The sequence below is a fragment of the Capra hircus genome (assembly GCF_001704415.2).
Source record: "Capra hircus breed San Clemente chromosome X unlocalized genomic scaffold, ASM170441v1, whole genome shotgun sequence".
NCBI lineage: Eukaryota > Metazoa > Chordata > Mammalia > Artiodactyla > Bovidae > Capra > Capra hircus.
In genome coordinates, this window is record NW_017189516.1 from 577923 (window position 1) to 866280 (window position 288358).

At 37.5% G+C, this 288358-nt stretch overlaps 1 protein-coding gene and 2 pseudogenes across 1 annotated transcript; 1 reads left to right on the forward strand and 2 right to left on the reverse strand.

Moving 5' to 3' along the window:
• Positions 1 to 11544: 11544 nt before the first annotated feature.
• Positions 11545 to 53751, reverse strand: LOC102174820 (annotated as a pseudogene).
• Positions 53752 to 53941: 190 nt separating this feature from the next.
• On the forward strand, positions 53942 to 214069 carry BRWD3 (bromodomain and WD repeat domain containing 3). The gene is made up of 41 exons (XM_005700591.3): positions 53942 to 54212; positions 54342 to 54400; positions 54604 to 54633; positions 55038 to 55097; positions 67479 to 67629; positions 69282 to 69380; positions 110058 to 110218; positions 111541 to 111762; positions 117078 to 117178; positions 117695 to 117765; positions 118716 to 118816; positions 121057 to 121097; positions 124649 to 124753; positions 125790 to 125943; positions 129035 to 129169; positions 130404 to 130532; positions 132446 to 132671; positions 135633 to 135800; positions 138156 to 138339; positions 141655 to 141748; positions 144316 to 144465; positions 146434 to 146510; positions 147094 to 147262; positions 148694 to 148807; positions 159569 to 159676; positions 165267 to 165391; positions 167626 to 167708; positions 168743 to 168854; positions 169816 to 169877; positions 169981 to 170136; positions 170817 to 170937; positions 171972 to 172097; positions 172185 to 172263; positions 176438 to 176494; positions 190429 to 190569; positions 191453 to 191524; positions 192954 to 193106; positions 194436 to 194599; positions 194978 to 195075; positions 198980 to 199138; positions 208442 to 214069. Exons 1-41 carry the CDS (start codon positions 54182 to 54184, stop codon positions 209194 to 209196), a joined length of 5403 nt encoding a protein of 1800 aa, XP_005700648.2. The 5' UTR covers positions 53942 to 54181; the 3' UTR covers positions 209197 to 214069.
• Positions 163384 to 164626, reverse strand: LOC102169569 (annotated as a pseudogene).
• Positions 214070 to 288358: the final 74289 nt, after the last annotated feature.

The following is a 288358-nucleotide window of genomic DNA, read 5'->3' on the forward strand; positions in this document are numbered from 1 at the left end:
AAAAGAAGGTGCAAAAATTTCATATTCTAAAGGTATCACTTCATGGGAAATAGATGGGGAAACAGTAGAAACAGTGTCAGACTGTATTTTGGGGGGCTCCAAAATCACTGCAGATGGTGACTGCAGCCATGAAAATGAAAGACACTTACTCCTTGGAAGAAAAGTTATGACCAACCTAGATAGCATATTGAAAAGCAGAGACATTGCTTTGCAAACGAAACGTCCGTCTAGTCAAGGCCATGGTTTTTCCAGTGGTCATGTATGGATGTGAGAGTTGGACTGTGAAGAAGGCTGAGTGCTAAAGAATTGATGTGTTTGAACTGTGGTGTTGGAGAAGACTCTTGAGAGTCCCTTGGACTGCAAGGAGATCCAACCAGTCCATCCTAAAGGAGATCAGCCCTGGGATTTCTTTGGAAGGAATGATGCTAAAGCTGAAACTCCAGTACTTTGGCCACCTCATGTAAAGAGTTGACTCATTGGAAAAGACTCTGATGCTGGGAGGGATTGGGGGCAGGAGGAGAAGGGGACGGCCGAGGATGAGATGGCTGGATGGCATCATTGACTCGACGGAGGTGAGTGTCAGTGAACTCTGGGAGTTGGTGATGGACAGGGAGGCCTGGCATGCTGCGATTCATGGGGTCGCAAAGAGTCGGACATGACTGAGCGACTGAACTGAACTGAAATGAACTGAAAGTTATTGAAATTCTACAGAGTTTGTTATCACTGTGGAAGTGTGTTAGAAATCAATATCAAAAGATATCTGAAAATAACCCACATATTTTGTGGATTATTGCATTTAGTGCAATGTGACATTTACCAAGAGAGATCTTTGACTTAGCCACTGAAACCTTAGTAAGAGTGAAAGACTGAAAAAAACACAGAAGGTGACTGCAGAAAAGAAGGCATTTAAGTGACAAACTAGTAAAAAATGAGAAATTAATATCAAAGATACTTCAAAAATCCCATGTATTTAGAAATTAAATGTCTGCTTATAATTGATAGGTGTATATAAGAAGCCATACCAAGGAAAATGGGAAAAATATTTTTAACAGAATAAAAATAAAAAGAGAATTTACCAGAATTTGTTGTACACAGCTGAAGCTTCTCAATGTAACTAAATACAAAGTGGAATCTTCACTATGTTATGAAAACAAAAAATGGACAGTGGTATAAAATTTTGTTAAATTTAAACAAAATCTGTACTTTAGTTAATAATTCTGTATTCCAAATAAGATGTCCTTTTCATTATAGGGAACTGGAATGCAAAAAGTAGGAAGTCAAGAAACACCTGGAGTAAAGGCAAATTTGGCCTTGGAATATGGAACGAAGCAGGGCAAAGACTAATAGAGTTTTGCCAAGAAAATGCACTGGTCATAGCAAACACCTTCTTTCAACAACAGAAGAGATTCTCTACACATGGGCATCACCAGATGGTCAACACCAAAATCAGATTGATTAAATTCTTTGCAGCCAAAGACGGAGAAGCTCTACATAGTCAACAAAAACAAGACTAGGAGCTGACTGTGGCTCAGATCATGAATTCCTTATTGCCAAATTCAGATTGAAATTAGAGAAAACAGGGGAAAACACTAGATCATTCAGGTATGACCTAAATCAAATCCCTTATGACTATACAGTGGAAGTGAGAAATATATTTATGGGCCTAGATCTGATAGATCATGGAAAAACCAAGAAAGTTCCAGAAAAAAAAAAAACATCTATTTCTGCTTTATTGACTATGCAAAAGCTTTTGACTGTGTGGATCACAAGAAACTGGAAAATTCTGAAAGAGATAGGAATACCAGACCACCTGACCTGCCTCTTGAGAAATCTGTATGCAGGTTAGGAAGCAACAGTTAGAACTGGACATGGAACAACAGACTGGTTTCAAATAGGAAAAGAAGTACGTCAAGGCTGTATATTGTTACCCTGCTTATTTAACTTATATGCAGAGTACATCATGAGAAATGCTGGCTTGGAAGAAACACAAGCTGGAATCAAGATTTCTGGGAGAAATCTCAATAACCTCAGATATGCAAATGACACCACCCTTATGGCAGAAACTGAAAGGGAACTAAAAAGCCTCTTGATGAAAGGGAAAGAGGAGAGTGCAAAAGTTGGCTTAAAGCTCAACATTCAGAAAACGAAGTTCATGGCATCTGGTCGCATCACTTCATGGGAAATAGACGGGGAAACAGTAGAAACAGTGTCAGACTTTATTTTTGGGGCTCCAAAATCACTGCAGATGGTGACTGCAGCCATGAAATTAAAAGACACTTACTCCTTGGAAGAAAAGTAATGGCCAATCTAGATAGTATATTCAAAAGCAGAGACATTAATTTGCTGACTAAGGTCTGTCTAGTCAAGGCTATGGTTTTTCCTGTGGTCATGTATGGATGTGAGAGTTGGACTGTGAAGAAGGCTGAGCACTGAAGAATTGATGCTTTTGAACTGTGGTGTTGGAGAAGACTCTTGAGAGTCCCTTGGACTGCAAGGAGATCCAATCAGTCTATTCTGAAGGATATCAGCCCTGGGATTTCATTGGAAGGAATGATGCTAAAGCTGAAGCTCAAGCACTTTGGCCACCTCATGCAAAGAGTTGACTCACTGAGGAAAACTCTGATGCTGGGAGGGATTGGGGGCAGGAGGAGAAGGAGATGACCGAGGAAGGGATGGCTGGATGTCATCACAAACTCGATGGACGTGAGCTTGAGTGAACTCCGGGAGATGGTGATGGACAGGGAGGCCTGGCGTGCTGCAATTCATAGGGTCGCAGAGTCGGACATGACTGAGCGACTGAACTGAACTGAACTGAACTGAGATCTGATAGATAGAGTGCCTGAAGAACTATGGAATGAGGTTCGTGACATTGTACAGGAGACAGGGATCAAGAGCATATCCATGGAAAAGAAATGCAAAAAAGCAAAATGGATGTCTGAGGAGGCCTTACAAATAGCTGTAAAAAGAAGAGAAGTGAAAAGCAAAGGAGAAAAGGAAAGATTCAAGCATATGAATGCAGAGTTCCAAAGGATAACAAGAAGAGATAAGAAAGCCTTCCTCAGCAATCAATGCAAAGAAATTAAGGAAAACAGCAGAATGGGAAAGACTAGAGATCTCTTCAAGAAAATTAGAGATACCAAGGGAACATTTCATACAAAGATGGGCTCGATAAAGGACAGAAATGGTGTGGACCTTACAGAAGAAGAAGATATTAAGTTAGATGGCAAGAATACACAGAAGAACTGTACAAAAAAGATCTTCACGACCCAGATAATCATGATTGTGTGATCACTCACCTTAAGCCAGACATTTTGGAATGTGAAACCAAATGGGCCTTAGAAAGCATCACTATGAACAAAGCTAGTGGAGGTGATGGCATTCCAGTTGAGCTATTTCAAATCCTGAAAGTTGATGCTGTGAAAGTGCTGCACTCAATGTGTCAGCACATTTGGAAAACTCAGCAGTGGCCACAGACGAGAAAAGGTCAGTTTTCATTCCAGTCCCAAAGAAAGGCAATGCCAAAGAAAGCTCAAACTGCCACACAATTGCACTCATCTCACATGCTAGTAAAGTAATGCTCAAAATTCTCCAAGCCAGGCTTCAGCAATACGTGAACTGTGAACTCTAGATGCTCAAGCTGGTTTTAGAAAAGTCAGAGGAATCAGAGATCAAATTGCCAACATCAGCTGGATCATGGAAAAAGGAAGAGAGTTCCAGAAAAACATCTATTTCTGCTTTATTGACTATGCCAAAGCCTTTGACTGTATGGATCACAAGAAACTGTGGAAAATTCTGGAAAAGATGAGAGTACCAGACCACCTAACCTGCCTCTTGAGAAATCTGTATGCAGGTCAGGAAGCAAGAGTTAGAACTGGACATGGAACAACAGACTGGTTCCAAATAGGCAAAGGAGTACGTCAAGGCTGTATATTGTCACCCTGCTTATTGAACTTATATGCAGAGTACATCATGAGAAATGCTGGGCTGGAAGAAGCACAAGCTGGAATCAAGATTACCGGGAGAAACCTCAATAACCTCAGATATGCAAATGACACCACTCTTATGGCAGAAAGTGAAGAGGAGCTAAAAAGCCTCTTGATGAAAGTGAAAGAGGAGAGCGAAAAAGTTGGCTTAAAGCTCAACATTCAGAAAACGAAGATCATGGCATCTGGTTCCATCACTTCATGGGAAATAGATGGGGAAACAGTAGAAACAGTGTCAGACTTTATTTCTGGGGGCTCCAAACTTATGACAGATTGTGATTGCAGCCATGAAATTAAAAGACACTTACTCCTTGGAAGGAAAGTTATGACCAATGTAGACAGCATATTGAAAAGCAGAGACATTACTTGGCCGAAAAAGGTCCATCTAGTCAAGGCTATGGTTTTTCCAATGGTCCTGTACAGATGCGAGAGTTGGACTGTGAAGAAAGCTTAGCGCCAAAGTATTGATGCTTTTGAACTGTGGTGTTGGAGAAGACTCTTGAGAGTCCCTTGGACTGCACAGAGGTCCAACCAGTCCATTCTGAAGGAGATCAGCCCTGGAATTTCTTTGGAAGAAATGATGTTAAAGGTGAAACTCCAGTACTTTGGCCACCTCATGCAAAGGGTTGACTCATTGGAAGACTCTGATGCTGGGAGGGATTGGGGGCAGGAGCAGAAGGGGATGACAGAGGATGAGATGGCTGGATGGCATCACTGACTCAATGGACGTGAGTGTGAGTGAACTCCGGGAGTTGGTGATGAACAGGAAGGCCTGGCATGCTGCGATTCATGGGATTGCAAGGAGTCGGACACGACTGAGTGACTGAACTGAACTGACTGACATGTTAATTTACCATTCAAGCTTCACTTAAATTTATTTTTAAGTCTTAAGTATAATAAATGCTCTAGTCTTTTAGCAGTAATTTTAGATGCCAAAAATACATGGAAATATAACAAAGTTTTAAGTGAATAAAAATTAGAAATCTATCATTCCTTTCATACTAAGGCAAAAAAGTGGTATCAAATTGTCATTTTTTTTAGCTAGGTGAAAATTAACTAGTTTTCTAATATATATTATAACTTATACTATTTATATATATTTATTCATGTTTACAAAAGCTTTTCTACTACACTTTATAAAATTTTGAGAAAGAACAACAAAAAAAGAGATGGAGAAATTGGAAAACACAAACTAAATGAAATGGGAACACTGAATAGGAACTAATAAAAGTGATACAAACTAGATAAAACTGAAAGAAAAGGTCATATAGTTCAGTTGTTTTTATTTATTTTTTTTTCTTTTTTAATTTTTTTATTTTTTTTTAAATTTTAAAATCTTTAATTCTTACATGCGTTCCCAAACATGAACCCCCCTCCCACCTCCCTCCCCACAACATCTCTCTGGGTCATCCCCATGCACCTGCCCCAAGCAAGCTGCACCCTACGTCAGACATGGACTGGCGATTCAATTCTTACATGACAGTATACAAGTTAGAATTCCCATTCTCCCAAATCATCCCACCCTCTCCCTCTCCCTCTGAGTCCAAAAGTCCGTTATACACATCTGTGTCTTTTTTCCTGTCTTGCATACAGGGTCGTCATTGCCATCTTCCTAAATTCCATATATATGTGTTAGTATACTGTATTGGTGTTTTTCTTTCTGGCTTACTTCACTCTGTATAATTGGCTCCAGTTTCATCCATCTCATCAGAACTGATTCAAATGAATTCTTTTTAACGGCTGAGTAATACTCCATTGTGTATATGTACCACAGCTTTCTTATCCATTCATCTGCTGATGGACATCTAGGTTGTTTCCATGTCCTGGCTATTATAAACAGTGCTGCGATGAACATTGGGGTACATGTGTCTCTTTCAATTCTGGTTTCCTCGGTGTGTATGCCCAGCAGTGGGATTGCTGGGTCATAAGGTAGTTCTATTTGCAATTTTTTAAGGAATCTCCACACTGTTCTCCATAGTGGCTGTACTAGTTTGCATTCCCACCAACAGTGTAGGAGGGTTCCCTTTTCTCCACACCCTCTCCAGCATTTATTGCTTGCAGATTTTTGGATCGCAGCCATTCTGACTGGTGTGAAGTGGTACCTCATTGTGGTTTTGATTTGCATTTCTCTAATAATGAGTGATGTTGAGCATCTTTTCATGTGTTTGTTAGCCATCCGTATGTCTTCTTTGGAGAAATGTCTATTTAGTTCTTTGGCCCATTTTTTGATTGGGTCGTTTATTTTTCTGGAATTGAGCTGCAGAAGTTGCTTGTATATTTTTGAGATTAGTTGTTTGTCAGTTGCTTCATTTGCTATTATTTTCTCCCATTCAGAAGGCTGTCTTTTCACCTTGCTTATATTTTCCTTTGTTGTACAGAAGCTTTTAATTTTAATTAGATCCCATTTGTTTATTTTTGCTTTTATTTCCAGAATTCTGGGAGGTGGATCATAGAGGATCCTGCTGTGATTTATGTCTGAGAGTGTTTTGCCTATGTTCTCCTCTAGGAGTTTTATAGTTTCTGATCTTACATTTAGATCTTTAATCCATTTTGAGTTTATTTTTGTGTGTGGTGTTAGAAAGTGATCTAGTTTCATTCTTTTACAAGTGGTTGACAAGTTTTCCCAGCACCACTTGTTAAAGAGATTGTCTTTACTCCATTGTATATTCTTGCCTCCTTTGTCAAAGATAAGGTGTCCATATGTGTGTGGATTTATCTCTGGGCTTTCTATTTTGTTCCATTGATCTATATGTCTGTCTTTGTGCCAGTACCATACTGTCTTGATGACTGTGGCTTTGTAGTAGAGCCTGAAGTCAGGCAAGTTGATTCCTCCAGTTCCATTCTTCTTTCTCAAGATTGCTTTGGCTATTCGAGGTTTTTTGTGTTTCCATACAAATCTTGAAATTATTTGTTCTAGTTCTGTGAAAAATGTGGCTGGTAGCTTGACAGGGATTGCATTAAATTTGTAAATTGCTTTGGGTAGTATACTCATTTTCACTATATTGATTCTTCCGATCCATGAACATGGTATATTTCTCCATCTATTAGTGTCCTCTTTGATTTCTTTCATCAGTGTTTTATAGTTTTCTATATATAGGTCTTTAGTTTCTTTAGGTAGATATATTCCTAAGTATTTTATTCTTTTCGTTGCAATGGTGAATGGAATTGTTTCCTTAATTTCTTTTTCTACTTTCTCATTATTCGTGTATAGGAATGCAAGGGATTTCTGTGTGTTGATTTTATATCCTGCAACTTTACTATATTCATTGATTAGCTCTAGTAATTTTCTGGTGGAGTCTTTAGGGTTTTCCATGTAGAGGATCATGTCATCTGCAAACAGTGAGAGTTTTACTTCTTCTTTTCCAATTTGGATTCCTTTTATTTCTTTTTCTGCTCTGATTGCTGTGGCCAAAACTTCCAGAACTATGTTGAATAGTAGCGGTGAAAGTGGACACCCTTGTCTTGTTCCTGACTTTAGGGGAAATGCTTTCAATTTTTCACCCATTGAGGATAATGTTTGCTGTGGGTTTGTCATATATAGCTTTTATTATGTTGAGGTATGTTCCTTCTATTCCTGCTTTCTGGAGAGTTTTTATCATAAATGGATGTTGAATTTTGTCAAAGGCCTTCTCTGCATCTATTGAGATAATCATATGGTTTTTATTTTTCTATTTGTTAATGTGGTGAATTACATTGATTGATTTGCGGATATTGAAGAATCCTTGCATCCCTGGGATAAAGCCCACTTTGGTCATGATGTATGATCTTTTTAATGTGTTGTTGGATTCTGATTGATAGAATTTTGTTGAGGATTTTTGCATCTATGTTCATCAGTGATATTGGCCTGTAGTTTTCCTTTTTTGTGACATCTTTGTCAGGTTTTGGTATTAGGGTGATGGTGGCCTCATAGAATGAGTTTGGAAGTTTACCTTCCTCTGCAATTTTCTGGAAGAGTTTGAGGAGGATAGGTGTTAGCTCTTCTCGAAATTTTTGGTAGAATTCAGCTGTGAAGCCATCTGGACCTGGGCTTTTGTTTTCTGGAAGATTTCTGATTACCGTTTCAATTTCCGTGCTTGTGATGGGTCTGTTAAGATTTTCTATTTCTTCCTGGTTCAGTTTTGGAAAAATTGTACTTTTCTAAGAATTTGTCCATTTCTTCCACGTTGTCCATTTTATTGGCATACAACTGCTGATAGTAGTCTCTTATGATCCTTTGTATTTCTGTGTTGTCTGTTGTGATCTCTCCATTTTCATTTCTAATTTTATTGATTTGATTTTTCTCTCTTTGCTTCTTGATGAGTCTGGCTAATGGTTTGTCAATTTTATTTATCCTTTCAAAGAACCAGCTTTTGGCTTTGTTGATTTTTGCTATGGTCTCTTTTGTTTCTTTTGCATTTATTTCTGCCCTAATTTTTAAGATTTCTTTCCTTCTAGTAACTCTGGGGTTCTCCAACTCTTCCTTTTCTAGTTGCTTTAGTTGCAGAGTTAGGTTATTTATTTGACTTTTTTCTTGTTTCTTGAGGTATGCCTGTATTGCTATGAACTTTCCTCTTAGCACTGCTTTTATAGTGTCCCACAGGTTTTGGGTTGTTGTGTTTTCATTTTCATTAGTTTCTATGCATATTTTGATTTCTTTTTTGATTTCTTCTGTGATTTGTTGGTTATTCAGAAGTGTGTTGTTCAACCTCCATATGTTGGAATTTTTAATAGTTTTTCTCCTGTAATTGAGATCTAATCTTAATGCATTATGGTCAGAAAAGATGCTTGGAATGATTTCGATTTTTTTGAATTTATCAAGTTTAGGTTTATGGCCCAGGATGTGATCTATCCTGGAGAAGGTTCCATGAGCACTTGAAAAAAAAGTGAAATTCATTGTTTTGGGGTGAAATGTCCTATAGATATCAATTAGGTCTAACTGATCTAATGTATCATTTAAAGTTTGCGTTTCTTTGTTAATTTTCTGTTTTAGTTGATCTGTCCATAGGTGTGAGTGGGGTATTAAAGTCTCCCACTATTATTGTGTTATTGTTGATTTCCCCTTTCATACTTGTTAGCATTTGTCTTACATATTGCAGTGCTTCTATATTGGGGGCATATATATTTATAATTGTTATATCTTCTTCTTGGATTGTTCCTTTGATCATTATGTAGTGGCCTTCTTTGTCTCTTTTCACAGCCTTTGTTTTAAAGTCTATTTTATCGGATATGAGTATTGCCACTCCTGCTTTCTTTTGGTCTCTATTTGCGTGGTATATCTTTTTCCAGCCCTTCACTTTCAGTCTGTATGTGTCCCTTGTTTTGAGGTGGGTCTCTTGTAAGCAGCATATAGAGGGGTCTTGTTTTTGTATCCATTCGGCCAGTCTTTGTCTTTTGGTTGGGGCGTTCAACCCATTTACGTTTAAGGTAATTATTGATAAGTGTGATCCCGTTACCATTTACTTTATTGTTTTGGGTTCGGGTTTATACACCCTTTTCATGTTTCCTGTCTAGAGAATATCCTTTAGAATTTGTTGGAGAACTGGTTTGGTTGTCCTGAATTCTCTCAGCTTTTGCTTGTCTGTAAAGCTTTTGATTTCTCCTTCGTATTTGAATGAGATCCTTGCTGGGTACAGTATTCTGGGCTGTAGGTTATTGTCTTTCATCACTTTAAGTATGTCTTGCCTTTCCCCTCCTGGCCTGAAGTGTTTCTATTGAAAGATCAGCTGTTATCCTAATGGGAATCCCCTTGTGTGTTATTTGTTGTTTTTCCCTTGCTGCTTTTAATATTGTTCTTTGTGTTTGATCTTTGTTAATTTGATTAATATGTGTCTTGGGGTGTTTCGCTTTGGGGTTTATCCTATTTGGAACTCTCTGGTTTTCTTGGACTTGGGTGATTATTTCCTTCCCCATTTTAGGGAAGTTTTCAACTATTATCTCCTCAAGGATTTTCTCATGATCTTTCTTTCTGTCTTTCTTCTTCTGGACTCCCTCGAATTCGATGGAGCGTTTCATATTGTCCTGGAGGTCTCTGAGATTGTCTCATAAGGAAGGGAGAAACCAGCAGCCCGACCTAAAGAGAGGACCAATGCACCTATTGCAAAGAGCAAAGGGCACTGGAAAAATGAGTGCCCCAAGAGAAACCTGAAAAAAAGGACTGTAAGAAAGGAGAGCTCCCTCCGGTCCCACACTTTAATATGCAGGAGAGATAGTGATTAGGGGGGTCAGAGCCTGGCACCCCTCCCCGAGTCCTGGTAACTATTAAGTGGAGGGACCAGTCAGCTTCATGGTGATACGGGAGCCCAATACTCAGTCCTCAATCAAAAATTCGCGGCCCAATGTCCAAGAAGACTAGCTTGGTCAGGGACCACCAGGACAAAAAGATATTACTGGACTACTAAACGAAAAGTGGACTGGGAGCCCAACTGGTGTCCCACTCATTTCTGGTGATCCTGGAATGTCCGGCCCCTTTATTAGGAAGAGACCTATTGTCCAAAGTCAATGCACAAATTCACTTTGACTCTGGAGGGATATCAGTCACAGACGGGATTGGACAACCAATTCATGTTTTATCCCTGGCACTGAGAGATGAATACAGACTATATTCACCAAAACCCCCTGCAGCTGTGGACCCGGCTATGCTACAGTGGATCCAAAAATACCCTCTGGCCTGGGCCAAGATGGCAGGAGTAGGAACTGGCAAAACAAAGACTCCCATCATTGTTGAAATTAAAAGCAAATGCTACCCCTGTGAGATAAACATACCCCTATGATCGTGACAGGCCACGTCAAGGAATCACGTCAACACATACAGTGCCTCCTGAAGGTAGGGATTCTTAAAAAGTGCAGTCCCATGGAATACTCCCTGCTGCCTGTGAAAAAGCCAGCGGGAATGGACTTAGACCCGTCCAAGATCTTCGTGAAGTCAACAAACGGGTGAGTGACATTTATCCACGCTCCCTAACCCATTCACCCTCCTGAGTGCTTGCCACCAGATTACTCTGGTATACATCTTAGGACTTAAAAGATGCCTTTTTTCAGTTTGCCTTGGGCCCCCAGAGCAAGAGATCTCTGCGGTTTGAATGGACTGACGAAGACAGTCAAACTGTAGGACTGCTGACCTGGACTCGCTTCCACAGGGATTTAAAAAACTCACCGACATTTTCAACGAGGCTTTGCCCCCTGGAACATCCGCCCCAAAAGCAGAATTGATAGCTGTGACACACAACTAGAGAGGGCGAAAGGAAAAAAGATCACCATTACACTAACAGCCAGTATGCATTTGCACCATGCATATTCAAGGCCTATATATAAAGAACGGGGGTTCTTTGATGGCAGAGGGAAAAGAAATTAAGAACTTACCTGATATGCAGACTCTTGCAGAGGTCCACTTGCACTGGGCGTATCCATAATACATCTGTGCCAGACACCAGAAAGGAGAAGATGCCAGGGGCCGAGCAACCATGCTGCTGATGCAGCAGCCTGCGAGGTGTCAGCTGGATACTGCCAAGCTCATGTGCTGGCTGTAGGATTACCACGCGCGGGATGGGGACTCTCCCCTCAAGCCCCATATACTCCCCTCTGATTAAGCTGGATGCAGGTATACACCAACGCCCTGGGCAAGGACGGATGGTATCAGGACCAGGATGACAACCTGTTGCTCCTGTCGACCTGGGCAGACATCTCTGTACCCATTTACATTCAAACACCCATTGGGAGAGAAAAAGACTTTGACGCCTTCTACAAGCAGCGCAGCTGCGGTTTCCCCAACAAAAGAAAACCATACAGGACATAGTCCGCACCTGCAAGGCCTGTCAGATGATGAGACAGGGAAAAGGACGGCACACAGGTGTAAGATACTGGGGGGAAAGGCCGGGACAGCATTGGGAGATAGATTTTACAGAGGAAGGCCAGGCAATTATGGCTATCATTACCTGTTAGTTTTGGTTGATACATTTTCTGGGTGGGTAGAAGCTTACCCCACTAAAAAGGAGACAGCAATAATAGTGGCTAAGAACTCTAGAAGAGATAATACATAGGTTTGTGCTGCCGGCATCTATGGCTCTGATAATGGCCTGCATTTATGAGCAAAATTGTTAAAGGACTGGTCTCAGCCCTGGGGACAAATGGAACTACATTGCAGTACAGTCCCCAGAGCTCAGACAAGTAGAAAGAATGAATTGGACCCTAAAGAAACTTTAACAAAGCTGGCAATAGAGACTGGTGGGGACTGGGTAACCTTCCTTCCCTTTGTGCTTTTTCGGGCACGCAATACCCCCCTATAAACTAGGTTTGACTCCCTTTGAATTGTATATGGAAGTCCACCCCCATTTGTTCAGTGTTTGAGGGAAAGACTAAACCATATCTCTTGCTACGCACGTTCCAACAAGAGATGCTGGCTTTAAGTAAAGTGCATAAAACATAATCTGGTCACTGGATACAAGAATTCATGAGGGCCAGAGTAAAGGAACAATCCCGTCCCATGCTATGGACCAGGAATTGGGTCTGGGTTAAGAGACACCAGTTCAAAAACCTTAGAGGCCAAGATGGAAGGGCCCCTATGTTGTTCTCCTTACCACCCCCACTGCCCCTAAAGTGGACGGAATTGGACCCTGGTGCACTGCAACCACATGCGTCGTGCCACCCCCAGAGGAACAAGAAAAGGCCCAAAAAGAATGGAAGGTGATGCCGCAACCACCAACCCCTTAAAAATGAAGCTCATCTGCCAGCTGGCCCCAGACAAATCCCCCTGACTCTCCTGTTGGTGGCCCTCCTTCTCCACTCCAGAACTGCTGGTGCTAACCCACATCAACCTGCTAGATCACCTGGATGCTTCGTAATGGGACTAACCCATGAGGTGCTCAATTCAACTACTGGAATCCCCCCAATACTTGGTGGCCAGAATTTATTCTTCGGACCTTGGACTTTGTAAAAAGAACATATCAGTACAGTTCAAGTGATGATGCTGAGAACAACAATATCAGGCAATGTTCAGAATGAAGAGGAAGATTCCTCTCCATGATCAAAGGACAGAGGGAATGTTGGGACCTAACAAGCGCCTGTAGCTTCAGGGACTAAGTAGGACTCACGGGAAAGGCTGAGTCATTGCCCAGTGAGGTCATCCCACGGATGCCAGGACTTGTCTAATCAGCATACTCCCCGTAACCTGGTTGAGTTTTTCAGGATGTAAAAGACATCCCCATGCAGCCAATAGCCAATTAGTAAATACTAGGAAACTCCTGCAGCCAATCAGCCCTTGCCAACCTCTGCTTCTAAAACCTATAATACTGCTGTAATCTGTGGCTCGGGGCTCCTTGCCTCCACTCCACTTGCATTGTATGGGCGGGAGCCCTAGCTCAAGTTAAGAAATAAAACCCCTTCATGCTTTTGCATTGCTGTGGACGTCTTATTCTCTCAGTTTTGGGGAACTCGGACTCTGGGCATAAACAATGACAGAAGCGACTTAGCGCAGCAGCAGCAGCTATCCATTTTGTATTCCCTTAAATTCTGAAAGAGATGAGAATACCGGACCACCTGACCTGCCTCTTTGAGAAATCTGTATTGCAGGCAGGAAGCAACAGTTAGACTGGACATGGAAAACTGACTGTTCCAAATAGGAAAAGGAGTACGTCAAGGCTGTATATTGTTACCCTGCTTATTAACTTATATGCAGAGTACATCATGAGAAACGCTGGCTGGAAAACACAAAGCTGGAATGAAGATTGCTGTGGAGAATATCATAACCTCAGATATGCAGATGACACCACCCTTATGCAGAAGTGAAGAGGAGCTAAAAAGCCTCTTGATGAAAGAAAAGAGGAGCGTGAAAAGCTGACTTAAAGCTCAACATTCAGAAAACAAGATCATGGCATCTGGTCCATCACTTCATGGGAAATAGATGGGGAAACAGTAGAAACAGTGTCAGACTTATTTTGGGGGGCTCAAAATCACTGCAGATGGTGATTGCAGCAGCCATGAAATTAAAAGACCTTACTCTTGGAAGAAAAAGTAATGAGCACCCTAGATAGTATATTTCAAAAGCAGAGACATTACTTTGCCGACTAAGGTCTGTCTAGTCAAGGCTATGGTTTTCAGTAGTCATGTATGAATGTGAGAGTTGGACTGCGAAGAAGGCTGAGCGCTGAAGATTGATGCTTTTGAACTGTGGTGTTGGAGAAAACTCTTGAGAGTCCCTTGGACTGCAAGGAGATCCAACAGTCATTCTGAAGGAGATCAGCCCTGGGATTTCTTTGAAGAAATGATGCTAAAGCTGAAACTCCAGTACTTTGGCCACCTCATCAAAGAGTTGACTCATTGAAAAGACTTTGATGCTGGGAGGGATTGGGGCAGGAGAAGCAGGGACGACGAGGATGAGATGGCTGATGACATCATGACTCGCATGGACGCGAGTCTGAGTGAACTTCGCGGTTGGTGATGGACAGGGAGGCCTGGCGTGCTGTGATTCATGAGGTCCAAGAGTTGGACACGATTGAGCGACTGAACTGAACTGAACTGTTTTCTGTATAGATATTTCAGCTGGTCAGGTTCTTTACCTGGTAGGAATGATTCAACCTTCATTCCTGAAAAATCTGGGTCATTACTAATTTTCCTGGATTTGTTTGTTGTAAGTTTTCCTTGATCTAATCACAGAACATGGTAACAAGAGAAGCACTAAGAGATATTCCTGTATACCAGATATACTCTCTTTACCTCCATTCTGGGTAACAGTCCGATATTCGTTCTTATTCCACTATCAAACACCTCAGTCAGTCCAATGATTCCCTTATTAGCCTGTTGATTTAGAGGCACTAGTAGGAAATTCCCTGCCAGTCAGTGGTTAGGACTCCCTGTTTTCACTGCCAAGATCCTGGGTTTGATCCCTGGTTGGAGAACTAAGATCCACAAGCCACAGCATGTGCCAATAAATAAATAGAGGCATTAGGCGCCCAAAATGCTGGGTGACAGTCTTAACTTTTTTTTCAACAGAATCATTGTGTCTACTGTGGAAGCGTTCTTCATTTGGAACTAAGATCTCCAAATCCAACAAAGCATAATATCATGGTAACAAGATAAAAAATCTGCTAACAGATGACTAAGGGTAATCATAAGTGGTGCCACTCCCATTTTACCCCTTGATTCTTGGATCCATAAATCCTGGTTTTGGAGCAACAGTTATCATATATTGGATGTTGATTCAAAGCATATACAGGTTCTGGAGAATATTCGCTCTAAATGATATCACCATCTAGTGGGCACTGTAACTGAATTTTCAAAAGCCAATACCCTGTACATCAAGCAAGCTGCACAGTGATAAAGAATTAGCCTGCTAGAGCAGGAGATGCAAGAGACCTGGGTTTGATCCCTGAATTGAGAAGCGTCCCCCTGGAGTAAGAAATGGCAACCTGCTCCAGTATTCTTGCCTGGAAAATTCCATGGACTAAGGAGTCTCACAGGGTACAGTCCATGAGGTCTCAAAGAGTTTGAACATGAACAGAGTGACTGAGCAAGCATTAAGCCAGCTGCTTCAGGATGGCGGGAACATGATAAGATCAGTGACTTCTATGAGCATCGGTTCACTGACACACTTATTTACTGTTTCTTGATTACAAACAATGCTGTGTAGTAATACCAATGATGGTGAATAAGGCATTCTGTTAAGTCAAAAGATGATACTGATGATAGAAGCATTGTATGCTGCAAAGACAAATCACATTCACAGTATGCTATTTGAGAAAGAACAAAATGCTTTACTTCCATGATAGAAGTGGTCTGATATAATCAACCTGCCCCCGGGAGCTGGCTGATCAACCCAGGGAATGGCTTCATAGCAGGAGCTCAGTGTTTGTTCTCTGTTCTAGTAGATTGGGCAATTCATGGTGGCCATAGTTAGACTGACTTTTATGGGTAGAAATTATGTTACTTAGCACAACTACAACCTCCATCCCTGCTCTTTGTTCATGAGCCATTGGGCAATGATAGCGTCTGACTGGTACCCAGGGATGGATCATACTATCAACTAGTTATGAAAATCATGCTCTGCTAAGGTTACTGTTTGGTAACAATTCATATAAAATACAGATATCTTCATATTTTTTGCCCATTCAGAGAGTTCTATCCACATAGTGTTAGTCACCCAACTCTCAGTGACCCCATGAACTGTAGCCAGCCCGGCTCCTCTGTATGGAATTATCCAGCAAGAATACTAGAGTGGGTATCCATTCCCTTCTCTAAGGGATCTTCCCTACCCAAGGATCAAATCTAGGTGTCCTGCATTGCAGACAGATTCTTTACTGGTCTGAGTCACCAGGGAAGCCCTCTTTCCACATACCTCTTCCCGAAATGCCTTTGTTACCATTTTCCTGATCATATTCCTCCCAAGTAACAGACAATCCAGCCAAATCATTGGTTACCACCCATAAATTTATATATAATCACAGATTTGACCATTACTCCTACCAAGTGAAGTGAACAACCAGGTGCACTGCTCAAAGATTTTACACTGGGAGAATGTCACTTTATCAGTGGTCTTCAGCAATGTCTCAGAAAGGGCCTGTAGTGCAGTATTTCTCCGCTTTCAGGTGGTGCCTTTATGTTGTCCAGAACCATCTGTAAACCAGGTTGGAGTCTTCTCTTTTTCTGCCAGCTTATCTTATAGAACTCCCCATAAGGCCAAATGGACCAGAATGGGAGAGAGAAGGTAATTTAAAAGAAATTGATTCAAAAAAAAAAAAAAGAGGAGTGGAGACCATGGGCATTTGGGCCACTTCTTTACTTAACTTACTTGTGCCTCTAAAGCCTGCTTCAGTCCAATCCTGTACATACCAGTTACGCTTGATAATGGTGTGTTGCAGTGAATTCCCAACTTTATAGCTTGGTGTGTCAGATAAAACCCAGTTCATGATTGGCAGCTTAGGGAACATGGTAACTTGGTGGCCCATAGTAAAGCATTTAGTCTCTGCTAAGGCCCAGCAGCAGGCCAAAAACTAGTTCTCAAATGGAGAGTAGTTATCTGCAGATGATGGCAAGATCTTGTTCCAAAAGCCTAAAGTTCTGTGCTACAATTCACCTAGACAGGCCTCTCAAAATCTTTAAAGATTATCCCTACCTTTGGGCTTCCCTGGTGGCTCAGAGTTTAAAGCGTCTGCCTCCAATGCAGGAGACCTGGGTTCAATCCCTGGGTCAGGAAGATCCCTTGGAGAATGAAATGGCAATCCACTCCAGTATTCTTGCCTGGAGAATCCCATGGACAGAGAAGCCTAGTAGGTTACAATCCATGGGGTCGCAAAGAGTCAGACATGACTGAGCAACTTCACCTTCACCTTCACCTACCTGCTTTAAGCACCATTGAATATGCAGGATAATATAGTCCAAGTGGCAGAGCAGTTTCCACAGCAGCCAGGACCTGTTGTAGAGCCTTCCCTTGTTCTGGGCCCCAATTAAAAGTAGCAACTTTTTGGTTGACTTGGTAAATGGACAACAGAAGTACACCAAAATAGGAATATGCTACCTCCATAATACAAAGAAGCCCACTAGGTGTTATGTCTCTTTCTGGGTTGTAGAAGGAGCCAAATGCAACAATATATCCTTCACTTAGAAAGGAATTCTCAACATGTCTCATATCACAAGACACCTAGAAATTTCACTGAGGTATAAGTCACCTGGGGAGAAGGCAATGGCACCCCACTCCAGTGCTCTTGCCTGGAAAATCCCATGGATGGTGGAGCCTGGTAGGCTTCAGTCCATGCGGTCTCGGACACGACTGAGCTACTTCACTTTCACTTTTCACTTTCATGCATTGGAGAAGGAAATGGCAACCCATTCCAGTATTCTTGCCTGGAGAATCCCAGGGATGGGGGAGCCTGGTGGGCTGCCGTTTATGAGGTCACACAGAGTCAGACATGACTGAAGTGACTTAGCAGCAGCAGGAGCAGCATAAGTCACCTGAATTTTAGTCAGATATATTGCCCATTCTCTGACATACAAATGTCTTACCAAGTTTATAGTAGTTGCTATCTCTTGCTCTCTGGGTCCAATCAACATAATGTTATCAATGTAATAGAATAGTGTAGTATCTTGTGGAAGGGAAAATTGATCAAGGCCACTGAGAACTAAATTATAACATAGGGATGGAGAGTCCATACACTTCAGAGGAAGAATAGTGAAAGTGTATATTTGGCCTTCTCAGATGAAAGCAAAATGCTTCTGGTGGATTTTTATGTACAAAGATGTAGAAAAAGACATTTGACAGATCTATAGCTGTATATCAGGTACCAGGGGATATGTTAATTTGCTCAATCAGTGAAACTACATTTGGTATAGCAGTTACAATTAGAGGCATTACCTGATTAAGCTTATCATGATCTAGTGTCATTATCCAAAATCCATCTGTCTCCCTCAAAAGCCAAATAGGAGAGATGAATGGGAATATGATAGGAATTACCACTCAGATGCCTTTCAATTCCATGTTGGTGGCACACATCTCTGCAGTCCTTTCAGGAATGTGGTATTGCTTTAGATACACTGTTTTTCTAGTTAGAAGCAGGTCTAAGGGCTTCCATGTGGGCTTTCACATCATGATAACCCTCATTCCATAGATTATAGAGAACCAATGTGGGAATTCTACCCTTTACTAAGTATGTCTATTCCAATTATGCATTCTGAAGCTGGGAAAATAACCACAGTATGTTTTTGGGACACACTGTGAGATGGATCTGAGCTAAAACACTATTGATCACCTGACCTCCATAAGCTCCTACTCTGACAAGAGGACCATAGTGACATTTTGGGTTTCCTGGAATTAATATCAGTTCAGAGCCAGAGCCTAGTAGTCCCCAAAGGTCTAATTATTTCCTTTTCTTCAGTACACAGTTATCGTGGTAAAAGGCCATAGATCCTTTTGGGTAAGATTGAGAGAAAGAATAACAGTAAAATTATTAGTGTACTAGTCTTTCCTTGATGGAGAAGGCGATGGCACCCCACTCCAGTACTCTTACCTAGAAAATCCCATGGATGGAGGAGCCTGGTGGGCTGCAGTACATGGGGTCGTGAAGAGTCTGACATTACTGAGCAACTTCACTTTCACTTTTCACTTTCATGCATTGGAGAAGGAAATGGCAACCCACTCCAGTGTTCTTGCCTGGAGAATCCCAGGGACGGGGGAGCCTGGTGGGCTGCCATCTATGGGGTCACACAGAGTCGGACATCACTGAAGTGACTTAGCAGCAGCAGCAGCAGCAGTCTTTCCTTGAAGCAATGTGCCCTTCCCTTTTTTCAAGGGTTTCTGGGTCTGTAAACTGGCTTGTCTGGCAATTGATTGAGTGACTATGACTCCATTTCTATGACTTAGGTTGGACTTTGGTTTACTTGACTTAGAACTTATCTGCTCATATAGATCAAATCAGGTTTTAGTAGGTTTCCTATCTTTCTTACTTCTAAGAATACTATGATCAATTAGCCAATGCTATAGGTCTGGCAAGTCACACTTTTGTAATTGCAGCTTTAATTCTACTGTCCATTACAGAAATCATGCCCACATTGCCTTTAATGGTTGAATACAGCCACTTGGCCTCTGTCATCTAAGGATACAATTATTCCCACTGCATTTAGGTTTTCTAATAAACAGTAGTTCCCACTGTGAGGTGTGGCCTACAAAGAAGAATGACCACAGAGCTCTTCAAGGATGCTGTGGCTCTCCTCACAAATATATGCCTCACAACATTGGTAAAATGTATGTCTTTTCGACCATCTCTGTTTGGGTGAGTTGGTCTTTAATGACAACCTCCACCATTCCAACCTCCCTAAGCCCTAAGTCTTTGTAGCCCTTCCTCTGCTAAACCAAGGCATGTCTAGCATTTTCAGCTCACTCATGCTGGCTACCTTTTAGTTCTACCAAACAACAAACTAAACAAACTGTTAAGAGTCCTTTCTAACTCCCTGGGCTGTGACATTAAACATGTAATTTCTGTTTAATGAGCCCATATCAAAAAATTTGTCCTGATTCATTATGTTCCATCCACTATTATCCACACCCTTCTTATCCATTTCCACACATGTTTCCAGAATTTTGGTTTGTATAATTAGAAAATTCAAGTAGTTATTTTGGAATACATACACCTCCTTATGGGTCACACACATTGTACCTCATCTTTAGGGGCCTGCAGGTATTCCAGTCTAGTTATAGGTATAGAAGTAAAGAGTGGTGGTGGACACGGTGGGCCCTTGGAAGAATCACCATTGTCTTACATGGCAACTGCCTTAGAAGGGATCTTTACAATTTCTTTGGGCAATGCATGATTAACTCTAGGTGGAAGAGGGAACCCTGATACTGCTATTGATCGAAAAGCTGATAACAATCAAGGTTGAGATGTTGCTTCTGCTGGAGGTAAAAGACTACTTTTGACAGGAGTTGAGAAGTCAGTTCTGCTGGGATTGAGGAGGGCACTTTCCACTGGTGGAAAGATGTCCCTTGGATTGGTAAATAAGATTTAAAAGAATTTTGGGGCCCAATGTCCTCAGCTTCTTCAGCGTCTTCCCACATTACCCCATTTCAATTTATAAGATCTCATTCTTTAAAAATCTATGTCCTCACTTTAACACAGACACCTTGCAAGGCTGGGAGTTCAACTTGCATTGTAAGTCAGCCAGTCACAAGATGACATTCTGTATTTGATTTTCAGCAATTTCAGCTCTACAGCTACAAGAGATAAGATTTCTTTCATGGCACATGTACACCTTCTTAGGTCATTTCTGTGCCTTTTTTAAAAATTAAATTTATTTATTTTTAATTAAAGGATAATTGCTTTATAGTATTGTGTTGATTTCTGCCAAGCATCAATATGAATCAGCCATAGGCATACTTATGTCCCCGCCCTCTTGAACAACCCTCCCACTTCCCTCCTCATCCCACCCCTCTAGCTTGTTACAAAGCCCCAGTTTGAGTTTCCTGAATTATACAGCAAATTCCCATTGGCTATCTATTTTACTTATGGTAGTCTATGTTTCCATGTTACTCTCTCCATACATCCCACCGTCTCCTTCCTTCTCCCCAGCCCCATGTGCATAAGTCTATTCTCTGTGTATCACTGTTTCTGCCCTGCAAATAGGTTAATCAGTACTGTCTTTCTATATTCCATATATATGCATTTAGTTCAGTTCAGTTGCTCAGTCATGTCCGACTCGTTGCGACCCCATGAATCACAGCATACCAGGCCTCCCTGTCCATCACCAACTCTCGGAGTTCACTCAAACTCATGTCCATCAAGTTGGTGATGCCATCCAGCTATCTCATCCTCTTTCGTCCCCTTCTCCTCCTGCCCCCAATTCCTCCCAGCATCAGGGTCTTTTCCAATGAATCAGCTCTTCGCATGAGGTGGCCAAAGTATTGGAGTTTCAGCTTTAGCATCAGTCCTTCCAATGAACACCCAGGACTGATCTCCTTTAGGATGGACTGGTTGGATCTTCTTGCAGTCCAAGGGACTCTCAAGAGGCTTCTCCAACACCACAGTTCAAAAGCATCAATTCTTCGGTGCTCAGCTTTCTTCACAGTCGAACTCTCACATCCATACATGACTACTGGAAAAACCATAGCCTTGAATAGATGGACCTTTGTTGGCAAAGTAATGTCTCTGCTTTTGAATATGCTATCTAGGTTGGTCATAACTTTTCTTCCAAGGAGTAGGAGCCTTTTAATTTCATGACTTCAGTAACCATCTTCAGTGATTTTGTAGCCCCCCAAAATAAAATCTGACACTGTTTCCACAGTTTCCCCATCTATTTCCCATGAAGTGATGGAACCGGATGCCATGATCTTCGTTTTCTGAATGGTTGAGCTTTAAGCCAACTTTTTCACTTTTCTCTTTCACTTTCATCAAGAGGCTTTTTAGTTCCTCTTCACTTTCTGGCATAAGGGTGGTGTCATCTGCATATCTGAGGTTACTGATATTTCTCCTGGCAATCTTGATTCCAGCTTGTGCTTCTTCCAGCCCAGCATCTCTCTCATATACTCTGCATATAAGTTAAATAAGCAGGGTGACAATATACAGCCTTGACGTACTCCTTTTCCTATTTGGAACCAATCTGTTGTTCCATGTCCAGTTCTAACTGTTGCTTCCTGGCCTGCATACAGATTTCTCAAGAGGCAGGTCAGGTGGTCTGGTATTCCCATCTCTTTCAGAATTTTCCACAGTTTATTGTAATCCACACAGTCAAAGGCTTTGGCATAGTCCTTAAAGCAGAAATAGATGCTTTTCTTGAACTCTCTTTCTTTTTCAATGATCTAATGGATATTGGCAATTTGATCTCTGGTTCCTCTGCCTTTTCTAAAACCAGCTTGAACATCTGGAAGTTCACGGTTCACATATTGCTGAAGCCTGGCTTGGAGAATTTTGAAAGTATTTGATATTTATTTTTCACTCTCTGAGTTCATTCTGTACAATAGGCTCTAGGTTCATCCACATAATTAGGACTGACTCAAATGCATTCCTTTTTATGGTTGAGTAATATTACATTGTATGTATGTACCACAGCTTCTTTATGCATTCATCTGTTGATGGATATTTAGGTTGCTTCCATGTCCTAGATATTGTAAATAATGTTGTCATAAACATTGGGGTACATCTCTCTTTTTCAACTTTGGTTTCTTCAGGATATATGCCTAGTAGTGGGGTTGCTGGGTCGTATGGTGGTTTCCTAGTTTTTTAAGGAACCTCCATACTCACTTCCATAGTGGCTGCAGCAATTTACACCCCCACCAACAGTGCAAGAGGATTCCCTTTGCTCCACACCCTCCCCAGCATTTATTGTTTGTAGATTTTTTGATGGTGGCCATTCTGACCAGTGTGAGGTGATATCTCATTGTAGTTTTTATTTTCATCACTCTAATAATGAGTGATGTTGAACATCTTTTCATGTTCATGAAAAGATGTTTATTAGTCTTCATGTTTATTAGTCTTCTGTATGTCCTTTTTGGAAAAATGTCTGTTTAGGTCTTTTGCCCACTTTTTGATTGGATTGTTTGCTTTTCTAGTATTGACTTGTAAGAGCTGCTTGTATACTTTTAAAATTAATCCTTTGTCAGTTGTTACATTTGCTATTATTTTTTCTCATTCTGAGAGTTGTCTTTTCACCTTGTTTATAGTTTCCTTTGCTGTGAAAAGCTTTTAAGTTTAATTAGGTCCTATTTGTTTATTTTTGTTTTTATTTTCATTACTCTAGGAGTTGGGCCATAAAGGATCCTGCTATGATTTATGTCATAGAGTGTTCAGCTTATTTTTTCCTCTAAGAATTTAATAGTTTCTGGTCTTAAATTTAGGTCTCTAATCCATTTTGAGCTTATCTTTGTATACGGTGTTAGGAAGTGTTCTAATTTCATTCTTTTACATGTAGCTGTCCTGTTTTCCCAGCACCACTTATGGAAGAAGCTGTCTTTGCCCCATTGTATATTCTGTCTCCTTCATCAAAAATAAGGTACTCACAGTGCATTGGTTTATCTCTGGGCTTTCTATCTTGTTCCATTAGTCTGTATTTCTGTTTTTGTGGTAGTACCATACTGTCTTGATGACTGTAGCTTTGTAGTAGTGTCTGAAGTCAACAAAGTTGATTCCTTCCAGCTCCATTCTTCTTTCTCAAGTTGGCTTTGGCTATTTGGGGTCTTTTTGTGTTTCCATATAAATTGTGAGGGTTTTTTTTGTTGTTGTTGTTGTTGTTGTTCTAGTTCTGTGAAAAATGCCATTGATAATTTGATAGGGATTGCATTGAATCTGTAGATTGCATTTGGTAGTATAGTCATGTTCACAAGATTGATTCTCCAAGCCAGGAGCATGGATTATCTTTCCATCTGTTTATGTCATCTTTGACTTATTTCACCAGTGTCTTATAGTTTTCTTTATATAGCTCTTTTTTCTCCTTAGGTAAGTTTATTCCTAGATATATTATTCTTTTTCTTGCAGTGGTAAATGGGTTTGATTCCTTAATTTATATTTCTGATATTTTATTGTAAGTGTATAGGAATGCAAGTGATTTCTGCGTATTGATTTTGTATTATGTGATTTTGATAAATTAATTGATTAGCTCTAGTAATTTTCTGATAGTACCTTTAGGGTTTTCTGTGTATAGTATCATGTCATCTGCAAAGAGTGAGACTTTTGCTTCTTCTTTTCCAATTTGGATTACTTTTTGTTTTTCTTCTTCTCTGATTCCCATAGCTAAAACTTTAAAAACTATGTTGCATAATAGTGCTGAGAGTGGGCACCCTTGCCTTGCTCCTGATCTTAAAGGGAATGCTGTCATTTTTTCACAATTGAGAATAATGTCTGCTGTGGGTTTATCATATATGGCCTTTTTATGTTGAGGTATGTTCCTTCTATTGGAGAAGGAAATGGCAACCTGCTTCAGTATTCTTACCTGGAGAATCCCATGGACAGAAGAGCCTGGAAAGCCCCAGTCCATGGTATTGTAAAGAGTCAGAAGTGACTATTCGACTAACACTTCATTTCACTTCATGTTCCTTCTATGGGCTTCCCTGGTGGTGCTAGTGGTAAAGAATCTGTCTGCCAATGCAGGAGATGTAAGAGATGCGGGTTTGATCCCTTGGTCGGGATGATCCCCTGGAGGAGGACATGGAAATCCACTTCAGCGTTCTTGCCTGGAGAATCCCATGGACAGAGAAAACTGGTGGGCTACAATCTATGGGGTTGCAAAGAGTTGGACACAACTGAATGGACTTAGTATGTTCCTTCTATGACCATTTTTTGAAGAGTTTTTATAATAAATGGGTGTTGAATTTCATTGAAAGCATTTCCCACATCTATTGAGATTATCATATTGTTTTAATCTCTCAATATGTTAATATGGTGTATCACATTAATTGATTTGTTTACATTGTGTACATTGTGTACATTATGTACATTGAAGAATCCTTGCATCCCTATGGTAAACCTGACTCGATTATAGAGTATGAACTTTTTATTGTGTTGCTGAATTCTGTTTGCTAGAATTTTGTTGATGATTTTTGGATCTCTGTTCATCAGTGATATTGGCCAGTAATTTTCTTTTCCTGTGTTGTTTTTGCACCATCAGGATGATGGTGGCTTTATAAAATGAGTTTGGAAGTGTTCCTGCCTCTGCAAGTTTTTGAAAGAATTTTAGAAGGATAGGTATTAGGTCATCGCTAAATGTTTGATAGAATTCACCTGTGAAGCCATCTGGCCCTGGGTTTTTGTTTTTTGGGGAGATGTTTGATCACAGTTTCAATTTCAGTGCTTGTAATTCGCTTGTTCATAATTTCTATTTATTCTTGGTTCAGTTTTAGAAGGTTGAACTTTTCTAAGAATCTGTCCATTTCTTCCAGGTTGTCAATTTTATTGGCATATAGTTGCTCATAGTACTCTTATGATTCTTTGTATTTCTGCGTTGTCTGTTGTAACCTCTGCTTTTTTGTATCTGATTTTCTTGATTTGATTCTTCTCCCTTTTTTTTCTTGATGAGTTTGGCAAGTGGTTTCTCCATTTTGTTTATCTTCTCAAAGAAACAGCTTTCATCTGTATTAACCTTAACTATTGTTTCCTTCATTTCTTTTTTCTTTTATTTTTGCTCTGCTCTTTATGACTTTTTTCCTTCTAAAAACTTTAGGTTTTTTTTTTTCTTCTTCTTCTTTTTCCAGTTGTTTTAGTTGTAAAGTTAGGTTTTCTATTCAATTTAGGTTTTCTTGATTCCTGAGATAGGATTTTATTGCTATAAACTTCCATCTTAGAACTGCTTTTGATGCATACCATAGGTTTTGAGTTGTCATGTTTTCATTGTCATTTGCTTCTGGGAATTTTTATTTCCTTTTTTATTTCTTCAATAACCTATTCACTATTTAGAAATGTATTGTTTAATCTCCATGTTATTTTTTTTTACAGTTTTTTTCTTATAGTTAATACCTAGTCTCATAGTATTATGGGCAGAAAAGATGCTTGATATGATTTTTGATTTCTTAAATTTACTGAGGCTTGATTATTTGACCCAAGACATGGTCTATCCTGGAGAATGTTCTATGTGCACTTGAGAAGAAAGTGTACCCTTCTGCTTTGGAGTGAAAAGTTCTAAAGATATCAATTAAGTCCATTTGGTCTAATGTTTCATTTAAGATCAGTGTTTCCTTATTAAATTTTTGTTTTGATGGTCTGTCCATTGGTGTAAGTGGGGGCTTAAAGTCTCCTACTATTGTGTTACTGTCAATTTCCCCTTTTGTGTCTGTTAGTGTTTGCCTTATATACGGAGGTGTTCCTGTGTTGGGTGCATAAATATTTACAACTGTTATGCCTTCTTGGATTGATCCCTTGATCATTACATAGTGTCCTTCTTTATCTCTTATAATATTCTTTATTTTAAGGTCTATTTTGTCCACTATCAGATATTCCACTCTGGCTTTCCTTTTATTTCCATTTTCATGGTACATCTTTTTCCATCCTTTTACTTTCAGTCTGTACGTGTCTCTAGGTCTGAAGTAGGTCTCTTGTAGACAGTATATATATGAGTCTTGTTCATATATCCACTGACAGTCTGTGCCTTTTGGTTGGATCGTTTAAATCATTTACATTTAAAATAATTATTGATATATATGTTCCTATTGCAATTTTCTTAATTGTTTTTGGTTTGTCTTTGTAGGTTTTCCCTTTGTCTTGTGTTTACTGCCTATATAAGACCCTTTAATATTTGTTGTAAAGCTGGTTTGGTGGTGCTAATTTCTTTTCACTTTTGCTTGTCTATAAAGTTTTTATTTCTCTATCAATTTTGAATGAGACCTTTGACATATAGAGTAATCTTGGTTGTAGTTTGTTTTTTTTTTTTTCAGTACTATAAATGTATCATGCCATTCCCTTCTGGCCTGCAGAATTTCTGCTGAAAGATCAGTTGTTAATTGCACAGGTTTTCCCTTGTACATTACTTGTTGCTTTTCCCTTGATGTTCTTAAAATTCTTTCTTTGTGTTTAGTCTCTGTTAGCTTGATTAGTATCTATCTTGATGTGTTTCTCCTTGGGTTTACCCTGTATGAGACTTTGTGCTGCTTGGACTTAATTCAATATTTCCTTTCCCAGATTGGGGAACTTTTTGACTATAATCTCTTCAAAAAAGTTCTCAGTGCCTTTCTTGTTCTCTTCTTCCTCTGTGACCCCTATAACTGATATGTCAGTTCATTTAATATTGCCCAGGAGCTCTTTGAGGCTAGCCTCAATTATTTTTTTTTTTCCTGCTCTTTAGCATTTATTTCCACCACACGATCTTCCTGTTCACTTATACATTCTTCTGTCTCAGTTATTCTACTATTGGTTACTTCTAGAGTATTTTTAATTTTAGTATTGTGTTATTCATCTCTGTTTATTCTTTATTTCTTCTCAGTTCAGTTCAGTCGCTCAGTCATGTCTGACTCTTTGCAACCCCATGATTCGCAGCACACCAGGTCTCCCTGTCCATCACCAACTCCCAGAGTTCACTTGGACTCATGTCCATCGAGTCAGTGATGCCATCCAGCCATCTCATCCTCTGTCGTCCCCTTCTCCTCCTGCCCCCAATCCCTCCCAGCATCAAAGTATTTTCCAATGAGTCAACTCTTTGATGAGGTGGCCAAAGTACTGGCGTTTCAGCATTAGTATCACTCCTTCCAAAGAAATCCCAGGGATGATCTCCTTTAGGATGGACTGGTTGGATCTCCTTGCAATCCAAGGGACTCTCAAGAGTCTTCTCCAACACCACAGTTCAAGACCATCAATTCTTCGGCACTCAGCCTTCTTCACAGTCCAACTCATATCCATACATGACTACTGGAAAAACCATAGCTTTCACTAGACGGACCTTAGCTGGCAAAGTAATGTCTCTGCTTTTGAATATGCTATCTAGGTTGATCATAACTTTTCTTCCAAGGAGTAAGCGTCCTTTAATTTCATGGCTGGATTCACCATCTGCAGTGATTTTGGAGCCCCCCAAAATAAAGTCTGACACTGTTTCCACTGTTTCCCCATCTATTTCCCATGAAGTGATGGGACCAGATGCCATGATCTTCGTTTTCTGAATGTTGAGCTTTAAGCCAATTTTTCACTCTCCTCTTTCACTTTCCCCAAGAGGCTTTTCAGTTCCTGTTCACTTTTTGGGTGTCATCTGCATATCTGAGGTTACTGATATTTCTCCCGGCAATCTTGATTCCAGCTTGTGTTTCTTCCAGTCCAGCGTTTCTCATGATGTACTCTGCATATAAGTTAAATAAGCAGGGTGACACTATACAGCCTTGATGTACTCCTTTTCCTATTTGGAACCAGTCTGTTGTTCCATGTCCAGTTCTAACTGTTGCTTCCTGACCTGCATACAGATTTCTCAAGAGGCAGGTCAGGTGGTCTGGTGTTCCCATCTCTCTCAGAATTTTCCACAGTTTATTCTAATCCACACAGTCAAAGTCTTTGGCAAAGTCAATAAAGCAAAAGTAGATGTTTTTCTGGAACTGTCTTGCTTTTTCCATGATCCAGCAGATGTTGGCAATTTGATCTCTGGTTCCTCTGCCTTTTCTAAAACCAGCTTGAACATCAGGAAGTTCACAGTTCAAATATTGGTGAAGCCTGTCTTGGAGAATTTTGAGCGTTACTTTACTAGCATGTGAGATGAGTACAATTGTGTGGTAATTTGAGCATTCTTTGGCATTGCCTTTCTTTGGGATTTGAATGAAAACTGAACTTTTCCAGTAGTGTGGCCACTGCTGAGTTTTCCAAATTTGCTGGCATACTGAGTGCAGCACTTTCACAGCATCATCTTTCAGGATTGAAATAGCTCTACTGGAATGCCATTACCTCCACTAGCTTTGATCATAGTGATGCTTTCTAAGACCCACTTGACTTCACATTCCAGGATGTCTGGCTCTAGGTGAGTGATCACACCATTGTGATTATCTGGTTCATGAAGATCTTTTTTCTATGGTTCTTCTGTGTATTCTTGCCACCTCTTCTTAATATCTTTTGCTTCTGTTAGGTCCATACAATTTCTGTCCTTTATCGAGCCCATCTTTGCATGAAATGTTCCCTTGGTATCTCTGATCTTCTTGAAGAGATCTCTAGTCTTTCCCATTCTGTTCTTTTCCTTTATTTCTTTGTGTTGATCGCTGAAGAAGACTTTCTTATATCTTTTTGCTATTCTTTGGAAATCTGCATACAGATGCTTATAGCTTTTCTTTTCTCCTTTGCTTTTTGCTCCTCTTCTTTTCACAGCTATTTGTAAGGCCTCCACAGACAGCCATTTTGCTTTTTTGCATTTCTTTTCCATGGGGATGGTGTTGATCCCTGTCTCCTGTACAATGTCACCAACCTCCTTCCTTAGTTCAAAAGGCACTCTATCTATCAGATCTAGTCCCTTAAGTCTATTTCTCACTTCCACTGTATAATCATAAGGGATTTGATTTAGGTCATACCTGAATGGTCTAGTGGTTTTCCCTACTTTCTTTAATTTAAGTCTGAATTTGGTAATAAGGAGTTCATGATCTGAGCCACAGTCAGCTCCTGGTCTTGTTTTTGTTGACTGTATAGAGCTTCTCCATCTTTGGCTGCAAAGAATATAATCAATCTGATTTCGGTGTTGACCATCTGGTGATGTCCATGTGTAGAGTCTTCTCTTGTGTTGTTGGAAGAGGGTGTTTGCTATGACCGGTGCATTTTCTTGGCAAAACTATATTAGTCTTTGCCCTGCTTCATTCCGTATTCCAAGGCCAAATTTGCCTGTTACTGCAGGTGTTTCTTGAGTTCCTACTTTTGCATTCCAGTCCCCTATAATGAAAAGGACATCTTTTTTAGGTGTTAGTTCTAAAAGGTCTTGTAGGTCTTCATAGAACCTTTCAACTTCAGCTTCTTCAGCATTACTGGTTGGGGCATAGACTTGGATTACTGTGATATTGAATGGTTTGCCTTGGAGACGAACAGAGATCATTCTGTTGTTTTTGAGATTGCATCCAAGTACTGCATTTCAGACTCTTTTCTTGACCATGATGGCTACTCCATTTCTTCTAAGGGATTCCTGCCCACAGTAGTAGATATAATGGTCATGTGAGTTAAATTCACCCATTCCAGTCCATTTTAGTTCTCTGATTCCTAGAATGTCAACGTTCACTCTTGCCATCTCCTGTTTGACCACTTCCAATTTGCCTTGATTCATGGGTCTAACATTCCAGGTTCCTATGTAATATTGCTCTTTACAGCATCTGACCTTCCTTCTATCACCAGTCACATCCACAGCTGGGTATTGTTTTTGCTTTGACTCCATCCCTTCATTCTTTCTAGAGTTATTTCTCCACTGATCTCCAGTAGCATATTGGGCACCTACTCACCTGGGGAGTTCCTTTTTCAGTATCCTATCATTTTGCCTTTTCATACTGTTCATGGGGTTCTCAAGGCAAGAATACTGAAGTGGTTTGCCACTCCCTTCTCCAGTGGACCACATTCTGTCAGACCTCTCCTCCATGACCCTCCTGTCTTTGGTTGCCCCACGGGCATGGCTGTTTCATTGAGTTAGACAAGGCTGTGGTCCTAATGTGATTTGATTGACTAGTTTTCTGTGAGTATGGTTTCAGTGTGTCTACCCTCTGAAGCCCTCTTGCAATACCTACCATCTTACTTCGGTTTCTCTTACCTTGGGTGTGGCGTATCTCTTCAGGGTATATCTCTAATCATCAGGTATCTCTCTAATCATCAGGGAAATGCAAAGCAAAACCACAATGACATAGCATCTCATTCAGAATGGCTGTTTCCCAAGGACACTCAGTAGGACTGTAGCTCAAGGCATCCTTTTGTGCTGGGGCGGCCAGAGGCTGACCCAGAGAGTCCCTTCACTGTGTTAATTGCTTGCATTTTCTGCATTCTATATTCAATGTTTTGGAACATCTTTACTGCCATTACTCTGAATTCTTTTTCAGGTAATTCGCCTATTTCCTCTTCATTTATTTGGTCTTGTGTGTTTCTAGTTTCTTCCTTCATTTGTGCAATATTTTTCTGCCTTTTCATTTTTTAACATTGTGTTTGAAGTCTCCTTTTCTCAGGATTCAAGGTAGAATTCTTTCTTTCTTTTGATCTGTGCCCTTGGTGGGTAAGGTTTGTCCAATGGTTTGTGTAGGCTTCATGTTGGGAGTGACTTGTGCTTGCATTTTGCTGGGAGGAAGTGAGTTTTTTCCCTCTGATGGGCAGACTTTTATTACATGGTAATCCTGTCTGATGGTGATTTGGTTTGTGTTTTTGTCTTTTTTGTTGTTTGGGAGAGGTTTCCTGCACTGGTTGCTTCGGGCAGTTGGGTGATGTCAGGTGTTGCACACAGTTGTCACGTCTTGTATACAGTTGGAGACCTTTGTGGGAGTTCTAGCTAATTAACATTCCCTGGGGTTATGAGTTTTCTGGCAGTAAAGAGTCCTGTTGTCAGGGCTCCAACTCCTAAAGCTCAAGGCCCTATCTCTGACTGGGAAACTGAGATTCCACGGGTGATTTGTTAATGGCATTAAAGGGGATTAATACACACAAAAAGAATAAACTAAATACAAACCCCTGACACATGGGAAATACAATATCAGGCAAATAGTAACAAAAATAATGGAATGTACACACATATATACACACATAAACAAAACCAAAAGAGTCAAAAAAAAATGGTATCAACCAGTTAAAAACTAAACTGACTAAAGCACAAACTGAAAAACAAAGTCAAAGCAAGGTGCCAACTTGGGAATAAAGCAATGAAAGCAAAACAAATTAATAAACATAGCGAGAAAAAGAAAAAAAAATAGAAGAGCAAAGTTATATAGAGATGAAGATTTATATATATTAAAGAATAACTGCAACAGGAGAGGGCTTCCCAGGTGGTGCTAGTGGTAAAGAAAGTGAAAGTGAAAGTGAAGTTGCTCAGTCGTGTCCTATTTTTTGCAATCCCATGGACTGTAGCCTACCAGGCTCTTCCCTCCATGGGATTCTCCAGGCAAGAGTACTGGAGTGGGTTGCCACTTCCTTCTCTAGGGGATCTTCCCAACCCAGGGATCGAACCAGGGTCTCCTGCTTTCCACGCAGACGCTTTAACCTCTGAGCCACCAGGGAAGCCCAGTGGTAAAGAACCGGCCTGCAAATACAAGTTAGGCATAAGAGATGCCCGTTTGATCTCTGGGTTGGGATGATCCTCTAGAGAAGAGAATAGCAATCCACTCCAGTATTCTTGCCTGGAGAATCCCATGGACAGAGGATTCTGGTGGGCTACAGTCCATAGGGTCTCATAGAGTCAGACATAACTGAAGCAACTTAGCATGGCACATGGCACAGCACGAAAAGAACAATAAGAAAAGCCAACAAAATCATATATGTAGAAAAATAGCAATAAATTTTAAAAATTCTAAAAAAAAAAGTTAAAGGAAAAAACTGCATAAACTCATAAATGGCCAACATAGAGGCAGAACTACTTAAAGGAAATAAAAAAATGTGATTCAAAAAAATTCCCTAAAGTGTAAATAAATTTAATAGTACTAATAAAATCAACAACTTCAACAACAGAAGGGGAAAAACAGAAAAGAAAAAAAATTCAGAAGCAAAAACCAAAATATAAGAATAATACATGTTTTTCTTAGATCTCAGCTGTCAGTGTCCTTTTTCTTTGCTGTGAGTCATAGTCCACTCACCTCCCTAGGATGCCCTTGGTCTGTGGACCTGCTGTGAGGGCAGCTCAGACTCTAATCTGGTCCTACTCCTGCATGTGCTTGCCTACAATGTCCACAATTGCCAGGGCTAGGGCATTTTCTTTTGTGGGATTCCTCATTTTCCTTTTATTTATTCCATAGACACAAAGTCTGCCTAGTTGATCACGTGGATTTAGTCTGCAACTTGTACCACTAGTGGGAAGGTATTAGGTCCTCTTCCTTAACCACACTATCCCTGGGTTCCAATTTTGGTTTTAACTCCAACTCTTCATATGAGTCATCCACAAGGTTTTGCTCCTGAGGCTGCCCTGGAGGACCTGGGTCTGACTGAGTGAGGACCAGATGTTTTGGTGGTACAGCTGCTTGGATCACTGAGGCCCTGGCAGCATCAGTTACTCAGGGGAGCTGGAGGCTAGGGCAGCAGGAAATATGGTGATCTTGGGGCTTTTTTCTAGCCTCTGGCAGCACTGTCCCAGTGGAGATTGAGCGTGGAGTTTGGGCAGTTGCTTGGATCATGGTGACCCTGCCAATGTGTCCCTTGAATGTGTGAATTTGAATCTCATCCTTTTCTTTCACCATTAGTGACATGAAGAGCAATAAACCAACATCATTATACTCATTAGTTTTCCAAAAATACTGGAAAGTATCATATACCAGTTACCTAGCTCTTGCTCAGTGTCATCTTTCAATGTAATCAATTAGAGATTTGAAAAGCTTAAACCCTAGAACCAAAGAGGTTTGTAACATTGTATAGGAGGTGGTGACCAAAGTCATCCCCAAGAAAAAGAAATGCAAGAAGGCAAACAGTTGTCTGCTGCTGCTGCTGCTAAGTCGTTTCAGTCATGAGGAGGCCTTAAAGCTGAGAAAGAAGGGAAGCAAAAGCAAAGGAGAAGAGGAAAGATATACCCATTTGAATGTAGAGTTGCAAAGAATAGCAAGGAGAGATAAGAAAGCCTTCTTAAGCGAACAATGCAAAGAAATAGAGGAAAACAATAGAATGGGAAAGATCAGATCTTCAAGAAAATTAGAGATACCGAGGGAATATTTCATGCAAAGATGTGCCCAGTAAAGGACAGAAATGGCATGGACATAACAGAAGCAGAGGAGATTAAGAAGAGGTGACAAGAATACACAGAAGTACTGTAACAAAAAAAAAAAAAAAAAAGTCTAAATGACCCAGATAACCATGGTGATGTGGTCAGCAACCAAGAGCCAGACATCCCAGAGAGCGAAGTCAAGTGGGCCTTAGGAAGCATCACTAAGAACAAAGCTAGTAAAGATGATGGAATTCCAGCTGAGCTATTTCAAATTCTAAAAGTTGATGCTGTTAAAGTACTGCACTCAATATGCCAGTAATTTGGAAAACTGAGCAGTGACCACAGGATCGAAAAAAAGTCAATTTTCACCCCAATCCCAAAGAAGGGCAGTGCCAAAAATGTTCAAACTACTGCACAATTGCACTCATTTCATATGCTAGCAAAGTTATACTCAGAATTCTTCAGGCTAGGCTTCGACAGTTATGTGAACTGAAAACTTCAGATGTACAAGCTGGATTTATAAAAGGCAGAGGAACAAGAGATCACATTGCCAACATCTGTTGGACTGCAAAAAAAAAAAAAAAGAGAGAGAGAGAATTTCAGAAAAACATCTACTTCTGCTTCAATGATTGTCCAAAAATCTTTGACTGTGTGTATCACAAAGTCATACATATCATAAAGTATTGTTTCCTCTACTACTTTTTGAGGAATTTGTGAAGAATTGCCATTAATAATTTAAATGTTTGTTAGAATTCAGGAATAAAGTTAGCTGGGTCTGGGCTTTATTTTTTGGAAGTTTTTTGATTATTTTTTGTTTCTGTGAGTTTGGCAATAATGCCTCATCTTTCATTCTTGATTTTAATACTGTGATTCCTCTTTCTTTTTTTTTCTTGGTCAGCCTATCTATTTCTCAGTTTTGTTGGTTTTTCACATTATCAAGTTTTTCTTTCATTGGTTTTTCTCTACCATTTCCCCATTTTCCATTTCATTATTTTTTCTTTAATTTTTATCATTTCTTTCCTTTTGTGTGTTTTGCATTTCATTTGCTTTTCTTTTTCCAGTGTATTGTGGTGTAAGGTTAGATTACTGATTTTGGAGTTTTCTTCTTTTTTAATATAGGCATTTACAACTTTAAATTTCCCCCTAAGCGCTGCTTTAGATACATTTCATACGATTTTGCTTCATTGAGTTAATCTAAAGTATTTTTAATGAAATTGGAGAAGTAACAGGACTATGGCTATGCACTTAGCATGGTAAAACCACCACTAGGACACACTCTAAAGTTTTTACAATTCTTTTCAAACTTAAGTTAAATAGTTTTGGACAGTCTCAGTGACAAGTGATACATTATCTATAGTATAGTTCTGTGTATTCTGGTCACCACTTCTTAATCTCTTTTCCTTCTGCTAGGTCATTGCCCATTCTGTCCTTTATTGTTCTTATCCTTGTGTGAAATTTTCCCTTGGTATCTCCAATTTTTTGAAGAGATCTCTATACCAAAAAAAAAAAAAAAAAAAGCTCTTAATGACCTGGATAACCATGATGGTGTGGTCATTCACCTAGAGTCAGACATCCTGGAGTGTAAAGTCAAGTGGGCCTTAGGAAGCACTACTATGAACAAAGCTAGTGGAGGTAATGGAATTCCAGCTGAGCTATTTTAAATCCTAAATGGTGATGCTGTTAGAGTGCTGCACTCAATATGTCAGCAAATTGGGAAACTCAGCAGTAGCCACAGGACTGGAAAAGGTCAGTTTCATTCTAAACCCAAAGAAAGGCAATGCCAAAGAACGTTCAAACTGCCAAACAGTTGTGCTCATTTCACATGCTAGCAAGGTTATTCTCAGAATCCTTCAAGTTAGACTTCAACAGTTTGTGAACTGAGAACTTCCAGATGTATGGGCTAGATTTAGAAAAGGAGGGGCTTCCCAGGAGGTGTTAATGGTAACGAATTCACGTGTCAATTCAGGAGACATGAGATGCAGTTTTCATCCCTGTGTCAAGAATATCCCCTAGAGAAGGACATGGCAACCCACTCCAGTATTGCTGCCTGGAGGATCTCATGGACAGAGGGAGCCTGATAGGCATAGGGTTGCAAAGAGTCAGACATAACTGAAGCAACTTAGCATACACAGAGACAACTTATTAAAAAGCAGAAACATTACTTTGCTGACAAAGGCCCATGCAGTCAAAGCTATGGTTTTTCCAGTAGTCATGTATGGATGTGAGCGTTGGACCATAAAGAAGGCTGAGCGCCAAAGAATTGATGCTTTCAAATTGTGGTGTTGTAGAAGATTCTTTAGAGTCCCTTGGACTCCAAGGCGATCAAACCAGTCAATACTAAAGGAAATCAACCCTGAATATTCACTGAAAGGACTGACTCTGAAGCTGAAACTCTAACACTTTGGCCCTCTGATGTGTAGGGCCAACTCATCAGACCCTGAGCTGGGAAAGATTGAAGGCAAAAGGAGAAGAGAGTGACAGAGGATGAGAAGGTTAGATGGCAACACTGACTCAATGGACATGAGTTTAAGCAAACTCCTGGAGATACTGAAGGACAGGGCAGCCTGGCATGGTGCATACAGTTCATGGAGTTGCAAAGAGCTGGACATGACTTAGCGACTGAACAATAACAACATTATCTTTTGAGGGTGAAACCAGTTTTGGAGATATTTCAAAAGTAATTCATTTCTTACATGATAGTCTGACGCAGGGTGCAGCATGCTTGGGGCTGGTGCATGGGGATGACCCAGAGAGATGTTGTGGGGAGGGAGGTGGGAGGGGGGTTCATGTTTGGGAACGCATGTAAGAATTAAAGATTTTAAAATTAAAAAAAAAAAAAGTAATTCAGAGCCAAGTCTAGTGAATAGTGTGTGTGTGTGTGTGTGTGTGTGTGTGTGTTAGTTGCTCAGTCATGTCTGACTCTGCAATACCATGGACTGTAGCCTGCCAAGCTTCTCTGTCCATGGGATTCTCTAGGCAAGAATACTGGAGTGGATTGCCATTCCCTTCTTCAGAGGATATTCCTGACCCAGGGATCAAACCCTGGTCTCCTGCATCATAGGCAGATTCTTTACCATTTGAGCTACAAGGAAGCCTACAATGGGAAGAAGAAAGTGAACAATGAGGGTAACACTATTTTCATTTGAAAATTATGTCATAGAGAGGACATTGTGAAAGCAGAGTAATACAATTTTAAAGTCAATCAATTATTTAAAGTATATTTCTGTAGTTCACAGATACCCTCAGATGTCTACAAAATGAATTTGAATGAAGTTTTGAGAAATTTTGTGCAAAGACTACTACTGAAGTCGATGAAAAGAATCAATATTTTCACTTCTTGTTCATCTAGTTAGCAATCGTTTACTGAGTTTATAACTGCATGCAAGGAAATTTAAAGTTTCTCCTGAAGGTGTTGATGTTCTTTGAAGTCATACTGTTCATGGGGTTCTCATACTGTTCATGGGCTTGCTCCTTGGAAGAAAAGCTATAACCAACCTAAACAGCATATTAAAAAGCAGAGACATTACTTTGCCAACAAAGGTCCTTCTGATAAAAGCTATGGTTTTTCCAGTAGTTATGTATGAATGTGAGAGTTATATATAAAGGAATTGATGTTTTTGAACTGCGTTGTTGGAGAAAACTTTTGAGAGTCCCTTGGACTGCAAGGAGATTCAACCAGTCCATCCTAAAGGAAATCATTCTTGAATATTCATTGGAAGGACTGGTGCTGAAGCTGCAACTCCAATACTTTGGCCACTTGATGCGAAGAACTGACTCATCGGAAAAGACCCTGATGCTGGGAAATATTGAAGGCAGGAGAAGGGGACGACAGAGGATGAGATGGTTGGATGGCATCACTGACTCAATGGACATGAGTTTGAGCCAGCTCCAGGAGTTGGTGATGGACAGGGAATCCTGGCATGCTGCAGTCCATGGAATCACAAAGAATCGAACATGACTGAGTGACTGAACTGAACTGAACTGAACTGAAGTCATTCTATAAACATCGTGTTTTATCATTAGGTACTTATTTCCTCAAAGACTTGTTTCCTTAAAAGATCAGAATATCTGACATTTCACATATATTACCTCTTGAAACATGGACAAGGACTGTCCCTAAAATCTGGTTCATAATAAAAGAGAAATGTAGCTCACATTTCAATTTCTTTTAAAAAGAAATCCAATTTATTTAAATGCAACAATCATCAGATAAATATTCTTTGGGAGAAATACAATTTCAGTGATTTCATCAAATAGACGAATAGATAAAATAGAATATAAAATTTCCCTTTTGATTTCTTCTTCCTTGGTAATATAGGAGTGTGCTGTTTAATTTCCACATATTTTTAAGTTTCCAATTTTTTTTAGTTTAAATGATTTATTTTAATTGGAGGATAATTACTGTACAATGTTGTTTGTTATTGACTTCTAATTTCATTCGATTGTGGTCAGAGAACATCATTTGTGTTACAGACCTTCTTTGACTTATGGTGGAGTTACATCCTAATAAACCCATTATAAGTTGAAAATATTGCAAGTCAAAAATGCATTTAATACATCTAAACTACTGAGCATCGTGGACTGTAATATACCAGGCTCCTCCGTCCATGGGATTCTCCAGGCAAGAATACATTTCCTTCTCCAGGGGATCTTCCCAATCCAGGAACTGAACCCGGGTCTTCCACCTTGCAGGCAGACGCTTTAACCTCTGAGCCACCAGGGAAGCCCATAGCTTAGCCTAGCCTACCTTAAACATGCTCAGAGCACTTCCGTTATCCTATACTTGGGCACAATTATTTAACACAAAGCTTATTTACAATGAAGTGTTGAATATCTCATGTATTTTCTTGAATACTATACTGGAAGTGAAAAACAGATGATTGTGTGGGTACTAAATCTTATGTATCAGCTGTTTACCCTGGTGATTGCATACCTGACTGGGAGCTGCAGCTCACTGCTGCTGCCCAGCATCATGACAGAGTATTGTATTATATACTGCTTGCCCAGGAAAAGATCAAAATTCAGAATTCAAAGTATAGTTTCTTCTTTCACACCATTTAAAAGTTGAAAAAATCATAAGTACCAACCTAAGTTGAGGACTGCTTGCATTTCTATCTTTTACAAATTATTGACATTCAGTCGCTCAGTCATGTCTGATTCTTTGTGACCCCATGGACTACACCACACCAGGCTCCCTTGTCCTTCATTATCTCCCAGAGTTTGCTTAAACTCAATGTCCATTAAGGTCAGTTTTATGGCCTAGAATATACTTCTTTCTGATGTATTGAAACTTCTATCATAAAATGTCCCTCTTTATCACTAGTAACATTTTTTGTTTTTAATTTTATTTCTTCTGATATTAGTATAGACTCCAACTTTCTTGTGACTGCTGTTTGCATGATATATATTTTCCAATCCATTTCATTTTAATCTGTTTGTATCTTTGAATCAAAAGTGTTTTACCTACAGACTGCATATAGTTGGATAATTTTTTTAATCCAGTATGACTAACTGGATTGTTTAATCCTTCATATTTAATGGCTTTGTTGATATATTTGGATTTACATATCATTTTAGTTTTTCCCCAGCCTTATTGACATATAACATTGTGTAAGTTTAAGATGTATAATGTGATGACTTGATACAAATATGTATTGTGAAATGATTATCATATAAGATTAGTTAACACATCCTTTACATAATTACAATTTTTGTTGTTATAGTAAGAACATTTCAGATTTCTTAGTAACTTTCAAGCATACAATACTGTATTGTTAACTATAATCACATGTTGTACATTAGTGTTGAGGGTTTAAAGTACTCTACAACATCGCTTCCTTGGTATCCATTGTGTGTAGCCAAGTGGCATCCAGAGTCCCTGAATTGATACTAGGTCTTGGTCTTCCTGGGAGTACCTGCCCTAGAAACAACTTGCAGAGTCACAAGCAACTACAAGTTCCTAACATGACTGCCCTAAAGGCCCTTGTGATAAATAGTCCCCACCACCTCGCAGAGCCTTCCCCTTGTGCACTCCTTAGATAAAACCCTTGTAAAACAGACCAAGCTCCTTCTCTTTTTGGTTTGAATTGATCAGTCTGGCTTTAGCTTGGAAATCTCAAAACACTGCACCCTCGGACTCTGATAAGGGCATGGATCTTAGGTCGTGCTACACATGGTCCCTTGAGGCATGCTATGTACCTCCTCCAGGACTTATGAGGAATAAACTTCACTAGTTTTTGTTTTTATTTGATGGACTCACATTGCAAGGCTTGTGGGATCTTAGTTTCCAATCAGGAATTGAACCTGTGCCCCCTGTGCCCCCTGCAGTGGAAGGGCAGAGTCTTAAACAGTAGACTGCCAGTTCAGTTCAGTTCAGCTCATACAGAATGAAAACCACAATCACAGAACACTAACCAAACTGATCACATGGACCACAGCCTTGACTAAGTCAATGAAGCTATGAGCCATGCTGTGTAGGACCACCTAAGACAGACGGGTCATGGTGGAGAGTTGTGACAAAACGTGGTCCCCAGGAGAAGGGAAAGGCAAGCCACTTTAGTATTCTTGCCTTGAAAATCCATGAAAAGTATGAAAAGGTGAAAAGCTAGGACACTGAAAGATGAATTCCCCAGGTTGGTAGGTGCGCAATATCCTACCGGAGAACAGTGGAGAAATAACTTCAGAAAGAATGAAGAGATGGAGCCAAAGCAAAAACAACACCCAATTGTGGATATGACTGGTGATGAAAGTAAGTTCAGTTCAGTTCAGTTGCTCAGTCGTGTCCGACTCTTTGCGACCCCATGAATTGCAGCACTCCAGGCCTCCCTGTCCATCACCAACTCCTGGAGTTCACTCAAACTCACGTCCATCGAGTCAGTGATGCCATCCAGCCATCTCATCCTCTGTCTTCCCCTTTTCCTCCTGCCCCTAATCCCTCCCAGCATCAGAGTCTTTTCCAGTGAGTCAACTCATCACATGAGGTGGCCAGAGTACTAGAGTTTCAGCTTTAGCATCATTTCTTCCAAAGAACACCCAGGACTGATCTTCAGAATGGACTGGTTGGATCTCCTTGCAGTCCAAGGGACTCTCAAGAGTCTTCTCCAACACCACAGTTCAAAAGCATCAATTCTTCGGTGCTCAGCTTTCTTCACAGTCCACCAGGGAGGCCCTCAAAACTTCTCTATTTTAATCGTCTTGTGGTCTTTTCTTGAGCTGAGGCTCACCACCTGACACTGAGGCTCTACTTAAAAATAACTTAACACAACAATTAGATCCCCAGAACTTCTTTATCTTATAACTGGAAGTTTGCACCCTTTGACCAACATCTCCTTATATTCCTACTCCCTTGCTCCTGGCAGCCATCATTCCACTCTTGTTTTTATATTTAGCCTTTTTAAGTTCACATGTAAATGTGAATCAAAAAATATACGAGATTATACAGTATTTGACTTTCTCTGTCTGACTTCTTTCACTTAGCAAAAGGCTCTCAAGTTTCATTCACGCTGTTTCAAATGGCAGAATTTCCTTTTTTATGGATGAATAATGTTTTTTATGGATGAATAATGTTATATATATGTATAGATCAGATTTTTTTTTCATTTTTTGGCTGCACTGTGTGGCATATAGGATCCTAGTTTTCCAACCAGGGATCGAACCTGCACCTCCTGCATTGGAAGCTTGGGACACCTTCCTACTGGACAGCCAGGTTATACCAGATATTCTCTGTCCTTTGTTGATTGACACTTAGGATGTTTCCCTGTCTTGGTTATTGAGGATAATGTTATGAACATGAAAGTGATTTCATTTCCTATAGATATATACACAGATGTGGGATTGCTGGATCATATGTTAGTTCTTTTTTAATTTCCTGAGGAAATGTATATTGTTTTCCATGCTGACTACATTGATTTACATTCCTACCAACAGTTGTATCATTTTACTTTTTGTTCATTTTTGTCACTCTACTCTATTTGTTTCTTTCTTTTTCATTAAAGTGAATATTTTATGATGCAGCATTCAAATTTCTTTAATAATATTTTCACTACATTTTGGGGAGTTATTTCCATAGTGGTTCTGAAGCTTACTATGTACATTATTAATCATTAGAATCATCTTAAGATTTATACTAACTTAATTCTGTGGAGATATAGAAATGTTACTCCTCTATGACTCTACTCCATTCCCCCTTTGTGATGTTAAACATATTACATTTATAAATTTTTCAATCCATACAACATATTATTATAACCATTACCTTATATAATTTAATCTTTTAAAGAAGTGAAGAAGAGCTAGTATATATTTATAGCTTTTGTGATATTAATGTGATTATTTGTTATTTCTTGCACTCTGCATTTGTTCCTACATATCTGACTCACTATGGTATTACATTCTTAACCCAATGAAGCTTTGTTCCTCACCTTCTGTTTGCTGTTATCTGCGAATATATTACACTTCTATTTGTGATATGCTAAACATTTTATTTTACACAATCATAAAATAATTCAACAATGTAGGAGAACTATATATTTTTACAGTCTTTTGTAATTTATCCAGTTATCTTTGCCATTGAGTTTTATTTTCTGTGTGGATTTGATTTTTTTTTTTTTCAATCTGGATTCAGTTGCTTTCAGCCCAAATTACTTCCCTTGTGTTGAGGTCTTTTAATGGACTGGAACCTGGTGGTCCGGAGTCGACGATAAGAAAGTAAAGGAGAGAGAAAGAGGCTGATATTCCTTGGTTTACACAGAAAACCAATAAAGTCCCTGACACGGGGCTTGCTCTATTCACGAAGGCCTCAGGCGCCCACTCGAGGAGGGTGAAGGCACAGAGTGCCTTCTCGAGAGGGTCTTAGAAGCCTGGGCAGGAAAGTGAACCCAGAGGGCCTCTGCACTCCAGAGAATTAGCCTGAAAAAGAGAGAGAGAGAGAAAGAGAGAGCAAAAGAAAACAAGACATGGGGACCAAAGCTCTGATGGAGCAGAGGTGTTTTGATCAACATGGTGTGGGCATATATACTGTCTTACAAGGTAGTTATTCTCAGATAAAGATTAAAATTCCAGACTTACAAAACATAGGCAATCCATATTAGAGAGAGAGTTGTAAACAATCACTTTTACCGTATGGTTTACGAGAAGGAGGAGGGTACTTATCACCATATTGAAAAACTAATGAAGGAAATGCCTGGATCCCTCAGTCCCGGGAGAGGCTTGCCTCTCCTTCAGGAATTAATAAGGAACAGAGGAGTCCTGACAGATTCAAAACAGCACACAGGAAGCCTCCTGTTAAATGCTTCCTGACACCTTGATAGCTTTTGTAATATGGGTTTGCTAGCAACAAATTCTCTCACTTTTTATCTGGTAATTTCTTTATTTCACCTTCATTTTAAAAGATAGTTCTCATGGATATAGTATTCACCTTTATTTTTTTTTCTCTTTGAGCACATTAAATATGTTGTCCACTGCCTTCTGTCCTCCATTGCTTCTGATGAGAAATCAGCTTTTAATCATCCTTTGTAAGACATAATCATTTTTCTTTTGCTGCTTTCAAGGCTTCCTCTTTATCTTTCAGAATTTTTACTATAATGTGACTATTTGCGGATCTCTTTGCATTTTTCCTAATTGCAGTTCACTAAGCTTCCTGCATGTTTTCAGTACTGTTTTTCAATAAACAGTCATCATTTTTTCTATTTTTTAAAATTCTCTCTTTTCTCACTCTTCTTTCCTTCTAATACTCACAAGCCACATATGTTGGCACTTGTTTTTTAAAAAATTATTATTATTATTATTTTTACCACAGCTTTCTTATCCATTCATCTGCTGATGGACATCTAGGTTGTTTCCATGTCCTGGCTATTATAAACAGTGCTGCGATGAACATTGGGGTACATGTGTCTCTTTCAATTCTGGTTTCCTTGGTGTGTATGCCCAGCAGTGGGATTGCTGGGTCATAAGGTAGTTCTATTTGCAATTTTTAAAGGAATCTCCACACTGTTCTCCATAGTGGCTGTACTAGTTTGCATTCCCACCAACAGTGTAGGAGGGTTCCCTTTTCTCCACACCCTCTCCAGCATTTATTGCTTGCAGATTTTTGGATCGCAGCCATTCTGACTGGTGTGAAGTGGTACCTCATTGTGGTTTTGATTTGCATTTCTCTGATAATGAGTGATGTTGAGCATCTTTTCATGTGTTTGTTAGCCATCCGTATGTCTTCTTTGGAGAAATGTCATGTTTGGGAATGCATGTAAGAATTAAAGATTTTAAAATTTAAAAAATTAAAAAAAAATAAACAGAAAATGTAAAAAAAATAAAAAAAAATAAAAATAAAATAAAATCATGATCTGGAAAAAAATTATTATTATTTTTTTTAATATTTGGCTGCACTGGGTCTTTAGTGCTGCATGAGGGCTTTCTCTGGTTTTGGTGAGTGGGGACTACCCTCTACTTGTGGTGTGCAATTGTGGTGGCTTCTTTTGTTGCCCAGCTCTGGCTCTAGGCACACAGGCTCAGTAGTTGTGGCCCACAGGGCTTAGTTACTCCAAGGCATGTGGAATTTTCCTGGACCAGGAATCAAATCCATGTCCCCTGCATTGGCCTGGAATTCTCCATGTCAGAATACTGGAGTGGGTAGCCTTTCCCTTCTCCAGGGGATCTTCCCAACCCAGGGATCTAAACCAGGTCTCCAGCATTGCAGGCATATTCTTTACCAGCTGAGCCACAAGGGAAGTCCAGCAATGAACTTGGGAGTGCATATAACTTTTTGAAACAGTGGTTTCATTTTCTTCAGGTAAATACCCAGAAGCAGAATTTCTGGATCATATGCTAGCTCTGTGTTTAGCTTTTAAAAAGAAACTCTATACCTTTTTCCAAAGTGTCTGCACCTATTTACATTCCCCACAGCAGTGCACAGGGATTCCCGTTTCTCCACATCCTAGCTAACACTTGTTATTTCTTTTCTTTTGATGATAGCCATTCTAACAGGTGTGAAGTGATATCTCATTGTGTTTCTTTTTTTCTCATTGTGGTTTTGATTTGCATTTCCCTGATGATTAGTAGTGTTGAGCATCTTTTTATGTAACTATTATGTCTTCTTTGACATAATGTCTATTCAGATTCTCACCCCCCCCCCGCCCCACCTTTTCCCCCCTGCATCCTGTGGCTTGGGGGATCTTAGTTCCCTGACCAGGGATTGAAACCACTGAGTCTTAACCACTGGATCTCTAGGGAATTCCCTCTCTGCCCATTTTTAAGTCAAATTGTTTGTTTTCTGTTAATGAATTGTATAAGTTCTTTATGTACTTGGATATTAACCTATTATGAGATATATAACTTGCAAATATTTTCTCCCATTTAGTAGGTTGCCTTTTTAATTTGTTGCTTCCTTTGCTGTGAAGAACCTTTTTAGTTTGATGTAGTCCTACTTGTTTATTTTCATTTTGCTATTTTTTTATTCTGCCAGTTCAAATATACTCTTGTTCCCTCTAGTGAGTTTTACATTTTAGTTGTTGTTCTGTTGAAACCCAAAATCTCCATTTTTTAGAAATATGTTATCTTTATATTCTTTATTTGATGTGACATTGATGCCATACTTTCCTTCTATAATCATGGCTTCCTTTAGTTTTTTGAGCATATTTATAATGGTTACTTTGAAGGCTTTGGCTATTAAATCTAATATAATCTGATTATTTTCACAGGAAGTTTTTGTTGCCTCCCCCCCCCCTTTTTATTCTGGTGTATGGTTCATACTCTCCTATTTTTTTGCATGTCTTTTTTTTTTTTTTTAATGGAAACTGGACATTTTAGACATATTGCAGTAACTCTGGGTACTGTTTTTTTCCCCTACCTCCATGTCTTTGTTATGTGCGTGTTTACTTCACTATGTGAAGACCTTGATGTTGACCCTCAGAGGGTGTAGCTTTGAATACGCATACAATCATCCTGGGATGGCACTAATTTTGGCAGGGCTCTCTTTGTCTCTTTCTCTAACCACTACCAGCTCTTAAATTTCATTATTTGCCTGCTGTTTGCTCTACTGTTTTCAACAATACCCTTGGGTATTATTGCTTCACAGTCTGATCCAGTCAAATTTGGGTTCCTTTGAAGAGGTATTTCCCTAAGCTAGTGTTTGAGATTTGCTCTGACTTCAGGAGACAGTTTTTTTTTTTTTTTTCCTCACCACACAGCTTGTGGGATCTCAGTTCCCCAACTAGGGACCTAATCTGGGCCTTTTGCAGTGAAAGTGCAGAATTCTAGCCACTGGACCACCAGGGAATTCCCAAGAGGGCTTTTTTCAGTTGTCTTTTTCCTATGCTTCTTTTCTGCAAGCTAATCAGCCTATGGTTTAGCCCATAATTCCAAAGAATATACCAATTTTCTTAAAATCCTCTTTTACCACTATCTTCACTGTTTTTTAGAGTGCTTTTATGTTTGAATTTCTTTATTCTGTTGCAAATGAAATCAGTTCTTCCGGGTGAAGATTAAGAACTCTCTATTCTTAGCCCAGTTTTTCCCCTAGGACAAAATATCTGAGCTACAGCTTTGGTACTAAGGGCCAGGACAATAGCATACTTCTCTCTGACATCTCTGCTTTTGGAGATGAGTGCTCTGTGTAGGAAGGGAGCAACAGGCCTAGGTCTCTTTGCCTTGCCTATTTAGCATATATCTCCTGTGCCTCAATCTGGTGCAAGGTTGATTAAGGCCCCAGTATTCCCAATACTACCCATCATGTTCAAGATGTAGTCCCATGACTGGGGGTTGGGTAAAAGAAGGGGGCTACCACCTCTTGGTTATTCAGAAGTTAGTCTCAGCAATAGGTAGCTGAAAGAAGTGTGAGAAACATTTATGTCCTTTCCCACACAAGAATATAGCCCTTCAACTGAGAAGCAAGGGGAGAGGGAGCCCTGTGTTCTTGGCTGTTCTACTCCGCAGTGATAAGCTTCAGTAGGCAGAGGAAGGAGGTGGGTCTTGGTTCAAATAGCATAAACTTTCACTGTTATTAAAGTTTTAGTAGATTTCTTCAACATGTGTTTTTTTATTATTATTTTATGCCATTAGGACCATTTTCAGAAATTTTAAATGATTGTTTACATTTTATAATTTTTACTAGTGTAACTGGGGAGCTGGTCTACAAAGCTCTTCATGCTATCATGCCAGAAGTGAAACTTATCCATCCACATGTAATGTTTTTATTGATGTAGTTAGATTTATGTCTGCCATTTTAATATGTTTTCTATATATCTCATGTCTTTTTTGTCCTACTCTTACTTTTTTCCTTTCTTTTGCACTAAGCAAATACTTCTTAGAGGAATTTTAATATTTTTTGAACTTAAAAATTTTATTTTTTTTTCACTATTTTTAAAGTTATTTTCTTAGTGGTTCATCTAGGGCTGACTGTGTACCTCTTAAGAGAATACAGTTTGCTCTTATACCAAATTCATTCTTTCGAGATATACAAATGATACTCTTTTATAGTTCTATTCTCTCTTCTTTTTTCTCTATTTTTGTTATATTACACCTATGCATGTGTTAAAATAAATTATTAATAACATATTATAATGCATGTGATATGTTTTTAATGTAAGAGCATGTTATTTTAATTATCATAATATATAATTTTGTTATTTTAAGAAATGGAGACAGGAAAAGAAAGCAACTATTTATTTACAAAGTTTGTTATATTAATCTTTTTTTTTTTTTAAACTCTTTTGGCAGTGCTGAGTTGCTTGCAGGATCTTAGTTCCCTGGCCAGAGATTGAACTTGGGCCCATGGCAGTAAAAGCATGGTGTCCTAACCACTGGAAAGCCAGGAAAGTCTCTTAATCTCCTTATTTACCACTTCTGTCCCTCCATCTCAGAATTTCCTATCTTTTCTTTTTTTTTTTTCTTTCTTTTTGGCCATCCTGGGGAGAAGTACTAAATTTTCAACTTTGATCATCCCTTAAAATGTGATTTTTAGAGAGTCAGAATAAAATAAATATTTTGTGGGTTTAGTTATGCATTATCCAAAAAATATGTCTATGCCTTATCCTCCAGTACCTGCGAATATGACCTTGTTTGAAAATAGAGTCTTTGCAGAGGTAGCTATGTTAAGGTGTTCAAGATTATTCTGGATTTGGGATGGGATCAAACCCCAATGACTGGTATTCTTGTAAGAGAACAGAGAAGGACATTTAACTCAAGGATACACAAGGAAGAAGGCCATGTGAAGCCAGAGGCAGAAATTTGAGTTCAAGCATGCTAAGTCGCTTCAGTGGTGTTGAGCTATTTGTGACCCTATGGATGATAGCCCGCTAGGCTCTTCTGTCCATGGGATTCTCCAGGCAATAATACTGGAGTGAGTTGCCATGCCCTCCAGGGAAGCTTCCTAACCCAGGGATCAAATTCACATCTTTCTTAAGTCTCTGGCATTGGCAGGTAGGTTCTTTAACACTAGCACCACCTGGGAAGCCTGAGATATGAGTCAGGCAACCATAATTTCCAGGAATACCAGGAGCCATCAAAGCTGAAAAAGGGGATCTTCACCAGAAATTTTGAGGAACTCTGGCCTGGTGACAGTTTAATTTCAGACTTCTGGCCTCCAAAACTCTCATAAAACAAATTTCTGTTATTTTAAACTGCCCAGTTTTTAGTATTGGGTTAAATACCACAAAACGTTTGTTTGGTAGTTTCCTTAATATGGCTCTCATAGTGGTTAAGTTGTCTTTTACTTCATTTGGAACAATTTTGTTATATTGTATTGTGACGGCTGTCATATCAGCATGAATTTTAAAAAAATCAAAATAGGTATATTTTTGTGTAGCCATTTTAATATTGAAGATGGAAGAGAAAAAGCAACATTTTCAGCATATTATGCTTTATTATTTCAAGAAATGTAAAAATGCAACTGAAACACACAAAAAGGATTTGCGCAGTGTATAGAGAAGGTGCTGTGACTAACTAAATGTGTCAAAAGTGGTATGCAAAGTTTCGTGCTAGAGATTTCTGGTTGGAAAACACTCCATAGTCAGGTAGACCAGTTGAAGTTTATAATGATCAAATTGAGACATTAATTGAGAGCAATCAATGTTAGATAATACAGGAGATAGCTGACATACCCAAAATATCCAAATTAAGTGTCAAAAATCATTTGCACCAGCTTGGTTATGTTAATCGCTTTAATGCTTGGGTTGCAGTAAGTTAAGTTGGGGGAGGGGGATGGGGGACATTCTTGATTATTTTCACATATGATTCTCTACTGAAACGTAGCAAAAACATTCCATTTTTTAAACTAACTGTGACCAGTGATGAAAAGTGGAAACTGTACAACAATGTGGAATGGAAGAGATGGTGGGGAAAGTGAAATGAACTACCATCAACTACACCAAAGGTTGATCTTCATCCAAAGAAGGTGATATGATGCATATGGTGGGATTGGAAGGGAGCCCTCTATTATAAGCCCCTTCCAGAAAACTGAATGATTAATTCCAATAAGTACTGCTCCCAGTTAGACCAACTGAAAGCAGCACTTAATGATAAGCATCTGGAATTAGAAGAAAATGCATAATCTTCCATCAGGATAATGCAAGACTGCATGTTTCTTTGATGACTAGGCAAAAACTGTTACAGTTTGGCTGGGAGTTCTAATTCATCCACTGTATTTACCAGACACTGCACCTTCAGATATCCATTTAATTTCAGTCTTGACAAATTCTCTTAATGGAAGAAATTTCAATTCCCTGGAAGACTGTAAAAAGGCACCTGGAACAGTTCTTTGCTCAAAAAGATAAAATGTTTTGTGAAGATGAGATTATGAAGTTACCTGAAACATGGCAGAAAGTAGTGGAACAAAACGGCAACACACTATTCAATAAATTTCTTGGTAAAAATGAAAACTGTGTCTTTAATTTTTACTTAAAAGTCAAAGGAACTTTTTGGTCAACCCAATAATTTGTTATGGCAGCCCTTGTAACTAACACACCTATCAGGTAAACATTCCTGACTCTTTCTACATAAATCCATATTTGCTTTAATTTATAACAATTTCCTTCTCCCAATTAAGCCTTGAGCTACAAGGATAAGACTTTAGCCACAGGTGACTTTTAAAATAATTTTATTTATTTATTCATTTTTGTCTGTGCTGGGTTTTCTTGCAAAACACAGGCTCTAGGGCATGTGGGCTTCAGTATTTGTGGCTCCCAGGCTCTAGAGCACAGGCTCAATAGTTGTGGCACATGGATTTAATTGCTCTGAGGTGTGTGGAATCTTCTTGGATCAGGGATCGAACCCGTCTCCTTCACTGACAGGTGGATTCTTTACCACTGAGCCACCAGGGGTGCCCCACAGGTGATTTTAATTGCAACAAAATAATTCAAAGCATTAGCCTTATTCTAAAAAACAGATGCGGGGATTCCCAGGTGGCTCAGTGGTAAAGAATCTGCCTGCCAATGCAGGAGACAGCAGACCTGATCCCTGGGTTGGGAAGATCCCCTGGAGTAGGAAATCAAAACCAGCTCTAGTATTCGAGCCTGGAAAATTCCATGGACAGAAGAGCCTGACAGACCACAGTCCATGAGCACATTATATTATATACTGTGTCTTCTATTTCTATTTTTCTTTTTTTGAGTTCTCATTACACTTTATTAGGTAATTCCTCATTATTCCAATCTTCTGTTATTTTCTGTTATTGTTAATAATTCTGTACCTTAAACTTTTTCTATTCAAATCACTGAGTGCTTTTTCTCTCCTGTGTGCATCTAGGTTGATACTGAGGATCATGGAAATAACAATGCCCTATAAAATTTGAAATATGACACAAATATATTCACATTACTTTTACAGCAGTTCCTTTGAAGTGGGATGGCAAGTACTATTACATTTTATACATGAAGAATATGTAAGTGAGTTGTCCAAAGTCATACAGTATTTTTATCATTTGTAAAATGCAGATAACAATAGAAACTACCTCCTAGTGTCATTATAAAAATTAAATGAGATAAATTATGTAAAGTGCTTTGTATATGGTAATGGCTTAATGTTAACTGTTATATATATTATACTTGATCTGTAAAATGTACTCAGTCTGGTGTTTTGCTGAGCTACTGGCAATTACTTACATAGGGCTTATATATTTTTTCAATATCTGATTTTTTTTTAGTTAATGGCATTTATCTTATCAAGTACAAGAGCATAATGACCTAAGATAGACCTATCATATCACATATCTTGTGTGGTTCTCTCTGAGGGAAAATAATGGCCAGAGTGAGAGCTAACCAAGGTATGCTAAGTTTATGTCAGTATGATTTAATTCTAGGCCCACTGTGGTCACTGGCTGAGCTCTGTGGGAGGAAATAAAATTCCTAAGAATTCAGCCCTAACCTTAAAAGGAGAACCTTCAAATCGGAATATTTCATTGTAAATAGTACAAGCAGCTTAAACAGCATTTCTGGTTTCATGAGGTTCAGCTTCCATTAAGTACTTTTCGGTCAGGGCTTGAGGTGGGAACATGACATTACATAAGAGAAAATAAGAGCCTTGATGAAAGTGAAAGAGGAGGGTGAAAAGGCTGGCTTAAAACTCAATATTCAGAAAACTAAGATCATGGCATCTGTTCCCATCACTTCATGACAAATAGTTAGGGAAACAATGGAAACAGTGAAAGGCTTTATTTTGAGGGGTTCCAAAATTACTGCAGATGGTGACTGCAGCCATGAAATTAAAAGATGCCTGCTCCTTGGAAGAAAAGCTATGACCAACCTAGACAGCATATTAAAAAGCAGAGACATTACTTTGCCAACAAAGGTCCGTCTAGTCAAAGCTATAGTTTTTCCAGTAGTCATGTATGGATGTGAGAGTTGGACTATATAGGAAGCTGAGCAAGGAAGAATTGATGATTTTGAACCGTGGTGTTAGAGGAGACTCTTGAGAGTCCCCTGGACTGCAAGGAGATCCAACCAGTCCATTCTAAAGGAGATCAGCCCCGAATATTCATTGGAAGGACTGATGCTGAAGCTGAAACTCCAATACTGTGACCACCTGATGCAAAGAACTGACTCATTGGAAAAGACCCTGATTCTGGGAAAGATTAAAGGCAGGAGGAGAAGGGGATGACAGAGGATGAGATGATTGGATGGCATCACTGACTCAATGGACATGAATTTGAGTAAACTCCAAGAGTTGGTGATGGACAGGGACACCAGGTGTGCTGCAGTCCATGGGGTCATGAAGAGTCAGAAACGACTGAGCAACTGAAATGAAAGAGAAAATAGGGAAGAAGTCTGTTCATTATATGTGTCAATTACTCTACAAATCCTTTCATCACTTAAAGAGTCCAGTAACCAAATACTGAAAATCAGTATTATACTAAGAGTTAGGCATTTTATATTAAATAACAAACGTTGCCCCAAACCTGTAAAATACCTTGCATACAGATGTGAAATAATGCATAAAAATCCATGGCTAACATAAAAAATATTTTGGCAGTATTTGAAGACACAACTGAAAATTATCCTATAGGAAAGGGACAGATATGGCACATGTTAAACATTCCCTTCATGGCAAATAGATGGGGAAACAGTGGAAACGGTGGCTGATTTCATTTTTCTGGACTCCGAAATCACTGCAGATGGTGATTACAGCCATGAAATTAAAAGACGTTTACTCCTTGGAAGGAAAGTTATGACCAGCCTGAAAGGTCAGGGCGAGGTCAGGATGAAAGGTTCAGGGCGAGGTCAGGATGAGAGGTCAGGGCAAGGTCAGGCATGTCGGGACATGTCCCGGCAGAGGGCGCTGCAGACAAGCCCCGGAGACGGGCCGGCAACCAAGCCGACCAATCAGGAGCCAACACGAAGCCCTCGCCCTCCAATCAGGAACTGACACGGAGCCCTTGGACACCAATCACCGCTGAGCCCGCGTTTTCTTCCTTATATGGGAGGCCCGCCCAGGCTATAAAACCCTTCCCCACCCTCACAGACTCCCTTTACCCGGCAGACTCCCTTTGCTTCGCAGACTCCTCCCCCCCTCGCTTCCTTGCTTACCCACCCCCGGGGGTTCTGCCCGAGAGTGACCGCCCAATAAAAGGCCCTGATCAACGGTCCATAGGGGTGGCTCCTTCTTCCCGCGGCGTTTCTTACACAGCCTAGACAGCATATTAAAAAGCAGAGACATTACTTTGCCAACAAAGGTCCGTCTAGTCAAGGCTATGGTTTTTCCAGTGGTCATGTATGGATGTGAGAGTTCGACTATAGAGAAAGCTGAGCGCCGAAGAAATTGATGCTTTTGAACTGTGGTGTTGGATAAGACTCTTGAGAGTCCCTTGGACTCCAAGGAGATCCAACCAGTCCATTCTAAAGGAGATCAGTCCTGGGTGTTCATTGGAAGGATTGATGCTGAGCTGAGACTCCTATACTTTGGCCACCTGATGAGAAGAGCTGACTCACTGGAAAAGACCTTGATGCTGGGAAAGACTGAGGGCAGGAGAAGGGGACGACAGAGGATGACATGGTTGGATGGCATCACCGACTCAATGGACATGGGTTTGGGTGGACTCCGGGAGTTGGTGATGGACAGGGAGGCCTGGCGTGCTGCAGTTCATGGGGTAAGTGTCAGACAGGGTTGAGCGACTGAACCGAACTGAAACATTCAGAAGTGGAAAAATAAAATGCTTCATGTCTAACAGCAAATTCTTCCTGAAATATTTATCAGAAACAGGGGACATTTGATAGCTGCTCTTTCTCTGTAACAATATGAGCCCTGCCCTCTGGACTGCTTACTACACAGCATTTTCATCCGTACAAAAATCATTTTAAAGACAAACAAGTGACCACGAAGTAGGGGATCCTTTTCTTTCTCAGTCACAAGATCCTTTAGAGGCTAAACTCCTTTTGGTGGAAGAGAGGCAAAAAAATAAAGCCTCTTTCTTGCCGTGAGGAAATCTAAGAAAGACGCTGAGTCAAGTTGGCTCCTCACAAGTGCCTCATCACCAGCCTGAGGGAAAAGTCCTTAACAGGAAAGGACCTGACTGCTCTCACAGGAAGGGCAACGGATTCAGGAGCTCGCGGAAGGGAACGTCACCACCGAGTTCTGCGGCGGCTGCCAGAGCGTCGGCCATCAGTTAGCACCTCCCCTTCCTTCTGAGAGTAGTAGCTAGGCAACCGTGGCCGTCTAGGAGAGAGGAGGACTGGCGGCTGCGTTAGTGCCCCTGGCGGCGGACAACGAGCGCTGCAGTTACCTCTTACAGTTTCTACCCTCCCCTCTCTCCACCCCCTTTGCCCCCGCCCACCCCTCCGACACTTCGGCTCCTCCCTCCTCTTCTCTCTCTTACTCTCCTTCCTCCTCCGCCTCCTCAGCTCTTGGGCTAGAATATCTATGGGTCGAAACGTGATGCGATGAATCCGAGAAAGACCGAAACTGGGACGCAGAGTGCGGCGGAAGCGGCGGGACTCCTGGGCATGGGGGCTTCACCACAATAGAGACAGCGCCCCCACTCTCCCCCGCCAGCCCCTCTGGAGCGAAGCCCCCAAACCCCCCCCAGGAAAAGGATGGCGGCGGCACCTACCCAGATCGAAGCCGGTGGGTGGCTGTGTCCGGGGGTTAAGAGGATGGGGGCTTAGCGCGGCGGCTGTCAGTTTCTTTTGAAAAAGCTTCTATTTCTCTTTGCCTCCCTCTCAACCTCTTCCCACCTCCCCCCCTTTTCCTCAGAGCTGTATTACCTGATCGCTAGATTCTTGCAATCCGGACCCTGCAACAAATCCGCTCAGGTGAGACGGGGAAGGAGATCTGGGAGTCTTGGGGAATGGTCCCAATGGGGAAATCGAGGCAGCAGAGTGTGCAGTTTCGTTGTGGTTGAGGTAAAGGCCGGCCTTGAGTAGCTCTACAGTCAGCGGCTGGGTTCGAATTGGGGAGGGAGGAATGGGTGATGGCCCCAGCTGCTCGTCATAATCCGTGTTTCCCTTTTGCTCAGGTGCTAGTGCAGGAACTCGAGGAGCATCAGGTACGTAGCCCCTTCGGGAAGAGGTGGGTAGGGTTTGGGTGAGACTGGAGGAAGGGGAGGGCAAGTAAGGGGCGGAGGGCAAGGGCTGGGAGGGAGCCTCGGATCTGGGCACTCATAGCTGTTGCTACAGGGGTGAACCGGCTCCTTCCCTCAAAGGGGGCGGATATCTCTGGGGTCCTAACTCACCCCATTTTATGCCTGTGGGAGGTGGTTTTTCAGGATTTCCTCCTCCTCGGCCTCCTTCCCCCCCACACTCGTCTAGCTCTGAGACAACAGCTATCAGGCCAGAGAAATAAAGACGCCAAGGGTCGAGGACCCGGACCCAAGCTGGGTCGGGTTGATGCGGAGCAGAGGCTTGGCCTTTATCGTTGCCCCCTCCACCCTTTCTTTTTGCCGGCCCCCAGCTTATTCCGCGCCGCTTAGACTGGGAGGGGAGAGAGCACCGAAGAAGCTTCGAGGATCTGGTGAGTAAAGTTTTCATTTCAACTCAACCCAACTCATTCTTCACTCCCTTTCCACCACCTTGTATCCCCAACCTACCCCCAACCCTTCTACCGACGCGGCTCTAGAGCTCCGTGCTGAGCCGATGAACGTCCCTTCCCCCCTCTTGGCGAGTCGGAGAAAAGGTATCTTGCCCTCCCCTTGGCCTCGTTTGTTTCCACCCGAAAACTTTGAAGAATGTGAGTTGGTTATCTGAGATGCCGTATGGTGGTTTATAAATATGTTACAAACATCAGGAAAGGCCTATTGTAGGGGGAAAAAGGAGAGAAACCCGGGGGTTATCTTGGGGCACGTACCAAGGACTGACGCTGGCCAATGACAGCGTTGGTAACAGCCGGGAGTTCCGGATTAGTGGAAGAAAACTGGGTTCTGGTTGGTCCTGGCTTAAAATACGGGAACTGAGGCCAGGCTTAGCCTTTTTTTGCGGGGGGAGCGGTCGGGCCGCACGGCGAAGGGGCTTCCGAAGGGGAATTGACAGACCCAGGACTAGGGAAAAACAGCACAATTAAAAATAATAGGGAGCATCGAGCTAATTCCAAAATTTGCCAGGTTTAGATAATCGACTGCGGAATAATAGCATAATCATCGTATATCTTAGATTTTAGAAAATTGCTTTAGTCGTTATTAAATCGCATTTGTGTAGTTAAAATTTCACTATATAAGAACTATAGATTATGCGTTTTTTGAGGACTAATGAAGCACGATTTGGGATTTACAAGGAGACAAAGATGGTTTTTAAAATTTTAAAATAGAACATACTTTAGTAAAGGACCAAAAGCACTGGATTGACTGTTGCTTGTTTTATAGATATAATTCATAGTGTAAATGCACCTTCTGTTTGGCATTGACACACACAAAAAGGTGATCCTTTTTATTTGAGGGGTGGGTGTTACCTCTTGTTATCCACTGGCACAGTCAGTTGGAAGGAAATGGAAGGAGAAAGGTATGATGTTACTAAAATCTAAATTCAGCCACTTTTCCTTCCGATAAGATCCGAATGGAGGAACATTAAAGTTAAAGAAAGTTGGAGGGATATGGTAGACTCTAAATATAAATAACATAATTTAAAGTTTGCTTTCAGCAAGACAATATTTAAATTACTTTGGTGTTCATTTGATTTTTCTTTGTATTAAATTACAAGAATGAAGCCATGCTAATTACCGGATCTAATTTTTTTAGTTTTGCAAAGCACAGAAAATGGTATAATACTTGCGATAAGGATAAACTCCATCATCTGTACTAATATTAATGGCAAAAATTCTCGGATAAAAATTATTTCTGAAAAAACTGCATGTATTTCCAGTTTATTTAATTTGTAGTCAGAACTTTTTGTTGGACTGAAGTCCTGCCAAAAAAGGGCAAAAACAACAATGCCTACCAATATGTTTTAACACTTCATGACTAATGTGGTTTTGAAAATAGTGCTTCATACTAAGCTGTATCGACAAATTTTTTGGTTAACATTTATTTGTGTCTAAGTGCACCATTTTAAGCAAGTAGCATTTTTTAAAAGGAAAACGCTTTTTAAAAATTAACTTGATGTGGTAAAAAGGAAATGAGCATCAAAAATATTAAAAATACAGTCTTCTAACCACACACACATATACACACACACAGGGAGAAAAACAAAAAAAACAAAGCCCAGTTTACTAGACTTCCTTTCCTTATATTGTAAAGACATGTCTTCATGTATTTGCAATTAGTATCCATTTTATGCTTTATATTTTCTTAACACTTTTACATATACTTACCTATATTTGAATAGCTATTGTTATTTAATGGCAAGGAAAGATTCAGTTTTATTTAAGTTGCTGTGATTAGAACTCAATTGCTAGTTGAGCATTTGGGTTACTTGCAGTTTTTCACTAGTATCTTTGCATAGTTAAGTAGTCATTCTGCTTTTTCTCCTTTTTTATCCCCAGTTATTTTCCTGGGCTATATTTCTGAAGTGGAGTTATCAGGTCGGGGGTCTCATCCATTTTATATATTATAAAATTGCTCTCCAGGAGATTGTAGTAATTTATAATCTAACCATCTAGATACTTAGAATGAATTTTTAAAATCTTTTGGTGGCTTTAATAGGTGAAAATAATCCTCCTTATTTTGTTTATTTAATTAGCTCTTTTCTGTTAGTGAGACTTTTACTTTAACAAGTTATTTTTTAATTATTGTTAATCCATTTGTATATTCCTGTGTATACTTGATTTTCACCTTTATCTTTTAAATTTATTGTTTTTATAATTCTTTATACATTTTTAATTTTTATATACACAGAATTTCTCTATTATATTATCCTTAGTTTAGATAGTGTTATTTTTTTTTGTTTGTTTTTAACTTAATTTTTATATTGTACATATAGGCTTTTATTTTTCCACACCAGGATCCAATTTTTCTAGGGATAATACATTTTGATAATGAGGTTTTATTTTTAGTCATATGTCTGTGCTCTACCTATAGATTTCTTTGTAACGGGAGATGAAACAGAGCTGAATGAGAATTTGAACAGAAGGAAAAGAAGTGGCTGAGAACTGAGTGTGTAGTGTTAGATTGATTGCTAGATTCATCAGTTGTTGATAAAAATGATTTCAAATCTGATGTGAGATTTTGAGTGGCTTCATTGTAGGAGAGATGGATTTTTTTCTTGGGGTATTTTTTAAAGTGCTGTTAGAACAATGGATTTAAACTGTGATCTTTGATTTAGCTACATATTTTTGATTGAAATTTAGGACAAAGTATTATTAATTAGTATAACCTTATATGTTAAATTATATTGCAAAATTTCAAACTTAAAATGTACTGGGATATTAAAAGGAAAGAATACAAGTGCATAATAAAGAGGCAAAGGAGTATAAACAAGGATATCAAAATACTGAATTGAAGTTGCATAGTCATGTATACTACTTACTTGAAACAAAAATCCTGCCTTTCTGTCCATATGTATATTTTTAATTGAATTGTAAAAAACTATACTGCTTAACTTGATTTATCCAGAATAATATTAAGATAATATGTTGGATTTCATCAACACTTATTACTACTGTTACTATTACATAGTCTAAAAATCCCTCTTTTTCTTTCTTAAATCTGATTTAGTGTTTTACTTATAATTTGGAACACCAGGAAAGGCGCTTCTTTTATTAAACCTACTTGCAGCCAAATATCAACATGTTGGGATATAAAGTGCCTTTTAAAGAAGAGTCTTGGTGAAATGTTTGTCAGTATATGTTGAACTGTAACATTTTTGATTATGACATTAGAAAATTCTAAATTAATTTTCAGAGTTTTGTAATAATACAGGGAGAGATTTGAAGTCAGGATGATTGTTTCTGAAGTTTGATCTGAGTATTTTTCTTTATTTCTGCTTGACTTATTTACAATATAATAGAATTTGATTTGCTTCTTCTTAAGGTAGATAATTTAAGTAATTACAAATGTCCTTTCATTTGTGGTGACCCTGTTGAATTGTTCACTATTCTATTGCTTCCTCCTTGGAGCTTTACTGGGATGATCATTAGGAATGACAGAGCAGTGAGGAGTGTGTGTGTGTATGTGCGTTTAAATGAATAGTTTTTGTTAATACACAAATTTTACATATCGGAAAGATGACTTGGAAACATTTTTAAAGACATACCTTAAGATTTTTGAATTATTTTGTGGGTACTTTTATCATAAGACTGAACCAGAGACATAATTATCTTTAGGTGTGATGTATATTTTTACATTTATTCAGCATTTTTCATCCATAGAATTGAAACCACCCAATTAGTGCTTACATTTGGAGTGTCATAGATTGTATTGCCTTTATTTTATATGGAAAAGATTTGAAGCAGTTTTATGCTATATTAAAAAAAAGAAAACTTTATCAAGATTTTAATCTTTACTTGTATCTTTAAAAGTAATACATCTATAATGATATATGCCATTATAAGAATTTACACCTGCATTTAACATACTTAAGTTTAAAAATGTTTTCACATTATTTCATTTGATCCTCACCAACTGCTTTTAAATACCATATTTGAATTACAGACATACCTGTATTTTTCTCCTCTTACCCAGCTCTTGTTCTCTAGTTACTAGTAATAGCTTAAATTGTCTAGGAGAACTGTAGAATAATCTTTGAGTGCTAATAGCATGGTTATTGCATCTCTAAGTGTGGAAGCAATTTAAGCATGTGTGACTTATTAACTGTTATGTGAACACACAGCCATAGTTAGCAACAGAATGCATTGTGGGAAACCAAAAGGAATGCGCTGCTTGACCTCCTTGTGGATATACTGCTAAATGATAGGTATGGCAGACAGCAATCAGTGTCTGGAAACTGATATTCTTCACTACTGATTTGCTTGAGCCGCATCAGTTTTAGCTATTCATGTGGATTGATCCTTGGCTTTTTCCCCCAACACTTGGGCTCTAGGAATACATTTTCAGTGATTAAAATCCCTTTGGAGATTTCTCATCAGTCCTAGGAAGACTGGTATCTCAGTACAAATGAGATGGTATTAAGGAAATGAAGAGAGTAAGAATTTGTATTGGGTGAATGTTTCTTACAAAATTTTGTCCCAAAAGAACCTTTGTGACATTTGACTATTAAGTTTAGTTTGTGTGTTTTTGTTAAAGTTTTACTGATGTTGGTTATTGATTGATTAATAAATTTTTTGTAGGGATTAAAGTAGTAATTTAAAGTCAATTTAATATTTATGTCATATTTTAGAGATGCCTTTAACATTTTTCAAATAGAATTTTGTGGGTAGTAATTACTTGCTGAGCCATCCTGGGCAAGTTACTTAACCTCGCAGAGAATCAATTTCTTCATTTATAAAATAAGAACCCCTACCTGTTTTGCAAGGCTATTATGTGGACCAAATGAGTTAAATATGAAAGAATGCAAATGAGTGCAAATAAGTTGGTTACTACATTTTACTATATTTTAAAAATAGAACAGAGAGTTTGAATGACCAGCATTAAAATCTGAAGAATTATGATCACAGAATTTGTTTTCTTAGCTAGCTAATTATCACTACCCAATTTTCCTAGTAATTTTTTAATAAGGTAAGGGGCATATATAATAGTAACATTTAGAAAAGAGCATTTAGAAAGTGTCAGAATTGAGCCCCAAATGAGTGTTTTTGAAGTGCATCTGTGTTAATTCAAAGAATGATCATTATATCAAAAGATATTTAGTGTTATTTGCATTTTTATGAATTATAGAAAATAATTCAGTATAATACTGGAACAGTATTCACTGATTTTTAAGAAGTGGGAGGTATGTTTTTCCCATGTCTTGTTGCAGGGATCCTCAACCCTTCTGATTGATTTCTTCTTATCCTAATCTTATTTTCTACACATGGTTGATAATTTATTTCTTGTACTTTATATTACTTTGTTGAAAGTGTTTTTCTTATGCCTTTTAGTACCTACCATGGCACTTTATAATTAGCTAGTTCTTATTTGCTCAATTTTCTTAACTTTTAAAAAAAGTGTTTCATGGTATATACTTTTTACATATGCTAATCTGCTAGCTAGTATGGAGTTCTTTTCATTGAACCTTTCTCTCCTGAGAAACTTCTAGTGGGTGGGTCCCTAGTTCTTGTCATGATATCATCTGATCTCAAGGTTATAGTACTTTTAGTACTTTCTTGAAACAGTATAACCCAGAGAATACTTGAGCCCTAGGTGGATTGCTCTGCCTGTTTCATTTCTGAGGAAATCTTAAAACTAATAAAAAGATGCTATGAACAATGATTAATATTTTCAAAAGAAAGTGATAGGAAGTCTTAACACTGTAGCCCACCCTGTTAACCAGTGTTATTACTTCAATGGAAAGGCCTGTTTTCTTTCCTTTACTGCTCAGTTTTTCATTTCTCCTTCAAATTCATCAAATATTAAAATGAATTTTTTAAAATTATAAAGATAATATTGGATTATTGTAGACATTTATATTTTACTGGAATGTATCAAGCAGAAAATAAACTATTAATTTTTAATGGTCTCTTTCATTCTTTTTTTGTACAAGTATGTGCATTTTTTTCCTTCAGAATCAGATGGTACTCCAGATAGTGTTTGATTTTTTTTTTTAACTTAAGGTTGTGGAGATACATCTTAAACCTTGAGGAGATATATGTACTAGGCACTGTGCAAAGTGTTTTCTTTTTGCCTGGAATGCTTTCTCTTTGTCTCTCTTGTTAACTTTCACTTCGAATCCAGGTGTGAAATTGAACATAAACCCCTACCCCAGTGTGAATGAGGTACTGTACTTTATTCCTTTAGCTCTCTGTACTAAACCTCTGGGCGCTTGTAGATTTGATTTGTTTCTATCTACTAGTCTTCACAACTCGGACTATGGATTCTCTTAGGGCAGCAATTTAATCTTTCATTATATCCCTATACTTTAAACGTCTGAATGAATGAATGCGTAAGTGAATGGTTTTGTTTTTGTTTTACAAATAATATTAAGTAGCTATCATTACTCCCTGTTTTACAGATGAGGGAGCTCAGAGTCAGAAAGGCTGAATAACTTTACAGGTCACATAAGTAGGAGCCTGGGGATGCTGGAAAGATTCAAATCCAAGTCTTTTCTACTGTATCACACTCACAAAAGAAGTAACAGCTAGTCAGTTTTAGAACCTGAGTAATTCAGGCTCTTAGACTTCAGAGTATCATGCTTATCTTAAAGCCTTGCTGTATTTTTCAAAATCTGTTTCATTTTCTGTCCCTAGATATCAAAAAGTCCTGTGATAAACTGTGCATGTACTTTTTCTCTTCCCCCTCCTCCACCAGAAAAAAAGAACATTTTGAATCTCAAATAAAATGTTGCATTTTACTTCTTGAGCATATGTTCTCAGTTTCATTCTTCATTTTTCCTGTGTAGTCATGATTTTAGTTAGAAAATAAAATACACAATTCTGTTTTCTTCATTTTTTGGTTACTTGTCTGATCCTATTATTTCAAAACGCCAAAGTAAAAATACTATCATGGCCATCTGAAAATTAGTATTTCAAATATAGCTCTTGGTGCAGGCCTGGCCCCCTGAGATTAGGGACCCTTTGTGTTTTATTCCAGAGAAGGCAATGGCACCCCACTCCAGTACTCTTGCCTGGAAAATCCCATGGATGGAGGAGCCTGGTGAGCTGCAGTCCATGGGGTCGCGAAGAGTTGGACACGACTGAGCGACTTCACTTTCACTTTTCACTTTCATGCATTGGAGAAGGAAATGGCAACCCACTCCAGTGTTCTTGCCTGGAGAATCCCAGGGAAGGGGGAGCCTGGTGGGCTACCGTCGATGGGGTCGCACACAGTCAGACACGACTGAAGTGACTTAGCAAGCAAATGTTTTATTCAGTGCCCAACTGGATTCTTTTAACTAATTATGACTAGTAGAATTTCTCTGGTCTTCTCAGTTGTCATAATGATTCTGAAGTGTGGTAATTTCAGTTGTTAGATTTGCTCTTTAGGTCAGCCAGTCTTCCTTTTAAGGTTTATTTATAATCTAGCTTTCATTTAATTTCTTTCAGTTTATTCAGATTTATTGGAGAAGGCAATGGCACCCCACTCCAGTACTCTTGCCTGGAAAATTCCATGGATGGAGGAGCCTGGTAGGCTGCAATCCATGGGGTCACAAAGAGTCGGACCCGACTGAGAGACTTCACCTTCACTTTTCACTTTCATGCATTGGAGAAGGCAATGGCAACCCACTCCAGTGTTCTTGCCTGGAGAATCCCAGGGACAAGGGGAGCTTGGTGGGTTGCCGTCTATGGGGTTGCACAGAGTTGGACACGACTGAAGTGACTTAGCAGCATTCAGATTTATTTTTTTAGTTTTAATTTATATTTTTGTTAGTTTTAATTTTTTGCAGTCTTTGTGTTAATTACCTTTATTTTTCAGTTGCCTTAATGAGGCAGTAATAGAAATGACAGTGGACAGAGAGACCCAGATTGCTATCCATTCATTGTAACCATTGGACATCACTTCTCTGAATTTGTTTTTCCTACTCAGATGTGGAATTAAGTTAATTATATATAAGGATTCTTCCAGTTCAAAAGTTTTATAATTTAACTCCTTGGAGTTTTTTTTGCAAAATAATACAGAAGTTTGTATTATACTCTTGAACTGTGTTTTTAGAGAATGGTTTTGTTCTTCCAATCTGAAAGTACTTGTTCTGTTACTTGTTGGTCATTATATTCCAGAAAGAGAAATTTGGTTAAATAATTGAAATTAGAATGCTTTGAGTTTTAATCAAAAAATGACTTTTAATAAGGCATTAATTTCATAGAATATTTTAATATATACTTTTGATATTATATTTTATTATATATTGCATTATATTCACATGTAATTCTAATATAGAATTTTTAAAAGAACTTAGAAATATAATTACTGAGTGTAGATAAGAGTTCTTAAGTTTAAAAAGACCACCTTTAAGAAATTCCAGCTTTAATCAAAGAACATGGGTTGAAGTAAACGTTTATACCACTTAAAAGTCCTGAAGTTTGATTTAGAAGAAACTATTATTGCAAAAACTGTGCTGATAAAGTCTGGAAGCCTGCTAATTTTATTTAAAGGAGGAAAACATGTTCAAACTCAAAAATATTGTTATTGCCATTGTGTTGATAGAATCTGTGTTCCTCTAGTACTGTTTTATAATCAAATTTTTATTGATTTTAGAGGAATGAATTTTTGAATGGGACTGCCTAGAAGTTGAGTAATTTTTCTGTTGTATAGGGTGAAAAGCAAACTTGTGAAAAAAATTAATAGTTTATAATGCAAATTTTCAAGGGGGAGAATTTGAGAGTAGACCTTGTTTTAGTTGCTTAATGAATGATTCTGTGTTTTAAAATAATTACTGAGGAAATGATAAAAAGTTTATATAATTGTTGGTACAAATGGTAAAGAATCCACCTGCTAATGCAGGAGACACACACAAGAGGTGTAGGTTCAATCCGTGGGTTGGGACGATCCCCTAGAGGAGAAAATGGCAACTCATTCCAGTATTCTTGGCTGGAAAATTCCATGGACAGAGTAGCCTCGCAGGCTACAGTCCACAGGGTCACAAAGAGTCAGACAGAAATGAGCATGCACGTGCACACCTGTGTGCGCACGCACATACACATACACACACACCTGAAAATCAAACATCATTTTTTTAAAAATTTGTTTTCATTATTTATTTGGGTGTACACACACATCTGTCTTAGTTGCAGCATGCTGGATCTTTGATCTTTGTTGCTGCATGTGGGATCTTTAGTTGCAGCATTCAAACTCTTAGTTGTGGCATGTGAGAACTAGTCCTCTGACCAACTGTCAAACCTGGAGTCTAGAGTCTTAGCCACTGGACCATCAGGGAAGTCCCTAAACATCATTGTTTTTATAAAATGAAGTAGCCAGAGGGCCTAAGATTTCAGTTTAAGACATAATTGTTGAAATATTCAACTTTAAGTAGTAAGGGTTTTTTGAAGTAAGATTATATTTATTTGTCCTTTTCTTGCTGCTTGATTCTTAATAAAATTTATATAATCGTAAAAAAGACATTAATCTGACAGGTTTCTATAAGATGGTAATTCTAAAAATTCATATCAGAGAACGCCTATTTTCTGGGTATATATTACCGTATATTACAAGTTCTAGGGTAGTTAGCTTTTTGTAACTCTTGAGATGGTAATGAAATGAAAAAAAGAAAATTGATAGAGTAGAAAATTCCACTGAAGACATCAACTACCATCATGTGTAAAGCTTTGTAACATTTACTTGGTGGAAAATGTTAACAGAAGCCCAGTTTACACAAGACAGTTTTTTTGGGAAAAAGGCACAAACTATTATAGATGTTAATATGCTGTATTTTAAGGCTTTTTTCTTTGTGATGTATATATTTTTGGGAGTACTAATTATATTTGTGTGTAGGCTTATTTAGGAATGCCCTCTTGTGGAGAGGATGAATTACAAACTAGGATTCTAGGATATCAGTGTCTCTGAAAAGGGAAAGTCGCTCAGTTGTGTCTGACTCTTTGTGACCCCATGGACTATACAGTCCATGGAATTCTCCAGGCCAGAATACTGGAGTGGGTAGCCTTTCTCTTCTCCAGGGGATCTTCCCAACCCAGAGATCAAACCCAGGTCTCCAACCCAGGTCTTCCGCATTGCGGGAGGTGGATTCTTTAAGGGAAGCCCATCAGTGTCTCTGCTGCTGCTAAGTCGCTTCAGTCGTGTCTGACTCTGTGCGACCCCATAGACGGCAGCCCACCAGGCTCTAGGTAACAAAAAAAAAGGCTTTTAAATTGAATCATCACCTGCTTTGACTTCAATATTACTTGTATTATTTTAGTTCTATGTAGTTAATTGCTTAGAAACACAACTAGAGTTGTGTGAAATAACTGAAAGAATTTGCTTGATCCTTTGTCCCAATCCAGATGCAAATGAAAAGTGATCAGATTAAGTTGCCATTCTTCCTGACCACCATGACAGTTGCGCAGGCCCCAGTGATTTGGGTAGATCAAAATTGGTTTGTGGGGGCTTCTCCGATGGTCCAGTGGTTAATACTTCCACTGCAGGAGGCATGGTTTCTATCCCAGGTCTGGAACTAAGATCCCACATGTCATGTCATGTGGCAAAAAAAAAAAAAAAAAAAGTTTTTTGAGGGGGCTTGTAAAAGATAATTGGCAATAAGTAATTTTAAAAAGTCATAGTAGATCACTTATCCCCAGATCCTACGTACATGTTGGATTGTAGTTCTTCAACCTGTGTTTCCTAAGAAAACAATCTGATAGGAGAAACATTTTTCCTCTGTGAATTCTTCTGATATTGCTTATAAGTAGACTTTGGTTTTCATTTATTCATTGATTCAGTGAACCAATATTTATCAAGAACACACAAAATCTCTTGTGCTGGTGATCATTAAGGATGATTTACAAAATTACCTTTTGCACTATATTGTTCTTGATTTGGTGGTAATATATTGATGTGTGTCCTATGTGATGGCAGGTACACACAGACACATATGTGTTTATATATATAGCACTATATATATAGATTTTAGGACCTTTTGTCAAGATGAGAATGTAGATGTTCTTTTTGTCTAAGGATTTTTAATATTCTAGTTTACTCTGTTTACTGTTTTAATAATTAGGTATTGGTGAAACACATCAGTAACTTTAACACTAGCTTAGATAAAAAATGGAAACCACTTTTGTTGTTTTGTTGTCTCATTCCTGTCTGCATTTGTTAACCATCTTCAAAAATTGTGTTTTAAAAATGAGTTGTTGCATTGAATTTTGAGTACATAGCTTAGTTGTTTAGAACATGGTATATAAAATTATCATTAATTTTATACTCTTTTGAAAACCAGTTAGCTTTTTTAGGGAAAGAGTGCTGCTTTAATTAAGCAAATATGTACTGTTAATCCTAAAGGGGCTTAAGTGGGAGTTTTATGGAAGTAATAACTTTGCATTCTTATCATTTATATAGAATCTAGATTCTCCGATTCTTGATCAGTTTATCACTGATGATCAAGTACTAGTAGAATTTAGCCATCATCTTTGTACTTCTTTGGGTTTTAGACATGCTCATTTTTGCTGTTTTGTAACACTTTTTTGTATAAGATTAACAGCTAAGCAAATGATTTAATCAAAACATGTAAAAGTAAGTTAAACTGCCTTGTCATTTACATGTTAATATTTGCTTAAATGGTGCTTAATTCTTTGTGGCTGTTTCCTAAATTTGGTTGAAGTATTAAATATTTAAAATGTTATTTTCCTTGTTGTGTACTTTATTTATTTATTTTTAAATATAAATTTATTTTAATTGGAGGTTAATTACTTTACAATATTGTATTGGTTTTGCCATACATCAGCATGAATCCGCCACAGGTATACACGTGTTCCCCATCCTGAACCCCCTCCCTCCTTCCCCACCCCCACCCCCTGTACCATCCCTCTGGGTCATCCCAGTGCACCAGCCTCAAGCATCCAGTATCATGCATCGAACCTGGACTGGCGATTCATTTCATATATGATATTATACGTGTTTCAATGCCATTCTCCCAAATCATCCCATCCTCTCCCTCTCCCGCAGAGTCCAAAAGCCTGTTCTATACATCTATATCTCTTTTGCTGTCTCGCATACAGGGTTATCGTTACCGTCTTTCTAAATTCCATATATATGTGTTAGTATACCATATTGGTATTTTTCTTTCTGGCTTACTTCATTCTGTATAATAGGCTCCAGTTTCATCCACCTCATTAGAACTGATTCAAGTGAATTCTTTTTAATGGCTGAGTTTGTTCCACGTTGGAGCAGGTTGGTAATGTTTTTAAAACAAATTTGTTTTCCTGTATTTTATTTATGCTTTTTAGGTGGCAGCCAATGCACACATTCCTCCAGACTACCTCCTTAAAATTTGTGAGCGGATTGGTCCCTTACTAGATAAGGAGATCCCTCAGAGTGTTCCTGGGGTACAGACATTACTCGGTGTTGGTCGGCAGTCTCTGTTAAGGGATGCCAAAGGTAAGATTTTTATAGTTTTTAGAGAAAGGAATATTTTCATGTGAATGAAATGTACCCAGGCTTTTCTAAATACTAATTTTATTCTAGTGTTTCTTATCTTGCCAATCTTGTTTTTATTTTCCTAGTGTACAAGTAAATTTCTAGAGGCCTAAATGGAGCCCTTTTCTGTAAAACAGTGAATACTGTAGAGGTAAAGAATAGAAAATCTCTTTGTAATCCTGTGGAATAGAAATCTCAAAAGATCGCTGCTCTGATTAGTACAGTATCAATGTGTAAAATATTCTTTCATTACATTTTGATGTTCTTAATCTTTGACTCCTGATATTCTAATCACAAGGAGTATTTCATAACAGGTAAATTTATGATCTGTTAAGATGTTTATATTTAAAGATATTTAAACAAAAGTATCAATCCATCATTTTTCAATAAGTTTCTCTACTCCAATGTTTTTCAATCTTTTACAGATTTTCCCCAAAGTTGTTTTTTTAATTTATAAATTGATTTATGGCTGCACTGGGTCTTTGTTGCTGTGTGCAGACTTTCTCTAGTTGCAGTGAACAGGGGCTCCTCTTTAGTTTTGGTGCTTGGGCTTCTTATTACAGTGGCTTCTCTTGTTGGGGAGCACAGCCTCTAGGCTCTAGGACTTCAGTAGCTGTGGCATGTGAGCTCAGTAGTTGTGGTACACAGGCTTAGTTGCCCTATGGCATGTGGAATCTTCCTGGATCAGGGATTGAATCTGTGTCCCCTGCATTGGCAGATGGATTCTTAACCACTGGACTACCAGGGAAGTCCTCCCCAAAGTTTTACATGGAACCCCAGTATGTAAATTATATAGATAGAATTTTCTGAACATAAAAATGTGTAATTAGATGTTAAGGATGCCTTAGTGAATTAAATATTTCAGGTCTATCTAGCAACCAGTTTATTTCTGTTTTGCTTTTTTAGCAAATGTTTTTAAAAATCCTAATTCACAAAGATAAATAAATGGTTGCATAAATGATACCAGTTTTTTATTATCTCATTTTATAATTTAAGGAAATTCTTCAATTCAGTTAGCTTGACATCTTTTGGGAGATTAGTAGAATACTTTTGTTTCAAAGTTGAATTATTAGGAATATTTCATATTTGCTTGAATTTTGACATAAACATTAAAGACAAAAACACAACTATTTTTACTCAGTTTTCATCTGATACGTAGTGTTGTTACCTATTACAGTACTGGCAGTCACTCCATAACATGAGCATATACAAAGTATAAATTTCTGAACTTTACCTGGCATACTTGTGCTGTATTCATTTCCTTGCTTATACAGTTTTATATGAGTAAACATGTGTAAGCCTAAAGATCCAGAAGGAGACCAATATAAACTTAAAACCTTATTAATCAATGACATTTACAGAAGATTCAAATATATGTATAATAAGAGCTTTGATTCTAGATCAGCACAAAAAATAAAATATCCTGATGATAACATGAAGGCATTGGTATTTGTTTACCTGCCATAATATAGATTATAGCATGTTTAAACATGTATATGTTATTTTCTTATTGTGGTTTTAATAGTAATGAAATTGAAAATAGACATTTGCCTCTGAGGTGCAGTTTAAAAAATATTCTATGCCTTGACTAATGTTTGTATCTTTCTGTATAGACTGTAAGAGTACACTATGGAATGGCTCTGCTTTTGCAGCTCTACATAGAGGCAGACCTCCAGAACTACCTGTAAATTATGTGAAACCTCCAAATGTGGGTGAGTAATGTCCATGTGAGTTATAAACACAGTCTTGATTTGTTCCTTCCTCAACTCATTATAAAGCCAAAAATAGGTACCAGAATTAAATTTGAAATGTAAATGAACTGCTTACATTTTGAGGTGTTTCATGGTTGGCCCAGAATTTTTTTAAAGCATTTTTACTTAAAGCAAATATAATCATAGTTTTGTGAAAGGTGACTTTTTAAAATTCATTTTCTTTCTTCCCCTCCCCCCATCATCCTCCCTTCTTTTTTCCCTCCTCTCCCCCTCCCTCCCCTCCCTCTTAAGACCCCTCCTTTTTCTCTCCTCTCCCCTTCCCCTCCCTATCCCCCTTCCCCCTCTCCCCTCTCTGCCTCTCCCATCCTCCCCTCCCCCTTCCACTTCTCTCCTCTCCTGTCTTTTTCTTTCTTCTTAGCAGAAGCATTTCCTTTTTTATATACTTCAGGTGTTTTTAGCCATATGGAAGTGTATTTACATATTTCTGTGCCAAGCTCAAAGATTTTACAGGGAACTATATAAACACAGATTTTAGAAGGAAATAAAAATACGTTTTTCTTATATTTGCTTGCCAAACTTATAATGATGTAATAAGTTTTATCTTTATTAAAAGAAGGAAATATCACCCTTCCCATATGTAGTTTACTGAAATTCATATGTCCTTTTTATATTATCCTGGGTCATCTCTGGCCAAAACATTGTAAAGAAATGCTAGTAGTGTTTCCTGAGAAGATCTAGCTAACAAAACCGTTTATACTAACGTTAATTCTTACAAAGACTGTATAGAACCAAGCAGATAGATGAGTAACTGCCACTCTTTTCCTATTTTCTCAGTCTTCTGAAAAATTAAATTACTTTATTTAGTGCCTAGTGCCTAGAGAGTATGCCTTAAATTCAAATTGAAAAATAAGAATGCATAATTAGCTTATAGAATTTATTTACCCAAAGAGGTTAAATAAATTTAGACTAGAAATAATTTTTAAAATATTTAGATGAAGTCATTGATAAAAGATTCATAAGCATTATTAAGGTAATTTTGGATTCTTTGATCTATATTGCCAACAGTATTCTTTGATAGCCTGGGTTTTTCCAGAAAAAGTAGACTGCTAGGTTCGGTCTAATTTGACATGGTGTTTTTAACACTTTTTTTCATTTTCCGGGGTAGTTTGTTCACTATCCAGAATTTTCTGGTGTTCACTTTTCCCTTAAGCTTTATTGATAGTTAATTGATTGAATAAATTGAGATAGCTTTTATTATTCATGTATTATATTCAGATGATATAATAGTTTTAGCCATACTATCAATATTGTTTATATGCTTTATGCTTCCTTCAGTGGTCACATGTGAAGTCCTGAAGAGCAGTCTTTAGAGTATTAGGTTTTCAATATTTCTTTATTATTTTCTTTTCTTTTAAAAAATTCTAATACTGCACATATGCATTTGAACTTTTGTTGGTTTTTTACACTAATTACATTGATTTAATCACTTTGTTATTCATAATGTTAATTGCTTAGGAATTTTAGTGTCCCTGTCATTGATGCTTTCACATTCTTAAATTCGCCATGTTATTTGGGGAGGAGCTATTAGAATAGAGATAGTTCAAATATGATATGTTTTCATGTAGTATGTACTAGTCAAGATACTTAAGTTCAACATATTTAGAATTCAGAACCTGATAAAAAATCAAGGGAGTTGACTAGGAAAGTAAATAAGATGAATAGGAGATCTTTTAAAATTTGTCCTGTGAAATAGTTTTCTCATGGTGGGGTATAGTTTTCCATAGCTACTTTTAAATCAGTTTTATAGTTCCCCCATGTAAATAAAGCTTAATCATGAAAGTAAGTCTTAAAGGTTTTATAAAAGAATCTTAGCATGAGAAAGATCTTTTATTAATATTATTTCTTATCTTGGTCAAGTAAATGTGAAAAACACTGAGTTTAAAAAAAAATATGGGAAAAAAATGACTACATGTAGGACTGCTCATATACTAAAATGCATTGTGAATTATCTTTGGGAGAACATTATCTAAGTAATTTGATGGTGGAAATCATTCTCCCTGTAACATTCTGAAAGTTTCCTGGTAACAAATTTGGGAAACTGGATTGTAAACCCCTATTTACAGAAGAAAAATCCATAGCCCAGAGAAGTATGTGGCTGGCATACATTACACTGCTTGTCTTTCGTTTATTTCTGAACCATTTCATGGGGCGTTCCCTGACAGTCCAGTGGTCAGGACTTTGTGCTGTCACTGCCAAGGTCCTGGTTCAATCCCAGCCCAAAAAACAAACCAGAACCAACAGATGTTACCAGTACTTTGTAATAGATCTGCACTTACAGCACTCAAAAGATTGAGAATTAGCCATATTAACTTTTTTTTTTTAAGTCAAGTACATTACGGTGTATGTATGATTCACATAAAAAAAGTTCTACCCTTTTTTTCTTTTAGTCCCTGCCATGAGGCTTGTGGAATCTTAGTTCCACAACCAGGAATTGAACCTGGCTGGCAGTGAAAGTTGAGTCCTAACCACTGGACCACCAGGGAATTCCCAAGTTCTGCCTTTTTAAATGTGCAGTTCAATGAGTTTTGACAAATGTATACATTTATATAACCACCACTAGCACAATACAAATATGGAACATTTGTATCACTCCTTAAATTTCTATCGTGCCTCCTTAGAGTCAGTCCCTATTCCTCAATACCTAGAAACCACTAATCTCTATCACTGTACTTTTGCCTAATTTAGAATGTCATCTTAATGGAATTATACAGTATGTAGCCTATTGTGCTTGTTTGATTTCGCTTAGACCGAATTCTTCTGATTCATGCATATCATTTCACCAAGTTGTATTCTGTTGTATGGATATACTACAGTCTGTTTGTTCATTCATCAGTTGATGGACATTTGGGTTGCGTATTTTGGCTGTTATAAATAAAGGCCTATAAATATACTTGTACACATTGTTCCATGAACATCTATTTTCATTTTTCTGGGTAAATAGCTAGGTAGTGGATTATTGGATCATATGGTAAGTGCATGTTTAATTTTAAGACACTGTCAATTTATTTCAAAAGTAGCTATCTCATTCTGTGTTCTACTAGCAAGGTATAATTTTAGAATTAGAGTATCAATTTCTATTAAAAAAAGTGACAGATTTTGTTTGGGATTACTTTGAAGCTATAGATGAATTTTGGGAAAATTAATATCTTAGCAACATTGAGCCTTCAATTCCAGGAACATAGTATAATTCTCCATTTATTTAGATCTTTTTAAATTTCTCACAGCAATGTTTTGTGATGAAATTTTTCCCTAAGAACTTCCTGGGTTTCTGATGATATTTTAAATTCTATATTTTAAAATTTCAGTTTTCAGTAAATAGAAAATATACATATATATGTATGTGTGTATATATATCACTAAATCTACAATTCCACTAACTACATCAAATAGCCTCTATTTTTTTGAGATTCTTTGGGATTCTCTATATGGATGATCATGTTGTCTGCAAGTAAAAACAGGTTTAATTTATCCTTTCTAATCTTGTTTGCTTTATAGTGTGGTTTTTTGTTTTTTTTTTTTTTTTTTTTTTTTTGGCATTGAACTGCTAGTACCTGAAGTACACTGGTGAATTGAAGTGATGAAACTGGATGTCCTTGCCTTGTTGCTGATCTTATAGGGAAAGTGGGCAATCTCACCATTAAGTATGATTATAGATGTTCTTTATCAGGTTGAGAATGTTCCCTTCTATTCCAACTTTCTTTAGAATTTTTATTGTAAATAGATATGTCCCACATTTACAATTTTATTCAGTAATGTTAGAATTTTACTAGTCATTTCTTGGCACTCATTTTAACTGACCTTTTATGTAGAATAGTGCTGTACAATAGAACTTTCAGTGATAATGGAGATGTTCTATCCTGTGATATCTGAAACAGTAGCCACTAGTCACATGTGGCTATTGTATCTGAGGTCTAAGTTTTTCTTTTTAATTTTAGTTATTTTTTTGGCAGACTTTTCTCTATTTGCAATGTGCAGCCTTCTCATTGCAGTGGCTTCTCTTGTTGTGGAGCACAAGCTCAGTAGGTATAGCACATGGGCTTAGTTGCTCCGCAGCATGTGGGATCTTCCTGGACCAGGTATAGAACCAGTGTCCCCTGCATTAGAAGGAGAATTTTTTACCACTGTACCACCAGGAAAGCCCCTAAGTTTTTAATTTTGTGAAATTTTAAGTAATTTGACGTTCTGTAAGCACATATAGCTAATGGACAGTGCATATCTAGACCTATGTGGGAACCAGTAAGCAGCCTTTGGATAGGTGCATAATTTGTTAATAATCTATGACTAATATTCATTCTACATACTTAACCTGGAGTGTTTCCAATTTTTGTACTTAGAAGCTGACTTTTAACTTTTCCTATTATGAATTTACTAATTCACTTTAAAAATCACATTGTGCCGCTTTTTTTTCCAGTCAGAGTTTTACAGTTGTCTTTCGCCAAATCCAAGAAATTTTGACCTTATCTGGACTCTCTACTATATTGGATTATGTATTCAAATGTTTCCATCTTCTGTGCAGTTAGCAACAATATTTAGTAATTTAATGAAATGGAGGGGAGGGAGCATGGAATGAAATTTAGGAGTTACTTCCCACATGCTCTTCAGGCTAACAAATGTAGTACTTTAAATGTATGTGACTTAAGTGTACCAGGAGTACATTTCCAGATTCCTTTAGGGCAGGGACAGTGCCTGTATTTACATTATTATAGGTCTAAGCTCCAGTCATTCTACCTCATTAGCTGTATGCTTCAACTAATCAAGTTGATTTTGCTTTGTGTCAAATTAAATCAGAGGAAGAAACTTGAACTGAATTAAAAATAGTATTTTTTTTCATATTAAGTCGCTGTCTTAATCTTTTTTAACTTTTTTTTAAAAATTGAAGTATAGTTAATTTATAATGTTGTGTTAGTTTCAGGTGTGTAGCAAAGTGATTCAGTTATATGTATATTTATCTACTTCTCAGATTCTTTTCTATTATAGGTTAAGATACTGAATATAGTTCCCTGTGCTATATAGTATGTCCTTATTTAATCTATTTTATAAATAGCAGTATATATAGGTTAATCCCAATCTCCTAATTTTTCTCCCTTCCTGTCCACTATCCCTTTAAGTATTCATAAGTTTCCTATGTCTGTGAGTCCTTTTTTGTTCAAAACAGTATTAATACGTAATGCCACTCAAAGAAATCTTGGGGCATGTGTAATTAATATTTGTAGTATTGTTTGAGATCTTGTACTCTAGTCACTACGTGTTTTTACTTCTTTATCCTTTTAAAAATTAGTAGTTGTCTTGGAAACTGTAGTGGTCATGCTAAAATTTGAAAATATAATTTCACACCAACACAAATCTGCTATGAGCTAGTTTTTCAGTACAGAAATAATTTTAAAAATCTGTTTCATGTCTGTTCAAAATGGATATTTGGAAGAACTAGTATTATAGTTATTACCCATCATGGTAAAGATTTCAGAAATTGTCCTAATTATCACATTCTGAACAGTTTTCATAAAATTATAGAAATGGCAGCAAGATAGCTTGTTCATTTTAGTTTGTGGCTTAATATAATACCCAAGGAACAAATGTACATTCTTGTATTTCTAAACTGAGTGAAGAGTATGATGCAGTAACACTCTAAACCTTTTCTTGTTTTACCCCTTTTATCTTTAGTACAGTTGACATATAGCAGTGTCCTATAATTTGCATAGTAGGCCTGTAATTTATACCTTGCACAGCTCAGGAGACTTACATTAACTCTATAGACAAATTAATATTTATTTGTTTTCATAAGCTTCCATTTAGCATTGATTGGCTCTTGACTTATTGGCCATTGTATGGTTATATGTCACACTTAAAGCCAGAATTCACTTGGAGGTGGGAAATCTGCCTTGTCTTAATATGTAAATATAAATTGAAAGAAAGGAGTCTAATTTATGCCTTATTTGGCTGAGGTGACAGGGTTTCTGCCAGGAATATTTCTCATCCTTCCTCTGATTTTATGTAGTTTTTGTCTCTTGCCCATGGATCACTCTTCGGCTAAGCCTTGCTGTTTGTTGCTTGCTTCCCCCACTTCACCTTCCTCCTTTTTGTGCTTGATAATTGTTCATGAAGCAAGTTGCTTCTAAAGTTTTTACCTTTTTTTTTAATATCTAGAGAGGAGCAAGGGATTCTTGTCACACCTGCAAGTGATTAGAAGTGGAATATAAACTCAGTCTTTTTGTATGTTCTACATTGTGAGTCCTCGCTAAATATTAAATGAATGGAAGTGCTATAATTGCTGTTACATGGAAATGGAAGCATCCCTTTTAAAGGCATTTTTATGGTTTTTTATAGCTTGTGTGAGTTTCTAGCCCCTCATATCCATTTCTGGAATCAATGTTGTATTAATATTAGGGCAAATAATTTTATTTATTTTATTTGAAGGAAAATAGGTTTTATTGTCTTAGTATGATCATGTAAAGTATAATGAAAAAAGAGTTTCTGTTTAATTTTGTTATGGACAGTTTTTTCCTTTCCTTATCATTCTTTGTCATTTAGCATTTTCTTTCAACATACATCAAAGTGTTCTAAAAGGGTCTTTTAGTACTTGTTATATACATTTTACTCAGTACTTTATAGAAATAGAGTTTTATATTTATAGTTCACAAAGGGAAGTTGGAAACAGTTATAGATTCGTTTAGTTGGAAGACAAGGCAGTCTAAAACGTCTGTGTATAATAACCAAATCAAACGAAATGGTTTAGAAGAATATAGTAAAATGAAGATTTAGAACTTTGCAGAAAGGCTGAATGGAATGAGAAATACTGTTTCTTTGCCATATCTTAATATTATCTAGCAATAAGACATTCAGTGACCATGAATACCAATAGCCTTAGGACTTACTAGTTTTATTTAAATTGTACTGTGGATGGGTGTTAAGGGGGTGGGAATGGCATCAGCCTTAAAGACTGTAAAGCTGTTACTGTATGTGATTAAGGTTTCAGAGACCTAATTTGATTCATAGTAGCATCAAATCCATGAAACAAATAGTTCTGTTGTGCTTCTACTACAGTTTTCAGATTTTATTAAAATTCATTTTTCTTTCTTTTTTTTCCCCTGGCTTCTTTTGAGACTTAATGTTAATTTGCTTCCCAGTTGGTTCTAGAGGTAAAGAACCCACCAGCCAATGCAGGAGACCTAAGAGGCATGAATTCGAGATCTTTGGGTTGGGAAGATACTCTAGAGGAGGTCATGCAACCAACTTCAGTGTTCTTGCCTGGAGAATTCCATGGACAGAGGAGCCTGAGAGGCTACAGTCTATAGGGTCACAAAAGAGTTGGACTCTACTGAAGTGACTTACCAGGCACTCATGCATGCAGAGCTATTTTGGGAAGTCCCAAACCAAGCTTCACACAGAAAACACTACTAGTCATTTTAAATCTTGAGTTGACACTGAATTTCATGAGTCAATTTCCAATGTTCTTTTCTTATGTATACATTTTAAAATTATTTATCTATTTTGATTGTGCTAGGTCTCTGTTGCTGTGTGTGGCTTTCTCTAGTTGCAAGGAGTGGGGGATACTCTTCATTGTAGTGCACGGACTTTTCATTGCAGTGGCTTCTCTTGTGAAAGACAGGCTGTAAGCACATGGGCTTCAGTGGTTGCAGCTCTCAGGTCCCTAGAGAGCACAGAGTTCAGTAGCTATGGCACTTGGGTGGTTCACGGGCTCTAGAGTTTTGTGGGCTTAGTAGTTTTGGTACAGTTGTTCCGTGACATGTGGGATCTTCCTTCCTGGTCCTGAGATCAAACCCATGTCACCTGCACTGGCAGGTGGATTCTTATCCATTGTACAACCAGGGAAGTCTGATGTTTTTGACAGAGTATTTCCTTGGTTTGTTATAGTCCTCTCTGTTTAAAGGAGCTGATTAATATGTTGAACTACATTTTAACCAATCAGAAAGTGGTATATATGCTATTATTCTATTTTCTAATTAAAATTAAAATATATAACTATAAATGTTAATCATGTGACTTTTTTTGTAAAAGAGAAAAGACTAATCCAAGAATATTTTAGCCCTCTTTAAATAAGGCTTGTTTTCTGAAAAACTGTATTTGAAGATGTTGTTGATGGGTGTAGTATAAGGAGCCTGATCTGTGAACAATAATCTTTTCTACCTTGTGTGTATAAAGCCTTAAGTCTTTTATTTGGTTAGCAGTTACTGCCTGAGCCTTTTACTGTTTTGATTGTCTTAAGCTTTTGCTGAAACCAGGCTTCTCTCTGTTTCATCTTCTACCCTACCCCCACGTTCCTGAGGTTTGTCTTTAGGTAGATGTATAGCTACTATTTCCTACAAGGTCACAACTTTGCTTTACTGTTACGAAGTTGTTTTACTGGATTTTAAAACATTTCTTCTTGATGCTCTAGGCATCATATTCAGTTCAGTTCAGTCGCTCAGTCGTGTCCGACTCTTTGCGAACACATGAATAGCAGCATGCCAGGCCTCCCTGTCCATCACCAACTCCCGGAGTTCACCCAAACTCATGTCCATCGAGTCGGTGATGCCATCCAGCCATCTCATCTTCTGTTGTCCCCTCTTCTCCTGCCCCCCAGTCCCTCCCAGCATCAGAGTCTTTTCCAATGAGTCAACTCTTCACATGAGGTGGCCAAAGTATTGGAGTTTCAGCTTTAGCATCAGTCCTTCCAAAGAACACCCAGGACTGATCTCCTTCAGAATGGACTGGTTGGATCTCCTTGCAGTCCAAGGGACTCTCAAGAGTCTTCTCCAACACCACAGTTCAAAAGCATCAGTTCTTCGGTGCTCAGATTTCTTCACAGTCCAACTCTCACATCCATACGTGACCCCTCAAAAAACCATAGCCTTGACTAGATGGGCCTTTGTTGGCAAAGAAATGTCTCTGCTTTTGAATATGCTATCTAAGTTGGTCATAACTTTCCTTCCAAGGAATAAGCGTCTTTTAATTTCATGGCTGCAATCACCATCTGCAGTAATTTTGGAACCCCCCAAAATAAAGTCTGACACTGTTTCCACATCTATTTCCCATGAAGTGATGGGAGCAGATGCCATGATCTTAGTTTTCTGACTCTTGAGCTTTAAGCCAACTTTTTCACTCTCCTCTTTCACTTTCATCAAGAGGCTTTTTAGTTCCTCTTCACTTTCTGCCATAAGGGTGGTGTCATCTGCATATCTGAGGTTATTGATATGTCTCCTGGCAATCTTGATTCCAGCTTGTGCTTCTTCCAGCCCAGCGTTTCTCATGATGTACTCTGCATATAAGTTAAATAAGCAGGACAACATATTAGAGTCTGCTATCTCGAACTTAATGCCAAGTTGAAGATACAGTGTTTTTTTCTAGCAGATATAGTAGTTACCAGGCTTCCCAGGTGGCCCTCGTGGTAAAGGATCTGCCTGCCAATGCAGGAGATGTATGAGACATGGGTTTGATTCCTGGGTCGGGAAGATCCTGGAGGAGAACATGGCACCTCACACCAGTGTTGTTGCCTGGAGAAGCCCATGGACAGAGGAGCCTGGCAGGCTACAGTCCATAGGGTCGCACAGAGTAGTTACCTGGTTTTGGTTAAACATTATTATCTCTTAGCACCACTGATATTTCCTGTGATATAAGGAGTAGAATTCAGTGTGTTGTTCATCTTTATTGGAAGTGAAGTTTCTTGTGCTTAATGATTTTCAGGTTTAGGTTCATGAATTTTTTTGTTTTGGAGTGGAGAGGGCTTTTGCCAGTACTAAACTGCTGAATGTGTAGGGTAATTCAAAATAACTTACCTTGTTAAGGTCTCATTAGATGGAGACCACCAGGAACAAGCCTGTAGTCTGACAAAATCAGATTTATTGACTCATAGGGAGGGAGTGTACTCCTGAGGGACCATGGAAGGCCTTTGGACAAGAGGGAGGAGGGAAGTGTCTTGTGAATTTTGGCTTACCACAGAAGAATTCTGAGGTCAATCTGAAGGAAGCCAGGATTAGTTCTGGATTGGTGGCTGCTTCTGAGGCAAATTGAAAGAAGTGGGGATTAACTAGGGGTTGGGTGCTGTCATGAAACAGGGAAGTATAAGAATTGGGTATCTTGTTCCAGTAAGAAATGAAAATACCAAAGTGAGGATGGGGGCATCATTGGTAAGAAAGTAGTAATCACCCAAAGAAGGGGTCATTATGATAGTTTACAACTGCTGCATGACCTTGGGAGGAACAGTGTTTCCTGTTAACTTTGCAGCTGGCTTTATCTGTGTCTGTCTTCACAGCCTGATTAATTGCAGAGCTGCTTTTTTCTTTTTCAGCCCTAGCTGATAGTTTACTCTTTCAGGCCCAAAGAGATTTTGATTCTTTCAACATTTGTTCTTATAAGTCTTTTAGAAACACATGGTCAGCATACAACAATTTGTTATTTTGTTTAAGGGCTTCTCATAGTGGCTTAGATAGTAAAGAATCTGCTTACAATGCAGGAAACCTGGGTTTGATCCCTGGATTGGGAAGATCCCCTGGAGAAGGGAATGACAACCCACTCCAGTATTCTTGCCTGGAGAATTACATGGACAGAGAAGTCTGGCAGGCTACAGTCCATGAGGTCGCAAAGAGTTGGACATGACTGAGTGAGCAACAAAGGCTTTTCTGGATGTTCTTGTTTGTTGAATCGACAATCCTTTGTTTAGCCTAGAAATATTTTCTAACACCAGTTCAATGTTCCATGCCAATGTAAAATAATTTTAAAACAGATTTTTCTCCAATGTAAATAGAGCATGAGTGGAGTAGAAGAGTGGTCTAACAACTCTGATGTGGCCATTTCAGAATACTCTTTGGATCTTGGTAAACTTTCCAGTAAAACCCAATTTAATAGATACCAGAATCCCTGCTGATTTTGTTCAGTGTCTTTCAGGTAGAGGGAATATTGAAGAATATAATATAGAATTTTTGATGTTAAAATTATTTCCTATTTCAGGATTATATTAGGTTGTATTTCCTATAAAGTCATTAAATAAACAGCATTGAAGTGTAAGAAGACTATTGAACTAGAATCAAGAGACCTGGATTGAACCAAGGGTCTGCCATGTATTGATGTTAGGCAAGACACAGTTCCTTTGGGCTTTAATTTCCTCATTTATGGATTGAACGAAATGCTTGCCTTCACATCTCACAGAATTACTGTGAACTCAAACGAGATGTCTGTAGAATTACTTTATAAGCTTTAAAATGTTATGGAAATATAACATGTAATTAAGAGTTTGGGTCATGTGTGTGTGCTCAGTTGTTTGCTGCTGCTGCTGCTGAGTCGCTTCAGTCATGTCCGACTCTGCGCGACCCCATAGACAGCAGCCCACCAAGTTCCTTTGTCTCTGGGATTTATCCAGGCAAGAATACTGAGAGTGGTTTGCCATTTCCTTCTCCAGGCTCAGTTGCTTAGTTCTGTCCAATCCTTTGTAACCCCATAGACCGCAACCCACCAGGTTCCTCTGCCTATGGAATTTTGCAGGCAAGGGTACTAGAGTGGGTTGCCATTTCTGACTCCATGGGATCTTCCTGACCCGGGAATTGAACCCCTGCATTGGCAGGTGGATTCTTTACCACTGAGTCACTGGGGAAACCCATGATATTGGGTCACAGATGCTGATAATAATGTTGATAATGATAATAATGACTCAAAGATTGAAGATCTAGTATTCAGGTTATCATCACAGAAAGAATATCTAGCTCACGTGCAGCTGTAGTGGGGTATTTTTTTAGTATCTAAACTTAAGTTTCAGAATCTGTTCTTTGTCTTCAAATCCAGTGCCCTTTACACAAAAGTCTCAGCCAAGTAAGTAATATATATTTCCTAGTTGCCATAATAGAACCCTTTGTAAGAGCTTAGGGTTTGTGGTGGGAGGTGAAACTGGAAAGGGAGGTTTGTTGTTGTTTAGTCAGTAAATTGTGTTTGACTTTTTTGCGACCCTGTGGACTGTAACCTGCCAGTCTCCTCTGACCCTGGGATTTCCCAGGCAAGAATACTGGAGTGGGTTGCCATTTCCTTCTCTAGAGGATCTTTCTGACCCAGAGATTGAACCTGCATCTCCTGCTTGACAGGCAGATTCTTTACCACTAAGCCATCTGGTGAGCCAAAGTGAGATTAGGACTCAAATATTCTGAACTGTCCATGTCAGGAGTCAGCAAAATTTTTGGATAAAAGGACTAGATAGTCTAATTTTTTGGCTTTCTGGCTCATATAAAATTACTTGACTCTGTGGTAGTGTAAAAACAGTTCTAGATAATATGTAAATGAATGAGCATGGTGGTGGGCTGAATTTGGCCTACTGACTCTAGTTTGCCAACCCCTGTTCTAAAATTATGAATTTAGATTTTATCTTATAGGTACTGAGGAAATATTGGATACTTTTGAATGGGAAAATTATATGATTGAATTTTTTATTTTGAAAAGATAACTCAGGTGACAGAAACAGAGTATAGGGTAAATTGGAGAAGAGAGAGACTAGAGGAGGCAGGCTGGAAAATCAGAGAAGGCTGTTAGTATAGATGTAGACAGAAGATGATGAGTGTGAGGGCAATAGCAATAGAAATTAACATTAACAAATTGATTCAAGCAAAATTTTTGAGCTGAGATGAATAATACAGTTTGATTGGATATGGGTATAAAGGAGAAGAGTAAAAAAAATATATCAGTAACAAAATTAAGGAGGAGAATATAGAAAACTTTAAATGAAAGAATAGTGAACTTGATTTCGGAACTCGCCATCTGTGGTACACCTTTAGGTAGAGGGGAAGGATGTCTATTAGGTAGAAAATGTGGTCCTGGAGCTAAGGTGAAAGATAATGTTCTAGGTAAAGATTTCACAGTAATTAGTATGTGAGTAGGTAAGATTGCAGGGACAGCATGAAAACAGAGAAGAGAGCCCAGGATAAAATTTGAATGAACTGTAAGCCTTTCATCAAGAGTGAGTTGGAGTAGAAAAAAACAATATAAGAAAGTAAAAAGCCAAGGTTTAGAGAGGCAGGGGGAGAATCAGAAATGATATTTCGGAAGTCATAATAAGAGGATTATAGATTTGATCAATATTCCTTATAAAATTTGCTATTAAATTTATATTCTCAATGGTTTAGAAGGTTTAACACTAGAAATAATTTTTATTCAATTCAGCAAACACTTGAACACCAAATTGATACAAAACCTTTTCTAAGTGTTCAGGGCAGCACTTGCTTTCAAGGATTTGAATCTTTGGGAAAGTTTAGACAGATGCTGGAGTATGATTATAGTACAAGGCATTGTCTCAGTCCGTTTAGACTGCTATAACAAAATAGTATGCTGCTGCTGCTGCTAAGTAGCTTTAGTCATGTTCTACTCTGTGCGACCCCATAGATGGCAGCCCACCAGGCTCTGCTGTCCCTGGGATTCTCCAGGTAAGAACACTGGAGTGGGTTGCCATTTCCTTCTCCAATGCATGAAAGTGAAAAGTGAAAGTGAAGTTACTCAGTCGAGCCCAACTCTTAGCGACCGCATGGACTTCAGCCTACCAGACTCCTTCGTCCATGGGATTTTCCAGGCAAGAGTACTGGAGTGGGTTGCCATTGCCTTCTCTAAAACAAAATAGCATAAACAAAGTTATTTATAAACAACTTTTATTTCTGACTGTTCTGGAGTTTCAAAAGTCTAAAATTAGGTTCTAGCAGATTTAGTGTCTGATTAGGACTAGTTTTCTGGTTCATAGATACCTCACATGGAGGAGAGAGCAAGGGAACTTTCTTAGGCTTCTTTTATAAGGCCACTAATTTAGTTCCCTGGAGGTTCCACATCCATTGTTCAGTCACTAAGTCATGTCCGACTCTTTGTGACTCCATGAACTGCAGCACACCAGGCTTCTCTGTCCTTCACTGTCTCCTGGAGTTTGCTCAAACTCATGCCCATTGAGTTGGGGATGCCATCCAACCATCTAATCCTCTGTCACCTCCTTCTCCTCCTGTCCTCAGTCTTTCCCAGCATCAGGCTCTTTTCCATTGAATTGGCTCTTCACATCAGGTGGCCAAAATATTGGAATTTCAGCTTCAGTATCAGTCCTTCCAATGAATATTCGGGATTGATTTCCTTTAGGATTGACTAGTTTGATCTCTTTGCTGCCCGAGGGACTGTCACAAAAGTTCAGTCTAAAGCAGACACAGACTAACTGATTTAAGGGAAATACAATAATGAACATTAAGGAAGAAGAGATGGAACTGATTAAGGGAAATAAGGAAAGACATTAAGGAATAACTGATCTTTGAAATGAACTTTGAAGAATAAATTATAACTGAAAGAGAGGAACATTCCAGGTGAGAGTGTATCTGCATAGGACAGAAAAAAAGGCTTGTCTGATTTTAAATGGAAAATTTATACCTTTGAGTAGTGTGAATTATGGTTGGATATTTTGGGAAAGATGGGACTGGATTAATTAAACAAATATTTGAGTATTTTTTGCTTCCAAGGGACTGAGCTGAATAGATGTTAATCTGTGTCCTTAAAGTGCTGGTAATTAATCTTAGATCAGAAATGTACACAAATAACTAATACTAGGACTATGATAACTGAAGCTGGAGAGTTTACTTTTGGTTGAAGTGATTGAAAATATATTTCATGAAAGAGAATGGTTTTAGGTTGTGCCTCCAAAGATAAGGATCTTGACAAGCTGAAATGGCTGAAGTTTGGTATAAGACTAAGGGAATAGCATAAGCAAAGGTGCTGGGTTGGAAAACTTGGAGAAGTTTAGGTTTGAAGTTGAGGTGAAAGTTAATTTTTTTTAATCAATAGATGTCTAGTTGCTCCAGCACCATTTATTTAAAACTATATCCTCTTCCATTGCATCTGATTAGTACTTTTTTAAAACATCAGTTAAAAATATTTGTGTGAATCTACTTCTTGGTCCTCTATTCTGTTCCATTGACCTATGTATTGAATTCTTTTCCAGTACTGTATTGTTTTGATTACTGTAGTTACATAGTAAGCCTTAATATTGGAAAGAGTAATCCCACCCACTTTATTATTTTTTGAGAGTGTTTTCAGCATGTTAGGGCCTTCTAGGGCCAGCCAGTGCCATTCCATATAAATTTTAGGACAAGGATATTAATGTCTGTAAAAGCCTTTGGAAAGGAATTGCAGGAAGTCTTTGGAAAGGAATTGCAGTAAGAACTTACTTAATTGCAGTAAGATCATTTTGAGGGAATTAATGTTTACTTTGTGGAAACTTCCAATCCATGAACATGGTATGTCTCTATTGAGGTGTCCTTTGATTTCTTTTATCAGAATTTTCTAATTACAGCATACAGATATTGTACATGTTAAGTATATATCTAAGGATTTTTTGAGTGATGAAAAATGGTATTGTATTTTTAATTTTGGTTTCTGCATATTCATTATTAGTGTGTAGAAATGCATTTGATTTGTGTATGTGTATCTTCTTCCTATGACCTTGCTGAGTCCACCTATTTCTAGGAGTTTTCAATGTCTTTTTAAACATATTCTATCTTACTTTCTTATACTATAGTTTTGGGATTGGGTGATTTGGCAGATCTTATGTTCTGTACTCTGCATGTAAGTTGAATAAGCAGGGTGACAGTATACAGCCTTGATGTACTCCTTTTCCTATTTGGAACCAGTCTGTTGCTCCATGTTCAGTTCTAACTGTTGCTTCCTGACTTGCATATAGGTTTCTCAAGAGGCAGGTCAGGTGGTCTAGTATTCCCATCTCTTTCAGAATTTTCCACAGTTTATTGTGATCCACACAGTCAAAGGCTTTGGCATAGTCAATAAAGCAGAAAAGGATGTTTTTCTGGAACTCTCTTGCTTTTTCCATGATCCAGCAGATGTTGGCAATTTGATCTCTGGTATTTCTGCCTTTTCTAAAACCAGCTTGAACATCTGGAAGTTCACGGTTCATGAATTACTGAAGCCTGGCTTGGAGAATTTTAAGCATTACTTTACTAGCGTGTGAGATGAGTACAATTGTGTGGTAGTTTGAGCATTCTTTGGCATTGCCTTTCTTTTGGATTGGAATGAAAACGGACCTTTTCCAGTCCTGTGGCCACTGCTGAGTTTTCCAAATTTGCTGGCATATTGAGTGCAGCACTTTCACAGCATCATCTTTCAGGCTTTGAAATAGCTCAACTGAAATTCCATCACCTCCACTAGCTTTGTTTGTAGTGATGCTTTCTAAGGCCCACTTGACTTCACATTCCAGGATGTCTGGCTCTAGGTGAGTGATCATACCATCATGATTATCTTTGTTGTGAAGATCTTGTTTGTACAGTTCTTCTGTATATTCTTGCCACCTCTTCTTAATATCTTCTGCTTCTGTTATGTCCATACCATTTCTGTCCTTTATCGAGCCCCTAGTTAAGGCTATGGTTTTTCCAGTGGTCATGAGTGGATGTGAGAGTTGGACTGTGAAGAAAGCTGAGTGCCAAAGAATTTATGCTTTTGAACTGTGGTGTTGGAGAAGACTCTTGAGAGTCCCTAGGACTGCAAGGAGATCCAACCAGTCCATTCTGAAGGAGATCAGTCCTGGGTGTTCATTGGAAGGAATGATGCTAAAGCTGAAACTCCAGTACTTTGGCCACTTCATGCGAAGAGTTGACTGATTGGAAAAGACTCTGATGCTGGGAGGGATTGGGGGCAGGAGGAGAAGGGGACAACAGAGGATGAGATGGCTGGATGGCATCACTGACGTGATGGACGTGAGTTTGAGTGAACTCCAGGAGTTGGTGATGGACAGGGAGGCCTGGTGTGCTGCGATTCATGGGGTCACAAAGAGTTGGACACGACTGAGCAACTGAACTGAACTGATTATGTTCTGAGTTGGTTTGGGCTAGAAGTTAAGGTTTGTGGTTTGTAGCATACTTTACCTATTGGGTCAAATGCTAATTTTAAAAAGTTTTTTCTTTTCTTCAGAAGAGCTATTACAGAATATTGGTTAAGAGATCAGCCTCTGAGATCAGACTGAATCTTGTCTGTATTGCTTACTAGCTTGGGACCTGGGAGAAGTTGTTTAACCCCTTTATGCCTCAGCTTCCATGTCTTAAAAAGGGGATATTAATAGTAATCATGGGGTTAAATACGTTAAACATACAATGTAGATGTGCTACAAAATTCACTTCACTTAATTTTCAAGATAGGTGGTATTATGCTTATAGATTTTATAGGTAAGGAAGAAGATAGGCCACTTTTTCTTTTCTCAATACTGTGTTACCTTTTTACTCCATCATTCTGCCAAAATAGGGCGAATTAGCAGAACCCATTGTGCCAAAACCTGTTGAGCTACATGCCTGGCTCTTTGATTTTCCCCATAGGATTAGTGATGTATATATCCGTACCCCTGCTCTCCTTGCCCATCCGACACATGTCCTCATTGTTTACCATTTTGTACTGAATAGTCACTTGGTACCCAAACAAACAAGGAGATGAGTTCACTGCTTTGATCATCAATATCTTTTATTTGGTGGGAGATAAGTATTGCTGGTATGTTTAAACATAAAGCACTAACTGAAGAGGCAGCTATCATATAAGAAGAAAGAACATTGCACCCAAGATCAAGCACCCTCCTTCTCTGTTTATTATCACCTGTATGACTTTGGAAAACTTGCTTCACCAACCTGAATCACAGTTTATTTATATGTAAAATGAGTGGTTGGACTAAAAATTAATCTTTATAAAGTCCTTTCAAGCTCTGGCAAAATTCTATAATGTACACTAGCTCAAAGAGAGAAAGGTAGAGCATGGTTGCTTGTAGATTACTTTCTAGGGCCTCAGAAATGGTGATTAGCCTCTCAGAATCTTCACTAGTGTTGGTTTGCATTTTCCCTTTTTATTTTTGACAGATACATATTGTATAAATTTAAGTTGTACAACATGGTATTTTGATATATGTCTGTGATGTGAAATTATTACCATATTTGTGTGTGTGATGAGAACACTTAAGATCCACTTTCTTACCAAATTTCAAGTATACACTAGATTATTATTGTTAATTATTGTCACAAGCTATATATTAGCTATATATTAGATCTCCAGACTTTTTTTCATCTTAAAACTGAATGTTTGTACTCCTTGAATAGCATCTCCTTTTCTTTCTCCCTCAAGCCTCTGGAAGCTACCATTCTTCTTTATTGTTAGTATGAATTCAATATTTTTTAAAAAGATTCTATGTATGAATAAACTCATGTAATATTTATCTTTTTCTGGCTTATTTCATTTAGCATAATGTCCACCAGATTCATCCATGTTGTCATAGATGGCAGGTTTGCATTTTCTCATTGCAAAAGGCAGCTGTTTTCCCTATCTCCTGCATTTCCTATATCGAGAATTAAAGAGCACAAAGGTCAGTTACTTTTTAAATGTAAATCTCAATGAAAAATTTCATAAGACAGAAAATGATTACAAATTTAAATTTCTAATCGTACCTATGGGCAAATGTTTCTTCATATGGTTGAATCAAATGCTTATTTGAGCCTATGCTTTTTACAAAAATGGACATTTTTAATGCACATTTTAAAAGTTGAAGTAATTTGTTGCACATATAGTGTAAATTTAAGGATTGCAACATGTTGATTTGATACATTTACATATTGTAATATGATGTCCATTGTAATGATAGTTAATACCTCTATCACATTACATAATTATCATTTTAGCGACTGGAATAGTTCTAGTCTTTTAGCACATTTGATGATTATAAATTAATTGTTGTCCATATTCCCTGTACTGTGCATTACGCCACCCCTAGGACATATTTACTACTTGTTAGAAGTGTATACCCTTAAATATCTGTCCTATTCCCCTAGTCCCCAGCCCCTGATAACCACTATTTTACTGTCTTTATGAATTTGGTTTTCTTTAGATTCCACTTATAAATGATATTGTATAGTACTTATCTTTCTATGTCTGAGTTATCACACTTTTATTAAAGTCTTCAAGATCTATATGTGTTGTCACAAATGTCAAGAAGTCCTTCTTTATCATGGCTAAATAATATTCCATTCTGTATATATTTATATACCATAACTTCTTTATCCATTTGTCTGTTGATAGGTAGGTACATAGTTTGTTTCCATATCATGGCTATTGTAATACCACAGTGAACATGGGAGTGAATCTCTTCAGTGTCCTGTTTTCATTTCTTTTGAGTATATAATGAGAAGTGGAATTGCTGGATCATATTGTAGTTCTTTTTTTTTTTTTTTTTTTTGACTGCACCGTGCAGCATGCAGAATCTTAGTTCCCTGACCAGGATTTGAACTTGTGCCCCTGCAGTGGAAGCACAGAGTCCTAATCCCTGGACTGCTATGGAATTCCCTGGTAGTTCTATTTTTAATTTATTGAGAAACCTCCATATTGTTTTCCATAGTGACTGACCCAACTTACATTCTCACCAACAGTGGACAAGGGTTCCCTTTTCTCCTCATCCTTGCCAATTCATGTTATCTCTTGTCTTCTTGATGATAGCCTTTCTAACAGGTGTGAGGTAATAGTTCATTGTGGTTTTACTTTGCATTTCCCTGGTGATTAGTGATGTTGAACCCCTTTTCATTTACCTGGTGCACATTTGGATGACTTTTGGTTTTAGCTCCTCTGCCTATTTTTTTTTTCCTCTGCCCACTTTTTAATAATATATTTTTTTTGTTATTGAGTTTGAGTTCTTTATATATATTGGATATTAACCCCTTATCAGATATATGGCTTGCAAAAAATGTTTTCCATTCGGTAGTTTGTCTTTTCATCTTGTCAATTGCTTTGCTGAGCAGGAACTTTTAAGTTTGAAGTACCAGCTGTTAATTCTTGTTTTTGTTGTTTATACTTTTGGTGTCAAATCTGAATAATCATTGCCACAACCAATAGCAAGGAGCTTCTTCCTATATTTTCTTTTTAGAAGTTTTATGGTGTCAGATCTTTGATACATTTTGAGTTAATTTTTGTGAGTGATCCAAGATAGGGATCTGGTTTCATTTTTTGTTGTTGTTCACCTGTGTTTATCCAGTTTTCTCAGCACCATTTGTTGAAGAAACTGTCCTTTCCCCATTGAGTGTCCTTGGTTCCATTGACTTTGTTTTTGAACATTAGTTAACTGTACATGTGAGAGAATTAATTCTAAGGTAGGTTGATAAGAAGTTCTGGGTCTCCAAGGAGGAGAAAATGGTATGGGGCTCTCAAGGAGGAGAAAAGGTCAAACTTTTTTATTTTCTATATTGTTTTGTCTTAGTCACATAAGACATTTTTTTGTTAAACTCTTGACTTGTTATGGCAACAATTATTAAGACTAACTTTCTTTAAGCCCAGAGCTAATGATTATACAAGAAAACAATGCATTTTTCTAGAGGGTATGTTTTTCCTTAAGCTCTGTACTAATGATTATATAACAACAGTGTATCTTGCTGAAGGACATGTTTCTCCTTAACGAGAACCTTCTGACTAATCTTATTTTCTTTTTTTAAATATAAATTTATTTGTTTTGATTGGAGGCTAATTACTTTACAGTATTGTATTGGTTTTGCCATACATCAACATGAATCCACCACGGATGTACACGTGTTCCCCATCCTGAACCCTCTGCCGACCTCCCTCCCCATACCATCCCTCTGGGTCATTCCAGTGCACCAGCCCCGAGCATCCTGTTTGAGGCATCGAACCTGGACTGGTGATTTGTTTCATATATGATATCATACATGTTTCAGTGCCATTCTCCCAAATCATCCCACCCTCGCCCTCTCCCACAGACTCCAAAACACTGTTCTATACATCTGGGCCTCTTTTGCTGTCTTGCATACAGGGTTATCATTACCATCTTTCTAAATTCCATGTATATGCATTAGTATACTGTATTGGTGTTTTTCTTTCTGGCTTACTTCACTCTGTATAATAGGCTCCAGTTTCATCCACCTCATTAGAACTGATTCAAATGTATTCTTTTTAATGGCTGAGTAATACTCCATTGTGTATATATACCAAAGCTTTCTTATCCATTTGTCTTCTGATGGATATCTGGGTTGCTTCCATGTCCTGGCTATTATAAACAGTGCTGCGATGAACATTGGGGGTACACGTGTCTCTTTCAATTCTGATTTCCTCAGTGTGTATGCCCAGCAGTGGGATTGCTGGGTCATAAGGCAGTTCTATTTCCAGTTTTTAAAGAAATCTCCACACTGTTCTCCATAGTGGTGGTACTAGTTTGCATTCCCACCAACAGTGTAAGAGGGTTCCCTTTTCTCCACACCCTCTCCAGCATTTATTGCTTGTAGATTTTTGGATAGCAGCCATTCTGACTGGTGTGAAATCATACCTCATTGTGGTTTTAATTTGCATTTCTCTGATGAGTGATGTTGAGCATCTTTTTATGTGTTTGTTAGCCATCTGTATGTCTTCTTTGGAGAAATGTCTGTTTAGTTCTTTGGCCCACTCATTGATTGGGTCGTTGATTTTTCTGGAATTGAGCTGCAGGAGTTGCTTTTATATATTTGAGATTAGTTGTTTGTCAGTTGCTTCATTTGCTCTTATTTTCTCCCATTCTGAAGGCTGTCTTTCCACCTTGCTTAGAGTTTCCTTTGTTGTGCAGAAGCCTTTAATTTTAATTAGGTCCCATTTGTTTATTTTTGCTTTTATTTCTAATATTCTGGGGGGTTAGTCATAGAGGATCCTGCTGTGATTTATGTCGGAGAGTGTTTTGCCTATGTTTTCCTCTAGGAGTTCTATACTTTCTGGTCTTATGTTTAGATCTTTAATCCACTTTGTGTTTATTTTTGTGTATGCCTTTTCGAAATCCAGCTTAACCATCTGGAAGCTCAAGGTATACGTTTCTTTCTGGAGAGTTTTTATCATAAATTGATGTTGAATTTTGTCAAAGGCTTTCTCTGCATCTATTGAGATAATCATATGGCTTTTATTTTTCAATTTGTTAATGTGGTGTATTACACTGATTGATTTGCAGATATTTAAGAATCCTTGCATCCATGGGATAAAGCCCACTTGGTCATGGTGTATGATCTTTTTAATGTGTTGTTGGATTCTGATTGCTAGAATTTTGTTGAGGATTTTTGCATCTGTGTTCATCAGTGATATTGGCTTGTGGTTTTCTTTTCTTGTGGCATCTTTGTCAGGTTTTGGTATTAGGGTGATGGTGGCCTCATAGAATGAGTTTGGAAGTTTACCTTCCTCTGCAATTTTCTGGAAGAGTTTGAGTAGGATAGGTGTTAGCTCTTCTTTAAATTTTTGGTAGAATTCAGCTGTGAAGCCTTCTGGACCTAGGCTTTTGTTTACTGGAAGATTTCTGATTACAGTTTCAATTTCCATGCTTGTGATGGGTCTGTTAAGATTTTCTATTTCTACCTGGTTCAGTTTTGGAAAGTTGTACTTTTCTAAGAATTTGTCCATTTCTTCCACGTTGTCCATTTTATTGGGATATAATTACTGATAGTAGTCTCTTATGATCCTTTTTATTTCTGTATTGTCTGTTGTGATCTCTCCATTTTCATTTCTAATTTTATTGATTTGATTTTTCTCCTTTTGTTTCTTAATGAGTCTGGCTAATGGTTTGTAAATTTTATTTTTCCTTTCAGAGAACCAGCTTTTGGCTTTGTTGATTTTTACTATGGTTTTTTTTTTTTTTTGCTTCTTTTGCATTTATTTCTGCCCTAATTTTTAAGATTTCTTTCCTTCTACTAAACCTGGGGTTCTTAATTTCTTCCTTTTCTAGTTGCTTTAGCTGTAGAATTAGGTTAATTATTTGACTTTTTTCTTGTTTCTTGGGGTATGCCTGTATTGCTATGAACCTTCCCCTTAGCACTGCTTTTATAGTGTCCCACAGGTTTTGGTTTGTTGTGTTTTCATTTTCACTCAATTCTATGCATATTTTGATTTCTTCTGTGATTTGTTGGTTATTCAGCAGCGTGTTGTTCAGCTTCCATATGTTGGAATTTTTAATAGTTTCTCTCCTGTAGTTGAGATCTAATTTTACTGCATTGTGGTCAGAAAAGATGCTTGGAATGATTTTAATTTTTTTGAATTTACCAAGGCTAGATTTATGGCCCAGGATGTGATCTATCCTGGAGAAGGTTCCATGTGTGCTTGAGAAAAAGGTGAAATTCATTGTTTTGGGGTGCAATGTCCTATAGATATCAATTAGGTCTAACTAGTCTATTGTATCATTTAAAGTTTGTGTTTCCTTGTTAATTTTCTGTTTAGTTGATTTGTATCATTTAAACTTTGTGTTTCCTTGTTAATTTTCTGTTTAGTTCATCTATCCATAGGTGTGAGAGGGGTATTAAAATCTCCAACTATTATTGTGTTATTGTTAATTTCCCCTATCATACTTGTTAGCATTTGTCTTACACATTGCAGTGCTCCTACGTTGGGTGCATATATGTTTATAATTGTTATATCTTCTTCTTGGATTGATCCTTTGATCATTATGTAGTGTCCTTCTTTGTTTCTTTTCACAGCCTTTGTTTTAAAGTCCATTTTATCTGATATGAGTATTGCTACTCCTGCTTTCTTTTTTGTCTCTATTTGCATGGATTATCTTTTTCCAGTCCTTCACTTTCAGTGTGTATGTGTCCCTTGTTTTGAGGTGAGTCTCTTGTAGACGACATATATAGGGGTCTTGTTTTTGTATGCATTCAGCCAGTCTTTTGGTTGGGGCATTCAACCCATATTTTTAAGATAATTATTGATAAGTATGATCCTGTTGCCATTTACTTTATTGGTTTGGGTTTGAGTTTATACACCCTTTTTGTGTTTCCTGTCTAGAGAAGACCCTTTAGCATTTGTTGGAGAGCTGGTTTGGTGGTGCTGAATTCTCTGAGCTTTTGCTTGTCTGTAAAGCTTTTGATTTCTCCTTCATATTTGAATGAGATCCTTGCTGGGTACAGTAATCTGGGCTGTAGGTTATTTTTTTCATCACTTTTAGTATGTCCTGCCATTCCCTCCTGGCCTGAAGAGTTTTTATTGAAAGATCAACTGTTATCCTGATGGGAATCCCTTTGTGTGTTATTTGTTGTTTTTCCCTCACTGCTTTTAACATGTGTTCTTTGTGTTTGATCTTTGTTAATTTGATTAATTAAAAGGGGTGTTTTGCCTTGGTTTATCCTGTTTGGAACTCTCTGGGTTTCTTGAACTTGGGTGATTGTTTCCTTCCGTATTTTAAGGAAGTTTTCAACTATTATCTCCTCAAGTATTTTCTCATGGTCTTTCTTTTTGTCTTCTTCTTCTGGGACTCCTATGATTTGAATGTTGGGGTGTTTAACATTGTCCCAGAGGTCTCTGAGATTGTCCTCATTTATTTTTACTCGGTTTTCTTTTTTCCTCTCTGATTCATTTATTTCTACCATTCTATCTTCTACCTCACTAATCCTATCTTCTGCCTCCTTTATTATTTTTTCTCTCCAGATTGTTTTTGATCTAATTTATTGCATTATTCATTATATATTGACTCTTTTATTTCTTCTAGGTCTGTGTTAAATCTTTCTTGCATCTTCTCAATGCTTGTCTCCAGGCTATTTATCTGTGATTCCATTTTGTTTTCAAGATTTTGGATCATTTTCACTATCATTATTGGAATTCTTTATCAGGTAGATTCCCTATCTCTTCCTGTTTGGTTTGGTGGGTATTTATCCTGTTCCTTTACTTGCTGGGTATTCCTCTGTCTCTTCATCTTGTTTATATTGTTGTGTTTGGGGTGGCCTTTCTGTATTCTGGCAGTTTGTGGAGTTCTCTTTATTGTGGTGTTTCCTCACTGTGGTTGGGGTTGTACAGGTGGCTTGTCAAGGTTTCCTGCTTAGGGAAGCTTGTGTTGTTGTTCTTGTGGGTGGAGCTGGATTTCTCCTCTCTGGAGTGCAATGAAGTGTCCAGTAATGAGTTATGAGATGTCAGTGGGTTTGGAGTGACTTTGGGCAGCCTTTATATTGAAGCTCAGGGCTATGTTCCTGTGTTGCTGGAGAATTTGTGTGGTATGTCTTGCTCTAGAACTTGTTGGCCCTTGGGTGGTGCATGGTTTCAGTGTAGGTATGGAGGCGTTCGATGAGCTCCTAAATGTTCCCTGGAGTCAGGAGTTCTCTGGTGTTCTCAGGATTTAACTTAAGCTTCCTGCTTCTGGTTTTCAGTCCTATTTTTACAGTAGTCTCAAGACTTCTCAATCTATACAGCACCAATGATAAAACATCTAGGTTAATGATGAAACGTTTCTCTATAGTGAGGGACACCTGGAGAGGTTCACAGAGTTATATGGAGAAGAGAAGGAGGAGGAGGGAGTTAGAGGTGATCCAAGTGAGATGAGGTGAAAGCAAAAGAGGAGAGAGCAAGCTAGCCAGTTATCTCTTCCTTATGTGCGCTCCACAGTCTGGACCACTCAGAGATGTTCACGAAGTTAAACAGAGAAGAGAAGAGGGAGGAAGGAGACAGAGGTCGCCAGGAGGATAAAGGGGGGAATCAAAAGGAGAGAGACAGATCCAGCCGGTAATCAGTTCCCTAAGTGTTCTCCACCACCAGGGACACACAAAGAGATTCACAGAGTTGGGTAGAGAAGAGAAGTGGGAGGGAGGAAATAGAGGCACTCTGGTGGAGAAAAAGGAGAGTCCAAAGGGAGAGAGAGCAGTCAAGCCAGTAATCTTACTCCCAAGTAAAAATGGGTACTGAAGATTGGGTTTTTAAAGGTACAAAATTGATAACAAATGCCAAAAAGCAAAGATTAAAATTCTAGAGTAGAATTTGGATTTTCAAAAATACAATATTAAAGAAAAGAAAAAGTTACAAAAATTATAAAACATATACATATATATGAAGTTTGCTTTAAAAATAGATTCTCTTTTTTTTTGCAAACTAATAGGTTATAAAAATGAAAAATAAAGGAGTAATAGAGGACTTAAAATTTTTTAAAAATTGAAAAAAAGAATGATAGTAAAAATAGTAAAAATATATCTAGGACTTTCTCTGGTGTTGTTGTGGGCATTGTGGGGTCAGTTCATTTTCAGATAGTTCCTTGATTTGGCTTATATTTCTCAAGATCGATAGGCCCCTTCCTATATGGTCGGTACTAACTACAGGGTTTTAATCTATTGCACCTGTCACTTCCAAGGTGGTTATCTCTGTTTTAGCTTCTTCTGTGTGCTGGTCTCTTCCATTTTAAAGGAGATCAGCCCTGGGTTTTCTTTGAAAGGAATGATGCTAAAGCTGAAACTCCAGTACTTTGGCCACCTCATGCGAAGAGTTGACTCATTGGAAAAGACTCTGATGGGAGAGATTGGGGGCAGGAGGAAAAGGGGACGACAGAGGATGAGATGGCTGGGTGGCATCACCGACTTGATGGATGTGAGTTTGAGTGGACTCCAGGAGTTGGTGATGGACAGGGAGGCCTGGCGTGCTGCGATTCATGGGGTCGCGACGAGTCAGACACAACTGAGCGACTGAACTGAACTCACGAGTCAGACACAACTGAGCGACTGAACTGAACTCAGTGTCTAATAGCCTCCCTGCCACAAGGGGGCGGTGGTGGCACTTTTTTAGCCTGGAGCTTCAGTTGTGATGTTGGGAGGGAGGGACGCTGCAAACAAGAACACTGGTGTGTGCTTGCAGTATCTCGGCCACACTGGTTTTGCCCCCTCTCACTGCATGGGTGCTTTCCCTGTCTACACTGCTTAGGCTCTAGGTTGCTCTGCCGGGAACTGTCTGAGGCCAGCCCTGGGTTGTATGCACTTCCCAGGTCTAAGCTGCTCAGGTTCAGGTACTCGGGTAGTCCTCAGAGGCGCAGACTCCGTTGGGTCTGCATTTTGTGCCCTTCCCAGGTCCGAGCAGCTCAGGTCATCAGGTGTTTGGCGAGCACGGTCACTGCGACTTATCACCTCCCCCATCCCTGCCGCTCAGTTTTCTGGGTGTACAGCCGGCACACCTTCTCAGGCGGATGTTGACCATCCAGAATCCCAGGACTTCTTAATTAGCAGCAAAGCCTGCTTGCAGTTTGGCAGATCATGCCTCTGTGGGGCTGTGATTACACCCTTCAGGCTCTGGCCGCCTGTCACTGGAGTGGGATGGTCTGCAGCCTGCTACCTCTGCTCAGTCCTTTGTTCTGTGAGCAGGCCTGTGGGTATATTAGGTTAGGGCTTTTTGTTTAGCTCTAGTCAGCCCTTTGTTCTGTGAGTGGGACTGGGGGTGTCTTAAGTTAGGGCTTTTTGCGTGGTAGTTATCCCACAGTCTGGTTTGCTAGCCCAAATTAGTTCCCTCAGATTGCCCTTGGGGCATTCAGGCCCAGTCCTTACTGTAATCAATGCAGCCCACAACTCCCTGCCCAGCCCCCGCTTGCTAATTGTGGATGCAGGTGTCTGTACTGCTTGTCCGCTGGAGGAGTTACCTTTGGGCATGTAATCTGTGGGTTTACATTATTTATTTATTTTTCCTCCCAGTTATGTTGCCCTCTGTGGTTCCAAAGCTCACCGCAGACTATGCAGTGAGAGTGTTTTCTGGTGTTTGGAAACTTCTCTCTTTTTAAGACTCCCTTCCCAGATGGAGCTCCATCCCTATCTCTTTTGTCTCTCTTTTTGTCTTTTCTATTTTTTCCTACCTCCTTTAGAAGAAAATGGACGGCTTTTCTGGGTGCCTGATGTCCTCTGCCAGCATTCAAAAGTTGTTTGGTGGAATTTACTCAGGGTTCAAATGTTCTTTTGATGAATTTGTCGGGGAGAAAGTGGTCTCTGTGTCCTATTCCTCTGCCATCTTAGGACCGCCTCTCTAATCTTATTTTCTTAAGAAATGGGACTGGGTCTGGCAAGACCTTTCTATTGTTAGTTCTAATCTTGTTCACTTAAGATGTATGTTGTGGGAGTGGGTCTGGTAAAAGTATATAAGGCCTTGATAAGACTAGCAAGTGGAGCACTGTCCATCCTCCTTCTTAAGTCTATGTCAAAAGCTTTCTCTGTACTTTTTCACTATAATAAAACTTCCGCCACACAAAAGCTCTGTGTAATCAAGCCTGGTCCCTAATCCCAAAGCTAAATCTTCTTTGGAGGTCATAAATCCAACACCATTCACCATAAGCTATCACATGGAGGCTTATTTCTGGATTCTCAGGAAGTTCCATTTGTATGTGGGTGTATGTTTATACCAGTGCTATACTGTTTTACTATATCTTAGTAGTATAGTTTGAAATCTGAAAGTGTGATGCACCTGGCTTTGTTCTTTCTCAGGCTTGCTTCCATTATTCTTGTGTTTTTGTGGTTCCTGTACAAATTTTAGGATTGCCTTTTCTATATCTTTGAACTATGCCATTAAAATTTTCATAGTGGTTGCATTGAATCTATAAGTAGCTTTTGGTGGCATGGACACGTTAATAATCTTTCCATACATGAACATGGAATTTCTTTCCATTTGTTTGTTCTTCAATTTTTTTCAACAAAGTCTTACAGTATTGTTTTTGCATAGATTTTTTGCATTATTGGTTAAATTTATTCCTAGATATTTTTTTGTTTTTGATGCTGTTGTGAATGGAGTAAGCTTGTTTACAGATGTTTCATTAGTTTTTGTGTTTAGAAGTGAAACTTTTTTATGTTGATTTTGTATCCTGAAACTTTACTGAATGTGTTGATTCATTCTAGCATGTATAAAATCATATCATCTCAAAAAAAAAAGAAAAATCATATTATCTGCTAATAACAACTGTTATACTTCTTTCTTTCCCATTTGGATGTCTTTTATTTCTTTGTCTTAGGTAATTACTCTGTCTAGGACTTCAGTACTAAACTGAACAAAAGTAGTGAGAGTAGGCATCCTTGTCTTGCTCCTAGTCTTAGCAGGAAAAACTTTTGATATTTTCCATTGAATATGATGTTAACTATGGATTTGTTGCATATGGCCTTTATTATGTTGGTATGCTGTTCTGTATCCAGTGTACTGAAAATTTTTACCATGAAAGGATGTTGGATTTTTCAAATGCTTTTTCTTCATCTTTTGAGATGATTATGTGATTTTTATATTTCATTCTATTATTGTTATACATTATATTTATTGGTTTGCATATGTTGGACCATCCTTGTATCCTAGGGATAAATTCCACTTGATCTATTAATGTTTTCTTGAATTAGGTTTGCTGATATTTTGTTGAGAATTTTTTGCATCTGTGTTCATTAAGATATTGATCTGCAGTTTTCCTATGTCATTATCTGACTTTAGTATCAGAGTAATGCTGGCCTTGTAGAATAAATTTGGAAGTGTTCACTTCTCTACAATTTGAAAGAGTTTGAGAAGGAATGGCATTAATTCTTCTTAAAAGTTTTGGTGGAATTGGCCTGTGAAACCACCTGTTCTAGGGTTTTCTGTTTTGAGAGCTATTTGATTACTGATTCAGTCTGTTTACTCGTTATTGATCTGTTCAGATTTTCTGTTTATTCCTGCTTCAGTGTTGGTATATCCCTGCTTCAATGTTGGTAGGTTATGTGTTTCTAGAAATTTATCCATTTCTTCTAGATTATCTAAATGTTGTCATGTAATTGTTCATTGTAGTCTCTTATGAACCTCTGTGTTGGGTTGGCCAAAAAGTTCTATCATGTTTTTCCCCAGAGATGGTTCTTAGTTGTCTTTAACTTGATTTGAAATAGTTTTGTTAGATTGTATTTTGTATAATGACGCTGTCATATCAGCGTGCATTAAAAAGACTTACTAAAAATTGGTGAATTTTTGTGTAGCCATTTTAGTATTGAAGATGAAGGAAAAAAGCAACATTTTGGCATATGATGCTTTATTATTTCAAGAAAGGTAAAAATGCAACTTAAAGACACAAAAAAAGATTTCTGCAGTATATTGAGAAGGTACTGTGACTGATCAAAAGTGTCGAGAGTGATTTGTGAAGTTTTGACCTGGATTTTTTCTCACTGCATGATGTTCCATGGTTGCAGAGACAAGTCGAAAGTGATAATGATCAAATTGAGACATTAATTGAGAACAGTCAATGTTATATCACATAGGAGATAGTTGACATACTCAGAATATCCAAATCAAGTGTTGAAAATCATTTATACCTCCTTGGTAAATTAATCATTTTGATGTGTGGGTTCCACATAAATTCAGTGAAAAAACTTTCTTGACCATATTTCCACATGTTATTCTCTTCTGAAACATAACAGAAATGTTCTGTTTTTTAGAACAAATTGTAACAGATACTGAAAAGTGGATACTGTATAATAATGTAGAATGGAAGAGAGTGTGGGATAAATGAAATAAACTACCACCAACCAGACCGAAGGCTGGTCTTATCCAAAGAAAGTGATGTGGATATAGTGGGATTGGAAGGGAGTCGTCTATCATGAAAACCTTCTGGAAAACCAAATATTAACTCCCACAAGTACTGCTCCCATTTAGACCGTGGAAAGCAGCACTTGATGAAAAGTATCTGGAATTAGTCAGCAGAAAATGCATAATCTTTCACCAGGCTAATGTAAGACCACATGTTTCTTTGATGATCAGGCAAAAACTGTTATGGCTTGGCTGAGAAATTCTCATTGATCTGCCATATTGATCAGACATTGAACCTTTGGATTTCCATTTATTTCGATCTTGACAAAATTCTCATAATGGAAAAAAGTTCAGTTCCTTGGAAGACTGTTAAAAGGCACCTGGAATAGTTATTTGCTTAAAAATATAAAGTTTTGTGAAGATGGAATTATGAAGTTGCCTGAAAAATGGCAGAAGGTAGTGGAACAAAACAGTGATACACTGTTCAATAAAGTTCTTGGTGAAAATGAAAAAATGTGTCTTTAATCCAAAATCGAAGGAACTTCTTGGCCAACCAAATATTTCTGCAGTATTATTTGAGTCTTCTCTTTTTTATTCTTAGTCTAGCTACAATTGTCAAATGTTTATCTTTTTGACGAACCAGCTCTTAGTTTTGTTGGACCTTTCTACTGTTTTTCTTGTCTGTTTCACTTATTTTCCCTCTGATCTCTTATTTCTGTCCTTCTGCTGTTGGGTTTTACTTTCTTTCTAGTTTCTTGAAGTGATATTCTATTTCCAATTGTTCTAATTTTTTGATACATTCTGCAGCATCTCATAGGGTTTGATATGTTTCCATTTTCATTTATTTACATATAGTTTTTTTATTTCCTTTTGTTTTTTTTTTCCTTTTACAATTGGTTGTTCAGAAGTGTGTTGTTTAGTTTTCACATGTTTGTAGACTTTCCAGCTTTCCTCTTTTTGTTGATTTGTAGTTTTATATCATTATAGTCAGAGAAGATAGTCAAAATGATTTTAGTCTTCTTAAATTTGCTAGGACTTGTTTTATGTCCTGTCATATGATCTTCTAAGGAACAAGTGTCCTTTTTAATAGTCTTTTCCTTTAAGCTGTATACTACAGTTAAGTAGTTAACATACCATTCTAATCTGAAATTATAGTTTTCTAACTCTGTCCATTTTTAACCTTTACTGGAGTGTTTCATATGTTATCATCTTGCTTTTTAGTGTTTTTGTTTCCTCAGCTTGAAGAACTCCTTTTAGCATATCTTTTCAAAGCAAGTATACCGGTGTTGAACTCCCTCAGCTTTTGTTTGTCTTAGAAATCCTTTATTTCGCCTTTACTTTTGAAGGATAACTTTGCTGGGTAAAGTATTCTTGGCTGGCAGTGTTTATTTTTCAATATTTTGAATGTATCATTCCACACTCTCCTGACCTATGGAGTCTCTGCTGAGAAATCTACTGATAGCCTAATAGGATTTGCTTTGTAGATCATCTTTTTTCCTTTTGCTGCCTTTAATATTCTTTCTTTATCATTGATTTCTGAAATTTTCATTATAATGTGTTTTACAGAAGGTCTTTTTGAATTGTGGTAATAGGGTTTTCTATTAGCTTCATGTATTTGCATGTCCTTTCCCATGATTGCAGTGTTTTCAGCTGTTATTGTCCAATTAATTTTTCATCAAAGGGGAGAGGAAAAAAAAAAGAAAAAACTCAACTGCTGTAATGCTAACGTCAATCCCCTAGTGCATTTTAAATTTGGATTCTGCTATTGATAGCTGCATCCTTGCAAGAAATCATGTTTACTATGAGATTTAAAAGAAATATTCATTTTATTTATTTTTTAAGAGATGTTCATTTTAATTCAACATTTTTTATTAAGTATGTGAAATATAAAACCGTAAATTTAGTATAAGATAACTATTTTATATTTTATTACTAATTTCCCAAATTTTAAAATTATTTGCTACTTTGTAGTCTTTGTCCACTATCTGTTATATGATTGTTTCAACATGTTTTAGCAGGGGTTTCCTAATCTTTGGGGTTTTTTTTTTTGGTCTAATAATATTCTATTTTTCATGTATGGAGATAATAGAAGGAAATGTACTTTGTGGTCCCTCCCGCCCCCCGCAGAATTTGTGCATTTTCAATTGTAGTGATCCTTCTCTTTCTTCCTGCTTACTGACCTAGGTGCTTTGATATTATTGACTGGATTTAGGAGAACAGACTGTGTTGTCTTGAACAATTGTAGAAATAAGCTGATGTACTAATTAAAGTTTTTTGATACAACCACCCTGTAATAAGTCCTTGATTTGGATTTGCTGTCCTTGTTATTGATTCTTCTAATATTTTTTAGGTCTTTTTTTTTTACCATTTAATATTTGAAGGTCTAGCACTGACCTTTGAAGTCAAGATAATACATAGTACATGTTGTGCTATACTCAACAAATGTTCTAAAATATGCACACTTTTTTTCTAACAGAATTTTACCAGCTATTGATACTTTTTAATTTTTTTCATATGAAATGATGGATGATCACTTAATGGAGAGGAAAGTGAAGAAAAGAGTAACATAAGAAAAGAAGCACATCCTTATAAAAAATTGAGGATGTCACAGCATGAGGAAGTTCAAGCTATTATTGAAGACTAGATGAAAAAAGTCAGTGTGATTCTAACTTTATTAATTTGAAATACAATGTTCTGTATTGTGATTTTGAAACAAATAGAACTTGATTACATGAAATGGTATGTTAATATCCAACATACAGTAGAATATTATTTGCTTTGCATTATGAGATTTTGTTTCTTTTTTCAAAGGCCATTATTATTCATTTCTCAATGTAGCTAAATAGCATTTAAAATGTTAATAGAATAAAATGACAGATTTCAGGAGAACATTTATGTGAATTTTATTCAGTTTTAATTAAGTTCTTTAATATGTTCTTCATAAAATTTGAGGCTTCTTAGGGGATTACTGTGTTCTCTCCCTTTTACTCTTCATTACCGTTTCTAACTGATGTTGAGAAAGCACAGTATATTAAGCCAAAATAAGTTTAAGTTACTGTTTTTTAGTGACACTAGTAAAGTTACCTATAAGAAAATTACCCAATGTTGTGATTAAGTATACTGGGTATCACATGAGGAAAAGACATGTAAAGCAGAAAGTGACCAGTAATTCACAATAGAAAACGTTTAAGTTAGGCAGGATATTTTTAAATATTGGATATAATGCAACAGAGTGAACTAGAAATTTTAACATAAAGAGATTCAAAACTTGAAATAGTATTAGTGTTTAAAATGTGATGAGTGGCTATATTTGGTCCTAAACAAACATATCTATTGGGAAGGTGAGGCATAGTAGTGCAAGTTAAATGTATTTACAAATCTATGGACCAAAATTTGGCTATACGACAGTGGGTAGAAATTGAGTTATAAATTTATACAGGATTATATTAAAGACTGGGCAGTATAAATGATGCTTTCCTAGTAGAGAGGTAAAAAAGCAGGATATCTAGATCAAACTAAAAATGAATGTCCCCCATCCCCCTCAACTCCAATTTAGTTATTATGTTGAGGCATTTAAAACTACTACTTCTGTTTGTAGAAAATGATTGCATGTTAACAATTTCATATGGTTAATCCATGCAAGAATACCCCCAAAACACATTTAAAGTTCCAGTTAGCATATGGGAAAGGAATTTATAGATTTATTTAAAAGGAATAGATGGGATAAATTAACTACTGAAGTTTTAACTGTTGGGGATAATTATATTTTGCTTTATTCTTCTCTACCCAAGAGAAAGATTTCTAAACTGTAAAGGGTAGAGCTAGTGGGTGAAAAAAAATTTCAAGATATATGAGTGAGTACTTGGCTGCTTTAAGAGTTCCAAATGACTCAAGTCCTGGTATACTGAACTAATTTAGGTATTCTTTGTGCAGTCAGAGTAGACAAAAGAAATGGGAATACCGAATGAACAGGTATACAAAAAGCAACAAAGAATAGATCTTGAAATTATTGATGGGTGAATTTAGCTTTAACCTCAGGAAAATTTTAGACAAGCTTATTTAATAACTATTTGTGTACTTTTATTTTTTAATTTTAATTTTTCACTGGAGTATAATTGCTTTACCATGTTGTGTTCCTGCTGTACAACAAAGTGAATCAGCTGTGTGTATACATATATCCCTTCCCTTTTGAACCTCCCTCCTACCTCCGTGATCCTACCCATCTAAGTCATCAAAGAGCACTGAGCTGAGCTCCCTGTACTTTATAGCAGGTTCCCACGGTAGTGTATATATGTCGATCTTAATCTCCCAATTTGTCCCACCTTCCCCTTCTGCCTCTGTGTCCCCATGTCCATTCTCAATGTCTGTGTCTCTATTCCTGCCCTGGAAATAGGTTCTGCGGAAGACCTAAATAGACCTCTCTCCAAAGAAGACATACAGATGGCCAAGAGTCACACGAAAAGATGGCTCCACATCACTAATTATTAGAGAAATGCAAATCAAAACTACAATGAGGTATCACCTCACACCAGTCAGAATGACCATCATCAAAAATAACTACAAACAATAAATGCTGGAGAGGATATGGAGAAAAGGGAACCCTCTTGCACTGTTGGTGGGGAACGTAAATTGTGGAGAACAGTATAAAGGTTCCTTAAAAAACTAAAAGTAGAACTATATATGACCCAGAAATCCCACTTTTGGGCATATACCCTGAATAAAACATAATTCAGAATGACATATGTACTCCAATGTTCATTGCAGCACTATTTACAATAGCCAGGACATGGAAACCACCAAAATGTCCAATGACAGATGAATGGATAAAGAAGATATACATAAACACAGTGGAATATTACTCAGCCATAAAAGGAACGAATTTGGGGCTTTTATAGAGATGTGGATGGACCTAGAGTCTGTCATACAGAGTGAAGTAAGTCAGAAAGAGAAAAAACAAATATCATATATTAATGCATATGTGTGAAATCTAGAAAAATGGTACAGATGTGTACTTTAAGGAGGTTGTCACTGGAACTTAAATATGTATACTAAAAAGGAATGTCAAACTAACTAATCTGGCTAATGTAAGGTAGTGTAAGGCAGCTGTTTTAGAAATCTAATGTAGTAGAGGTGTAGCTGGAAATAATCCCCTGTATTCTGTGCTGATTAGACCACCGGGATATTTTGCTCAGTTCTTACTGTTTTAAGAGGCTCAGATATTGATGAACTAGGTATTTCCCAGAAAAAGAAAAAAGGCAAACACAATAGTGTTTATGGTGAAAGTGTTTTTTCTATAGGGAATGATAGGAAAGGTGTTTCTAAATTATTTCTGTGAGTAATGTAAAGGGGGACCTCACATGTTGAGGGACAAAATTAAGGTGCAAATGATAGTGATTGTTAAATATTTCATGAATTACCATATAGCAAAGGGATTTTACTTATCTTTTATGTGTAGCTCTCAAGGGCTAAACTGTTATTCTCTGGAAGTTATGGGGAAAGCAATTGAGTTCAGTTAAAGAAAGAGTCTCTCCAAAATTAGAACGATTTTTGAGAAATAATCTCTTCTTTATTAAAAGTGTATAGGAAGAGTCTGAAAGGCCTTCAAACAAATATGTTATAGAAAGGATAATTTTGTGGGGAGAGAATTTGGAGTAGAATTGGCAGTTCCCTAATTGGGCACAGTATCAGCATCACTTGCAGAACTTATTTAAAAAAAAAAAAACAAACATGTTGAGAGCTATATATATTTCTGTAGATAATTTCATTAAAATATTTTATTCATTCTTATAGTTGAGTAAACGATTAAAGCTTTTGCCCAGTAGAATAATGTAAATTCCACAAGGATAGGGATCTTGTTTGACTTATAAATTGTATTTCCTGCATCTGTCACAGTGCTTAGCTCATAGTAGTTGTGAACAAATATGTTTTAAGAAATATAGCAGTAACTTTATTTGTAGCTGTTTATTAATTTTTGTGACTTAATAAGTCTATAAATACATAGAGTAAGTCTTGTTATTACTTGAATCTTTAAGCATTTTGGTCTCTTATTGAGTTAGTTCATATATCATTTTTTTAGAGAGCAGTTTGGAAGCTTATTCTACAAAAATTTAAAGACAAAATTTAGGAGACATAATGGACTCTGAATATAATATTTTGTACTTAAATACATTTTATGCATATTTATATTTGACTAATTTGTCAACATTTTATTGTGACACCAAAGATGTTTCTCTCAAAAATTGTTAATAAATTTCAAGATAAAGTTGGCATGTTCACATCACTACTCAAGAGAAAATACTCTGTGATTGATTGTTTGAATCTTAGCTTCCTAGATGGAAAGGTGTCCTAATTAATGTGTGCTATTTTTCAAAGGTTGCCAAATCCTTTACAACAGTGGATGAAGAAGCAGACATTTTGTTCTGACTAAAATTATGTTGCTTGATTGTCCTATTCTTACCAGTGTTTTGAATGTTGTAATCTTACTTTTTTTAACTTTGAGAGCTAAAGTCCTTAGTAAATAGAGGCTGAGATAACATTTACTCTTATTGTGTTTTTAAAATACTTTAATCAAGGTAACTAATTATATATACTAAAACTGTTACCTGCTTTTGAAATACTGTAGATATTAGAAGTCTAAATATTGAGAATGTGATAATGAATACTGGATATATTGGTGTAGAGTTTGTGGGAATTTTTTATTTGTAGTTATTTCTCATTAATACATCATTTTACTTTGTTAGAGTGAAAGTTTAAATTGCTCATCTCTTATCTTGAGAAGAAGAAACAATGTAGTGTTTTAATCATAACTGCCAATATCTTCATCTAAAGACCTGTTGCCATTTTTATATTTTCTGAAATTTTTGTCACCAACAAAGGCAGGATTACATTTTTTTCCTTCCAGATTGAGTTGGTGTAGTGTATTCTTGGCTATCAAAATACTCATAGCTTTGGGATTTTGGAATGGTAAATATTTATGATGTGTGAAACAGCATTATACTTAACTATAAGATCTTAATTACATAAAAATGGATGTTTAGTTGTGAAAATACAATGAGACCTAGAAGAACACATCAAATGGTAGACTGCTTGTGATTATGAATGACTTTGTTTTTTGCTTCTTGTGTTTTTTGATTTCCTAATATGCACATGTTAACTTTTAAGAAATAAATGTTATTTTAAAAACCTTAAAAAAATAATTAAATGTGTTCAAATAGTGCATTTAATAGACATTTACTTTTAAAGATTTTTAAAAATTTGGCATATACTTTTTATTTTTGCCTGTTTTATTTTTATTTATTTTTAGTTGACATATAATTGATTTACAATATTAGTTGCAGGTATATAATTGATTCAAAATTTTTATTGATTATACTGCATTTATAGTTATTATAAAATATTGGTGATATTTCCCTGTGCTGTACAATATATATCCTTGTGGCTTGTATACATTGTAGTTTGTATCTCTTAATCTCCTATCCCTAAGTTGCCCTTACCCCCTTTCCTCTCTTCATTGGTAACCGCTGGTTTGGTTACTAATGGACTAGTCATACTTTTCATTTCCTCCTGGTTTAATCTTAGGAGATTGTACATTTCTAGGAATTTGTCCATTTCTTCTAGGTTGTCCATATTACTGGCATATAGTTTTCCATAGTAATCTTGATAGAGACATTTAAATACAACACAGTAATAATTGTGTATGTCTGTCCCTTTATTTTATTATTACTTTTGAGGAAAGGAACTTCAAGCATCCTTCCCTCCCAAAGGAGCTATATATATTCATGCTAGAAGAATGAGATTCACTTCTTTCTAGTAAAATACTCAAGGATTGGTCAAAAGTGGACTCTTTCAAATTGTATTTTTATAGTCATTTATCAGCCATTACAAATTTCAGAAAATGTTCTTGATAAAATGCTCTTTAAAGATGTGAGAAAAACAAAAAGCATCAGTGCTGAAAAATAGTGGTTAAATGGACAGTACATGCAGAAGAGTGTTGACAGAACTCCTTATCGAATATAGAGCCTAAGGCCTGTTGACATTACCAAATGTCTGAGAAAAATGTACAAACATTATCATTTCACGTGATTATATATGTATCATTTTATATATAAAAAAGATTGCTGAGTTAGGAAGCAAGGAATATTTGATGATTATGCTGTTGAATATGCAATATATCTTATATTGGAATTTTTTGAATAGCTGTCCGTGGACTATAGAACCTACTTGTGTTTAAGATAAAAATGTATGTTTAAAGATTGTTAGTGAAAGTGAAAGTTGCTCAGTTGTGTTCAACTCTTTGCAACCCCATGGACTGCAGCCTGCCAGGCTCCTCTGTCCATAGAATTCTCCAGGCAAGAATACTGGAGTGGATAGCTGTTCCCTTCTCCAGGGGATCTTCCCAACTTAGGGACTGAACTGAGATCTCCTGCAATGCAGTTGTATTCTTACTGTCTGAGCCACCAGGGAAGCCCATAGAAGAGTGTTTAAATGAAACTTAAAAAAAAAATCTACACTTTTATCACAAAGTGGTTGGTTTCATTTTTCTTTTTCTTTCTGGTGTTTATGCACATATATATATTTTTTTATATAATTTAAGTCATCATATATTTTGAAGTTCATATTTTTTGCTTTTAGTTCATAATTGTTCCATACTGAGGTAGTTTCCAATTTTGATTATTTTTATAGAATAGTTTATCATATATTCTATAATTCTGATTCTTTCTCCATCTGATTTTCTGGTTTATTCTTCATGTTGATGATGTTGCTTTTAGTTCTTAAAGTTCAAATTGATTTTTAACCAGGGGCAATTTTTTTCCCCCAGGAGATGTTTGGCAATGTCTGGGGATGTTTTTGCATGTCACAGGTTTTTGGTGATGAGGTGTTAATAGCATCTGTTGGGTAGAAGCCAGGTATGCTGCTAAACATTGTAGCCCCCCTACAACAAAGATTTACCAGTCTCAAAGTTCCTAAGTCCAGTAGTTCCAAGGTTGGAAAATGTAGAAAAGCAAAGCAGAAGTAATGGTTGATTATTTCAAGGAACTCAGAGCAGTAAGAAATATTTGACTAGAGAACGAAGATAACTTCTATAATTTTCAGACTTTAATGCCTGCTCTTCCCAACTTAGAGTTGTGGATATTTGTAGAGTTTGGGATGGGAAGCAACTGCCAAAAAGGAATCTTCTTACATAGTACTGATGGTTATGGATTTTCTACCATTATTTACTTAGCATCTCAATATAAATACTCAGATCGCTAATGTGTTCTTATGTTTTGCATTCAAAGTTGGATTTTGCTATTCATCATTCATTTTTTATCATTTTGTCAATTTAAGGTGACTGTTAAGGTGACCTCTGCCTGAAAAAAAGATTGAGATGTTGAAAGTTTTTTTATTTTTATTTCTGGCATGGTTCTAATTGTATTAATCACAGTTCTTGGTTTAATATTGCCTTGCTTCAACATAAAGGTATTATTTATACTGTTATTTATACAGTATGGTAAAATTTTACCTTGCCTCAAGATCAGAAGGTTTCTGTGTTTTGATTAAAATACAGTTTATGGGATGTGGAATACTGGAGGAATTTCACAGAGCAAATAGATGCTTGTATATACTTACATAGGGAACAAGATCTTTGTTTTAGGGAAGTGAGAAGAATCCACGTAGTATTTGGAGAATTGTACAGATTTATGCTTTATTCTGGCTACTTTTTAAGAAAATTAGATCACAAAACAAAAAAAGGAGACAGGATCTAAGTTGATCTTATAGGAGATGAAACCTCAAAAGTTCATTGATTAGTAACTAGAGGGGGAGTCTATAGTTTCTGAAACCAGAAATGGGGAAAACCTATAGATAAGTCTAGAAAGCACTGTTACTGAAAACCTATGCGGTGTTATAGGCTTCTTCCTCTTTTTACTGTATGAATCTCTTGTAATACTCTTAATAAATTTTTAGGGACAACTGTTTATGGTGTGGATAGGTGTGAGAAGGTAGGACGGGAGTTCATAGAATTTCCTATATAGTTTTTAAGCTGTGTTATACTTAACCAAATGCTGTCTTTATTCTAAAGTTCCTTCATGTTATAGTAAGATTTATTTATATATTTAAAGTTACAGTTTCTTTGACTATAGTGAACCAAGGAAGGCAAAATGGGATTGTACTTGAGAAACCATAGGAAGGCAAACAGAAAATCAGACTTCTGGGACTTAAAGTATTCTTAGGGCTTTGTGGTAGTGAACTTGAGTTTGTAAAATCGTGAAATGTGTGATGGAATTTAGACTTCTCACAGCATAGAATTACTGTTGTGTGTGTACCCTTTTGTTTCATCATAATATTGATGATTTAACTTTAAATGTAGTTTTTGCTTTTAGGTTTTAAGAAGTGAATCTTCTGTTTTATGTTTTTCAGTGAATATCACCTCAGCCAGGCAATTAACCGGATGTAGTCGTTTCAGCCATATTTTCCCTTCAGCTGCTTACCAGCACATTAAGATGCATAAGAGAATTCTGGGTCACTTGTCGTCTGTCTACTGTGTAGCATTTGACAGAAGTGGGAGAAGAATTTTTACAGTGAGTTTAAAATTTATGACACTTGCATATTAGAGATTTACAACAATGGAAGCGAGGCTTCATGGCATTGAAGTATGCTTTGTAAGCAGCTCTTCCTTTTTAGACACATGAATGCAAGAAAAAAATAAATGGAAATTGAAAATCTTTTCTCTTATTATGTAAGTAAATGGATGAACTATAATGACTTCTGTCATTTGGGAAATCTAATTTTTTAAAAAATTAAATTATTAGAAGGCCTTATATTCTAAAGGTGGTTAATTTATGTGAATCAAGTTTTATCTACTTAATTTGATTTCATTCTATTTTAGCAAACATTAAAATGCATTTTTCATTTGCCATTTAGCATAATTGGTGCCAGTTCTGCTTAATTAATGATTACATCATCCTTATAGTTGAGTAGTTGAACTGTACAGTTAGTAACAAAGATTATAATTGTAATATTGTATATATCTCTCTTTGAATTCAGTACTATTTTTAAAATTGGATTTTTATTAACTGTATGCTTTTTTGTACAGAATTGTAGCAGACTAATGTTTCCAAGTTAAGGCTTAGTCTCATTGTTTCAGTACTAAGTTAATGTAAAAGTGTAGGTAATGGCATGATTTTCTTTTTAAATTCCTATGCTAAAACAAAGGAAGTGGTTTGTATTTGAGAAGTTCGACTTCTTGGAGTTCATTACAGACTCTTCCATTGATGTTTTCATGACTTCAAAATGAGTATATGGATGTTGTTGATGAGGATGAGGATGATGATTTTAATGTTTTTATAAACAGATAACATATCTACCACATTAGAGTAGAATTGCTTTTTAATATTTTAAAGCTTTTTTGAAATTCTCATGAGGAAGTTCATAATAGTTTCACCAGAGGTTATAGGAAAGCCTCATGTTTACTGAGAAATGCATGTAGATTTTAGGTTAAAGTTTTAAGTATTTGTAGAGAAAAAAACATTCAAAATATTCAAGCAATTAAGAAAAAAGACTGTCAGGTGTAAGGAAAGAAATAATGGCAGATATACTTAATGCCACCACACTTAAATGTGAGTTAAAAATGTTTTGAATTATCAGAATTGGTAGTAGCCTTGAGGAGTTCTTCACATATGCCATTATCATTGTAGACTATCAGTGCTATTATTTGGACATCTTTAATATTTGCTATTAGATCCATATTATATGAAGAAAAGAGACTAAAAAGTAAATACTTAGAAACAACCTTAATAAAATCCTCACTTTGTTTTTGCTTTTTTTTTTTTTTTTTGACCCCTTTGTGAGGGGACGAATTTCTGTTTCATTGTAAATCTTTTGTCCTTTTGTATTGCTGTAGGGTTCCGATGACTGTTTGGTGAAAATCTGGGCAACAGATGATGGACGCCTTCTGGCTACACTTCGAGGGCACTCTGCTGAGATTTCTGACATGGCTGTTAACTATGAAAATACTCTCATTGCCGCAGGCAGTTGTGATAAAGTTGTAAGAGTGTGGTGTCTTCGAACTTGTGCGCCAGTTGCAGTCCTTCAGGGACATTCAGCTTCTATCACTTCCATACAGGTAAGAAAAATACAAGGATACCTGTAATATATATAATAAGAATGAGAATTTTCTTGTTTTTTGTTACATTGTTTGGATAATATAAAAATGGCAACAGAAAAATTTTCATCTCTTAAGGGCTTTGTCCCTATCTTGCAGACAGGTATTTATTTTAAAGTTCCTTTTTCGTATAAATCTGTTCTGTTTAGAAACAAGTAAAACAGTTATTGAAAAGATTTTTTGAGTACAGTGTAAGACATCTTATTTATCTCATTTGTATTTGTGAACAAGGGACAAGACTTGGAATTGCCTTAAGGAACACTGATACCTTTTAGGCAGGATAGGAACAGGTTCTAACTTGAATATTGGCATACTTTGTGTTAATATTTAATGCAAAATGTTTGTCAGTTCAGATTTTGTGTGTGTGTAGTTTAATATTAGGGAAATTTTTATTCTTATTTTCATGAATTTATTTCAACTTGATGTTTGACATACATCAGCTTTTTAAATATTTGTCCATATAGTGTTTTTACCAGACATTGGTAGTGAAAGTCCTAGATACTCCCCAAAGAACTTTGTTTTCTTCTTTGTGTTGACAGCAAAACAGAGGAATCCTTTTGACACTGTCTTTTAGTTTGGTCAACGAGACCACTTTTGTGGATGAGATAATTACTCCAATTGAATTTTCTTTGTTCTTTAGTCACTAATAAGTATGCCAGGCAATTTTTGTTTTAATATTTAAATAATATATCACCTGTTTATGAGGTACTAGCAAGAATTGGGTTCAATGTATATTGGATTTGAAAATTTATTTTTTTATTTTTCTTTTCTTTTTTAAAAAATTTTATTTATTTTTTTTTTCCTTTACAATACTGTATTGGTTTTGCCATACATTGACATGAATCCACCACAGGTATACATGAGTTCCCAACCCTGAACCCCCCTCCCACCATACATCAGAATTTTGATTGTTTGAAATTATCTATTGGATTTTGTTTTGGGATATTACTAGTTTCTTGTGTTCTCATCATCCTATCTGACAGACTATTTCTGAAATTTGAAGATAATCTTTTACAACGTGAAAAATATGAATATTTGTTACTACTGAAAATATTTATGGAACTGTTTTGCTCCATCATAGTTTCATTTGCTAGTTTCTATCTCATTTCATTTGTGTGTGTAAGTGCCCTAGAGATCCATAGACCTCTTGTTTTTGTTTTTTTGTGTTGTTTTTGTATGGACCTCTTTTCTATAACATTCTTTCCCTTAGTGATCACATCAAGTCTCATGGCTTTAAATTTCATCTGTAAGCTGATGACTCCAAATGTGTACTTCCATCTTGGGGCCTATCTTTTAGCTCCATACTTGTACATTCGATTACCTAGTTGGCATCATCACATGAATGTCTGCAAGGCATCTCAAACTCAACATCTTCAAGATTGAACCCCTGTCTTCCTTTCTCAGATTTTCTCCTCCCAAACCTTTTCCCATATAAACAAATGACAACTTCATCCTTTCAGTTGCTCAGAGTAGTCATCCCTGACTTTTTGTTTTTTATATCGCATATCTAACTTGTTAGCAAATCATGTTTATTCTACCCTCAAAATATATCCAGAATCTGAACAAATTCTCATGACCTTTGTCATTACTACCTATTTCAAACCACCATCATTTGTGACCTATATTATTGAAATAGACTTCTAACTGATCTTCCTGTTTCTTCCCATCCCTCTTTCCTGCCCTAGTCTAGCCTCTGCATAGATGCATAAGTGATTTTAAGATGGAGGTTTAAAGGAAATTAAATCATGTCACTGGTGCTCAGAACCTTTAATAGCCTCCCAACTCAGAGTTAAAGCCGAAGGTTTTACAGTGACCCACAAAACCTTACATTCTCAGCCCCTTGCTCTCTTTGACCATATCTCCTACTGCTTGTTATCATCCTGCTTTAGCTACTTCTTTAAACCACTCTAGCTACACCCCTGCCCTTGCTTTTGCTGTTTTATATCTCTGAAATGGTCCTCTTTGGTCATATGACTTATTCCCTTACTTTCTAAATAATGGAAATGCCTGTCACTTTTCCCAGGGAAACTTTCTCTGACTAACGTACTATTTTAATATTGTAAATCATTACTCCTACCAGCACTCCTTCATTTTTGTTCGTAGTAATAATCATCATTTAGCATGCATTCTATATGCTTTACTCTTTGCTAATTGTCTCTATTAACATTGTAATATATTATTATTTTTTCAGTTTCTTTCTTTTTTGAATAAAATTGAAGTAATATGGTACAGTGTTAATAGTGGTTGCCTCTGGATAGTGGGATTATGAATAGCTTTTGTTCTGTTTTTCTATATTTCCTAGCTTTTCTTCAATAACTATGTATTAAAATAAATTATAATTTTAATGTTATAAAAATTATATTCAGAAATGCACATGTGTTTTTAATTTTATAATCTTAAACATGATTTCTCATTTAAAAACAACCCAAAAATGGGGCTTCCTTGGTAGTCCAGTGGTTGGGAGTCTGCCTGTCAATGCAGGGAATATGAATTCAGTCCTTGGTCCTAGAAGATCCCACATTCTGCAGGGCAGCTAAGCCCAGGTGCCGCAACTACTGAGTCCACGCTCTAGAGCCTGCAAGCTACAACTACTAAAACCCACATGCCTAGATCCTATGCTCTACAAGGGAAGCCACTATGATGAGAAGGCTATGCACCATAACGAAGAGTAGTCCCCACTTACTGCAACTAGAGAAAGCCCATGCATAGTAATGAAGACCCAGTGCAGCCAAAAATAATAAATAAATAAATAAATTAAAAATACATTAAATACAAAAATAGATACATTTATGGACTGAATTCCCCTTTGTGATTGAAAAAGTTAAAGTATAATGAGGATAATAAAGGTTTTAGTATTTCTTCAAACTTAAGCAGTTCAGTTCAGTTCAGTCACTCAGTCATGTCTGACTCTTTGTGACCCCATAAACCACAGCACGCCAAGCCTCCCTGTCTATCACCAACTCCCAGAGTCCACCCAAACCCATGTCCATCAAGTCAATGATGCCATCCAACCATCTCATCCTCTGTCGTCCCTTTCCCCTCCTACCCTCAATCTTTCCCAGCATCAGGGTCTTTTTCCAATGAGTCAGCTCTTCACATAAGGTGGCCAAAGTATTGGAGTTTCAGCTTCAACATCAGTCCTTCCAATGAACACCCAGGACTGATCTCCTTCAGAATGGACTGGTTGGATCTCCTCGCAGTCCAAGGGACTCTGAAGAGTCTTCTCCAACACCACAGTTCAAAAGAATGAATTCTTCGGTGCTCAGATTTCTTCACAGTCCAACTCTCACATCCATACATGACCACTGGAAAAACCATAGCTTTGACTAGACGGACCTTTGTTTGCAAAATAATGTGTCTGCTTTTTAATATGCTGTCTAGGTTGTTCATAACTTTTCTTCCAAGGAGTAAGCGTCTTTTAATTTCATGGCTGCAATCACCATCTGCAGTGATTTTGGAGCCCAGAAAAATAAAGTCAGCCACTGTTTCCACTGTTTCCCCATCTATCTGCCATGAAGTGACGGGAGCAGATGCCATGATCTTAGTTTTCTGAATGTTGAGCTTTAAGCCAACTTTTTCACTCTCCTCTTTCACTTTCATCAAGAAGCTCTTTAGTTCTTCTTCACTTTCTGCCATAAAGGTGGTGTCATCTGCATAAAATCGTACTATTTCATATTTTATTGTCTCATTTCTGTAGATCCTAGATCAGCATATTTACCAGCCAGATAGTAAATATATTAGGCTTTGCAGACCATATGGCCTCTATTTCAGATTGAACAACTTCACTTTCACGTTTTACTTTCATGCCTTGGGGAAGGAAATGGCAATCCACTCCAGTGTTCTTGCCTGGAGAATCCCAGGGACAGAGGAGCCTGGTGGGCTGCCATCTGTGGGGTCGCACAGAGTCAGACACGACTGAAGCGACTTAGCAGCAGCAGCAGTAGCAGCAACTACTTTGCTGTTGCAGTGCAAAGCAGCCATAGCCAGTTTAAGGTGACTGTGTACCAATAAAACTTTATTTACATAAACAAGCAGGAAACTGGATTTGGTATGTAGGCTATAATTTGGAGGCTTCTGCTATAGATTGTGGATTAAGCTTTCTGATGCAAGCTTCTGTAGCTCAGAAATGAATGTATAAGTTTACTACCTGAGCACTGGTTTCTTTACTGTTCATCAGCTCTTAATGGATAATATTAATTGGTATTTTTTGTTTGATTTAAGCTTTGTAGTCTTTAGAAGTTCTGTGCTTCCAAACAAGAAAACTAAATAAATGACTTCTAATACCTATAATGATTATTTGCTTTTGATTTGAGTTTAAAATTTATTCAAGTCATATTCATCTTGATCCTTAATCTTCATCTCAGTGGAAGGTATTCATTATGTTTATTTGGAATTTTTATTTTTTTAATTATTTATTTGGCCATGCTGCATGGCTTATAGTATATTAGTTCCCCAACCAGAAATTAAACCCAGGATACGGCAGTGAAAGCACTGAGTCCTAACCACTGGACTGCCAGGAAATTCCTCATTTGGGATTTTTAAAACTCACGGGCATGCTCGAGACCCTGGTTTGATTTTCAGTCTTCTGTGTCCCAGACATCAGGAGTATAGTTAACTTTTCCCTTATTCTCTTCTGAGGATGTGTAAAATACTGAGAGTTAGAGCTTGAGAATCCTACGTGACTAAGACCATCTGTGGTTTATCTAGGATAGTAGTCATACTTCAAATTGACAACTCAATTTATATTTTTAAATCTTTTTTCCACAATGATACATACAGACATTTGACTTACGTTATCCATGTACATGAAAATGATTTAGATTTAAAAATGCCAAAATTTCCATTGTACTTCATGAAGTTAAGAGTTTAAAATGTTAAAACCCAAACACTTAGACTTGTACCTTCCTAGTTACTGATTTTTAGATTTTCTTTTGATGCCTTTTTCAGGTGAACTATAAAAATTTTATGTTGTTGCTATATAAGCATGTATTCAGCAGATTTATAATGGTTTAACTAGTAATGACTTTGTGTTTTCTCCAGTAAAAGCAGTGAAATAATAATCTTTAAGGTTTATATTGAATAATTTTTAAATAAGTGTCTTTAGGACTAAAATATTTCATCCTAAATTAAATGACTGACTTTCTCTACAGTTTTTTTTTATTTTAGTTTTTAATAAGATATCCATTAATCTAGGAAATTTAAATAACTAATTTCTTGAAACTGAAATTAAGTTGAAACATGAAAGGTTTCTATTTTAATTAGAATTCTTTTTCCAGTTTTGTCCATCAACTAAAGGCACAACCAGATACCTCACTTCTACTGGTGCTGATGGAACAATTTGTTTCTGGCAGTGGCATGTGAAAACAATGAAGTTTAAGTAAGTTTAGAGTTTCGTTAAAAATTTCATGAAAAGAATGTTCATTTTTCTTTATCATCTTGAGAGATTCTTGATAGTTCATGTATTAAATATGTAAATTATGTGTGCATGGGTGTGTGTGCACACACCCATACTGACTTCAGTTGGATGTTAGAGATTTTAGAGTAAATTTTTTTATGAAACCAATGTTGAAGAGATTATACACAAAATTCTAATAAGGAGTATTTGTTTCATTTTTTACCATGGTAAGAACACCTTGAACTTTTCTTCATGATGTTAGTAAGTAACATGGTAACTTATTTGTAAAGCTAAAATAACAATACTGGTAGCATAAAGTATGTTTGTAAGTTTAAATGCATTTTTAACTTCAATAGTGGAAGTAGTACCTATTGACTACTTCAGTTTTGTGGTTTCTATACTATTGATGATAAATCTGTCAGTGTCTATCATTGTGCTAAAATTCTTGTACATTAAAAGAACATGATGAAAAATAAAAACATCTTACTTTTCTCTTAGAGATCGCCCAGTGAAATTTACTGAGAGATCTAGACCTGGAGTTCAGATATCTTGTTCATCTTTCAGTTCTGGTATGTATAAAAATTGAGTGTTTTGAGTACCTAAAATATTGAATAATCCAGTATAAAAGATTTTTCAATTGTAAAATATTTTTCAGTTTTGTGGAGAAACATGCATATGTTTGAGAATTAATAGACACATACTAAAAATGTGAACCATGTTATAATAGACCTTTGTGGATTCTAATTAACATATAATAGAATTTGAGTTTTTTTCTTATTTACAATTAATGTATTTTTATGTAACAATGAATTTAGTTGGTAAAAAGTACAGCCTTCCCCCAACACTCACACACAATCAACATGAAAATCCTACCCTGAATTTTCAGAAAACATGTACTGTGGCTCCATATAGAAGACCCATTCTCAGTATGTAAACAGTGCTTTTCTACTGCTGTTAAGAGTATGGTAATTAACCTTCTATTTTTTGTTGTCATAAAATATAGCATTAAATTTACCATTTTAAGAAACATTTTTAAGTGTACAGTTCTATGGCATTAAGTACATTCACATTGTTCTGCATACATTACCAGCATCCATCTCTAGAATTTTTTTCATCATCCCAAAAGCTGCTCGTTTTCACCCTTAACCACTATAGCCACTACACAGAGAATTGTAAGTATAGATTATTTTATAAATAATATTGGAACATTATGTTTTTATGAGATATAAAGAAATGAATTCCTCAAGGCTTTTAGTGTTTATGATCCAAAGGCCTGTATTTGATGTAAAAGTTGTGTTTTTATTGGGTGAGTGATATAGTTGTTCCTTAAATATTCCTCTTGTGTTTCTTGAGTTTTGCTCATTTTTTTCTGAAATATTAATATGCCTTTAATAGGTAGAAGATAACTTTGTGTTTGTTGAAGACTTTTTTACTAATAAAGTATAACTAAGGAAGCAATCAGAGGGTTTTTAAAGTTTCTTGGTATAATTTTCTTAAATGTTTATTTTTAATCCTCTAGGTGGTATGTTCATTACAACAGGTAGCACTGACCATGTGATTAGAATATATTATTTAGGTTCTGAGATCCCTGAGAAAATTGCCGAGTTAGAGTCACATACGGTAAGAACAAAATGAAAAACTTAAATATCATGCTTTCTTTTTAAACACCCATGGAAATCTGGTTTTCTTCTTTGCTGATCTCTAATTTAATATAGATTGGTCCTGAAACTTGTATGGTAAGATTTCTTTTTAGTGGTGAAGATTGGTATGAAATTCTGAATTTAGTATGCTTATAGTATTTAAGATAATTTCTGACTATATGAGAAGGGAAAAATACATTATAGTAATAATTTATTAAAAAAATCATCTTTTACCCTGCTTTATTAATCATATAACTGTTTGTTACTTTGAAGTCTACTTATTAAAAGACATATTAAAGTACATCTTAGGAAAAAAATTCTTTTTACTGAACTTAGCTCATTGGTCTTAGTTTGATTATTTTCAGAATGCCATGAGAGTCCTGAAATCTAATCCCATTTAATTGTCAACAACAGCCTTCCATACAGGGAAGTTTTATACTAGGGTGACAGCCATTGGTGCCTGGGACTTTTCTTCTCAAGCTCTCTCCACTGTTGTGTGACATTTACAAGAAATTTTGGAGCCATTATTGTTTATTTATGTCCCTGTATACCTTTTACTTCTTCCTCCTCTTTATTTCCTTACCTTCTTCTCCAGACAGTTGTTTACTGTTGAATATGGGAGTATTTGTTTCAACTCACTATAGATCTTGTGTTCCTCATTGTTAAAGCTATATAGTCTGCATCTGAAAGTGCTCAGCTTTATAAGTCTTACTATTACTGTTCCTACTACTTTTGATGCTTAATTGATTTGGAATAGTGTTAGTACATATCAGTAAAACACAAAATTTCCCTGAAAGATAACTTTTTAAAAAAGATACTTTGTGAGTTCCAGAATCACTCATGTTCTTAAAATTTGAGTAAAACTGAGACCCCTGTTAGAAACTTTTTCCTTGAACTTTTGGAAACAGCCTCCTGCTTTTGTCTTATCATATAAACATAATTGAATATTCAGCTTATGAAGAGTTACTGAACCAAGCTGAACTCTCACCTTGCTGTAACTTATTCATAGATACTAAAATCCTGGAATATTATTTAAATTGTGAAATATAAAAACTTAGGAAATATATAACAATCTCAATCTTGAGACTATCCAGTAGGAAAAATCCAGTTGTGCTAGACCACACAAAGGAGACATCTTTACAGTTACCACCCAAGCAAGGTCTGTATACAGTATGGTCACATTTATTGAGAGCTGAGAAAAGAGGAAGTAATAAATAAATGGGAAATAATTGAGGGAGAAAAGATGAAGAAAAATTGATTGGTAGCGGGTTTTTTGGCAGAGGCCCAGATAAAAAAGTCAGAAAACTTAAACATTCCCTGTTGAAATTAGTGGCATCTGTTAGTCCCTGGAAATAAGATGTCCTTTCATAACATCTAAAACCAGTTATTGGAACCAACAGTGAGAGTCCTGAATCTATCAGATAAAAATACTCAATGAAATCATGGAACAGTGGGAATCACAGATATGTCTGAACATATGAAGATGGTTTAATGTGTTTTTAAAATGAAAAAATAAATATGAAGACATTTAGTATCTGAGCTTTTTATTAAAATTTAAGTACAAATAAAGAAAATTAAAAGAAGTTAAGTTCAAATTTAGTTCAATAATTGTGGTTTGTGAAAATGTTTACCACATTTGAAGGTACATTACTATAGTATAATCACTACAGTACACATTGTATTTGTAATAAGTGTAGTTTAGTGATAAAGGAAGATTCAAACAACAGTATCTAAATTAAGATACCTAAAGACTGTCAAATGAATTCATTGTAAAATAATTAAATAAACCATGTGAGAAACAGCAAATGACTGATTTGTTTTCTGAAAATTAAAAAAATGTTAAGTGAAAAATTTAGTTCAACTACTATTAAATGAATTATTTTAAAGTGGCATTTTAGTGTGTTGTCTTATTATGGGGGAATATAATAAACTAATACCTATTCAGAACTATCTTGTCTCTTGAGATTATGGTTTAGAAACAGATTTTCTTATGTTTAGAAACAAGTTTGTCTCAAATTACTGCTGACAACTGTTCCTCCTGAGTTAATAATTTGTCTTCATTAATTTTCTTTAAAGAAAATTAGAGTTTTTTTAAAAGAAATTTATAACATTAAAAAATCCACTTAATGAAACTTTTGCATGTGAATTTGAGGAAAAGAGTACTTTATAATTTTAAAAATAAATTAATTCTAATCACAAACCTTTTGTTTTATGTCTTAGGACAAAGTTGTTGCTGTTCAGTTCTGTAACAATGGAGACAGGTAATTATGTAGTACATATCTGTATAAACAGATGTTTCACATATTTTACCTCTATGTCTTCAGAAAAAGCTACTTCTACTATAGATGTTTTCTTTCTTTCTAGTTAAACTGAAAGCTGTTGTCTCTGTTTGATGACTTTCTCATCCCAGATCTTCTAAGCTCCCATCCAAATAGTAGCCATAGTCAATCAATTCTTCCTGTATGAATGATTTCTTTCTTTCTTTCTTTTGTTTTTTTTTTTTTTTTTTTGCTTTTTCCCTTTCTGTTATCATCCACCTTGGTCAAAAATTCCATTATTTGACCCATTACCTTCAATATTCTCCCTTCTAAATGTGTCTTATCCATTTCTGTCAGATTAACTTTGCTCTATTCAGAAATTTTTAGTGTTTCCTCTTTGTCTATAGGATAGAATTCAGATGTTTTAGCCTGGCATTCAGAATTCTCTACAACTTGACTTAGGCCTACATTCTTTTCTCATCTACTATTCCCTATTTAAATACTCAGATCCAGCCCAATTGATTTAATCATCATTATTATTATAGTCCATATGCATTCTCTCATCCATTCTTTTGCTTATACTTTACCTCCTACCAGGAATAATCATACCCTACTTCCTTTCACTCCCGTTCTATGCCTCCTATGTCTTCCCTTTCCCTTCTTTCCTTCCTTTTATTTCCTTCTCCTTCCTGTCTCTTTTTCTTTTCTAAGTTCTATCTTTCTTTTAAGGTTCATACCCTACCTGAAGCCCTTCCTGACTCCTCGAGATTTTAGCTATCTTGTCTTCCTCTAAATATCTAGATTGTTTACTGTCTGTACTGTAAGTGTGTATCACATTTCCTATGTCTGTTAACTCAGAAATTATATACAAGTATTCTTGCACCCTATCAAATGTATCATCCCCAGAAGGTGATAACTTTCTGCCTTGGCCTACAGATTGACCTAGAATAGATTTTAAAATTTATCCACTTGGCATAAGTTTGTATCTATATCTGTCTATAAGGACATTATGTGAGTGACCATGTTTTACTATTAAATACTTTTCAAACACCGGTGATTACTATGATGATTGTGTTCATCTTCATTCAATGCAAGAGTAAATAATAATGATCCACCAAGAGTGATATATTTATTAGGAATGAAAAAACCTTCAACTAATTTTTAAGGTTGTTTTATTGTACCATATGAGTATACATGTAAAGGTTTGTATAGCTACTATTCTTTCATACTAGGAGTATCTAAATTTTTAAAATTCTTTACCTTTTTCCTTAAATGCAAAACATTATTTTATCTAAATTATGTGGCCAGCACATATATCAAAAGATGTCCAATTTTACTAATTATCAAGAGAAATGCAATTTAGAATAACAATAACAATTTTTTCTTTCAGAATGACAAGATACTGAAGAATCATAGCATCCAGTATTGCCAAGGGTTTAGGAAAAATAAGCACTGTCCCACAACCTTGATGATAACTGTAAATTGTTTTTTTAAAAAGAACTTTTTAGGGAAATAATTTGGCAGTATGTCAAAAGCTTTCAAAATGTGCCTACCCTGAAGGGGGAATATTACAGAGAAAAGATGCAGAAAAAGTATAAATTCTTCACGAAAGAGTCCATTATACCATTAAACTAGGAAAATGTCTTTGATTTGACAGCTCCTAGTGTGCGCATCTATGGCCAAATCTGAAGTTGGAACAAGCTTTTCTTTCTTTAAAAAAAATGTGCCTGCCCTTGGACTCAGCAAAGATATATATAAGGTTTCACGAAGATGTGTATAGAGATATTCATAACAGCATTATTTATAATGGCAAAGACTGGAAATAGTAAAAATGTTCATTATTAAGTGGTTGATTAAATTTTGATAGATCCATATTGTTGAATAATTATTGAAAGGGATGGTAATTTTTATATTTGTAAACTGAGAAATATATCTACAAAATAAAGTTGAGTTTGGGAACGCATGTAAGAATTAAAGATTTTAAAATTAAAAAAATAATAATAAAAAAAGAATCTTGATATGAAGAGATTAAAAAAAAACATAGGTTTGAACTGTGCAGGTCCACTTATGCATGCTCTTTTTAAATTGATACATTAGAAAACTTTTTGGAGATTTGTGATAATTTGAAAAAATTCAGACAAATCACATAGCTTAGAAATATTGAAAATATTAAGGTATGCCATGAATGCATAAAATATATGTAGATATATGTATAACACATAAGATATGGGGTCTTCAATCTTCGTTGGGACATGGGATCTTCCATCTTCGTTGTGGCATGCAAACTCTAGTTGCAGCATCTGGAACAACACTAAAAATCTGTGTGTGTGTGTGTCTGTGTGTGTCTGTGTGTGTCTGTGTCTGTGTGTGTGTGTGTGTGTGTGTGTGTGTGTTAAGTCACTTCAGTCATGTTCAACTCTTCGTGACCCTATGGACTGTAGCCCACCAGGCTCCTCTGTCCATGGGACCTTTCAGGCAAGAATACTGGAGTGGATTGCCATGCCCTCCTCCAAGGGATTTTCCTTTGTACTGTAATTCTATTCCCTGTAGTGGGAATATATAAATGTATGTGTCTATATAAAGTCTGAAAGAATAGAAACTAACTTACGGATAGTGGTAGGTTATAGGTTATAGTTATAGGTTAAAGAATGTATTTTTATTCAGTTTTATTGAGATGCATTCCACATAAAATTCAGTGTTTTAAGTATATTCCCAGGGCTGTGCAGCCTTCACTATGATCACTTTTATTTTATTTTTTAATTAAAATATTTTTGATTTATAAGATTATATTAATTTCAGGTATAAAAGATGGTGATTCAATATTTTTATAGATTATGCTTTATTTAAAGTTATTGTAATCACTATATTTCTCCATGCTTTACTCTTATATCCTTATTGCTTATCTATTTTATACATAATAGTTTGCATCTCTTAATCCCATATCCCTAGAACATTGTCATTGCCCCCAAAAGAATTCCCATATCCATACCCTTTAGCTTTCAATTTCCCATCTTTCTACACCCCTACCTTCAGCTCTGAACAACCATTAATCCACTTTTTATTTTTGCCGATTTGCCTATTTTGGATGTTTCATATAAATGGAATCATACAGTATTTGGTCTTTTGTGACATTTTTAACTTAGCATGTTTTCAAGATTCATCCATGTTGAAGCATGTATAAGAATTTGATTTCCTTTTATGGCTGTCAAGAATTTGATTGTATGGCTATAAAATATGTCTATCCATCTATTAGTTGATCAACATTTGGGTTGTCATCACTTTTGAAATATAATGAATAATACAATGAATATCTGTGTACATGTTTTTCTGTGGACTTATGTTTTCATTGCTCTTATATACTTATGGAGGAGTAGAATTGTTGAGTCACGTGGTACTGTTTATCATTTTGAGGAATGCCAAACTGCTTCCCAAAGTGTACCATTTTCATTATCCACAGAAGTATATGAGGATGAATGTATTACTTTTATAATTAGAAAAGTAGTGATTTTCATTCTAGAGAAAGGCAATAAGAATATTTTAACTGTTTTTTGCAGTTTAAGATTTGTTAGTGGAAGTAGAGATGGAACAGCAAGAATTTGGCAATACCAGCAACAAGAATGGAAGAGTATAGTACTAGATATGGCTACTAAAATGACTGGGTAAGATTGGATGTTAGATATTTTAATGATTCTCTTATGGTATAGTATCTTTTACATTATTGTATTCTATTTAATAATGAAAATAAATATCTTTTTAATTTGGAGTTAATTGGTAGAAATTTGTATCTGTGTTTAGTCTCTAAGAACACTGTCTTTAACCGTTGATTGACAGATTGGATGATAGGAACATATCTGACTCATTCAAACTTCTGGTCTCTTGTGATCCAAAGATCTCTGTGCTTTACTAATGCCTATAGAATCATTCTCTGTCCTAGTTTTCTATAAGTCATTTTTATATTTTTTTAATACTAGACAACTTTGAGGGTTGTCTGTATTAAATGTCATCATATTTTTAGATATTTCTCTTGACTTACTGAGAATACCTTTATGTTTCATATTGTTAGTATTCCTACTCAACATTATAAATACAGTTAATCAGAATTACATTTCATCATCTTCACTGTTAACTAGAAGAAACATTAATTACCTCTTTAGGATACAACAGTTTCTTTAGGGTATGATCCTGAAATTAATTATTTTCCCATTAACAACAATATAGAATCAACTTTGTAGTCATAGTCAGCTACTGATAATGTCATTTGATTAAATCAATTAACTGAATTTCTTACTGCTTTTTTGTATGCCTACTTTAGTTTCAAAAAATGAATATTTAAAGGAATAAAGTGTCCATTTAATTATGTTTTCCTCATATTTTCTGGTAGCCAACCTGACCTTGTATTTTGCTTTTCAAGGTATCTGAAGATTCGTTTCTAACTTCACTCTTTTATTGCTCTCAATTAGCTAACTATAAAATTTTTGTCATTTCGTATTTTTTTCCCTCCATAAAATAAGCCTATAGATGTTGCCCTATGTGATATTAATACTTTTATTATTTTATTTCATGTGTAGTTAAAGATAGAGTTTAGGATTTTTTTATCTAAAAAGTTGCATGCTCCTAGAGAGATTTTTTTTCATAATTTGCTATTTAGATGCTCCGTTGTTCAATATTTATTAACCCTGAAATTATTTTGTTTAGGAACAATTTGCCATCTGGAGAAGACAAGGTCACTAAACTTAAGGTGACTATGGTGGCCTGGGATCGATATGACACCACAGTTATTACTGCAGTGAACAATTTCCTTTTGAAAGTATGGAATTCTATCACAGGCCAACTTCTTCATACGTTATCCGTAAGTATTCTATTTGTGGAATAATTAAAAATGATCGAAAAGGGCATTATTCTAGAAGACAGGAAATTTTAAGTTTTCTAGTTTGCTTTCTATGGCTTACTGTTGCTTGGAGAATTATTCAAAGTACCTTTGTTGACATATCTACAAAATAAGGATGGCGCATGGTGTAGCTATTAAAAGCAGATATGAAAACTTTTCAGGATCTTTTCCCATATTTATTTACCCATTATGTTATCATATGCAGTCAAGGGTATATAAGTTATTTGTTCATAGCATGAGTTGGGATTTTTGTTGTTGTTTTTAAGGGTAGAGCTGGCTTTATTTAACCCAGTATATACAAAATAGTAGCTTTTCAACATGATATAAGAAATATTATTGAAACTGTTGACATTTTTTCATACTAAATCTTTAAAATCTAGTGTGTATTTTAAGTTTAGAGGCCATCTCAGTTTCCACTAGCCACATTTCAGATGCTTAGTAGCCATATGTGGCCAGTGGCTACAGGTCTAGAATTTGTGTACCAGAGTCTTACTAGAGTGTGAAGTTCTTTAATTCAACAAATACTTATTGAGTATCCATTGTTCCAGCCACTGAGATAGGTTTAAATAGTAGATTAAAGAGTCCCTATCCTCCTAGAGTTTGTAACCTATTAAATGAAACAAAGAAACAAGCATTTAATCAAATAAGTGCTAAGAAGAGCACAATGCAAGTTTCTAGTAGGATAACCAAACTTGGTCTGGAAGGGTCAGAGAAAGCTTTCTGAGAAGGTGAAGCTTGTGTTAAGATTTGTAAGATAAGTAAAAATTTCCCAGCTCTCATCCTAAATGTCACCTGCTTGACAAGGCCTTCCTTAGCAAACAATCTTGGGTAGCCTCCCAGTCATCATCTTTATTTTCATCGTAGTATTGACCACTACCTAGTATTTTCTTACTGTATTTTTTGTTTGTTTATTTTCTGTCTCAACATGGTAGGGGATCAATGAATATTTGGTAAATTACATGTGTGAGGAGGTTGAAAGTTCCCTCCAAGAAGAGGGAAAAGCATGTACAAAGGTCTTGAGGTAGAAAGGAGGTAAAAGCCAATTTTTTGGCTAAAGCACAGAGAGCAGAAAGAGTATCACCTGATAGGAGGAGAAATAGGCAGGGGCCAGACCATGCAAGGTCTTATAGGATCTATCCTGAGACCAATAGGTACCATGAAAAGGTTTAAAAGCAAAGGAATGGCATGTGAATTTTGCTTTTGAAAAATGCCTCCTAATTGTAGCAACAGAGTAGAGAGAATAGATTGGAATGAGATAAAGATGACTCTGATTATACTGTAGGATTCTATGATAGGATGGGCCTTAATGATAATTTGCATTTGTATGGTAGTGGTGAAAATAGAGGTGTGCTTAATAAATAAAATAGGGCAGATGATAAATCTTAAGACATTACTTAATCTGACTAGGTTTTGTTTCTCATGACCAAGGACCAAAAATGGAACCCCCTATTTAAAAATCTCTCTTTCCTAATGTACGCTGATGTAGTTGTAACATTATCATTTGACTTTAACAGAGTAATTTTACTGCTTACTGATTAGGAACCTGAGAAAGTATTTACTATATCAAATTGGATATTCAGTAAGAGATTTTGTTATGACAGAGAAATAATTTTTTTGATAGTCATTGGGAAAAAAGTTTTTTGTTGGTATTTATCGAAATGAATTTTACCTCTTCATCTTCCACTTTTCATTTTGAGACATTCTGAAGTTACTTTTTAATAAGCTACATTTTTTAACATAATGGTAGTAGGGCAGGTTACTCTTTTATTTTTAGGCAATGATTTGGGGTAAAATGCACTTTTTAGGTTCACAACATGTGATTATTTCTGGAAGCTCCTGACATGTTATATGCTGATATGTTCCTAAGTGAAAAGCAATTTCAGGATGTCCCACATGCTTCTCTAAAACTTGGAGCCTGTACTCTCTGGCCAAGAATTAACAAAAATGAACAGTGATCTAAATTAGGTGTTGACAAACTTTCTTTAAGAGGCCAGATAGTAAATATTTTCGGCTTTGCAAGCCACATATGGTCTTTGTTGAATATTCTTTCATTTTTTACCACCTTTTAAAAAATGTAAAAACCACTCCTTAAGCTGTCTGTCCAGAAACATTGGGGAGCTAGTTGGCCTAAAGTTTCCAGACTCCTGATCTAAAGTCTGTAGAGATGCTGATATTGATTTATTGCTGGGGAAATATAGGAACGTTGGTTTTCAAACTTATTATTTTTTTTTTAGCAGCATACCCATTTTTCAGGTAGAATATTAAATGAAACCTTCAACTATAAAGTAGATAAAGGTAAAAAAGACAAACTATACTTTGTTGTTTGAACATATCATAGGTCCTCCCATGATACAATATGAATATCAGTGAGTATTGGATGAAGAATAATGAAGGTTTGTCTGTTATCACTGTGTCAGAATTGGGTGTTAATAAAAGATTTTGTTTGTCACATATTCTGTGACCTTTTAATAGCAAAGCCCTAGAAATATGAATTCCATTTCAGAGGCCTGATTTTGGATTGTATTTCAAATACCTTTCAGGTCTTTTGCCTATTGAATATTTTATGAAGTGAAAGTGAAAGTCACTCAATTGTGTCCGACTCTTTGAGACCCCTTGGACTATATAGTCTCTGGAATTCTTCAGGCCAGAATACTGGAGTAGGGAAGATCTCCAGGGGTTCTTTCTAACCCAGGAATTGAACCCAGGTCTCCCACATTGTAGGCCACAAGAGAAGCCCAAGAATACTGGAGTGGATAGCCTATCCCTTCCCCAGTGGATCGTCCCAACCCAGGAATTGAACTGGGGTTTTCTGCATTGCAGGGGATTTCTTTACCAACTGAGCTATCAGAGAAGCCATATTTTATGAAATCAGCATTTAAACATATAAGGAACTCTAACAACTATTTCTTGTAGTGTCCATGTTTGTAAATGCTGTTAAATTTACATACATGAATTCACCTGAATTAGATTGATAGGATACCCTGAGATCTATTAACCAAATAAGACAGATATTCAATGTTGCTTTTCATTTTTAATATTGATTTTATCACAGGGACATGATGATGAAGTATTTGTTTTGGAAGCACATCCATTTGATCAAAGGATCATACTTTCAGCAGGTCATGATGGGAACATTTTCGTTTGGGACCTTGACCGGGGGACCAAAATTCGGAATTATTTTAATATGGTAAGGGAAATCTATGTTTGTGAAAGTCAATCAGTCATGTCCGACTCTTTGCAACCCCATGTTCTATATAGTCCATGGAATTCTCCAGGCCAGAATACTGGAGTGGGTAGCCTTTCCCTTCTCCAGGGGATCTTCCCAACCTGAGGATCGAACCTGGGTCTCCCGCATTGCAGGCAGATTCTTTACCAGTTAAGCCACAAAGGAAGCCCAATCTATGCTTAGTTGATAAAAAAGCAGACTATGATAATTTGGTAATTAAAATATACTTAGTGCCAAGGAACCTCTTGCCCCCTGTTTAAATCCATATAATAACTTAGAGAATGACTCAAGATCTGAGAGTAAGGCCAACTGAGAATTCTGCCTTTCAGGGTGTCTCTGTTTTGTGGTGTTAACATTTTCCAAATTCTGTTTCCCAGCTCTTAATTCTAGAAACTCAAATTGAATAAGCACTTGGATTTAACACTAAACAAAATTACAAAAAAATTAATGTTTAAGCTATAATCCTAATGAATGAATCACAACAGTGAGTGTATTGTATCTGTGTCTGGTAAATCCTATATAGCTTAGTTAGTAATCAGGAAGTTGTTTGGCACACATGGAATTGGAGATGTAGATACTCCTAGAATATATTTCATACAAACAATGGAAAAATATGGTGAAGTATCTCTTCTCCCAGTTGAACACCCTCCTATGGTGATGAGAATACTCATATTTCCCATATTTATTGTTCCTTTCTGAAAAATAGTTCTGACTAGATATTTCTAAATTATTGGCCTTTGAGCTCCCTTTTATAGGCTTTATACAGATTTAGAGTGTTAATAATAACCCTTTGTCTTTTGTCAGTGAGATTGATTTGTGTGCTTTAATTTTAGGATGTTTTTTTTAAAGTTTGATTTGCAGTTTAAATATGAAGATAATATCTTGACTTTCCTGAAATAGCACCTTTATTAATCTGGTTGTGTTTAGGTCGTTTATATTCTCCTCAGTCATTCATGCAGTCCTTCTTCAGTTAGGGCATTGCTAGTAATGTTTGATACGATGCATTTCATATTGAAACTCCCTAATTTCTTTCAGAGCTTTACTATTACGGTATGATTCTGGCTACAGAAGTCAGAGAGTACATTGGAATGTTGATGTATCACAGAATCCACAATATTAGCAAGTAGAAGCTATTGACTACTTATTGTTTGAAAATTACCTCCTAAGGTGACTTAAGGTGACTTCTAAATTTCAGATTGAAGGCCAAGGCCATGGTGCAGTGTTTGACTGTAAATTTTCACCAGATGGTAATCATTTTGCCTGCACTGATTCACATGGGCATTTGCTGCTTTTTGGATTTGGATGCAGTAAATACTATGAAAAGGTTAGTATACTTAATTGTTGTTATAGATTGCGATTTTTGATAGTATCATTCATACATCTTATTTGAAGCTTTATGGTTAATAAAGGTCACTATGTTTCAATAGATATAAAATAACAAAGTTGCCTTTTTTTGTAAAATTTTTCGTCACTGCTAGAATATAAGGCATGGCAGTTCAAATTACTATTAAGATATAGGGTGATGTGGATATAAAAATTCATTGGAAAACACTCTTGGTTAGTACATATTCTCTCTCTATACTACCTTTTAGGTGTAATAAGAGAATAACTTGACCAGGTTACATCCTTTACTTATCCTAAATTAGGAATAAACAACTCATTACTGAATGTTTATTTTACCTATTATTGATCTTGTTAAAATACTTTGGAAGCTAATTTAATTGATTTCTTTTATTTTATTAGCTGTGAGTTTAGGATAGATGATAGAATCTTGGAGTTGGAAAAGAACTAGAGTCTTTGAGTTCATGTTGATACTTAATCACCTTTGTGTCTTTCATGCATTGATATTTACCTGTCTCACCATTTATATTATACTCTGTCTATTCTTGTTTGAATAAAAACAAGCAAGAAAAATAGTTATTAAAGTTTGTATGTTTTTTTTCTTTACTTTACCATATTGTATTGGTTTTGCCATACATCAACATGAATTTGCCATGGGTGTACATGTGTTGCCCATCCTGAACCCTCCTCCCACCTCCCTCCCCATACCATCCCTCTGGGTCATCCCAGTGCACCAGCCCCAGGCATCCTGTATCATGCATCGAACCTGGACTAGTGATTCGTTTCATATGTGATATTAACATGTTTCAATGCCATTCTCCCAAATCATCCCACCTGCCCCTCTCCCACAGAGTCCAAAAGACTGTTCTATACATCTGTGTCTCTTTTTGCTGTCTCACATACAGGGTTATTGTTGCCATCTTTCGAAATTCCATATATATGTGTTAGTATACCATATTGGTGTTTTTCTTTCTGGCTTACTTCACTCTGTATATTAGGCTCCAGTTTCATCCACCTCATTAGAACTGATTCAAATGCAATCTTTTTAATGGCTGAGTAATACTCCATTGTGTATATGTACCACAGCTTTCTTATCCATTCATCTGCTGATGGACATCTAGGTTGCTTCCATGTCCTGGTTATTATAAACAGAGCTGTGATGAACATTGGGGTACATGTGTCTCTTTCAATTATGGTTTCCTCGATGTGTATGCCCAGTAGTGGGATTGCTAGGTCATAAGGCAGTTCTATTTCCAGTTCTCCATAGAGGCTGTACTAGTTTGTATTCCCACCAACAATGTAAGATGGTTCCCTTTTCTCCACACCCTCTCCAGCATTTATTGCTTGTAGACTTTTGGATAGCAGCCATTCTGACTGGTGTGAAATGGTACCTCATTGTGGTTTTGATTTGCATTTCTCTGATAATGAGTGATGTTGAGCATCTTTTTATGTGTTTGTTAGCCATCTGTATGTCTTCTTTGGAGAAATGTCTGTTTAGTTCTTTGGCCCATTTTTTGATTGGGTTGTTTATTTTTCTGGAAGTGAGCTGTGGGAGTTGCTTGTATATTTTTGAGATTAGTTCTTTTGTCAGTTTTTTGCAACTTAAAAATAACTAACTTTATCTACTACATTATTGTTTTGCTTCCTCTTATCCTAATTGGAGAAATATGATAGGGAAGGGCCAGAAAATAATATATATTATTGGGTTTTGTGGAGAAAAATAGCATTATGATCTAGGTGATTCACTTCTACCTAGGGAGAACATATGACAATAGAGGAGTATATAGATAATGCAAAAATTGTCTGATTTGAAAAACAAACATGCTCTAGGAATGAACATAAATGCTTGTTAATAAATTTCCTGTGCCCATTAAATACTAAAAGTCTATCATAAAGATTCCAGATCAGATGTTCTTCCATACTGATTATCGACCTCTTATCCGTGATGCCAACAACTATGTATTGGATGAACAAACCCAACAAGCTCCTCATCTCATGCCTCCACCATTCTTGGTGGATGTTGATGGAAATCCTCATCCCACAAAATTTCAAAGACTGGTACCAGGACGGGAAAATTGTAAAGATGAACAACTTATACCACAGCTGGGATATGTGGCTAATGGTATGTTATCAACAAAATCAAATTTAAAATGTTTTGTAAAGTGTTGAACTTACTCTTCTCTCTGTAATATATCCCCATGCTAAACTATGTAGTAGGTTATAATATATTTTACCTGAAAGTGAAAAGTGTTAGTTGCTCAGTCATGTTCAACTCTTTGTGACCTCATGGACTATTGCCCACCAGGCTCCTTCATCTGTGGAATTTTCTAGGCAAGAATACTGGAGTGGGTTTCCATTCCCTTCTCCAGGAGATCTTCCCAACCCAGGTTTTGCAGGCAGATTTTTTACATCTGAACCACCAGGGAAGCCCCATATTTTATCTGATACCTTATTAATTTTCAGTGGCATAGAACTTCTTACCTTACCAATGTAATTTTTTACATTGTTTATCTCATCTAGACACAGATAAATGGATTAGGGCAAACAAGAGTACACTGAAGCAGAGAATGTATTGACCTGCTTCCTTAGAAACCTGAACATATGTATGATCCTGATGCTTTCAGAACTGACTTTTAATGATAATTTAAGATGGTTTAAAACTCAACATTCAAAAAACTAAGATCATGGCATATGGTCTCATCACTTCATGGCAAATAGATGGGGAAACAAAGGAAACAGTGACAGACTTTATTTTCTTGGGCTCCAAAATCACTGCAGACAGGAACTGCAGCTGTGAAATGAAAAAATACTTGCTCCTTGGAAGGAAAGCTATGACAAACCTAGGAAGCACATTTAAAAGCAGAGACATTAATTTGCCTACAAAGGTCTGTATAGTCAAAGCTATGGTTTTTCCAGTAGCCATGTATGGATGTGAGAGTTGGACCGTAAAAGAAGACCAGGTGCTGAAGAATTGATGCTTTTGAACTGTGGTGTTGGAGAAGACTCTTGAGAGTCCCTTTTACTGCAAGGTTATCAAACCATTCAGTTCTAAAGGAAATCAGTCCTGAATATTCATTGGAAGGACTGATGCTGAAGCTCTGATACTTTGGCCATCTGATGTGAAGAACCAACTCATTGGAAAAACCCTGATGCTGGGAAAGTTTGAGGGCAGGAGGAGAAGAGGGTGACAGAAGATGAGGTGGTTCGATGGCATCACTGACTCAATGGACATGAATTTGAGCAAACTCCAGGAGATGGTAAAGGACAGGGAAGTCTATGCTTCCTGCAGTCCATGTGGGTGCAATCTGTGGGTTCACGAAGAGTCAGACACGACTGAGTGAACCACAAAAGTGATGATTAAATTTAGTAACTTTAGTGTGTCAAGCTTTTATAATTGGTGAAATTCTACTGCTCTTAGTATTGGTATTTTAATTTGAGAGTACATAGTTAATGGACTGAAGAAGAGGAAATTTAAAGAACTATAAACTGGAAGGTGGCTGTTTACCCACCACCCTCATGTTTGAAATGTAAAGAATTATTTAGTGTTCGGGAGGAGAATGCTAAGTGTTTAAATAACAGTAGTATTGGAGGATATTGACGACACAGTGATGAGTGTGATGCATGATGGGAGCATAGTAGAAAAAGACATTAAAAAAAACAACCCTTTTGGTTAATGTGTTTCCCTTAGGTATACTGCCTCCATCCCACCCTGACACCAAAATGTCTTGATATGTTAGTTTGTTACTTGTAGGTTTTCTTCCAAGTATGAGGCAATGAGTTATTTGTTTGCAAATGGAATTTTATATCCTTACTTACAAATTAAGACTTGACCTTTATAGAATGAAATGTTACATATCCTTTTTACATTCTCTCATAAAGATTTGTAGAGCAATGAAATGGTGTTAAACATGTGATAATAGTTACTTTGTTGATGTCATATTTAATTAAACAAGGAGGAAATGTATGAATATTAAATAGGAGGTAGAGCTGAAAACATGAATTTTAAAAATCTATATTTTATCATATATTTTTTCCTGTAAGATCTGATCACTTGGCTACTCTTAACAGATACCATTTACTCTGACTAGAAGACAAGATGAAAAACAGGTCTAAGATGTAGTTAAGAAAGAAAAAGATAATAGAAATAAATAAAATTTTCATTCGGATGTAATAATTGAATTTCATTATAAGAAATAATTTTTATACTCAAATGTATGAAAAGTGAAAGTGAATGTTGCTCAGTCATGTCTGACTCTTTGTGACCCCATGGACTATACAGTCCATGGAATTCTCCAGGCCAGAATATTGGAGTAGGTAAGCCTTTTCCTTCTCCAGGGGATCTTCCCAACCCAGGGATGGAACCCAGGTCTCCCGAATTGCAGGTGGATGCTTTACCAGCTGAGCCACACGGGAAGCCCAAGAATACTGGAGTGGGTAGCCTATCCCTTCTCCAGGGGAATCTTCCCGACCCAGGAATTGAACCAGGCCCTCCTGCATTGCAGGTGGATTCTTTACCAACTGAGCTATCAGGGAAGCCCTCACATCTGTCTACTGAGATGTTATCAAAAGAAACAATATTATAAAGACCGTAATTTTGATTTCTTTCAGAAAGGAAGTTCTCATGAAAGATGCAAAGCATTTTCGGTATTTGCCATTGAACTTATTAAAACCTTACTCAAATATTTACTCCTAACTTTTAGCTTCAGAGGACCCTGATGGGCTTCAGTCCATAGGATCACAAAGAGTCAGACATGACTGGGCAAATGAGCATGCACACAACTTTTAGCTTTGAATATTCCATAGAGAAAATTCATTCTTAATAATTTAATCACTTTTTTTTTCTGTAAGATGAGAAGGTCCTTATCAAAATGTCTGACATTGGGTATATTGGTTAAGTTAAATACACAAGCTGACGTACTTAAAAGCTCTTTAAAAATATTTTGTTTGCTATATGTTTTATTTTCATTTTAATCCTTTAAAAATTATTTGTCTAGCAACTTATAGATTGACCTTGATTTTACTCTACTTATGGTATACAGAAATGTAAATAATTTTGTGGCGTTATATCTTTGGTCTGATTTAGGTGATGGTGAAGTAGTAGAACAGGTAATTGGGCAACAAACCAATGATCAAGATGAGAGCATTCTTGATGGAATAATCAGGGAGTTACAAAGAGAACAAGATCTGAGGCTAATTAATGAAGGAGATGCTCCACATTTTCCAATTAATAGATCATATTCTTCTAATGGTGGTAAGTATGTATATATTTGTAAAATATATGATGAATGTACTTTATTTTATCTGTAACAAATAATTACACATGAGGAACATTTTAGGTTTTTAAATAAAAGCAACATTTTGTTAAAGTTTTGATATCAGATACACCAAAGTGCCAGGATCTCATTATCATTTGGGAGTAAAGTAATTTAGCATGTTCTAAGGAGTACAGACCGTGTATTTTAATATACTATTTTCTTTAAACTTAGTAATGTATTTGCAGTCTTATTCTAATAAGCAAGGTGCTATAACAAGTCCAGTCCCTTCTAGGGGAACTGACCTATAAAGTTTGCAAAATTAAAATCACTTTAAATTTAAAAATTACTTTCAGAAATATTTGCCCTCATTTATTGAAAAAGTAGGCTTCCCTGGTGGCTCAGATGGTAAAGAATCAAAACAGCAACATATCATCTGTCTCTCTTGAGTTTACAAAAACACTGGCAGACAACAAGCCCTCTTCTTAGGGAATACAGTTCTTAATAGACTCTCAAAAGTTTGATCTCATAGTATTATTGTAATCTATTGTAGGTCTTCCTTCACTTTACATGTCACAAGTTTGATCTCATAGTATTATTCTAATCTATTGTAGGTCTTCCTTCACTTTACATTAAATATGTTTATGCATCTGAGTTTTGTATAATCTTAGGCTGTGTTAGTTTTACTTTTGTTAAGAACTGTTCAACTTTAAAAATGCATCCTCTTATGGGATTTTGGCACATGTTTCTTTGTATGTTCACATAATTGCGGTCATTGATTTGGGTAGTGTAGTGTTTTGGAATCCACAGGAATGTGATCTAAATTTGAGGTGATTCACAGGGTCTTTTACTCACTTTCTGATTTGTTTAGTATCCCATAAAATTAAAATTAAAATATTATTTGTTCATGTCACTTGGAGGACCTATCTCATATAACTTTCCTTAACCTGGAATAAGGTAAGACATTGACTGATGATCCTATATGTCCAAGCCTTTTGTTCCTAAGACATAAAACTTTCTTAGAACCCTGATTTTAGAGATCAGTAACTTCATTACTAGATTTACATGAATAGATTTGAATGCTGTTAAGCAAACAGATTCCATTGTCATCTCTTTGCAGTGTTCATTTGTTTTGAGTTTTTTTCTGATGCATACTTTAACAGTTTAGTGTTTCAGTTACCATTTTTGTTTTATTTGCAAATAGAACAAAATAATCAGAAACTTTTGTGGAGGATTAAAAAGAAAAGTAACATTTCTATTACTTATTTCCTTTTTCTTTCCTTCCTTATCAATTTTGAAACTGAAATTTTGATAGTTTTTTTATAATTTTATTTTTTATTTTATTGTTTTATTTTAAAATCTTTGGCTGCCCTGGATCTTCATTACTGCATGAGGGCTTTTCTCTAGTTGTAGCAAGCAGGGCTCCTACTCATTGCAATGCATGGACTTCTCATTACAGTGGATTCTCTTTGTTGCAGAACACAGCCTCTAGGCATGCAGGCTTCAGTAGTTGCCACGTGTGGGCTCAGTAGCAGTTATAGGCTGTAGAGCATGGACTCAGTAATTGTGCATAGTTTCTCCTTTTCCTTCAGCTATTTTTTTAATAAATGATATTTATGTTATTTATTTATTCATTCTTGGCTGCACTAAGTCTTCATTGCTTTGCTTGAGTTTTTTCTAGTTGCAGCGAGTAGGGGCTGGCTACTCTTTGTTGCAGTGTTCAGGCTTCTCATTGCTATGTCTTCTCTTGTTGCAGAGCATGGACTTTAGGCACAAGGGTTTCAGTAAAACTGTGGCCCACAGGCTCAGTAGTCATGGCTTATGGGCTTAGTTGTTCCACAGCATATGGAATCTTCTGGTACCAGGGATAGAACCCATGTCCCCTACATTTGCAGGCTAATTCCCAAACACTGGACCACACAGGAAGTCCTATATTTTTTTCTTCCTATTTTTGAAAAGTTTTTTTGGGTTTTATTCAGAAACCTTTTAATGGACTAAAGGTAGAATTTAGATTAAAAAGCTGCTTTCTGAACTAGTACTAATAACATGTATAAATCTACCAAATACATTAAACACAGTTTTTGTATTTACTGAGCATTTAGTAGATGACAGATGTGAAAGTACTTTGAAAAAAATCAAAAGAGCTATAGAGACAATAAACATTTATTGAGTACCTGCTTTATTTATAAAACTATAAAGACCATAAAGGGGATACAGAAAATATATTAAAGGAACAGCAATATTGTCTAGCAGTATTATCTTTGAATCTCATATTTTATTTAGAGCTCTGATCTGGAAAAGTTTGGTGTCTTTCTTTGCTCAGAGCATGGAGCATTCCTTTGTTTTTGTTTTAGCTCTGAGAAATCCAGATATGGACATATCTTCTTCCCCAAATATTGGACTGCGACGTAGTGGTCAGATTGAAGGTGTCCGACAAATGCATAACAATGCTCCTAGAAGCCAGATGGCCACTGAACGAGATCTCATGGCATGGAGCAGAAGAGTGGTAGTCAATGAGCTAAATAATGGGGTTAGTAGGTGAGTCAATATGGTAACATTCATAAGAACATTGAGAGTTTTCTTTTTTAGTAAATAAAAATGTACTATGTTAGGCTAATAACTAAGTTTTTTTTTTTTTAATCTAGCTGAGTCATGCATTATTTTTTCCACATTCTTCCATTTGTTCATTCCATAACAACTATTTAAAGATTATCGTAAATTTTCTTAGCTTGTTACTAAATGGTTTGGGGAATAATGAAAAGTGAAAAACCTGATCTCTGTCTTCTTTGAGTTTATAGTCTAGGTTAGAAGATAAGAAAAAAATATTAAGTAAGAACATGAAGCCAGTAAATATGTCAGTGATACATGGACCCAAAAATTCAACAGTGGTTCTGAGGAAACTCAGAATTGGAACAGTTTGGGAGTGCAGTACAGATACATAGTAGAGCCCAGCGCATATTGTAGTTTTAGAAATATAAGTAGACTTCTTTGGATGAAAGGATTTCATTAGGATGAATTTCAAACTTGAAGTCCCTATCTTTATCAGTAAACCTTAACATTTACTATAATAATGACAAATAATGTACAACAACTGGAAATAGATTTGGAAAAGAGAAAGCACATTGACAGAGGACCTATAAAATCCATTTAAATCATGATATCTTCCCAGTAGACCTTCTCACTAGCTGAGCCAACAAGTAGCAAAATTAATTTGGTTTCACCTTAATATTTCTTTAGCAGTAATAAGAAAAAGGGAGACATGGCTAATTTATGAACTGAATGCTACCCCCTGGCAGTAGAACAATTTAATGTAATTCTCTGCTCAAAGTGTTAAAAGTAGAATTGAAAGCAGGGACTCAGATATTTGTATGCCAATATTTATTTAGCATTATTCATAATACCTGAAAGGTAGAAATGATTCAAATATAAGTCAATGGATGAATAGATAAATAAAATGTTATAGATCTGATACAGTGCCTGAAGTACTATGGATAGAGGTTCGTGACATTGTACAGGAGGTGGTGATCAAAACCATCCACAAGAAAAAGAAATGCAACAAGGCAAAATGGTTGTCTGAGGAGGCAGTAACATACAGCTGAGAAAAGAGACCCAAAAGGCAAAGAAGGAAAGGAAAGATATACCCAACTGAATGTAGTTCCAGAAAATAGCAAGGAGAGGTAAGAAAGACTTCCTAAGTGATCAATGCAAAGAAATAGAGGAAAACAATAGAATGGGACAGACTAGAGATCTCTTCATGAAAATTAGAGATACCAAAGGAACATTTCATATAAAGTTGGGCACAATAAAGGACAGAAACAGTATGGACCTAACAGAAGCAGAAGATATTAAGAAGAGGTGGCAAGATTACACAGAAAAACTATACAAAAAGATCTTAATGACCCATATAACCACAATGGTGTGATTGCTCACCTAGAGCCAGACATCTTGGAGTGTAAAGTCAAGTAGGCCTTAGGAAGCATCACTACAGACAAAGCTAGTGGAGGTGATGGAATTCCAGTTGAGCTATTTCAAATCCTAAAAGATGATGTTGTTAAAGTGCTGCACTCAACATGCCAGCAAATTTGGAAAACTCAGCAGTGGCCACAAGACTAGAAAAGTTCACTTTGCATTCCAGTTCCAAAGAAGGGCAATGCCAAAGAATGTCCACACTACCACACAATTGCACTCATTTCACATGCTAGCAAAGTAATGCTCAAAATTCTTCAAGCTAGGTTTCAACAGTACATGAACTGAGAACTTCCAGATGTTCAAGCTGGATTTAGAAAAGGCAGAGGAACCAAAGATCAAATTGCCAACATCTGTGGGATCATAGAAAAAGCAAGAGAATTCCAGAAAAAAACACCTACTTCTGCTTCTTTGACTATGCTAAAGCCTTTACTGTGTGGATCACAACAAGCTGTGGAAAATTCTTGAAGAGATGGGAATACCAAACCACCTTACCTGCCTCCTATGAAACCTATATGCAGGTCAAGAAGCAACAGTTAGATGCAAACATGAAACAATGGAATGGTTTAAAATTGGCAAAGGAGTACATCAAGGCTATATATTGTCACCCTGCTTATTTAACTTATATGCAGAGTACATCATGTGAAATGCTGGACTGGATGAACCTCAAACTGGAATCAAGATTGCTAGGAGAAATATCAATAACCTCAGCTATGCAGATAACATCACCCTTATGGCTGAAAGTGAAGAGGAACTAAAGAGCCTCTTGATGAAAGTGAAAGAGGAGAGTGTAAAAGCTGGCTTAAGCATTTAAAAAAACTAAGATCGTCATGCCATCAGGTCCCATCACTTCATGGCAAATAGATGGGGAAACAATGGAAACACTGAAACACTTTATCTTCTTGGGCTCCAAAATCACTGCAGATAGTGACTGAGCCATGAAATTAAAAGATGCTTCTTGGAAGAAAAGCTATGATAAACCTAGACAGTGTATTAAAAAACAGAGACTACTTTGCTGCCAAAGTCCTTCTAGTCAAAGCTATGGTTTTTCCAGCAGTCGTCTATGGTTTTGAGAGTTGGACCATAAAAAAGGCTGAGTGCCAAAAAATTGATGCTTTTGAATATGGTGTTGGAGAAGACTCTTTGAAAGTCCCTTGGACTCCACGGAGATCAAAGCAGTCTATCCTAAAGGAAATCAGTCCTGAATATTCACTGGAAGGACTGATGCTGAAACTCAGGCTCCAATACTTCGGCCACATGATGCAAAGAGCTCACTCATTGGAAAAGACCCTGATGCTGGAAAGTATTGAAGGCAGGAGGAGAAGGGGACGACAGAGAATGAGATGATTGGATGGCATCACCTTCTCAATGGACATAAGTTTGAGCAAGCTCCAGGAGTTGGTGAAGGACATGGAAGCCTGTCATGCTGCAGTCCATGGGGTTGCAAAGAGTCAGACATGACTGAGTGACTGAACAACAACAACAGTGTACTTCAATGGAATGAAACTCAGACGTATAGACTTCTCATACTTGCTACATGCTTGAACATCTAAAACATTATGCTAAGTGAAATAAGCGAGACACAAAGGGGCAAATAATGTATAATTCTATTTATATAAAATATCTAAAGTAGACAAATTGATGAGGAGAGATATAGAGTTATTGCTTAATGGTTACAAAGTTTATGTTCGGAGTGATAAAAAAGTTTCAGAAATAGTGATGTTGATTATACAACTTTGTAAATGTCAACAGTACCACTGAATTATACACCTAAAATGGTTAAAATGTCCAGTTTTACATTTAAAAATGTTTTTATTATCTGATTTTAAACCATTTGGTTTGCTTTTTGATGATCTTCTATTACTTTGACCTTCAATTTATTACTAGGGTTCAGGAAGAATGTCGAACTGTAAAAGGTGACATAGAAATCAGTCTTTATACAGTTGAAAAGAAGAAAAAACCATCTTATACTACCCAAAGGGTAAGTTTAGCTACAAAGTACTCTGCAATACACTATTTGCAAATACCAAGTGTTTGAAAGGTGGCCATTATGTATTAAGTGATTATTTTGATAGGTGTCTATATATAAAGAAACTATTTTTTGAACCCCATATTGAGATATGACTATTATTAATAATGATAAAATGCACAGCATTAGGACTATCCCCTCAAGTCTAGGACGTGGTTATTGTAGGTATGATATATTTGCATTAAAATACCATTTTCATTTGGTTAAAGTAAACCTTAAAATTATTGTCTGGTCACTAATCACAATGTAAAACAAATGCTGAGATACCCTAGGCCAGAGGTTGACCAACTACTGCCCAGGGACTAAATCTGGTCTACTGATTCCTATTCCTATTAATAAAGTTTTATTGGAACACAGCTATACCTATTCATTTATATATTGTCTATGGCTGCTTTCATGCTCTATGGAGTTGAGTAGTTACCACAGAGATCATATCACCTGCAAAGCCATAATATTTATACTCTGACCCTTCACAGAAAAAGTTTGCTCACCCCTGCTATAGGCTTACTTCTGGCCTACCTAAACAGGTGCAAAATCTGATCTATACATTAGGAAAATTAATATATACCAGTAGAAACTTGTAAGCAGGGAGTAAGAGCCTGTACTCCATTAGGTATATAGTAAACTCCTTACCACTTCTCAAGTGGCTCAGTAGGCCAGTCCAGGTTCAATGCAGGGTACAGGATCCTTGGGGCTGGTGCACTGGGATGACCCAGAGGGATAGTATGGGGAGGGAGGTGGGAGGGGGTTCAGGATGGGGAACACGTGTACACCTGTGGCAGATTCATGTTGATATATGGCAAAACCAATACAATATTGTAATTAGCCTCTAATTAAAATAAATAAATTTAAATTAAAAAAAAAATCCACCTTCCAATGCAGGAGACATGGGTTCCATCCCTGGGTTGGAAATATCCCCTGGAGAAGAGCATGGGTATCCATTCCAGTATTCTTGCCTGGGAAATCCATGGACAAAGAAACCTGGTGGTCCACAGCCCATGGGGTCACAAAGAGTTGGACACAGCTTAACAACTGAACAACAACAGGAAAACCCCTTACTAGTTCTTAGAGGTTGAACAAACTAGGCACATAAGAATATATAGTTTTGTTCCCAGATCTAATAAATGTAACTCCTAAAGAGTATGATAAATAGGGAAGTCTAGGTTGATTTTAATTTTTTTAGACAAATATAGGGGATGGATGCTGAATTTTAAATGTCTTTCAGTATCAATAAACACAGTTTTAGGTAGTATATTACTATCTCTAAATGTTCTTAGATCATTTTCTTAATTTCTATTCAGATTTTATTAGCTTATTTGATGTTCTCTGATAAGATTATTTTCTTAGAGATCATGAATAACTCATATCCATGATTTATATTCTTTTTCCTGCTAAGCTGATTTATCAGACATCAGACTTGTCTAAGACTAATAAACAGGGGAGTTGACTCTGTAAGCATTTTTATTTATACGGAAAATGAGAAACATTTACACATAAGATAAAGACCTGGCCCTTGATACCGATTTATAAGAACTTTAAAATTATTTACTTCTGATGACATATTAGGGTTATAGCTTTGGCATATGATATATCAGTAATAATATTTTATACTTGTAAAGTTTAGAATAAAAGTTTTTATGTTTTAGTTGTAAAAATTACATTTTTATTTTGACTTGTTTACTGAATGTAGTTTTTATAGAACTAAAGAAATACATGTTATATTAAGAATTATATATATAGATATGATGTAGATAGCTGGCTTTATCCTATAATAATTTGTAGATAATATGGAATATGTAAATTCTGGGCAAATTCTTGTAGCTTAGAGTTTCAGCACTGTCTAATTTGATCACAATGTTTTCAAAATAGGAAAGTAATCAATATTAATGGAAATGGGTTAAATATATAGAAATGAAATATATTTTATATAAAAATGTAGTATAAAAGTATATCTTGGGTTTTCTTTTGAGTATTCATTTCTCTTTCACCTCCACCCTTACTCTTCAGTTCAGTTCAGTTGCTCAGTCGTGTCCAACTCTTTGCGACCCCATGAATCGCAGCACGCCAGGCCTCCCTGTCCATCACCAAGTCCCGGAGTTCACTCAGACTCACGTCCATCGTGTCAGTGATGCCATCCAGCCATCTCATCCTCTGTCGTCTCCTTCTCCTGCCCCCAATCCCTCCCAGCATCCGAGTATTTTCCAGTGAGTCAACTCTTCACATGAGGTGGCCAAAGTACTGGTGTTTCAGCCTTAGCATCATTCCTTCCAAAGAAATCCCAGGGCTGATCTCCTTCAGAATGGACTGGTTGGATCTCCTTGCAGTCCAAGGGACTCTCAAGAGTCTTCTCCAATGCCTCAGTTCAAAAGCATCAATTCTTTGGCACTCAGCCTTCTTCACAGTCCAACTCTCACATTCATACATGACCACTGCCCAATTGATTTGCTTTATATATATTCTTTTGTGCATATTCACTGAACTTTTAATTTTTTAAAATTTGTTTTCCTTCTGTTTTACAGAGTGATTATCAGCCTAGCTATGGGCGATCTTTGCGAAGGACACAACGCAAACGACAGCATACTTACCAAACACGATCCAACATAGAGCATAATTCACGAGCATCATGTCAAAATTCAGGTGTACAGGAAGACTCAGATAGCTCCTCAGAGGTTAGATATCTGCTATTATTTATTTAGTGTAATTTTTTGTTTCCCAGTTAATATCATCATTTTGGATTTACTTTTTGTTGTTTTTGCTTTGTCAATATTGCTTTTTCAACTAGATTTAATAACATGATACCATCAATGAAGTCAATATCTGAGATCTTGTAAAATCACAAAGAAGTTAATGAATATCTGATACCTAGATTCCTTTTCAAAGTTCTTTGTATCTATGAAAGGCTGAAGATCTATGCATCAAAAAAGAAACAGGAATTTGATAAAATCTGGATTTACTTTTAAGGGTCACCTTAATAGAAAATTATTGAAATAACTTTCTTAAAAGAGGATTATTCATTAATAAGGCATTTAGTACTCAAATTAAGCATTATATCGAATTCCTTTAGGTATCTTCTCTTATTTGTACCTAAGATGTTATCTTGGTTGAGGGTATCAAACATGCCAGGAAAAGTTTGACTTCAAGACAGTGAGAAAAGAGAGTGAGAGCAAATCTGCCTAGAAATGAAAAAAAGTAAATATTAACAGAGATAACTAGCTATACAGTCCCAGAACTTGTTCACTGGGTAATCATAATATACATGTTTTCTGTTATTGTTGACTTTACTCATCATGGAGATTACTAAGTAATGATTTTTCTTAGACCTAACCCTTTTCATGGTAATGGAATAAAGACCATAGCAGTTCTTTTTTTTCACGTTCCTCTCTTTTTCAGTCCTTTGCTTTTGTTCTTTTAAAACAACTGTCACTGTTAAATGAACAATGAAGGCTTCATTATGTACTGACAATATATGGTACCCCCATTCTTCTCCCAGCATTCACAGTTCTTTAATTCTTATCAATGATATGCCTCCTTCTCTACTCCTGTTCATGAAAATCTTGATTTGAAAAGAATGATCACTTAATCAGTAATTGATATTGTCTTTTTAATATAATAATTTTGGTTGTGCTTTAAAAACGTTTCCTGGTCTTAATAAATATTATAATAGAAATGCTTTTTTTCCCCCAAAAAATAATCCCTGAGATATGAGGCAACTGGTAACAGTATATATACAATAAAATAGGCAATGTGATACTGTCTAAACTGGTGATTGTATATAGAAGGGTCTTATCTACTTCAGTATGTTTGAGATCTTATATAATAAAAGGCTTATTAACTTTTTTATAGAAAGTAATTATACTAACTTGGTAGAGGCATATAGGAGAAGGCAATGGCACCCCACTCCAGTATTCTGGCCTGGAAGATCCCATGGACAGAGGAGCCTGGTGAGCTGCAGTCCATGGGGTCGCTAAGAGTCAGACACGACTGAGTGACTTCACTGTCACTTTTCACTTTCATGCATTGGAAAAGGAAATGGCAACCCACTCCAGTGTTCTTGCCTGGAGAATCCCAGGGATGGGGGAGCCTGGTGGGCTTCTGTCTATGGGGTCACACACTGTCGGACACAACTGGAGCGACTTAGTAGCAGTAGCAGAGGCATATAAGTATTTTTATCTTTTTTATATAGATTTTTTTAAATTATGGCTTTCTATAAGAAAAGAATCTGAATAAGAATATATTTTTATATGCATACAAATATATGCGTATATGTACATATAAAACTGAATCACTGTGTTGTATACCTGAAACTAACAAACCTTGTAAATCAGCTATACTTAAATTGAAAAAAAAATTTTAACAAAATTTAAGAGAGCTATATTTGGGATTCTTAAGGAATCTACTGAACCTTTGAAATAATAATAGATGCCTCATATCAATAAGATAGTAGATGCTAGAAATCTTTAAATACTTGGTAGGCTTAGTTGTGAGTTATATAGAATAATGATTATGTACATTTTAACCAGAACTCTTTTTTTGGAGGGAGGAATTCAAAAAGTTTTATGAAACAAATGGTACATGCTAATTAATAATATACTAGTTAATAATAACTGTATATCTCAATTGCTGGCTCTTTCTTCCAGGAAGATGAAACAGTTGGCACAAGTGATGCTTCTATAGAGGATCCTGTTGTTGAATGGCAAAGTGAAAGTTCCTCCAGGTAGTTTTAATGGTTTTGATTTGGTCAAAATTATTTGATGGTTTTAATGTGAAATTATGTATGTTCTTATAGAAATTTGGTAAATCCAGTTATAATAGTGTTTTATAGTAGGAGTACTAGGTTAGAAGCCCAGAGATCTGTTGTGTTATCCTGGCTCTACCAATATCTTTTTGCACATGGAATTTAGTTCCCTCATCCCTAAAGTAAGATTCTTTGTAAATGCAATGTTCAACATCTTGGCAGGCTATCTGTATTTATTTCAGGGTTAAAACAACTATATTTAAGCATTTCTAGGGATAAGGAACATCTTTATTTAAAGAAGTTTTTGTGGTTTGGACAGGAATTTTGAATTTTAAATACTGTTATGGGAAATTAAGCATTATACTTTATCCAGAAATCATTTCATTAAAATCACTTAGGTAATGGTCAAAATTCTATATTGATTTATTTTGTCTTTGGTTAGAACAAAATCAAACAATGTCATTTATAATACTGTTTGATTACAAAATAATCATCTTTCAATCATGAGGCAAAACTATTCCTTTTCAAAACTTATGTACTCATAATTTTGATTTATTTACAGTGATTCATCAAGTGAATATTCTGATTGGACAGCAGATGCCGGAATAAATTTGCAACCTCCAAAAAGGCAAACGAGACAGGCAACACAGAAAATATGCAGCAGCTCTGAGGAGGAAAATTTGAAGTCACTTGAAGAAAGGCAGAAGAAACCTAAACAGACTAGAAAGAAGGTCTGTGAGTTTGCAAGTTTTTTGTGGGGTTTTTTTTTTTTTTTTGGTTGTTGATTTTTATCTTTGATATTTGAATATTTGGGCTTCCCTAGTGGCTCATATAGGCTTCCCTGGTAGCTCAGCTGGTAAAGAGTCTACCTCCAATGCAGGAGACCCCAGTTCAATTCCTGAGTCGGAAAGATCCCCTGGAGAAGGGATAGGCTACCCACTGCAATATTCCTGGGATTCCCTGGTGGCTCAGACGGTAAATAATCTACCTACAGTTCAGGAAACCTTGGTTCAGTCCCTGGTTTGGGAAGATCCCCTGAAGGAGGGCATGGCTGCTCACTCCAGTATTCTTGCCTGGAGAATCCACATAGACAGAGGAGCCTGGTGGGCTACAGTCCATGGGATCACAGAGAGTCAAACTAAGCACACAGCACAGTGGCCCAGATGGTAAAGAATCTGCCTGCAGTGCAAGAGACCAGGGTTTGATCCTTGGGTTGGGAAGATACCCTGGAGAAGGGAGTGGCTACCCACTCCAGTATTCTTGCCTGGAGAATTCCATGGACAGAAGAGCCTCTTGGACCCCAGTCCATGTGGTCACAAAAAGTTGGGCATGACTGAGCAACTAACACTTCACTTTCTTTCACTTAAATATTTAGCAATAACACTTCACTTTTCTCTAAAAATAATACCTCATTTTAGAAACTAAGTAAAATTGTATATAATAACTTTGAAATGGAAAGACCTTTTGAAATTTTTAAAAAGTAGAGGCTAGAATATTTTCATTATTTTCATTATTAAATTAAAACATATTAAGTTTGTTAAAATGTAGTAGAATTTTAAATAAGCTAGTATAGTATGAAAGGATTATTCTTGTCAATGTTACGAGTAATACATTTCTATGCATTGTTGACTTGTAAAATGGAAGGACGTTCTAAATCCTGTAGGGCTCTTATATTTCTTTGTGTTTTTATTTCACCCCAGTGATGGATTTTTCTCCACTATAATTTCATTTGAATGATATAAAAACTTAATCCATGTAATTCTTTGAATACTAATTTAAATATGTATTCTGTGTGCATGCTCTAACTTCTTGCTTTAGTGGACAGAATTATCTTCTTGATGGTCACCATTTTCTTGGCAAAAAGTTATTGTGTTACTTGTGTTTGAATTTATATGATATACTAGGGGCATGAAGAGTAACATTTATGGTTTTTAAATAGTATATAGTGTCATATTATCTGTCAACCAAAATTGAGCAACAGGTTATTCACTTGACTGTTTATTGGTACAAAAGTTGCACATAATTAATTGGTAATTAAAATGTTTAAAATGTATATATTTTGTTTTATTATAACCTGATTTTTTTTTTACCATTTTCTACTTGTGATTTCTCCTGTAACTGTTCATATATTAAAGTTTATATATTTGTGAACTCTATTTTAGAAAGGTGGACTAGTTTCTATGGCAGGAGAGCCCAATGAAGAATGGTTTGCCCCTCAGTGGATCTTGGATACCATACCACGGCGTTCACCATTTGTCCCACAGATGGGAGATGAGGTAATTGTTTCCTATTGTAACATTTTTCTCTTGTAATCTCAAGAGCACTCACTTTAATCAGTCTTAGGTTATTTATAGTCTCAATTCTATTATAGTTATATGTATGCCATCTTAAGTGTGCTGCTCAATTATATATTTCTTGTGTACAGTGACTGAATCTTACTAATTTTTGTGTCCTTTGTAGGACCTGACACAGTCTTTAATTTCGTGTATGCTCAATGAACATTGAGATAAATTGATTGGCTTGTGATGCCATGAACATAATTGTCTTTGTTTTTATCTTGATTGCCACATAGTTGAATTGAGTGGTATTTTGAATCCTAATTAAGTCCTAATATTGTTTTTATAATATGTATTTATTTTTTATTGAAGGGTAATTGCTTTACAGAATTGTATTGATTTCTGCCAAATATTAACATGAATCAGCCATAGGTATACATATATCCCCTCCCTCTTGAACCTCCTTCCCATCTCCCTCCCCACCCCACCCCACCACTCTAGGTTGTTACAGAACCCTGGTTTGAGTTCCCTGATTCATACAGCAAATTCCCACTGGGTATCATTTTTACATATGGTAATAATAAGCTTCCATGTTACTGTCTCCATACAGTCCACCCTCTCCTTCCCCTATACCATGTCCATAAGTCTCCATCACTGCCCTGCAAATAATTTCATCAGTACCATCTTTCTATATTTCATAAATATATCTTTGTATATGATATTTGCTTTTCTCTCTCTGACTTACTTCACTTTGTATAACAGGTTCATCCTAGGTTCATCCACCTTATTAGAACTGACTCAGATTCTTTCCTTTTTATAGTTGAGTAATATTCCATTGTATATATGTACCACAGGTTCTTTATCCATTCATATGTCAATGGACATCTAGGTTGCTTCCAAGTTCAAACTATTGTAAATAGTGCTACAGTGAACATTGGGATTTATGTGTCTTTTTCAGTTTTGGTTTCCTCAGGGTATATGCATAGTAGTCATATTGCTGCCTCATTTTATTCCTAGATTTTAAAGGAATTTCCATCCTTTTCTCCATAGTGGCTGTACCAGTTTGCATTCCCACCAACAGTGTAAGAGGGTTCCCTCTTCTCCACACCCTCTCCAGCACTTGTTTTTTGTAGACTTTTTGATGATGGCCATTTTGATCAGTGTGAGGTGATATCCCTTTATAGTTCTGATTTGCATTTCTCTAATAATGAGCAATGTTGAGCATCTTTTTATGTGTTTTTTATCCATCTGTATTTGTGCTTTGGAGAGATATCTGTTTAGGTCTTTTGCCCACTTTTTGATTGGATTGTTTGTTTTTCTGGTATTGAGTTGTATGAGCTGTTTATATGTTTTGGAAATTAATCATTTGTCAGTTGTTTCATTTGCTATTATTTTCTCCCATTCTTAGGGTTGCCTTTTCACCTTGTTTATAGTTTCTTTTGCTATGCAAAAGCTTTTAAGTTTACTTAGTTGCCACTTGTTTATTTTTGTTTTTTTATTTTCATTACTCTAGAGGTGAGTCATAGAGGACCTTGCTGTGATTTATGTCATAGAGAGTTCTGCCTATGTTTTCCTCTAAGAGATTAATCATTTCTGGTCTTACATTTAGGTCTTTAATCCATTTTGAATTTATCTTTGTGTATGGTGTTAAGAAGTGTTCTAACTTCACTCTTTTACAAATAGCTGTCCAGTTTTCCCAGCACCACTCACTGAAGAGGCTTTCTTTGTCCCATTGTATATTCATGCCTCCTTTGTCAAAAATAAGGTACCCATAGGTGCATGGGCTTATCTCTGGGCTTTCTATCTTTTTCTATTGGTCTGTATTTCTGTTTTTGTGCCAGTACTGTACTGTCTTGATGGCTGTAGCTTTGGGGTAGTGTCTGAAGTGAGGAAGGTTGATTCCTCCAGCTCTATTCTTCTTTTTCAAGATTGCTTTGGCTGTTCAGGATCTCTTGTGTTTCCATATGAATTGTGAGGGTTTTTTTTGTTCTAGGTCTGTAAAAAAATGCCATTGGTAATTTGATAGGGATCACATTGAATCTGTAGATTGCATTTGGTACTATAGTCATTTTCACAATAGTGATTCTTCCAGCCCAGAAACATGGAGTATCTCTCCATCTGTTTATGTTGTCTTTGATTTCTTTCATCAGTGTCTTATAGTTTTCAGTATACAGTTCTTTTGTCTCCTTAGGTAGGTTTATTCCTAGATATTTTATTCTTTTTGTTCCAGTGCTGAATGGGATTGACTCCTTAATTTTTCTTTCTGATTTTTCATTGTCAGTGTGTTTTGAATCCTAATTAAGTCCTAATATATTTTTTTTAAAGAAGCTGATAGTCAACCTGATAGAAAATATTATAGCAGATAATCACTCCTTTTGGTGCTCAGGAGAATGTCATTTCACAAGCAAGGCCTTCCTACTGAACCAGTGATTGAGTAACAGCCGTATTTATGATTGGTCAGTCAAAAATTGATTTAAATTCTATACAGTGACAAAATTTGATTTTCTCGTAAAAATTATGGTAGCATTATTATATTTTGAGCCCTAGTTGACTTGTATGGTTTCTGATACATTGACTAATCATTCATTTTTGAATCATTAAATGTTTACCCACAGTTTTCAACTTAAGACAGATAGTAGGAATGCAGTATTATCATTGTAACAAAGAAGGAGCAAAACCATGGAAATGGTTCTAAATGTCTTGGGCCATATAACAATTTCACCAAACATTTCTATAATTGTCTTTTATGGGTACTTTGAGAGACAGCTGTGGAGTAACCTTACAATTAAGCCATTACTTGCTGCCTATGTGTTGATTTTATTAAAATGTCTCCTTGTCTAAGTGTGTGTGTTTTTTTTTATATGTGTTGGACTTTTGAGCAAATATTTGTGTGGTTATTTTAGTAAAACATGCTCTGAAGGAATGTTGTATGAAAAAAGTTAGAAGAGCTTTTTAGGGGCATATCTAAAATAAAATTTCTTGTATTTATTGCCTTTTATATGGGAGCTTAAGAGAAATCTTTTTGAATTAATCTTAGAACAGAATAAGGATCTGTATACTCTGTGATCTGAGACTCCTTTCTCTTTTATAGGAATGTATTTACCTTTCCTTCTATTTTATTAAACTTAGCACATGCTTATATGTTTCAAGATTAATGTGTATCAGGTAATGACAGTTGTTCAGGTAATTGGAAAGCTGTATAAGTGAATCAGACAATGAAATGTGTGAATTAAAGAATGTTTTTAAAGAACTCATAAAGGCAGAAATATACTTTTTATATAATCATTCTCTTGATGACAGCATTACTTTTTAAATGTTAAGTCTTCATTATTTTGCCTGGAATATTCCTACCCACACATCATTACCTTTCAAAGTGCTCATTTTTGAAGGTTTAACTTAAATACCAACTTCTTCTGCATGTTATCCCTACTTTTCTTTTGCTTCCACTCCTTCTTCATGAACTTTTCCATCTAAATTATCTCTCATGATACATATTACTTTCTGCCGTGCATTGTATATCTACACATCTGTCCATATCCTTGAGGGAAAAGATTTTATTTTGATTATGTGCCCTGTACAAACATACATATTTGTTCAATATTTGTTGAGTACTGAAATAAATAATAAAGGGTAACTGAATAACATGCTTATCATGTTATTGGTAAGCATAGTAATGAATTTTTTTCTTAACTACTCCGGTTGTGTTTATGTGTGCATGTGTGTTAGTCATTCAGTTGTGTCTCTCTCTTTGTGACTCCATGGACTATAGCCTTTCAGGCTCTGCTTTCCATGGAATTCTCCAGGCAAGAATATTGGAGTAGGTGGCCATTCCCTTCTCCAGGGCATCTTCCTGACCCAGGGATTGAACCTGAGTTCTGGCATTATAGGCAGATTCTTTACCATCTGATCCACCAGGGAAGCCCCTGTGTTTGTATACTAATTTTAAACCTTTAAAAATTGTATCTGTATTTTTAACTATTAGAAATCCTGACTTAGACAGTGTTGATAGATATATGTCAGAGTATTTTAGAAATCTCCACAGTATGGTATTTTTTGTGTTACTTTTTTCTATTTATCTCTACCACCACTTTAAAATTATTGTAGAAAACATGGTTTTTTTTATTTTTTAAAAGTCTTTATTGGAGTATAGTTGATTTACAATGTTGTGTTAGCTTCAAGTGTACAGCAAAGTGAATCAGTTATACATATATCCACTTTTTTGTCAGATTCTTTTTACGTATAGGCTATTACAGAGTACTGAGTAGTATTTCCTGTGCTATGCAGCAGGTTCTTATTAGTTATCTATATTATATATAGTATATGTATATGTCAGTCCTGATCTCCCAATTTATCCATTTCCTCCTTATCCCTGATAACCATAAGTTTGTTTTCTGTATCTGTGACTTTACTTCTGTTTTGTAAATAAGTTCATTTGTATCTTTTTTAGATTCCACAAATAAGTGATATGATATTTGCCTTTCTGTTTGACTTACTTCACTAAGTATAATCTCTAGGTTCATACATGTTGCTGCAAATGGTGTTATTTCATTCTTTTTTATACATGATTAATATTCCATTGGATATATGTACCACATCTTCTTAATCCATTCTACTGTTGATGGGCATTTAGTTTGCTTCCATGTTCTGACTATTGTAAATTGTGCTGCAGTGAACATTGAGGCTCATGAAACACAAGATTCTGATCAATTTTTGACTAATTATTTAACCTATCTGTGCCCTAGTTTCCTCAACTGTACAATGGGGATAAAAGGTATCTATCTTATAGGGTTCTGAGAAGGATTAAATTAATGGATATTTGTAAGGCATTTAGGATTATACCTGAAGCATGCTTCTCTGTCTCTTGTTATTAATCTTTAAAACACACCTGGCAGCAGAATGTTCTCTTCATTTGATAGGTGAGCATGTGAAAGACCAGAGTCACATGGCCTGTAAAGGTAGCACGAACAGCAATCAGGTCTCCTGACTCTTTCCTTGTCCCTAGAGTTGCCTCTGTGTAATGATTGTGAGGTGTTTGGAGTAATAATAAATCAATGGAGTGGGAAAAAATCCTCCAAAATGGGTCTGCTATTAGGGAGTAGCTACATGTACAAGAAGGGTAGAACTACTTATCTATTCTACATGCAAGTTGATCTTTAGCTTCTCGGGTACAGAGTGCCCCCAAGGGTATTTGAGGACCAATACTGTGCAAGGCCATTCACTCTGGCATTGTTCTACCCTGGTGGGCACATGCTTGGGACAATAAGCTGTATCCAGGGTGGCACTCACTTGTGAAATGTTTGCTGATTGTTTAGTCAGATCTAGTATTCCTAGCTTTAAAAGAAACTAAGACTTTTGTGGTTGGGAGGTGATTCAAACCTGTCAGTAGGGTGTGAGGTTGAAAAAAGGATTATTGTGGGAAAGAAACTTTTTAAATGAATCTATATGATAGTGAATGCTGTCTTAAGGAGGCGAAGGGTTTTACCAAACACTTGGATTAATTTTTCTTTCATACTATGCCAGTTCTGATGTTAATTTTTGAAAAAGAACAATTTTAATTGGGAAATTACTGTATTTAGCAGTAGACTGTGACATATACACACACAGACAGGTTTCTCAGGTGGCTCAGATGGTAAAAAAAATTCTGCCTACAGTCCAGGAGACCCTGGTTCAATCCCTGGGTTGGAAAGATCCCCTGGAGAAGGGAATAGCTACCCACACTAGTATTCTTTTTTTTAAAATAATTTTTAATTGGGGAATAATTACTTTACAATATTATGGCGGTTTTTGCCATATAACAACATGAATCAGCCACAGGTGCACATGTGTCCCACCATCCTGAACCCCCCTCCCACCTTCTTCTCACCCTATCCCTCTGGATTGTCCCAGAGCACAAGCTTTGAGTGCTCTGCTTCATGAATCAAATGTTCACTGGTCAATATTGTAATATACATGTTTCAATGCTATTCTATCATATCATCCCACCCTCGCCTTCTCCCATATAGTCCAAAAGTCTGTTCTTTACCTCTCTGTCTCTTTTGCTGCCTAGCATATAGGATCGTTCCAACCATCTTTCTAAATTCCGTATATGTATGCTAATATACTGTATTGGTGTTTCTCTATCTGACTTACTTCACTCTGTATAATAGGCTCCAGTCTCATCCACCTCATTAGAACTGACTCAAATGTGTTATTTTTTATAGCTGAGTAATATTCCATTGTATATATATATGTACAACTTCCTTATCCATTCATCTGCTAATGGACATCTAGGTTACTTTCCATGTTCTAGCTATTGTAAATATTGCTGCAATGAACATTGGGGTATGTGTGTCTCTTTCAGTTCTTGTTTTCTTGATGTGTATGCCCAGCAGTGGGATTGCTGGGTCATATGGCAGTTCTGTTTCCAGTTTTTTAAGGAATCTCCATACTGTTCTCTATATTGGCTGTGCCACTTTGCATTCTCACCAACAGTGTAGGAGGCTTCCTTTTTCTCCACACCCTCTCCAGCATTTATTGTTTGTAGACTTTTTGATGGTGGCCATTCTGACCAGCATGAGATGATACCTCATTGTGGTTTTGATTTACATTTCTCTAATAATGAGTGATGTTGAGCATCTTTTCGTGTGTTTATTAGACATCTGTATGTCTTCTTTGGAGAAATGCCTGTTTAGGTCATTTTCCCACTTTTTGATTGGGCTGTTTGTTTTTCTGTTATTGAGCTGCATGAGCTGCTTGTATATTTTAGAGATTAATTCTTTGTCAGTTGTTTCATTTACTATTTGTCCCATCCTGAAGGCTGTCTTTTCACCTTGCTTATGGTTTCCTTTGTTGTGAAAAAGATTTTAAGTTTAATTAGGTCCCATTTGTTTATTTTTGTTTTTATTTCCATTACTCTGGGAGGTGGGTCATAGAGGATCTTGCTGTGATTCATATCAGAGAGTGTTCTGCCTATGTTTTCCTCTAGGATTTTTATAGTTTCTGGCCTTACATTTAGATCTTTACTCTGTTTTGAGTTTATTTTTGTGTATGATGTTAGTGTTCTAGTTTCATTCTTTTATACATGGTTGACCAGTTTTCCCAGCACCACTTGTTAAAGAGATTGTCTTTTCTGCATTGTATGTTTTCCCCTCCTTTGTCAAAGATAAGGTGTCCATAGGTGCACGGATTTCTCTCTGGGCTTTCTATTTTATTCCATTGATCTATAGCCCTGCCTTTGTGCCAGTACCATACTGTCTTGATGACTGCGTTTGTCATATAGTCTGAAGTCGGGAAGCTTGATTCTTCCAGTTCCATTCTTTTTTCTCAAGATTGCTTTGGCTCTTCAAAGTTGTTTGTGTTTCCATACAAATTGTGAAATTATTTGTTGTAGTTCTGTGAAAAATACTATTGGTAGCTTGATAGCAATTGCATTGAAACTATAGATTGCTCTGTATAGTATATTCGTTTTCACTATATTGGTTCTTCCAATCCACAAACATGGTATATTTCTCTATTAGTGCCATCTTTGATTTCTTTCATTTCTTTCTTTCATCATCTTTTGTTTCTTTCAGTTCAGTTCAGTCGCTCAGTCGTATCCAACTCTTTGCGACCCCATGAATTGCAGCACGCCAGGCCTCCCTGTCCATTACCAACTCCCAGGGATCACTCAGACTCACGTCCATCGAGTCAGTGAGGCCTTTCAGCCATCTCATCCTTGGTCGTCCCCTTCTCCTCCTGCCCCCAATCCCTCCCAGCATCCGAGTATTTTCCAATGAGGTGGCCAAAGTACTGGAGTTTCAGCTTTAGCATCATTCCTTCCAAAGAAATCCCAGGGCTGATCTCCTTCAGAATGGACTGGTTGGATCTCCTTGCAGTCCAAGGGACTCTCAAGAGTCTTCTCCAATACCACCGTTCAAAAGCATCAATTCTTCAGCGCTCAGCCTTCTTCACAGTCCAACTCTCACATCCATACATGACCACTGGGAAAACCATAGCCTTGACTAGATGGACCTTAGTCAGCAAAATAATGTCTCTGCTCTTGAATATGCTGTCTAGGTTGGTCATAACTTTTCTTCCAAGAAATAAGCATCTTTTAATTTCATGGCTGCAGTCACCATCTGCAGTGATTTTGGAGCCCCCAAAAATAAAGTCTGCCACTGTTTCCACTGTTTCCCCATCTATTTCCCATGAAGTGGGATGATCTTAGTTTTCTGAATGTTGAGCTTTAAGCCAACTTGTTCACTCTCCTCTTTCACTTTCATCAAGAGGCTTTTTAGTTCCTCTTCACTTTCTGCCATAAGGGTGGTGTCATCTGCATATCTGAGGTTATTGATATTTCTTCCAGCAATCTTGATTCCAGCTTGTGTTTCTTCCAGTCCAGCGTTTCTCATGATGTACTCTGCATATCAGTTAAATAAGCAGGGTGACAATATACAGCCTTGACGTACTCCTTTTCCTATTTGGAACCAGTCTGTTGTTCCATGTCCAGTTCTAACTGTTGCTTCCTGACCTGCATACAGATTTCTCAAGAGGCAGGTCAGGTGGTCTGGTATTCCCATCTGTCTCAGAATTTTCCACAGTTTATTGTGATCCACACAGTCAAAGGCTTTGGCATAGTCAATAAAGCAGAAATAGATGTTTTTCTGGAAGTCTCTTGCTTTTTTGATGATCCAGCCGATGTTGGTATTTCGATCTCTGGTTCCTCTGCCTTTTCTAAAACCAGCTTGAAGATCAGGAAGTTCACAGTTCACGTATAGGTACCTTTATTCCTAAGTATTTTATTCTTTTTGTTGCAATGTTTCCTTTTCTCTTTCTATTTTTTCCACTCTAGTATTCTTGCCTGGAGAATTCCATGGACAGAGGAGCCTGATCCCATGGCTATAAACCATGGGATCGCAAAGAGTTGGACATAGCTGAATGACTAACAAACACACACACATATACTAGTGTATGTGTATATACATACATATATATATATATATATATATATACCCTTCCTAGGTGGCTCAGTGGTAAAGAACTCCCCCTGTGTCAGTGCAGAAGACAAAAGAGACACAGGTTCAGTCCCCGAGTTGGGAAGATTCCTTGGAGGAAAAAATGGCAACTTACTTCAGTATTCTTGCCAGGAAGATTGCATGGAGAGAGAAGCCTGGTGGGCTACAGTCCAGGGGATGGCAAAGGAATCAGACAAGACTTAGCAACTAAACAGCAACAACAAATGTGTATGTTCACATACATACATAGGCTCACTATTAAGATGTTGATGTTTTAGAATGTCAATTATAGTTTGAAATATATTTTTTAAAAAGATGACTGCTTTTGTGTACATTTGTCATTAGTCTGTTTCTTTTTTTTCTTTTTAGTTTTTTATTTTTTTAATTTTAAAATCTTTAATTCTTACATGTGTTCCCAAACATGCACCCCCCTCCCACCTCCCATAACATCTCTGTGGGTCATCCCCATGCACCAGCCCCAAGCATGCTGTATCCTGCATCAGACATAGACTGGCGATTCAATTCTTACATGATAGTATACATGTTAGAATGCCATTCTCCCAAATCATCCCACCCTCTCCCTCTCCCTCTGAGTCCAAAATTCCGTTATACACAGCTGTGTCTTTTTTCCTGTCTTGCATACAGGGTCGTCATTACCATCTTTCTAAATTCCATATATATGTGTTAGTATACTGTATTGGTGTTTTTCTTTCTGGCTTACTTCACTCTGTATAATCGGCTCCAGTTTCATCCATCTCATCAGAACTGATTCAAATGAATTCTTTTTAACGGCTGAGTAATACTCCATTGTGTATATGTACCACAGCTTTCTTATCCATTCATCTGCTGATGGACATCTAGGTTGTTTCCATGTCCTGGCTATTATAAACAGTGCTGCGACTAATCTCAAAAATATACAAGCAACTTATGCAGCTCAATTCCAGAAAAATAAACGACCCAATCAAAAACATGGGCCAAAGAACTAAATAGACATTTCTCCAAAGAAGACATACGGATGGCTAACAAACACATGAAAAGATGCTCAACATCACTCATTATCAGAGAAATGCAAATCAAAACCACAATGAGGTACCACTTCACACCAGTCAGAATGGCTGCGATCCAAAAATCTGCAAGCAATAAATGCTGGAGAGGGTGTGGAGAAAAGGGAACCCTCCTACACTGTTGGTGGGAATGCAAACTAGTACAGCCATTAGTCTGTTTCTTCAGAAATCTGTGGAGGAGAACTGTGTTTTTGGGCTTCCCTGTAAGCTCAGTTGGTAAAGAATCCACCTGCAATGCAGGAGACCCCAGTTCAATTCCTGGGTTGGGAAGATTCCCTGGAGAAGGGATAGGCTACCCACTCCAATACTCTTGGGCTTCTCTGGTGGCTCAGCTGGTAAAGAGTCTACCTGAAATGCAGGAGACCTGGGTTCAATCCCTGGTAGGAAAGATCTCCTGGAGAAGGGAAATGCTACCCCCTCCAGTATTCTGGCCTAGAGAATTCCATGGACTTATAGTCCATGGGGTTTCAAAGAGTTGGGCATGACTGAGCAACTTTCACTTTCTCTCTGTTTTTATTATGCAGTGCTTAGTGCAGGGCTGCATAGGTATAAGTACTGAATGAACATTATTTGACACTGACAAGTAACTTTATTGTATAATTTTTTTCAAAATTATGATTACATATTTTGTTAATGGAAGAGGACATTTGTGGGAATATATTGGGATGTATAGAGTGGCTAAATGGGATGCTGCTGTTTAATAACTCATTCTTTTTTTGTTTTAGCTTATATATTTTAGGCAAGGACATGAAGCTTATGTACGGGCTGTAAGAAAATCAAAAACATACAGCGTTAATTTACAAAAACAGCCGTGGAATAAAATGGATCTCAGGGTAAGTTTGCCAAATTAATAAGCTATGTACTGAAGTATCTTGGAATTAAGTTACTTTCCTGTATGCTTATTCTCAGTTTCTGGATAGTTCAGTGTTGATTGTATGTCCAGGATAAGGTGATGTACCATGCTCCTGTACAGCTGAATCCTGTGGGCCGCATTTTGTTTCCTGGAATTTGTGTGCCACTTGTTGTCTTTTTTTGACCTAATTTCCTTCAAGCTTCAGGTTCTCTGGTGTATACTATGTACTTCAAGCAGTGCAGTAGTTCCATGGTGTGGATATTTTCCTTAGCAGCTTTGTGCTTTCTGGAGGCTCTGTAAATTGACTGCATGCATGGACTACAGACACCCTCAAGATTCTGGCAGCTTTAGGATATAGTAAATATCATAAATCCTAAGAAACTCATAACTTTGTGGTTATTGTTGTCCTGTCACCCAGTTGTATCCAACTCTTTGTGACCTCATGGATGATGGCAGCATGCCAGGGCTCTCTATCCCTCACCATCTCCCAGAGTTTGCCCAAGTTCATACCCATTGCATTGGTGATGCCGTCCAACCATCTCATCCTCTGATGACCTCTTTTCATTCTGCTCTTGATTTTTCCCAGCATCAGGGACTTTTCCAGTGAGACAGCTATTCACATCAGATGACCAAAATAGTGGAATTTCAACTTCAGCATCAGTCCTTCCAATGAGTATTCAGGGTTGACTTCCCTTAAGATTGACTTGTTTGATCTCCTTGCTGTCCATGGGACTCTCAGGAGTCTTCTCCAGCACTGTAGTTCAAAGGCATCAGTTTTTCAGTGCTCCACTTTCTTTATGGTCCAGCTCTCATAACTGTACATGACCACTGAGAAGATCATAGCCTTGACTGTACGGACCTTTGTTAGCAGAGTAATGTCTCTGCTTTTCAACCTACTGTCTGGGTTTGTCATAGCTTTCCTGTCAAGGGGCAAATTTCTTCTGATTTCATGGCTGCAGTCATCATCTGCAATCATTTAAGAGCCCAAGAAGGGGAGATCTGTCACTACTTCTACCTTTCCCTCTATATTTGCCATGAAGTAATGGGGCTGGATGCTATGGTCTTATTTTTTTTAATATTTAGTTTTAAGCCAGCTCTTTCACTCTCCTCCTTCACCCTCATCAAGAGGCTCATTAGTTTCTCTTCACTTTCTGCCATTAGAGTGGTATCATCTGCATATCTGAGGTTGTTGATGTTTCTCCTGCCCATCTTGATTCCAGCTTATAACTCATCCAGCCTGATATTTCTCATGATGTACTCAGCATATAGATTATGCCAACAGGGTAACAGCAGACAGCCCTGTTGTAATCCTTTCTCAATCTTGACCCTATTGGCTGTTCCATACAGGGTTCTAATTGTTGTTTCTTGACACACATGCAGGTTTCTCAGGAGACAGGTGAGATGGTTTGGTATTCCCATTTCTTTAAGAGCTTTCCACAGTTTATTATGATTCACACAGTCAAAAGATTTGGCATAGTCATTGAAACAGAGGTAGATTTTTTTTTTTTGTAATTCCCTGCCTTTCTCTATAATCCAGTGAATGTTGGCAATTTGGTCTCTGGTTCCTCTTCCTTTTCTAAATCCAGCTTGAACATCTGGAAGTTCTTGAGTCACATAATCCTGAAGCCTGGCATGCAAGATTTTAAGCATGACCTTACTAGTATGGAAGATGAGTGCAATTGTCCAATGATTAGCACATTATTTAGTTGTTTTGTAATGATGCTTAACAGGAAGGATAGAAGAGAGAATGTGTATATTTATTGAAATAAAGATTTAGGCACTTCTAAAAATTCCAGAAAAACATCTATCTCTGCTTTATTGACTATGCCAAAGCCTTTGACTGTGTGGATCACAATAAACTGTGGAAAATTCTGAGACAGATGGGAATACCAGACCACCTGATCTGCCTCTTGAGAAATCTGTATGCAGATCAGGAAGCAACAGTTAGAACTGGACATGGAACAACAGACTGGTTCCAAATAGGAAAAGGAGTACGTCAAAGCTGTATATTGTCACCCTGCTTATTTAACTGATATGCAGAGTACATCATGAGAAATGCTGGACTGGAAGAAACACAAGCTGGAATCAAGATTGCTGGGAGAAATATCAATAACCTCAGATATGCAGATGACAGCACCCTTATGGCAGAAAGTGAAGAGGAGCTAAAAAGCCCCTTGATGAAAGTGAAAGAGGAGAGTGAACAAGTTGGCTTAAAGCTCAACATTCAAAAAATTAAGATCATAGCATCCAGTCCCATCACTTCATGGGAAATAGATGTGGAAACAGTGTCAGACTTTATTTTGGGGGGCTACAAAATCACTGCAGATGGTGACTGCAACCATGAAATTAAAAGATGCTTGCTCCTTGGAAGAAAAGTTATGAGCAACCTAGATAGTATATTCAAAAGCAGAGACATTACTTTGCTGACTAAGGTCCATCTAGTCAAGGCTATGGTTTTCCCAGTGGTCATGTATGGATGTGAGAATGGGACTGTGAAGAAGGCTGAGCGTCGAAGAACTGACGCTTTTGAACTGTGGTGTTGGAGAAGACTCTTGAGTCCCTTGGACTGTAAGGAGATCCAACCAGTCCATTCTGAAGGAGATCAACCCTGGGATTTCTTTGGAAGGACTGATGCTAAAGCTGAAGCTCCAGTACTTTGGCCACCTCATGCAAAGAATTGACTCATTGGAAAATACTCGGATGCTGGGAGGGATTGGGGGCAGGAGGAGAAGGGGATGATAGAGGATGAGATGGCTGGATGGCATCACGGATTCGATGGACATCAGTGAGTGAACTCCGGGAGATGGTGATGGACAGGGAGGCCTGGCGTGCTGCGATTCACGGGATCGCAAATAGTCGAACACGACTGAGCGACTGAACTGAACTGATGCTGATTTCTGTAACAAAGCTTTTATTTGTACAAAAATAATGGCGAACAAGTCACAACAGTGCAATAGGTAGAAAATAAAACAACCACATTAACAAAGTGCTGAAATAAATACTAACCAGGAGGAGAGGACAGGCCCTCATGGGGTGTTTCTGTCACCGGGATGTGTGGGGTTTGTCTTCGCAGCCCAGAGCCCACAGACTCATGGAGCCACATACTCAGACTAAGTTGCATTGGACCCAGTGCCTGTAAGTCAAATGCCTCGGGTCACCAAGGTCGTGGTGGGGTCAGGACCACACTGACTCCCAAGGAAGGCCATTTCCTAGTGCTCAGCCTGGACTACTGGGCATCCAGCAGCAGTTCACTGAGCCTGTGTGATTTCTTATTTTAAGTTCTAACCCTGTGGTTATAGTAAATTTTAGAAGTCAACTTATTTGTGGTATAAGACCCTGGACTTTGGAATAAGATCTGAATTTCAATCCCAGCTCTGCTATATACAAGTGTGTAACTCTAAAAACATCACTGTACCCATGAGGCTCTGTTTTGTGATCATTAAATGTGACTAATAACAGTATTTAAGGATGGTATTTAAAATAATATTGTAGCACTCAAAATTGTAAGTTCTTTTCCCAAACATATACATAGTATGTCCATCTGCCTAATTACAGACTGTATTTCTGCTAGAGGAATTATTTTTTAAATAGAGTTATCAATAGAATTTAATATTATTGACAAGATAGGGCCACAATGGGCAGCTCCACAGAACACAAATTAGACAATCCCAAGAGTTTAAAGTTGTAATAGACAGGTTAATATTTTCTAACCTCATCCTCTCCCTCAGCCCTATGCACTTCAACCTCCTCATAATCCTTCTCAAAGGCATCCATGTCCTCATGACCCTCAGAAAACTTTTCTTTCTCCATGTCCTCACCCACATACCAGTGAACAAAGGCAAACTTGGCATATATCAGGTCAAATTTGTGATCCAGGTGAGCCCAGGCCTCAGTATGCACAAAGCTCATTGTATTTTGGCTTGATCTCCACCACGTAGCACAGTGGGAGACTGATAATTAATGCCAACTTTGAATCCATTGGGGCACTGGTCCACAAACTGGATGATACACTTGGTCTTGATTGTGGCAGTGGTGGCACTGATATCTTTTGGAATCATGTCACCATGGTACAGCAGGTAGCAAGCCATGTATTTAGCTTGGTGAGGGTTACATTTCACCATCTGGTTGGCTGGCTCAAAGCAAACATTGGTGATCTCTGCTACAGAAAGCTGTTCATTTTAGGCTTTCTCACCAGAGATGGCAGGAGCATATGTGGCCAGAGGGAAGTGGATGCAGGGGTAGGGTACCAGGTTGGTCTGTAATTCTGTCATATCTACATTCAGGGCTCGATCAGATCTCAGGGAACTAATGATGGAAGACACTACTTGTTGGCTTTGAGACAGTTAAGACTAGTATAGATTGGGCACTCAATATCGGGATTTCTATGACAGATGTCATAGATGGCCTCATTGTCTATCATGAAGATACAGAGTGCTCCAGGGTGGTGTGGTTGGTGAGGGTGGAGTTGTAGGGTTGAACTATAGCTATGAAAACCTGGGGGCTGGGTAAATGGAGAACTCCAGCATGGACTTCTTGCCATAATTGACAGAGAGATGTTCCAATGGCAGGAAGGTAAACCCAGAACCAGTTCCCCCACCACAGCTGTGGAAAAGCAAGATGCCCTAAAGACCTGTGTATTGGTCAGCCAGTTTCTGAATTCAGTCTAAGACAAGGCCAATGATCTTCTTGCCAATCACGTGGTGACTGTGAACATAGTTATTGGCAGCATCTTCCTTGCCCTGATGAGCTTCTTTGTGTGGAGGAACTGGCGGAGGGTGCTAGTACCAACTTCATCAATGACCATGGGTTCCAGGTCTACAAACACTGCCTTGGGCACATGCTTGCCAGTGTCTGTCTCACTGAACAAGGTGTTGAAGGAGTCTTTTCCTCCTCCAGTAGTCTTATCACTTGACATCTGGCCATCAGGCTAGATGCCATGTTCCAAGCAATAGAGTTCCCAATAGGCATTGCCAGTCTGTACACCAGCCTAGCCAATGTGGATTAAGATGTACTCAACGCATGAATGAAACTTGTAGGGTTCTGTAGGAATTGAGGAGGTGAGGGGATGGCCACAAAGATTTCACACCAAGTAGTGACTAGAGGAGTGATTCTTAACCAGCAGAAAACTTCTTAACTCTCCAGAGGAAAACCTAGGAGTTTGTTCAAAATACATATGACTGAGCTTTACCCTAGATATAGTGAACTCAGTTCCATAGTAGTAAATAGGGACATGAATTTTAAAAAGATTACCAAGGGGATTCTTCTGCTTATCCTTGGTTTAGACCCATGCACTAAACTACAAATTGCTGTTAAGGGGTCAAGAGCCATGTCTTATTACCTTTAATGCTTAGTGGAATGCCTCAAATCTGGTGGGTATTCAGATAATTTTAAAATTTAAAAATTTTAAAATAAAATTTATCAGATAATTTTAAACATTTTAATGGAGTATAGTTGATTTACAATGCATTTCAAATAATTTTTAAATTGTTCAAATAATAATGAAATAATATGCAAATGTTAAGCAATTACTTATATTGAAATTAATAATTTTTTGGTATTCTCATGAATAGGAACAAGAGTTTGTTAAGATTGTAGGAATCAAATATGAGGTTGGACCACCTACACTATGCTGCTTGAAGCTTGCATTTCTGGACCCCATTTCAGGCAAAATGACTGGAGAATCTTTTTCCATTAAGTGAGTATCTGTGCTGGCTCGTGTGTGTGTGTGTGTATTTTAATTCCTGACATGTATTCCTGATGATAAAGAAAACATGACAGCACTACGGGCTTTAGAGTTTTAAAGACCATGGTTTAATGTTCAATTCTTGTTTTGTTTTTCCACTTAATAGGGTCACAAAGAGTCGGACATGACTGAAGCAACTTAGCATGCACACTATATAGATATAGATATAGATAGACAGATAGATAGATAGATAGATAGATCAACTGAAATAAAAACATACAACATGAGACCTATGGGTTTCAGTTTTATTTGGGAGCTTGCTGAGGACTATAGTCTGGGAGATAGCCTTAGACAACTCTGACAAGATGTTCTCAAGAGGTAGCAGGGGCAGAGCCAGGGTACATTTGAAATTTTTTTGGCTGGGAAATACATGTAGTCAGGCATACATATTGCTAGTTATTGGTAGTCACGAGGATCAAATATCTCAGTGATTTTAGTGTTCTATATATGGAAAGATGCAAGAGTGCAGGGTCATTGAAATTCTTCCTTACATATGCATCTTAACTATCTAAGAGTCCATATATCCAAAACACAGAATGCTTCATCTTGAATTCCTTTCAGGGTGAGCTGTAGATCAACAACTACAGTGGCTAATGACTTGATTCTTTTATTGGGATAGCCAGAGTTCTTTTTTTTTTTTTCCCATAAGATGACTCTCATTGTCTTTAACTTCATTCAGAATGGTTTTTTTAGGTTGTATTGTGACAGCTGTCATATCAGTGAGCATTTAAAAAAAAATCAAACTGGTGAATTTTTGTGTAGCCATTATAATATTGAAGATGGAAGAAAAAGAGGAACATTTTTGTCATATGATACTTTATTGTTTCAAGAAAGGTAAAAACAACTGAGATGCAAAAAAATGATTTGTGCAATATATGGAGAAGGTGCTGTGGCTGATCAAACATATCAAATGTGGTTTGCGAAGTTTTGTTTTGAAGATTTCTTGCTGGACAATGCTCCATGGTCAGTTAGACCAGTTGAAGTTGATAGTGATCAAATTGAGACATTAACTGAGAACAATCAAAGTTATACACAGAGGAAGTAGCAGACATTCTCAAAATATCCAAATCAAGTGTTGGAAATTGTTTGCACCAGCTTGGTAATGTTAATCACTCTGATGTTTGGGTTCCACATAAGTGAAAAAAATTATCTTGACTGTACTTCTGTATGTGATTCTCTACTGAAACAAGGCAAAAATGCTCCATTTTTAAAACAAATTGGGACAGATGATGAAAAATGGATACTGTACAGTAATGCGGAATGGAAGAGATCATGGGGCAAGTGAAATAAACTATCACACAACCACACCAAAGGCTGGTCTTCATTCCAAGGAAGGTGATGTACATATAGTGGAATTGGAAGGAAATTATGAGCTCCTTCCAGAAAACCAAATAATTAATTCCAACAGGTACTACTTCCAGTTAGACCAACTGAAAGCAGCACGTGACAAAAAGCTTCTGGAATTAGTCAGCAGAAAATGCATAATTTTCCATCAGGATAACTCAAGACCACATGTTCCATTGACGACCAGGCAAAAACTGTTACAGCTTGGCAGGACAGTTCTGATTCATCCACTATATTCACCAGACATTGCACCTTCAGATGTCCATTTATTTCTGTCTTTACAAAATTACCTGAATGGAAGATATTTCAATTCCCTGGAATACTGTAAAAGGCATCTAAAACATTTTTTTGGTTAAAAAAAATGAAAACTTTTGGGAAGATGGAATTATCAATTTGCCTGAAAAATGGCAGAAGGTAGTGGAACAAAATGGTGATACACTTAAAGTTCTTGGTGAAAAATGAAAAATGGGCCTTTAATTTTTACTTTAAAATCGAAGGAAGATTTTGGCCAACACAGTATATGATCAGTTGTCTCAAGACATTTAGGCATCATTAGTTTTGTTGGAGATATACTTACACATTGGATAATGTAAGAAATAACAGTCTTACAAGATAGGATAAAAGTAATATAGTTAGTGATTTAAGGTCATAAGTAAATATTTAAGACAAACCGATCAAACACATGGGGTTTAATTTAATTAAAAGCATTTGTATGGACCTTGAGGTTTGCAACAGTTTGCTCAATAACTCCACATTAAGCATATATATCCCTGGATATTTGAAAAGTGACATATACTGTTGTATCTGTATACTGAATCACATGTACTTTATTTTCTCTTCAGGTATCATGACATGCCAGATGTCATTGACTTCCTTGTGCTACATCAGTTTTATAATGAAGCCAAAGAAAGGAACTGGCAGATAGGTAAATATAGAATTCCCACTTAAATATTGTTTGAAGCAGAGTAACTTTTAAACTGAATTAACAGTGAGAAACTTTAGACTGAAAAAGCTGTTAGCCAAATTAGAAAAATTAAATTTTTATTTTCAGTTATGTTTAGGTGATTGTATGTACTTTGTATGTGTTATAAAACCTTTTCTGTGAATATCTATTCTATTAGAATACAAATCTAAATTAAAATGAAAATCTGAAGTTTCAGTTGCCTTCACATGGAGTACTTAACACTTGGGCTCTTAACAGACCTTTACTGATTGTGGCTTTGTCTCTCTCTCTTTCTCCTCTTCCACCTCTCTCCCTTTTTCTCCCTTTCTCTCTTTACCCCTCCTGTTGTCTCCCTGTCTATTCCTTCCACCTTCTCTAGCTATTTAATCTTGGGCACGATTTTAACCTCTCTGTGCCTCACTTCCATTATCTATAAAATGGGAATCACATCTGAACATACCTATAAGGTTGATATGAAAGATAAATAATATGTAGAAAGAACTTAAAATGTACCAGACACAGAGCAAACACTGTATAATTATCTGATATTAGTAGTTTTTTTTTTCTGTTAGTATCTTCTATCTTTTCTAATTGAAAGAAACATTTTTATCCACATGGTTGGCTTTATATTCCTTAGCCATTTAGAGGCACAAAACTAGTATGAAGAGATTTTTAGAAACAAAATGGTAAAACAAAAAATAAGAGGAAGGAAAAAAAATAAGAAACAACTGTGGTGTTACATGTGCAGTACAAAAAGCAGACTGTCTAATGATGATCCCTAATAATTGAAAGAAGTTAAATTATATGTGGTAATATGTGATTTTATTTCATAATAATTATTAGCACTTGGAAATCAAAATCCTTGAAGAGAGTAATATGGAATACTCAGATTGAAATCTGTAATAATGCTGGATACAATGATGCTATTATATTCATCAAAATGTACAGTTTAGACTGGGAACATAGCAATTATTCTCAAGAGCACTCTTTTTAAGATTTTTTTTAAAACATTGTAGGTGATAGATTCCGCAGTATAATAGATGACGCCTGGTGGTTTGGGACTGTAGAAAGTCAGCAACCTTTTCAACCAGAGTATCCTGATAGTTCTTTCCAGTGTTACAGTGTTCAGTAAGTACAGTTATGGTCTTTTACACCTGATAAAATACTTTGGTACTATATGGACTTTCTATAAACCCTGCTTTACCTCGTCTTATAAGACCTGTACCTGTAAGGAAGGAATCATAGTACTTTTAAGGAAGGAATTTGATGATAAGCTTTCTGGTGCAATATGCATGCTAAAACAAAGCAGAAACTGAATACTTATTTCTGCCTCCTTAGTTCCTGTGTTTTCTCTTAAATATTTCTATTTTAGATAAGAATTACAACTATTATTTCATAAAGAATACTGAAATTAATTCAGTGTTTAAAGTGATTGTTTCAGCTGGAATATAATAGTGAATATTTATATAGTCTTTTATTTGATGGTATAAGTTCTAGTCAAGGGTGAGTGCATTACTTTTGGATATATTGATACTATTTGTCTACATTTACTTCTGTTCTTCATGAAATACCAGAGTTGTAAGATTCCTAATAAATAAAACTTTCTTCTTAAGAATGATAAAACATGTTTATTCTGTGAAGATTGACTTTTAGTCTTCATATTGTAGATCAAAAGGGAATAGTAAACTTTTAGAGAAGCTATAATAGTCAACCTGGTAGAAAAAAAGTAGATTATCTCACAGAAATAAGTGATATATTAAATTGAGTTTTTAACCTAAAAGGAATTTTCCAGTGATAACTTTTTATTCTGTACCCTGGCTTAACATTGAATGTATGCTTGGTTGGAATTAAAAAAAAAAAACAAAAACAAAAACAGAACTAAGAATAAGTCTAGGGCTCTCTAATTTTCATATTAGTGGACCATGTTTTCTCTGTTAGAGAGTTATCATTATCTTTGTGTAAGCGAAGTTATACTTTAAAGAAAGTATATGCCCCTTTCCAGATTTCACCCCCAAGAAGTCCTCCAAATTATGCTAGTATGTAAAAGTATCATGTGAATTTGATTTGTATCTTGTTATTTTTTTAATAGCTGGGACAATAATGAGAGAGAAAAGATGAGCCCCTGGGATATGGAGCCAATTCCAGAAGGAAGTAAATATGCTTTTAAAAAATGAATTCTAATTTTTCTAAAAGAAGAATGGCAATAGCATTATTCTGAAAACTAATTATTTCTGATTTTTTACCTTATGCATAGCTGCCTTTCCAGATGAAGTTGGTGCTGGTGTTCCTGTGTCCCAGGAGGAACTGACTGCTTTGCTATACAAACCTCAGGAAGGAGAGTGGGGGGCTCATTCCAGAGATGAGGAATGTGAACGAGTTATTCAGGGAATCAACCACCTTCTTTCCCTGGGTATGGTGAATGTGAAAGAATATTAAGAAGATGAGAAAAGAATGTTAGGAAGATGAGAAGGAATAAGGAAAACCAGCAGAATTTAAAGTTCTGTAAAAGGAAATGCAGTTTTTCACTATATACTTCTAACTCAAAAGGCACAGTGATTCTAGTTTTAATAATATTTTTGTATGCTTGGTCAAAGTAATGACTTGCAAACCTTTTCAGTTCTGGGGTTATAATAGTGAAGGCATGTAAGTGTCTTTTACTTTTGTGAGCCATCTTGGCTCTCTAGCTATTCTCTGAGCCTAACTTTGGGTGGATTTTTTTGGTAAAGACTGTGGGTGGAGTAATCAGTTTTGCTCCATAACTAGTTATATTTTCTGAAGTATATCACATGAGACATTTGGCATTTATCCAGAAAAGACATAAATTTGAAGTTAAAGAAGTTCTCCAATAATTTTGTCTTGTTTTTATCTGATTTGAACCAGTGTAGCATGTATGATTCATAGATAATATGTCCAAATAAAAAGAATAACATTATAATAGTATTGGTCTAATTTTTGCATAATTTAATCATCTCATTTTAGTAATATAGTTTTATATTGCCCACACTTCCTGTTTATATGTGGTTTTTGTTTGTTAACATGAGATGTTAGTGTTGTTTATAACTATCTTTTCTGATTTTGTAAATATTGTAGATTTTGCCAGCCCCTTTGCTGTTCCAGTGGATCTCAGTGCCTACCCCTTGTATTGTACTGTAGTTGCTTATCCAACTGACCTCAACACCATCAGGCGGAGACTTGAAAATCGCTTTTACAGGTTTGTTTAGTTTTTACCATTTCCTATAAAACTTTTAGCTTTATGTCTTTTGCTTTCGTTTTTGCATGATGATACACTGAGATCTTTGTTTTTATATTGTAAAATAACCACTCAGAAGACCCACCTCAAAATTTCTTTTGAAAATTTGAAACAATTGATTTCCTTTCCTTCAGGAGATTCTCAGTCTTCCAGGGTAAAAAGCAGTATGGACAGGGAGAAAATTATGACTAGTACAAGTCACAATTGAAACAATAATTACAGTTAACTCTTAGTTTATTAAAAGCAGATTAAGTGGTTTGTGGATTCATCCTGATTATGGTGCTCCAGAGTCTTTGAGCATGTTTTAAATCCCCTGTTGGGAAATTAGGCAGCAGTTAAATAGATTTAATCACCAGCCCCAAAATGTGTAAAGAAAAAAAAAATCAAGTTGTTTTTTTCTTCTGTTTTGCTGGAAGTTATGTGATTATGGGGAGGCAGTGGAGGGCAGCTTTTGCTCTCTCTCTCACCCTCAAGTCTACTGTGTCCTAACAACAATTATTCCATGAAATTGTTATAAATAATACCATGTGCGTGTATCTTATAACATTACCTGTAATTTCTTTAGTAGTCTATTATCATAACAGCAACTGCATTAAAATATGTGTCCTTTTCTACAGCCTGGCTTCTTGATTTTTGGTCTTCTCTGAAAACTAAACATTTTTTTGTTGACTTTATCAAAGCACTGTTTATTTCTATTTGTTTCTTTATATTTGGTCACATCACTATTTACCATAATGTCATGGGTCAGTTCTCTTCCAGGTTTTAATATCCAAGTTTATAATCCAGTGGTTCTGAACTCATGCCTGTGCTTTAAATACTGTAACTATATACTTTTATTGGTGCATAATAGTCACACAGATATATTGAGTCACAAACATATATTTGAACACCTTTGATGTTTCATGATTAAATGCCTAGTTGTTCTATATTGTCTAATTCTAGAATAGACTTTGAATGTATCGACCAAAAGTAACAGGGTATTTTTGCTTTCATAGGAGAATATCAGCATTAATGTGGGAAGTACGCTATATTGAGCATAATGCTAGGACTTTCAATGAGCCTGACAGTCCTATAGTTAAAGCAGCCAAAATTGTAACTGATGTCTTACTTCGATTTATTGGGTAAGAAGCAGTTTTATCTTCTATAGAGGCTGACTTCTGAGTTTTTAAAATTTATTGAAGTGTATTTTAACTTATCTTGTTTCTCAGGGATCAGAGCTGTACTGATATACTGGATACTTACAATAAAATTAAAGCAGAAGAACTAAACAGCACTGATGCAGAGGAGGTAAGAATCACAGCATGACCAGTAGGCATTAATTCCTTTTCTGTCATTTAAAGTACATTAGGTATTATACATGAGTGTTGTAACTGGGTATTAGCAACGAATCTGATTTCTGAAAGCTCGCTGAACACCTGCATCTTTTTGTATTAGGCTCTTTAACCTATATTTAGATAGTGTATACCAAAAATGTAGTGGTGCTGCAGTTTGTTCAGAGAGAGGTGGCCATTCATCCTTTTGGACACAGTGGTTTCAGTATTGAGAAATCAATACTTTATATTCCAGCCCTTGAAAACAGGACAAAGCACTAAACTGTGTTTTAAATGAATGGTTAGTTGATGGAAATTTTAGTAGGGATTAATTTTCTATACTACATACATATATATATGTATATATATAATATTAAAGTATTTTATAATTTTAGACTTGAAAGTCTATTTTTAGTAGTTTCAAGGAAATGCTGTTTGATTTCCTTTGTGGAAATTTACAAACATGAACTAGTTTTTCTTAATGAAATGAATTAGTATTGTCAGCAGACCCTCATGTATCTTATTTCCCCACCCAGTCATATCCCTGATTTACACTAAGTTATTTTTGACTAGAGGCTATGATAGAAGCAAAAACCAGGTTAAGAGGCTGAAACAATAATGGAAAATGACAATTCAAAAATATTTTATGGAAAACAATTCATCCCAGAGATATGTGACTCAAATATGCTGGATTTTATTGCAGTGGCTATGATTATACAGAGGTATTTTACATGTTTATATTTTCTGTACTATTAATTCTCAGAATGGTAAATCTCTAATAGTTTTTCAATTTCACAAAAACGTGTTTGACTATAAAATGTTGTAAGTATTATTGAAGTTAAATGCTATTTATATATTAAAGACAACTCAGATATGCCAATTAGATATTATCCTCCTGAAACTAATAAAAAAATTATCATTCTTATACCTGATATTTTCTCTAACCTTTAATATAAATGTGTTTTGCTCAGAATTTGAGGTAGCAAGAATTTCTCCTCAAAATAACATAACTTGGATTAGAATAGGAAAGTAAAGTAAAATATAATTCAGCAAGCTTATTTTTTCTTTTTCTTTCTCTCCCTTCCTTCCAACATTTAAATTCTACACTTTAAACAAATTGCAGTTATACAATACAGTGTTATCAACTAAAGTCACCATGTTTTACCTTAGATCATTATATTCTCAGACTTTATTCACCTTATAGCTAGAAGTTTGTGTCTGTTTACCACCTTCTCCCTGGCCCCTCCCACCATCAGTCCACTGCCCAACAACTTTTCTGTATTCTGTTTCTGAGTTTGACCTAAAAGAAAAAAAAATCTACGTATAAGTGATACCATGCTGTGTTTGTCTTTCTCTATCTGACTTATTTCACTTAGCAAAATGCCCTCAAGTTCCATCTGCATTGTCACAAATGGCAGAATTACCTTCTTTCTTATGGTTAAATAATATTCCATTGTGTATATGTGTATATATATACCATATTTTCTTTGTCTGTTTATCTGTTGACAGACAGATTGTTTCCACATCTTGGCTATTGTGAATAATGCTTCAGTGAACATGGGAGTGCAACTTTATACCTTTGATATCTTGTTATTATTTACAGAAGTGAAATTGCTAGATCATATGGTGTTAATAGTTCTATTTTTAATTTTTTGAGGAACTACCATATTGTTTCCCATAGTGGCTGTACCAATTTATATTCCCACCAACAGTGCACAAGGGCTCTCTTTTCTCCACATCCTCGTCAACAATTCTTATTTCTTTGTCTTTCTGATAATAACCATTCTAACAGATGAGAGGTGATATTTCATTGTGGTTTTTATTTGCTTCTCCCTGATGATCAGAGATGTTGAATACCTTTTCAGGTACCTATTGGCCTTTTGGATGTCTCCTTTGTAAAAATGTCTATTCAGTTTCTCTGTGCATCTTTTATTAGGTTATGTGTTCTGCTATCAAGTTGTTTATATATTTAAGTATTAACTCCCTGTATATGATTTGCAAATATTTTATCCCATTTGGTATATTGCCTTCATTTTGTTGATGGTTATTGTTTGCTGTGAAGAGCTTTGTAGTTTGATGTAGTCCCAATTTTTTTAATATAAATTTATTTATTTTAATTGGAGGTTAATTACTTTACAATATTGTATTGGTTTTGCCATACATCAACATGAATCTGCCACAGGTATTTATTGCTTTTGTTGCCTTTTATTACCTTTGGATTTTGTTAAATCCAAAAAAATCATTGCCAAGACCAGTGTCAAGCAGCTTACCCCTGTGTTTTCTTTTAGGAGCTTTATGGTTTCATGTCTTATATCCAAATCTTTAATCCATTTTGAGTTGTGTTTAATGTATGGTGTAAGATAGGGGTCCAGTTTCATTCTTTCGCAGGTGGATTTTTTTCCAGTTTTTTCAGCACAATTTATTGATGAAATTATCCTTTCTTCATTTTATATTCTTGATTCCTCTGTTGTAAATTAATCAACCAATATGTATGGTTTATTTCCGTGTACTTTCTGTTCCCTTGATCTATATATTTTATGTTAATACCATACATTTTGATTATAATAACTTTCTAATACAGTTTGGTATCAGGAAGTGTGATGCCTCCAACTTTATTCTTCTTACTCAAGATGGTTATTAGAATTCTTTTTTGTGGTTCTATATGAGTTTTAGGATTGTTTTTCTATTTCTGCAAAAAATACTATTGGGATTTTGATAGGACTTGCATTGAATCTGTATATTGCTTTAAATAGTACAGATGTTTTAACAGCATTAATTTTTCATATCTGTGGCATGTAATACCTTTCTGTTTATTTGTATATTCTTCTATTTCATCAATGTCTTATAGTTTTCAGTGTACAGATCTTTCAACTCCTTGGTTAAATTTATTCCTAGTATTTTATTCTTTTTGATGTAAGTATAAATGGCATTGTTTTCTCAATTTTTCTTTCTGATAGTCCACTGTTAGTATACAGAAACATAACCTATTTTTGTATGATGGTTTTGTATCCTGCAATTTTACTGAATTTGTTGATTAGTTCTAACAGTTTTATGGTAGGGTATTTAGACTTTTCTATATGTAATACAATGTCATCTGCTAATAGAGACAGTATCAATTTTTCTTTTTGATTTAAATTTTTGTTGTTTTTATTGACTAATTGTTCCAGCTAAGACTTTCAATACTATGTTAAATAAAATAAAAGAGTGAGCATTCGTGTCTTGTTCCTTATCTTAGAGGAAAAGTTTTCAGCTTTTTACAATTGACAATAAATTAGTTGTGGGTTTTTCATATATGACCTTTTTTTATGTTGAGATACAGTCCCTTTATACCTATTTTATTGAGAGTTTATATCATGGATGGATATTGCTATCCTCAGAGTAGCATTCTGGGTTAGAATAGAAAATTAAACTAAAATGTAATTCAGCAACTTCAGAAAGGGAAACTAATGGCTTGTGAGCTACTTCTCTTCTTTTTGAAAAAAAATTCATTAAGGTATAGTTGATTTACAATGTTGTGTTAGTTTCAGGTATACAACAAAGTGAATCTGTTATACATATATGTAGACCCACTCTTTTTAGATTCTTTTCCCATATAGGCCATTTCAGAGTAGTGAATAGATTTCCCTGTGCTATACAGTAGATCCTTATTAGTTATCTATTATGTATATAGTAGTATGTATATGTTAATCCCAATCTTCCAATTTATCCCAACCCTTTACCCCTGGTAACCATAAGTTTATTTTCTACACCTATAGCTCTATTTCTGTTTTATAGATAAGTTTATTTGTAACATTTTTTTAGATTCTCCTAGGCATTACCTATGTGCTTCACCATCACCAGATTAGTAGTAGTGTGTGGGACTTGTCTCTTTGTATTACAAATCTATCCCTCAGGGTGATACTTCACTGAATCTTATTTTTTAATACATATTCTTATTTTCCCTATAGAAAAGAAGTTTGTTTCTTGAAGTAGCAAAAGATTATAGCATGCAGCTGAAGTTGAGAGTGAATCTTTCTCCCACCTCTGTTCTGCTGCCTGCTTCAATGAGGGAGTTAATTATGATTGTATTTACTGTTTCTTTGTAAATGTTTATCTAGTTTATAAGACTAAATATAACAATATCTTCTCCCACTCTTCCCTTTTAATTTTAGGATACAGAAATGGTTGATTTAGATTCAGATGGACCTGGTACTTCATCTGGAAGAAGGGTGAGTGGATAAATGAACTGCTAATCAGAAAAAATTCAAGCTTCCTGCATCAAGGATCCCTAAGATCAACTCCACAAATTTGGAGAGTTGCTAGAAAGACTTATAGAACTTAGTATATATACTTGTTGCTGTTGTTTAGTTACCAAGTCGTGTCTGAGTCTTTTGTGACCCCATGAACTCTAGCCTGACAGACTCCTCTATCCATAGGATTTCCCAAACAAGAATACTGGAGTGGGTTTCCATTTCCTTCTCCAGGTGATCTTCTCAACCCAGCAATAGAGCCCATGTCTCCTTCTTTGGCAGGTGGATTCTTTATCACTGAACCACCAGGGAAGCCCTGTGTATACTTGTTAACTCATTGCTAAGGTTTATGACAGTGACAAAGTAAAGATACAAAGCTGGAACACAGGGGAAAAGATACTGGCAGAGCCTGGAGGAATCTATATGCAGATTTCCTTATGCACTCTCTCTCCTCTGAAAGGCCACACAGAGTACGCTCTTTCCCCACAATGAAAATGTAGCAATATGTAAGTGACTAGGGACTCAGTTGCTAAAGAATTTATTGAGAACTTGTTATGTCTACTTCATCTGACTAATCCATGCCAAGATTCCAGACTCTCAGAAAGCAGGAAAACACCGGAAATTTATAGGAAAGTGGGTATACAACACAAATAACATTGTTTGTACTAACTTGGGCACAGTAAACTACTTTTATCATTAAAGAAAGAGTTCAAGTCCCAAGTTCCTAGATACTAATCAAGGGCTAACCTGACAAGCAAGGCCTGTTAAAGATAGCCTCAGGTCTTTTATGTTAACTCTGTTCTACACAACTTCTACTCTATGATAATTAGACAAACATTTGTTATATGTAAGGAAAATATTTCCTTTCAAATACTAAAAGAGAATGTATACAAAAGACAGCAAAATAGTAAAGCCTAGAGTATATTCTGATGACAAAGAATTTACTTTAAAATATACGTATTGTTTTTAATCAAAACTAAGAAACTTTTAAATGGGTGCTGTAAGGCGAGTCCAGACAAAAAGAGAGCGAGCCGGGTGGTCAGGCAAGAAAAGGAAATTTATTAGAGGGAAAAAAGTGGGTGACTGGCTCTTAAGGAGAACCAACATTCTCCCTTTCTGACAGAGTCCTTCTTATACCCCACCAATGAAAAATTCTCTGAAGGGGTGGTCACGGTAGCCGAAGGTCTGGAATCTGGTGGTCTCGCAGCTTGAAGAAGATAGGTGCCAATGAGATAACAAGATGCCATTTGGGAAATTTGGTCAGTCTCACAGATCACTGTGATTTATTCTTTGTTTGCGAGGTCAACATAATGAGCCATCTTATCAATGAGACCCCATGTGGGTCCTATCATTCCAATCTTTTTGATTTAGGATAAGGGCCAAAAGTCAATCTTCTGTAACTGCCAATCTTCTGTAATGGGACAGGGGTGTTGTAGGGGTAAGATAAGAAAAGGGTGAATTGCGGATCAAGGGGATTTGTGTGGAGTTGAAGTTTTTTATAATCTGAGTGAGTTAGCAGTAGCTCGTGGATGGTTTGGTTGGTGAAGGCTTGTAAGTGATCCTGAAGAAATTTTGAAAAAAGATGCATTAAAATGGGCCAAAAGTTAGAATAAGCGTAAAGTAGAAGGAGAAGTCCTAGAAGGTAGGATCCAAGGCATCCAATTCCAATTGCTTAACCAGTTTTCCCATGAATTACTGAGGTGTTGGCGTATTCTCGAGACTCTGTTTGTCAAATTTCTTGCTGCTTCCTTTACAATGCCTGATTTACTGGTGTAAAAACAGCAGGCTTCCTCCAAAAATAGTCATAGGCCTCATTTTTCTGCTGTGAAAAGGTCTAATCCTCTTCTGTTTTGGAGGACCACGGCTGCCAGGGAATCTAGCTGGTTTTGGATAAAGCTGTTAGGTATTTCTTCTAGGCTGTCAGTGAGGTCTTTAGAAAGGTTTTGATAGTAATTTAAAGAAGTTGTGAGTCCTGTGGTCCCTGTCCTAATCACAGTGGCTATTCCTAAACTGATTAATAGAGGAATGAATTGAATTACCCATCTGGGTCAGTTATGAGTTAGTGGGATAGGAGGGGTCTGATTGTTAGGAGCAATAGAAATATCGGGGGCCAGATATACCAGGGTGCATGTTCCTGTCCAGTTAGTGAAAAGTAAAAGTTGCTCAGTCGTGTCCGACTCTTTGCGACCCCATGGACTATACAGTCCATGGAATTCTCCAAGCCAGAATGCTGGAGTGGGTAGCCTTTCCCTTCTCCAGGGGATCTTCCCGACCCAGGAATCGAACTGGGGTCTCCCGCATTGCAGACGGATTCTTTACCAGCTGAACCATAAGGGAAGTCCAGTTAGTGGGAAGACATAAATAAGTAGTAGGTCCACATAAGAAAAAAAAATTGCAGGAGTAAGAAGACAACAGCTGAAATCGATAGCAAATAGGAGTCTTTCTGGGAACTTGTCAGTAGTCTCTGAAACTGACAATGAACTTGCCAGTGTAGCCCCTACAAGAAGAGTATTTACACAATATGCAGAAGGGAGTCTTCCTGAGAAAGTAAGAAAATGTCCTGCAGTTTCTGAGACACGATAGAGAGATGTGAAGTGTGATTACAGAGGTGTGGTGGTATAGTTCCTAGTTGAGGGTAGGAACTGTTTATAGAGTTTTGTCCGGTAAAACAGAAAGGAGCCTATTATTGTAGACAAACGTCAGAAGTGGTGGGTGTTAGGAGCAGTAACCAGGCTAGATCAGAGGGTGGGCTTGGGATAGTAATAGAGGCTTTGAATTTTGAGAGAAGGTCTCTCCCAAGAATAGGAGAGGGGCATTTGGGAGTATGAGAAAAGAATGGGAAAATGGGGTATCTTAATGTGTGCAAGGTAGAGGCTCCGTTATTAGTGGTATAGATATTAAACAGTCAACCCCCATAACAGAGACCTGAGAGTCCTTGGTTTCTCCGGAGTAGGCAGGCATAGCAGAGTAAGTGGCCCCTGTGTCAGTGAGAAAGGAAATTGGCTTACCTGCCACTGTAAGAGTTACTCTGGACTCCATAGGGGTGATGAGAGTTGGGGGACTGGGGTCCTGAGCACCTTCAGTCTTCAGTAGCAAGTCCAAGTAGGCTGGGAAGAGCTGGGTTGGAGGACTCCTGCTGAAGACCAGGAGGAGATATCTGGATCCCTGGAAGGGAATTTGGGCAGTCGACCTTCCAATGTCCCTTTATGCCACAGCTGGGACATGGACCTAAAGAGGACCTTGGCTTTAGGCGTGAGCAAACCCAGTGGCCTTCTTTGCTGCATTTGAAGCAGGGCCCAAGTGGCCTCCTTTCTTTGTTGGTTGATGGAGTCTTGGAGCCACTAGGGCAGTGGCTAAAAGGTGGTATTTGGCCTGATCTCGTTGGGCCTTCTCTAACTTTAGCTGTTCTTCCTGGTTGTTGAAAATTGTAAAGGCTAAATAACTCCAGGAGTTGGTGATGGACAGGGAGGCCTGGCGAGCTGCGATTCATGGGGTCGCAAAGAGTCGGACACGACTGAGCGACTGAACTGAATTGAATTGAAATTTATAAGGTCTTGTTGAGGGGTTTGAGGGCCTTCTGCCTTTTTTAGTTTCTTTTGGATATCTGGGGAAGACTGGGAGATGGGTGTTAAGGACAATAGTGCCCTCTGGTGAAGTGGGGTCTAATTTTATATATTTTTGTAGCGCTTCAGTTAACCTGGCTAGAAATTGTGCTGGGTTTTTGTCTAGCCCCTGAGTTATTTAAAGGCAGTGTTCGCTCTGACAATCTGGAATTGGAACTATGAGATCCAAAGGCTGAATCCAATTTGCTGCTGCCAAGAAAATGTAAACACGGTGGTACTGTTTGAGAGAATGTGCATTCTAAAAATTTGTGCAAAATGAGTTGAAGAGCTTGTCTTATAAGGATGTTAAAAGAAGACACAGTTCCTAGAAAGGTTTCTGTGTGTGCAGCAGAGGAGGACTGGATATACAGGCACATAAGCGTCCACTAGGTAGCATTAATATGTGAGAATAGAGGGGACATTGTCCTGGATTCCAGTCTTCAACTCGCTGTTGTCCATATGTGCATTTTTGGAAAGTCATTTACTGTCTGTGAAATAATTTTTCCTTCATAAAATTTTGTGTTGGACACAATTCTAGCTTGACTTCTTATATTGTTATCTTTTTCTCCAGGTGATAATTTATTTTAAAATTCTATTCAATTCCCACCCATTGATATGTATTACAGTTTAATCTGCTTTTTTGGTTATGTTCTATAACATTTGTTATCAGTAAGATCAGTTCCTAATAAATAAACTGTAAATACCATAGGGCACAGACTGTATATAAACTTGATAGTGCCACCAACATACACACACGTATATACAATATGTACTTATATATCTAGGGGCTTCCCCGGTGGCTCAGACAGTAAAGCATATGTCTGCAATGCAGGAGACCCGGGTTTGATCTCTGGGTTGGGAAGATCCCCCGGAGAAGGAAATGGCAGTCCATTCCAGAACTCTTGCCTGGAAAATTCCATGGATGGAGGAGCTTGGTAGGCTACAGTCCATGGGGTCACAAAGAGTCGGACTGACTCTTCGTGACTCAGTGAGTGGATTGAGCGATTTCACTTCACTTTATATGTATATAAGCATATATGACTATGTGTGTTATATACATACACACACATACAAATATATTCAAAAGGCTAGAGAAGACACTGTGCCTATATTTGAGAAAAGTCTTGATAATTATTTTGAAATGTATAATGTGAAAAAAGTCCTATACTATTTAAAATCTGCCAACGTCATTACAAAATTTTTCAACATTTATCCAAGAAACAAAAGAGCCACTAAAAGAATAATTACACACGTATAATAAAAATAGATTGAGCTATTCAAATTGTATTAAATTGTAAGAAAATAATTTGTTAAGTGGTTAGAAAGGAAAAAAAGCAGTCAGATCTGTTCTTGCAGTTTGCTCTTAACCTATCTGTGTGATAAAGCATCTTATTGATGCTGTCAGAATTCTAGACAGCATCACTTAATATTATGATAAAAAATTATAGATGATCATTTTAAATGTTAAGGTTGATGTTAATTATAGTTAAGTACCTCATTAAAATTTAAAATTTTTTCATTTGAATATTGTAAATGATTTTAACATACATTGACATTAACTTTTATTTTTTGATTACACAATTAGTTTGTTTAAAGACAATATAATTATTTTTTTGAGACTTCCATGCAGTTTATTATAATGGTGGGAAATTTTTCCATAAATTATATTCTTGCCAACACTTCTTATCTTTTGTCTTCTTTGATAATAATAAAAATCCTAGGCTCAAATTGACTTCTCACTGTGGTTTTGGTTTTTATTTTCTAATGATCAGTGCTATTGAGCTCATTTTCACTTATCTGTTGGCCATTTGTATGTCATCTGCAGAGAAATATCTATTTGGTACTTTGCCCATTTTGAAACTGAATTATTTGTTTCTTTGCTATTGAGTTTTAGAAGTAACCTATGTATTTTGCATACTAACCTCTTATCAGATATGTTTGCAACTCTTTCCTCTCATTCCATTAGTTACCTTTTCTTTTATTGATTGTGTCCTTTGCTATGCAGAAGCTCTTTAGTTGGATGTAATCTCACTTGTTTAGTTTTGCTTTTGTTTTCTGTACTTTTGGCATAGCATCCAAGAATATCATTGCCAACATCAACATCAAGCAGCTTCTTCCTTGTTTTCTCCTAGAAGACTTATGGTTTCAATCTTATGTTTAAATTTTCGATTAATTTTCAGTTTATTTTTACATGTGGTATGACATATGAATCCAATTTCATTCTTTCACATGTGGCTATCCAGTTTTCAGAACACCGTTTATATGAGCGACTACCATTTGCTCATTATTCTTGTCACTCTTTTGAAAATCAGTAGACCACATATATGTGGGTTTAATTCAGAGCAATTTGTTTCATTATTTTGGTCTATACATCTGTTTTTATGAGGATGCATAGACTTCCCTGGTGGCTCAGATGATAAAGCATCTGTCTACAATGTGAGAGACCTAGGTTCAATCCCTGGGTTGGGAAGATTCCCTGGAGAAGGAAATGGCAACCCACTCCAGTACTCGTGCCTTGAAAATCCCATGGACAGAGGAGCTTGGTGCAGGCTACTGTCCATAGGGTCACAAAGAGTCAGGCATGACTGAGCGACTTCACTTTATAGACCAATAGAACAAAATAAAGAGCTCAGAATTAAAAACTGACTTTCATTAGAACCTAATTTGAATGCATTAACTAAAAGATTGCCAGGAGAAATATCAATAACCTGAGATATGCAGATGACACCACCCTTATGGCAGAAAGTGAAGAGGAACCAAAAAGCCTCTTGATGAAAGTGAAAGAGGAGAGTGAACAAGTTGGCTTAAAGCTCAACATTCAGAAAACAAATATCATGGTATCTGGTCCCATCACTTCATGGGAAATAGATGGGGAAACAGTGGAAACAGTGTCAGACTTTATTTTTGGGGGCTCCAAAGTCACTGCAGATGGTGACTGCAGCCATGAAATTAAAAGACACTTACTCCTTGGAAGAAAAGTTATGACCAACCTAGATAGCATATTCAAAAGCAGAGATATTACTTTGCCGACTAAGGTCCGTCTAGTCAAGGCTATGGTTTTTCCAGGGATCATGTATGGATGTGAGAGTTAGACTGTGAAGAAGGCTGAGTGCCGAAGAATTGATGCTTTTGAATTGTGGTGTTGAAGAAGACTCTTGAGAGTCCCATGGACTGCAAGGAGATCCAACCAGTCCATTCTGAAGGAGATCAGCCCTGGGATTTCTTTGGAGGGAATGATGTGAAGCTGAAACTCCAGTACTTTGGCCACCTCATGCGAAGAGTTGACTCATTGGAAAAGACCCTGATGCTGGAAGGGATTGGGGGCAGGAGGAGAAGGGGACAACAGAGGATGAGATGGCTGCATGGCATCACTGACTCGATGGACGTGAGTCTGAGTGAACTCTGGCAGTTGGTGATGGACAGGGAGGCCTGGTGTGCTGGGATTCATGGGGTCGCAAAGAGTCGGACACGACTGAGTGAGTGAACTGAACTGAACCAAACTGAGTTATTTCCTGGAGCTTATCAAAGTTGATGGCTTTATGCCCCGCCTTTGGAAGGCCCACAATGAGACAAGCAGCCATGTGATTACAGGCTGCTCATCCAGGTCTCCCTTCCTGATAATCCCAGTTGGGATCTTCTCAGGGGACAGCCATTGCCCCTACATGCTTCAGTTCAGTTCGCTCACTCAGTTCTGTCCGATTCTTTCTGACTCCATGAATCACAGCATGCAAGGCCTCCCTGTCCATCACCAACTCCCAGAGTTCACTCAGACTCACGTCCATCGAGTCAGTGATGCCATGCAGCCATCTCATCCTCTGTCGTCCCCTTCTCCTTCTGCCCCCAATTCCTCCCAGCATCAGAGTCTTTTGCAATGGGTCAACTCTTCACTTGAGGTGGCCAAAGTACTGGAGTTTCAGCTTTAGCATCATTCCTTCCAAAGAAATCCCAGGGTTGATCTCCTTTAGAATGGACTGGATGGATCTCCTTGTCGTCCAAGGGACACTCAAGAGTCTTCTCCAACACCACTGTTCAAAAGCATCAATTCTTCGGCACTCAGCTTTCTTCACAGTCCAACTCTTACATTCATACATGACCCCTGGAAAAACCATACCCTTGACTAGACGGACCTGTGTTGGCAAAGTAATGTCTCTGCTTTTCAATATGCTATCTTGCTTGGTCAAAACTTTCCTTCCAAGGTTTAAACGTCTTTTAATTTCATGGCTGCAGTCACCATCTGCAGTGATTTTGGAGCCCAAAAAATCAGTCTGGTATAAAGTCTGACACTATTTCCACTGTTTCCCCATCTATTTCCCATGAAGTGATGGGACCAGATGCCATGATCTTCGTTTTCTGAATGTTGAGCTTTAAGCCAACTTGTTCACTCTCCTCTTTCACTTTCATCAAGAGGCTTTTTAGTTCCTCTTCACTTTCTGCCAGAAGGGTGGTGTCATCTGCATATCTGAGGTTATTGATATTTCTTCTGGCAGTCTTGATTCCAGCTTGTGGTTCTTCCAGCCCAGCGTTTCTCATGATGTACTCTGCATATAAGTTAAATAAGCAGGGTGACAGTATACAGCCTTGACATACTCCTTTTCCTATTTGAAACCAGTCTGTTGTTCCCTGTCCAGTTCTAACTGTTGCTTCCTGACCTGCATATAGGTTTCTCAAGAGGCATGTCAGGTGGTCTGATATTCCCATCTCTCAGAATTTTCCACAGTTTATTGTGATCCACACAGTCAAAGGCTTTGGCATAGTCAATAAAGCAGAAATAGATATTTTTCTGGAATGCTCTTATTTTTTATTTTTTTGATGATCCAGCGGATGTTGCCAATTTGACCTCTGGTTCCTCTGCCTTCTCTAAAACCAACTTGAACATCTGGAATTTCATGGTTCACGTATTGCTGAATGCTGGCTTGGAGAATTTTGAGCATTACTTAATAGCATGTGAGAAGAGTGCACTTGTGTGGTAGTTTGAGCATTCTTTGGCATTGCCTTTCTTTGGGACTGGAATGAAAACAGACCTTTTCCAGTCCTGTTGCCACTGCTGAGTTTTCCAAATTTGCTTGCGTATTGAGTGCAGCACTTTCACAACATCATCTTTCAGGATTTGAAATAGCTCAACTGGAATTCCATCATCTCCACTAGCTTTGTTCGTAGTGGTGGTTTCTAAGGCCCACTTGACTTCACATTCCAGAATGTCTGGCTCTTGATGAGTGATCATACCATCGTGACTATCTGGGTCATGAAGATCTTTTTTGTACAGTTCTTCTATGTATTCTTGCCACCTCTTCTTAATATCTTCTGCTTCTGTTAGGTCCATCCCATCTCTGTCCTTTATTGAGCCCATCTTTGCATGAAATGTTCCCATGGTATCTCTAATTTTCTTGAAGAGATCTCTAGTCTTTCCCATTCTGTTGTTTTCCTCTATTTCTTTGCATTGATCACTGAGGAAGGCTTTCTTATCTCTTCCTGCTATTCTTTGGAACTCTGCATTCAGATGCTTATATCTTTCCTTTTCTCCTTTGCTTTTCACCTTTCTTCTTTTCACAGCTGTTTGTAAGGCCTCTCCAGACAGCCATTTTGCTGTTTTCCATTTATTTTCCATGGGGATGGTCTTGATCCCTGTTTCCTGTACAGTGTCACAAACCTCAGTCCATAGTTCATCAGGCACTCTGTCTATCAGATCTAGGCCCTTAAAACTATTTCTCACTTCCACTGTATAATCATAAGGGATTTGATTTGGGTCATACCTGAATGGTCTAGTGGTTTTCCATACTTTCTTCAATTTAAGTCTGATTTTGGCAATAAGTGATTCATGATCAGCTCCCAGTCAGCTCCCGGTCTTGTTTTTGCTGACTGTATATAGCTTCTCCATCTTTGGGTGCAAGGAATATAATCAGTCTGTTTTCAATGTTGACCATCTGGTTATGTCCATGTGTAGAGACTTCTCTTGTGTTGTTGGAAGAGGGTGTTTGCCAGTGTGTTCTCTTGGCAAAACTATTAGCCTTTGCCCTGCTTCCTTCCGTATTCCGAGGCCAAATTTGCCTGTTACTCCAGGTGTTTCTTGACTTCCTACTTTTGCATTCCAGTCCCCTATAATGAAAAGGACATCTTTTTTGGGTGTTAGTTCTAAAGGTCTTGTAGGTCTTCATACAACCTTTCAACTTCAGCTTCTTCAGCATTACTGGTTGGGGCATAGACTTGAATTACTGTGATATTGAATGGTTTGCCTTGGAAACGAACAGAGATCATTCTGTCTTTTTTGAGATTACATCCAAGTACTGCATTTTGGACTCTCTTATTGATCATGATGTCTACTCCATTTCTTCTAAGGGATTCCTGCCCACAGTAGTAGATATAATGGTCATCTGAGTTAAATTCACCTATTCCAGTCCATTTTAGTTCTCTGATTCCTAGAATATCGACATTCACTCTTGCCATCTCCTGTTTGACCACTTCCAATTTGCCTTGATTCATGAACCTAACATTCCATGTTCCTATGCAGGCTTAGTGTTGTGTGTCCTCTGTATCTCATAAGCAGATGCCTGAGAGAATTGCCATACTCGTTCCTTCTCTTCTGGGAGAAAAGCGGAGGAAGTTCAGTTCAGTTCAGTCACTCAGTCGTTTCTGACTCTTTGCAACCCCATGAATCACAGCACGCCAGGCCTCCTTGTCCATTACCAACTCCCAGAGTTCACTCAGACTCATGTCCATCGAGTCAGTGATGCCATCCAGCCATCTCTTCCTCTCCTCCTGCCCCCAATCCCTCCCAGCATCAGAGTCTTTTCCAGTGAGTCAACTCTTTGCATGAGGTGGCCAAAGTAGTGGAGTTTCAGCTTCAGCATCATTCCTTCCAACGAAATCCCAGGGCTGATCTCCTTCAGAATGGACTGGTCGGATCTCTTTGCAGTCCAAGGGACTCTCAAGAGTCTTCTCAAACACCACAGTTCAAATGCATCAATTCTTCGACACTCAGCTTTCTTCACAGTCCAACTCTCACATCCATACATGACCACTGGAAGCACCATACCCTTGACTAGATGGACCTTTTTTGGCAAAGTAATGTCTCTGCTTTTCAGTATGTTTTCTGGGTTGGTCATAACTTTTCTCCCAAGGAGTAAGCGTCTTTTAATTTCATGGCTACAGTCACCATCTGCAGTGATTTTGGAGCCCAATCAGTCTGATATAAAGTCTGACACTGTTTCCACTGTTACCCCACCTACTTTCCATGAAGTGATGGGACCGGATGCCATGATCTTCTTTTTCTGAATGTTGAGCTTTAAGCCAGTTTTTTCACTCTCCTCTTTCACTTTCATCAAGAGGCTTTTTAGTTCCTCTTCACTTTCTGCCAGAAGGGTGGTGTCATCTGCATATCTGAGGTTATTGATATTTCTTCTGGCAGTCTTGATTCCAGCTTGTGCTTCTCCCAGCCCAGTGTTTCTCATGATGTACTCTGCATATGTTAAATAAGCAGGGTGACCATACACAGCATTGAAATACTTCCTTTCCTATTTGGAACCAGTCTGTTGTTCCCTATCCAGTTCTAACTGTTGCTTCCTGACCTGCATACAGATTTCTCAAGAGGCATGTCAGGTGGTCTGGTATTCTCTTCTCTAAAGCAGAGGAAAGGATAGTGTAAATATCATGCCAAGTTAAGTCATAAGCCTGGGTAAGATACTTGAATTCTTTTAGATAATTAACTGGGTCTGAGGAGAAGGAGCCAAGACGCTTTTCAATGTGAGATAGATCTGTGAGGGAGAATGGGACATGAACCCAAACAATGCCTTCTGCTCCAGCTACTTCCCATAAAGGGAGGAGTGGAGCAGGGGAAGGAGTGGGGTCCTGTGGTGAAGTTTCCTGTTTAAAGTTGTTCAGGACTAGGTACAGGGAGGAGATCTAGGGAGGTCAGGGTAAAGCCTTGGGACCCTTGGGGTCAAGGGTGAGGCTGAGGTCTCAGAGCTTATCTCAGGCACAGGCTGGGGAGGGGTTTGGGAGCTTGGCAGTGGCAGTGGCCTGCTTGAGAAGGAGGGAGGGAGGAGAGGACATAGGGTGGAGGTGGTGGAACTGGATCTGGAGTTGCTGCAAGGGGATTGGAAGCGATAGGGGGTGAGCTGTGGTCAGAAGGGTTGAAGAAAGAAGAAAAGTCTGAACAGGGATGGGGAGACATTGTATTAGGAGGATGTGGCCCAGAGTAGGCTAAGAGTATTTGAGAAGTAGAACAGGATTCACAGAGAGAGGGTCGAGAGTGAAGAGCAAAGAGCCTGAACATTGATGTATGGCAAAACCAATACAATATTGTAAAGTAATTAACCTCCAATTAAATAAATTTATATTTTAAAAAAAAGACGAGAGTCCCTTGGACTGCAAGGACATCCAACCAGTCCATTCTAAAAGAGATCAGTCCTGGGTGTTTATTGGAAGGACAGATGCTAAAGCTGAAACTCCAATACTTTGGACACCTCATGTGAAGAGTTCAGTTCAGTCGCTCAGTTGTGTCCGACTCTTTGCGACCCCATGAATCTCACTATGCCAGGCCTCCCTGTCCATGACCAACTGCTGGAATTCACTCAAACTCACATCCATCGAGTCGGTGTTGCCCTCCAGCCATCTCATCCTCTGTCATCCCCTTTTCCTCCTGCCCCCAATTCTTCCCAGCATCAGGGTCTTTTCCAATGAGTCGACTCTTCGCATGAGGTGGCCAAAGTACTGGTGTTTCAGCTTTAGCATCATTCTTTCCAAAGAAATCCCAGGACTGATCTCCTTTAGAATGGAGTGGTTGAATCTCCTTGCAGTCCAAGGGACTCTCAAGAGTCTTCTCCAACACAACAGTTCAAAAGCATCAATTCTTCGGTGCTCAGCTTTCTTCACAGTCCAACTCTCACATCCATACATGACCCCTGGAAAAGCCATACCCTTGACTAGACGGACCTGTGTTGGCAAAGTAATGTCTCTGCTTTTCAGTATGCAAAGAATTGACTCATTGGAAAAGACCCAGATGCTGGGAGAGATTGGGGGCAGGAGGAGAAGGGGACGACAGAGGATGAGATGGCTGCATGGCATCCCTGACTCGATGGACATGAGTTTGGGTGAACTCCGGGAGTTGGTGATGGACAGGGAGGCCTGGCATGCTGCAGTTCATGGGGTCGCAAAGAGTCGGATATGACTGAGTGACTGAACTGAACTGAACCACTCGCCATTGCCGCTGCAAAAGTTACTGAGGTCCCATAGAATATTATAATTGAGAGTTCCATTTTCTGACCTTTGGGACCTGTTATTAACCTGTATTGTGGCCAGACAGTGTTAGAATAGTAAATAAGTCTTTTTGGTTTTATTGCCCCTTGGAAGCCCAAGACTTTTTAGATTTCATAGAAGGCATTTTAGAGGAGTAGATTTTGAGGGCTCAGATTGAGAATTTCCCATTTCGGCAGAATAGGGAGGTTAGACAAGGGCAAGAGAAAGCAAGGAGCAAGGTCCAAGAGAAAAGGCATCCCCGTTCTCAGGACTTGCTCAGAGAGTATTAATAGTCTGCTTTGAAATGGGCATTCCCTATTTCAAAGTCAGACGGGGCACAAGGCCGAGGCCTTGAGGGCCATGGGGATCCTCCCACCTAGCCCTAGGACTTGGAAACCAGGTCAAAGAGAGAGGATCCGAGGGAATGGGATTTCACTCACCCTTGTAACCAATGGATGAAATGTGGGCTGGTGTGTGATTGTCAATCCAGCAAGGCAAGTGGAGTGTCCCGTTCCAGAGCTCATCTCAGTTTCTCGGCAAGGTCCAAGGGAGGGGACCACTGCAGGTGGGCTCGTGAGAGGAGCCCACCCAGTTTATGGTGGATCTTCCCTCTCGGGTTTTGGTACCAGAATGCAAGGCGAGTGCAGAGAAAAAGAGAGTGAGGCTGGGCAGTCAGGCAAGAAAAGGAAATTTGTTAGAGGGAAAACAAATCACAGGGTGACTGGCTCTTAAGGAGAAACAACGTTCTTCCTTTCTGATGGAGTCCACCAATGAAAAATTCTCTGAAGGGATGGTCACATAGCTGGAGGTCTGGAATCTGGTGGTCTCGCAGCTTTGAGAAGATAGGCACCAGTGAGATAACAGGATGCCATTTGGGAAATTTGGTCAGTCTCACAGATCACTGTGATTTATTCTTTGTTTGCAAGGTCAACATAATGAGCCATCTTATCAATGAGACCCCATGTAGGCCCTATCAGGTACTCTATCTTATATAGATATATTAACATTAGGAAGATAGGAGAAAAATCAATAAAGACTTCAGGAAAGAGCTTTTAAATATAATTCTTTAAAAATCTACAGGTCAAATGCCGAGGCAGAAGGCAGTCCTTAAGGTGTAATCCTGATGCTTGGAGAAAACAGTGCAAAGAACTGTTGGGCCTCATTTATGAACGTGAAGACTCAGAGCCATTTCGACAACCATCTGATCCTCTTTCCTACCCAGTAAGCATAGTTATTTAAATAATTACCAATATGTATTTTAATTTCCCATAAATGACTATGCTAAGTTCTAGTTAAGAGCTCTTCCTCCCCTTTCTTCTTTCCTTCCTTCTTCTTTGTTAGTGCATTTCTGAATTGTGAAAGTGAGTAGTGTGATTAGTCCTGACTTTTTAAAATGGCTGACATACTTTGTGTATAAATACACAGTTGTAAATCAAATTTTAATCTAAACATCTTTGCATTTCCTTCCTGCTTTTATTTTGGATATTTATTTAATGCTTTTTGCTAACTTCTAATACACTCCTACACACTCGAGTCCATTCAGAGTCCATTCATAATGTATGTCAGCCTTATTTAATTTGTAATAAACATGTTATTCAATATGGTCACTTATTGAGTAACCAGTATACAATATTACTTTTCATCAAAGATAAAAGCATGAGATCTTTAAATTATAGGATATCTTTTCTAGGAGTTTATCTATTTATATGTTGAATAACCTTTATTACAGATAGCAAATCTGTTTTAACTTTTTCAGAAAAATGATACAGCAATATTTCAGAAATACCTCTGAAATTAGCAAGCATCAGTGTTTTCTCGATATACACAGGTTTCTGTTGGGGAAAAGTGTCATTCGAATAAGGATCAAAATTATGTTCAACAAAGCTTGATTTGTTTTTTGTAGTGGATTTAGGTAGAATAAATTAGTCCTGTGTTTTTCATAATAAAGAATGGTGAATGTAGAATTCCTCCTTCATCTTAAATTATAGTCAGTAAAAACATTCAAATTTATGGATCTTTGTGCATTAGATCATAATTGCATTATAAATTTTGATATTTTGTTGTGGTAGTTTTGAAACACAAGATATCTTTTTTACCCTAATAGGGCCATCAAGAGCAAGAGGGTGAATCCTCTGAGTCTGTTATTCCAGGACAACAAGATTCATCTCTTTGTGAGGTATGCGTAGTAATCTCTTAAAAGGTATATATGTTCTGATTGTTTTTGTATTATTTTACTTTTTAAAATGTCCATACTGTAAATAAACCTTTTGTAATTTGTAAAGCTATTTTCCAACTTTGCTCACTGCCTTTTTACCTTTGCTTAAGCTTTTGGTTGTTGTTACTTTTTTTTTTTTTTTTTAAATAACGCATGTTCTCAAGAGTTCATCATAGCATCTAGGCAGATGTTTGTTTCTATAGGTCTAAAGGTACTGTAGCAGAGTAGAAAACATCAATTGCACAACATAACTATGTCTGTAATTGCAGCTGATTATTCTGAGTAGGACTTCATTCAGCCGTCTGAGTGGGTCTTTTGAGTTCTGGCCATCATGTTATACAAGTTACCTATAATTTTTCTCTATGAGAAATCTTTGTTTCATAAACCATATTATATTGGAATACACTTTTTTTATTTAAGCCAAAAAATTGAAAATATATTAATGCAATAAGATTTGATTGTATTTTCTGGTACTTAGAAAAATATTTTTGCCCTCTTTTTATAATACCTTTCTTCTGCCCTGTCTTATGGCCCTTTGGCTTCTCTTTTGAGAGAAATGTGCTTTCACTTCTTAATGATTCTAAATAGGATGAAGGAGTTAATATTGGCTATGGTTTTCCCTCCAAAACATGTTTATTACTGGTGGTAGTGGTATATATAAGATATAAATTTCAGATGTAGTTCCATATGATAACCCTAGGAACATCTTAAGTAAACTTGAAATATTTAGGCTAAAATAGAGAGAATCTTCTCCCACCTTTAACTATTGGGTTGGCCAAAAAGTTTGTCTGGGTTTTTCATAAGGTGTTATAAAAAACTTAAAGGAACTTTTTGGCCAACCAAATAAAAACCAAACTAATTATGAATCTGAGACTGAAGACTTTACATAAAGCAAAAGTGTCACATTTATTAAAAAACAAAAAGGAGAAATACACAGACATGACTGATTTGATTATAACCTTCAACTAATGACAGTTTAGGGAGAATGCCCTCATGCCAACTCCCTGGCAAATTGCTCAATGAAAGTAGAAAATGGGATTATTCACACAGAATTAAATAATTTGACGTCACAAATTAACTTCCTATTTTCAACTATACTCTAAACTATGTAGTGATGAAGTCAGTGGCTCTGAATTTTCTGCTCTGTCCCTTGAGAGAGTCATAATGGTTTTTCATTGAAGGGTGAGGGCTAAGGCTCTTCCACAGAACCCTACTATTTCCCTGAGCCACCAAAAGACCTCTATTAAATAGATGATTTGGGGGATAAGAAGAAGTAAGTGCAGATTAAAGAGCAGTATATTTATTTCATGGTGATGCAAATCTCAGTCCCATTGTTTTGTATAGTATTGTTACTTAGCCTTTGTGTTTAATAACACATTCTTCTCTGTAGGATCATCATGATGTCATAGACACTCCTATGGACTTCAGCACTGTGAAGGAAACATTGGAAACAGGAAACTATGGTAGTCCTCTGGAATTTTATAAGGATGTTCGCCAAATATTCAGCAACTCCAAAGCTTACACCTCTAATAAAAAGTCACGGGTATGAAGAACCATTATTAGGTGGATTAATTACCTAAGCATTTATTTATATATGAGGCAGTTTTCTATAACCAGTTTTAAAATTGCTAAACAAGTATGTGCTATCATTCTGATGTAGTTTCTAAAGTTTGATTTTCTAAACTTTCTCTGAAACAGTTTATCATCAAACAAGCATTAAAGAGAAATTAAGCTGCCCCTCTTGCTTTCTCCTACCTGCCTCTTCTTTACTGTTAAATAACACCTATATTTGCCAAAAAGAAATTAAAGAAAGGAATAGTAGAAATTTGAGTATTCTTTAATATGTTCAATAAATAATTTAATAAAAATGGTTGGCAGGATTAATTTATATGAAGTATTTAGCTCTGAATATTTATGTTCCCTTTATTATAACAAATTAGTGAACTATATTGGGAAATTATAACTTTATCCATACTCACATTTAATGTAATACTTTTTTATGTTCTGTCATAACTTACACATCTTAAGAATAATAAGGTAATTTTCATGTTTTTTTATCACTAGTATCTGATTAACTTTAAAATCAATTGCACAGTAGGTATATACATGGTCGGTTCTACTTCATATAAAATGAATTTTTACTGATTTTGGAACACGTAGTTTTTCATATTTTTCCCTATATTTTCTGCATATTTCTAAAATAAATGTAGATTTATTTTCTACATTTACATATATACTTATAAATGTTTATATATCTTTTAGTAGGTTTTATATTTTGAGGCATTTCTAAAAATATATAATGAATATTTTCCAATTTTATCATTACTTTTTGAAAACAGAAGTTTTAATGTCTCCATTGTATTCCACCATACAGGTGGTTTTGTGTTTAACCAGCATCCTATTGCTAGAGATACAGGTTGTTTTTAATTTTTCACTTTAAATGGGTAATGCTGTGGCTAACATCTTTAACATCCTCGAACATGATGAGCATGTGTAATTCTCTGATGTTACCTTAGGATAAATTCCTAGTGGAGAAATTATTAGCCAAAGGATGTGTATATTTTAAGGGTTTTGACATGTATAGCCAATTGTCTTTAGAAAGTTGTTCAGGTTAAAATATCCACCAGCAATGTATAAGAATGTTTTTTCCTACCCTTCCCAACACTGGATATTCTCTTTTAAAAATCCTTATTATTTGTAGGTGAAAATGGTTTCTTGTTTTAACTCTTCAGGAAGAATTTTTTAAGTGTAGAAGTAGCACATATATTATATCTGAAAGGATGATGCTGATATTGTTCAAGCATGTTTATAAACTTTTATTTTTATATAATTGAAGTAGCTGGTAAAACAAGACTAATTTCTACCTTTGCAGATATATAGCATGACACTGCGATTGTCTGCCTTATTTGAAAGTCGTATTAAAAATATCATCTCTGAATATAAGTCAGCAATCCAGAGTCAGAAGAGGAGAAGGCCACGGTACAGAAAACGTCTAAGAAGCAGCAGCAGTTCATTATCTAGTAGCAGAGCTCCTAGGTATATTACATTGATGTAGCAGTTTAGTTTTCAAAACATTTTGTATGTATTACCTTACTTCTTAAGGTTTATTAACTACTTTGAGGGAATCTCAAGACCCAAGAGGTATTTTATTTTTTTTAAGAACTCTTAAACCTGTATAAAGATGGAGCTGGTAACCTAAAGCTCTGTTTATATGAATTTTACTATACCAAAACCTTTTTAAAATTTTTTTTAATGATTGAAATTTAACTTTGTCCTATTACTAGTTTGAAGTATTTCATTTAAATTATATTACGTTTCTTCTGTGCTTAGTTTAAGCATTTTGTAAAATACTATCTATCATAACATATTGCTACTAGAAAAAAACTGCTCATTATTATATATTTTTACTTATAGTCCAAAAGGGAAACAGAAGCAAATGAAGCTGCAGCCTAAAAATGACCAGAATACCTCAGTGTCTTATGCCAGGACGAGCACTCCTTTCTCATCTCCTGGTAAATATGTCTTTTATTTTTGGTGATCTGTATTTTAGCTAAATACTAAGGATATAGAAGAGGCAGCGTGGTTTATAATGCAAAGGGCGATGGATTTGGATATAGAAAAGTTGATTTTACCCCTAGTTCTTCTACCCCTGTGGCCCTAGGTAAGATATTAGGTCATAGTTTCTTTATTTTTAAAGTAAGGGTGTTAAGACTAGATGAATTTTAAAATAATTTACCTTTAAAATTATGTGACTTTATGATTTTAACATCTGAAATATCTCAGACCAGTCATCTGCAATATATTTTCCAACATAAAAATTGAAGAGTCATTATGTGAAGAAGTAGTTACATTGGAAACATTTTTTGACATTCTGTGCTTGAAAGTTTCAGTTTTGCTTCAGATCAGTTGTGTCCTACTCTTTGCAACCCCATGGACTGCGGCACGCCAGGCCTCCCTGTCCATCACCAACTCCTGGAGTTTACTCAAACTCATGTGCATTGAGTTGGTGATGGCATCCAACCATCTCATCCTCTGTTGGCCCCTTCTCCTCCTGCCTTCAGTCTTTGCCAGCATCAGGGTCTGTTCAAATGAGTCAGCTCTTTGCATCAGGAAGCCAAAATGTTTTAGTTTCAGCTTTAGCATCAGTCCTTCAGTGAATATTCAGGACTGATTTCCTTTAGGATGGACTGGTTGGATCTCCTTGCAGTCCAGGGACTCTCAAGAGTCTTCTCCAATACCACGGTTCAAAGGCATCAATTCTTCAGTGCTCAGCTTTCTTTATAGTCCAACTCTCAATCCATACATGACTACTGGAAAAACCATAGGTTTGATTAGATGGGCCTTTGTTGGCAGTGATGTCTCTACTTTTTAATATGCTATCTAGGTTGGTCATAACTTTTCTTCCAAGGAGTAAGTGTCTTAGAATTTCATGCTGCAGTCACCATCTGAAGTGATTTTGGAGCTGAAAAACTGAAATCTGTCACTGTTTCAACTGTTTCCCCATCTATTTGCCATGAAGTGATGGGACCAGATGCCATGATCTTAGTTTTCTGAATGTTGAGCTTTAAACCAACTTCTTCACTCTCCTCTTTCACTTTCATCAAGAGGCTCTTTAGTTCTTCACATTCTGCTTTAAGGGTGGTGTCATCTGCATATCTGAGGTTATTGATATGTCTCCTGGCAATCTTGATTCCAGCTTGTGCTTCATCCAGCCCAGTGTTTCTCATGATGTACTCTGCATATAAGTTAAATAAGCAGGATGACAATATACAGCCTCTACAGACTCCTTTTCCTATTTGGAACCAGTCTGTTGTTCCATATCCAGTTCTAACTATTGCTTCCTGACTTGCATACAGATTTCTCAAGAGGCAGGTCACGTGGTCTGGTATTCCCATCTCTTTCAGAATTGTCCACAGTTTATTGTTATCCACACAGTCAAAGTCTTTGGCATAGTCAATAAAGCAGAAATAGATGTTTTTCTGGAAATCTCTTGCTTTTTTGATGATCCAATAGATTTTGGCAATTTGATCTCCTGTTCCTCTGCCTTTTTTAAATCCAGCTTGAACATCTGGAAGTACTTCATCTAGAAGTACTGGCTTGGAGAATTTTGAGCATTACTTTACTAGCATGTGGATGAGTGCAATTGTGCAGTAGTTTGAGCATTCTTTGACATTGCCTTTCTTTGGGATTGGAATGAAAACTGACCTTTTCCAGTCCTGTGGCCACTGCTGAGTTTTCCAAATTTGCTGGCATATTGAGTGCAGCACTTTCACAGCATCATCTTTTAGAATTTGAAATAGCTCCACTGGAATTCCATCACCTCCACTAGCTTTGATCGTAGTGATGCTTCCTAAGGCCCACTTGATTTCGCATTCCAGGATGCCTGGCTCTAGGTGAGTGATCATACCATTGTGATTATCTGGGTCGTTAAGACCTTTTTTGTACAGTTCTGTGTATTCTTGCCACCTCTTCTTAATATCTTCTGCTCCTGTTATGTCCATTCAATTTCTGTCCTTTATTGAGTCCATCTTCACATGAGATATTCCCTTGGTATCTCTAATTTTTTTGAAGAGATCTCTAATCTCTCCCATTCTATTATTTTCCTCTATTTCTTTGCACTGATTACTGAGGAAAGCTTTCTTATCTCTCCTTGCTATTCTTTGGAACTCTGCATTCAAATGGGTATATCTTTCCATTTCTCCTTTGCCTTTCACTACTCTTCTTTTCACAGCTACTTGTAAGGCCTCCTCAGACAGCCATTTTGCTTTTTTGCATTTCTTTTTCTTGGGGATGGTCTTGATCCTTGTCTACTGTACAGTGTCACAAACCCCTGTCAATAATTCTTCAGGCACTCTGTCTGTCAGATCTAATACATTGAATCTATTTTTCATTTCCACTGTATAATCGTAAGGGATTTGATTTGGGTCATACCTGAATGATCTAGTGGTTTTCCCTACTTTCTTCAATTTAAGTCTGAGTTTGGCAAGAAAGAATTCATGATCTGAGCCACAGTCAGGTCCCAGTCTTCTTTTTGCTGACTGTACAGAGCATCTCCATCTTTGGCTGCAAAGAATATAATCAATCTGACTTTGGTGTTGACCAACTGGTGATGTCCATATGTAGAGTCTCCTCTCATATTGTTGGAAAGAAGGTATTTGCTATGACCATTGTGTTCTCTTGTTAAAACTCTATTAACCTTTGCCCTGTTTCATTCTGTACCCCAAGGCCAAATTTGCCTGTTACTCCAGGTGTTTCTTAACTTCCTACTTTTGCATTCCAGTCCCCTATAATGAAAAGGACATCTTTTTGCGTGTTAGTTCTAGAAGGTCTTGTAGGTCTTCATAGAACAGTTCAACTTCAGCTTCTTCACCATTACTGGTCAGGGCATAGACTTGGATTACCATGATATTGAATGGTTTGCCTTGGAAACGAACAGAGATCATTCTGTCATTTTTGAGATTGAATCCAAGTACTGCATTTCAGACTCTTTTGTTGACTATGATGGCTACTCCATTTCTTCTAAAGGATTCTTGCCCACACTAATAGATATAATGGTCATCTGAGTTAAATTCACCAATTCCAGTCCATTTTAGTTCTCTGATTCCTAAAATGTCGACGTTCACTCTTGCCATCTCCTGTTTGACCACTTCCAGTTTACCTGATTCATGGACCTAACATTCCAGGTTCCTATGCAATATTGCTGTTTATAGCATCACACTTTGCTTCTATCACCAGTCACATCCACAACTGGGTGTTGTTTTTGCTTTGGCTCTGTCTCTTCATTTTTTATGGAGTTATTTCTCTACTGATCTGCAGTAGCATATTGGGGACCTGCCAACCTGGGGAGTTCATATTTCATTGTCCTATCTTTTTGCCTTTTCATACTGTTCATGGGGTTCTCAAGGCAAGAATACTGAAGTGGTTTGCCATTCCCTTCTGCAGTGGACCACATTTTCTCATAACTTTCCACTATGACCCGTCCGTCTTGGGTGGCCGTACATGGCATGGCTCATAGTTTGATTGAGTTAAACAAGGCTGTGGTCCATGTGATTAGATTGGTTAGTTTTCTGTGATTGTGGTTTTCAGTCTGTCTGCCCTCTGATGGAGAAGGATAAGAAGCTTATGGAAGCTTCCTGATGGGAGAGACTGACTGAAGGAGAAACTGCATCTTGTTCTGATGTGAGGGGCCATGCTTAGTAAATCCTTAATCCAATTTTGTGTTGATGGGTGGAGCCTGAAAATTTAATGATGTAATAAACCGTTTGTTCTCAAAATATTCATATTTTTTCTTCAATCAACTTGTAATTTTGATGTTAGAGTGAAATAACTGAGTGAGCTATAGTTTTAAAAGCAGCCTTTTTAGTTTTTATGAAAGCATAATTATGTTAACATTATAGTCTTTTTTTAAATATTAAGTTTCAGATGCTGCTGAAGGGCTTTCACTGTATTTACTTGATGATGAACCAGATGGGCCATTTTCTTCATCGAGCTTCAGTGGATATAACCGAAGTGGAAATAGCCATGACCCAGGGAAAGCCAAATCATTTCGAAATAGAGTTTTACCGATTAAGCAAGGTAAGAAATAAATATGAACAGGGCATTTATTCTTTGTTCCTTTATGGCAAACCCTTTAAAAGCTGATATATTTAGGTAGTAAAATTAGCATATCCTTAAAATTAATGAGGATTTCAATATTGTCAAATTTGAGTCAGATAGGATTTCATATGCACATTTCCAAACATATCTTAGTCTTTTAAAATAAAATTTAAAATGAGTAGGGAAGACAAACTAAATAAAGTGATCTTTCCCTGAGCATATAAAACCCAGACTGTTTGATGTATTTAAGATTGTTCATTTTATTAAACCACATTAAGAAAAAAGGAAAAAAAATTCAGTATCATCTTTAAATAGGCCTAATATTTCTAAGGGCTACCCGTATTTTACAAAGGGATTATGTCAAAAAATGAGCCTTCTTTCAGTCAACACCCACTTTTGGAACCTTCTTTTTGTTTTCCAGCTATATAACTCAGATATTCTCTTTCTCCGGGGCCTGCTGTCTCAATAATTCAGGGGTTTTCAGAGTGCTCTACCTATTTCTTGGTAATCCACAGAGGTATTTCAGAAAGTCGCAGAAGAACTTTCTCCTTTCAACCAGAACAACTCTTTTTATTTTTATTTCATGTGATGGGCTTTCATATAACTTTCATTTGAAGAATAATTTTCACTGCTAAAAAGGAAATCACTGACCTAATAATTCATTATCATGTACATCCAGTTTGGACCATGTCTGGGGGCATCAGTTATAAATACTGAACATTATGCAAGCTTTATGTTGTAGACCCTGACCATGTTCAAAGGAAGTTCTGATGTAGTCATCTGAAGTTTGGAAGAATGATTAATATACTTTTACAAATATCTTTTTTTAGAATATATACATTCTAATTTATATAAATTTTAATGAAAGGTTAAGTTGTTTATTAGTATTAAAGTATTAAGTAAATTAAAAATATATATTCTAAAATTACATTTTATGTTATATTACAAATATTGAAGCATCTGATTACTTTAAAATAATTAGTGCCTTCATTTTCCCCAGTCTATATCTTTACCTTCACCATTGATCCTGCTATACATTTTATATTCATTGCCACTTCTCTTTTTGCCCTTTCCTTCACTGTCAAACTTTTAGAAAGAATAGCTTCTACTCTTTCTTTCCATCTAAACATCCCTTTATCCTTTGTAGTCTGACCTCTGCTGCCACCACTCCCCAAAAGCTATTCTCCTCAGAATCACCAGTAATCTTCAGTGACCAACCAGTGTCCTTTTCTTAGTACCCCACTTCCTCAATCTCTCTGTATCTTTGCATGCTATTGACTACCTGCTCTAGGAAATCCACTGCTTGGCTTCTATGCTCTAATGATTGTATATCTCTGTTTTGCCTATATTTCTATATTTTGTCTATTCTTTGGCTCTTCATGCCTCCTATTTGCAGTTTCTCACTTTTTTTTGTCTTCTACAAGTAAAGAAATCTAATAACTACATCAATCATCTTTATGCTGCTGCTAAGTCGCTTCAGTCATATCTGACTCTGTGCAACCCCATAGATGGCAGCCCACCAGGCTCCCCCTTCCCTGGGATTCTCTAGCCAAGAACACTGGAGTAGGTTGCCATTTCCTTCTCCAGTGCATGAAAGTGAAAAGTGAAAGTGAAGTCACTCAGTCATGTCCGACTCTTAGCGACCCCACAGTCTGCAGCCTACCAGACTCCTCCATCCATGGGATTTTCCAGGCAAGAGTACTGGAGTGGGGTGCCATTGCCTTCTCCGGTCTTTATGTTAATGACTCCAAATTCATGTATCTAGCCCTAACATCTGTTTGTTCTATCAAATTTAATATAATTTGTATAATTATATTATAATTTATAGTACTTCCTAAAAAAAGTTTCTCTTGTGTGCTTAGCATCCATTTTTCTGTTTCAAGTGTGCTTCTTTCTCTGCACTCACTACTTTAATGACACCGTCATCTTCTGAGTCATCCTGCTTAAAATTTTACAATGTTCTTTGACTCACCTTTTATCCCTCATAAGTGTCACTTCCTAAGTTTTCTAAATTCTACAACTTTTTAATATCACTTAAATCTCTTGTCTATAGTTCATATTGCTATCCCCATAGTTTTTCACCTAGTCTAGTAGTCAACATGAGTGATCACAATGAGATACTACAAGACTGGGTAGCTTAAACAACAGATACTCATTTTTTAGCAGGTTTATTGAGATACCATTGACATTTAAAAATTGTATGTTTAAAGTGTACCACTTGATATTTTGTTAAATATACATATGCACTGAGAAATGGCCACCAGAGTTAAGCTAACATTATCCATCACCTCTACATAGCCACTGTGTGTGTGTGTGTGTGTGTGTGTGTGTGTGTGTGTAGAAGATTTAAAGTGTAGCCTCTTAGTGAATTTCAGGTATACAATACAGTATTAACTGTTGTCACCATGCTGTATATTTGATACCCAGAATTTATTCATCCAGAATAACAATCTGTACCCTTTTACCAACACCTCCACATTTTTCCTCCCTCCAGCTCCTGGTAGCCACCATCCTACTCTTTGCCTCTATGAGTATGACTCTTTTAAATTACACATATAAGTGATATTGTGCAATATTTCTTTTTCTGTATATTGCTTATTTTGCTTAGCCTAACGTCTTCCAGTTCCATGCATGTTGTAAATGGCAGGATTCCTTTCTTTTATCCATTCATCTGTAGGAAGATAGGCTGTTTCCATGTCTTGCCTCTTATGAATACTGCTATATTGAACATGGGAATACAGACATATCTTCAAGATCCTGATTTCTGTTTCTTTGGATATATGCCCAGAAGTAGGATTGCTGAATCAAATGGTAGTTCTGTTTTAGGGAACATCTGTACTGATTTCCATAATGGCTGTACTGATTTACTTTCTTTCCAACAGTGTGCAAGGGTTCCCTTTTCTCTTTATCCTCCCTAACACTTATCTTTTTTTCAATTTTGTATTTTATTGTTTAGTTTTTAGAAATTTTTGGCTGTGCTGTGCAACATGTGGGTTCTTAGTTCCCCAACCAGGAATTGAAACTACACCCTCTGTGTAGTCTTAACCACTGCCGGTCTTTATCTTTTCAATGTTAGCCATCCTAACAGCTGTGAACTGATACCTGATTGTGCTTTTGATTTGCATTGCCCTGATGATTAGAGATGTTGTGCACCTTTTCATAAATCTGCAATAGACATTATTTTCTCACAGTTCTGAAAGCTCAAAATCCAAGATCAAGGTGCCAGCAGGACTTTCTTCCTCACATGCTGATGGCTACCTTCTCCCTGTGTCCTCATGTGGCTTTTTCTCTCTATACACAGTCAGGGAGAGCCAGAAAGCACTGGTGTGTCTTTCTCTTCTAAGGATGCCAGTCCTGGTGCATTAGGGCCCATCTACCCTTATGATTTCTTTTAATTTTAATTATTTCTATAAGGGCCCTGTCTCAAAATACAGTCATATTGGGGGCTAGAGCTTCAACATATGTATTTGGCAAAGGTGGGAGGGCACACAAAATTCAGTCCATAACACTTATACCAATCTTGTAATTATGATTACCATATAACCCTACTCTTTGTTCTCTCCAGTTTTTCCAGTCCACTCCTGTTTTCCTCCTACCCTGCTTATCTTTGCCAAATATTTTTTTATTTTTAAATGTTAGAATATACCAAGTCTCAGTCCTCAGCTACCTTCTTGCTCTCTCAATGAGCTTTCTCAGTTCTTTTCACCATAAGTGTTACTTCTTTACTGAAAATTTCCAAAACTATATCTCCAGCTCTATTCAGGTCTGCTCTATTTCTAGACTGCTATATCCACCTGATTTTCTTTTTCTTCTTAAAATGCTTTAAGATTTCTAGTGGTATTTAAATCTGCAATCTCTATTTTTTTTCAACAGCTTGCCCAAACCTATTCTCCTTCATTGTTCTCTAAGCAAGCAAAATATCTCCAGCATCCACCAAGTTATTCAGGCCATACATAAAACCTTGGAGTTGACTTCCTTTTTTATTAACACTTCATATCCAGACAGTCAACAATTCCTGTCAGTTTGAACTATAAATGTTGGTTCTGATAGCTCCTCCAGAAGGAAATATGTAAATCCAGTCACTTCTCATCACCTCAATTGGTAAATCTCTCATAATATCTTACATAACATGTCTATTACAGTGTACTGTCACTTGATCTATGTTTCCAATCTTGCCCCTTCTCTGTTCTGTTCTCTGAACAGCAACCATCAGTGTTTAGTCAAGCAGTCATGTCCAACCCTTTGCGATCCCATGGACTGCAGAATGCCAGGCTTCCCTGTCCTTCATCATCTCCTGGAGCTTGCTCAAACTCATGTCCATTGACTCAGTGATGATGCCATCCAACCAGCTCATCCTCTGTCATCCTCTTCTCCTCCAGCCTTCAGTCTTTCCCAGCATCAGGCTCTTTTCTAAAGAGCTGGCTCTTGGAAACAGATGGACACAGTAATGGAATTTCAGTTTAAGCATCAGTCCTTCTATTGGATATTCCAGGGTTGATTGCCTTTGGAATTGACTGGTTTGATATACTTGCTGTCTAAGTCTTCTCCAGCACTACAGTTCGAAGGCATCGATTTTGAGGCACAACCTTCTTTATGATTTAACTCTCATATCCATACATGACTACTGGAAAAACCATAGCTTTGACTAGATGGACCTTTGTCAGCAAAGTAATGTCTCTGCTTTTTAATATGCTGTCTAGGTTAGTCATCAGAGAAGGCAGTGGCACCCCATTCCAGTACTCTTGCCTGGAAAATCCCATGGACGAAGGAGCCTGGTGAGCTACAGTCCATGGGGTCGCTAAGAGTTGGACACGACTGAGCAACTTCACTTTCAGTTTTGACTTTCATGCATTGGAGAAGGAAATGGCAACCCACTCCAGTGTTCTTGCCTGGAGAATCCCAGGGACGGGGGAGCCTGGTAGGCTGCCATCTATGGGGTCACACAGAGTCAGACACGACTGAAGCGACTTAGCAGCAGCAGGTTAGTCATAGCTTTCCTTCCAAGGAGCAAGTGTCTTTTAATTTCATGGCTGCAGTCACAACCTGCAGTGATTTTGCAGTCCAAGAAAATAAAGTCTGTCACTATTATCATTGTTTCCACATCTATTTGCCATAGCACAGCAACCCTCAGTTCAGTTCAATTCAGTCACTCAGTTGTGTCCGACTCTTTGCGACCCCATGGACTGCAGCACGCCAGGCCTCCCTGTCCATCACCAACTCCCGGAATTTACCCAAACTCATGTCCGTTGAGTCAGTGACCCATCCAACCATCTCATCCTCTTGTCGTCTCCTCCTCCCGCCTTCAATCTTTCCCAGCATCAGGGTCTTTTCAAATGAGTCAGTTCTTCGCATCAGGTGGCCAAAGTATTGGAGTTTCAGCCTCAACATCAGTCCTTCTAATGAATATTCAGGACTGATTTCCTATAGGATGGACTGGTTGGATCTCCTTGCAGTTGAGGGACTCAAGAGTGTTCTAAAACACCATAGTTCAAAAACATCAATTCTTTAGCACTCAGCTTTCTTTATAGTCCAACTCTCACATTCATGCATGACTACTGGAAAAACCATAGCCTTCACTAGATGAAACTTTGTTGGCAAAGTAATGTCTCCGCTTTTTAATATACTGTCTAGGTTGGTCATAATTTTGCTCCCAAGGAGTAAGCGTCTTTTAATTTCATGGCTGCAGTCACCATCTGCAGTGATGTTGGAGCCCCCCAAAATAAAGTCTGTCACTGTTTCCACTGTTTCCACTGTTTCCACATCTATTTCCCATGAAGTGATGGGACCAGATGCCATGATCTTGGTTTTCTGAATGTTCAGCTTTACGCCACCTTTCACTCTCCTCTTTCACTTTCATCAAGAGGCTCTTTAGTTCTTTGCTTTCTGCCATAAGGGTGGTGTCATCTGCATATCTGAGGTTATTGATATTTTTCCTGGCCATCTTGATTCCAGCTTGTGTTTCTTCCAGCCCAGTGTTTCTCATGATGTACTCTGCATAGAAGTTAAATAAGCAGGGTGACAATATACAGCCTTGACATACTCCTTTTCCTATTAGGAAAATCTGTTGTTCCATGTCTAGTTCTAACTGTTGCTTCCTGACCTGCATACAGATTTCTCAAGAAGCAGGTCAGGTGGTCTGGTATTACCATCTCTTGAAGAATTTTCCATAGTTTCTTGTGAACCACACAGTCACTTTGGCATAGTCAATAGATCAGAAGATGTTTTTCTGGAACTCTCTTTTTTGATAATCCAACAGATGTTAGCAATTTGATTGATCTCTGGTTCCTCTGCATTTTGTAAAACCAGCTTGAACATTTGGAAATTCACAGTTCATGTATTGTTGAAGCCTGGCTTGGAGAATTTTGAGTATTACTTTACTAGCATGTGAGATGAGTGCAATTGTGTGGTAGATTGAGCATTTATTGGTGTTGCCTTTCTTAGGGGTTGGAATGAAAGCCAACCTTTTCCAGTCCTGTGGCCACTGCTGAGTTTTCCAAATTTGTTGGCATATTGAGTGCAGCACTTTCACAACATCATCTTTTAGGATTTCAGATAGGTCAATTGGAATTCCATCAACTCCACTAGCTTTGATCATAGTGATGCTTCATAAGGCCCATTTGACTTCACATTCCAGGATGTCTGGCTCTAGGTGCATGATCACACCATTGTGATTATCTGGTTTATGAAGATCTTTTTTGTACGGTTCTTCTGTGAATTCTTGCCACCTCTTCTTAATATCTTCTGCTTCTGTTATATCCATACCATTTCTGTCCTTTATTAGGTCCATCTTTGTATGAAATATTCTCTTGGTATCTCTAATTTTCTTGAAGAGATCTCTAGTCTTTCCAGTCTATTGTTTGCCTCTATTTCTTTGCATTGATCACTGAGGAAGGCTTTCTTATCTCTCCTTGCTATTCTTTGGAACTCTGCATTCATATGGGTATATCTTTCCTTTTCCCCTTTGCTTTTTGCTTCTCTTCTTTTCACAGTTATTTTTAAGGCCTTCTCAGACAGCCATTTTGCTTTTTTGCTTTTCTTTTTCTTGTGGATGGCCTTGAGCCCTGTCTCCTGTACTGTGTCATGAACTTCTGTCCATAGTTCATCAGGCACTCTACCAGATCTAGTCCTGTAAATCTATTTCTCACTTCCACTGTATAATTGTTAGGAATTTGATTTAGGCCATACCTGAATGGTCTAGTGGTTTTCCCTACTTTCTTCAATTTAAGTCTGAATTTGGCAATAAGGAGTTCATGATCTGAGCTACAGTCAGCTCCCGGTCTATTTTTTGCTGACTGTAGAGAGCTGCTCCATCATTGGCTGCAAATAATATAATCAGTCTGATTTTGGTGTTGACCCTCTGGTGATGTCCACGTGTAGAGCCTTCTCTTGTGTTGCTGGAGGAGGATGTTTGCTATGACCAGTGTGTCCTCTTGGTAAAACTCTATTAACCTTTGCCCTACTTCATTCTGTATCCCAAGGCCAAATTTGCCTGTTACTCCAGATGTTTCTTGACTTCCTACTTTTGCATTCCAGTCCCCTATAATGAAAAGGACATCTTTTTTGGGTGTTACTTCTAGAAGGCCTTGTGGGTCTTCATAGAACCATTCAACTTCAGCTTCTTCAGCATTACTGGTCAGGGCATAGATTTGGATTACTGTGAAATTGAATGGTTTGGCTTGGAAATGAAGAGAGAGCATTCTGTTTTTGAGATTGCTTCCAAGTACTACTGCATTGTGGACTCTTTTGTTGACTATGATGTCTACTCCATTTCTTCTAAGGGATTCTTGCCTTCAATCACAGAAAATTAACCAATCTAATCACATGGAACACAGCCTTGTCTAACTCAATGAAACTATGAGCCATGCTGTGTAGGGCCACTCAGAACAGATGGGTCATGGTGGAGAGTTCTGACAAAATATGGTCCACTTCAAAGGGAGTGGCAAACCACTTCCGTATTCTTTCCTTTAGAACCCCGTGAACAGTATGAAAGGCAAAAAGATAGGACACTGAAAGATGAACTCCCCAGGGTGGTAGGTCCCCAATATGCTACTGGAGATCAGTGGAGAAATAATTCCAGGAAGAATTAAGAGATGGAGCCAAAGCAAAAACAACACCCAGTTGTGGATGTGACTGGTGATGGAAGCAAAGTCTGATGCTATAAAGAGCAGTACTGCATAGGAACCTGGAATGTTAGGTCCATGAATCAAGGCAAATTGGAAGTGGTCAAACAGGAGATGGCAAGAGTGAACGTTGACATTTTAGGAATCAGATAACTAAAATGAACTGGAATGGCTAATATTAACTCAGATGACAGCAACCATAGCACTCTTTTAATGTAAATTGAATGCTGTCATTCTCTAGCTTTAAAATTCTACATTGGCTGTTATCTCCAACTCATTTCCTATTTTTCTCTTCTACTCTTAATTTTACTGGTTTCTGTCTCCTCCAGTGGAAGTCCAGATATCACCTCATTCAGTTTTTTTCTCAAATACTGCCTCAGCCAAAAAATCTTCCCTAGCTGTTATACATACATTCACACTCTTTTCTTTACCCACTTTTTCTTTTCTTTATAACCCATTTTAGTACTTGAAATTATTTATTTGTCTGCTTCATTGTCTATCAGGGTTTCCACACTAAAATATAAATTCAAGGAGCAAATACTTTGTCTCATCATTGCCATATTCCAGTGTCCAAACAATGCCTAGTTGATAGTAAGTAGTCAGTAATAATTGTTGAATGAATGCATAAAATTATTCTAAACACGTGCCCATGTTCCCTCCTAGAATTGAAGCCCTTACATTTTTGCCTAGCTTTTTCATCCCCCGTCATCCCTACACAGTCCCTTCATCCCTGCAAATATTAGTCAGACAAAAATAAAAACCTTAATATCTTCCATTTCAGGAGCTTCCCTGGTGGCTTAGTGATAAAGAATCTGCCTACTAGTGCAAGAGATGTGGGTTCGATCCCTGGGTTAGGAAGATCCTCTGGAGGAGGAAATTGCAACTCACTCCAATATTCTTGCTTAGGAAATCCCATTGACAGAGGAGCCTGTCAGGCTGCAGTCCACGGGGTTGTAAATGAGTCAAACATCACTTAGCATCTAAACAACATCTTCCATTTCAAACAGATTTAAATTCATACTCCAAGACTCTGTATGGTTTTACCCCATCTATATTTGGGCACCAAATATTTTTTGATAGGTTGTTTCTTTACTTTTGAAGCTAAATAATCATCTTATCAGTGTCAAAGCTTAACTTTAAAAAATTATTCATCTTGATTTAGATCACTCCCTTGATGGACCCCTTACAAATGGTGATGGCAGAGAGCCCCGGACAGGAATCAAGAGAAAACTACTTAGTGCATCAGAAGAAGATGAAATCATGGGAAGAGAAGAGAAAGAGAAAAAAGAAACAAAAGAGAAATCACATTTATCCTGCTCAGAGAGTGGAGAGTTAGAATCCAGTTTAAGTTCTGAAAGTACCTGTGGTTCTGATTCTGACTCTGAATCAACTTCCAGAACAGATCAAGATTATGTAGATGGAGACCATGATTATAGCAAATTCATACAAACTAGGCCTAAAAGAAAACTCAGAAAGCAATATGCCAATGGAAAAAGAAACTGGAAAACGAGAGGCACGGGAGGAAGGGGCAGATGGGGCAGATGGGGTAGATGGAGTAGAGGAGGCAGAGGAAGAGGAGGCAGGGGACGAGGCAGTCGAGGAAGAGGTGGAGGTGGTGGGAGAGGGAGAGGAAGAGGGAGAGGAGGAAGAGGTGCTTCTAGAGGAGCCACCAGAGCCAAACGTGCACGTATTACAGATGATGAATTTGATACTATGTTTTCAGGACGCTTCAGTAGACTGCCTCGAATTAAAACAAGAAACCAAGGCAGGAGGACTGTTTTATATAATGATGATTCTGATAATGACAATTTTGTGTCCACTGAAGATCCTCTGAATCTTGGTACATCCAGATCAGGCAGAGTGCGTAAAATGACAGAAAAAGCCAGGGTTAGCCATCTCATGGGATGGAATTATTAGCAGTTAATAAATTTAAAATAATTTTAAAAATTCAATGGCCTTCTACTGCAGGGAATTTACCAGGAAATCTACAAAGCAAGTTGTGTGGGGACTTCTGCTTCCTTTCACATTGGTGCTTTTCCATTATGCCAGTATACATTTGTTTCAAGACTTTTGATCTCCACACTTCATTTGTTCAAACAAGCCTTACTCATTAGGCCTTAAATTAAAAAAAAAAATTCTACACACACACACACACAAACCACAGACACACTACAGATTTACTACATTAAGGGAGCATTCAGCTTCTTAAGAGTAGCATGACATTTTTATCTAAATGGAATATCCCTCTTTTGCTTTTGTATCACAGAAGTATAGCACCTTCTTACAGAGTTTTATATAGTTTGTTTTTGCCATTTTGATTCTTGTACCAGTAATAATAACTTTTGCACAATACACCAATCCTAAAGGCAGCTATTAAATGTTTACAGTTTCTATATTGTAAGAACGATCTGGATTATTTTACTCTTCCCAGGCCAAACTTTCATGAATTGTACTGAACTGAAGTATATATTTATACTACAGTTATTTTGGGGGGGTGGGAGGGTTCTTAATATGCTTTTCATTGATTTGCTTAATTCATGTTAAAGGTGAGAAAGGGTTGGTGCCTTGTAAATATGTAGCAGATCTTTGTGGTGTGTCCTGATGTGTGCATTAACTTTATTAAAAAAGAATACTTGAGGTATCAATCTAGACAAGGTGCCAAATGCAAAAGTTTCTTGCATCCTTTTTCTTTTTTTCTGTTATATTTTATTGCATTAATAGAACTTGTGTAGCTTAAAGAATAACTTAAACATTTGAAAAATCCTCATCCACAAAGAATAACTGAATAGTAGCTCAGCTACCTCTATTAACTACAACTACTGGAAACATTAAGAAAAATAGATGCTGTTATTCATTACTAACTAAGGAGAAATAGAACAAGCTTGGTAGGAATGAATACTCATAAGTTATAAGCTGAGAGGTTGTTGATAATTGTATTGGCTCTCAAATGAATAGTTGTAATTAAATTTTCTCAAGTATCATAAGCTCTACCTTATTAGGCTTTTCTTAGAGCATATTTGTGTAAGTAGACTTGATCTACTGCTTATATATCCCTGCTACCACTTGCTATTTAATAACAGCTGTGAGTGACTGATATTGAATTTGTAACTGTAGCACAGCACCTAGTTTGAGTTAAAATGTTTTAGCTAGCTAATATTTTGAATCAATGTAGGTTCAGCTCATACCATTCCAAAGGGTTCTTCTGTTAATCTTTCAGAATAGAACCTGGTTGCACTGCACACTGATATTTTGAGTCATTATTTTATAGATTAAAAATAAACCCTATGGTCTTGTTTACAGCAGTAGAGTGCACATTGGTTCCATAAGTGAGCTTGAGTTCCAAGATCAATTTTACTCCTCAAATTTGAGAGATTGCAAATTTGCTAATTCATTAGATACCTAGATTTCTGAGGTAAGAATAATATTGATCTCTGATAATATTGACCAATTTGCCCATAGATCAGACTTATGGAATAAAAGGAACTTCTTAATATATGCTTAGTAATCCCAGGATATTTCTTAAGCTAATGTATTTGTCTCATGTTTTCAATCATTTCATGCATCTGAAAATCCTTAAGTGCAGAGGAAGGAGTACACACATAGCATTGCTTTTTTGGTTGGGTTGGGTGGGGGGTTTTCTTGGACTAACATCTTTAAGCAATTTTCACTTGCAGTAGAAATGATGTTCAGGCTTTAAGAAAGTATTGTGAATTATTAATGGAACTAATTTCTATTTCCTGACAGTAGATCAAGTTTATTTTTGGTTGTTGTAGTCTACTTTTCACTAAACCAAAATTACTTCTGGTTGTAACTCAGCTGCCACTTTTAACCCATAATATAGATTTTAAAACATTCATGTTTAAAACTCTGCATTTGATTTTTTATAAAATGTACTATTTTAGTTATTCATATCTTGGACATTTAGACTAAATTTGTGCCTGTGTTTTCCTGGAATTGATAACACTTTGGCCTACCCTATTCAAAGTAACATAGTTACTTAAATTCATGGATATATCCAAATGTGTATCATGTATATCGTTGTAGTGTGAAAAATTTTTTTGACATTCTTCTATGAAGAGCTGACCTCTTGAAATGTAGAAGAATTGCCATTTGTGTGATTTAGCTATCTCAAGCTTTATTTATAATTTATTTTGAAAAATAAAAATGGCACATTTATTTCCCAAATGTCAAGATTTTCTAGGTTTAGATAATTAGAATAAAAAGGGTGAAGACATTTTAAAGAATATTTTATATGTAGTGAGATACTGTGAAAATACTAGTGAACAGCATTTTGCTGTAATGTTGATTTCAGTTATTAGGATGTAAAGAGTTAGTCGCCAGGGTATGTTAGATGAGCATAGTTTTCACTTACTACAAAACAGATAATTTTCTGTTTGCATGCAAATTATTTTAATAAGTGTAAAAATAAAAGTTTGGAAGACAGTGTTTTTACCTTTATATCTGGATTCCCACCCCCCAATTTATACTTTGCCTTTTTTTTTTTTGTAATATCACCTCTTGTGAATGTGTTGTAATTTGTATTGCATTGATATTTTATCACTTTAATTTTTTAGAGGTTCTTTAAACCTAAATAAGATCTGGGTTTAGCCATAGCAAAGCAAGTAGGAAATGAGCTAAGAAATTTGAAAAAAAAAAAGTCTAAATTTTAAATGAATTTCTAAGAAAAAATTTACATTTAGGTCCATGAGAGCATATACATGTAAAAGCCTATTCCCGTTCTAGATATTAATAGTCAATGAATTGTAATATTTCTCATGAATGCTAATAATGTTTAAATTCCCAGCTTTAAGATTCTAGCATGTGTATCTGTTTATGAAACAGATTGTGTTGCTTCTATGGCTTGCTGTGTGTATCTCTTCCAGCAACAGGATGCTCTCTAAAACATTCACTGGCCTCTTAGTGTAATGACTAAATTTGTGTGTGTGTGCATGCACGCATGCACTTGTGTGTGCGTGCACAGATCTATAGATTTTTTTCCCTCAACTTAACATGTTTTATCTCAGACATTAAAAAAAAAGTTGATATGGAAGACAGCTGTATTCACTGTCTACCAATTCATTGCTTCTGTTGTAAAGCACTTACCCTGTATATATACTGCTTGATTATCCATATCATTATGCCTTCTAGATAAACAATCTAGGTTTTGTTGTGTACATATGCCCTGTTTTTAAAATTTAATTTGCCCTTCTTTCATGTGTTTCTTTGTCCGTTTCCTTTCCCAGAGATCAGGCTTGTGCTCGAATTCTTCCATACAGCACTTTGTTTCACCCAGAGGCTAGGAAACTGAGTAAAATTATTAAATCTTATTCTGCACAACTGTGTGCTCAGATATCTAACTCAGCCTTCCAATATATTAAAGTAAATTTGAGTGATTTATCTTTGTTATTGCTTTTGTTGTTATCCTAGATTGTCATCAGATAATAATAACAGAATGATTGAAATAGAAAGATGTGTATGCCACTTCTAACTTTTGATAAAAACTTTTTGGAGAATTTTTCAAAATTTGTATCTTGTAGTGATAAAATTAAACATCTATTACTTGCTTTTATATCTCGGGAATTATTTTATGCACATTTATCAACTGGTACTTATGTTTAAAGTTGGCATTTTCTTTTTAAGTTGGGATTTTCACATCCACAGAAGGGAGACTTTACTTACTAGATAATTTTCAGTATGCTTTGATATCCTGCCTTTTAAACAATAACCAACATTTTGAGTTGGGAAATAAATAATTACTTCTGGGGGAAGAAATGGAACTTATAACATTTAAAGTTCATTGTTTTAAATGTTAATTCCATCCCCAACATTTTTGTGTTACGTGAGGCTTTATGAAAGTTATTGAAAGTAGAATATTCAAAGATCATTTTCCCAAATTTAACAAGTTTTGATTAAATTTTAATTATGAAGTTAAATTATATTTATGGTGCTGTATTTTGTATAATATGTATTGTCCTCAAATTTCTTGACACTTATTTCTCATGTAGTCTTATCCTTATTTCCTATTCCATCATTTCTCTCCTGCTTGCTCTTACCTTCATTTCTCTTTCTTCAATGAAGACTGTACCTAATTTAGCAAACTTCGACAAAACTGGCAATTTATGATTCATTGATGGGAGAAGTACAGTAGAAAGGCCCTGCAGTTTAGAGTTAAGATGTGTTTGTTTATTTATATGTGTGCCCATTTGTTATTCTTAGACCTATCTTAATTAAATTTAGAATATGATACTTTGACATAAAAGCATTGTAAGTATTTTCTAAAAAATAAAACTATTGATACATATTAAAATTGCCATTGGTAATTGACTTTTGAAATCACATACAAGAATATTTAGAAACCCACTTGGGAAATGTGGTTTACATGTGTCACCAGATACATATTAGGCAGTACTACAAATGTTAATTCTTTAAACAATACTGTGGTGATGGCAATCAGTAATTTATTTCTTTGTCCTGTAACTTATCATCCTTGTCTTTTGTAATTCCTAACAAAGTATTAACAAAATTGTACCTTATGTTTGTTCTTAGTATCCGTAAATTTTAAGGTGGAAAATCTTTCAGTTAATAGTTGATGTGATGTTGTATATGGGCAAAATGTCCATTAAACTAAAATTCAGTAAAGAAAGGTAAACTAAACTGGCTTGGTTTATAAAAGATGTTTTGTTTGGCAGTTATTAGTCATTATAAGCAATTATCTTCAAAGAAAAAAACTGGAATAATTTGTTGCCATTCTTTATGGGATGTTTACAATAAAATTCCAAGTTGTTTGGAATCAGTTGCACTCTTGCTGCTTTGTGCTTCAACTCAGATACTGGAGATAAATTAACAAGAAAAAAGAAATATGGAGTTACCTTTCCGTTATCCAGCTTCAAAGACTGTAACATGTAACTCTTAGGCCTTTCCTTTCTTATTTCTTGTCATATAGTATTTTATTGTTATCATTTTAGTCTAAGAAACTAGGGTGCTTCCTTCTATCAAAGAAAATTAAGGGTTGTTTTTTTTTTTTTCCTTAGTTGTTTCAGATATTCTTTGGGTCATTTTTAGGTAATAACTATGTTAACATTTCAAATGTGGTCTGCTTGGTGCATTAAAAAATAGCCGGCAAAGCTTTATTTAACATTTTGTTTTATAGAGAGAGCTCTTTGAAATGAATAAATTTCTAGTGTGTTTAAAGCTTCTTACAAGTTGTAGCAGCTGAGCTTATGAATCTCCACCATTCTTATTTATAGTAAAATTGCCCACAGAGGCTTAACTATATTATAAATGGTGCTTTGATTCAATGTATGTGAAAGAGGGAGAGAAGTAAGGTTAGAGGTAACTTTTGAGCCAGGAAGTGAAGGCTCATTTAACAAGAATATTCCACTTCTGCAACTAAATGGTTGCTGAGAATTTTCTTCCCAATGGTCAGAACTCCATTCAGTTCAAGGTAAGTGAGCTGGCTAAAGACTGGACTATATGTTTTATACATGCACTGTATTTTGTGCATTTAGAATTAAGAAATAAGGTGTTTAGAAAAAAAATACTACCTTTGCCTTCTGGCATCATCCTATGGCTATGAGAGTAGTCCACATTTTTGTAATATTTGGAGATTGAAGTGGAGATACATTGTTTGGTATTTATGTGTAGTTGCTTCATTGGTTAAAGATAGCCCTCTTTAAAGATACAGAAGTGTACCTTAAAAATTATTTATTAACAGGATCTGACGTCTTCTGACTTCACCTGATAGGTTTTTTAAGATTGTTGTTATTAAGTCACTAAATCTTGTCAGACTCTTCTGTGACTCCACGCACTGTAGCCCACCACCTCTGTCCATGGGATTTCCCAGACAAAAATACTAGAGTTGGTTGCCATTTCCTTCTCCAGGGGATCTTCCTGACCCAGGGATTGAGTCCCTCCTCTCCTGCATTGCAGGTGGATTCTTTACCTCTGAGCCAATGGTGAAGCCCTTTGAAGATAGAAAAAGTAAATAATTTTTTATAACAAAATTTTACAGCAGTATCCAGAGGATCCGTTTTTTTCCTAGTTGGAAAGGTCAAAGACAGAGTGCTCTCTACCCTATTCTTGAGTTATATGTCCCTGATAATTTAAAACTACTTTCCATAAGTGCACAAAAGAAAACCTGTGTATTGAGCCTGTGGGTTGGTTTTCTTTGGATACTTAAGCCTGTATACTTATGGTTGCTTTCTTAGGGCTTTTATATAAGTACTTAAAAGGATTTTTTTTAATGCTACTTTTTGTTAGTAAACCAAATATATCGTTAAATAAAAAAGAACTTTTTATGGTATCAATGTTTTACTGAATTTTGAAGAATTTTTTTTCCTATTTTTGTAACTGTAGTATTTGCCAGCTATGTCAGTTGCCTTAATAAAGTTACTTCACCTATCAGTTATAAAACAGCTAATAGATAATTCTAACTTTTATTAATTATTAATAAATTAAACATTAATTTGACATTGGAGCACTTTTAAAAACAACTTTGAAGCTAGTATCCTTTAATTTGTAAACTTTATGTACTATTAGATTGCCTTCTCAGCATCTTTATGTTCTTCAGAAAATAAGTTTTATAGTAAATATATGAAGAAATAACATTTTAAATTGTTTGATTTAGGTTACTAATATTACTTGGTGGAATTTATTCATTTTTAAGAATGCTTTTGTGGTTGATTTTTGTCATGTTACAGTTCTAAGTAGTATTTGTATAGCACGATGTTAATTTATGTTTGGTATTTTGTGTATTCTGTCAAGTAATTTAAGGCATTAAAACTCTGAAGGTGTTTTTTAATATCATTTTTCTTTGCTTTTTAGAAAAACTTTAGAATATCATGCTAAAATGAGATATTTCAGCCCAAATTAAACATTAACTCATTTTTTAGAGGATTTTTTTGTAACTGTTGGTTATTGTTCACCTAAAACATTAATGATATACTGGTCGTTCTGAATTGTTTGTTTGTTAATATATATATATTTTTAATTTGGCTGCTCCAGATCTTAGTTGAGGTATGCGAGATCTAGTTCCCTGACCAGGGATCAAACCCAGGCCCCTGCATTGGGAGCACAGAGTCTTAACCACTGGACCACCAGGGAAGTCCCTATTTGTTAAATTTTAATTTATAAATTAGAGCGAACCTTGTATACAAACATAAGTGTTAATTTTGTCTAGTCTGATGGTATGGAGTAGTAAATGCTTGATCATAGTCACATTGCCTTTCACTTTTGAAGGATGCTGTTCATTTTTATTGTTAATTGTGTTGAGTAGTTAACATAATATAGAAAAATACTTATTAAGCGATATATTTCTATTCTCCAGTCACCTCAAAAATATGACTGGTAAATACGTTTCAACATTGTCAAAATATTCATGTTTTATCACTTTGCTTAATTATTCAGGTAAAAGTTGTTGGAAACAAATCTGACATAATGAGTTACATTCTTTTTCCAGATATGTATGAAGATCTCCTTCATAAAAGAAGATACTTACCACCAGGAGTTTATAGCCTATATTCTTCATATCAATGATAAGAGGTGGCTAAAAGAAGACTGATTTATTCCTTCTCAGGCTTATTTGTTCATTTTATTAATTCAGTCAACATGTATTAATTAATTTCAGCCTTTACTGAGTACTTATTATGTGCCAAGCATTGTGATTTTTTTTAAAAGAGCTTCGCAGTTTACAAATTTCATCTTTAAGTATATACTCAAGCACCAGAATTACACTATCAATAAATTCTGTTTTTCAGATCAGAAAAGTGAATTTCAGTGAAATCTAGTAATTTGCTAAAGGTCACATGGCTAATAAATAGAAAAGCCTTGATTAATCCAGACTATCTGCTTCCAGGTTTCTAGTCTTAACTTTTGTATCTTATTAATGGGGTAATATTTGTTCCCATTTTCCTCTTTTCCATTGTCCATGAAATGAAAGCTGCAAAGTCATACAGTGTGTACTTTGAAGGTCACATTTCTTTTTGCTTATGGCTAAGATTATTTAATAAAGGAGACATTAAGATGTCGATCTTTACGCCTCTTAGTACTTTGGAGAGGTGGTAGTTAGGAGCTAAAAATTTTTAAGATATCAGATTTATAAGTAGGAAAATACATATCTTATGTATACTTACACAAAGGTAATATCCAAGTAAAATCAAAGAATTTGCTTATATCTTATTTTAAGGATTAATTCTGCTAATAGTCTATACAAGTGTCCTTTTCAGTGCATGATACAAATTTTATTGGTTACCGCTACTTTACACACTGATCTCTTTCCAGCTGCAAAACCTAGACTTTGTTTTTCCTTTGGAGTTTGAATGGGTTTTAAGTACAGTTCTCAGAGAATATAGGAAGGTTCCTGGTTTAAGCCATGGGTTAGTTAAGTGTTTTCATTTTTTTTTTTATTCCTTGAATCACTTCTGAGTTTCACTCATTTAATTTGTCACTCTTCTCTTTTACCTTCATTTAAAAAAAAAAATCCTAAATTGAAAATGTCTAGGGAAAATAAGACTGTTTCAGAAAGGAAACATTTTTTAACCCATCTTTCATATACCAGTCCTTCTTTTGTACCACTTTAATTTGGATTTTTTTGTAAGACTTTGGGTCAGGGATGATTTGGTGTGTTTCAAGTAGCTGTATAAGTATAGTATAACTAAATTTGAACCCCTGCTAATTTGAATTTTAGAACAGTTTTTTGTATTTTATTTTTTATAACAGTTCTGTTTATGTGGTTATTGGGGGGAAAGCTTCAAGAACTCAGAGCTAATGTCTTTGTCACATAGTAGATCTCCCCTTGTTATTCTTAAGTAATGGGATTCTTCAGTGGGTTTTAAAAAGCCATTAGGACTGCCTGAGTTGCATTTTGCTATGGCATTTTACATTGGTCTCATTCATATTTCATCATGCCACCTTTTCTAACCACATTCCATTCATTGTCATTCAAGGAACAAAAATGTTGATTTCTAACAGATTGACTATTCAGTTCTTCTGTCAACAAAGATTACTGTAAAAATCAAACAGAAAGAGAGTAAAAAATAAAATATATTAATTTTATTCAGGCTTGCTGCCTAATTTCTAGTAAGTCAATTCTACTTTATTTTGGGCATCAAAATGAATAATTTATTTTCTAGCTAAATAGAGCAAGTCTGGTTTGGCTAACTTAGTATACCTATGATAATCTTTGCTTGCATTAGGATAATATAACCTAGAAACCTGGGTTGAGGCCTTGTGCTGTGGTTGGACACCATTCTGTGGCCTAGCTTGTATGCTTAACATGTGTTTTGATGGAAATAGTCTGACTCTAGAGTCAGGTACTGTGGTTATGGTGGAGGGTAAGGGGAGAAAGGGAAGCTGAGGGGAAACTTACAAATTTCTAAAATCATCTTAACTAGAGGAGAGAGAGGAATGGGATTTGGTGTGTTAATAAGGAATACAATTCTCTAGTGTTCAGGTTGCCAATGATACCAGATAAGATAGCAACCTAAATTATGCAGATGATACCACTCTAATTGCAGAAAGTGAAGAGTAACTTTAGAACCTCTTCAGAGCCTCTTGATGGGAAGGAAGAGGAGAGTGAGAAAGCTGGCTTGAAACTCAGCATTAAAAAACTGAGATCATGGCATCTGGTCCCATCACTTCATGAAAAATAGAAGAGGGAAAAGTGGAAGCAGTGACAGATTTTAATTTTCTTGGGCTCCAATATCACTGTGGATAGTGACTGCAGCCATGAAATTTAAAATATGCTTATTCCTTGGAAGGAAAGCTATGACAAATCTAGAAAGCATATTAAAAAGCAGAGACATCACTTTGCTGACAAAGGTCTAGCTAGTCAAAATACATTTTTTTTCCAGTAGTCATGTACAGATGTGAGAGTTGGACCGTAAAGAAGGCTAAGCACCCAAGAATTGATGTTTTCAAATTATGGTACTGGAGAAGACTCTTGAGAGTCCCTTGGACTGCAAGGAGATCAAACCAGTCAATCTTAAAGGATATCAACCCTGAATATTTATTGGAAGGACTGATGCTGAAGCTGAAGCTCCAATATTTGGACCACCTAATGCAAATAGCTGACTCATTGGAAAAGACCCTGATGCTGGGAAAGACTGAAGGCAAAAGGAGAAGAGGGTAGCAGAGGGGATTAGATAGCATCACTGTCTAACTCAATGGACATGTATTTGAGCAAACCCCAGGAGATAGTGAAGGACAGGGGAGTCCTTAGGTGTGCTGCAGTCCATAGGTTTGCAGAGTCGGACAGACTTCACAACTGAACACCAAGTGTTTAGGATTTAAGTGTCGATACCTTCAAACACTGCAGCCTCAGAAACAAGTTAGGGGAAGCTCCACCTGAGTTTTACTTTTTTGAAGGAAGTGGGTTGGAAAGGGATTGTTTGTGATGGGTAAGATTTTAATGTTAGAATTGATACATTAGTGATAGATTTCTTGAGAGCTCCACACTATTGAGAAGGTATTATTGGCCCTATTTTGCAAATGAGGAAACTTGAGGTGTAGAAAAGCAAACGACTTGCCCAATATCACACAGCTAATAAATGGCAGAGTTTACACTCAGATCTGTTTCCAAAGCCTGTGTATATACTTAACTGTTATTACACATGCCACTTCCCATTGGTCTATTTTAACCCTAGATCTGTCGGAGACTGACTAAGTGGCTTTGGCCAATTTCCTTTTCTTTCTTGGTTTCAGTTTTCTTTAGCTATGCAAGGGTGAAGTTGATCACTAAATGATTTCTAATGTCTTTATGAGTTTATTCTCAATTTTTGCATATTCTTTATGCATTTTCCTAATCTCTAAAATATACTTTCATTGGAGATGATTTTATTAGATTTTTGATAACCCTTATATTGTATGGATTAAATTTATTCATTTGAAGACAAATATCTTATCTGAACTACTTTAGGGTGTTTCTGTTTTCATAAAGGAAGGCTTATGAAATACAATTTTAAGTGTAAAGAAAGAACTTAAAAGATTAATTTTTAGCATGACCATGGGAGGCTCAAGAGGGAGAGAAATATGTATACATATAGCTGATTCATGTTGTTGTAGAACAGAAACTAACACTATATTGTAAAGCAATTATACTCAAATAAAAAATTAAAATAACAGGACTTGGTGGTGGGGGGGAAACAGGCCAATACGGAGGCAGGCTAGTTTGCAGGAGAGAGTTGGGGAATGAGAATTCTTCAGGTCAGGGCAAATGTCAAACAGACTTCAAAACCTTGAGTTTGTAGAGCAATTTATGCAAATAGGCCTTGTTGGAAATAATTGAACCATCAGTCTGTAATTAGTGGAATTTGACAGCTGAGTACAGTCAGGAAAGGAGGAAGAGACCTCTTCTCAAATCACTGTCATCCCAGAGTGATTATAGGCATACTAGAAACGAACTCCCTGAGGCACAACATTAGACTCTTAAGACTGTGGGAGGAGAAATAGACCTCATTAAAATCATCTAATCTGTTACTAAACAAATAAGCAAATAACATTAACAAGCCCAGAGTTGCTACAATATATTGTTTTAAATGTCCAGTTTCCAACAAAATAGTCACGAGACAAAAAGTGAAAGCAAATGGCAAAAGTAAACTCACCTGTATATGTGACCTTAGAAGTGAAAGGATTAAACAATAAAATCAAAAGGTAGATATGCTGGACTAGATTTTTAAAAAAAAAAACACTATACATTGTATACAGGAGATATTTTAGATTTAAAGATACAAATAGATGAAAAGTAGAAGGGTGGCAAAAAGTAGAGAGGGTATAGTAAATATAAGCAAAAGTAGACTTTAAGACAAAAACGTACTAGCAATAAAAAGGTATATTTTAGAATAAAAAAGGGTCAGTCTTTAAGGAAGATCATTATAAATCTTCGTGTACCCAACAACAGCCCCAAACACATGCAGCAAAAAGTGACATAATTAAAGGATAGTTAAACAGTATTTGGGGACTCAGTTCTCCACCTTCAATAACAAATAGACTAACTAGGAAGAAAATTAAAGATACAAAAGGCTCAAGCAACACTCTACTCCAATTAGACCTAACAGACATATATAGAACACCATCTAGTAACAGCAGAATACACATTATTTTCAAGAACACATGAGATATTCTCCAGAATATACCATATGTAAAGCCATAAAACAAGTTTTAATAGATTTAAAGGATTAAATCATGCAAAGTATGTCCTCCCACTGTAGTGGAATGAAATTGAAAGCAAACAGGAGGGAATTGAAAATTTTATGTAGAAGTAAAATAACAGTCTTAAATAACCGATAGACCAAAGGAAATTATAGGGGAAATTGGAAAATAATTGATATGAGAAAAAATGAAACACAAAACCAGCAAAAGGAGTACTCAAAGGAAAATTTATACTTGTAAATACCTATATATATAAAATGGAAGAGGGACTTTACTGGCAGTTCACTGGTTAAGACTTCATATTCCCAATGCAAAGGGCATGGATTCAATCCTAGGTTGCAGGACTAACATCATGCATGCTGCACAGCAGGCCAAAAATAATAAATAATAAACATATATAAAATGGAAGAAAGCTCTCAAGTCAATAACCTAACCTTTCACTTTAAGAAAGTAGAAAAAGAACAGTCTAAACCAAAAGCAAGGGGGAAGAAGGGTATGGTAAAGATTACAGTGGAAATAAATGAAATAAATAATAGAAAAACAATAGAGTATATTAAACAAAAAAGTCAACTCTCTGAATGGATCAACAAAACTGACAAACCTTTAGCTACACTAAGAAAAAAATGAGATAGACTCAAATTACTGAAATCAAAAGTTTAAGACTTTACCTTCTACCTTAAAGAAATCCAAAGGATTATTAGGGAATAGCTACCCCATGCTCGAGGTCACGGCTGGTGGCAGAGAGGAGCTAACCCAAGTCTGAGGTAAGGAGCAGTGGCTGCACTTTGCTGGAGCAGCCGTGAAGAGATACCCCACATCCAAGGTAAGAGAAACCCAAGTAAGATGGTAGGTACTGAGAGGGCATCAGAGGGCAGACAGACTGAAACTACAATCACAGATAACAGGCCAATGTGATCACATGGACCACAGCCTTGTCTAACTCATTGAAACTAAGCCATGCCATGTGGGACCACCCAAGACAGACGGGTCATGGTGGAGAGGTCTGACAGAATGTGGGCCACTGGAGTAGGGAATGGCAAACCACTTCAGTATTCTTGCCTTGAGAACCCCACGAACAATATGAAAAGGCAAAAAGATAGGACATTGAAAGATGAACTCCCCAGGTCGGTAGGTGCCCAATATGCCATTGGAGAACAGTGGAGAAATAACTCCAGAAAAAATAAAAAAAATAAAGTGATGGAGCCAAAGTAAAAACAACACCTAGTTGTGTATGGGACTGCTGATGGAAGCAAGATTTGATGATGTAAAGAGCAATATTGCATAGGAACCTGGAATGTTAGGTCCACGAATCAAGGCAAATTGGAAGTGGTCAAACAACAGATGACAACAGTGAACATCGACAGTGAGCATTGACAGGAATCAGTGAGCTAAGATGGACTGGAATGGGTGAATTTTACTCAGATGACCATTATATCTACTACTGTGGGCAGGAATCGCTTAGAAAAAATGGAGTAGCTGTCATGGTCAAGAAACGATTCCAAGATGCAGTACTGGGATGCAACCTCAAAAACAACAGAATGATCTCTGTTCATTTCCAAGGCAAGCCATTCAATATCACAGTAATCCAAGTCTATGCCCCAACGAGTAACACTGAAGGAGCTGAAGTTGAACAGTTCTATGAAGACCTACAAGACCTTCTAGAACTAACACCCAAAAAAGATGTCCTTTTCATTATAGGGGACTGGAATGCAAAAGTAGGAAGTCAAGAGAGAACTGGAGTAACAGGCAAATTTGGCCCTGGACTACAGAATGAAGTAGGACAAAGGGTAATAGAGTTCTGCCAAGGGAACACACTGGTCATAGCAAACACCCTCTTCCAACAACACAAGAGAAGACTCTACACATGGACATCACCAAATGGTTGACACCAAAATCAGATTGATTATATTCTTTGCAGCCAATGATGGAGAAGCTCTACACAGTCAGCAAACACAAGACTGGGAGGTGACTGTGGCTCAGATCATGAACTCCTTATTGTCAAATTCAGACTGAAATTGAAGAAAGTGGAGAAAACCACTAGACCATTCAGGTATCACCTAAATCAAATCCCTTATGACTATACGGTGGAAGTGAGAAATAGATTTAAGGGACTAGATCTGATAGAGTGCCTGATGAACTATGCATGGAGGTTCATGACATTGTACAGGAGACAGGGATCAAGACCATCCCCAAGAAAAAGAAATGCAAATAAGTAAAATGGCTGTCTGAGGAGGCCTTACAAATAGCTGTGAAAAGAAGAGAAGCAAAAAGCAAAGGAGAAAAGGAAAGATATACACATTTGAATGAAGAGTTCCAGAGAATAGCAAGGAGAGATAAGAAAGCCTTCCTCAGTGATCAATGCAAAGAAAGAGGAAACAACAGAATGGGAAAGACTAGAGATCTCTTCAAGAAAATTAGAGATAGCAAGGGAAAATTTCATGCAAAGATGGGCTCAATAAAGGACAGAAATGGAATGGACCTAACAGAAGCAGAAGATATTAAGAAGAGGTGGCAAGAATACACAGAAGAACTATACAAAAAAGATCTTCACGACCAACATAATCACTATGATGGGATCACTCACCTAGAGCCAGACATCCTGGACTGTGAAATCAAGTGGGTCTTAGAAAGCATCGTTGTGAACAAAGCTAGTGGAGGGGATGGAATTCCAGTTGAGCTATTTCAAATCCTGAAAGATGATGCTGTGAAAGTGCTGCCCTCAATATGCCAGCAAATTTGGAAAACTCAGCAGTGGCCACAGGCCTGGAAAAGATTAATTTTCATTCCAATCCCAAAGAAAGGCAATGCCAAAGAATGCTCAAACTACTGCACAATTGCACTCATCCTACACTCTAGTAAAGTGATGCTTAAAATTCTCCAAGCCAGGCTTCAGCAGTATGTGAACCATGAACTTCCAGATATTCAAGCTGATTTTAGAAATGGCAGAGGAACCAGAGATCAAATTGCCAACATCCACTGGATCATTGAAAAAGCAAGAGAGTTCCAGAAAAACATCTATTTCTGCTTTATTGACTATGCCAAAGCCTTTGACTATGTGGATCACAATAAACTGTGGAAAATTCTTCAAGAGATAGGAACACCAGACCACCTGACTTACCTCTTGAGAAACCTGTATGCAGGTCAAGAAGCAACATATGGAACTGGACATGGAACAACAGACTGGTTCCAAATAGGCAAAGGAGTACATCAAGGCTGCATATTGTCACACTGCTTATTGAACTTATATGCAGAGTACATCATGAGAAATGCTGGGCTGGAAGGAGCACAAGCTGGAATCAAGATTGCCAGGAGAAATATCAATAACCTCAGATATGCAGATGACACCACCCTTATGGCAGAAAGTGAACAACTAAAGAGCCTCTTGATGAAAGTGAAAGAGCAGAGTGAAAAAGTTGGCTTAAAGCTCAACATTCAGAAAACTAAGATCATGGCTCCGGTCCCATAACTTCATGGCAAATAGATGGGGAAACAGTAGCTGACTTTATTTTTCTGGGCTCCAAAATCACTGCAGATGGTGATTGCAGCCATGAAATTAAAAGACGCTTACGCCTTGGAAGCAAAGTTATGACCAACCTAGACAGCATATTAAAAAGCAGAGATTACTTTGTCAACAAAGATCCATTTAGTCAAGGCTATGGTTTTTCCAGTAGTCATGTATGGATGTGAGAGTTGGACTGTGAAGAAGGCTGAGCGCCGAAGAATTGATGCTTTTGAACGGTGGTGTTGGAGAAGATGCTTGAAAGTCCTTTGGACTGCACTGATATCCAACCAGTCCATCCTAAGGGAGATCAGTCCTGGGTATTCATTGGAAGGACTGATGTTGAAGGTAAAACTCCAGTACTTTGGCCACCTGATGCAAAGAGCTGACTCATTGGAAAAAGACCCTGATGCTGGGAAAGATTCAGGGCAGGAGGAGAAGGGGACAACAGAGGATGAGATGGTTGGATGGCATCACCGACTCAATGGACATGGGTTTGCGTGAATTCCTGGAGTTGGTGATGGACAGGGAGGCCTGGCGTGCTGCAGTCCATGGGGTTGCAAAGAGTCAGACATGACTGAGCAACTGAACTGCACTGAACTGAAGAGTTTTTTGATCTGAGCAGAGCCAGCCCTGGAGTCTACAGGCTCTATAGTAGGTGGTGACTTCCAAGAGGACTTAACCAAGGGGCACCTCCCAGGACTGCTGCTGCCAGTGACCCTCTCCCTGAAGTGAGTCACTGCCAACCCATGCCGCCACAGGAGACCCTCCAACACTAGCAGTCAGAATCCAAAAATACATTGAAATCTCTTTTCAATTGAAGCTTGTTTCTGTTCAGTACCAGTCTGTTGTTCCATGTCCAATTCTAACTGTTGTTTCTTGTCCTGCATACAGATTTCTCAGGAGGCAGGTAAGGTGGTCTTATATTGTTGCAGAAACCAGTACTTGAGAAACAAAGCACCACACTCAGAGAGTTGGAGAATTCAGGTTTATTACACTGGTGGGCCTAGAGGAGTTAATGCTCCAAGCTCTGAGCCCCGAACAAAGGGATTACAGAGTTTTTATACATGGACAGGCATGGTTAAGCGTGTTTGTGGGTTTGCAGGGGCTAGGGTGATTGCAAAGAGTAGGACAAGGGTAAGTGAGATAAACTCCAGTTCCTAGTACTGTTAGTCCCACTTTCTGAGACCTACATGATCAGAGCAAGCTGAGTTACAGGGGCAGAAAGAGCAGGAGGTTATATAAAAAATTTTAACATTTCCTCTTAATTTCCCCCTCCTGATGCTTCTGTCAGTCATTATAGAAAGCACCATCTCATGTTTTAGTATGACATTTAGGGCTCCCCATTGTTTAGGGGGCTATACGGAGCTATTACCATTTGTAATTTTATGAATTCAATCCAAGAGGTTATGAACTGGTTGATTGCATTCAGAGTACAAGGGCCAAACAAGAGCACCACAAAGAACATGAAGAGAGGACAGGTCAAAAGGAGAAGCCACGATGCCCAGCTCCAGATATTGTTCCAGTTACCCCAGGAATTTGCTACTTCCTCTCTCCTTTTCATGATTTGTTCCTTTAGCTGTTGGGCCATGTCCCTGACTATTCCTGATTGGTTTACATAAAAGCAGCATTCTTCGTTTAAGAAGAGGCAGAGTCCTCAGTTTTCAGCTGTCAGTAGGTCTAGCCCTCTCCTATTCTGTAAAACCACCTCAGCCAGGGAATCTAGTTGGTCCTGTAAGGCCACTAAAGATTTGGCTACTCTCTTAATGTTGTCTGTGAAGTCTTTGGATAGTGTATGGTAAAAGGTGGTTGATGAAGCAATTCCTCCTATTCCTGTATCTATCCCAGCCGTGATTCCTAGACCAATGATTCCTAGACCAACTGCTGCTGCTGCTGCTAAGTCACTTCAGTCATGTCCAACTCTGTGCAACCCCATAGATGGCAGCCCACCAGGCTCCCCCATCCCTAGGATTCTCCAGGCAAGAACACTGGAGTGGGTTGCCATTTCCTTCTCCAATGCATGAATGTGAAAAGTGAAAGTGAAGTCGCTCAGTCGTGTCCAACTCTTAGCGACCCCGTGGACGGCAGCCTACCAGGCTCCTCCACCCATGGGATTTTCCAGGCAGGAGTACTGGAGTGGGTTGCCATTGCCTTCTCCTAGACCAACTAGTAGGGGTATAAACTGGATGGCTCTTTTTGACCATGTATGTCAAAAAGAGTGACAGTGGTACGGTGAGAATCTGATTGCTAGGGACAATATTTATCTGGGGAATGAGGAAAGCTAAGGTGCAGATACCCATCCAGTTGACTGGTAGACACAAGTAAGCATCTGCCCCACAAACAATAAGGCCTTGGGAGCAGCACCACATTGTGTTTGTGGGAGGATGAGTGGGCCACTCACCTTTTAAAGTTTGATTACATTGGTCCCTGGCTAAATGGCCTACAGGTTCAGTTCCTCCATCATTTGTAAAGCATGCTGTAGCCTTTTGAGTTAACTCAATTGCCCTTAAGACTGGCCCTTGTAAGGATGGATCTATAGGACTTCCCATGGCTGTTGCATTAATAGTACTGTGAAGCTCTTAAGGATAAGCAAAGCCAGCAATCCTTGGCCAGCTAGGGGTTGGTGTCATTAAGGAGGTGATGAGTTGTGTTGAGAACCAGGTTCAGACTAAGGTCTAAGGGGAGTTAACTCTGTAACCTGGGTTATACTGCCAACAGGTAGAGCCTGATTTTTTAGGGCAAAGTTGGTCTTTGATTTTGTTTGTCTGTATTATTGTCCCTGTCTAGTAGGTTTCTCCATTTATTTGACAGATGCCTTTACTGGGTTGTAACATCTGAGTAGCATTTGGGGTAGATGGAGGCAGAGGGGCATGATGGCAATGCCATGGTCTCAGGATACTACCCGGGGTTTGGATCCTCTGGTGGGGGAAAGGTAGCAGCAGTGGGTGGGGGGACATGACTGGAAAACATTTTTGGCACCAAGGCCCCTGGATATACATCATATGGTTGTGAAGGCAGTAGGTGATCAGACTATAGGATTAGCTATCTATACATTGTTCTAGCTAATGGTTAAGTAAGTGATTTTCCAAGGGTAGACTGTAATGTTGACAGGTGAATGATGGATAAGGAATGGCACTATCTGTTACAGCAAGGGACAACAAAAAGCTGCAAAGCAGCCTGCACATAACAGATAACTGAATACTAGCAAAATGTTTTCTCCCCATCTTTGGGTTGTCACAGCTATAGCAACTGAGTTTATCGTGAAGCTATACTGTGGAGCAATTTAGTTAGTAGGGAGAATTGATCATACATGACATCTAATAAGAATGAGGCTTCCCACTACAGTGAAATAATAGACAGCTAACCGCAGCTTCTGACCCAAATCCCAGTCCTGGGGAGTGACTGAAGCTAGTCCTGTAGTGACGAGGACAGAGCAATACCAATCAGGGATAGAGTCCAGGGTTGACAATGAAAATCCGTTGATATTTCAATAGCTGGATCCTCAAGCTTCCACTGTGCATTGACCAGCCAGCTGCCAGAATGTGGCTGGAGCAAGGCTGAAGAATCCTCAAGCTTCTGCTCTACATTGAATAGCCAGCTTCTGGAGGGACTAGAGTAGGGTTCAGCATCCTTTGTGGGTGAGGGTCGTTGTTTCTGGAACCAGACCTTTGGAACCAAACCAGCCTCTGCCTTCTTGACGCTGGTGTGGTGGATCCAAGGGATGACACCTGTAACTTTAATAGCAGTAGGGCTGCCAGGATGACCATGCAAGGGCCCTCCAAACTGGCTGAAATGGTTCTTTTTTCCAAACTTTAACCCATACTTCATCTCCTGACTGACAGGGATGAACCCAATTGCCCAAAGAAATGGGTGTCCTTTCTAAGGTTTCTCGGGCAATATGGTGGAAGACTTTTCCTTGGGCCTGGAGGTTTCAGGACATCTCCAGGTCAGTTAGTTGTTGGGGGTTTCCCTTGAGTTTTCCTATCATTGGGGTCATTCTTCCATCTAAGATCTCAAAGGGAGAATAGCCTGAGGACCTTGGAGTGCATCAGGCTCGGAGTAAGGCTAGGGGTAAAATGTCGACCCGAGATAACTGACAGAGTTTAGCTAATGTAGTCTTGAGGATCCAATTCATGCGTTCAACTTTCCCTGAGCTCTGTGGCCTGTAAGCAGTGTGAAGCTTCCATCTGATTCCCAGTGTACTGGATAAAGTTTGGATTAGCTGAGACACAAAAGCCGGCCCATTGTCAGACTCTATGGAGAGAGGCAGCCCATATCTTGAGATTATGTTTCCTAGTAAGGCCTTGGCCACTTCTCGTGTCCATTCAGTGACTGGAGGGTAGGCTTCACCCCTTCCCGAGTAGGTGCAGACTACCACAAGTAAATATTTATAGCCCCTATTGGGCTTGACTTCAGTAAAGTCCACTTCTAGATCTTCAAAGGGCAGTGTCCCAACTGTCTGAACCTCTGGGTTGGGTCTTGGTCCTTGGCTGGTGTTGTTCTGAATACAAGTTACACATCTAGCACTCATCTGGGCACGCAGGGATGGGAGCTTAGGAATGAAATAGTAGCAGCTCAGTAAACTCTTCAGTGCAGTTTTTCCTAAATGAGTTGTCTCATGATGTTGTTTTACCACCTGGATTGCTATATTGCTGGGGACAAAGAGTCTAGTCTGGGAGCTTCCACCAGCCCTCCTTTTCTTTTATTCCTCCCTCATTGATCTCTTCCTTGCCCATTGATCTTCTTCCTTAGTGTATCTCAGGGATGGAGGCAATTCTGGTGCCAAGAGGACCTTAAAGATTGACTTGGGGCCCACTGTGGGGCTCGTTTGGGTTGCCACTTCCTTGGCTGCCTGGTCTGCCAATGGATTTCCTTTGCTTATTGGATTAGTTCCTCGCTGATGGCCTTTACAATGGATGACTTCCACTTGGGAAGGCTTCCAGACTGCTTCCAACAGCTGAAGGATTTCTTTTTTGTTTTTAATTTCCTTTCCCCCTGGTGTCAATAGTCCCCTTTCTCTATAAATGTTTCCATGTACATGTAAAGTAGTAAAGGCATACCTTGAATCAGTATAGACGTTGACTTGTTTCCCTTTGGCATACTTTAGTGCCTGGGTGAGTGCCCATAGCTTAGCCCATTGTGGTGACCACCCTTGTGGCAAAGCCTCAGCCTTCACTATCTCATCAGTTGTTGTTATGGCATAGCCTGCTTTGTGTTGCCTGTCTTGGATGAAACTGCTTCCATCAGTGAACAGTTTCAGCTCTGGGTTCTGGAGGGGAATGTCTGTCAGGTCCCACCTGATCGAGTAAATTTCATCTATGACCTCCTCACAGTTATGATCAGGGGTTCCTGCTTCTGTAGGTAAAAAGGTGGCAGGGTTCAGCATCTGCACAGTCTCAAGTTGGACCTGTGGGTTTTCACAAAGCAGTCCTTGATAGTGAATCATCCTGAAGTTGGTCAGCCACTTATGCCCCTAGCTGTTCATCAGGGCAGTAACAGCATGGGGAACACTTACATTTAAATTTTGTCCTAGAGTAAGCTTATCTGCTTCTCTGACCAAAACAACAGTGGCAGCTAATGCTCAGAGGCATGGTGGCCATCTCACTGCCACTGGATCCAGTTGTTTGGACAGGTATGAGACTGGGTGCTGCCATGGCCCAATTGTTTGTGTGAGGACCCCCCCCCAGTGCAATATGATCTTTCCCATGTATAAAGAGGTTAAAGTCCTGAGTCACATCTGTCAGCCCTAATGATGGAGCGCTGGTCAAGAGTCTCTATCTTCTTGAAGGCCTTTTCTTGTTCAGGTCCCCACTCTAGGGATCCTTGTCAGACCCTGCTGTGGCTTTAAACAAAGGCTTGGCAATTTCAGAGAAACCCAGTATCCAGATCTAGCAGAATCTGGCAGCCCTGAAGAACTCACAGACTTCTTTCTTGGTGTTCAGCTTGCTTCCTCTCATATCCAAGTGCCTGATGACCTTTTGAGATGACAAACCCCAGGTACTTGACCTCCTATCTTCAGATCAGCCTTTTTCCATGACACCTTGTACCTTGCTTTGGTGAGTAGAGCCAACAGGGCTTTGGTGCCTCTCCAGCAGTCCCCTTGGGTGGGACTGGCTAGCAACAGGTCATCCACATGCTGGAGTAGGGTACAGTTTAAAGTTTCTCTGGGAAAGGGAGCAAGGTCCACAGCCAGGGCTTCACTGAACAGGGTAGGTGAGTTTTTAAAGTCTTGTGGCAGTCGAGTCCAAGTCAGCTGCGTCTTTCTCCCAGTGTCTTCCCATTCCAAGGCAAACAAGGGCTGGCTGGCTGATGACAGCTGGAGGCAGAAAAATGCATCCTTTAGATTGAGGCAAGTGAACCAGCTTGCCTGAGTGGGCAAGAGACTCAGGAGAGTGCAGGGATTTGGGACCATTGGATGGATTCTGATCACTGCACTGTTGACTGTGCAGAGGTCTTGGACAGGGCGGTAGTCATTTCCTTCAGACTTTTTGACTGTTAAGAGTGGAGTGTTCCAAGGAGACTGACATTTGATTAGGATCTCAGCATCTTGTAGGCTCCGGATGTGGTCCCGAATTCCCAGGCATGCTTCCCATGGTACTGGATATTGTTTTTGTCTAACAGATGTGGCTCCTGGCCTCAGGTCCACTACAATGTGGGCATGGTTTTTGGCCAAACCTGGGGTCCTCTTCCAGAGAAGGAAATGGCAACCCACTCCAGTACTCTTCCCTGGAAACTCCCATGGGCAGAGGAGCCTGGTAGGCTGCAGTCCATGCGGTCACTAAGGGTCAGACACGACTGAGCGACTTCACTTTCACTTTTCACGTTCATGCATTGGAGAAAGAAATGGCAACCCACTCCAGTGTTCTTGCCTGGAGAATCCCAAGGACAGAGAAGCCTAGTGGGCTTCCATCTATGGGGTCGCACAGAGTCGGACACGACTGAAGTGACTTAGCAGCAACAGCAGCAGGGGTCCCCTTCTCTGCCCAGACTTCAGAGAATTCTTTTAGCAGTCTGGGGGGATTTATTTGTTCCCTCCCTGAGGAATAGAGATGCCATTCATCTTCCCTGGGCACAGTCATGGCCATCATCAGACCTGATTGGCTCCCCAAGGTGAGGACCACAGGCTTTCTGGGGGTAAAAGTGATTTGTGCCCCCAGTTTTGTCAGTAAGTCTCTACCCAGCAGGGGAATGGGGCATTCTAGTCAGTACAGAAATGCATGAGTCACCAGATGGCCCCCTACCTGACATGAATGGGCCTTGCAAAATAAGTGGGCTGCCATGTCCCCAGTGGCCCCCAAAATAGCTGCTGTTTGGCCTGTGAGGGAGCCACAGATGTGGTTACCACAGAGTGTTCAACTCTAGTATCCACCATAAAAGTCATTGATTGGCCCCCTACTTTCATTGTGACCGTGGGCTCCCGGGGGCTCAGGATTAGGGAGCCCAGTCTTCCCTAGTCTGATTCTATTCTAGCCAGGCTGATAAGGTTTTAGACAGCCGGCTCAGGCTGGTACCTTTCTTTGTTGGTTGACTGAACTTCTTTGATCCTTTATATATCCCTCTGTGATGGAGGCACTCATTCCTCCAGTGTCCAGTCTCTTTGCAATAGGTGAACTGGTCGTAGTGTAGTGGTGGTCTCTTCTTAGTTTCCCCTTTCCATTAGAGAACAGTCTGTTTCACTGGATCTGAGTTCCTCAATGCTGCTGCTAGCAGGGCTGCTTTCTGTTTCTTTTTTTTAAATCTACTTCTCATTGGGCTTCATGGTCTTGGTTCACAAAGACTTTATTCACTACTTCCAAGAGCTGTGCAGCGTTCATCCCAGCGAAGCCTTCCAGCTTTTGGAGCTTTCGTTGGATGTCTGCACAGGATTGAGCCACAAAGGCAGCATTAATCATCTGTTGATTCTTGGCTGTCTCAGGGTTGAATGAGGTGTATGTCCAGAATGCTTCACACAGTCTCTCATAAAATTTGGTGGTGGTGGGGGGGTCTCATCCACTTTTTGGATTATCCTTGTAATTTTGGACATATTGGTGGGCTTTTTGGCTCCTGCTCAAGGTCCATGTAGAAGGGCATCACAGTATCAACCCAGGGTTTCTTGTCTTTCTCTGGTATTGAAATCCTAATTAGGTTTCATCTCCAGCATCACTTCTTATTCCCATCCTTCCACATCTAAGACCTCTGTGGAGGCTTGTCCTCAGAGCCATTATTGGGCTTCTGTTGAGATGCATTGCCTTTCCTCAGTGGTGAAGAGAGACATAAGGAACTGGCGACAGTCATCCCATGTAGGCTGATGGGTGTGGAAAATGGATTCTAGGAGGTCAATCATACCTGTGGTTTATCAGGGTAGGCTGGCTTTTAAGGTGTTTCCAGTTTAGGAGATGAGTAGTGCTGAAGGTCTGGTAATAGAGGATGGAGTGACCAGGATAGACTGAGCCATCCTCATTCACTTTTTGAGGACCTGGAGTTTCTTGCAGTGGCATCTGATGGGCTGTGGCCAGCAGGTTAGATTATCTGGCCAAGCAGAGCCACTTCCCTAATGGCTTGGGGCTGGAGTCTTGCTCATGAGGTGGTGCAGGGGACACTGCGGGAGGTGGACAATGGGCAATGGGTCCGATGCTGACTGTGCTGGGGCTTGTGGAATCAGGGGAACGTATGGCTGGGGTGGTAGTGGGTCTTCCATGGGATCTCCCTGATATATAGTTTTTTTTTTTTTCCCTTCTTTCTTTTTTCTGAGTGGATGGGCCACAAATACCCTACTCTATCTCTGTCCATTTATGCAAAATCTTGCCCATGGGGGCAGGATCTGTGCCATTAGAAGCCAGGAGTCTATATATGGAAACTGATCTGGATGTCCTGGAGTCCCAGTGACTATCTGGTATACTTCTTGAACAGTGGGCAGGTCGAGAGTGCCCTCCAGTGACCATCCAGTGTCAAAGGATTGCCAATCAATCTCGCATAAGTTATGAAGCTTCCTGGGGGTCATCTTGACCCCATAATCTCCTACCAAGCCCTTCTTAAAGTTCTTTATCATGCAATCTAAAACTATCGGCTTAGAGGAACTTCCCCCCACGCTGACAAATGTAATCTACCTGGCAGGATTTTGAGGAAAACCTAATCTCTTAAGATGTCAGCTCAAGGAGTCAGTCAACAGGAGAATAACTGGTGACCAATAATTTCTCCCTCCCTGTGTATCCTGCCCTGAGTTGGTGGTGCAAAGACAAACAAGGGTGGGTTCCCCCTCAAAAGAGGACACCATTTAGGTGCCCACTTGGCCACATCCCCAGGGGGAACTTAGGTGCCTCTTAGCATTGGTGGATCAGTATAAAACCCTGATCCAGATCTGTCTCACAGGGAGGGACTGGGTCCCCCAAAGATAGACACTGCCTTGAGCCATATGAGGTCACTATGGAACCATAAGCTAAGGCCCACTTGGACTCCGTAGCCATGAAGGCCTTGAAGCCACACAGTCGAGCCTGAAGTGCAAGCGAGTCAGACCACACCGTCATTCACATTCACTTTTCTGCCTGGCCGCTCTCCTCAGGGAGATTTAAGATGCCTCTTAGCATTGGCAAGTCGGTGTAAACCCCCGACCTGGACCAGCTTCGCAGGGAGGGATCAAATCCCCCAAAGGCTGGCACCACCTTTCAGCCTTATAAGGTCATCATGGAACCACAGGCTTTGGACCCTCTCAGGTTCCATAGTCCGAGGACTGTGGAGCTCATTTTCACTTCCTTCAATCAGCTATCATGCACACACAACCACTCAGAGGTTGTCACAGTACCTCCCTTTTCCCAGTCCCCAGGTCTCCCTATCTGATGCTCCCTTCCTGAGAGCCCAAGGAGGTGATCAGTCCCTTCTTCTACCCACTGGGGTAGGTTCCTGCCTGAGGACCAGCCCCGGGGCTTTACCTTATCCTGTGGACATTACTGGTGAGTTGGTCCATCCCTCCAATGAGTCCAGTCGGGGCTCGACCATCCAGAGAGTTGGAACACCAGTCCGAAAGAGAACCCGGAAAACCATCGGGTGGCATACTTCTTTGTTTGTCTCAGGGCTCCTCTGCTCTGACCTGGCCGAGCCACCAGTCTGGCGGCTCAAGGGGCCAGTGTGGTTGGAACCTCTGGGGCCTCCAGAAATGCTGCAGAAACAAGTTCTTGAGAAACCAAGCACCACACTCAGAGAGTTGGAGAACTCAGGTTTATTACACTGGCAGAACCCTGAACAAAGGGCTTACAGAGTTTCTATACATGGACAGTCATGATTAAGTGGGTTTGTGGGTTTGTAGGGGCTAGGGCAATTGCAAAGAGTAGGACAAGGGTGAGTGAGATAAACTCCAGTTCCTAGTATTGTGAGTCCCCACTTTCTAAGACCTATGTGATCTAGACTTTGTAAGGAGCAAGCTGAGTTACAGAGGCAAAAAGAGCAGGAGCTTATGTAAAAATTTTAACTTTTCCTCTCCGGTATTCCCATCTCTTTAAGAATTTTCCATTGAGAATTTCGGTTGAAGATGGTGGAGTGTGCTCATCTCCTCCTGTGAGAGCACCAAAATCACAACTAGCTGTTGAACAACCATCAACAGGAGGACGCTGGAACCGACAAAAAATGATACCTCACATCCAAAGACAAAGAAGCAGCAGCACTGAGATGGTAGGAGGGGCACAATCATGATAAAATCAAATACCATACACGCCAAGTGGGTGACCCACAAACTGGAGAGCAATAGTACCAAAGAATTTCTCCCACTTTTGTGAAGGTTATGAACCCCACATCAGGCTTCCCAGCCTGGGGTTCCGACAAAGGGACTGGGAATCCCCAGGGAATCTGAACTTGAAAACCAGTGGGATTTGATTGCAAGACTTCCACAAGACTGAGGGTAACAAAAACTCCAGTCTTGGAGGGCACAAACAAAACATTGCCCACACCAAGACTCAGAGGGAAAGAACAGTGACTCCATAGGAGACTGAACCAAAAGTACCTGCTAGTATTGGAGGGTCTCCTGTGGAAGCATGGATTGGAAAGTGCTCACCATAGGGATGGAGACACTGGCACCAACAGCCTGGGAAGGTACCCCCTTGGTGTAAACCCTCTTGGAAGTCTCTATAGAGCCATAGGGCTGGGTCACCTTAGGCCAAAAAACTACCAGAGTACAAACCCTACCCATAAGCAGATAATTGGATTTAAAGCTTTACTGAGCAAGGCCCTGCCCCCCAGAGCAAGACCCAGGTTTTCCCATCACTAGTCCCTCCCATCAGGATGCTTACACAAGTGTCTTAGCCTCTTCCATGAGAGGGGAGAGAGAAGAAGCAAGAAGAACCACAGTCTCAGAGTGACTAAAACAGAAACCACATTACAGAAAGTTAATCAGCACACACACACACACACACACACACACACACACACACACACAAACAGAAATATATGTTCCAGATGAAGTGACAAGATAAAACCCCAGAAAAAAAATTAAATGAAGTGAAGATAGGCAACCTTTCAGAAAAAGAATTCAGAATAATAACAGTGAAGATGATTCAGGATCTTCGGAAAAGAGCAGAAGCAAACATTGAGAAAACACAAGACATGTTTACCAAAGACCTACAAGAACTATAGAACAAACAGAGATGAATAACACACTAGAAGGAATCCACAGCAGAATAACTAAAGCAGAAGAATGGATAAATGACCAGGAGGACAGAATGGTGGAAATCACTGCTTCAGAACAGAATATAGAAAAAGAATGAAAAGAAATGAAGGCAGCCTAAGAGACCACTGGGACAAAATTAAACGTACCAAAAGTCCCAACCAGGAGATGACAAGAGTGAATGTTGATATTCTAGGAATCAGCGAACTAAAATGGACTGGAATTGGTGAATTTAACTCAGATGACCATTATATCTATTACTGTGGGGAAGAATCCCTTAGAAGAAATGGAGTAGCCATAATAGTCAACCAAAGAGTCTGAAATACAGTACTTGGATACAATCTAAAAAACGACAGAATGATCTCTGTTTGCTTCCAAGGCAAACGATTCAACATCACGGTAATCTAAGTGTGTGTTCCGACTAGTAATGATGAAGAAGCTGAAGTTAACTGACTTTATGAAGACCTACAAGACCTTCTAGAACTAACATCCAAAAAATATGTCCTTTTCATTATAGGGGACTGGAATGCAAAAGTAGGAAGTCAAGAGGGAACTGGAGTAACAGGCAAATTTGGCCTTGGAGTACAAAATGAAGCAGGGCAAAGGCTAATAGAGCTTTGCTAAAAGAGAAGGCACTGGTCATAGCAAACACTCTCTTTCAATAAAACAAGAGAAAACTCTACACATGGACATCACCAGATGGTTAACACCGAAATAAGATTGATTATATTCTTTGCAGCCAAAGATGGAGAAGTTCTATACAGTCAGCAAAAAGAAGACTGGGACCTGACTGTGGCTCAGATCATGAACTCCTTATTGCCAAATTCAGACTTAACTTGAAGAAAGTAGGGAAAACCACTAGGCAATTCAGGTATGACCTAAATCAAATCCTTAATGATTATACAGTGGAAGTGAGAAATAGATTTAATGGACTAGATCTGATAGAGTGCTTGATGAACTATGGATGGAGGTTCATGACATTGTACAGGAAACAGGGATCAAGACCATCCCCAAGAAAAAGAAATGCAAAAAAGCAAAAATGGTTGTCTGAGGAGGCCTTACAAGTAGCAGTGAAAAGAGAAGTGAAAAGCAAAGGAGAAGAGGAAAGGTATACCCATTTGAATGCAGAGTATTCAAGAATAGCAAGGAGAGATAAGAGAGCCTTCCTCAGTGATTAGTGCAAAGAAATAGAGGAAAACAATAGAATGGAAAGACTAGAGATCTCCTCAAGAAAATTAGAGATAGCAAGGGAACATTTCATGCAAAGATGGGCTCAATATAGGACAGAAATGGTGTGGACCTAACAGAAGAAGAAGATATTAAGAAGAGGTGGCAGGAATACACAGAAGAGATGTACAAAAAAGATCTTCATGACCCAGATAATCATGATGGTGTGATCACTCACCTAGAGCCAGACATCCTGGACTGTGAAATCAAGTGGGCCTTAGAAAGCATCGTTATGAACAAAGCTAGTGGAGGGGATGGAATTCCAGTTGAGCTATTTCAAATCCTGAAAAATGATGCTGTGGAAGTACTGCACTCAATATGCCAGCAAATTTGGAAAACTCAGCAGTGGCCACAGGCCTAGAAAAGGTCAGTTTTCATTCCAGTCCCAAAGAAAGGCAATGCCAAAGAATGCTCAAACTACTGCACAATTGCATTCATCTCACACGCTAGTAAAGTAATGCTCAAAATTCTCCAAGCCAGGCTTCAGCAATACATGAACCGTGACTGTCCAGATATTCAAGCTGGTTTTAGAAAAGGCAGAGGAACCAGAGATCAAATTGCCAACATCCGATGGATCATGGAAAAAGCAAGAGAGTTCCAGAAAAACATCTATTTCTGCTTTATTGACTATGCCAAAGCCTTTGACTGTGTGGATCACAACAAACCATGTGTAAAATTCTTCAAGAGATGGGAATACCAGACCATCTGACCTGCCTCTTGAGAAATCTATATGCAGGTCAGGAAGCCACAAGTCAGAAGAGAATGGCATGATATATTTAAAGTGCTAAAAAGGAAGAACAAGCAACCAAGAATAACTTTACCCAGCAGGATTCTTAGATTTGATGGAAAGATCAAAAGCTTTCCAGACAATCAAAAGTTAAGAGAATTCATCACCGCCAAACCAGTTTCATGTGAATGCTAAAGAACTTCTCTAGATAGGACACAAGAAAAGGTAAAAACCTACTTACAGAAAATAAACCCAAAGCAATTAAGAAAATGGCAATAGGATCATACATATAAATAATTAGCTTAAACGTAAATGGATTAAATGTACCAACAAAAATACATAGATTGGCTGAGCAGATGAAAACATGTGCATGTCAACAAAGGAAACTATAAGCAAGGTGAAAAGACAGCCTTCTGAATGGGAGAAAATAAGAGCAAATGAAGCAACTGACAAACAACTAATCTCAAAAATATACAAGCAACTTATGCAGCTCAATTCCAGAAAAATAAACGACCCAATCAAAAAATGGGCCAAAGAACTAAATAGACATTTCTCCAAAGAAGACATACAGATGGCTAACAAACACAAGAAAAGATGCTCAACATCACTCATTATCAGAGAAATGCAAATAAAAACCGCAATGAGGTACCGTCTCACACCAGTCAGAATGGCTGCTATCCAAAAGTCTACAAACAATAAATGCTGGAGAGGGTGTGAAGAAAAGGGAACCCTCTTACACTGTTGGTGGGAATGTAAACTAGTACAGCCACTATGGAGAACAGTGTGGAGATTCCTTAAAAAACTGGAAATAGAATGGCGTTATGACTCAGCAATCCCACTGCTGGGCATACACACTGAGGAAACCAGAATTGAAAGAGACACGTGTACCCCAATGTTCATCACAGCACTGTTTATAATAGCTAGGACATGGAAACAACCTAGATGTCCATCAGCAGATGAATGGATAAGAAAGTTGTGGTACATATTCACAATGGAGTATTCCTCAGCCATTAAAAATAATACATTTGAATCAGTTCTAATGAGGTGGATAAAACTGGAGCCTATTATACAGAGTGAAGTAAGCCAGAAAGAAAAACACCAATACAGTATACTAACACATATATACGGAATTTAGAAAGGTGGTAATGATAACCCTGTATGCGAGACAGCAAAAGAGACACAGATGTATAGAACGGACTTTTGGACTCTGTGGGAGAGGGAGAGGGTGGGATGATTTGGGAGAATGGCATTGAAACATGTATACTATCATGTAAGAAACGAAGTGCCAGTCTCTGTTCGATACAGGGTACAGGATGCTTGGGACTGGTGCACCAGGATGATCCAGAGAGATGATATGGTGTGGGAGATGGGAGGGGGGTTCATGTTTGGGAACTCATGTACACCCGTGGTGGATTCATGTCAATGTATGGCAAAACCAATACAGTATTGTAAAGCAAAATAAAGTAAAAATAAAAATTAAAATTAAAAAAAAGTAAAACTAAAAAAAATAATAAAGAAAAAGAAAACATGTGCATGTGTGCACTTCCACTTACCATATCACTCTGCTTGACCCCTCAAATTGCATGTGATTATTTTACATTGTTAGGTTAATCATGTCCCCATTATGGCTTGCAATTGTAATTATCTTTTACTTTTTGCTGGCTATTGATTGTGAAAATTGATAAATACCTTTCACTATCGTGATTATGTTACTATTACATGAACCGTGAACTTCCAGATGCTCAAGTTGGATTTGTTAAGAGGCAGAGGAACCAGAGATCAAATTGCCAACATCTGCTGGATCATAAAAAAAGCAAGGGAGTTCCAGAAAAACATTTATTTCTGCTTTATTGACCATGCCAAAGCCTTTCACTGTGTGGATCACAATAAACTGTGTGGAAAATTCCTGAAGAGATGGGAATACCAGACCATCTGAACTGCCTCTTGAGAAATCTGTATGCAGGTCAAGAAGCAACAGTTAGAACTGGACATGAGAAAACAGACTAGTTCCAAATGGGGAAAGGAGTATGTCAAGGCTGTATATTGTCACCCTGCTTATTTAACTTTTATGCAGAGTACATCATGCAAAATGCTGGGCTGGAAGAAACACAAGCTGGAATCAAGATTGCTGGGAGAAATATCAGTAACTTCAGATACTCAGATGACACCACACTTTTGGCAGAAAGGGAGCAAGAACTTAGAAGCCACTTGATGAAAATGAAAGAGAAGAGTGAAAAAGTTGACTTAAAACATAACATTCAAAAAACTAAGATCATGGCATCTGGTCCCTTCACTTCATGGCAAATATATAGGGAAACGATGGAAACATTGTTCCAAAAATGGGCCAAAAATGATTTTTTGGCTGGTGACTGCAACCATGAACTTAAAAGACACTTGCTTCTTGGAAGAAAAGCTATGGCTAACCTAGACAGCATATTATAAAGCAGAGACATTACTTTGCCAACAAATGTCTGTCTAGTCAAAGCTATGGTTTTTCCAGTAGTCATGTATGGATGTATGAGTTGAACTATAAAGAAAGCTGAGCACTGAAGAATTGATGCTTTTGAACTGTGGTGTTGGAGAAGACTCTTGAGAGTCCCTTGGGCAGCAAGGAGACCAAACATCAATCCTAAAGGAAATCAGTCCTGAATATTCATTGGAAGGACTAAAGCTGAAGGTAAAACTCAATATTTTGGCCACCTGATGCAAAGAAATGACTCATTGGAAAACACCCTAATGCTTGGAAAGATTGAAGGCAGGAGGAGAAAGGGATGGCAGAGGATGAGATGGTTGGATGGCATCACCGACTCAATGGACATGAATTTGAGCAAGCTCCGGAAGTTGGTGATGGACAGGGAAACCTGGTGTGCTGCAGTCCATGGAGTTGCAATGAGTCAGACATGACTGAGTAACTGAACTGAACTGACTGAACAATTATTCACTTATTACCGTTGTATCATGATTTATCAACAGAAAAATAATAGAAATCTGTGTCACTAAAACTACCATTTAATACGAAAACCTGTAATCACTTTTAAAAATCCAAATGCATATCAGAATTATCTTGGAATTTGTTGAAAAATATGAATGCTCAAGTATTGCTTTTTTAGGCTACAGCTCCAGATATGTTTCTAGAGAGCAGCCACGTTTAAAAACAACTGGACTATATGAGGATATTTTACTTTCATTTACTTTGTTTTACTTTTTCTATTTCATGTCAGTGCTCCCATTTCATTTAGTTTATGCTTTCCAATTTCTCCATATCTTCTTTTTATGTTCTTTCTCAAACTTTTATCAAGCATAGCAGAAAAGCTCTTCTATACATACATATAAATAATATGTATAACACATATTCATAGAAAACATGAATTTTTTCCTAAGTAAAAATTTATGACATTTGGATTCTACTTGTTTGACTTAGTGTGGATAGATTTCTAATTTAGAAAATCGATATGCAACAAGCAACAAAGGTTTATTGTATAGCACAGGGAACTATAGACAATATCTTATAATAACCTATAACAGAAATAATTTCAAAAATAATATATCTGTATAACTGAATAAAAAAAGAATTCTACATTTTGAAATTTAGTAGTTTATCTTTTTGCCAGTTTTTTCTAAATATCCTATGGAAACCTAATGACAGAGTATGAGATACAAAATTTTAAGTGTATATGTGTAGGATATAAGATTAATATAAATAGAAATCTACAGTTAAATTATTAATGACATCACTCAAGATTCTCCTATTCTTATTTTTTCTACACTTGATAAAATATTTTCAGATTTTGCTTTCACATGATTATATATTTTTCTTTTCTATTTCTTTTGATTTTTGCTTTATGTATCATCAGGGATACATATGTATCATCAAGGATACATAAAGCAAAAATCAGAAGAAATATAAGGGGCTTCCCTTGTGGCTCAGCTGGTAAAAGAATCTACCTGCAGTGCGGGAGACCTGGGTTTGATCCCTGGGTTAGGAAGATCCCCTGGAGAAGGGAAAGGCTACCCACTCCAGTATTCTGCCCTGGAGAATTCCATGGACTGTATAGTCCATGGGGTCACAAATAGCTGGACACAACTGAGTGGCTTTCACTTCACTTTCTTCTTCATCATTAATATACTCATCTTTGTTTCATTAAAAAAATAGATAAGTAAATTTAATTTTAAAAAACAGGAAGAGGAAATTTGGACACAAAAGAGATACCAAAGACACAAGGTTCATAGAGCACTTCAAGGTCCATCATCCCAACTTAGATATTATTATGGTCCCATATTTTAGTTCTACTTAACTATTTAACCTTCAAATTAAACATTATTATGCTACATTATTCAATGTTTATTTTTATTTACTCACATACTTCTCAGTATTTTACTCACAATTTCTTCTTGTATGTCAAACATTCTTTCTAGAATCTTATTCCTTAAGGAGGCAAGCTGTAGGTTTCTGAATCTGAGGATCAGCGACTTTCAACATTTCTGGACAATTATCAACCCTATATTTCTTAAATGTTATATGCTTCTATTCCCTTCACTATCTCCTCTAATCCCGGTTAGAATTTATTTCACCTTCATATTCTGTTCTCCATGTCTCTTAAATTGAATTTCATACTTGTCATCTATTTATCTCTTTAAGCTTCATTCTTGATCAACTATATAAATATATTTTTCAGCTTACTAAACATCTGCTGTACCCATTCTACTGTTCAATGCATCTAACGATTATTTCACTATAATTATTATATTTTTATTTCCAGAAACTCTGATTGTTTCTATTTTAAAATATGCATAATCATTTTCATAACTTCTTACTATTTACTAATATTTTCAATCCCCCTTTACTTTTTAAATATACATCTTTTGTATTAAGTGTCTAAATCTCAACCATCAGAAGTCTCTGAATCTAATTCTATTGTCTCTCTCTCTTTCTCCTGCTGGCTTACTTATAGTTGCTTGTTTGGGGCAGAGGTGGCTGTTTGGTGATTTCTGACTGCGGTTGTATATTCTTTGAAACATTTTAGTGGGAACTCTTTGAGACCTAACTTGAAATTCCATTCCCCAGTGAGGATTTCCATTTTCCAGTGTTTCCTTTTCCCAGTGCCCTCTGGTCACTATCAACCTAGCTCCACATTAAAGAAGAAAGTCTGGCTGTGGTTTGTCTGGACTACAATCCTAGCTGAACACTCACATGAGGGCCAATTTGTGGTTATTATTTCACAAGGATGATATTTTCCTTTCCCCTATCCAGAACCATAGTTGTATCAGGTAAGTTTTGTTACTGTTCTTTCTGCAGAGAGAGTTGCTTTCTCATGTATCCTAACACCAAGTGTATAGTGTTAAAATGTCTATAGTACTCCAAACCATCTATAGAGTCAATGCAATTCCTGTAAATATTCCAGGCATTTTTTTTTTATAGGAATAGAGCAAACAGCCCTAAAATTCACTTGGAACCATGAAAGATCCCAAAGAGCCCAAGCAACCTCAAGATATAAGAGCAAAGCCAGAAGTATCACACCTCATGATTTCAAACCATGTTACAAATTGATAGTAATTAGAACAGTATGGTACTGGCATGAAAATAGACATGTAGACCAATGGAACAGAATTGAGAGCCCAGAAATGGATCCATACATATACGTCAACTAATATTGACAACAGAGCTGAGAATACTCAATGGAGAAATGATAGTTTCTTCAATTAATGGCTCTGAGCAAACTGGATTGTCACATGCAAAAGGTTAAAATTGGACCCCTATCTTACATCACTCAGAAAAGTTAGCGCAAATGGACTGAATAGTATAAATGTGTATACATACAATATGGACATATATGTGAATACTATTTAGCCATAAAAAGAAAAAATCCTGACATTTGTAACAAATTGGATGCACTTTGAAGGCATTATATTAAATGAAATAAGTAGAACAGAGAAAGACAAATACTGTATGATTTCTCTTACACATGGAGTCTGAAAAGGTTGAACTCATAGAAACAGAATAGAATGATAGTTATGAATGGCTCAGGAGTGGAGGAAATCAAGAAGTACTGATTAAACTATACAACTTTGCAGATATAAGATGAATAAGTTATGAGGACTCTAATGTATAGTATGCTTACTGTAGTTAACAATACTTTCAAGTTGCTAAGACAATAGATCTTAAATGTATTCATTATGAAATATTGTAATTATGTGAGGTGATGAAAGTGTTAATTAACCTTGTTGTGGTAATTATTTCACAAAGGACACATGTATCAAATCATCACATTATGTACTTTTAACTTACACGATGTTGTATGTCAATTATATCTTAATAAACCTGGGGAAAAATTAAAAAAAGAATTTTTCCAAGATTGTTGTGATCCATACAAAGACTTTAGCATAGTCAATGAAAAATAAGTTCTTTTTTCTTTTTTTTTAATTCCCTTGCTTTTTCTATGGTTCAGCAGATGTTGGCAATTTGATCTCTGGTTCCTCTGTCTTTTCTAAATCCAGCTTGAACATCTGGAAGTTCTCCATTCACATTCTGCTGAAGCCTAGCTTGTAGGATTTTGAGCATAACTTTTCTAGCATGTTATATGAGTGAAATTATACAGTAATTTCAACATTCTTTGGCATTGCCTTTCTTTGGGATTGGAATGAAAGCTGACCCTTTCCAGCCCTGTGGCCACTGCTGAGTTTTCCAAATTTGCTGGCATATTTAGTGCAGAATTTTCACAGCATCGTCTTTTAGGATTTGAAATAGCTCAGCTGAATTTCCATCACCTCCATTAGCTTTGTTTGTAGTAACGCTTCCCAAGGCCCAGTTGATTTCACAGTCCAGGATGTCTGGCTCTAGGTGAGTGGCAACACTATGTGGTTATCCAGTTCATTAAGATTTTTTGTATAGTTCTTCTGTGTATTCTTGCCACCTCTTCTTAATCTCTTCTGCTTCTGTTAGATCCTTGTTGTTTCTGTCCTTTATTGTGCCCATCTTTGCATGAAATATTCCCTAGGTGTCTCCAATTTTCTTGAGATCTCTAGTCTTTCTCATTCTATTGTTTTCCTCTACTTCTTTGCATTGTTCAGTTAACAAGGCTTTCTTCTCTCTCCTTGTTATTCTTTGGAACTCTACATTAAGTTGGATATATCATTCCCATTCTCCTTTGCCTTTTGCTTCTCTTCTTTTCTCAGTTATGTGTAAAGCCTCCCCAGACAACCACTTTACCTTTTTGCATTTCTTTTTCTTGGGGATGGTTTTGGTTACCATTATGAACCTCTATCCAAAGTTCTTCAGGTGCTCTGTCTACTAGATCTAGTCCCTTGAATCTATTTGTCATCTCCACGGTATAATCATAAGGTATTTGATTTAGATCATACCTGAATGGTATGATCATACCTGAGAAAAGAAGAGCCTTTGCCCTGCTTTATTTTGTACTCCAAGGCCAAACTTTCCTGCTCCTCCATGTATTTCTTGACTTACTATTTTTGCAATCCAGTCCCCTATGATGAAAGGGGCATCTTTTTTTTTTTTTTTTTGGTGTTAGGACATTTTGTAGGTCTTCATACAATCATCCAACTTCATCTTCTTCAGCATCAGTGGTTGGGGCATAGACTTGGCTTACTGTGATGTTGAATGTTTTTCCTTGGAAATGAACCGAGATCATTCTGTCACTTTTGAGACTGCAACCAATTACTGCAGTGTTATCCCATTGTATATCTGTACCAGAAATTCTTTATCCATTCATCTGTTGTGGACATCTAGGTTAGTTTTATGTCTTGGCTACTGTAGATGCTGCTGCAATGAGCACTGGGGTACATGTGTCTTTTTGAATTATTATTTTCTCAGGGTATATGCCCCACAGTGGTATTGCTGGGTGATCTGATAGTTTTATTTCTAGTTTTTAAAGAAATCTCCATATTGTTTTCCATAGTGGCTGTGTCAGTTTACACTCCAACTAACAGTTCAGGAGGGTTCCCTTTTCTCCACATACTTGCTGCATTTATTATTTGTGGATTTTTTTGATGATGGCCATTTGGACTTGTGTGAGGTGACACTACATTGTAGTTTTAATTTGCATTTCTCTAACAGTAGATGATGCTGAGCATCTTTTCATGGGTTTGTTGGCCATCTGTATGTCATCTTTCAGAGAAATGTCTGTTCAGGTCTTTTGTCCATTTTTTTTAGTTGAGTTGTTTGCTTTTCTGATTTTGAACAGCACGAACTGCTTGTATATTTTGGAGATTAATCTTTGCCAGTTGTTTCATTTGCAATTATTTTCTCCCATTGTAAGGGTTGTCTTTTCACCTTGTTTGTGGTTTTCTTTGATGTGCAAAAACTTTTAAGTTTAATTAGGTCCCATTTGTGTATTTTTGTTTTTATCTCCATTACTCTAGTAGGTAGGTCATAGAGGATCTTGCTGCAATTTATGTCAAAGACTGTTTTGCCTGTGTTTTCCTCTAAGAATTTTATAGTTTCTGGTCTTACATCTAGGCCTTAATCAGATGAAGTGGCATTTCTTTAAGGTCTACACACTTCCATCATCCTTCTGTAGTTGTTGTTCAGTTACTCAATGGTGTTCAACTCTTTGCGACCCCATGGACTGCACCACGCCAGGCTTCCCCGTGCTTCACCATCACCCAGAGCTTTCTCAAACCTTTGTCCCTTGAGTCAGTGATGCCATTCAGCCATCTCATCCTCCATTGTCCCCTTCTCCTCCTGCCTTCAATCTTTCCCAGCATCAGGGTATTTTCCAATGAGTCAGTTCTTCATTTCAAGTGGCCAAAGTATTGAAGCTTCAGCTTCAGAATCAGTCCTTCTAATGAATATTCAAGATTGATTTCCTTTAGAATTGACTAGTTTGATCTCCTTGCAAGGGACTCTAGAGTCCAGTTCAGTTCAGTTGCTCAGTCATGTCCAACTCTTTGTGACCAGATGAACTGCAGCACACCAGGCCTCCTGTCCATCACCAACTCCCAGAGTCTACTCAAATTCACGTCCGTTGAGTCAGTGATGCCATCCAAACATCCCATCCTCTGTCGTCTCCTTCTCTTCCTGCCCTCAATCTTTCCCAGCATCAGGGTCTTTTCAAATGAGTCAGCTCTTCACATCAGGTGGCCAAAGTATTTGAGTTTCAGCTTCAACATCAGTCCTTCTAATGAAAAACCAGGACTGATCTCCTTTAGGATGGAATGATTGAATCTCTTTGCAGTCCAAGGGACTCTCAAGGGTCTTCTCCAACACCACAATTCAAAAACATAAATTCTAGTACCACACCTGAAAAGGATAAATTCTTCAGTGATTAGCTTTCTTTATGGTCCAGCTCTCACATCCATACATGATTATTGGGAAAACCATGGCTTTAACTATACAGACTATTGGTAAAGTAATGTCTTTGCTTTTTAATATGCTGTCTATGTTTGTCACAGCTTTTCTTCCAAGGAGCAAGCATATTTTAATTTCATGGCTGCAGTCACCATCTGCAGTGATTTTGGAACCCCCCCAAATGAAGTCTCTTAGTGTTCCCATTGTTTTCCTATCTATTTGCTATGAAGTGATGGGACCAGATGCCATGATCTTCGTTTTTTGAATGCTGAGTTTTAAGCCAGCTTTTTCACTCTCCTCTTTCACTTTCATCAAGAGGCTCTTTAGTTCTTCTTCACTTTCTGCCATAAGGGTGGTGTCATCTGCATATCTGAGGTTATTGATATTTCTCCCAGCAATCTTGATTCGAGATTGTGCTTCATCCAGCTTGGCATTTCGCATGATGTACTCTGCATATAAGTTAAATAAGCAGGGTGACTATATACAGCCTTGATGTTCTCCTTTCCCATTTTGGAACCAGTCTGTTGTTCTATGTCTGGTTCTAACTGTTGCTTCTTGACCTGCATGCTGGCTTCTCATGAGGCAGATAAGGTGGTCTGGTATTGCCATCTCTTGAAGAATTTTCCACAGTTTATTGTGATCCACATAGTCAAAGGCTTTGGTGTAGTCTATAAAGCAAAAGTAGATATATTTCTGGAACTCTCTTGCTTTTTCTATGATCTAATGGATATTGAAAATTTAATCTCTGGTTCTCCTTTTTCTAAATCTAGCTTGAACATCTGGAAGTTCACAGTTCATATACTTTTGAAGTCTAGCTTGGAGAATTTTGAGCATTACTTTGTTAGCATGTGAAGTGAATGTTATTGTGCGGTAGTTTGAGCATTCTTTGGCATTACACTTCTTTGGGATTGGAATGAAAACTGACATTTTCCAGTCCTGTGGCAACTGATGAGTTTTCCAGATTTGCTGGCATATTGAATGCAGCACTTTCACAGAATCATCTTCCAGAATTTGAAATAGCTCAACTGGAATTCCATCACCTCCATTAGCTTTGTTCATAGTTCTGCTTCCTAAGGCCCACTTGACTTCACACTCCAAGATGTCTGGCTCTAGGTGAATGATCACATTATTGAGGTTATCTGGGTCATGAAGATCTTTTTTGCATAGTTCTTCTGTGTATTCTTGCCACTTCTTCTTAATATCTCCTGCCTCTGTTAGGTCCATACCCTTTCTGTCCTTTATTGTGCCCATCTTTGCATGAAATTTTCCCTTGGTATCTCTGTTTATCTTGAAGTGATCACTAGTCTTTCCCATTCTTTTGTTTTCCTCTATTTCTTTGTATTATTCACTTAGGAAAGTTTTATTATTTCTCTCTGGTATTCTTCGGAACTGTGCATTCAAATGGGTATATCTTTCTTTTCACCTTTGCCTTTCACTTCTCTTTTCAGCTATCTGTAAGGTCTCCTCATACAGCCATTTTGCCTCTTCACATTTCTTTTTTAAAGGGGTGGTTTTGATCACTGTCTCCTGTACAATGTCATAAACCTCTGTCCATAGTTCTTCTGTCTACCAGATCTGGTAGCATTCTGTCTACCAGATCTAATCCCTTGAGTCTATTTGTCACTTCTGTTGTATAATCATAGGGGATTTGATTTAGGTCATACCTGAGTGGTCTAGTGGATTTCCCTACTTTCTTCAATTTAACTCTGAGTTTTGCAATAAAGAGTTCATGATCTGAGCCACATTCAGCTCCCAGTCTTGTTTTTGCTGACTGTGTAGAGCTTCTCCATCTTCAACTGCAAAAAAATCATCCCTCTGGTTCCTAGGAATTCTGGTCCTTTTCTAAGGTAACATGTTCACTTTTTTCAACTTTTCTCCTGAAGCAGTATAGGAAATAGGGAGCAGACTTGGGTTACAAGGTAGGAAAGTGCCATAAAAACAGTAAAACTCCAATGACTGTCCAGATTACCTTTTACCAACTCCAAACCTCATTTGTTCCAACAATAAGGATTAGCTGCAATTTTTTTACCCTTTAGGTTTGCATTGAAAGTCATAATTGGTTTACTATTTCCCCCTGGCCCAAAGTGTCTCAAGCTTGAACCATAAAATCATGTGGCTTTCAAATTCTTCGAAATAAAACCCCCTGTTTTCTCTTATTACAACACACTTTACTTGAGAGCATCCCAAAAATGCAGGAATACCACTGACCTATTTTCCTACCTTTTCATCCATAGTGTCCAACCATAAATTAGTAGTAATAAAGGTACAAAGCTATGACCATTTTTCGATCTTAGGATTTACTTCTAATGACTTGTCCTCTACCACAGGAATGAGGGAAATTGCAAATTCTCCTGTAAAAGTCTGAATCAAGATTTAGACTCTCATAGGAGAAGGCAATGGCACCCCACTCCAGTGCTCTTGCCTGGAAAATCCCATGGACGGAGAAGCCTGGTAGGCTGCAGTCCATAGGGTTGCAAAGAGTCGGACACAACTGAACGACTTCACCTTCTCTTTTCACTTTCATGCATTGGAGAAGGAAATGGCAACCCACTCCAGTGTTCTTGCCTGGAGAATCCCAGGGATGTGGAAGCCTGGTGGGCTGCCATCTCTGGGGTCGCACGGAGTCGGACATGACTGAGGCGACTTAGCAGCAGCAGTAGATTATATACCTGGTGATTCTACTCTATTTATATAGGTTGAACTGAGATCAAAGTTTAAACTCCTTTTTGTGATTTTCAAGACCCTACATGATCTCATAAATATGTACCTTCCCTCTCCTACATCATGGTCTTTACACTTTCCATTCCCTCTGCCAGGATCATATTTTGCATGGCTGCCTCCTACTTGCCATTCAGGTGTCAGCTTAAATATTTCTTCAGAAAAGTCTTCCCTGGCCATCTTACCTAAAAAATAGCTCTTTTCAGCTAGTAGTTGTCACTATTTGAATCTATTTTTTACTTATTTGTGCTTTGTCTGTCTAATGGCACTAGACTAGAACCTCCATGAAAACAGGGATCTTCCTCTCTTGTTAACTCAGAAGATTAGTAGCTCTTGGGAAAAAATTTGGTTAATTAATTGCCTGAACCTGTGAGTATGTTGGTAGAATTATCTTTTAGGAATCAATTTATCTAATAATACTTCCTTCAAGCAAATTTATTTTTGTCACATTCACTGATATTAGCAATAATGGTAGAATTAATCATGGTCAACTTGATTTCATATTGTGCCTCCACTGGAAACTTTTCGCATTATGTGCTGGGGTTAAAAATAAAAATGACATTTTATTTGTACCACAAAGTTACTTCAGGTAAAGGAGACATTGTGACATAATACTGTAAGTTGATCATTCAGTTCATTAATTAATGGATCCAAGTGAAAAAACTTTTTTTAGTTAAAAAATTATGCTTTAGGAAACCTGAAGACTTAACACTGAGAAAGGGACATTTAATTTATCTGGAGCAATTTCAAAAAAATGGCGTGATATATTTGTCTTATTTTTCCATCTTTTGGAGGCAGATATGCTTAGATGAATTGTCAGAATTGTTATTAGATTAGGGCCTTGCCAAAATAAGTTAGGGAAGGTAGACAAAAAGGAAGAGATTGTAAAGAAATGCATCTTCATAGACAACATAGGACTTCTAACTTCAGCAATAATTATCAACAAAAACTTCAATTCATTGTAACTATATGCAGAGCAAGAGAATCTTCATGTAAGCAATGATAAAAACCACATAAGGTGTTTTTTTTTTGTTGTTGTTCTTTTAAATTTCTTTTTATTAAAGAATTAATTGTGGTAAAATGCACAGAACCTAAAATTTACCATTTTAACCATTTTAGAATGTACAGTTCAGTACTAAGTACATTCATGTTGTTCTATAACCAACCTTGTGAATTCTTTTCATCTTGCAAGACTGAAACACTGTCCCACTAAACAACTCTCATGCCCTAAACCCCAGGAACTATCATTGTGCTTTCTGTTCCAAGAATCTGACTCCTCTAAATACCTCACCTGAGTGGACTCAAACAATATTTGTCTTCTTGTGTCTGGCTTATTTGACTTAACAATAGGTCCCCAAGGTCTATCCATGTTGTAGATGTGCCAGAACTTCATTCCTTTTTAAGGCTGAAAAATATTCCACTGTACGTCTATACCACTTTTTTAATCTGTTCATCCATCAACACATAAGGTGTTCTTGATTATAGACAGCAATATTCTATGAAAAAACAGTTTAACATAAAAGGAAAATCTTTATTGGCAGTGGTAAATAAATTATTTGGAAAATATATTGTCTGAATTTATAATCCATTGCTTTTAAAAATACTTCAATATGTATATGTTAACTCTAATCTCCTAATTAATCACTTCTCCTCACCTTTCCCCATAGGTAACCATAAATTTGATTTTGAGAACTGTGAGTCTCTTTTGTAAAAAATTTCATTTGTATCATTTTTATTAGACTCCACATATAAGTAATATCATAGAAAATAGATAATAAGGACCTAATGCATAAGCACAGGAAAATGAAAAAAAAAAATATATACACACAGACATATACTGTTGTATTTTCTCAGTTGTGTTCAACTCTTTGCAACCTCATGTACTGTAGCCCATCAGGCTCCTCTGTCCATGGAATTTTCCAGGCAAGAATACTGGAGTTAACGGTTGCCATTTCTTACTGCAGGAGATCTTCCTGACCCAGGGATCAAATATACCCAGGGAAATATATATAAATATATATGAAAGTGAATGTTGCTCAGTCATGTCCAACTCTTTGTGACCCCATGGACTATACAGTCCATGGAGTTCTCCAGGCCAGACTACTGGAATGGGTAGCCTTTTCCTTCTCCAGGGGATTTTCCCAACCCAGGGATCGAACCCAGGTCTCCCCCGTTGCAGGAGGATTCTTTACCAGCTGGGCCACGAGGGAAGCCCAAGAATACTGGAGGGGGTAGCTTATCCTTTCTTCAGCGGATCTTCCCAATCCAGGAATCGAACCGAGGTCCCTTGCATTGCAGGTGGATTCTTTACCAACTGAACTATCAGGGAAGCCTTGTTATACACCTGAAACTAACACAACTTTGTGTATAAACTATACTACAATTTTTTTTAATGAATAAAAGAAAAAGATATACTTCAATGTGAAAAGCAATTTGGTAGTTTTGTAAAAAGTTAAATATAGAAATACTGCATGATTTAGCAGTTTTATTTTCAGGTATAACCAAAGTAAATGAAATCAGGGAGTCACATATATTTGTACACCAATATTCATAGCAGTATTATTGACAACATTCAACAGTAGAAAACAATCCAATATCCATTGATGGATGAATGAATAAACAAAATGTAGTATATAACATACAATGTAATATTACTCAGGCTTAAAAAAGAAGGGAATTCCAACACATGCTACAACATGGATGAACCTTGAAGATATTATGCTAAGTGAAATAAGTCAGTCACAGGTGGACAAATATTGTATAATTCCACTTATATAAGGTTCCTAGAGCAGTCAAATTCATAGACACAGTGAATAACTGTTGGTCTCCAGGGACTGGATCGAGAGGAGAATGGGGAGTTATTGATTAATGGGTATGGAGTTTCTGTTTGGGATGACAAAAGAAGTTATGGAAATAGATAGTGGTGGATTCAATGTGGATATACATTGTAAATGTACTTAATGACACTGAATTATAAACTTAAAATAATGATTAAAATGGTAAATTGTATGTTATGTATATTTTACCACAGTTTTTAAAGAGTCATCTGTTTGATCTTTCCTTTCTTTTTACCATCTGGATTTAATCTACTTCATTACAAGCAACTCTATAGTCTGGGAAGCCAGCTTGGGCCTTGGAATGAGGCAGATTTTGCTCTGCTACTTATTAGTTGTGTGATCTTTGACTTATGACTGAAACTCTCTGAGCTTCAATTTTCTCATCTGTATGAATTATCAATTTTTACTTTTAAGTAGTAGAATCCTGGCAGTGGACAAAACCTCATACTGAAAAATAAAATCATATTAGTACCCAGATAGATAAAACATACGAATGAAACTGTGCTATATATAAAGGAGGTATATTTTATAGTGGTAAGAGTAAGGGGAGGAAGTCCCATTACCCCTGCCTCTACCCCCAAGTCACTTCCCTGAACCTCTAGGACAGAGAAAAACATGGCTTGAAAACCACTTAGCTAGCTATATTCTAATATCTTTTTAAGTTTTGACATTGTACGATTATTTGTTTTAGAGTCTTTGTAGTCTCTGGATCATTGAAATGCTGCTTAGGAGTAATTTATGATTACACATGTGTGAAAGTACTTTGTAAGCTACAGGGACCATCACAAATGAGAGCTACAGTTGTTATGATCATGTTCTACTCTATCTTATCCCAGAAGTGGTAAAGCAAATGCAAGCAGTATAAGACAGAACACTAGATGGCAGCAGCAGAAAGACTGAAAAGCAGGGAAAAAAAGGACAACATACCCCTGTGCACTCCTCTTCTCCCTCACGGTATTCACTTTCATAACAAAACAATATTCATCAAGCTAATTTTTAAGTTTTAAAAGTTTCATATTTAAGCAACTCTAAAATAATAATCTATCTCTATTTCATAATCAGAAGGAACAAATTAAAGTAGAAACTAAAAGACAGAACAATAATCGCTTAAACAGTTGCCAAGATTTGACTGCTTTTTAGTTGTGATAAAAACAAGATAAGGCCTATAGCATCGTACCTTTAGTATGCTTCACACTCCAGGTTGATGTTAATTGAACTCTGTAGCCAAATGAAGAGCAGCAGTAGGCTAATATTAATATATGTCACCTAATACCAAGAAAATTAGAGATCCCAAGGGAATATTTCATGCAAAGATGAGCACAACAAAGGACAGAAATGGCATAGGCCAAACAGAGGCCAAAGATATTAAGAAGAGGTGGAAAGAATACACAGAAAAGCTATACAAAAAAGATCTTCATGACCCAGATAACCACAATGGTGTGATCACTCACCTAGAGCCAGACATCCTGGAATGTGAAGATAAGCGGGCCTTAGGAAGCATCACTACAAACAAAGCTAGTGGAGTTGATGGAGTTAATTGAATTCCAGTTGAGCTATTTTAAATCCTAAAAGGTGGTGCTGTGAAAGTGCTGCACTCATTATGCCAGCAAATCTGGAAAACTCAGCAGTGGCCACATGACTGAAAAAGGTAAGTTTTCATTCCAACCCCAAAGAAAGGCAATGCCAAAGAATGCCCAAACTACTATACAATTGCACTCATCTCACACACTAGCAAAGTAATGCTCAAAATTCCCCAAGGCAGGCTTCAAAGGTACATGAACTGTGAACTTTCAGATGCTCAAGCTGGATTTAGAAAAAGGAGAAGAACCAGAGAGCAAATTTCCAACATCTGTTAGATCATAGAAAAAAGCAAGAGAGTTCCAGAAAAATATCTACTTTTGCTTTATTGACTACAACAAAGCCTTTGACTGTGTAGATCACAGCAAACTGGAAAATTCTCAAAGAGATGGGAATACCAGACCCCCTGACCTGCCTCTTGAGTACTCTGTATGCAGGTCAAGAAGCAAAAGAAGCAACAGTTGAAACTGGACATGGAACAACATGGTTTGAAACATTGGTTTCAAATCAGGAAAGGAATACGTCAAGGCTGTATATTGTCACCCAGTTTATTTAATTTATATGCAAAGTACATCGTGCGGAATGTCGGGCTGGATGAAGCACAAGCTGAAATCAAAATTGCTGGGAGAAATATCAATAAACTCAGATAAATAGATGACACCACCCTTATGGCAGAGAGCGAAGAAGAGCTAAAGAGCATCTTGATGAAAGTGAAAGAGGAGAGTGAAAAAGTTGGCTTAAAGCTCAACATTCAGAAAACTAAGATCATGGTATCTGGTCCCATCAATTCATGACAAATAGATGGGGAAACAGTGGAAACAGTGTCAGACTTTATTTTTTGGGGGCTCCAAAATCACTGTAGATGGTGACTGCAGTTATGAAATTAAAAGACGCTTGCTCCTTGGAAGTAAAGCTATGACCAAACTAGACAGCATATTAAAAAGCAGAGACATTACTTAACCAACAAAGGTCTGTCTAGTCAAAGCTATGGTGTCTCCAATAGTCATGTATAAAGAAATCTTAGTGCAGAAGAATTGATGCTTTTGAACTGTGGTGTTGGAGAAAACTCTTGAGAGTCCCTTGGAGTGCAAGGAGATTCAACCAATTCATCCTAAAGGAAATCAGTCCTGAATATTCATCGGAAGGACTGATGCTGAAGCTGAAACTCCAATGCTCTGACCACCTGATGCAAAGAACTGACTCATTTGAAAGACCCTGATTCTGGGAAAGATTGAGAGCAGGAGGAAAAGGGGACAACAGAGGATAAGAAGGTTAGATGGCATCACCGACTCGATGGAGATGAGTTTGAGCAAACTCTGGGAGTTGATGAGGGACAGAGAGGCCATGGGGTCGCAAAGAGTCAGACACAAATGAGCGACTGAACTGAACTGAACCGAATACCGCCTTTTCAATGTTTCTTCTGCTGCCATCTAGTGTTCTGTGTATACTTTCTGAATTAGCTTTTTTTGTATTAACTGGTATCCCTTTTTATCCCTAAATGCCATTGCAAGAAAGGATCTGGGTATTCTAATGTCTCTGTTCAATGATCTTTTCACTTTAGATAGGAAGTATATTGATAATTGAACAGAGAGTTTTGAATTGCTTGCATATTCCTTCCCCCCCCATTTCTCAATACAGTTTGTAATAATATGTTATAAACAAAGCTAAGGCTGCAGATTACTTTTACTTTGCTTTCTTCCTAAAAAACATTTGTTGAATGTCTATGTTTAGTATGTTTGGGTGCAAAGATATATACCATTTTCAAGGAGCTCACACTCTCATGAAGAAGATAGAAGATATGTACAGTGTAGTAAGATATACATTACTAAAGTGCAGGGCTTTTGTTTTTAATTAATTTGTTTTTTATTTAAGGATAATTGCATTAGAGAATTTTGTTTTTTCCTGTCAAACCTCAACATGAATCCATATGTAAAATAGATAGCCAATGGGGATTTGCTATATGGCTCTGGAAACTCAAACAGGCACTCTATATCAACCTAGAGGGGTGGGATGGGGAGGGTGATGGGAGGGAGACCCAAAAGGGAGGGGATATGAACCTTCCCCTTAGCACTGCTTTTACAGTGTCCCACAGGTTTTGGGTTGATGTGTTTTCATTTTCATTCATTTCTATGCATATTTTGATTTCTTTTTTGATTTCTTCTGTGATTTGTTGGTTATTCAGCAGCGTGTTGTTCAGCCTCCATATTTTGGAGTTTTTAATAGTTTTCCTCCTGTAATTGAGATCTAATCTTACTGCATTGTGGTCAGAAAAGATGCTTGGAATGATTTCTTTTTTTTTTTTTTAATTTACCAAGGCTAGATTTATGGCCCAGGATGTGATCTAACCTGGAGAAGGTTCCGTGTGTGCTTGAGAAAAAGGTGAAATTCATTGTTTTGGGGTGAAATGTCCTATAGATATCAATTAGGTCTAACTGGTCTATTGTATCATTTAAAGTTTGTGTTTCCTTGTTAATTTTCTGTTTAGTTGATCTATCCATAGGTGTGAGTGGGGTATTAAAATCTGCCACTATTATTGTGTTATTGTTAGTTTCCCCTATCATACTTATTAGTATTTGTCTTACATATTGTGGTGCTCCTATGTTGGGTGCATATATATTTATAATTGTTATATCTTCTTCTTGGATTGATCCTTTGATCATTATGTAGTGGCCTTCTTTGTCTCTTTTCACAGCCTTTGTTTTAAAGCTTATTTTATCTGATATGAGTATTGCTACTCCTGCTTTCTTTTGGTCTCTATTTGCATAGAATATCTTTTTCCAGCCCTTCACTTTCAGTCTGTATGTGTCCCCTGTTTTGAGGTGGGTCTCTTGTAGACAACGTATATAGGCTTCTTGTTTTTGTATCCATTCAGCCAGTCTTTGTCTTTTGGTTGGGACATTCAACCCATTTATGTATAAGGTAATTATTGATAAGTATGATCCTGTTGTCATTTACTTTATTGTTTTGGGTTCAAGTTTATACACCCTTTTTGTGTTTCCTGTCTAGAGAAGATCCTTTAGCATTTGTTGGAGAGCTGGTTTGGTGGTGCTGAATTTTCTCAGCTTTTGCTTGTCTGTAAAGCTTTTGAATTCTCCTTCATATTTGAATGAGATCCTTGCTGGGTACAGTAATCTGGGCTGTAGGTTATTTTCTTTCATCACTTTAAGTATGCCCTGCCATTCTTTCCTGGTCTGAAGAGTTTCTATTGAAAGATCAGCTGTTATCATTATGGGAATCTCCTTGTGTGTTATTTGTTGTTTTTCCCTTGATGCTTTTAATATTTGTTCTTCGTGTTTGATCTTTGTTAATTTGATTAATAAGGGTCTTGGGGTGTTTTGCCTTGGGTTTATCCTGTTCAGGACTCTCTGGGTTTCTTGGACTTGGGTGATAACTTCCTTCCCCATTTTAGGGAAGTTTTCAACTATTATATCCTAAAGTATTTTCTCATGGTCTTTCTTTTTGTCTTCTTCTTCTGGGACTCCTATGATTTGAATGTTGGGGAGTTTAACATTGTCCCAGAGGTCCCTGAAATTGTCCTCATTTCTTTTAATTAGTTTTTCTTTTTTTTCCTCTCTGATTCATTTCTACCATTCTATCTTCTACCTCACTAATCCTATCTTCTGCTTCTCTTTTTATGCTATTTGTTCCCTCCAGAGTGTTTCTGATCTCATTTATCACATTATTCATTATATATTGACTCTTTTTAATTTCTTCTAGGTCCTTGTTAAACCTTTCTTGCATCTTCTCAATCCTTGTCTCCAGGTTATTTACCTGTGATTCCATTTGATTTCAAGATTTTGGATCATTTTCACTATCATTATTAGGAATTCTTTATCAGGTGGATTCCCCATCTCTTCCTGTTTTGTTTGGTTTGATGGGCATTTATCCTGTTCCTTTACCTTCTGGGCATTCCTCTGTCTCTTCATCTTGTTTATATTTCTATGTTTGGGGTGTCCTTTATGTATTCTGGCAGTTCGTGCATTTCTCTTTATTCTGGAGTTTCCTCGCTGTGGGTGGGGTTGTACAGGTGGCTTATCAAGGTTTGCTGGTTAGGGAAGCTTGTGTAGGTGTTCTGGTGGGTGGGGCTGGACTTCTCTCCGGAGTGTAATGAAGTGTCCAGTAATGAGTTATGAGATGTTAATGGGTTTGGCGTGACTTTCGGCAGCTTGTATATTGAAGCTCAGGGCTATGTTTCTGTGTTGCTGGATAATTTGCATGGTATGTCTTGCTCGGGAACTTGTTGGCCCTTGGGTAGTGCTTGGTTTCAGTGTAGGTATGGAGGTGTTTGATGAGCTCCTGTCAATTAATGTTCCCTGGAGTCAGGATTTCTCTGGCGTTCTCAGGATTTGGACTTAAGCTTCCTGTTTCTGGTTTTCAGTCTTATTTTTACAGTAGTCTCAAGACTTCTCCATCTATACAACACTGTTGTAAAACATCTAGGTTAAAGATGAAAAGTTTCTCCACAGTGAGGGACACCCAGAGAGGTTCACAGAGTTACACAGAGAAGAGAAGAGGGAGGAGGGTGATAGAGGTGAGCAGAATGAGATGAGGTGGAATCAAAAGACAAGAGAGCAAGCTAACCAGTAATCACTTCCTTATGTGTGCTCCACAGTCTAGACCACTCAGAGATGTTCACGGAGTTATACAGAGAAGAGAAGAGGGAGGAAGGAGACAGAGGTGGCCATGAGGATAAAGGGGGGAATCAAAAGGAGAGAGACAGATCCAGCCAGTAATCAGTTCCCTAAGTGTTCACCACCATCCAGAACACACAAAGAGATTCATAGAGTTGGGTTGAGAAGAGAAGGGGGAGGGAGGAGATAAAGACGACTTGGTGGAGAAAAAGGAGAGTCCAAAGGGAGAGAGAGCAGTCAAGCCAGTAATCTCGCTCACAAGTAAAAATGGGTACTGATGATTGGGTTCTTAAAGGTACAAAATTGATTGCAAATACCAAAAAGCAAAGATTAAAGATTTAGGGTAGAGGTTGGATTTTCAAAAATACAATATTAAAGAAAAACAGGAAAAAGTCACGCAAAAAAAGTATGGAAAGCTTCACGAATTTGCATGTCATCGTTGTGCAGGGTCCATGCTAATCTTCTCTGTATCATTCCAATTTCTGTATATGTGCTGCTGAAGCGAGCACTATCATAACATTTTAAATCAACTATACCTCTCTCTATATATAAATCCTTTGCCCAGTTTTTAATTGCCTGTTTTTATTGTTGTTCTTGAGGTTAGGAGTTCTTTTATGTTCTATATACAGTGCCCTTATCAGACACATAATTTGCAAAATATTTTCCCAAATCAGTGAGCTGTCTTTTAATACTGTTCATGGTATCATTTGAAGCATACGCTTTTAAACATTTTGATGCAGTCCAATTTATTTATTTTTTCTTCTGTTGCTTGTGATTTTGGTATCATATCTGTCACCATTATCCAAGCCAAGGTCATAAAAATTTACACCTAGGTTTTCTTCCAAGAATTTACTAGTTTTAGTTCTCCCTTTAGTTCTTTGTTCCATTTTGAGTTTGTTTTTGTTTTTGGTGTGAGGTAAGTCTTGTTTATAGTGAATAAAAGAAATTTATTCTTTTGCATGTGGATATCCAGTTGCCTTAGCACCAATTTTTGAAACATACTTACAAAAAAATCCCGTTTCCTTCTCCATTCAATTGCCTTAGCACCCTTGTTGAAAATCAACTGACTATAAATGTAAAAGTTTATTTCTAGATTCTGAGTTCAATATAATTGATCTATATGTTTACCTTTATGCCAATACTACAATCTTCTTCTCCTTTTTTTTTTGAGGGGGGGGTCACTGTTTCTTTGTAGTGAGTTTTAAACTTTGGATATGTAAGTCTTCTAACTTTCTTCTTTATTTTGAGGATCATTTTTATTATTCTGAGTACATTGAACCACTGTGTAAATTTAAGGACTAGTTTTGCAATTAAGAAGACCCTGGATACTTTGATGGGAATTGTGGAGAACCTATAATGAATTTAGGGATGTTGATGTTTTTCAACACCTTAACATGTCGCATGTTTTTGTTTAGTTCTTTTATAATTTTTAAGACAATGTTTATAGTTTGAAGAGTATTAGTTTTGCACCTCTTAAATTTATTCCTAGGTATTTTATTTTTATGATGATCTTGTAAATGGATTTGTTTTCTTAGTTTTGTTTTTGGTTTGTTCATCTCTATTATATAGAAATACAAGTGATTTTTGTATATTGACCTTGCATCCTGCAACAATGGTTAACTCATTTTTAGTCTATACTTTTTTAGAGGGTTTTCTATGTATAGAATTACATAATTTCCCAATTGGTATAGCTTTACTTCTTTTTTTTTCTATTCTAGATTCTTTTATTTCATTGTCTTGTTTAAAACCTTCAATATATGATTGAATAGAAGTGATCAGAATGAACATCCTTATTTTATTCGTGATCTGAGAGGAGAGACCTTTCAGTCTCTCATCAAGTATGATTTAAATTGTAAGTTTTTAATAGAGATCCTTTTAATCACATTGAAGAAATTCTTTTTCACTCTGTTTTTAAAAATCATGATGGGGTATTGAATCTTGTGAAATGTTTTTTGTATGTCTATTGGGATTATTATTATAGTAAGTTTTTGTACTTTACACTGTTGACATTGTGTATTATATTTGTTGATATACAGATGAAAACCAGACTTACTTCCTGGACAAAACCCACTTGATTAGGATGTATAATTATTTTTATATAGTGCAAAATTTTGTTTGCTAGTAATTTGTTAAGGGTATTTGCATGTATGTTTATAAGAGATGCTAACTTGTCATTTTCTTTTTTTGTGACATTGTTTGTCTGATTTTGGTATTAGGGTAGTACTGACCTAACAAAATGAGCTGAGAAGTGTTTCCTCCTTTCTGTTTTTTTTTTTTTTAATTGCAAAATATGTATAACATAAAAATTATCATTTTAACCATTTTCAGTGTACAGTTTTGTGATATTAAGTAAATGTAGGTTGTTATGCAACACCAAAATCATTCTTTTTTTAAAATTATTTTCTAGTTTACTTATTGTCATTTAAAAAAACTTTTATTCTTAGAGTATAATTGCTTTACAATGACGTGTTAGATTCTGCTGTATAACAAAATGAATCAGCTATATGTATACATATATCCCCTACCTCTTGAGCCTCCGTGACACCCCCCATCCTACCCCTCTATGTCATCACAGAGCACAGAGCTGAGCTCCCTGTGCTATACGGCAGCTTCCCACTAGCTGTCAATTTTACATATGTTAGTGTGTGGGCATCCCAGGTGGTGCTAAGTTAAAGAACCCAACCACCAATGCAGGAGATATAAGAGAAGTGGGTTTGATCCCTGGGTCAGGAAGATCCCTTGGAGGAGGGCATGGAAACCCACTCCAGTATTCTTGCCTGTAGAATCCTATGGACATAGGAGCCTGGAGGGCTACATTCCATGGGGCCCTCAAAAAGTTGGACATGACTGAAGCAACTTAGCATGGAGTATATATGTATGTCAATGGTACTCTATCAATTTGTCCTACACTCTCTTCCTTGCTGTGTCAAAAGTCCATTGTCCACATCTGCATCTCTATTCCTGCCCTGAAAATAGGTTCATGTAGATTTCTTCTTCTAGATTCCATATACATATGTTACTATATGATATTTGTTTTTCTCTTTCTGACTTCACTCTGTATGACAGACTCTGGGTTCATCCACATCACTATATATGATCCAATTTCATTCTTATTTTGGCTGAGTAATATTCCATAGTGTGTGTATGTGTGTGTGTGTATATATATATATATATATATATATATATATATATATATATACACACACATAAAATATTCTTTATTCATTCATCTGTTGATGGACATTTAGGTTGCTTCCATGTTCTGGCTATCGTAAATAGTGCTGCAATGAACATTGGGGTACATGTGCCTTTTCAAACTATGGTTTTCTCAGGGTATATGCTCCGTAGTGGGATTGCTGGGTCATATGGTAGTTCTATTTCTATTTACACCAGACACAAAAATAAACTCAAAATGGATTAAAGACCTAAAGGCAAGGCCAGACACTATAAAACTCTTAGAGGAAAACATAGACAAAATATTCTTCGACATAAATCACAAAGTATTTAACACACCTCCTAGAGTAATGAAAATAAAAATAAACCAATGGGAACTAATTAAACTGAAACTAGCTTAATTAATTTAATAAAATAATTAAATTTCTTTGCATAGCAAAGAAAATCATAAACAATATGAAAAGGCAGTCCTCAGAAAATATTTGCAAACAATGCAATGGACAAAGGATTAATCTCCAAAATATACAAGCAGCTCACATAGCTCAGTGCCAGCAAACAACCCAATCAAAAACTGGGCAGAAAACCCACATAAACATTTCTCCAAAGAAGATATACAGATGGGCCAACAAATACATGAAAAGATGCTGAATATCACTAATTATTAGAGAAATGCAAATCAAAACTACAATGAGGTATCACCTCACATGAGTCAGAATGGCCATTATCAAAATCTACAAACAATAAATGCTAAAGAAGATGTGAAGAAAAGGGAACACTTTTCAATGCTGGTAAAAATGTAAACTGATACAAGGATTTCTCCATTCTGTTTGTTTAAAGACTTTGTGAGAAGTTAATAGTTATTTTTAAACTTTTTTTTGTTTGTTTTTAGAATTTACCACTGAAGGAAAGCATCTGGGACAGTGCTTTACTTTGTGGGTAGGTTTTATATTTCTAATACGGTGTCTAGCTGTTTTGAAAAAGGTGGGTAGAAAGTGAAAGTATTAGTTGTTCAGTTGTGTCTGACTCTTTGCAACACCATGGAATATAGCCTGCCAGACTCCTCTGTCCATGGGAATCTCCAGACAAGAATACTAGAATGGGTAACCATTTTCTTCTCCAGGGGACCTTCCCAACCCAGGAATCAAACCCAGGTGTCCAGGAGTTCAGGCGGATTCTTTGCCATCTTAGTCACCAGGGAAGCTCCCTTGGCCATAATAGATTCATTCATATGTTCTATTTGTCCTTGTAGATATTTATCCACATTATCTAAGTTATCTAATTTGTTGGCATACGATTGTTAATAGTATTCTCTTTTAATTCTTATTTCTCTAAGTTTGGTACTAATGTCCCCTCTTTCATTCCTGCTTTTAGCAATTAGTGTCATTTCTCATTTTATTCTTTGTAAGTCTAGAAAGAGATTTTCCAGTTTTGTTGTCCCTCTTAAGATCATTTTCATCCTGTTGATTTTCTCTATTTTATTAATTTATTTTATTAACTTATTCTCTAATCTTTATTAGGCTTCCCTGGTGGCTCAAACAGTAAAGAATCTGCCTGCCATGCAGGAGATGCAGATTCAGTCCCTGGGTGGGGAAGATCTTGTGGAGAAAGGAATGGCCACCTCCTCCAGTATTCTTGCCTGGAGAATTCCATGGAGAGAGGAGCCTGTTAGAACTAAACAATGGACTGGTTCAAAATTGGGAAAGGAGTACATCAAGGCTGTATATTGTCATTTTGCTTATTTGACTTATATGCAGAGTACATCATGTGAAATGCTGGACTGGAAGAAGCACAAGCTGGAATCAAGATCGTGGGGAGAAATAATAACCTCAGATATGCAGATGACACTGCCCTTGTGGCAGAAAGTGAAGAGAAATTAAAAAGCCTATTGATGAAGGTGAAAGAGAAGAGTGAAACAGCTGACTTAAAACTCAACATTCATGTATTGCTGACCCTTTTCATTATGCCAATTGTCTCAGTGTTCACACTGTCTGCATTGTTTACTGAAGAGTAGGCAAGGCATGAGCTAAGAGGCTGGAAGGAGAATCGAGGAGCTGTAGAAACTACAGACACACATATTCTCTCCTGACTGACTGGAAGCCATAGAAGAAGCCGTAGCATAACCTAACACAACACAACCTCTCTCCTGGCTGGCACAGCAACCATAAAAGTATTCTCTCCTGGATGGTGCAGCAGCTGTAGCAATAGACATGCTATATTCTCTCCTTTCATGGCTGATCCAATGGACACATCAGTAATTGCTGCCACTTTCTAGGTGGAGCTCATAGATCCATACCACACACAACCCATGACCAAGTGAGTACCTCATGATGCTCATGCACAGTGCTATGTGATCTCGGCTGTTATATAGTCATTATATACAAAACGTGGGGTTAGAGTGCCTGAACATGCCATCTTGGCTAATTAGCTCTTTCCCTACAATTCAAGAAACGAAGATCATGGCATTTGGTCCCATCACTTCATGGCAAATAGATGAGAAATCAATGGAAACAGTGACAGACTTTATTTTCTTGGGCTCCAAAGTCACTGTGGATGGTGGCTGCAGCCATGAAAATAAAAGACGCTTGCTCCCTGAGAGAAAAGCAATGACAAACCTAGACAGCCTATTAAAAAGTAGAGACACCACTTTGCCTATAAAGGTCTATATAATCAAAGCTATGGTTTTTTTTCCTGTAGTCATGTACAGATGTGAGAGCTGGACAATAAAAAAATGGCTGAGCAACTAAGAATTAATGCCTTTGAACTGTGGTGCTGGAGAAGACTTGAGAATGCTCCCTTGGACTGTGAGGAAATCAAACCAGTTAATCCCAAAGGAAATCAGTCCTGAATTTTCATTGGAAAGACTGATGCTGAAGCTGAAGCTCCAATATTTTGCTCACCTGATGTGTAGAGCTGACTCATTGGAAAAGACCCTGATGCTGGGAAAGACTGTAGGAAGAAGAAGAAGGGGACAAAAGAGGACAAGATATTTGGATAGCATCATCAACTCAATGGACATGAGATTGAGCAAACTCCAGGAGATGGTGAAGGACAGGGAAACCTGGTGTGCTACAGTCCACAGGGTTGCAAAGAGTCAGACAAGACTGAACAACTGAACAACAATTCTTATTATCTCCCTACATTTTGCTTTGGATTTAGTTTGTTATGTTATCAGTGATTTAAGGTAGAAGGTTAGATTATCATTTTTTAGGTTATATTACTTATATTTTATTAATGCAAAATTTACACAACATAAAACTCACAATTTAACATATTTTAAAGCTTATGATTCAGAGGCTTTCTGAGAGACACAACCATCTCCACTAATTGTATAAAACTTTTGTCATTCCCCAAATAAAACCTGTATGAATTAGTCACTTTCCATTCATATTCCTTCCCCTCAGCATTTGGCAACCACTCACTACTTTGTTTTCTCTATCAATTTAGCTATTCTGGACACTTTGTATAAATGAGATCATTTGATTTTTGGTGTCTGATTATTTTACCTAAACATGTTTTCAAAGGTCACCCATTTTACAGGATATATAGTACTTAAATTCTTTTTCTTGCCAGAAATATTACATTGTATGTATGTAACTGAATTTTACTTAATCATTCATCAGTTGTTGGACATTTGTTTTCTTCCACATTTTGGCTATAGTGAATGAAGCTTCAATAAACAATCATGTCTATAATTTGGTCTAAACACCTGTTTTTTATTCTCCTTGATAAGTATGAGTCATATGGTAATATTTTTAAATCTTTAAACATCCATCAAAAATAATTTTCACAGTTGCTGCACCGCTTTACACTTGAAACAGCAATTTATGAAGGTTTCAATTTTTTCACATCCTTAGCAACCCTTCTTTTCTTTTTATCTTTTTAACATAAATAATTTTTCTAGGTTTGTTGAGATGTAATTGACAGATAGCATTTTGATAGTTTAATGTGTATGACAAGATGATTTGATATTTGTATATACTGCAAAGTGATTACCACAATAAGGTTACTTAACACATCCATCACACGGTACTTTTTTTGTGAGTGGTGACAAATGTTAAGATCTACACATTTAGTGATTTTATGTATACAATATAATACAATAAATATTCCTAACTATACTCAACATGCTGTACATTAGACCGTTAGAACTAATGTATCTTATAGCTGGAATTTTGTTCACTTTGTTTATCTTCACCCATTTTCCTCACTGTCCTCCCCCTGGCATCCATCAATCTATTCTCTGTTTCTATGAGTTTTAGTTATTGTTAGATTCTACATATAAGTAAAATGATACAATATATGTTTTTGGCTGACATTTTACTTAGCATAATGTCCTCCAGCTTTATTCATTTTCTTGCAGATGGCAATATTTCCTCCTATTTTATGATATATATATATTTTACACATATGCTTTATCCATTTACCTGTTGATAGACACATAGACTGTTCACATGTATTGACTGTTGATTATAATGTTGCAACAAACATGAGAGTGCAACTTTATCTTTTTGATATCTTAACTTTTATTTTTATTGATGCAAATTATATAATGTAAATGGTTTATTTATACAAATACCCAGAAGTAGGATTTCTGACCATATGGCAGTTCTACATTTAATTTTTTGATGAACGATCATACTGTTTTCTGTAATGGCTATAGCAATTTATATTCCCACCACAGTGAACAAGGATTCTCTTTTCTCCACTTCCTCACTCACTGTTTTCAACTGTCATTTAGATGACAACTAGTATGAAAATATATCTCATTGTGGTTTTTAACTTCATTTTCCTGATGGTTAGTGATGTTCAGTGTATTTTCATATACCTTCTTTTTAAAAATTAATATATTTTAATTGGAGGCTATTTACTTTACAATATTGTGGTGGTTTTGCCATACATTGACATGAATCAGCCACAGGTGTACCTGTGTTCCCCATCCTAAAACCCCTTCTCATCTCCCTCTCCATCCCACCCTTCTGGGTTGTCCCAGTGCACTGGCTTTGAGTACCCTGTTTCATGCACTGAACTTGAGCTGGTCATCTATTTCACATATCATAATATACATATTTCAATGCTATTCTTTCAAACCATCCCACCCTCACCTTCTCCCACAGAGTCCAAAAGTCTGTTCTTTACATCTGTGTCTCTTTTGCTGTCTCTCATATAGGGTCATCGTTACCATCTTTCTAAATTCCATATATATGCATCAATATACTGTATTGTTTTTCTTTCTGACTTACAATATTCTGTATAATAGACTCCAGTTTCATCCACCTCATTAGAACTGATTCAAATGTGTTCTTTTTAATAGCTGAGTAATGTTCCATTGTGTATATGTACCATAGATCTCTTATCCATTCATCTGTTGATGGACATCTAGGTTGCTTCCATGTCTTAGCTATGGTAAACAGTGCTGCAATGAACATTGGGGTACATGCGTCTTTTTCAATTCTGGTTTCCTCAGTGTGCATGCCCAACAATGGGATTGTTGGGTCTTACGGCAGTTCTATTTCCAGTTTTTTAAGGAACCTCCGCACTGTTCTCCATAGTGGTTATACTAGTTTGCATTCCCACCAACAGTGTAAGAGGGTTCCCTTTTCTCCACATCCTCTCCAGCATTTGTTGTTTGTAGATTTTTTGATAGCAGCCATTCTGACCAGGGTGAGATGGTACCTCACTGTGGTTTTGATTTGCATTTCTCTGACAGTGATGTTGAGCATCTTTTCCTGTGTTTATTAGCCATCTGTATGTCTTCTTTGGAAATATGTCTGTTTATTTCTTTTTTTTTTAATTTTTATTTTTTTTATTTTTTTAATTTTAAAATCTTTAATTCTTACATGTGTTTCCAAACATGAACCCCCCTCCCACCTCCCTCCCCATAACCATTTTTTTATTGGGTCATTTATTTTTCTGGAATTGAGTTCATGAGCTGCTTGTATAATTTTGAGATTAATTCTTTGTCAGTTGCTTCGTTTGCTATTATTTTCTCCCATTCTGAAGGCTGTCTTTTCACCTTGCTTATAGTTTCCTTCGTTGTGCAAAATGTTTTAAGTTTAATTAGGTCCCATTTGTTTATTTTTGCTTTTATTTCCATTACTTTGGGAGGTGGCTCGTAGAGGATCTTGCTGTGATTTATGTCAGAAAGTGTTTTGCCTATGTTTTCCTCTAGGAGTTTTATAGTTTTTGTTCTTACATTTAGACCTCTAGTCCGCTTTGAGTTTATTTTTGTGTATGCTGTTAGAAAGTGTTTTAGTTTAATTCTTTTATGGGTGGTTAACCAGTTCTCCCAGCACTACTTGTTAAGGAGATTTGGAAAAATGTTTATTCAGGCCCTTTAGCTTTATTGGCAGTTTCCCAGGTGTCTCAGTAGTAAAGAATCTCACTGCCAATGCAGGAGATGTGGGTATAATCCCCAGGTCAAGAAGATCCCCTGGAGGAGTAACTGGCAACCTACTCCAGTATTCTTGCCTGGAAGATCTCATGGACAGAGAAGCGTGGTGGATTACACTCCACTGAGTTACAAAAAGTCAGACAAAACTGAGTGACTGAGCAGACATGTACACAACCATTTTAACTGTATTTTCTAGGAGGGGAGTGGCTACTGAGTTATATGAGTTCCTTATGGTGCACAAATATTTTCTCCCATTTTATAGGTTGCCTTTTTATCTTTTGGTCTTTATTTATTTATTTCTTGGCTGCATAGAAGCTATAGTATAATACAAATTATTTACTTTTTGCTTTTTATTGCTTGTTACATACACGAAAAATTCACTGCCTGAAGGAAGTTAATGCGGCCATAATAGGGAAGCGGAGATGTGCCTGCAAACGGGACTCTCTGCTCGGGCAGAGCATGCTTGCAAACAAGATGCTCTGCCAAGGAGTCTGGACACAGCCTTGAGTTTAATGGTCCCTTGCAAATGAGGGAACATTCTCTTCTTGTGATAAGGAGGAAGAAAGGGCTCTGGACAGACTCTGCAGTAAACAGGAGTTTCACTCCCCTTGCTGTATGATAACATTTGTGCACCTGCACTGTACTGAAAAGGCTTAGTCATGCAGTCTGGAATTCTGCCTAGGGGGCTTTACATGCTTGGGGCTGGTGCATGGGGATGACCCAGAGAGATGTTGTGGGGAGGGAGGTGGGAGGGGGGGTTCATGTTTGGGAACGCATGTAAGAATTAAAGATTTTAAAATTTAAAAAATAAAAAATTAAAATTAAAAAAAATAATAAAAAATAAAAATAAAAATAAACCATAGCTTGTTTGCACAGTTCTTTTTTCCTCCGGCCGGAGTTGTGTCTTGTCTGTCTTTTGTGTGTGTCTTGTCTTTGTGTCATTTTGCTCACAACAACTGCCAAGAACAATGTTAAAGAAAAATTCCTTTATACTTTCTTCTAGGAATTGTAATATTTTAGGTCTCACCCTTAAGAGGATAATCAGGTTTGAGTTAATTTTTGTGAATGCTGTAAGATAAAGGGTTCAGTTTCATTCTTTTGTGTGATATCTAATTTTCCCAACACCATTTACTGAATATAATACCATTTCTTCATTGACTATTTTTGGTTTCTTTGACAATTATTTGTTGACCCTATATGCATGGGTTTATCTGGGCTCTCAATATATTACACTTGTCTATGTGTCTGTTTTTATGCCAGTGACACCATTTTGATTATTATAGCTTTGTAGTATAGTTTGAAATTAGGTAATGTGGTGCTCTTGGCTTTGTAAATTATAATTAGAAGCTAACTCAAAATTCACAATCAAATAAAATAATAATATTTGAGCCATTGTTGTTGCTTAGTCACTAAGTTGTGTCCCTGATGCTGGGAGAGATTGAAGGCAGGAGCAGAAGGGGATGACAGACGATGAGATGGCATCACAGACTCAAGGGGCATGAGTTTGAGCAAGCTCCAGGAGATGGCAAAGGATAGGGAAGCCTGGTGTGCTGCAGTCCATGGGGTCACCGAGAGTGGGACATTTAAGATCAGGAATATGACAAAAATGTCCACTCTTGCAACTTTTATTAAACAGTATTAGAAGTCTTAGCCATATCAATCAGAGAAGAAAAAGGAAGAAAAAGAAACAAAACAATCCGATCTACAGTTGCATCAAAATTAATGAAATACCTAGGTACAAAACTAACTAAAATGGTATTAGACCTACATTTGGAAAATTATAAGACAGTGATGAAAAAAAATGAAGGTAACACAATTTAAAAATACCATACTCACAGATTAAAATAATTAATATTGTTAAAATGACTAAACTCCCCAAGGCAAATCTAGAGACTTGGTGCAATTCCTATGCATATATCAAGGACATTTTTCAGATAATTAGAACAATAATTCTAAAATGATATGGAAACACAAAAGACCCTGAATAGCCAAAGCAAACTTGAGAAAGAAGAATAAAGCTAGTTTTAAGAGATTGGTTCAAGATGGCAGAATAGAATATGCCCTCAATTCCACCTGAGAGAGCAAAAAAATCACAGCTAATTTATTGAACAACCATCAACAGGAAGATGCTGAAACTCACCAAAAAAATAATATAAAATAAAAGGGTGTCCCACCTTCAAAGACAAAGAAGAAGCTGCAATGAGATGATAGGAGGGGCACAATCATGATAAAATCAAATTTCACATCTGCCAGTTTGGTGACCAACAAGCTGATGAACAATAATAACAAAGAAGTTCTCCCACTGTTGTTAAGACTCTGAGACACAGATCAGGCTTTCCAGCCTGAGGCACAACCAAAGGGACTAGGAATCCCTAGGGAATCTGATTTTGACTGCAGAATTTCCACAGGACTAGGGGAAACAGAGACTTAACTCTTGGAGGGCACACACAAAACCTTGTATGCACCAGGACCAAGGCAAAAAGAGCAGTTACTCCACAGGAGACTGAACCACACCAACATGCTAGTGTTGGAAAGTCTTTTGAGGAAGCATGGGTCAACAATGGCTCACTGTGGACAGGGACACTTGCAGCAGCAGTTCTGGGAGGTTTCCCTTGGTATGAGCCCTCTTGGAGATTTCCATTAGCCCTAAAATAGATCCTGTAAGCAACAAGGCTGGGACACATCAAGCCAAACAACTAACAGAGTGGGATCACAGCCCTACCCATCAGAAGGCAACTGGATTAAAGTTTTACTGAGCATTATCTGCCCACCATAGGAAGAACCAGTTTTTCCCACTGCCAGTCCAGCACATCAGGAAGCCTGCACAACCCTTGGCCTCATCTACTAGAGGGAAGACAGAAGAAACAAAAAGAACTACAATCCCAAAACCTCCAGAAAAAAAAAAACAATTACAGAAAGTTAATAAAAATGAAAATGCTGAGGATTAGGTGCTAGATGAAGAGACAAGATGAAACCCCCCAAAAACAACTAAATGAAGTGGAGTTAGGCAACGCTCCAGAAAAAGAATTCAGAATAATGATAATGAAGATGATCCAGGGTCTCAGAAAAAGAATGAGAAACAGTAGTAAATGTTCACCAAATACCTAGACGAACTAGAGAACAAACAGAGATGAACAAAACACTGGAAGGAAACAATAGCAGAATAATTGAGACAGAAGAATAGATAAGGGACCTGATAGACAAAATGATGGAAATCACCTCTGCAAAACAGAATATAGCAAAAAGAGTGAAAAGAAATGAACACAGCCTAAGAGACCTCTGGCTCAGCAACATTCACATTATTGGGGTCCCAGTAGGCGAAAAGAGAGAGAAGGACCCAAGAAAATATTTGAAGAAATAATAACTGAAAAGGTCCCTAACATGGGAAAGGAAATAGTCAAACAAGTCAGGGAAGTCCAGAGATTCACAGGCAGGATAAGCCCAAGGATGAACAACCAAAGGCACACAGAAATCAAGCAGACAAAAAGTAAAGACAGAGATAAAATATCAAATGCAACAAGAGAAAAATGACAACATACAAAGAAACCCCAAAAGATAATCAGCTAATTTATCAACAGAAACTGAACAAGTCAGAAGGGAATGGCATGACATATTTGAAGTGATGAAAAGGAAGAAACCACAACCAAGAATACTCTACCCAGTAAGACTCATTTGGATTTGTTGGAGAAGTCAAAATCTTTACCAACAAGCAAAAGCTGAGATAATTCAGCATCATCAACCCAGTTTTACAACAAGTGCTAAAGGAACTTCTCTAGGCAGGAAACACAAGAAAAGGAAAATAACTACAAAAAATAAACACAAAACAAACTTTAAAATGGTATAGGATCATACACATCAATAATTACCTTAAATGTAAATGGATTATTAACAAATACACCAACTGAAGGACATAGACTGGCTGGGTGGATACAAAAAAAGACTGGTATAGAGTCTTTTTATAAGAGACCCCTATTTCATGGATCATAGCTTTGTTGTGGCAAAGGGTCTTGTATAACTCAATGAAGCTGCAATTCATGCCATGCAGGGCCACCCAAAATGTACGAGTCATAGTGAAGAGCTCTGAAAAAACATGATCCACTGGAGGAGGGAATGGCATCACTGACTCGATGGACGCGAGTCTGTATTCTTGCTACAAGAACAACATAAACAGTATGAAAAGGTAAAACGTGACACTGGAAGATGAGATCCCTCCCCCTGCCACCAGGTCAGAAGGTGTCTAATATGCTACTGGGGAAGAGTGGAGGGCAATCATGAATAGCTCCAAAAAGAATGAAGTGGCTGGGGCAAAGCACAAATGATGCTCAGTTTGGGTGTGTCTGGTAGTGAAACTAAAGTCCAGTGTTGTAAAGCACAATATTGCACAGGAACATGGACTATTAGGTCCTTGAATCAAGGTAAATTGGATGTGGTCAAGCAGATGGCTAGATTGAACTTGACGTTTTCAGAATCAGTAGTTTCTGGAATAGATGGGAATGGGTAAATTTAATTCAGATGAACATTATATGTACTACTGTGGACAAGAATCTCTTAGAAGAAATGGAGTAGCCCTCATAGTCAACAAAAGAGCTCAAAATGCAGTACTTGGTACTATTTAACTTATATGCAGAGTTCAGTTCAGTTCAGTCAGTTCAGTCACTCAGTCGTGTCCGACTCTTTGGGACCCCATGAATCGCAGCACACCAGGCCTCCCTGTCCATCACTAACTCCTGGAGTTTACTCAGACTCGCGTCCATCGAGTCAGTGATACCATCCAGCCATCTCATCCTCTGTCGTCCCCTTCTCCTCCTGCCCCCAATCCCTCCCAGCATCCAAGTATTTTCCAATGAGTCAACTCTTTGCATGAGGTGGCCAAAGTACTGGAGCTTCAGCTTTAGCATCATTCTTTCCAAAGAAATCCCAGGGCTGATCTCCTTCAGAATGGACCGGTTGGATCTCCTTGCAGTCCAAGGGACTCTCAAGAGTCTTCTCCAACACCACAGTTCAAAAGCATCAATTCTTCGGTGCTCAGCCTTCTTCACAGTCCAACTCTCACATCCATACATGATCACAGGAAAAACCAAAGCTTTGACTAGACGGACCTTATTCTGCAAAGTAATGTCTCTGCTTTTGAATATGCTATCTAGGTTGGTCATAACTTTTCTTCCAAGGAATAAGCGTCTTTTAATTTCATGGCTGCAGTACCTCATGTGAAATGTCAGGCTGGATGAATCACAAGGTATAATCAGGGTTGCCAGGAGAAATATCAACAACCTCAGATATGCAGATGAATACCACTCTTATGGCAGAAAGTGAAGAGGATCTGAAGACTTTCTTGATGAAGGTGAAAGAAGAAAGTAAAAAAGCTGAATTGAAATTCAACATTAAAAAAAGAAATAACCTAAGATCATGGTACCTGGTCCTACCATTTCATGGCAAATACAAGGGGAAAAATTGGAAAAGGGAAAGATTTTAATTTCTTGTGCTCCAAAATCACTGTAGATAGTGACTGCAGTAATGAAATCAAAAGATGTTTGCTAGTTGGAAAGGGAGCTGTGACAAACCTAGAAAGCATATTTAAAAAGAAGAGACAGCACTTTGTCAAAAGGTCTTTGTAGTCGAAGCTATGCTTTTTCCAGTAGTCTTGTATGGATGTCAGTGTTGGCCCATAATGAAGATTGAGTACTGAAGAATTCATACATTTGAATTATGGTGCCAGAGAAGACTTGAGAGTCCTTTGGACTGCAAGGAGATTAAACAACTCAATCCTAAAGGAAATCAACTCTGAATATTCATTGGAAGAATGATTACTGAAGCTGAAGCTTCAATACTTTGGCCACCTGATGCGAACAACCTACACATTGGAAAAGACCTTGATGCTGTGAAAGATTTAAGGCAAAAGGAGAAAGGGGTGGCAAAGAATGAGATGGTTAGATAGCATCACTGACTCAATGGACATGAATTTGAGCAAACTACAGGAGACAGTGGAGAACAGAGGAGCCTGGTGTGCCACAGTTCATGAAGTAGCAAAGATGAGACATGGCTTAGTGACTGAATAACAAGTGAACTACTTCAGACCTAGGGATGCTTATAAACAAAGTAAAGGGATGGGAGAAGGTATTCCATGTAAGTGGACATAAAAAGAAAATCTTGAATAGCAATACTAATAACAACAAAGTACACTTTAAAACAAAAAACTGTTATAAGAGACAAAGAATGACACCACAGAATAATTAAAGGTTCAATCCAAGAAGAAGGTATAACAATTATAAATATATGTGCACCCAAGATAGCAGCACTTCAACATGTACGGCAACTACAACCATAAAAGGCAAAGTTGACAGCATCACAATAATAGTGGGGGACACTAACACCACACTTTAATCAATGGAGACATCATCCAGACAGAAAATTAATGAGGAAACACAGGCTTTGAATGACATTTTAGGTCAGATGGCCTTTATTGATATTTATAGAATATTCTGTCCCAAAACAGTAGACTAAATATTCTATTCAAGCACATATGGAACATTCTTCAGGGTTGACCACATGCTGGGCCACGAGGTGAGCCTTAGTAAATTTAAGAAATTTGAAATCACATAAAGAATATTTTCTTTTTTTCTTTTTTGAATCCTTAAAATGCATCTTTATTCACCTGTCTGTGACATTCACTGCCTTATGAAATAGACTGGGGAGTTACTTGAAATCAGAGTGTCAAGAGGGTTCATGACAGAAAGAAAGGAATGAAGGATGGGTATGTCCTAGTTCAGTTAGTTCAGTTACTCAGTCATGTCCGACTCTTTGCGACCCCATGAATCACAGCACGCCAGGCCTCCCTGTCCATCACCAACTCCCGGAGTTCACTCAGACTCAGGTCCATCGAGTCCGTGATGCCATCCAGCCATCTCATCGTATCTCATCCTCGGTCGTCCCCTTCTCCTCCTGCCCCCAATCCCTCCGAGCATCAGAGTCTTTTCCAATGAGTCAACTCTTCGCATGAGGTGGCCAAAGTACTGGAGCTTCAGCTTTAGGATCATTCTTTCCAAAGAAATCCCAGGGCTGATCTTCAGAATGGACTGGTTGGATCTTCTTGCAGTCCAAGGGACTCTCAAGAGTCTTCTCCAACACCACAGTTCAAAAGAATCAATTCTTCAGTGCTCAGCCTTCTTCACAGTCCAACTCTCACATCCATACATGACCACAGGAAAAACCATAGCCTTGGATAGACGGACCTTAGTCGGCAAAGTAATGTCTCTGCTTTTGAATATACTATCTAGGTTGGTCATAACTTTTCTTCCAAGGAGTAAGCGTCTTTTAATTTCATGGCTGCAATCACCATCAGCAGTGATTTTGGGCCCCCCCAAAATAAAGTCTGACACTGTTTCCACTGTTTCTCCATCTATTTCCCATGAAGTGATGGGACCAGATGCCATGATCTTCGTTTTCTGAATGTTTAACTTTAAGCCAACTTTTTTACTCTCCTCTTTCACATTCATCAAGAGGCTTTTTAGCTCCTCTTCACTTTCTGCCATAAGGGTGGTGTCATGTGCATATCTGAGGTTATTGATATTTCTTCCGGCAATCTTGATTCCAGCTTGTGTTTCTTCCAGTCCAGTGTTTCTCATGATGTACTCTGCATATAAGTTAAATAAGCAGGGTGACAATATACAGCCTTGACATACTCCCTTTCCTATTTGAGTCCAGTTCTAACTGTTGCTTCCTGACCTGCATACAGGTTTCTCAAGAGGCAGGTTAGGTGGTCTGGTATTCCCATCTCTTTCAGAATTTTCCACTTTATTGTGATCCACACAGTCAAAGGCTTTGGCATAGTCAATAAAGCAGAAATAGACGTTTTCTGGAACTCATTGCTTTTTCCATGATCCAGGGGATGTTGGCAATTTGATCTCTGGTTACTCTGCCTTTTCTAAAACCAGCTTGAACATCAGGGAGTTTATGGTTCACATATTGCCGAAGCCTGGCTTGGAGAATTTTGAGCATTACTTTACTAGCATGTGAGATGAGTGCAATTTTGCGGTAGTTTGAGCATTCTTTTGCATTGCTTTTCTTTGGGATTAGAATGAAAACTGACCTTTTCCAGTCCTGTGGCCACTGCTGAGTTTTCCAAATTTGCTGGCATATTGAGTGCAGCACTTTCACAGCATCATCTTTCAGGATTTGAAATAGCTCCACAGGAATTCCATCACCTCCACTAGCTTTGTTCATAGTGATGCTTTCTAAGGCCAACTTGACTTCACATTTCAAGATGTCTGGCTCTAGATTAGTGATCACATCATCATGATTATCTGGGTCGTGAAGATCTTTTTTCTACAGTTCTTTTATGTATTCTTGCCACCTCTTCTTAATATCTTCTGCTTCTGTTAGGTCCAGACCATTTCTGTCCTTTATCGAGCCCATCTTTGCATGAAATGTTCCCTTGGTATCTCTAATTTTCTTGAAGAGATCTCTAGTCTTTCCCATTCTGTTCTTTTCCTCTATTTCTCTGCATTGATCACTGAAGAAAGCTTTTTTATCTCTTCTTGCTATTCTTTGGAACTCTGCATTCAGACGCTTATATCTTTCCTTTTCTCCTTTGCTTTTCACCTCTCTTCTTTTCACAGCTATTTGTAAGGCCTCCCCAGACAGCCATTTTGCTTTTCTGCATTTATTTTCCATGGGGATGGTCTTGATCCCTGTCTCCTGTACAATGTCATGAACCTCATTCCATAGTTCATCAGGCACTCTATCTATCAGATCTAATCCCCTGAATCTATTTCTCACTTCTACTGTATAATCTTAAAGGATTTGATTTAGGTCATACCTGAATGGTCTAGCAGTTTTCCCTACTTTATTCAATTTCAGTCTGAATTTGGTAATAAGGAGTTCATGTTCTGAGCCACAGTCAGCTCCTGGTCTTGTTTTTGTTGACTGTATAGAGCTTCTCCATCTTTGGCTGCAAAGAATATAATCAATCTGATTTCAGTGTTGACCATCTGGTGATGTCCATGTGTAGGGTCTTCTCTTGTATTTTTGGAAGAGGGTGTTTGCTATGACCAGTGCATTTTCTTGGCAAAACTCTATTAGTCTTTGCCCTGCTTCATTCTGCATTCCAAGGCCGAATTTCCCTGTTACTCCAGGTATTTCCTGACTTCCTACTTTTGCATAAGAATCTTTTCTGATACAATGATATGACACTAGGAATAGACTACAAGGCAAAAAACTACATAATGCACAAACAAATGGTAGGTAAACAACACTGAAGAAATGAAAAAGAAAATAAAAAAAATTCCTACAGGCAAAATGAAAGCACAGCCGTCCAAAAACCTATGGGATGCAACAAAAACAGTTTAAAATTTATTTATTTATTTTAATTGGAGGATAATTACTTTACAATATTATGATGGGTTTTGCCATACATCGACATGAATCAGCATGAGAGAAAATAATAGCAAACAAAAGAAGTTTTAAGAGGCAAAGTTATAGCAATGAAATCTTTAAGAAAAAAGAATCTCTAATAAACGACCTAATCTTACACCTAAAACAACCAGAGAAAGAAGAGAAAACAAAACTTAAGGTTAGTAGAAGGAAAGAAATCATAAAGAACAGAGCAGAAATAAATGATAAAGACAAAGAAAAGAATAAAAAAGATTAATGAGTCCTCTCTAAGGCTCTCCACTAGCCTTGGCCCAGGCCTTGGGGCAGTGGTGAACTTTTCCCCCATCTCTGTCTTTGTGATCTTATAGCTGTGGCCATCTGTCTGGGTCACAGTCTGTGAGACCTGGTCTCCCCATTTGGGTGGCCTGAGGAGACTGAGGGCCAGTCGAGTTGGATGCCTGGCTCCCTTAGTGATGGCAGCTGGGAAGGATGTGGGAACCTGGCCCTGAAGTAGCTGCCAACTGAGATCTGCCTCCTTTTAGCTAAGACTGGAACCTTGGAAGGTAAAAGTTGTGCCTTGGGACTTTGCCCTTTCTTTTCAGGACAGAGTATAACATTCTTTGGGCAGAGATTTACAGGAACATCATTACCTGACCATGACCTGACCTCAAGAACAAAGGATCTGATATCGAGAATTCTGCAACAACTAACCACATCCATCCCTAATCTTTTGCTTTTATAGGGACTTGTTGAAAGCTTTCAGTAACTTTGAAATTCTTAGGCCATGAACCGCTCATCTCTGTGTATAAATCTGTAATGAAACTTTCTCTGTTCCAAACTCTAATGTTTAGTATTGATGGGCCTCACCCTGTGTCGGGCACATTGACTTGTGATTTCAGTAACACTATGAGAAACTCTAGGCCAATAAAGAGAAAACCTGTAAGAAATGCACATATTCTTAGAAAAGTACAGTCTCCCAAGACTGAACCAGGAAGAAATAGAAAATATGATCAGTCCAATCACAAGCATGGAAGCAGGGCAGCAAAAGAGATATAGACATAAAGAACACACTTTTGGACTCAGTGGGAGAAGGTGAGTGTGGGATGATTTGATAGAATATAACTGAAACATGTACATCACCATATGTAAAATACATGACTAGTGCAAGTTTGATGCATGAAGCAAGGGACCCAAAGCTGGTGCTCTGGGACAACCCAGAGGGATAGGGTGGGGAATGAGGTGAGAGTGAGTTCAGGATGGGGGTACACATGTATACCTGTGGTCAATTCATGTTGATGTATGGCAAAAATCATCACAACATTGTAAAGTAATTATCCTCCAATTAATATAAATTAATTTTAAAAAGAGAGTATGATTTAAAAACTACCAACAAACAAAAGTTCAGGACCTGATGCCTTCACAAGTGAATTCTATCAAACATTTAGAGAAGAGTAAACACCTATCCTTCTGAAACTGTTCCAAAAAATCACAGATCTTGGAAAAACCAATCTCATTCTATGAGGCCTCCATCACCCTGATACTGAAACTAGACCAAGATACCTCAAAGAAAGAAAATTACAGGACAATATCCCTGATGAATATGGATGCAAAAATCCTCAACAAAATACTAGCAATCTGAATCCAATGATACATTGAAAAATCATATACCGTGATGAAGTGTGATTCATCCGATGGATGCAAAGGTTTTTTTCAGCATCTGTAAATCAATCAATGTGACACACCATATTAAAAAAAAAACACTGATGAATAAAACATATGGTCATCTCAATAGATGCAAAAAAATAATAAAATTCAGCACCCAATTATGATAAAAACTCTCCAGAAAGTGGGCATAGAGGGAACATTGTTGTTGTTTAGTCACTAAGTTTTGTCCCACTCTTTTGTGACCCAGTGGACTCTAGCCCACAAGGCTAGAGATTTCCCATGAGATTTGTCCATGAGATTTCCCAGGCAAGAATACTTGAGTGACTTGCCATTTCCTTCTCCAGAGGATCTTTCCAACCCAGAAATTAAACTCACATCTTCTGCTTGGCAAGTGGATTCTTGACCACTGAACCACCTGGGAAGCCACAGGAGGTACATACATCAACATGCCCTTCTCCAGGGGGGGCCTCCCTGACCCAGTGATCAAACCTGTGTCTCTTACATCTCCTTCATTGGCAGGCAGGTTCTTTACTACTAGTTCCACCTGGGAAGCCCATATATCAACATAATAAAGGTTAAATAAGACAAATCTGCAGCTAAGATCATACTCAATGGTGAAAAGCTGAAAGCATTTCCTTTAAGATTAGGAATAAAACAAGAATGTCAACTCTCATCACTTTTATTCAACATAATTTTTGAAGTCCTAGCTATAGCAATTAGAGAAGAAAGAGCAGTAAGGGCATCCAAATTGGAAAAGAAGTCAAACTGTCATTGTTTGCAGATGACATGATAGTATAAAAACAAGATCCTAAAGATTCTACCAGAAAACTACTAGCACTCATCAATGGACTTGGTAAAGTTGCAGGTTACAAAATTAATACAAAGAAATTTGTTGTCTTTCTATATACTAACAATGAAAGATCAGAAAGAGAAATTAAAGAACCATTTCCATCTCAACAAAAAGTATAAGATACCCAGGAGTGAGCCTATCTAAGGAGAACTGTACTCTGAAAATTATAAGACAGTGAAGAAAGAAATTGAAGAAGACACAAAGAGATAGAAAGATAATTTATGTTTGTAGATTGGAAGAATAAATACTCTAAAAATAACTATACTGTCCAAGACAATCTATAGATTCAATGCCATCTCTATCAAATTACCAATGGTGTTTTTCAGAGATCTAGAACAAAAAATCTTACAACTTGTTTGGAGACACAAAAGTCCTCGAGTAGCTATAGCAATAATGAGAGAGAGGAAAAAAAAATGGAGCTGGAGGAATCAGGCTCGCTGATTTTAGATTATATCACAAAGCTACAGTCGTAAAAACAATATGGTACTGGCACAAAAATAGAAATATAGATCAATGGAACAGGATAGAAAACCCAAAAATAAATGCATGCACCTATGTTCAATTAATCTGTGACAAAGGAGGAAAGACTACACAATGTTGGGATAAGAGTCACTTCAACATATGATGCTTAGAAACTGGACAGCTACATGTAAAAAATGAAATTAGATCATTCTTTATCACCATACAGAAAAATAACTTCAAAATGGGTTAAAGACTCAAATGTGAGACTGTAAACTATAAAACTCCTAGAAGAAAACATAGGCAGAACACTTGCTGACTTAAATCACAGTAATATCTTTTTTGATCCTTCTTCCAAAATAATGGAAATAGAAACAAAAAATAAACAAATGCGACCTTCTTAAACTTAAAAGTTTTTGCACAGCAAAGAAAACAATAAAAAAATAAAAAGACAACCCAAAGATTGGGAGAAAGTATTAGCAAATTATGTGACCAACAAGGGATTAGTCTACAAAATTTAGAGACAGCTTATGGTGTTTAATAGCATAAAACAAACAACCCAATCAACTAATTGGCAGAAAATCTAAATAGGCATTTCTCCAAGGAAGACGTACAGATGGGCACAGGCGCATTAAGAGATGCTTAACATCCCTAATTATTAAAAAAATCAAGTTAAAACTACAACAAGATATCATCTCACACCAGCCAGAATGGCTATCATAAAAAAATCCAGAAACGATACATTCTGGAAAAGGTGTAGAGAGAAGAGAGCTTTCTTTCACTTTAATAGGAATGCAAATAGGTACAGCCACTATGGAGTGCAGTATGGAGGTTCTTTTAAAAACTAAAAATACAGCAACTCTTTGACCTTGAAATCCCACTCCTGGGCATATATCTGAATAAAAACATGATCCAAAAGGATACATGCATCCCAATGTTCATTTCAACACTGTTCACAATATCCAAGATATGGCAACAACCTAGATGGCCATTAAAAGAGAAAAGGATAAAGCTTTGGCACATATACACAATGAAATACTATTCAGCCATTAAAACAATGAAATAATGCCATTTGCAACAACATGATGGACCTAGAAATTGTTATTCTGAGTGAAGTAAGTCAAACAGAGAGGGAGAAATATTGTATGACAACCTTTATATGTGGAATCTAAAAATAAATAATACAAACGTACTCACAAAACAGAAAGAGATTAACAGACTTAAAGAACTAACTTATGGTTGCTGGGGGAAAGGATGAGCAGAAACGATAGTTAGGGAGTTTGGGATGGGCACGTGTGCGTTAGTTGCTCAGACCATGTCCAACTCTTAGCAATCCCATAGACTTTAGCTCTCCAAGCTCCTCTGTCCATGGAATTCTCCAGGCAGGAATACTGGAGTGGATTGCCATGCCCTTCTCCATGGGTATGTACACACTGTTACATTTAAAATGAATATGTAAAAAGGACCTACTGTATAGCACATGGAACTCTGCTAAATGTTTTGTGACATCCTGAATGGGAGGGAATTTGGGGGGAGAATATGTACATGTACTTTTGCGGCTGAATCCAGTGTTCACCAGTAACATCATTGTTAATCATCTATACCCCAATACAAAATAAAAAGTTTAAAAATTAAAGAAAAATAAACCTGGAGGTATCACACTTCCTAGCTTCAAAATACTTCAAATCTACAGTTATCAAAACAGTATGGTACCGGAAAAATTAGAGAACATAATACAGCACCCCAAAATGAACCCAGATTTCTATGGTTGATTACTCTACAATAAAGGAAGCAAGAATGTACAATGTGGGAAAATACAGCTTCATCAATAGATGCTATTGGAAAAACTATACACCTACTTTTAAAAGATTCAAACTGATCTACTTTTCACACCATAAACAAAATAAATTAATAATGCATTAAAGGCTGAGATCTGAAACCATTAAACTCCAAGAAGGAAACAAGCAGTATATTGATCTATATATATATATATATATATATAGATCTATATATATATATATATATATAGATCTATATATATATGAAAGGTTGTTGTTGAATTACAATGCCGGGATTCTTGGCCTCTGGAGGAGAAGAATTCAATGCGGGGCCAAAGACGAGGCTTGATCGCTGAGAGCTTTTGTGTAACAAAGTTTTATTAAAGTATAAAGGAGATAGAGAAAGCTTCTGACATAGGCATCAGAAGGGGGCAGAAAGAGTACCTCCCTGCTAGTCTTTAGCTGGATGTTATATAGTTATCAGCAGTCTGTTAATGAAAGAAAGGAATGTCTCAAAACTTATATTTGGCACCAGGCCCCTCACCCATAGGATGTATTCTGGGATAATCTTGGCTCCAAATCATTCATCTTGGGCCATAAAAGGATTAGCTTGAATCTTGAAGTAGGGCAGAGCACCATACAAATAGTGTCGTTTACATAGATTAGAGGAACGATATCGGAGTATAGCATACTGGTTTATCAAGTAGGTTCTGAGCCAAAAGGCGGAACCGACTTGAAGACAGAGTTTGGGGTAAATGCATAGTACATTAGCATAGCTTAAGATAAACATTTCCATAAGAAAAAGGCATTTGTTAACTTCAGGTGAAACCAGGTGTCATGCAACACAGAATTTTAAGAGAAACCTCCTTTTAAATTTGTATAGAGAAGGAAAAAATATCACTAGTTTGTTTCCTCCTGCCGCTTAAGAGAGATAAAAATGTCTGACACTTGCAGGCTATTTCCTCTATTTGAAGACCCCTGGCCTTCCTGCCTGTTATCCTCATATATATATATATATATATGTCTCCTCAGTAAAGGGAAACAAAAGCAAAAATAAACAAATGAGACTACATCAAACTAAAATGTTTTTACCACTAAAGAAACTATCAACAACAAAAGACAGTTTTTGTTTGGTTTTTGTTCTCCCTACCAAATGGGAGAAGATATTTGCAAATGATATATTTGATAAGGAGTTAGTATACAAAATATACTAATAACTCATACAATTCAACATAAAAAACCCAATCAACATGATTACAAAATGGATAGGGGCCAATAATAGATATTTTTGCTAAGAAGATATATCAGTGTCCAATAGACACATGAAAAGATGCTCAGCATCACTAATCATCTAGGAAATGCAAATCAAAACCACAATGAGATACCAACTAATACCCATCAGGGTAGCTATTACCCAAAATACAACAAGTAACAAGTGTCAACCAAGATGTGGAGAAAAGGGTATCCTTATGTACCATTGGTGGAATTGTAAACTGTTAGAGCCACCATGGAAAACATTATATAGGTTTCTTTGGAAAAATAAAAGTAGAACCACTGTAGGACCCACCAATTCCATTTCTGGGTATTAAAAAAAAAAAACACTCAAAACTATAATTTGAAAATATTTGTCATTTTCAAAATATTTACAGTGTTCATTTTAGCATTATTTATTATAACCAAGAAATAGAAACAACCTGTGTCCATTAATAGATGGATAAAGATGATGCAGTAAAAAATATACAACAGAATGTGTGTGTTTAATTGCTCAGTCTTGTCCGGCTCTTTGTGACCACATGGACTGTAGCCCATCAGGCTCCTCTGTCCATGGGATTCTCCAGGCAAGAATACTGGAGTGAGCAGCTATTCCTTTCTCCAGGGAATCTTCCTGACCCAGAGATTAAATCCAGGTCCCCTGCAGTGTAGCAGATTCCTTACCAGAGTCTAAGCTACCAGGGAAGCCCCATACAATAGAATATTAGCCACAAAGAAGAATAAAGCCTTGCCATTTGCAACAACATGGATGGACCTAGAGGGTATTATGCTAAGTGAACTAAGTTAGACAGAGAAAAATAAAAACCATATAATTTCACTTATATTGGAAATTAAAAAATAAAAGAAATGAACAAATAAAATCAAAACAGAGTCATCAATATAGAGAACAAACAAGTGGTTGCCAAAGGAGAGGGCAGTGAAGGAAAGAGTTAAATAGGTAATAGTGTTTAAGAGGTACACATTTCCAGTTTAAAAATAAATAAATCCAGGTTATGAAATGTACAGGATGAGGTATATATTCATTAACATTTTTTATAGTGACAGATGGTAACTAGATTTAACATGGTGATTATTTTTATTATATCTAGAGCAAATCATTCTGTTGTGCACCTGGAACTAACATAGTGTTGTAGGTCAATTATACCTCAATACAAAATAACATTAAGAGGAGAAATGTGTGTTGTGTGTCTTCTCCCACAGTTTAAGAAAAGAATAAACTATCAACCCAATTATTGAGAGATAAATTTATCATTATATTATTAATTAAACTCGTTAACATTTCATTTGTATTTATTTTTTTCATTAAAATAATCTCCTTCCTTCCTTCCATGGTCATATTTCCCTCTACATGCTAATTACAAAATTGTTTCTGAACAACTAATCAGATTTCTAAACAATTATCAAAAAACTCATTTTTGGAATGGAGGGGGCGGTCCTAAGATGGCGGAGGAATAGGACAGGAAGACCACTTTCTCCCTCACAAATTCATCAAAAAAACATTTCAACGCTGAGTAAATTCCACAAAACAACTTCTGAATGCTGGCAGAGGACATCAGGCACCCAGCAAAGCAGATCATTGGCTTCAAAAACAGGTAGGAAAAAATATAAAAGACGAAAAAAGGGACAAAGGGGGTAGGGAGGGAGCGAGTCCCGTCCCAGGAAGAGACTCTTAAAAAGAGAGATTTCCAAACACCAGGAAACATTCTCGTAGCTGAGCCTGTGGCGAGCCTTGGAAGCACAGAGGGCAACATAACAGGAAGGAAAAATCAATAAATAATTAAAACCAACAGATTACGAGCCCAACAGTAACTCTTCCAGTGGAAAAGTAGCGCAGACGCCTGCATCTGCCACTAGCAAGTGGGGGCTGGGAAGGGAGGAGCGGGAGGCATAGGCGGCAGTGCTTTTTAAGAATCAGGCTGCAGGAGGCACGGGCTGCAGTGCTTTTTTGAGAATCGGGCTGGAACGCCCCACGCGTGGCCAGAGCAAACTAACTTGGGCTAGCAAACCAGACTGGGATAGCCACCACACGAAACGCTCGAACATAAGACACCGCCAGGACCGCCCACAGAACAAAGGACGGAACTGAAATAGCCGGCTGCAGACCATCCCCCTCTGATGACAGGCAGCCAGAGCCTGAAGGGCTGGAAGGGGGCAATCGCAGCCCAAGAGACATTACCTACCAAAACGCAAGCAGGCTTCTTTGCTAACTAAGACTTCTGGGGGTTCTGGACAGTCATAATCCGCCTGAGAAGGAACGCCAGCGGTACTCCCAGAAAACTGAGCAGCAGGGAAAGGCCATAAGTCGCAGCAATTGCGCTCACCAAACTCCTGAGCTACTTGGACCTGGGAAGGGCACAAAACACAGGCCAAACCAAATCTGCACCTCTGAGGGCTTCCTGAACGCCCAGCCTGAGCGGCTTAGACTGGGGAGGTGCATGAAGCCTAGGGCCAGCCTCAGACGGTTCACTGGCAGAGCAACGTAGAGCCTGAGTGGTGTGCGCTGCGAGTAGGGGCAAGCCCAGCATGGATGAGATACTGCAAGCACACACCAGTAATATTAGTTTGCAGCATCCCTCCCCCCTCACAGCGTGCCACCACTGCCCTCCCTGTGTCAAGATGGAAATCAGACACTGAAGAGACCAGCAAACAGAGGATGTTAAATAGAGGGACCACCTTGGAAGTGACCCCACACAGCCCACAACACCAGAGAAAGGGCCAGATATACCTTTACTACTTTTACGATCATTTTTTTTTTTAGTTGACATGGTTTCATGATTGCTTTTTCTTCTTTTCCTTTTCTTCTTTTTTTAACTTTCTTAAATTTTTAAGTCCTCTATTTCTCTAATTATTATCTTTATAACCTATTGTTACTTTTCAAAAAAAAGGACCCTTTTTTTTTAAAATTTTTACTTTATTTTACTTTACAATACTGTGTTGGTTTTGCATATACATTGACATGAATCCACCACGGGTGTACATGCGTTCCCAAACATGAACCCCCCTTCCACCTCCCTCCCCATAACATCTCTCAGGGTCATCACCGTGCACCAGCCCCAAGCATGCTGTATCCTGCGTCAGACATAGACTGGCGATTCGATTCTTACATGATAGTATACATGTTACAATGCCATTCTCCCAAATCATCCGACCCTCTCCCTCTCCCTCTGAGTCCAAAAGTCCGTTATACACACCTGTGTCTTTTTTGCTGTCTTGCATACAGGGTCGTCATTGTCATCTTTCTAAATTCCATATATATGTGTTAGTATACTGTATTGCTGTTTTTCTTTCTGGCTTACTTTACTCTGTATAATCGGCTCCAGTTTCATCCATCTCATCAGAACTGATTCAAATGTATTCTTTTTAATGGCTGAGTAATACTCCATTGTGTATATGTGCCACAGCTTTCTTATCCATTCATCTGCTGATGGACATCTAGGTTGTTTCCATGTCCTGGCTATTATAAATAGTGCTGCGATGAACATTGGGGTACATGTGTCTCTTTCAATTCTGGTTTCCTCGGTGTGTATGCCCAGCAGTGGGTTTGCTGGGTCATAAGGCAGTTCTATTTGCAATTTTTTTAAGGAATCTCCACACTGTTCTCCAAAGTGGCTGTACTAGTTTGCATTCCCACCAACAGTGTAGGAGGGTTCCCTTTTCTCCACACCCTCTCCAGCATTTATTGCTTGCAGATTTTTGGATCGCAGCCATTCTGACTGGTGTGAAGTGGTACCTCATTGTGGTTTTGATTTGCATTTCTCTAATAATGAGTGATGTTGAGCATCTTTTCATGTGTTTGTTAGCCATCCGTATGTCTTCTTTGGAGAAA

What these genes read in the sequence shown, in the direction of transcription:
- BRWD3 (XM_005700591.3), top strand. Translation starts at nt 54,182, where the DNA reads ATGGCGGCGGCACCTACCCAGATCGAAGCCG. An exon ending in ACTCAGATAGCTCCTCAGAG is followed by an intron (nt 144,466 to 146,433) that starts GTTAGATATCTG and finishes TCTTTCTTCCAG; the next exon opens with GAAGATGAAACAGTTGGCAC. An exon ending in GTCTTACTTCGATTTATTGG is followed by an intron (nt 172,098 to 172,184) that starts GTAAGAAGCAGT and finishes CTTGTTTCTCAG; the next exon opens with GGATCAGAGCTGTACTGATA.